Below are 287,761 nucleotides of genomic sequence, written 5' to 3' on the forward strand. Positions count from 1 at the left end.
ACCACTACAGTCAGTAATGGTTTACTGGTGCTCCACTGATGTTACCAATAAAGATTATCCATGTGCTGCAGTCCGTGTGTGTGTGTTGCCGTTCCCTGTCTCGGCATCAGAGTATCAGCCTGTCCTGTCTGCAGTGCTGAAATCAGGTGTTGAGGTAGCCCTGGGCTGTCAGCGAGGCAGCACCAAGGGGTTTGGAGGATGATAACACACCTTGTTTGTGTGGTCTCAGGGAGTTACCTGCTCAGACAGGAGGTTGTGAGCTGAGCTAGTTCTGTTCTGAGCCTGGAGGTGGTATTTCTGACTAACAGGGACTAACAACTGAGCAAAGAAACTCTCTGCTTTGCTTGTATTTCCAATCTCTGGAGTCACTGGAAGCTTGGGTCAGTGCAGGAGGTAACAGATGTCTAGAATTCAGCCCTGAGGCTGCCAACACAAGAGGGATGTGGACCTGTGGCACCAGCACCTGGTAACTACCCTCATCCCTTTGACCGGCAAATGGTGGGCAGGGGGGGGCTCAGCTCACACTCAGCACCTCCTTGGGGGAGCACATGTCTCCTGCTCCAGAAGGGTGGGATTTCTGTCTGAACAAATGTTGGGAGGGGGGAAAGTCTTCTTGTAAGAAACTTCAGCGTTGGTAGAAGTTACAACATAAAAGGCAGGTTGGGGTGCACGGGAGGAGAAGGCACAAGGATTCATGTGTAGTCGCATGAGCAAGGCCTGGTGGTGTGTGACACAGGCTGCAGCTTGTGAGGGCCTGGATGGGGTTAATGGAGGATGGAGGTGCACTCGTGGCATGTGGGACACAGGCACTGCCGTGCTGATGGTTTGAGTCTACACCATTACAAACAGGACTGGAGTTATGCTCTTTTGAGAGGTTGCTGGTTCAGATGCTTCAGTCTTTTTCCATGGTGTTCTGCAGCAACATAAAGGGTATCTCTGTGAACAGCCTTTCAGGTGATGATAAAGCTGCTGTCCCAACGTAGGACCATCTTCAGTAACATCAGCTGGCCAGGCTCTGCTGTGATACAGAGCAGAGCTGCCCTAACGCCGGTGTGCTGATGGTGTGCTCACCCTTTTAAGAGCTTTTTAAGGGTCCTTTGCATTGCTGCGCATGAGTCAGGCTCTGCCTGGATGCTGCTCTGTCCTGTGGAAGGTGGAAAGAGACTTGTGTCTTTTTTCCTTCACTTTCCTTCAGCTTTCCACATCTTTGTGCTTCCATGAGGAAAGGCCAAAACTGACTTCTCACACCATCCACTTTGCAGAGTGCAGCCCTGAGCTAGCAAGTCCTCATGGCTCCAGGTTGGTTGTTCTGTGGCTCTCCAGAGCTGCTCAGTGGCTCATGTGGGTTTTGCTGAGGTGCTGAGGATGGTCTGAGCAGGTGAGTGGTCACAAATGCTGTGGAACAGAAATTGAACCGGGAGCCCATCCGTGAGACTTACAAGAGACTTGTTCCTGGAAGCTGGTGCTGGAGTCCTATTTGGGGCCCGCACCATCCAACATCAGGGCTGATCCTGGCAGGCATTGGAAGGGTCTGAATGACAGGGCACACGCTGATAGAGCTTCAGAAGATGGAAGGGATAAGGGTGAAGTTAACTTCAAACATTCCTGTCCCTGCCCCAGGCCACTGTGCTGGCACAAAGGATCCATAAACCGGATCATTCAATATCATAAATTTGGCTAAAAACCACAATAATTAATGCAGGTTCCAGCATGGCCCTCACTGTTCTTGTAACAGCAGAACTGAGGGGCAGAGCCAACAGCCCTGTCACAGCCTCAGGGGGATGAAGGCAAATCACTGGGCCTGCAGCACCTGGTCCCGCTGCTAAGAGCTTTTCTCCACAGAGAGCTGCTTGTTCCTGCCATGGCTTCCCCCAGGGCAGAGTGAAGGTGGTGGCCATTAGAGCCCGGGTGCAGCAGCACTGCCCTGGCAGGGTTAGGATTCAGCCCTCCTCCATTTCCCCTCAAAATTGCCTCAAGTACCACGTAATGTAAACGGAGAATCACTTTGTCAGAGCTGAGGCTGCAGATTAAACGGCTGCAGAGCTGGGATGCTTCAGTGACAGGCATGGGAGGAAGGCAGCTATAGTGGCAAACTGCAGCCTTCCCTGCCTGGAGGGGGAGAGGGGCCTCAGCACAGTGCTTTGAGGGGTCTGACACTAAAATGGAGCTGCTGCAGCCCAACTGGAGGTCAGCGAGCAACAAGTCCATTTAAAGCCTTAATCGCTGGCGTGTGCTGTCTGGGAGCATCCATCCATGTGGGTGCACAGCCTGGTCCATGGAGCTTGGGGCGCGGGGAAGCTTTGAGGCTGGTGAGGGTCCCCATCATGGCCGGTGATGGGGCTCATCTGGAAGCCCAGTCCTGAGAGCGGCTCAGCCTGTTCCAGAGAGGCTTTGTCCCAGCCTTACATGGGAGATCCCAGCTGCGTTGCCTTGCCCTGAAGAGCCTGGATGTGAACTGTGCTGGGGGCACGTCCTTTTGAACCGTGTCTCCAAGCACAGCTGGGAGACAGCGTTCGCAGTTCCAGGACAGATAACTAATACTCGTAGACCATTTTGCTGTCTGTATGGACCTCCTTTACCCTTCCTCTGGTGCTTCAGCAGCAGGGGCAAAAGCAGAAGGAAAAGGAGAAAAAACCCCAACAAACACAGTCCTAAATTTGTAACTCCCATCCTCGCTACCACCTGGAGCCAGCGTGGCTGCGCAGAACACAGCTGAGCAGCACTGCAGCAAGAGGAAGGCATGAAGTGCCTCAGGCGATGATGGTCTGGCATGTGAGAGGTGCTGGAGCCCCATCTCAAGCCAACTCCTTCACCCAGACTGGGGCGGACTGGCCTATGGTGCTTCCAGTTTGGGGGAAATGCGCAGAGAAGGAATTTAGGAGTGGGTTAGGTAAAACCACGGTCACTCTGGACTGCTATGACTCGGCTGCGCAGGAGGAGCACTGAGGCAGGCTGCAGAAGGGTGTGCGACAGGAGAGGTTTGCCCCAGAGGTTTCCCTATTGCTCAGCATCCAGGCCCTCGGGAAGGATGAGGGAGGAAATGGAGAAGTGCTGGTGATGGCGTGTCCGGCCTCGCAATGCTGCGTTACTCATAGTGCGGTTGCATGCTGCTAATTAACCTGGAACGATACCGTGGGTGGCTTCAGCCACTACAGCCTTAATTGACTTTTGATGGAAATTGTGCAGAACATCATGGAAGAGGCTGTTATGGCCCAGTGCATCACTCAGGATAAACGCATTGCTTCCTTGGGCTTGTTGTTACAAGAGGAGCCATCACTCAAATCCCTGACCTCGTATAAAGGCTAAAGTAGGGCTCTGTGGCCAGAAAAAGCTTCACTGGAGACAGGGTGCTGGTAGAGGGACTGGTGGTGGTCAGTGAGATGCTGAACCGAGCAGCACTGACCACCAGCACCCCAGGGCAGCCCACACTAGCTCTGTGGGTGGATGCTTAAAGGAAGGGAAAAAAGAGGGGAAATAACTCGACCCCTTGGAGCTGTGATTGAGGAAATTTGCTTCCTGCTCTTCATTCCCGCTGTATCCAGGGAAACATTTCCCTGTGTTGCCTTATAAAGAAACAGCATCACACCAGAGCTGAGCCCACCTTTTGCATTTCCTCCCCCAAACTCCTGGCACTGAGCACTCCCAGTGCAGCAGCAAGAGAAGCATCCTTCCTCCTGGCCCAGGATCTGCCTTCCCAAAACCCTCTTCTCAGTCCTGAGCTGTCCCTGGGGCTTGAGAGGACCCTTGGCAAAGCTCCCCACCCCTGCAGGCTGCTGGATGGATGCGGCCTCCCCGTGGCCAGCGGGCATGTGTTGAAAGCTTGTTTCATTTCCTTCTCAGCACTTCCCCTCTGCTGAGAGGGGCATGGGGGCTGCGTGCACTGTGCCCATGCTGCCAAATTCATCCTGGGCTGGAGCTGGCTCTGTCAGGCCCTGTTTCTGCCTCCCCTGCAGCCAGTGCAGGGGTGATGAGCTTGCCTCTGGAGGAGAGACCCGCTCTGGCCCCAGGCAAGGCTCTTGGCTTGCATTAGAAGTGCTGCTGATGCTGTTGGGAACTGCAGCAGGCTTTGCAGCAGAGGCGTGGGCACGGCCAAGCCAGGTTTGAATGAGGTAGCACCAGCTGTGCTGCACAGGCTTCTGGTCCTTCCTGCTGCCGATGGAGCTGCGTGTCGTGCCGCTCGCAGTGAGCCAGCTCCTCGCTTTCGGAAGCACGAGGCACCCAGCTGCATCACCCCGATGAGCCCTTGTGGGTAAGGCCATGGGTAAAGCCCTTGATCAGCTTTTGCCTGAAGCCCGGTTCACCGTTTCTCACTCACCTGGGAAGTTTCCACGAGGCGACTTTGAGGCTCATGCTGCAGCGAGGATCTGGAGTCAAGAAGCTGCGGTGGGATCCCACACGAGGAAAGGTGCCTCATGGGTTTGTGCTGCCCGTGCTTGCTTGCTAATGAAGCTGAAGGGCGGTCATCTGCAGCACAGCCCCTCTCCTTTGCCAAGGTGCTCTGGTGGCCAGGGATGTGGTGCCAAGTGCACTGCGGCCCTGCAGGGCTGGTCCTCCCCTCACAGAGTGCAGCCTGCAGCCCTGGTGTAGTGCTGGGGAGACACTGAGGATGAGCAGAGCCTGGCACCACGTTCCCACAAAGGGACCTGACTCGTTTGCCTTGGGCAGTGGGTGAATAAGGGTTAAGAATGAAATCATGGAGAGAGACAGGACTGCAGCTTCCCTGTGGCTCCTCTCATCACCTGAGAGCAAACAGGTATGTGATGGTGAGAGGAGGTGAGCACCCACTGCATGGACATCGGGCACAGCATGGGTGGAGCTGCATCCAGGGTTATCCTGCAGGATCATCTGGGAATAGCCTCTCTCCAAAGCAAGACTTCAAGGTCTTGGTCCCCTGGGTGGACAGAGCAGTCATTCCCTGCTCTGCTGTCTAGGATGTGTCTGCGCAGTGCCCAAAACTCTTTCTTCAGAAGCAGTGCTGCGGGGTGCCTGCTCCCCATAGAGCTGCAGCACCTACAGCTCGCCCAGCAGGAGAAGCTGCCTCATGACACTGCCATGAACTATTAAAAGCAGCAAGACGACTAAAATAAACTGTCACGGGATGTTCATGCCAAACAAAAAGTGTGAGCTGGGCTCCTTCATGTCCTAGGAAAATTAATCCATATTTGCAGGCAAAGGAGATGCCCCGAAGTTGGGAGGCAGTTGAGGGGATGCTGGCTGGAGGCTTGTCAGACCCCCTTCTCCATTGGCAAGCTGCGGGCAGCTGACTCCAGCTTCCCCCATGGAACAAAGCCTTTCCTGACCACTGGGGCAGAGGAAGGAAATACCCTGCAGCAGACACCATGGTGGTGGGAAGGGCCAGGGCTGGAAAGGCCAGTGCTTTCCTTCCGGCCATGGCTGTATTGCAGAGGAGCCCACGGGGCACCTCTTGGCTGTGGACCAGCTTCCCAGGGCGCAGTGTCTCTGGGATCGGTGTATTTCAGAGGCAGGAAGCCCTCCTGCTCTTGCAGAGTCAGGCATATGCACCACAAAGCATGCGACACAGCTTCAGCCACCTTCCCAGTATTCCCTGCAGCAGGCAAAGCACGGGGCTGAGGTCTGCCACGTGGCTGGGTGCCTGGACAGGTTACCCCCCAGCACCGACAGCCCCATGGGGCTGTGTTTGTGCCCTGCTCATGTGCTTTGTCTGGGCTCAAGTTGAGCTTCCACCAGTCCCATCCCACAAAGGCAGAGAGCGGAGTAGTACGTTCATGAGGCCCACGATGGGGCCGGTCAGGAGAGCCCACTGCTCCCTCCTGCATGCCATTTCCTCCAGCACAGGTTAGAGACTCCCCGACAACCCTCTGCCTGGTCCCAGTAACCTCCTGTCTGCACAATGCCTCTATGCAGGCAGGCGACATAGAATCATAGAATCAACCAGACTGGAAAAGATCTTTAAGATCATCAAGTCCAACCATTAGCCCAGCACTGCCAAAGCCATCACTAAACCGTGTCACTGAGGGACTTACCTATATGCTTTTGAACACTTCCAGGGACGGTGATTCCACTGCCCTGGGCAGCCTGTTCCAATGCCTGAGCACCCTTACCATTACTTCCCCTACCACTACCAGAACTGAGGTGCTCAGGCTCTGTTTAGGCTGGGTGTAGAGACTTGACTGTCACCACCCCAGTACCTTCATGGGGATGATCACAGCCACCCCATTTCCACACTTACCAGCCCTGTGTTGCTCCTCACGTGGAAATGGGGACCCAGCAGTGCACCGAGCAGAGTGAACCCATCACGTTTAAGTCGCCAGAAGACAGCAAACCAAGCAGCAGCGGTGGGCTGCACATGCAGGAACATTTTGCTCTGACATAATTTGCTCCCTTTACCTGCTTAGCTTTCTGATGCTGCCTTTCCTTCCCCCTGGCTGCAACCAGCATGGCCCTTGCTAATCTGGGCTGCTGCTGCACCAGGGTAATGACTGCTCTCATGTGGTTTTGATGCTGCTGCTTTCTTGTTTTGCGGAGTGTTGAATAGATAAAATATTTACTGTATTTTCTCTTATCTTTTTTATTCCCCTTTATCTTTTCCTTTTTCTTTCCTCTTCTCTCTCCTCTGAACCACCCAGTGAACGCTTTGATGCCAGAGCCAGTCACAGCATAGCATTTCACAAAGGAGAAGGAGTGCTTGTGGCAATTTCTGCTCTGCAATGGGAACTTCTGTCCTATCGAGAAGAAAAAAACAGAGACAAACATTGATGGGAGGGAAGCCAGTGGTGAAGGGACAAAACCTGCCTTTAGCGATTGCTCACACCCGCGTCTGTGCCTGCGCATTGGCTTATGCAGACGCTGCCAGGTAAAACCTGGGGGGACGTGAATATTGGCTGTGACTGATGGGCTGGGATGCATTTAAATATGAAGTATCTCAGAAAACGCACGAAGAATGGTTTCAGTTGGAGAAACTTGGTGAGGCACTGGAACGGGTTGCCCAGGGAAGCTGTGAATGCTCCATCCTTGGCAGTGTTCAAGGCCAGGTTGGATGAGGCCTTGGGTGACATGGTTTAGTGTGAGGTGTCCCTGCCCATGGCAGGGGGGCTGGAACTGGATGATCTTAAGGTCCTTTCCAACCCAAACAATTCTATGATTCTATGAACTTCTCCTGGGTCGGAAGCTGGAGGAAGGGGAGGAATTATCAGCGATACAGCAAGCGAAAACAGTGCGCCTTATTTCTTTCCGAGGCACAGCAAGACGCAATGTGTACTTACCTGTGTTGATTATGAGCCCTGCTGTGCTTGATTACAACCCGCTCTCCCGGGTGGGCGTGCTGTGCCTGGTGGCACGGAGGAAGTGCAGAAGGAATTTATCTGCGCCGGGATGAAATGTGATTGCCAGCTGCACGCTGCAGCAGGGGCTTGTTTCTGAGGGTCGCGGATCCCAGGCTGCTCAGCTCGCCTGAGTGCAAAAGCACATGGGGGAAGTTTATGGTCTGGATAAGTGTGTTCTTCACCGGGTAAAGAACCGGCTGGATGGCCAAGCCCAAAGAGTGGTGGTAAATGGCATCACATTGAGTTGACGAGCAGTCACCAGTGGGGTCCCTCAGGCCAGTGTTGTTCAGTATCTTCAATGATGATATGGATGGGGGGATGGAGGGCACCCTCAGTAAATCTGCAGATAGGACCAAGTAGTGTGGGAGTGTTGGTCTGCTGGAAGAACAGGAAAACTCTGAAGAGGGGTCTGGACACGGGCTGTGGCCAGTGGTACGAGGTTCAACAAGGCAAAGTACCAGGTCTTGCACTTGGGCCACAACAACCCCATGCAGTGCTCCAGGCTTGGGGAAGAGTGTCTGGAAAGCTGCTCGGGGAAAAGGGCCTGGGAGTGCCGATTGATGGAGCTGAACATGAGCCAGCTTGTGCCCAGGCAGCCAAGAAGGGCAACAGCATCCTGGCCTCTATCAGCAATAGCAAGGCCAGCAGGGCCAGGGCAGTGATCATCCCCCTGTGCTGGGCACTGGTGAGGCTGCACCTCAAATCCTGCGTTCAGTTCTGGGCCCCTCACTACAAGAGAGACATTGAGGTGCTGGAGCGGGTCCAGAGAAGAGCAGCAAAGCTGGTGAAGGGTCTGGAGCACAAGTGTGATGGGGAATGGCTGAGAGAACTGAGGGGGGTTTAGTCTGGAGAAGAGAAGGCCCAGGGGGGACCTTATCTCTCTCTACAATTGCCTGAAAGGAGGCTGGAGAGAGGAGGTGACTGGTCTCTTCTCCCAAGTAACAAGCGACAGGACAAGAGGAAACGGCCTCAAGCTGCACCAGGGGAGGTTTAGATTGGACATTAGGAACAATTTCTTCATTGAGAGGGTGTTTAGGCATTGGAACAGGCTGCCCTGGACATCCCATCCCATCCCATCCCAGTCATCATCCCTGCAAGTGTTCACAAGCTGTGTAGATGAGGCCCTCAGTGACGTGGGTTAGTGGTGGCTTTGACAGTCCTGGGGTAATTGTTGGACTTGATGATCTTAAAGGTTTTTTTCCAGCCAAGTTGATTCCATGATTCTACTTCAGCTGGCAACTTTTTTTGGCCTGTTTCTGAACAGGGTTGGTGCCGTGACACCTAAGCTGGCATTTCACCGCAGCACAGAGCTGATAGCATGAGGTGATCTTCAGAACCAAGCAACATCTTAATAACAGCTTTATATTAAACAGAGATCTTGCCTATAAACTAACATTAAAGCAGCTGCCCCACAGAGGGGCTGAAAACAGCTTTAACAATGGTTTTAGTTGGAGCTCGAGCAATTAATGAAAGGGATTGCTGGTGATGTCTCTGCCAGCAGGGCTCTGGGCTTGGTGACACAGGATGGACATAGGGATTTTGGGTACACCGTGAAGGGACTTTGGGTATGCTGCAGTGACCTTGGTGGGTGCTGGGAAAGAAGGGGGCCGAGTGGACACAGGTCACATTCCCAGTAGCTCTTGGAGCTTTCAAAGAGGATTTGGCAGCGGAACGGTGAGTTCGTGCCTGTTCAGAATCTGAACCTCTGGTTCTTGCTTCTCCTCATCTCCCTTCCCCTACTAACAGCTCCCAAGGGAAAGATCCTGCTGCAGGAAAGGGGAGGAAAAGAAAAACGACAAAAGCAGAAGGCTGAGGAGTGCAGGGAGGAAAGCAGCCTCCAAGAGGCCGACCTGCTGGAGCACACACAGGGATGCTGGTGAGGGAACTGCAGTGAGGGCAGACACCAAACACCCCAAAACACACATCCAGACTTGGGTTCCCATCAGTCCAGGCCAGTGGGGAGCTGCACAGGAGGGTGCAAGTCAAGGATGCGCCCCCAGATCCCCAGCAAACTTCTAACAGTATGAGCCCAGGGGCTCCCTGGGGATCCAGCATCTGGCACCATGCATGGGGTGGGAGGGCACAGCATTTGCTTCCAAGCAGGGCGGGCAGCTGGAGGAGATGAGGGTCCTGGGAGAGGCACCGTGAGTGGTGAGCAGCCTGTGTGCATGAAGCAGACCCTGAAGGAGTAGAGAAGAGCAGTGCTGAGGCTTTCTTAAATCCTTCCAGGTTGTGTGCATGTGCATACGTGTACACATAAGCTTATATATGGGTGTAAACAGGCACAACGTGTACGGAAGTTTGCGTTAAGCACAATGTGGATGGTATCCAGGGTAAAGCCCATCACATCAATATTGCAATTAGCTTCTAAATATACATACTGCAAACTGATGAAATTCAGTGTTGAGGCCAAATGCAAAGTCTATTTGGTAAGTGTATTAGTATAAGAGATGTACAGCTGAGGCATGTTAACATGCTGGAGAATGGGAATCGAGGGGAGAAAAAGATGCTGTGTCTTTAAAAATCAATATAGGTGAATCTGGGAGGTAAAACTAAAGTGATTCCTCTAGAATGACACTGGTACTGCAATTACATTTATTTAGGTGCCCTACCTGTGCATTCCCACTGCTGAAATATAGGCTCAGATTGCTTCCAACTTTCTCCTCCACCCTAAATTGCCTGAATTTATAGCACATACTTGGGAGACTATGGCAATTTCCCCATTCCATATTTAACCCACGTTACTCAAACCACCTCAACTCCACCTGACTGCAACTTGTGTGAAGAAAAGTGGTATTAATAAAGTCAGAGGCAAGCCTCTGGAGGGAGTGTGGCCAGCACGGCAGTGGTAATCCTGAGTCATGCAGACGATTTCTGGGTCAGCCAGACCATACTGCGCAGGGCTGGGTGTCCCCGGCCAGCTCCAGTGTCACCCAAGCAGGGATTTCCACATTGCTTTTATCATCAGCTTTGCATAGCTTCAGATCTCCCCTTCTGAATTCTGCATGGGCTGGTAACGTTTTGTTTTGGTTTGAATTTGTAGTCCTGCTTGCCTTCCAAACGGCTGTGGAGCAGGCAGGAATAGGAGAAGGGGCTGGAAAACATGACTAAATATGGCTGTGTTTCTGATTGCTACAGACTGTGGGATTAGTGGCCCCTTCTTGCCAGCAGCCACAGCTGAAGTTCCCAAGGTCTGAGGAGTATGAGAAGAGCTGAAGTCCATCCCTCTCCCCTTCTTTCTTCCCTCTCCACACAGAAATCTGCAACCTATTGTGTGGGCTAGCAAACTTGGCACCCTCCAGTTGCCTATAAAACTGCACTAGGCATTTATATTTCCTGTAGTAGATTATGTGTGGCTGGATTTTGGATGATCCTGGGCGAGAGGGTTAGCCTTTTTATTTTTTCAGAGGGGGACACAAATTGCATTTGAAATAATTTCATTTTCTTGGAGATAAAAGAGACAGACATGTTCTGAGATAGATGTAGGCAGCTTCCCCTGCCTGCAGCTTGCACACGCGCTCTGGCCACGCACGCAAGGCACAGCCCTGATTCAGACCGGCCTTGTCCAGAAGCATGTCAATAACTTCATTGATTGCACTGATATTTCTCATGCTTACAGTTAAGTGAAGGCTTAAATGTCACGCTGAATCACAAGACAAGGATTTCTTCGCACTCTCACAGAGTCAGTTCTCTTGACCCAGCTGGCTCCGTGTTTGTGCATGCATCAGTTTTTTATGTGAACTCTAAGTATTTATGCAGGGGGATTACTCTTTATAAACTGGGGTTTGCTTAACTTGAAAATAACCCCTTGGCTCGTATGTAGAGTATTTATTGTGCTTTACTGCCAGTTTCTAATTTGGGTCCGAAGCCAAAGAGGCAGTAACTATTTCTAGAGTGGAGAAATCACATTAAAAAAAAAGAAGTATGTTTTCAACCCTTATGTGAAATGTGTGTTGTATTAGCAACAAACAGCATTGTGAAAGGGTAAAATCAGATTGGAAGTGCTTATTGGTTCAATGTTATAAACTCACATAGTACTTCTCTGTGCAAAGGAAAACCGATTGATAAAGTTTTGTGGCAAACACACAATCTAAGGGCATGATTTTCAGATCGTATTTGAATGAGGAGTACACTCCCTCTGATACGAATGCTGGACTACTGAATAGCCAGCAGGTGGAGTCATCTATAATGTATGTGTTGTGATCTGGAAAGTTGAGTAAGTATGACTGGACACGTGGAAGTTTCAGTTGAAAGTTGAGACCGAGGAAAATACAAGGAATGGAACTGGAAAACGCTGCGCGCGCAGAGGACACAAAGAGCTAAAGCTTTAGCAGCAGAAGAGGAGGGACCTGCAAAATGTTTGGAATAGCGGAAAGCTGGAGCAATCCTGGAAACACTCTTGTGGCTTGGATCCTGAGGCATAATTCATGCTGTTGTAATTTGCACAGATGGCAGCCGTCTCGAGGGAAGGCTTGAACAGCTGGGAAACATCAGGGTGTGGGCCGCCTTCAACCGCACACCCTTTCTTTATCCCTGCATCAGTCGCAGAAGTGAAAGGTGATACAGGGATTGCTGTAGAAAGTATCTGCAAGCTATTCTCTGCCCTGGGAGATGGCTCCTCTTGCTATTTGAGTCATGCTAAGGACCATCTTAGTTTGGCATTTTGTGTATGACGATAACATTCAGATGCTTTTCAATAAACCGATCAGGGAGGAAGAACCAGCCTTGGCTTTATAGATCAGCCATGTAGTAAATTGAGTTGTAGCTACGGGGCTCTATTAAACCGGGTGCTTCGCAGAAACAAACGGGAGTTACATGATAACAGCCATTCTGTTCCTGTGATGTGCCCAGCCACCACAGCGGGTGTTTTGCTTTGTCCTTCCCTCTGTCTGCCTATTACACCAGGAATGAACGCTGCCTCCAGCGAGGCATTTTGCCCTTCTGGAGCTGCGCAGCCTCCAGCCTATTTGGAAACAAGCAGTTGCAAATAATGATTCCTACCGTCTGTGTGCCTGTGTAGGCTGAATAATAATGTCATGGCCATGCTACAGACTTGTGTCTGAAAGAGGAGAGGGTGGCACAGCCCTGAGGTACTCCAGAGACACAGCCAGGGGTGTATTTATGCAGGGGCTTTGGCTCCAGCAAGGCTACCAGAGGACTGCATCAACACCCTTCATTGCTGGCCTGTTGACAAAGACTCCAGCCTCCAACAACCTTTGATTCGCTCACGATTGGCAGACGAGGGGAATAAATGGCAGAGGGTGGGGGGGAGAGCCAATGTTTTACTTTCTTATGATCTGCATCCCCATGCACTCTCCACACAGCTACTGGTGTAGCTCCAAGGCTCACGCTGATTACCTTGTACCAGTCTGTCCCACTGTCTGCACAGGAAAGTAAAAGTCTTTTTGTTTCCCAGACATGGTTTTCACACAGCTTCCTATTATACCTTTTGGGGATACAGTGGGAGGCCCGTTCATATTAGAATTTCGTATTATTCCCCACCCTTCCAGGCATAAAGCAGTGCAGGCAGATGGCATTTTTATTCTAACTGCATATATGCAGATAACTGCATCTGCACTGCAGGTGTTGCGCTGCTTTAGCAGCATTGGTATACCTGAAATGGCACAACTTCTGTACGCCCCACAGAACCACAGATCAAGCAGCATCTAGCAATGATAAATGTGCTGCAGTGATATTTGAAGGCAGCAGGAAAATGAATCAGGAAAGGTTTGCTCTGAGCTCCCTGGTTGATTCCCAGCTGTTGACATTGCTGCTTTGCCAGAGCGCTGAGGTGCTTGGTGGTGTTTGCTGAAGCCAAGCGTCCTCATTGGAAGAGGTGGCACTGGGAAAAGACCTGGTGCACTGTGGGTATTGACCCACTGACTGGCAGACAGCTGCCAGCACTCCTGCGTCAGTGACAGGTCGATATTGGCCTCCTGCCACTGCCAGGGGGACTGGCATCCTTCCGGCAGTCTGTGTTAGTCAGGTGACAAGGTCTTTGGATGTTGTTGACATAGGTTATGTATTTCTGGCTGTGTGCTAATCGGCGACAAGGAAAGGCAGCTCCTGTTCATAGAATTTTGTAGCAAAGAGCTGGCCCGAGATAAGCAAAGAGAAACATTTACTCATGCTCGTTGCTACGGAAAGCTCCATTGCCACTTCCTGCGAAACCAGGACCAAAGTACAGGCTGAAACTTTACCTTGGCGGCACTTCATTACCTGTGGGAGTACTGCTGCTGGGAGGAAGAGCATTTGGCTCCAGGATCTTGGCTGGCAGGGTAGAAACAGCAGGAATGAGCAGGGTTGGGCAAGCCACTAAACCTCCACTGACCTTCTTAGTAGAGACCTAATCCACTGGGAAGGAGAGGGGAAAAGCTGCAGGAGGCTGTGAGGGCAAGAGGGAGCTGATCAGGGGGATGAGACATCGTGTGTAGATGATGGCAGCAGCAAGAAACCGTTCTCAGTTGTGGTGGTGGAAAGGAGGGATTTGCTCTTCTTCTAATGATTTCTATGCCTTCAGGTCAAAGACTAATAGCTGAGGTTGTGCCTCGTATTCATGCCTGTGCCTTAGAACCTGCATGAATCATTGCCTCTGCTCCATCCAAGCATGTTGTGGGACCTAGCTTTTTGTACTTCTACGGACATTTCACGGCCGGTGTTCTGATGCCACCTGATCTTCAGCCCAGTGGGAGCACCAGCACATGTTCCTTCAGGGAATCCCTTCAGGGGGTGTGGTGTCTTTTGGGAAGGGGGAACCCCCACAGTTTTACTCAGAAATTATATGAATGTGTTCAGAAAGATACATTCTTCATACCGGCTTCTGAGAACTCTCTGGAAGGATAACGTTTCTTGCAGGTGCCTCTCACTGAGCTGTCAAAGACAAAGCACTGGTAGGTGCTCTGCAAGCTTGCCCATAAAATCACGGCACACAGGAGCCTTTGGCAAAAGCGCTGTGCAGCAATGGTAGGGTTAACAGAGGAGTCAGCTGTCTGTTTAGTATGTCTCAGATGTCACATCCAAATACCTAGAAGGCAGCTGGGTTGTGTGAAAGGAAATCAACGGATTAAGATTGTAGTCCCAGCTCAAAAGCTTTTCTTGTGACTTCAGGAATGCTTCGTATTGCATCTGTTAAATGAGATAATATCTATCCCACAAGCATACTGTGAAGATTAATTCATTAATCCTTTTTTTTTTTTTTTAAGGGGAAATGGAAAAAGCTAGAGAAATAATAATATTAAATATCACAGCAGTAATGACGGAAAGCAAACAACAGCCTAGAACATGGCAGCGGCACCCATAGGTCAGTTTGGTAGGGAGGGCACAGTGTCCTACCTCAGCTCTTTTCACCAGCACCATCACAGAGGGTGCTCCGTGGTGCTCCACTGGCTGGCTGCAGATCACAACCAGTGAAAATGCCTCGCTGCGGGACCTGCCCACAGCACTGCCAGCTCTCCCGGGCACTGCTGTGGGTACAGGATGCAAGGGGGAAGTAGCAGCAGCTTTGGCACCTACAAGGCAGGAGATGATGGAAATGAGGTGAGGGGAAGATGGAGAAGAAAATAGAGACGGGGCACTGTAGAACAACTCCTTTTTTCTGATATTCCTCAACGGCAGTATCAGACAGATGTCTAAGTCACAGGGTGAGGACCACTTCCAAGTGCACACAGAGACTTGTCTCCAAAGCGTTTGCTCCTAACTTGTCTTCAGGTCAAAGCGTTCTGCAACACCTCATGGGCAACATCTTCACCCGCACCCTTCATCAAGAACCCCTCATTAAAATTACAAGGAAGACAAATACAGAAATGCTTCTTTCCTTTGAATGAGTAGCATCCCAGTCACGAGAATCTCAGCTTCTTTTCAAGCTAAGAGTGAGTGGACTGGACATGTTCCTTCAATGTTGTTTGACAGTCTGGCTCATTTTATCAAACCCAGTCAAGATGAATGAGACATGTGTTTACTCTTGGGGGGTGTGCAGACAAAAGCTGCATGTAATTGTCCTCTGGGTGCCTGCCACTCCACGGGGATTTGTAATCATTTTGAGAAAAGAGATTTTCCCTGTCACTGGAGGAGACGAACTGGCACCTCAGCACAAAACATACCACTTAAAATAGCTTTTAACGTGGCCTTCAAAACTATTTTTGGATCAGGAAAAATGTGGTGTAAGGGAAGACCGGAGCAGTGTATTGTAACTGTCACTCAAAACCAAACGCTCTATCATCTCATGAAGATCAGCAGATGTGTAAAGACACACCAAGATAACCAAACTGCTCCACAGGCTTCATTACACATGGTGACAGAGGTCAAGATCTTCCTCCTATGTGCACTGCCTCACAATAATCACCTCTATTCCCAGTTTTCTCCTTTCTCTCCAAAGGATTTGCAGGAGAAGAAGGAGTGCGATTCCCATCCCATAATAAAGCCAACTGCAGATTTGTATTCTGATCTGCTGATTACTTTTCCATCAAGCAGTGATGGCTTCCAGACTGCTTTCAGGAAGGTGCATTCTGCCTGTGCGTTCCTCATTCTAGAGCAGACATCAGCCCTGGTGCCACCAGACAGCAGCTGTGTAATAAAATCAACTCCACATTTCTGTTGAGGATCCCAGATTCGTTTCTCAATACCAAAAATGTAAAGTCATGCAAAAGGGCTAATGGACAGGCTTCAGGTTTTTGAAGAAGACCGGCATCTCCATCTAGTTGAAAGTCATCTGCAGAACAAACAACAAGTTATACATAAAATGGCAGGAGAAACCCATGGAGGCTGTCAGGAATGGGAGAGCAGATCAGCCCCTTTCTTGGGAAATCAGATGCAGACTGGGGCTGTGAGACGAGCCCTTGGGTGGGACATCCAGAACAGCCAAGAACAAGCTTGAAAAAGGCCAGGAACAACATGCGCCATGAGCGATGTGAGGCTGTGCTGAATGGGGGCAGCATCAGGTACTGAGTTGGGCAGCACATCCCTAGAAGTCATCCTCATCTGGTCTCTTTTCCTAGGTAACAAGTGATAGGACAAGAGTAAACGGCCTCAAGCTGACCAAGGGAGGTTTAGACTGGATATTAGGAACAATTTCTTCAACTGAAAGGGTAGTCAAGCACTGCAACAGGCTGTGCAGGGAAACGGTTAAATCACCGTCCCCGGAAGCCTTCACAAACCACATCGGCAAGGCCCTCAGTGACATGGTTTAGTGGTGGCCTTGCCAGCGCTGGGGAACGGTTGGACTTGATGCTATTAAAGGTCTTGTCCAACCTGGTTGATTCTGTAACTCTATGATTCAAAGCTGGATGCTGCTGAAGAGGGGGATCAAGTCGATACCCCTCACCCCGAGTCCTTCTCTGCTGAGTACCACTCCCCACAGGCAGCCCTGCTCCAGCAAGCGGTGACAGGCTGCACCTGAGGTGGGTGCTCGGGGACAACGGAGGGATGCCCGTGCCTGAGGGACGCACACCCTGCACCCCTGTGGCTGCCTAGCCCTGCGGGAGTCTCCTGCCTCCAGAGCCTTCGGCCCAGCCCCGCTGCCGCAAGACGCCGTCGGGGGCAGTCAGTGACTAGGCCGCCTTCACCGATCTCCCCCCCGCAGCCGCGCACAGAGCTGCGCTCCCGGCCCAGAGGAGAACGAAGCAGCTCGGGCGCGGGGCTGAGCAGACACCGCCTGAGGCGGGGTCGGGGTGCAGCGGGAGGCCCGGGCAGGCGGCCATTTCCCACCACCCCGTGCGCCTCTCGGCGACAACAGCGGCGGCGGGCTGCCTGTGCCCCGCGGTGGCCCCGCCTCCCGCCGAGCCCCACCTCCCGCCCCGCCCCCGCCCCGCCCGCCGAAGGTTGCCGAGCGGGGGTCGTGCGGCTCCGGCGGCCCGGCCGGCGTTTCCGGAGATTGCCGAGGGGCTTCGGCCCCTCCCCAGCCGCCGCCAAGCCCGTGACCAAGGAGCTCCGGTGGGTCGGAGCCCGCCGCGCCCATTGCTCTACTCGTGGCGTGGGGCTCGACCTCCTCCTCTCCTCCCGTCTTCGTCTCCGGCAGCGCCGGGCGTCGCGGTGACAGAGCGGAGCGATCGCGGCGGGGGGCGGCCGGGGCTCCGGCGGCGCGGATGGCGGAGGGCGGCCAGCCCCCGCAGCAGCAGCAGCAGCCACAGCCGCAGCTCCTGGCCGGCGGCGGCGCGGGGTCCGCCCGCGGCGTGAAGCGGGAGCCGGAGCTGGAGCAGCCCATGCCCGGTGGGGACGGCGCCGAGGGCGGCCACAGCAAGCGGCTGCGGACGGAGGCGGAGGCCGACGGCGGCGGCATGCAGGTAGCGGGCAGGACTGGGCCGGGCGGGCCCTCTCCGGCTCTCCTGCACCGGGGCTCGGCGGGAGCGGGGAGGCCGGGTCGCGTTTAATTGCTCTTTGCGGGATCCAGCGCTTTGCTTACGGGAGTGCGGCCCTTTCCGCCGCCGCTGGTACCGGGTCTGCTGCCCGCGGATCCCCGGCTCTCGGGGCGCAGCCTAACACGTGGGGTGGCCCGAGGAGGGCCGCCGCTGGGTCCAGTGCTCCAGGCATCGCCTCCCCTCTGAGGACCCTTGGGAGGCCGCGGTAGTGCGGCTGGGCACGAACACCGTCAGGGCTGTGGGGCAGGCGGGGGTTGACCCTCCCCGCCTCGGGTCTCGTAAGCCATGGGGAGCAATCCCAGGTGCTGCCTGGGAAGGGGAAGGGGGCCGCGGGGCGTCGGGCCGGCGCCTTCCCGCTCGGCCCAGGGCTGCCAGCAGGATCTTGCGTTCCCGCCGTCTCCTGCCTGCACGTCTTGGTCGTCCCCAAAATATTGCTCTTCCCAGGTGCGCTCGCTTTTGTGTTTGTGGGGTGATGCTGCTGAGGGATTTCTGCTTTTCTTTGTCTGGGTGTTGTGCAGGGTCGTTTTGTTGTGGCCGTTGTGCTGGCCTTTTTTTGCTTCTGTGTTTCTTGTGGGGAGTATATCGGAGCTCTTTGGAAACAGCGTAGTTTGTTCACCTGGCCTTGTTTCTCTTTCACCTTCTCTTGGGTTGGTCAGTGTTGCTGATAGTTTCCGAGGGGAGCATCCTGTCCTCTCCAGCATGCTTCTCATCTAGACACCAAATGCTGACCAGCAATCCTCCCTTATTTCCCAGGCTGTCCTCAGTTTGCACGCTCAAGATTTTCCTTGATTATTACTATTTTTTACATAGCTTGCAGCAGGAGGGGTTTGTTTGTGGCTCTGTTTGATGTTCAGCCTTTCGTGGTTGTCCCTCCGCCTCACAACATCACTTTTTTTCCCGGTGTGATGGTGTGGGCTGAATATATTCCGGAGCTTCACATCCCAGTGTTGCTGCTTTGCTCCCGCAAGGGCCAGGGAAAACTGCGCTTTGCTCTTTTATTCCTTGAAGTAGTATCTTCTCCTACACGTAGGTGTCAAGTATGACTCAGACAACGTGTATAATTGCAAGGAGAAAGATGCTCAGTATTGAAGGAGTAGTGCTTATATGTTGTGTCTTGCTAGGAGTTGTGAATGAGTGCATGTACGTGGTGACATGAAATTTCTTCCAGCTCTTTGGAGTTGAGCTGAGGCACAGGTCCTGTGTAGCTACAGATGTGCCAGCTGACCTGCAGTTCATGGTTAAACTGGTTGGTATTAATGAAAACCAGTTGTAAATCAACTGAAAATTGCCCAGGAAGGGGTTTGAACTGTTTTAACGAAGTAGTGTTGTAATTAAAATAAAAGGTAATTTTGAGTGTAGTTTCTGTATATATAAAAGGCTCCCCTCTATATTTGCATCGAGGAAAGCTTGTGTTATCTGTTCAATGAATAGTACAAGATACTGAAATTGCACTGCAACAGTGTCTGTGCACAGCAGTGTGTAATACTGGTAGCAATGGTAGCAGGGATTAATTGTGGATCTTAGTGGAAAGTTGGGTTTTGTTTCCGTATCAAACACTGGCAGACAGTGGAGGAGTGAAACTAGCAGAGTCCACTTTTAAGGCTCTGGTTATAGTCAGTGTATCTGTTCTTCAGATGAGGACCCCCATATTGTAGTTATTGGGTATTTTGGCATCGTTTTAATCTTTATGTGTGTATATATATAGAAAAGATTTTTCAGTCATTTCAGTATAAACCATGAAAATAATCATATATATCTATATATGCACACACACACATACTGTTATGGCCAGAAGTTTCCCTTGACTTTTTTTACTGTTAAAGAGTGTGATTTATTTATGTGGAGATCTTTTCATGGTTGTAAGCAAGAAATACTAAATTTGAAGCTGAACTAACAAATCATATCAGAGCTAGGATAAATGTTCTTTAATGTTTGGGAAAGTTGATAATCTTTATCTAAACATCAAAACATGAGACTGCCTTTCAGAAAGATTTCTGTTCAAATAGTGTATTCTTTTGAAGTACCTTATTTTAGACTTAACGGGTTCTTTTAGTAAATTCTCTGTGTTTAACTGTACATAGTAGGTTCTTTATTCGTCTTCTAAGTATTATTTGATATTCTTTTTCCTCCCTAGAAAAACCAGAGTCTTTCTGGAAGCTGGAAATAGCACCAGGAACTGTTGTACCTTGTTTTTCCTGCAGATCCTGTCAATTTTCTACTTCCTGTTCCAGAGCCACAGGCTGTTGCTGTGTAAACTTGGTGACCTTGTGTCTCTGGGCTGATAATGAGAAATCCCGGGTGCCATGGTTGCCACGATTTCTTCGTTGCATAACCCCTACCTACCAATGTTTCGTTACATGAATATGGCTTGTAATGCTGAAATAAATCATTTAGCTACAGACATTACTATTTCAGTGCTAAAACTAATAGCTTTTGTATTGTCTATTAATATGAAATATAAAAACTAGCCTGCAGGAAGATAGTAACTAGCTAATAAGAATTGGGGGCAAAGTGTGCCTTAAAGCTTAGAGTAGCCCTTAAATTTACTGTGATTCTCGTTTTCTGCTGTCTCAAGCTAGCATGCTCAGACAGCTTATGCAGTTAAGGTTTCATTATCTAATCCATCTTTGATCAGGCCGGATAAACGGTGTTTGGCCAGTGCTGATCTTGTTAGGAGGGTGGTGTAAAGCTGCTTGAGATGGGATTGGGACAAATCGGATCACAGCTGCTATCTGCTTCTGGGCCATATTTCAGTTAGTCGTGGTGTGGGAGGAAAAGGTCCAGCATGAACTGCTGCTTTTTAGTTCCTTTTGGTCCATAAGTGGCAAAAATAAAACGCTACTGGCCAGGAATGTCTCCTGGAAGTATTTGGATATGTCTGTAAGCTTTGGAAGTGAAGGGTCCCAAAGGTACTGCTGCTTTTTAACTGTATAAATACTAGCTTGGTTTCTGTTTGCTGGCTTGGATGAGTTGAATCATTTGGATCAGTCTGCTGATCTGGGTAAAAATAGAACCTAACAGAGGGGAGAGAAAAAAGAAAGTTATATTGGATTAACTCACTTGTGAAACTGCACTGAAATACAGTTGTTGATGCAGCTGTATTTGCTGCTTGTCAGAAGAGGTTGACTGCTTCACAAATGGAAGAGAAAGTACCCTTGCAATTATCTTTATCCTCCTCCGTTCCCTGCAGGATGAAAGACGAGAAATGTTATGGCTAGATGGGAAGTATCCCTTCTTTCCCTTTGGAGCTGCAGACAAGGGTGTAATTCCAGGGTGCTGTCCTGTCTTCTCCACCAAGGTGCTAGAGGTATATCAGCCAGCTTACACTGTTGAAGAAAGTTATTAAAATATCTTCCAGTTCTTTTGCATGAGGTTGAATGATTTAATCAACTCCTCATTTGGTTCCCAAGCTGAATGTTGATTTAACTTTTTAATGGGGCTCTAGGCTGGTTAGTGAATTAAAATTACACCTAGGGGTAATATGTGGTTGGAATTGGATGTGAAGTGTGAACAGAGCTGATCCTTGTTCCTCCTTCACGAATGCCTCGTGTGCATGAATGACGTGTGACCTATGCCTTACCCAGCCTACCTAAACTTTTACTGGCAGCAAGGGGTGGTGTCTTGGTGTGTCATTCAGGCATGTCTGCATAGGGTTAGTAAAGATGACTAGTGGTGTTGAGATCAGTCCCCTGTGACTGAATAATGACGTAATAGACAATAAGTCTTTGCTCTGCAAGAAAATCTGTGATTTCTCTTCCTACCACAAACCAGAAGATGTCCTGTAATACTGTCTACCAGCTCAATTCCTTCCAGAATGGAGACCAGGAACCTTGAACAGCAGCGTGCCACGGAAAGGGAAGAGCGGGGATGTTGCTGGTGCTTCGTGACAGCCAGTGTCCTCATTCAGACTATGGCCCTTTTGTGGAGGGCAAGAAATCAATCTGCTGATAATTTCCAAAGACAGGTTTGGGTTTTACAAGTAAGAGGCTGGCTGGAACTGTAATTTAGAGGGGGACAGTGAATAACAGCTTTTGTGCTGTAGTGGACCCAGTGGAAATCTGTATTTTTAAATCTTACAGAAGAGAACATTTGCTTCCAGTAAATTGTGGGAAAGCAGTGTAATCAGGTTAGCTTTTTCATCCCTCTTATTATTTATGGCATGGCCATCTCGTAAAGACATGCAGAGCAATACTGGGGATACAATATATTCTAGAGAAGAAATAGCATTCTAATTTTTAGACTCTGACCCCTGCCTTGGATCCGGGATGAAGTTTCCTGGGATGCTGTTTGGACAGACTATTGCTGATGTGATGAGACATAATGAATCACCTTTAAGTTTGTTGTTATTTCTGTGTTTGCTTTTGTCCTTTGTGGGTTCTTTTTGAAGTATTTTAGTGTCATGAGTTAGCCCTGACACAGTCTGGGAAGACTTAGAAAATCGCCAGTTCAAAGAAAGCATTTGGCAAACAGACTGAAAGTTGGGATTTTAGAGGTGTTGAGAGCACTTTAATGTTGCCTCTTTTCTTCGCATATTCAAGGGAATGGAAAGCCCAAGTAAAGTATTCTGGATGCTTTTGTACCCCTCCAGGCTCTGTTGGTATTTCTGTTTGGATTTCAGAGGTTTGCGTTTGAAGGTGATGGCCGTGGTTGCGAGGTTGGAAGCTGAACAGAGGTCTGGCTCTACTGGAGATGGTTTCCTTCTGCGTGTGTGTAGGCATATGCTTTTTATTTTTCCTTTTCAGAATTCCCATTTAGAAACATGAGCCTGCTGGCATTTTGCAGAAAGCCTGGGCTCTGCCTTGCACTTTGAAAAGGTTGCCCACCTAGGTGACTGCAGAGCAGCATAGATCTCTTCCAGGCACGTCCTGTGAAATACCCTCTGTCAGCTTTTTGTCCTACTGACCTTGTGAGCGTGGCTCCCACTTGCCCTTTTGCATTGGGGGGGTTCACACCTCTGTTTTCAAACTGTCTCAAAGCAGTGCTGGTCACTGAAGGTTTAGCAGCTGTGTTGCTTTATGCTTTAACGTGGCTGTGCTGCGGGCTTTCAGCGGCTCTGCTGTGATGAAGCTGGTGGCATCAGGAGTACCAGGAAGATGCTAAGTACACAGGAGATGCTAAGGAAGCAGCAGTAGCATAAACTGCTTCTCTTGCACTAGCAGTAGGGAAGCCAAACTGAAGTTGGGACAGACCTGAACTGGATTCTCTGTGTGGTCCATGGCGCCCTGGAGGCTGCTGCTGAAGGACAGACCCTGTTAGCTTGGAAAAATAAAGCCTGTCGCTAGCAGCCTTTGGTTTGCTGCATAGGAGCCTCTGCCCCTTTGGAAAATGTTAGGGGTCGCATTGTTTGAAGGTGTTTTATAACCTGCTCCGTGCTGCTGACTTGTCTCATGGTGTGGGGAAAACCTTAGTTTTCATACAAAGCAAAAGAGGAGGGCAGGTGTTTTGGTCAGCTGGAAACCTCTTTATTTAATTTGCCCATCTTGGGTATTACTTGACCTTTTGTGCATGTGCTTTTGAAATGCAGTGGCTTGCAGGATCAGGGGAACATCTAGAAGTGAAATGAGAGAAGCAATTAGAGGTAACAAGTTCCAGCTCATTGAAGCACTCTGTTGATCTACATTTTTACATTTGTATTGAATGGATGCTGGAGTGTAGCTGTCATGGGATACTTCCAATGTTTAGGGATTAGAGCTGCTTCACTGCCTTTTGGGCCTTAACTGCTTTGCTCTCCAGTAAATTTACTTTTGCCAGCAATCTTCTCTAAATTTGGGAAAATGCTAGTTTAAAACGTGTGTATTTCCCCCAGCATGCTTCCCCCTCCCTCCTCTTCACTTTCCTAAGTGCACCTCCTCTATTATGGGTTGAATTTGAGATGTTTGTAGGAGACAAGTCCAGTGATGCCAGGGGCTGTAACCACACCAGATCCGTGCCACTGTCCTGACCCACAGTGCTCCTTGTCAGGGCTGAGCTGTCCCACCAAGCCGTGGCAGGGCACCTCTTCTGCAGGAGAGCTTTGCTGTTTGCTGGGCTTTACCGAGAAGAGCCTGTTGTAGGTTGAAGTTTCTAGCCCATGTTCTTGGTTCTTGAGGTTTTCCAGGGTGTTTGGGGAGAGGCTTGTGAGCTGTTCCAGTTTCCTTCTTGTTTGGCTTGTCACACATACATACGACATCTATCAAAACCAGGCCTTGCAGATCTCTTGCTGGGATGAAGGAAATGTCCCTATTCATTGCAGTGAGCATGCCATCTTCAACAACATCAGGTTGCCCAGAACCTCATCCAGCCTGGCTTTGAATGTCTCCAGGGATGGCACATCCACCACATCTCTGGGCACCCTGTGCCAGTGTTTTACTGCCTTCATTGTGAAGACTTTTTTCTTCACATCCAGCCTGAATCTCCCCTCTTGTAGTTTAAAACCATTACCCCTTGTCCTGTTGCAACAGGTCCTGCTATAAAGTCTCTCTCCTTCCTTCTTACAGGTCCCTTTAAAGAAGTGAAAGGCTGCATGAGATGTCCCTGGAGTCTTCAGGCTGAGCAGCCCCAACTCTCTCAGCCTTTCCTCACAGGAGAGCTGCTCCATTCCTGTGATCATTTTTGTGGCCCTAAATGATTGGAGGGATGTTGGAAGGGTTGTATACCCAAGTCCCCTTGTTCAGTGAGGGGCAACAGCTGAACTTGGGCTGTGTCCTGCAACTCTTTGGACAGAGCTGTAAGCTTTGGCGGTTTCTGCCGGCACAGTTGGTGTGGCATTGGTGTTCAACAAGCTATACCACTGCTACCTCCTAACCTTTGGGGTGTGGGCAGGCTGTACTTGTGATTCATACTGATTAGAAAAGAGGTCATAAGATCTTTTACTTGCATCTCTTGGATGGGACAGTTGGATTTGGTCTGACATGTTTTTGAAGTGGCTGTTGTGTTCCCAGGGCTGTTGCTTGTGTCTGTCTAGGAGAGTTCGTTGTGCAGGAAGACTGGGTGCTTTGCTTCAAGGAGTGTGGTCTATAAGCAGTTGTTGCTTTTTTTTTGTATGGCTTTCTGGGGTTTTATCTGCTCATAATTGCCCTGGTAATAATGCAGGTATTAGCATAGACATGGGGAATAACCTGCACCATTTAAGGGGGGGTGAAACTCCAACGTGTTAAAAAGCACTTTTTACCCTCTGGCTGTATGTAGCTAAATTTCCTTTAATAGAGAGGCTAAAGAAACAACCTTATGTGGCATTTCTGTGTGTGGCAACTATCAAAATATTATCCCCAGAGGCCTTTGGGGCCCTGGGATCTGGATCCCGCGCAGGTTTCTTCAAGGGACGGTAGTGTGCTCTTCTAGCTGAGGTTTTCTGCACAGCTCTCCTCCTGCTATTTCAGTAGGAGATTCTTGCAGACACTTGGGGTGATTGTAGCTGTTGGGGGTGATGCCCGGGAAGAAAATCCCACTAAGGCATCACTTAAAAGCCCTGATTTAGTTCTGCGTGGGCTGAGGAGAGGCTGTAGATGGGATCTTGGACCTATAATTTGCTGCCTGCGGTTGAGTTCCCTTACCCGGAGAGGAGTGGGAAGGTTGCTTTTGCCTCCCTGGGCAGGCAAAGTGGGAGAAGGCTGGGCTCTGCCCTGCTGCAGAACTGGATGCCTTCTCCCTGGACCCCATGTGCCCTGAGCAGCTGCTGTGAAATGGTGCTTATGAGCCATTTCTGCCCATCTTTCTGGTTTTTATTCTGTTCTGTGGCTTTGCTTCCTTTTTGTGGGAAGAAGAAATGAGAGGAAGTGTGTGCATTAAGGAGTTTCTACATTACCCTTTGTACAATCTTGTCCTGAAGAGAAGGTTCATCAGAGGCCTCTTATCTATTCTTATCCTTCATGTTAAAAGCCCTGCATAGCCTTGGAGCAAAGCTGGACCAGGATGGAGTATGTTTTGTAGGTGCTTCTCCTTCCCTGTAGGCACGAGTTCCTCTCGAAGCTCAGATCTGGGGTGACCTGAGGCGGTTCCCAGGATTAAAGACCGCTTTCTTTAAGTGATGCTGCTTCCACTCCTGAGTGGGACCAGCCATGCAACATGGTGAGATGCAAGGGTATGCTCAGGGAAGGAAGCCTAGGCTTCCTGTGGTGTTGCCACATCAGACTGAACTGCAGGGCAATATGAAGGAGGTGGAAGCTGGCAGCGTTGTAAGGGCAGATGTCCTGGGACTGGTGGGATGTACAAGAGCAGGAAGCAGGCGTTTGTGTGATGTTGGCCTCAGGAATGACCCAGATCGTGGAGGAAATATGAAGCAGTAAAGCATACACATCACTTCTGCTGGTTTGATGGGATCTTGGGCAGCCTGCAGAAGTCAGTTGACTTCTGAAGCTTCTGTCCGTCCTGTTACTTGATTTGTCCAGGAGTGCAGTGTGTGTGAAGATGCAGAATATCTTCAGAATATGTCTCAGTTTTAGGAAGAGGTGTGTTCTGCTATGGCAGTGCTGTGGGAGTTGGTGTTTGTCCTGGGTGGTTTAAAGCTGCTGGGTGCTGTCTCCTCAATGCACAGGAGTGAGGAGACAGAGAATGTGCCAGAGTGAGAACCAGTGCAGCAACAGACTGCAGCCAAGGGAGATATAATACGTGGTGCATCCAGCATGGTGGTGGCTGGAGCTCAGACCCAGCAAGTGCCCAGCGGGAGGACCTGACAAGAAGGCACAGTGTGAGGTCTTAAGAATGTGGTTGTACATTTTATGTTTTTAGAGATGACTTCATCTCCATAAGTGCATCAAATGGGTAATGCTTGCTGCAGTGCTATTATATCTAGCAGGAGCTTGGTTATCAGTTAAAATGGGTGTGAGGTCAGGCTTTGGGCTGAGTGCTATTCAATATTTCATTTCTTCCTTTTCATCTCATGTGTGACCCCAAACCGAATTTACTGCAGATAATCTAAACCTTGCACTGAATACAGAACTATCAATTTTTAATGGTCTTTTCTACAGTACTTACCAATGTAGTGTGGACGCTTCACAGATAATGATGGTCTTATTTTTGCTGTTTTCTTGAGAGGTAGAAAAGGTATAATATACCTTTTGAAATGGGGAATTGAGGTGCTGTTGATAACACTAGTGTTGCAAAAATCTGATTGACACTTGCAACCTGATTGATTTGTATTTCGTATTGTAGCTGCTGGGGTTTTGGTGATGTCTAAATCCTTGATCTACAGCTCTGTATAATTTCCACTGTGTATATGAGTAACTACCACTTCCACAAGCTGATGCTTAAGTATGTTATGTTGGGCAAATATAAAGTGATGTGAAAAACAGTGGAAAAGCTTGAATTAAGTAACTTGGTCACCATCATAGCAAAATTTCACTTGGAAGACGGGGTTTGAAATCTCACTTTTTAAGTATAGGGGATATTGCTTGTCTTTAATGAGAAAACCATTTTTGTTTTACCTTCTCTTTAATGAGAAAACCATTTTGGTTTTGCCTTTTGGTTTCTGCAGCTGTTTTTCCTGGTTATAACACAGCACTTCCTAGGCTTGAATGAAGCAGGAGTTGGGGAAAATACAGCACATAAGCCTGATTTGTGGTAACATCCATGCACATGAGGAAACAGGGTGGAAGTTGTATGGGTGGCTGTAACTGATGTCTTTAATCCACAGTCTTGACTTTTGCAATTGAAATGCTGTTTCAGGAGAGAAAGTAGCTACCATGTCTCTTGAGATACAAGCATGTTTCTGTCTGTTGCCAAGCAGAAACCTGCTGTGTGGGCAGGAAAGGCAGGAAGTGGTTCCCGACCCGTTCCCTGTGCTGGCTATGTGGGGATGGTCCACTCTTCCACTTTCCTGGGGACATAGGTCTCAGCATGGGTACTTGGGATAGTGGGGAGGAGAAGGAGGCAAGCTAACGCATGTTTTGCTAGGGAGGGGTTGTGACACATCTGGGCTGCAAAACATTCCTGCTACTTGGGATTCTTGGGTGAAAAGTACTTGGGTGATTGTGGTATCTGCGTCCTTTTTTTGAAGAACATTTCCCTAATGCATCCCATTACTGCCTGGTTTTTATTGCTTGGGTGTTTGGTTCTGTTCTTTTCTTAGCTGAGTACAGCACTGAGAAGATGGGGGGTACCAGAAATGTTCTGTACAGCTGGGGTTCTGCCATCTGCAGAGTCCTGGACAAGAAGGCCAGGATGTTGGACTAAATGCTCTATCTTGTTGCCAGGATTGTCAGACTACAACACTGGAAGTAGTATAAAGCTGTAGGGAAGAGTAGGACAATCCATCCCACTGCTTTTTCTCAAGAGAAGGTAAACACCAACCTGGCAGTGCCACCTTTGTGCCTCTGTGTGTTCAAGGAACTCTTGTTGCCTTGAAACTAGGGGAGGAGATGAGGCTGGAGGCTTCCCAAGTGCTCACACAAATCCAGTGGAGACCTGGCACCTGCTAATGTCACCACTGGGATCCAAAAGCTTTTTCTCTAAATTACCTTTATACCTAAGTTCTTCCTGGAAACTTCTGACTTCTTGGGCTGGTCAGATTTCCGTACGAGTGGTGATCTGCAAGCCAAATACCTCATGTTGTGAGAACTGGGCTGAGAGGTCACAATCACAAACACAGCGGAGGCACAGCTATGGCTTGCCAGGCTGGGATGGATTCAGCAGAAGGTGAACAGTGCTGTCTAGGTGTTGGCTGAACGTCAACTATGGGCGGCAGAAAGCTTCAGAGAAGAGGAGAAGATGAATTAAAAAGGAAATGGACCAACTGTGGATTTTGGTTTTCAAATAAAGGGAATTACACTGGAACTTAACTCTTTCTAGTGTTTCCATGTGTTGTGTTTACTCTCAGCCAACAATGAAGCACCGCAGAGCTGCTTGCTTACTCAGATACCCTGTTCTTCCCCTGTTGGGATGGAGAAGAAAATCAGAAGAGTAGAAGTGGAAAAACTTTTGAGATAAAGACGGTTTAATAGCTAAAGCAAAAACTGTACATGCAAGCAAAGCAAGCCATGGAATTAATTCACTATTGCCCATCGGCAGGCAGGTGTTCAGCCATCTCCAGGAAAGCAGGGCTCCATCACCCAATGACAGTTACTTGGGAAGACAAACACCATCACTCCAAACGTCCCTCCTTCCTTTTTCTTCCCCCAGCTTTATACACTGAGCATGATATCATATCGTATGGAATATGCCTTGGATCAGTTAGGGTCAGCTGTGTCCCTTCCTAACTTCCAGTGCACCCCTAGCCTGTTTGCTGGTGGGGTGTTGTGAGGTGCAGAAAAGGCCTTGACTCTGTGTAAGCACTGGTCAGCAGTAACTAAAACATCTCTGTATTATCAACGCTGTTTGCAGCACAAATCTCAAACATAGTCCCATACTAGCTACTCTATGAAGAAAATTAATTCTATCCCAGCCAAAACCAGCACAACATCTGTCCATCCCTTCTTCCAGTCCCAGTTCTGACCTGTGAGTTAGTCTTGGCCAAGAACTGGACTATTGTGGCGGACCTGGATGTGGTGAATGGGACTGAGACTAGGATTTCAGTATATGTTGTCTGACCAAGTATCTGATATATATGTGTGTCTCTCATATATATATATTCATATGTCTGTGTGTGGCTATGGCAGGAAATTGAAATGATGCTTGTAATTAGGTCTGGGGTTTTTCTTGTGTGCCTATGTCCACTGATTGCATCATTCCAGAAAAGGCTTGTTGTGTTTTACCACCTTGCCTGATCTTTTCTGTCTTCTTTCAGCAAGAGCATGATGTGGTCAGTGCCAAATACTGCAGATTCAGAAAAATAACTTTTCTCTGTCCATAAATCACAAATTAGCACCATTAAGAATTCTCGATGCTTCATGTTCTATCCTGAAACTTCTTTGACTATGGGGTTGGGAACATATCTGAGCCCTTTCAGCTTGAATGTGACCCTTGTATAGGTTCTCCTGGGCATGGGTGTTTCCCATGGGGAAGGTGTTGATTATAATAGGTGGAGATGCTGTGAGACTCTGTGTGTGTGGGTGTGTGTGTGTTTGTTCTCCTTCTATTATTCAGAGCTTAAAGGAGTGAATAAGGATTCCTTCTCTGCTGATTAGCGAGTTGATGTTTTCATCTTGGGTGATATAAGGTATTCCTGACTGCTTTGCATACCAGGAGGAGCATGGGTTGGATTGCGCGGCTTGGACCACGATTCCTTTAAGGACTAGGAATTCTTTGATGAGTGATTACACTTAACTCTGGGCTGTTAGTTGATGGATGTAGATGGAGCATGTCCATGCTGCTTGGGAAGGTTTCCTTAAATAGGCATGACCTTTCCAGTGAAAACAGGAAGATAGTTTTTGCGTTGGGGTTTTTTTTTTTTGAGCTTGGTGTTTGTCTCATTTTTGGAACTCATGATTACTGCAAGCATTTACCATAGAAGTAGCACACAGTCTTGGTAGCTTCATGGGGCAGGGTTTGGCAGCTCTGCTGGAGTTTGATATGGAGATTGGCTTGCTTTGCACTGCAGCATTTATTCTTTCTGTATTTGTTCCATCCTTTCTGTACCAGCTTCTATTTTTTGCCTTGGTGGTCTGGTTCTCCTTCCTTATCATGTTGGCATCTGAAAATCAGAGGTATCTGTATATATAGGGAAAAGACTAGCCAAGTCTGTGTATTTTAACATGTAGGTATGGAATGGATACTGCTTCACTAAATCTCATTCATCCTATGATCAAAATGTTTCTGTTGGGTTTTAGTATTTGTTGGTGTGGGGATTGCAGGTGAGTTGGGAAGAGTGGTCCAGTCCTTTCAGAATGAGGAACCTGCTGCATACAACATGAATGTGGTGACAGACTGCCTGAAGTAGTGCCTGCCCCTGGCCAGCCCTTGGAAGGTGTAGCAGGAGATGACTGAAGTTTTCCAAGATGCCTAGTCTCAGCTATTTTGTCACTGTTGCTGACAAGGCATAAGCAAGCTCCTTTTGTAAACTCTGCTCTGTGTTTGTCTCTGAGCATAAAATCTCTATGCTTGGGCTGCCCTATCTTTTGTAAAGTGTTATGTGGGGGTGCTTCTCTTGGATTTGGTGCTTGATAAAGAAATGATGCAAATACTCTGGAAAAGGTGTAGTACAGTGGACAAAGCCTTGATGACACAGTAGGATCAAGTGTGTTGTTTGGTTTGTTTGGCTTACTTGATCCTCAGGGTTAGTCTGAAGTACATCTTTTGTGTCCATTCTCCTGAGCAGTTTCTTATTCTAGGTCACTAAATTCTTGAGAGTTTGCAGTTAAGATTCAGAGGTTTGTAGATCTGTCTGGTTGATTCTGGGATTAGCAAATTTTACTTTTGTTTCCAGAATATGATTTTAAAGGCAGTCCCTAAACCTCTAGGCCCTTTGGGCAGGAGTAAATGTGTGGCATTGTTCCCCTTCCATGGGTGAATTCCTACCATTGTAAAGCTTTCTCTGCCTCTGACTTCCTAGGCAGGATTTTGATGATGAATACAGTCACACAGAGTAGTGGAGAACTTCTTAATAGGTCTCTTCTCAATTTTAATTCCTAGGTAAGTGTTTTTCTGTCTTGTATGGATTTCCCTGGGGTGCCAAGGCTGTTGGATGGTTAATTTCACTTGTATGGTTAGCTTAATTCTCCGAACGATCTTCTTATCTATAGATGGCATAATGTTTGTCATGGAGGCCACTATTTCCAAGGAGATGCTAGAAAAAGTTTGAATTTGAAAAATGAACTTTGCATGGGCTGCATTTGAACAAGCATACTGCGAACACGGCAGTGGGAAGGGGGACGGGACATGGTACCACTCAAAGGCTGCTCTGTTTCAGGATGGTGCTGTCTTCCCTGTGGCTTGAGGGGGACTTTGATGACCATCTAATGTTAAGTTTACTCGAAGTTGGAGTTGCTGAAAATGTGTCTTGTCAGAAGCTAATTCAGTATGCTATGCATGAAGGGTATCAAAAAACCCCAGTGTGCCTGTAGGAAACTTTCTTTTGAGTTGGAAGAGTTTAAACAGTAAAGATATGAAATGTCTGGTAGGAAAATTTCCTCTTCCTTGCATGGTTAGCAGTAATAACCAAGAGCAAATTATACAGTGCTGTGTTTAGAGCCCTCTGATAGTATTGTCATGGCTTCTGCTTCTGTTTACAGATTTCCCATGTAGCTGAATTAAATTAACAAGGCTGGTCAATTCATTGCTGCTGTGTTTAACCCCCTGGGCAGCAATGAATCTGGCAAGGATGGAGCATCATTTTCACATACTGCTTGGAAAGGGAGGATGTACAGCAAAATGAAGTAGTGCTATTGCTTGGGGGAGAGGTTCACAGTCACAGCTCTGGTGTCGGATGAAGGGAACAGAGAAGGATCACAGCAGTGTTTTTCCTCCACTGCTTCCAGTGTGGCTCTGTCACTCGTGAGTTAGGTAGCATGAGGTGTTTTTGTCATGTATGGGCTAGCCAGAGACTAATGTATCCACAGAGTTTGTTCAAGGCAGATAGCATTACAGGTATCAAAACAAATCTCTTGGTTTTTGTTCATAGATTTAATCCATTGTTTTTAGTAGTTAAATATCCGTGCGTTCTTTAGCCTACCCTCTGTTATAGTGGATTTGAGCCCTTCTTAAATCCTAATGCGTTTAATTGCATAGCATTCATGTTAGGAAAAAAAGCGTGGTGCAAGGTAATGCGCAGAGGAATGAAATGTCTCTACCAGGCTACCTATGGAGGAGCAGAAATCCTGGAGCACTGGATTCAGTGAGCCATCCTTCTTCCCCTAGTTTCAACTGAGTGGCTTCCTAACTTAATTGCTGCCCATTCTCTCTAAGGATGGTCCTTGGAGGGTGTTGGGAATGCATGGTGAGCTGCATGCTGCTACCATCTTATGCAGCGTCAGCTTGCTATGTTAACAGAAGGTAGGCTGTGCAAATGTTTTAACTTAACTACAACATCTTTCTATAGCACCAAAATTCACTTAAAAGTAAACAGATATATGCATCTGCATTCTGTTGTTAGAGATATTTAGTATTTTCTTTAGACTTGTGCAGAATAGGTGGTATGGTGGAAAAGGTTGTACAGAATTCTCCCATGAGTGTCTGTAGCCTGTGAGACTGGGGTGATACTATGGGTTTAGCCTTGCAGCCCATTTGGGAATCTGGGCTTCACCATGCCACACTTGCTGCTCTTGTTGTTTGCTTCAAGTTTTATGTGGAATTTGTAGATAGTTGTGCTGTTTGCATAGCAGAAACATCCTCTGTAGCATCTGATGAGTGGATGACCAACACCTGGTTAAACCAAAGGTTCAAAAGGCTTATTGGGAGGAAAAAGAAAAAAGAAGAAAAAAAGAGGTATTAAGTTTATGCTCTGCAAATGTTGTATCAGTACTACTGAGTTAAGCAGCGTCAGGCCACCTGATGTAGGTTGGTCTGATAACACCCCTTTGTTCTGGGCCACAGGAGCTTGTGTCCATGGTGTATCTACAGTAGACACAGCCCCTATGTAGTGACTCTATTTTGGGGTGCATGGTGTGAAACCTTACCTCGAGGCTACGCTGACCTGATAGTAAACAGCTGCTGAAAGAAGTGATCCTTTCCCCCCACTCTCCATTTGGTTCCGAGTTTCTTTTTCATGATCTCATGGAAAATGAGTAATGACAAAGAGAAGGAGTATCACTAAATTCAGCCGCCTCCACTGTGGCGGATGTTGTGCCTATCTGCCTGCTAGGTCATGTTTAAAACGAGGGTATCAACTGTGAAACCCCTGTTTACTCGGAGAAGGGTGTGCTTTCTGGATCCTACTTTTTGGAGTAGTTAATCTGTAACGCACAACTTTGCTCTTGGTGTGCAGCAATTGCATCTTCCAGGGTAATTTACATTGATGTGCAGGTTAGCCTGAGGTATCTCAGGCCTGACCTCAGTGCTGTGGTGCTGGGATCGAGGGACACAGGACACCAGCTGCTACTTGGGGAGTTGGGGTGTCCTGAGGGGCTGTGGTATGCTGGAAGAGTGCACATGCCAGGAAAGTCCTGCCGGGGGGTGTGCTTGGGAGGAGGGAAGGTGCTTGTAGAAAACCATAGAATAGTTTGAGTTGTAAAGGACCTTCAAAGGTCATCCAGTCCAACCCACTGCAATGAGCAGGGACATCTTCAACTAGACCAGGTTGCCCAGAACCACATTCAGCCTGGCCTTGAATGTCTCCAGGGATGGGGTGTCCACCACCTCTCTGGGCAACCTGTGCCAGTGTTTCATCATCCTCAGTGTAAAGAATTTCTTCCTTGCGTCCAGCCTGAATCTCCCCTCTTATAGTTTAAAATCATTACCCCTGGTCCTGTTGCAACAGGCCCTGCTAAAAGGTCTCTCTCCGTCTTTCTTACAGGCTCTGTTTAAGTACTGCAAGGCTGCTCTAAGGTGTCCTCGGAGTCGAGTCTTCTCCAGGCTGAATAACCGCAACTCTCTCAGCCTTTCCTCACAGAAGAGCTGCTACATCCCTCTGATCATTTTTGTGGCCTTCTGGATCCTCTCGAAGAGGTCCATATCTTTCCGTGTCTTTTTCATATCTTCCCATATATTAGTAGCTGAGGCCATGACAGGTGACCCCAGACGGTGAGGGGCTGAAGTAAACCAATAAATCAGCAGTATTTTTCTCTGTGTGCATGCACAACAACGATGGCAAAACTTTTCTCCTTAATACTGATCTTTTTTGTTTCTTAAACAAGTAACTGCATGTTGACTTTCTGGAGCCCAGGAGACTCAGAGAATGACCTGAGAGTAGACTCTGGTAGTAGTGTAGAAGGAAAAGCTGTTGAAGAAGCTGAGTTGCCTCTGCTGTCCCTTCAGGAAGGAAGGTGGCATCAAGTGCTTGCTGTTCCTGTCTCTCTGGTGCTGAGAGACGTACAGCACTGTGTACGTTGACATGGCACACTGTACCCACAGTGCAGCTGCACATCACTTTTGTCACTCGGGCAGGGACAGTAGCTCTTGCGAGGAGAGCCCTTTGCACGTTTAGTGCCACCACGTAGCTGTTGACCTCTCTCCCACACTGCTTGAGGGGTGAGCAGTTGCCCTTCCATCCTGCAGAGGAGGGGGATAAACCTGTGTTGGTCTGTGGGGTTTCTCCCATTAACCCATGCTTTCAGCCCTGGCTGTGTAGCTGGCGGCAGGCCCTCTTCCCTCGTGTGCCGGCACGCGTGTGCTGCCCTTGAAACCAGACCCAACTTATTAAAATCATTGCTGGTTGCCATGGCAGCTGTTGTCGCTGTGGGCTAATAGGAAAGGCAATTACTGCTGCATGCTGGGGAATGTGCGGGGGGGGGGGATGGGACGGGACAGGAGGACAGGAGGCTGACTGCGTGCTGATGAGCTGTGTGACTGGTAGATGGTCTGTCATGGTGAGCAAGCGGCAGAGGAGAGAAAGGCCGGAGATGCCCTGTAATGAGGTTTGGCCAAATATGCTGTGTTTCCACCTCCTGGGCAGGCTCACTGAGAGATTCCCGCCCTTCCTTTGATTGTCAAGGGGAGCCTCGGGGTTGAGGTTCTCATTTGCAGCTGGGCTCAGTACAGTGCTGCTCAGTGACTCTCAGCTGGGCCAGGAACTGAAATGGGGAGATGGAAAACTTTATACACATTGAAGATACTCACCTGGCCCCTTTCCAGCTGCTTCCTCTCTCTAAATATTCCTTCTCGGCTCTTGGCTGCTTCCTGTAGGTTGAAGGTTGTGATATAAAATAGCTCCAATTTTCTTGGAGTGAGAAGAGTTGGTTATAAAAACTGAGGTCAGTTTTGTTTCAAGATGCTTTGCTGGTTCTCAGGTGCTGCTGTGTCAGTATAAGGCTGACATGGTCCATTTTATGATGGACCCCTGTGTATATCCGTGCCTACCTGCAAGTGTTGTGTGGTTAAGTGGCAGATGTCACCTTTTCATGGTTGTCAAAGTTTAAAGCTAAAGGGAAATTGTATCCTTCATCTTTTTTTTCACTGAATTTGGGCAGTGTGTGCCCAAGCAGTGCCAGTACTGTTTGTGCCCAGTGCAAAAGTGAGGAAAAAACAGGAAACACTTCATAGTGAGGAGCTTGTAGGAAAGAAACAAATTCCTTGAAAGATTTGAGTTGGGAAAGTAGGTGAGAGCTGCAAGTCTGCTGCTCCTGTAACAATTCAGGGATACCAAAACCTGCTTTGACAGAGCCCTGCACCCCCAAATCACAACCCTCTGTCCCCTCCAATTTGTGCTGCTTTTCTTTTCCCTTGTGCTAGGAAACAGCCTGAGACGTTGCTGCACAGGAGCTCTTCCATGAGGCCCTCTCTGGCCAGCAAGAGGCACATCACATGAGTTTCTTCCAGCTTCTGGAGTCCATCACAGTGTCAGTGAAGCTAAAATGATAGTCCCCTCTGATGGGGAGACAGACCCAGGGAGCCCGGGAGAGAATGCTTGTGGTCAGATCAAGAGGGAAGTGAGAAGAAGCGTTTGCCTTTTGGAGCAGGCAAGATCTGGACCTTGTCTGAATTTTTCTCCCTTGTTTTGGTTGATGTCCCAGCAGCTGCTTGCAACTGCCCTCTGTATCGTGCCCCATTGGGACAGCAGCAGTGACTCACGCGGCTGAGATGGTTTCCGCAGCCTGTGAGAGCCTGGCTTCCCAGGGAGCCGTGGCACCAGGAAGGGGAAGGTTTCTGGTGTGTTTGATCCCTTGGTAAAGATTACTCTGTGTCTGTTTAATTAGCGACTGCTGCTTTCTTCACTGGCGTACTAAATATAAATGGAGTAGCTGGTCTAATACACTCGAAGTTGCAAATGTCAGGAGTCAATAGCTTAATTTTCCTCTTGCCAAATCTGATTTGTCTTTAAGTACTGCTGCTAAATCTAATGGTGCAGTAATTCCTGTTTGTTAAAAGGAATGGGAGATTTAAGACTGAGAGGGACTTCAAACTCTTCTCCTCCCTCTCTCATCCCACTTCTGTTTACAGAGGAAGAGCTGCTCATTTGCAGGTGTTTGTACAGTATGATCTGAAGTGTCAAAAAGCTTGATCTAAATACGCCATGTGCTAAGCTTGTATTCAGCTGAAGTATAGCTAAGGCTTTCTTTCTGCAGTTGTTTTTTTGGGTGCAGGTTTGTACATTCCAAACATTACCTTTGTGACAGTCAGCAGAGTGCCAGAAATGTTTAAAAGCATTAGAGATGCAGCGAAGATAAAGAAGCTGCGGCTGAAGCCCAGGCTTGTGAGGATTTACTTGGGGCTTCATATTCGATTTGGGATTCTTTGTCTGCTGAACCACAGTCTAAGTCCTGGCAGGCCCCAGGGAGATCTGTAATGGGACAGACATCTGTGCTTAAGATGCCTTGCCCTGTCCGTCTGCCTGTGTGGGAAAAAGAGTAGGTAGCAAATGAGAGATTTCTTTTTCTTTTTTTCTCTTTTTTTCCCCTGGGGCTCCTGCTGAGCACAGTGGACCTGATCTACCTCCATCTGCTTTGCCTTGTACAGTGCCATTGTACATGCTGTTTGCTTGAGCGTGTCCACAAGCTGGAGCACGATGCCCGGGAAGTGGTCACTGGACAATGCTGGTGCTACCACCTTGTAAGTGCTCTGCTCCAAATCAGTCTGTTGGAAAAGTCCTGGAGAGCAGAAATGATGGGGCGAGCTCCTCATGGTGAAGAGTGACTGACTCAGTGCTGTTAGCAGCCGCCTGGTATGCGGCGAGGCTCTGCGCTTTGCCGTCGGCTGCTGAACTGCTGTTTGTTCATGCCCTGGCTGATGCAGCGTGCTTTTGTTCTGGCTGGTGGGATAATGTGGAGTACCTGGTTTGGGGGCAAAGCAGACTGCTGGGCTGGAGGAGGAGGGAGCACAGTCATTACGTGCTGGCAGCATTTTTGCCATGTTGCATCATGTGCTGGGGAAGGGATTCCTTTAAAATGGGAGCACCTGGAACATCAGGTTGATCTGCCAGGTCTCTTCTGGCCTCGAGACTTCAGGCCTGGCACAGCAGTTTCAGCATAACATGTGATTTTGTGGAAAAGGGAAGAAAGAAATCCAGAGATACTTTCTTGAGGTGTTCCCATTCCCAGTGATGGCAAGATAAATTGTTTCTGGTGTGGGGTGGATTGTAATCTGTGTCTGTTCTCAGTCCGGGTGGCGGAGGCAGAGACTCTCCCCAGTGTTTCTGTGTGCTCTTGGTCATCAGCAGACATTACTGATGGGCACAGAGAGCTTTTTCCAAGAGCTGTTTCCTATGTTGCATGATGCAGTGTTGAGTCAGTAAGCCTGTCGCTTTGAAGGCTGACATTTTTCATATCCCCGACACATTTTTATTGTCTTCCCTCATCCCTTTTTTCCCCTCCCTCCGCAGCTTTCCCTATTTTTGATAGACTAATCTAACATTAGCTTTTCCTAGGGCAGAGTGGTGGCTGCGGGAGATTAGCCTACATCCTCTTCTGCTTTAAGCTTTGGGAGCTGGGCTGATGGAGAGCACATGACCCTCCCAGTGGCTTTTCCTTCCTGGCGGCGGGACACAGGGAGCTGTGTGTGCGGGGAACAAGCAGTGCTGTGTAGCCAGTCAGCTCTCTGCTCCCGCTGGTGGCAAGGGCAGGCAGTGTTTGCCAGCTCCTGCCAGCATGGCATAGTTGGGCAAGTCGGCAGCATTCCCAGGTAGTGTGGGGCTTTCCCACGAGTGTGCTGCTGGCTCCCTGGCTTCCCATTTGGACCCCACATGTAAGCATGCAGGGTGGCTGAAGGTGATGCGAGCTGGCTTCGTCTTTCCTCAACACCGTGTAAACGAGCAGAGTGCCTGAATTATTCACTCCTCCTCGGCCTGCTATTCCTATTGAATTCCCTGTGTGAGGCACGCTGCCAGCACCCGGTGATGAATTCGTTGCTGCACCAGCCCCAGAGGCACCCTGCACCCTGTGTGTTCAGGGCTGGGGAGCTGTGTAGCGGCAGGGCGGTGAGGCTGGGTTGCCCTGCAGGCTTCCCATCCGCAGCGTAGGTAGGCACCAGCCTTTTTGCTGCTGGGTTGTTGGCAGGTTTGCGTGTCTATATCTGGTTCTGCCTTGCAGCCATGCTGAAGACTGCATGGGATCCCAGGTCCTCATCTTTTTCTATTATCTCTCCATGTGTGGTATCTGGTATTGTACCCTATCTGCATTTCATCTTAGTGGCGTGGATTTCTCTGCAAACCACATCCTTTTTTTTTTTTTTTTTTACACACAATTTGAGGGTCTCTTTTCTGCATCCCAAGTTTTCAGGGGTTGTGGTGCTAAAAAACAATCAGTCTCACGTTTTCTGAGAGGAAATGTTTCCTTTATTGTTCTAATGGAAATCATTCCCTATTTGCCTGTAATGTTAGCCTTGCTAATTTTTGTAAGTGTTTAAAAGATCTCCACTGTTCACATTATCACAACTCATAAAAGCTGCAAGACACATTTTATGCTTTTGGAAGAGATGATCACTTCTCCATGCAAGAACTTCTGGGTGTGCGCTTGGTACCACCTTCATTGTGTTGATCCTCTGCTTTGTTCCTCTCTATTTTCTCTTTTAAGCAATTACAGCAGGTGGCTGGTCCCTGGGGAAACTCCCTTTGACCAGAGGGCTCTCTAGTCCTGGTTGACAGGATCGGATGGAGTTTCAGGTCCTCCTGGCTACACAGAGGAGTGAGTGTTTTTTCACCTCTGATTGGATCATGTAAATCAGCTCTTCCTTTGTGTCGTCCTCTTTGTCCAGAATCTCCTTCTAGTGATTTTTGGTGAATAAATCGGCCTTGATAACGGGTTGAATTTTTGTTCGATAGTCATGTTGATATTTAAAAACTGGTGTATCTGAGGAGCAAATAGGGGTAATAATCAGAATTGTGACCAGTGATTTCCCTCAGAACCTGGTTTCTGTAGGTGGTATGGAAGTGATTGAGTACAAAGTAGCAGGGGTTGGCTGCCTCTTTTTCCCCTTTTGTTTATTTAAATCCTGTGCTGTTACAGCCCTCTGGGATTTTAGTGTTTGATAAAGTGCTGAGGGGTTCCTAGAGCCTTGCAGAGACTGGAAAAAACAAAGTTCCCTTCCAGAGAGAAATGCAGTCCTTTCACACCATTGAAAATGCTGGATGCTGGAGGGGTGCACCTCCGCTGGCCAGTGCAAAGCTTTTCCTGCTGAACGACATCCCCTCAGCCAAAGACAAAGTCTTTCAGAGTCACTGCGTATCTTCCTGTCCTCAGTTTGCTTTGTGTGGCTGTGATGGACAGGAAGGATGTGCTGTCCTTTTTTCCCTTCCTTTGACTCATACCTGGAGCAGAGCACCTCTGAAGTGGTGGCTGCAATGCTGCTTGCTGTGGCTTCTCTGCAGCAAGTAGCAGAGGAAACTTGAAGTGATTCAATGGAGAGAGAGGCAAAACAAACCCTAGGAAAGCCTAGATCATTGCATATGTCCGTGAGCGTTGACTGGTTATTGCATCAAAAAGGCTAAAAGGAAGGGAACAGGGTAAAGATGCCTGTTTTGTCCTTCATCAAGCTGGAATGGAGAGAGGTGTAGTATTCCCTGTCAACAGAGAAGAGGGAAATGTCTGAAACAAGCTTCCTCCTACTGCTTTTAAAGTTGTATGAGTGGGAGACAACAAGTTGCAAAGGTGTGAAGCCTGCAGTGATGTCATGCAGCAACTGGGAGGCAGTCTGGGAGGCTTTCCTATTAGCACACAGGGCTTGCAAATGTGATTTTTTTGCTGTGGGTAAAAGCATTCAGCCCCTCCAGAAACAAATACAAAAGCTGGTGGACTGGGACTCATGAATGGCAAGCTCTTCACGTAGTCAGTGGAGAAGCTAAGGCTTATTGTAATATATGGCTTCTGGGATGCAGGGGAGAGCTAGAATTGGCATCGCCAGAGTGTGGGGCTCTGTGGTTTCATAGTATCTTTGTGGAGTAGAGATTTCAAGTTTTTTGAGCTTCTCATTTATACCCTTTTTGGCTTTAGTAATGGCAGCAGGAGAAAGGGAAAACTTGTTCTTCTTCCCTCCCTCTTTTTTTCTTCCCCCCAGGAGGTTTTTGACTGCTTCCAGAAAGTAGCAGATTTCCAGCTCTTTCCCTCATCCTCCTGATCTGATTGAAGAGCAGTGGGGGAGAGAAGCAATCTCATTCAGTCTATGATTTGCATGTGTTCAACCCTCCTGTCCTGAATCTGTGCGGTGCCTTTCTGTGCGGCTGATAACAGCTTTCCCATGCAGCAGCTGCATCTGTGTGAAATTCCAACATCTTTTCTTCGTTGGTTTTCTTTCTGCTGCTCCTTTGAAGCTGCAAGTAATCCTCTGGGCACCAGTGCTATCTCTCTACCAACTCTGACTGATGCAATGCTGTCTTCATATTGGATAGGATTTGGGAGGTTCATTTTTTCACACAGGATGATTACAGGCTTCATTTTGACAGACATTTATACACTGCAGGTGGTAGTGTTGGTGCCTTAAGACTTGATTTTTTGATCTGTTACGTTTCAGTTTTGGTCAGGCTCATATATAGATAATGTTTAATATGTGTGCACAAATGTGTATTTTATATACACACAGTGTTTTCTCCTTGTGGTCATAGTTTGAGTGCTTGTAATGCATTAAGCAGTGTCACTAATATAAATGAAATGATGTTTGTTTTTCCTGTCCTCTTTAGGAAAAGCTCTTGAATGAGCAGCATCAAGCTGAGAACCAGGAACATTTCTAAAATACAGATAGCTCTGATGACAGAACATGCATACTTTGCGCATCTTAATAGTGAAGTCTTCTACATGCCTCATCTTACCACAAGCATCCTCTGCAGAGTCAGCCTCAGCCAGTAGTTCTGCAGTTGGTCTTGTCAAATCCTTGACGTCTCTTTGTGATGGTGGTGTATGGGCCTGTAGTGAAGAGCAGTGCTTTTTTCTGGAAGTCGTGGAGGTCACAAATGCAAAGCACTGAAGACAGAAGGGGTCTGTGTGTCTCTTTGCAAATTCAGTAGGGAAAAACTTATTAACATCTGTGTTTGTAGGCCCTCCTCAATTACTGATCTGAAAACTAGCTACCAAGTGTGGGTAGATTTCATTGATAAAAATACCTTTTCCCTTGTGCATTCTCACAACTCCGTAAATAATTAACAGATCAAATATGACAGCTTGGTTTTGGATACTCATGGCTACTATCTGTAAAGCATCCCTGCGATCATGAAAACTCACTTAAGCAGCTCCAGTCTTTCATAGAGCAGCAGCAGTCTTGAATTGCTCCCTGCTCTGAGGGATGAAAAAAGGAGAAAAGTATGAGCAAACACCAGCCATATCTGGTTAGGTTACACAGGATTGGGGATGTTATGATCAGTTCTCTGAGGGAGTAAAAAACTGAATCTTAAAGCAGTGTTAAAGATGCCTGTGTAGAAGGCTCTGAAAAGCATGGATGTCAAGGACTGATAGCTTCTAGAAGGAAGCTTGTCAGCAAAGCTCGTGTTGTTGCAGTTTCATCATTGGTTTAAGCTGTTCTAAAACTATGCCTTTGTTGAAAGAGGAGCCCTGCCTTCTCCCCCATACCAGCCATGTGGTCCTGCACCCTCCAGCGTACAGGTGTTTGGGATTACGTGGCCTGTAGTGCCCACCTTTGTCCATGAAGCTAATCCTTCTCCTTTTTGATGGATTAGTTTCCAGGAGGATGAGCAAGCTGATCTGACTTGCCATGTTCTTCTGTGATCCCTACAGTGCTTGCAGGAGGTGAGTAAGGCATGCACATTTGGCAGCAAAAGGGGGAAAAACAGGGCGATTCCTTTTGTTGGCAGTGGGATTTTTTGAGGTTGGTTTAACCTGTCTGCAAAACCCATGCTCTTAGAAGGTTTGTATCACTGTGTAGCCCAAGGGTGTTCAGTTTTAATCTCTTTATACTTGGGCCTAGCAGTCTTTTGCAGAAGGGGGGAGCAACTAGAGCTGAATTTATAGGGCTGCAACTGTCTAGACCTTTGAGTAAGAATGTTGGCTGTATTTACAAAGAAACCTTGAGAAATGAAACAAAAAAGGCAAGTGGTGCCTTGGCATGGTTTGACTGGCTCTCTCATCTGCTCTTTGCCACGGTGCCTTTGGTCTGCTCAAGTTCAGGAGTTTGCTATACTGGCAGTTTCTCTATACCTAATTTAAGATGTTTTCATGTTCAGTGGGAGGGTGGCTCCCTTTTTTGTTTCCTTTATCTGAATGTGCCACATAAGAAGATACACGATGCTGTAATTTCAGGAGCCGAGTGTTTTTAGATCCCTATTCTGCATTTCATCTGTAGGCTAAGGGAGGGAAATGTAACTTCTTGATGCAAAGAAGTCTCCAGGGATTGCGCGCAGAGGAGGTTTTTAGATTTGTGAAGGAAAAAGCCTTAGGTGAATGTGCTGTGACAGTCCCTTCCCACACATGCACGCTTCCAAACCGAGTGGTAATTTCAAAAGCTTTTAAAAATTGTTAGAATTTTAATGTTATTGCCTTCTGAAAAGCTTTGTGGAAAATAGTGATGGGGTAGTGATGGGCAAGAGATGCAGAGAAATGCTCACAGAGGGCAGGGCGGTCAGAGCTTGTGTATTACACACTCCATATGGAGCAGCCGGATGGACTGTCTGGCCATGCTGGGGTGTGTGCTCCATTCTGCCCCACGGGACCATGGCAGGGGATGTGGTGAGGGGATCTGTGGTTATAGCTGCGGCAGGCTGGGACGGGAAGCAGCCGGGAGGGCAGAGGGCACAAATCTGCAAGGAACTAGTTTTGGTCAGTTCCACCATTGGTATTGTGGCTTGTTTATTACATTGTCTTGCCGGCAGGGAAGGGAGGGGACTTTGCTTTTGTGTGGTGCTGGCAGGAATGTGCAATCCAGGGGTTTTGAGATATCCTGGGGGCGAATTTGTGTGTGTGTGTCTTTTTCTTCCAGAGGCTTCAGACTATCCCTAAAGATAATAGGGTGGAACTGAGGCTCTGTCAGGAGGTTGTCTGCTGTTTTGAGGGCTTCTGGGATATAACTAAACCTAAAGCTGGTAAAAAGAGAGAAATGTATCACAGACTTGTGGGATGCTGCAGGAGAGAACTGTGTCTCCTGCCTGCTTGGCAGACCCGTGTCTCGCAGCCTCCTATGTGCCTGGTGTACAGCAGCCTGGTACTTTAATGCTGCAGGCACCACAAAGATCCCTGGCACGTGTCTTGACCTTTCACAGGCACGATCTGTTCTTACGACCTCTAACTGTTTAATTGCAATCTTATTTTTGTGGTTGATGGCCGTATTTAAACACGGAATGTACAGTAGTATAAGAATATCCAATGTGCGAGACTGCTGGCAGTGTCTCACTTATTTTTCCATTAATACATAAAGTTCTTGGCCCGTAAGAGTAGAACACAGGCAGCAGAAAACCACTTTCCCCTTATAAGCAGGGCTAGTGCTCCCATGTGGACCAAACTGAAGAGTTCAGACCAGTTAGAGATATCTCGCTGGATGATTTTGCTCTCCACAGTAACATGGTCTTTCTTAGAAATGCCTTTGGAGTGGCTTTGGCTTGCTTCTCTGTGCAATGAAATGGAAACAGTAACTTACTGTAAATGCCTAGTTTTGTCCCCATAGCTGGGTTGGGTGGTGTTTTGTTTTGAATCTTCCTAGCTCTCCTGAGTTTTTGGATACAGCCTTCCAAACGAAGGGCAGGTCTTTCTTCCTTTCTCTTACAGTTCTGAAACAAAGCACATACTGAAACTCCTCTCAAAACTATTCCACACAGGAGGTGTTCCTCCTTTGGGAGGGAAGGAGATTCTTTGATTAGTGCTCCTTTCCTCCCTCTTTTAACCCCTTTCTAGCTGTGACCGTTGGCTGCACTGGGATGCTTCATACCTCCAGCATAAGTTATTTGGCTAGCTTGGGACATCAGCTATAATATGCCATATTGAGCAGCTTGTGTATGGTGAGCATTTCTCATAGCTTAGGAAGGATTTCTCTCTTTCCATATACTTAGTAGAGAAGTGTGACCACAGCTACCATGCTGTTAGCTTTGCAGGAGCAGTGAGGTGGTTTGTGTAACAGAAGTGGATTCCAAGGAGTCCTTGGTTAATGGCTGAGAAAGCCTGTTATTTTAAGACTTATTTTTATGAATTGCCTTAGCACGTGATCACATCCCATCCAGACTGTCTGTGGCCCATAAAGAGATGGCACTCAGTTACAGGGTGTGTGTAAGAAGAAGAGTAAAGGTGTGCTTTCTGTAGTGGAATGGCATTGTGTTATAGCAGGAATCACTCGTGTTACTTTCCATGTGTAATTGCTTAATTGGGATGTTGAAAGGTTAGCTTTGATTTTGTTTTGATATGTTTTTACATCTTTATAGGCAAGTGTGTAGTGCTTGGATGTCTAATTAGAAGAAAACCCCTGAAAAATACTGATGTGTGTGGGAGAGGTGAATAAAGGTAAAGGCAAGGAGGGAAGGGTAAAAACCCTGCAGGCTTTACTTCCTTATGGAGATAACAACCCTTGCAAGGGGAGTACCTCTCTTATAAACTGTTACACGGGATTTACTCTGGTAAAATTCAACAGTCATGACCTTTCCTTTTCCCTTTTAAAATACCAGTGAATGGCGTTTTGGAAACAGACACCCTCTTTGTCTCCAGAACATGTGCTGAGGCACTAACGAGCTGTCCCAGGCCTTGCTGAAAGGAGCCCTTTGGTGCTTGGAAATGGCTGTATCGGACTCTGTTGCCCTTCTGACTCTTGGTACCTTTGAGGCAGCAGGGGAGCATCACCATGCTGATGTGCTTCACATCATGGTCTTTCCGTTGTCTTAAGAATGGAATTAAGTCTCTTGCCTGTGACTGGAATATTCATCTCTGCTGGAGTGGATTCTCTTGCATCCATGTGTTCATTCATGGCACATAAATGAGAGCTTTCAAGGGGCCAAAATTCAGGGTGAGCCCTCAATATGTGCAGCTCCCATTTGGGGCTCTTCTAACTTCAGAATGACTTGCCATCCATGTTTTCCCCCCGTTGTTCTTACTATGTGCAGTTAGTGCACTGGATGCGCTTTCATGAGGGCTGCTTCTGAAGCAGTGTGCCCAAGAGACAGAGGATTCAGTCTTTCTCTGTCCCTTGTGATGCCACGTTGGGATGCCCCTTGTGAGCAGAGAGAGCTGCCGCGCTGTGCAGGTCGCCCTCACAGCACTCAAGGGGGTTTCTTTACCTTTTATAGATACCCTTTTGTTCCCCACTCTTGCAGGGAGAGGAGCTTTCCAGGAGGGGGATGGAGAGGCCAGGCTTAATGGTCTTAAGAGTGAATTTATTCTTTTTTCATTATTTTGGGAGGGAAGGCCTGGGAGTTGTTTCTCTCTAACTGTTTCCAGATGGTGCTGCTGGAACACAAAGATTTCTAGTGTGTTTGGCATGGCGGCAGTGAGACCCTTAGCCCCCCCGGCACTTCCTGTGCAGCTCCACAATCCTGCAGGCTTAATCAGAAACAGCCCTGGCTGCCGAGGCACTCCTGAAGCCTGCCTTTTCTTCACCCTGTGCCCCAAACCCTGTGCCCTCTCCCTCCTCCGGGCTTTTTAACCCCTTGCCATTACAGCTCTGTCCCGTCAGCCTGCCCCCCTCCCTGGAATCATTTCTCAGGCTGGCTTTGGGCACTTACAGTGCTCTGGAGATGGAACTGCATTTGGCTAGACTGCTCGAAGAAATGATGTCTCTGGGGACAGGAAAGCTGGTTTGTAATGCGAACCTGGGAAAATAATTTCTGTAACTATCTAGGGCAGCTTATGCAATCAGGCCAACGAGTCCAGGGCACAGAAAATGTCTCTCGCACCTATTTGCCTGCGGCACTCGGTATACAGCAAGATTTTTGTCTGAATTGTGTGCTGTTGTGCCTCTTTTTTGTGCCCATTTCCCTAAAAACAAGGCAGGTTTAATTTTCTGTCACAGCCTCTTCACATCCAACTAACAAATTGGTTTCAGCTTTTTCTTCTGCAGGTAATGGAACAACTATAATTTCCTTCTCAAAATTAGGGATTCTCTTCCTTTTCACCTTAGAGCAACAGCCTCTGAATATCTTTAAAATCAGCCACGAAGCTTGTGATAAACTGACTTTGCTTCTGGATCTGTGGTCTGTCATCTCCCTCACCTTGTTCTCTTCCATGTTCTCCAGCCTGGTTTTTGAGACAGCGGGAGCAATGAAGCCATCTACTAAGGCAGAACTCCGTACTCCACTTTGCGAAAGCTTGCAGTTGTTGTGTTTGAGCAAGCCGGCTTTTTATGCCATGAGCATCTTGCTTTGTAATGAGTGGCTTAGCATAAGTTACATGTGAAATGCTTCCTCAGCTCCCTATAACAATTACGACATCCAGAGGTGCCCCCAGTGCTGGATTTTAAAGCCTTGTTATGAGCCCTGTCCTGCTGAGGAAGAGTGGAAGTGAAGATGAACTGCCATTTAAAATGCTTGTGCCTAGTAAAAGAGGAGGGAAATCAATATTCTGTGCTGTTGGCTTCTGTGCATGCAGAGTGTCCTTGCATTTGCTCGATCACAGATGTCACACTGTGCACAGTATTCCCAGGGGCTTTAACTCCCACTGGCTCTATTATTGCCAACCTAGGTCATGGACCAGCAAAAGCAGGCTGTATTTCCTTTATGCCCAGAGCAGTATGAGGATGCTGCCGTATGTAGTGCAAAATAAAACTGTATGTTTTTGTTTTGTACATTTAAATTACACAAATTAGTGAAATCTTATGTCTTTGAGAAGCTGAAAATACCCTTTGGTTCATCTGGAAAACGAAAAAGCCTGTTGGTGGAAAGCTGCTTCTGACCTCTAGAAAGCTACTTCCATTACTTCTTCTTATACCAAATCTCTGTGAAATACTTCAATTTTAGCTCTTCTGTTTTGGCTGTGGAAGTGATTTCTCTGTATGAAAATCCCCCTCCGTTCTGCAAAATGAGACATCTGTATTGTAGCTTCATATGGGCGCTGTCCGCTTAAACCCTGAGTAAACTTGTTGCATACTGAGTTTAACAGGCCTGAAAGTTTAAATCTGTGTGGTTTGGTCAGATGTATATTTGCGTGTATTCCGTTCTGCAGCTTCTGCTATACCAAGCAGTTATTATTCCTGTAGTATGTACAGGGTTTTGCGGAACAGAAGTTGCCAGGAGGTCGGAGTTAAGATGTATTTCAAACACAGAAAACTGCACGGGCACGTTTGGGCAGCCTCACCAGGGTGCTCCCTGTTTGACAGCGATGCAGCCTCCCGCTGACTTGTCCTGTTCCCTCTTGCTGGCCACCTCTTGGGCTTGCTTAGCTAATTGCTCCCAAACTATTCAAGCTGTGGTCAGGGCAGGCGGCTATTTTTATTAATCTGACATCACCCTCCTTTCTTGTCTTTACTGTGTCACTGGGCTTCCCGCCCGGGGAGCCGCTGGCAGGCCTGGCCTCCCTCTTGGCTGGGCCCCTGCTCTTCAATGATGGTGGAGAGGAGGGCCTGCAGGCTCAAAGGCGGGTGATGGGCTGCCTGGTGCTGCAGGGTACTACAGGGGTGGAGCTCTGGAGAGCTGTGGGCTTGCAAAGCCTTGAGGCTGGTGCGGGGACCCCTTTGTGCTGTGGGCTGGAGGTGGGGAACTCCGTCAGGGTGTCCCGGCCAGGAGCTCTCCTGTCCTATCTGTCCAACATCATACTGGATCCTGCTGAAAACGGGGTATTTTTAGGAGAAGGGGAAACCTGGTGAGAGGAGGGCAGGCTGGAGGCTGCCGTCACTGCAGCAACTGGGCCAGAATTCCAGGAAGGAAGAGGGGCCGAATGGGCCTGCATCCCAGCCTCCACCAGGCCCTGAAGCAGGGAGCCCATGGGTGCTCTTCTGCTCTCCTGGGGGCAGCTGCCAGCATCAGGCCTCGTGCGGTTGGAGCACTGTGTTAGCAGCAGCACCTCTGGTTTTCCCTCCCTCAGGACGTGTCCTTAGTGACTGGGGTGTGTATGGGAAGCCAGGGCAGTGCTAGCCAGCATGAGTCTTCCCAGCCATCAAGGGCAGCGGCATGCAGCGTACTTGGTGTGGCACCTTTCATCAAAATTTGCAGCCTTTAGTCCCCAAACACAGCTTAAAAAACCCCAAAAGGATGGGTACTAAGCAAAATGTAAATCCATTTATTTGCATCCACAAAACCGTACAGTTTGTTGATTTCAGGACACTGACAAAGAAGCAAATAAATGGAAGTCCTTTGCTAGATGATGTTTATGTGTCTGGAAACTGGCCAAAAGCTGAGAAGCAAGTTTAATTGAAAATGAAGACAGCTGAAGGGATTTGTCCCACACTATAGATGCAGTTATTGGAACTGCAGAGTGATTAGCAAGAGCTATATATCAAATTAGGGTAAGTATCGAGGGAGAAGGGTGACATTAAGATCCATTTAAAAACTACTTTAGTTCAGTTTTTCATTAATAATCGGTAATTCACCCTTACATGCTGCTTTTCCCATTAATTTTATTCACAGGCAATTTGGGGTAGGGAGATGGCACACACAATTGAGAAGCCAGACTGAATGCATCACATACACTTAGACAAAGAAATAGATATTTCCTTTTTGCTTATATGCAATAATTCGTGCATGTAAGGGTCCAATGAGGCATTGCCTCTGTTTTCTTGGTAACTGATAATAAGGTCAAGGCATTTACAGTTTTACTTGTGCTCTGCCACAGTTAAAATACTAAAAAGGCTTTTTCAAGCCCCCTCCTTGCCCAGCACAGATCTTCTGTCTTTCCTGCTGTGCAAGAAGTAAAGCAGGAAAGATGGTGAAATGCCTGGGCTGCGGTGAACAGAGCTGGGATTTCTGTCTGGCTCGCAGGCTTTACTTTTTCGCAGCTGTCACTTTCAGATTAATAGTTTAGTTGCCAGTGTTCAGCTTTCTTTTTTTGTTGTTGTTTTGTGTTTTAACATCTTATTCTCTGTGTTCTAGAAAAGTGGCTTCTCTCTGTGTAGCACAAGTCTCTGCTGAATGCGTAGCTTGTGCTATCTCACCACTTCAAAATCCCATTTCACTCTCAGGAGGAACAAGTGATTTCTTGTTGCCTTTATGTCGTTGCTCTGTGTAGTGTGGGGGTTTGTGAAGCTGCGGGTCTCCCTCGCCACTTCTTTCCAAGCCCCCGGGCTGCTGTGCTGCCAGGAACTCTTGGGGGCAGCCAGAACAGAGGCAAATGAGCTGTTCTTGTGTCGGTTTTGCTGCTGTTGCTCAGAACCTAGGAGGCAGTTGTGAAACTCAGAATAATTGCATTAACTTCACTTTCCTAGCATTGTCTGGAAAGCAGGCACAACACAGATCCAGGGAAGGGATTGCTTGGTCGTGTTTCTGAGGTTATCTTTGCATCCAAAAGGACGTGACACTTAAAGTTGAAGCTTGGATGTAGCAGGAATTGATTCTCTGGCTGGGGAAATACGGATGAACTCACTAAGATAACAGTTCCTACCAGCAGAGTTTTAATCTGCGGGCTTTAGGTTTAGTTTGGCTGTCAAGAAACAATTGCTAATCAGGCCTCTCTAATTGTTGTGTCTGGCAAAGTGGCGAGTCTGTGATGTAAAATTAATTCGTTCTGGGGTCAAGTTAGGTCAAGGAAAATTACTGCCTCTTTAAGCTAAAACTTACTTTTAAGAAGAAGGATTTCCAGACCTTCCATCATGTTACAGCTGTGACATTTCCTACAGAGGACTCACTCCAGTCCTCTGTGGCCTTTCATAAGTTAATAGCACCCACAGAACTGGTCACTTCTTAATGGTGTGCTGGTTTCTTGGCAGTTCCTCACGTTTTCCAGATGCATCTAATTCAGCAACTTTTAAGATTTATGGAGTTGAGAGGTGTCAAAAAACCCAATGACCCCCAAAGCCTGGCTGTTCTGCTAGTGCAGGAGCATCTCCTTCAGTCATCTGCAAATGCTTGTACTGTGTTTACCTCGTCCCTATGGCTTGCAGTTGTGTCAAACATTACTATTGCAAATGTCAACGGAAAAGAACTTGTGTTAGCAAGGCTGGGAAATTAAAGGGGGAAAATTTGAAGGGAAGAGAGAGGGTTATAGGCTTCATGTATTCGACTGAGTTGTGACTTTCATCCTGTTAAAACCAGTTGGCTGGCATAGAGACTGCTACTGAGGTACAGCCACAATGCTCACAGATCCTATGGAAGTGTGGAAGCCCGTGTGTGAGATCGTCAGTATGGTTTAAATAAAATCACAATATGTGTTGCGGAAAGCTGATGTACTGTATTAGCTTCTAGGGTTTTTTTTCTCCCCACTCTAAAGCAAATTGCAAGTACCTGAGAAATGTCTTTCCGGGGTAAAAAAAGTAATGAAACATCCCAGTGTCAGTTTGATTTGATTTTGCAGGCTAGCACTGCCTGACTCAATTTCTTTACCAATGTCTGGTTTCATGTTGGTATTGAAAGAGAAATGTAATTGTCAGGAGGGAGTTGCAAGAGAGATGGAGTTATCTGGGGATTCCCTCTCCCACCAGGCTGCTGCCTGAAGGCAGGGGCACTCCATGTTTGTTGGCAGGGTACTTGTGTGTCAAACATTCCCTCTCTCTCTCTTTTTACTTCCATTTTGTAAGATTAGTTTTGTGTGTGTGCAGGCAGAGGAGATTGAGTTGTATCCCCAGCCTCTGCTGCCTTAGATCACCCACTAGCTAACGGGTTTTCTGTCAGGGCGTTGCTTGACTGTCCTGTTCCAGTTGCAGGAGTTTATCGCTTTTACTTCTTGCTCTGTTTAGTTCTCAACAAAAGCAAACTCTGTATGGAATAATCATGCAGCAGGCCCTGGATTCACCATTAGTGACCTGTAAAATTGGCAGCACTGGAGATTATTGGCGAGAGACGGTTTCCCTAGGCGCTTCCTGCCTTCTCTTGGAGAGTTAAGTTCAATTAGAGCAATGATACGCACAGCGGGGATTTTGTAAAGGGTTCAGTACTTGGTGGTGGCATTGCTGTATGAGAAGCAGAGATATCTTTGGCCTTTTTGTGACCTTAATGCTCCAGCTGCTACACTCTTTCTAACCTCTGCTTTCTCCAAACTCTAGCTTTCCTAATCTAACCTTCTTTCACCTCTTCTTTTGCCTTCTGATGTAACCATACCCCTCAAACATTTTTAGTCTGTGATTTGTGGGATTTGTCTTCCAAAAACAAAGTGCAAATTGCTAGCTGTGGGTTTTGGGTTTTTTTAAACTCCACATCTTTCTTGTTTCTTTTTCTTCCATAGAGTGGGCTGCCCTCAGATCTGTATAATAGTCTTTCTCTTCCTTTTCTCACTCTTGAGATTAGCATCTACGGTGAAACCATTCTGTTTCTAGACATGGTTTCTGGGCATTTAGGTTCTTTGACTTTAGGAAATCCCACAAGGGTCTGTTTTTTCTCTTTTCTGCTACAGCCTCATAGTAACGGTCCCTGATGTGAAGAACCTTATCCTCAAAATAACGATTTCTTTTCCTTTCTTCATGATAACTTTCAGTTTGTTTTCTGTAGGGGCAAATTCTCCATTTATTCATTGTTTTCTGTGTGGAAATCTTTCTGTTTTCCAAGGTGTTGAGACAGACTGCCACATGAGCATGTCTGAGGTACTGATCTTGCAGGTGCTGTGAACAAGTACTGTTAAAAGAGTACTTGGAATGGTCTTTTGGGAGAAGACTGTATCTGCTGATACAAAGTGAACATTTATGGCACTTAGATATAAGTTGGTAGGCTATAGTGTGTGAGACACAATCACAATAATATGTAGTTACCCTGGGGGAGGAAAATACTAGCCTGCCTTTTCATCATGATGCTGCTTGGTTCTTAATTTCATTCATAGTTAAAACCCAAATGCTTTGGATGGTTCTGTAGCTGTCAGTCTCCACTTGCTTCTTCCAACTTCTCTGTCGTTCCTTCTCTTTCTGTATTACTTCTGCTTTACCTGCTTGCTGGCTAGTAGTGTTTGAGAAGAATGTACTCAGAGGGTGGTCAACCTAATTAATTACTGTTAATCCCCTAAAACTGGCTGCCAGAAGTTTTGTTGTCCTTGAAGCTCTCATACTGTGTGTGCTACTGTAGCTTTAGCGTGAGAGCCTTGAGAGGCTGGATGTTTCCTGGCAAGTTTCCATGGAGAATCCCCTGGGCAGGTTTGAGGTAAAGAGGAAGAGAGGGAGGATGAATACAAACTTAAAATAGCATTGCTAGTCTCTGCATTGAAATATTAGCACCTTGCTTTTTAGCAGAAGTTGTGTTTGAAGTGTTCTTGTGTCAACTGCAAAGTTGTGCCAGCAACCATAGGCCCTGTATAAGGCAGAAGACTTCTCTCTGGTAGGAGCCGGCCTGTTTAATCCAAATATCCCAGTGCAAAACTCAAAATATCTCAACAAAAACTCTTGCTGACAGTGATCACACATCTCTGTCAGCTTCATGGCCAGAATATCTTTGTTTTTGACAATTCAGAATTGTTTTGCTGTGCTTCGTTAGGGTCTTCCCCTTTGGCCTGCCTCTCTAGCCCAGATTCTCCAAGAGTTGCTGGAGAAAGTGCATGGCTGGCTTCAGAGTTCCTCCTCACAAGTCATAACAACAGATAGGAGCAGACTTAAAAATTGATTGTGGAGGGTGGCTACTGCCTTTCCTCCTTCTAGCATTCTGCCAGGAGCTGCTTGTGAATGCACGGGTACCAGGGTGAAATTGATACAGGCTTGGTCTAGTTTAGTTTATCCTCCACCCAGAGAGAAACAGATGCACTCACAGGGCCACGTGTGAGTGCCCCTCTCCCTGTTTCAAGTAGGAAGTGTTGGAGGGAGAGTAACAGAAAATAAATTAAGAGACTGAAATAAACATTTGGGAAGTATCGTGAAGTATGTTATCTTAATCCCCACAGCACTGCTAAAATAGAGACAGGTCTGGGAATTTCATGGAGAGATTCCAGAAGTGTTGGAGGTTCATAAATCCCCACAGAACAGTGTGATGGGGCTGCCAATAGCACAGAACGTGTTGGCTCGGAGACCCTTGTGGGGTGAAATAAGCAAGTCTAGAGCATTGATCTCCCATTGGGAGTGTGCACCATATTGTTTGGGCTTTCTGGGGTGTTTGAAGATACACTGACTGCTTTTTAAGTTCGTGTTAAGCTATTAGTACAGTTTTGAAAAGGAGAAAATTACACTTTATGGCTAGTGTTTAGGGAAACGTTTCTGCAAGATTGGGCAAGGTGGGCGGTAGCTTCTGTAATTTTATGTTCTGTTTTGTTCAGTGTTCGTGATGATAAATGAAGTTTGCATATAAGAATTCTTTGGAAAATTACGAATATTATACACCACTGAAATTACAGAGGGTAAGGCAGGATTAGCTTATGCTTATTTTATGGCTTTTTTTCTTTTATTCTTTTCCTTTCTGCACAGTTTGACACATGCAGTTGAAAATTAATTTAGGTGTATTAGCTTCCACGGAAAATAGGAAGTTAGCAGAGTGCTTTAATCTTAGCTCATCCTTCCCCCATTTCATGCAGGTTCTTGTTTTCGCCTGAGTCAAGACAGACACATAATTCCTTGGTTTCTCTTCCTTGTAACCCCTACATTCACTCTTTGTTTTCTTGTCTTGCAGAACGAGCCTCTGACTTCAGGTTATCATGGATACCCAGCAAGAGACAATCAAGTAAGAGTCTGATTGCAGTAAATGTGTGTGTGTGTCTCTGTGCATTTATGGGTGTTTTGTCCAACAGCTTCCTGGCTGTCTTGTTACGGAGTGGAAATGGTTTTTGTTCTGTTGTGGAATGCTTGCAGAGATATATGTGGTAAGCTGAATCTTTTTTATGGCCTCCAGCAGTATGGGGCAATGTGCCTGGTAAGGGGTTAAACATGATCCACATTACCAAGAGCTCAGGAAATTCTTTATTCTTAAAAATGTCATAACTTAAAATCACTGTCATAAGCTCCCACTCTATCTCCTCAGTGTTAGTGAATGTACACGTTCAGTGCCAGTGCATGCTTGGCCCTCTTTTATACTTCTGTATTTCCAGCATCTGGGGAGCAAAACAGCGCTGAGTTTTTGTAAGAGTCTGCTTTGCTGATGGAGTTAGGGAGTGACACGTCCCATTGGGTTGTTTCTAGTATCTGTGAACTTGTCTTGCCTTCCTTTCAAGTCCTGCAGGGCCCCTGCCCCTTGCTCTTATTCAGGATGTTCCCCTACAGCAGTAAAAATCACACTGTTCATTGTGTTACATCTGTAAGCATTCTCTTGCCTCCTAGCACAAGACAGAGAAATCCCAGTTGATGAATTTGTGTGTCGGAAGGAGGAGATGCTTTGGAACAAATGAAATTTAATGGGTTGTAAGGTACAACTGCCACACATTAAATCTCCCTTCTTAGAATGAAGTGGGTTTTTTTAGTGTTCTGCAGTGCTAATGCAAAGTATGAACCAGTGTAACAGGAAATTAATATGCAGAGAAAATCAATAATGCAGCACATTTCAGAAATGAGCAAATAACAAAACCAGAATCAAATTCTTCAATACTCTCAGGTACTGCTATATAAAGAAAGTGATTTTCATCATATCTTGATGAGGCCTGGGTATATGTAGCAACAGCTTAATGGGAGATGTTTTTATGAAGGAAGTGCAGCATAGTGCAGCCTCAGCAATTGAAGAGCTCAAATCTTTGGTGCTTGTAACGTGTCTGTGGGTTTCTACATAGGAGGAAATTATTCAGAATGTCTACTGGGATATATTAAACTGGTAACTAGCGTGAATAAATATTACACACTGGGATGCTGTGAGAGTTGGGTTCCTACTCTGCCCTGGCTGAGATATGCTGGGTTGAGAGGCAGAGCCAGTCCCAGATCCTTAAAGCAGTTCATATCTGCTTTCAGCTTTTCCATTCTGGTGGCAACCTCTGCACCCAGTTTTGCCCTTCACTGTACCTACCTATTTAGGGGTGTTTTCAGGTATTTCATTTTGGTGACTACCAGCATGTCCTGCTTCACAGATTTCCTCCTTCTTCTCATCCCTTAATAACTCTTGTGATTTGAAAGCCCAGGGCTGCTGTTGGCTGGCAGGTCACCAGATCAGTGGAGATGGACACAGGAAGCTCTACAACAGCTAGTGCGTGAAATGAGAATTACAGCCTGGGCAGCCTTGGAGGGCTCTGTATGGGTGAACATAGCAGTAATGTATATTAGTAAGTGTGCATATGTATTTCATATGGCAGGTAGCTTTAGGGAGGTTTCAGTTTAATTTGTGTGTTTTCATTTTAGCAAGTACTTGTAAAAAATCTTTTTGGCCTCCCCTTTCCTCCCTCCCCCCCAGTTTTGGTAATGTCTTGATCTGTGGTGTTTGTCCTTCTGTCTTGCTTTTGGCCTTGAAGCAGTTTCAATTCGGGTCTGGTTTTCACTAATGAGGTTTCAAAGCTTTTAGCTAATTTGATAGGGAGCCTTTTAACATGATAACAGGGAAAAAGTCTTCTGTTGCCACACACTCGGGCTGCTGTGGGAAACAGCAATGGCTGTTCCATCACCTGCCTTTCTGCTCTGGGGAAGGAGGAAGGAAGTGGTGTGGGAATACGTGTAGTGATCTTGAGCTTGTAACAAAGTAATTATGACATGCAGGAGCAGTTATGGCTGATTTCCTCAGATTAGGAGCTGAATTTCATCTGGTTGAGTGTAAATCTCTGTGTTTTGTTCTTTCCCATTGCAGTTCTTGATTGTAAAATGCTTGTGCTTTTTACCACAATGTTTTCCATAGCAGAAATAGCAAAGCAGAGCTTTATTTTTAGGGCTGTGTAGCCGCAGTAGTCCTGCTAGAAATTCTGTGGCTATAACTTGCCCTCTCTTTCACCTTACATAGCATCCTACTCCTTCACTTCTTTGTATGTGCTTTTAATTCAGTCCTTCAAGCTCTAAATGCCGTTGATTGCTGGCTGCAAACCTTTCACTATGCTGTTTTTACACCCTCTAGTGGTTAAACCATGCCAGATGTTCCAGATTATCATAGGTTTTTTTTCTTCCTGCTAGTGGAAATACGTGATTGGTTTGAGTCCTCACTTTGGCCATTTGGGACTGCTTAGGTCTACAGCATGAAGTTGATTTTGTATCCTTTCCCAAACATTTAAGCATTCTGTCATCACCACAGATGGGCAGCGGCACTGAGGCAAATGAGATGGGTTCATGCTGAGACTGTGTTCCTCTTAATTCTGGTGTTGTGTGATTACCTTATGATAACCCAGAACTTTTAAGTTGTTGTGCAGCCCCTTCGTTCCTCACCTGCCCTGCCAGAGTGCTGGCTTAGTGGACTTCTTGTGGTGAGAGGGCCTGGGGAACGCGTGCTAAGTCGTTATGGGGTATGCTTGCCTGAAAGGAGAAGGTTTTGTGTTGCAGTGTATACTACTGGGTCTATGTTACAGCCATGTAAGGAGCTGGAGAGCTCTCTGGGACTGTTCTCAAGAACTCAAGGTTTGCTCTGTGGATGTCTAATGCACATACAGGAATGGCAAGATGCCCCTCCTTTTCCCCAGAGGTAGGCTGATACAGGGACAGTAAAGGGAAAATAAGGGAAGCGTTAGTGTAACATTGTTAAGCAAGAAGAGAACCAAGTCTTTTGGTGAGGAGAGCTTATTCTCTGCGGACTGTTCAGTTCTTTATCCCTCTGCTGGGCCTGCCAACAGAACGGTGTTTCTTTTTTAGTAACACGAGCGCCTGCCTAAAAGGCAGTGAACCAAGACTTCCTTGCTTCATTTCACAAGCTGTGACAAACAGCTCTGAGGTACTATGAGTTGGTCTCAGCATGGAAGATGACTGTTACAGCTATACTGAGATAACTTTTACATACAGACAAACTCATCAAGAATAAGTACTTCCAGAAGGCTATTCCATGCTAGCTGTGCCAGCTCATTTTATATAAAGCCAAGGCCTATGTCATACAGCTCTAGTGCTTTTCATGTCCAAATGTATTCGACATGATATCTGAAATTTATTTGAGTGCTAAATACTGGCACTTCTATGGCAGAATTTGGCAGCTGCACTGAGTAATTTTGTGCCCTAACAGGAAGCAAAATGGTCAAGAACACCTTGTTTAGCTGCTGCTGAAAGGAAAAGAAGAGGAGAGAGAGGTAATTGCACACACCAGAACTCGGTCAGGATGTTTGAGCTATTATACCTCTTCTGTTACGGCAAGTGATTCTCAGCTATCACAACGGGTTAGGATATTGGTTTGAAGCCTCTTTTAGAAGCTTGTACTTGCGTGAGTATAATTCTTAAATCAAACTGGGCCATTGGCTTTGTGCTAATGTGGTGGAAACACTGTTACCCGTCACAAGTGACATTTCCTTCAACAGCTTAATTTCGGTGGATGGTTTTCCATCTGAGCACTCGCCAGGCTTGACCTGTTGTTCTCCTGTATGTAGATGAGACTGCAATACAAGGTAGCGTGGGTGCCCATGGCAACTGCTAGGAACAGCTTTATCACTGTCCCTTTGGTTTGAGTTCAAGCTTAAGGTGAAATGCTGTTAAATCCCCTCCAATTGTCAGCCTGTTCCCCTGGGTCTTCACTTGCTTGCTGCTTTGGAATATCTCTTGGAGCATGGTGGCTGTGTGCACTCCTCTCTCAAGGGCCACAAGCTGGTCTGCGTAAACTGAACTTTGGTGGTGGCAGTCTGTGAGAACAGGAAACCTCCCCTGTTGCTTTTTTTTCCCTGTTTGTTTTCTTTACTTAGTCCCTCCTGACATGGGGAGCTGGGCAAGGAAGCCCTTCATCCTGAGATGTGAAGGGTGTGTGTGAGCTCCCGTGGGGAGGCAGGACAGCAGGTCACTGGGCTTCCTGTTGGAGCTGCCTGCACAGAGGCACTGCTCCTGCTGGTGGTCTCTCTGTGGTGAGCAGTGGGGATCTTAGCAAAGAGTTCAAAGGGGCAAACCTCTGTCCTCTCCTCTGTGTGGTCTGAGGCTCCTTCACCTAAATGCCTCTTCTCCATCATGTGGATGAAGTGTGAATTTTGGGATACTGGGAACTTTAGCAGCAGCATGGTTTAGGGCAAAAAAACCTCTTGGTTTAGTATTAACAGGCGGAGATGCTCTTGTCATTAAACAAATAAAAAGTCACCTTCTTGAGGAAAATGGTTTGGCCACTTGGTTGTTTTTCATTTGTACCATGATAGCACCAGCCACACTCTCTTTCCAGTGCCGTATTGTCAGCCTTGGAACAAAGACTCCCTGTCTCAAGAGTTTAAATCTGTAATTACTGTTCCTGAAAAGCATCTTGGTTTTTGATTTGTTTTCCTGCTTGTATAATTTACCATGCACATAAACCCTGTAGTATGTGTGCTTAACTGCCTTTGTAACCTGTGAGATTGTGGCAGTCAAAGTGTTAAGTTTTTTCAGGAGCTAAAAAGGAGGGTTATTTGGGGGGTTTTGGTTTGGTTGTTGCTTACACTTTTGGTTTGTCTAGAGTGTATTTAATACAAGTGCTTGAACTGGGGGACAGGTTCTAGGAAGACTTTAAAGTTAACACCTGACTTCTTGAATGAATAGCCAGGATAAAGATCAGAAGCAGCTGAGATCCTCCAAAGAAAATGGACGAGACCAGACTTGATGTTCCTAGTGCTTCTGAGGAGCGCCTCTCTGCTTGAAGGCAAACAACCCTACATTTGGGATGGGAGCAAGCTAATGCGAGAAAAACTTCTAAACATCTTCCTCATATTTAAAATGAGGTGAACTAGGATTAAGACTGCTAGATCCGCTGCTTCCTGACTTCCACCGCCTCTCCTCAGGCAAGCAGTGAAATGTTTCCACTCTGTACTAGAGAGAACCAAAGGGATAGTCTGTTACTGACCTAACTGCAATGTCATATAGGAAGTAATGAGCTTCCTGGTAGAGAATGGGGTCTAGGAAAACGTCCAACATACTCAGGAGATGGGAAGCATCTGTGAGGCAGCTGCATGCAGAAGTTGTGCAGTGGGATAACCAGTGGGGTAAGGTGGGGGGTCACCATTTAGCACCTAAGCTGTGAAGCATGTGGGGTAGTTAAGATGTGTTATGGAAAGGCATTTAACACTGCAGAAGCGGGGAGTTTGAGAAATCCTTTGCTGGATTGCATCTAACGCTGCTTATAACTCAGCACATTCAGAAGGTAAAAAAAGTGTTGAGAGAGTGGAGAGGGTTAAGTTTAAAGCAACATAAATCATGATATCTGGGAAGGAAGATAGAGAGCAGAGTGTTTAGCTAAAAATTGAAGGAGGAGTTGGTTACAGACTGAAGTCCAATCAATCAGGATGAGTTGGAAGACAAAAGATAAGATCCATGGAAACTAATGTAGCAGTACTTCTCCCCTGAATCCAGAGCTGTCTTGGTAAGACATTTGGTTGATCACTTGAAGCACAAAGAAGTGGTTCCTTGTTTTCTCAAGCCAGACTACATCTCTAAGAAACTGCAGGAAGGACTTAGGAATTGTGATTAGGAAGAACTGTAACTCCACTAAATATCTGAGCTTGTTAATAATACTGCTTTCTGAAATGTCACTCTGAACCAAGTCTCTGTGCTTATATTGGCCACATTCCCCCAAATCTCTCCTTTCCTTTCTGTTCAGCTTATTTCCTACCATCAAACCCCTTAAATAATACAGGAAGCACAGTGTCTTGCAGCTGACACAAGCCTTGCAGACAGGGCAAGTATAGGGCTCTGGCCCTGTATTTATTTACCTTTTGCCTTGTGTCTGCTGCCTTTCTAGCCTCTCTGCATACAAAGCAGGGAATCATTTCCTTGCAGAGCTCCTCCATAAACACCTCCAGCAAGCTCCATACCAGTGCATGCCTCGGTCACAGTTGCTCAATATCGGGAGGAAAAAATAACCACGTAGAGAAAAGTTGTATGAGAAGAAGCTGAGGAGTGCATCCAGTTTGAGATACGTGGGAAGACTTCCTGACAATAAGGTCCTTCAGTCCTGTAAACAGCTTCTCAAGGGAAGTAGTGATTACCTTGCTGATGAATAGTCCTGCTAAAGTTCTGGGGTTGTAAGACGCTGGCAGGAAATGGGCTGGATGATGTAATACAAATTCCTTTCGTGTTTGAGCCCTCCAATTCAAGCAATTTCTCATCTCTGCTTGGGGTTAAAGAGAGGAGATGTGAGTCATCCTTGGGAGAGGACCAGGAGACCACATCTACCCCTGCGATGTGCTGTTTGACCGCTGAAGTGTTACCCGATGTCTGCAAGGGTCTTAGACACTCCCAAGCCTCTTAGTTGTTTTGGCAAGAGGGACAGTATCTTCTTTAGATTTCCCCTTCTATGATGACGAGTGCTAGAGAGCATGGCATATGTATTAGAAGTAGTCTGTGAAATGATTGGTTGGAGGACCAAAATCAAACGGTGTTGAGCACACACAGCCTGTTGATGGGTGTTTTGTCCTACTGGTTACATGAAAGCAGCTGTTCTGGGTCAGACAGGTCTCTGCCTTCCAGTGTTCTGGCTTGGACAGTGTCTAAGAGCAAGTACTTAAAGCAGAGGGAACAGTGCCAAAATTTGGTGATACTTCCCCATCTCCATACTCTTGAAGCAATCCCGTGGCTTTGGGATTTCCTGGCCACAGATTATTACTTTCTTTTTAAGTCACCTGTGATATTTTTCTTTATTTAATTTGTTCAGATTGTTTTTGAGCCTGTCTACATCTTTGGCATCCACAACATCCTGTGGCAATGAGATTTGTTTTAAGGGGGCAGAAAGTTGTTCTGTGCACAGCTAACTTGAAACCGAAGTGTCAGGTGAGGGCTGCACTGGCACTGCACGGGCGAGGATGTTCTGCTTAATTGACGGAAAACAAAGCAAGAAGCACAAGAACACAAGACAGAGGAGAATAGGGCGGAGGAGGAGCGGGGCAGCCCCGGTGCCGGGCCAGGGTGCCGCTCTGGCGGCGGGCTGCCAGGAGAGGGCAGCCGGCGCACGGCCAGCGCTGGCCGCCCCGCCCGCCCGGCGCTGGGGCCAGGCCCGGGGCGCGGTGAGGGGCGGCCGCCGCTCCTGCCTCTTCTGTCAGGGTGTCCCTCCTCTGCCTTAAGGCTTTGACCGTGGCTGTAGGGAGAGAGGGGGAAGAGGGTTCGGCCTCCCTCGGGCCCGTAGAGTGATCAGTTGTCTCCAGTGTGTGTTCTGCAGATCATGAAATCTCACAGCTTGTAAGTGAATGGAGCAATGAACACATATCTTCCATCTTTTTTCTTTTCTCCTTCACTCCCAAAAAAGAGGCTGAAGAACCCAAGAAATACAACTAACTGACCAGTGTGGTTACAAAACGTGGCAAGATGCTGAAAAAGATCAGATGCTTATGGTCAGATCCTTTACTAAAGGAAATTAAGACAACAACAGACGTCTATTGCTAATTTTTAAGAAACAATCATATCAGATCAATTTAATTTTCTCCTCTGATATGGTAGCAGGCCTGGCAGATGGAGAAAGCTGCTGGCTTTGGACCTAGTCCTGCGTGACCTTTACATAAACTAGGCAAATGGAAGGTGAAATTAAGAAGGGACTGCGCATCATTAGTAAACCATATTTGGAGTAATTATGTCCTGCTTTTCTCTGCATGTGTGATATGGAGTCCTCATGTGCGCTGCTGTGGCTACTCTGTACTATTCATCAAACATCACAGTAATGAAATAGCCAGTGAATACATGTGTGTGCAGGGGTGAGGTAGCCTTTGGAAGGTAGGATTAGATGTCAAAAAGATCATAGAACCATACAATTGTTTGTGTTGGAAGGGACCTTAAAGCTCATCCAGGGGGTTCCAACCCCACTGCCACAGGCAAGGACACCTTCCACTAGACCAGGTTGCTCCAAGCCCCGTCCAACCTGGCCTTGAACACTGCCAGGGATGGGGCAGCCACAGCTTCTCTGAGCAACCTGTGCCAGCGCCTCACCACCTTCATAGTGAAGAGTTTCTTCCTTATATCTAATCTACATCTGTCAGTTTAAACCCATTCGCTCTTGTCCTGTCACTACATGCCCTTATAAAATACCCCTCTCCAGATTTCCTGTTAGCCCTCCTTTAAACTTTGGAAGACTGTTTTAAGGTCTCCCCTGAGCCTTCTCTTCTCCAGGCAAAGATCACAGTACATTGCAGAAACGGCCTGAAATCTAACAATTTGAGGTTAAGCAAACCCGAGCTGAATTAACAAAATGTGTATGCAGTACAAAATGGAGAACAGTTGCCTATGTGGTAATATTGAAGGTAGGATCTGAGGTAATAGCAGGTAACAAACCAAGTATGTTGGTGCCTTTTGCTGTGATCTGGAAAACCTGGAATGCATTTCCAGGTGTGTTGCGTAACTGCAGAAGGCAGTTACTCTTTAGAGCTCAGCACAGCGAGTGGAGCACTGTACCTAGTTCTGAGCGCTTTAGGAAAGATAAAGATGTAATCTGGAAAGAGTCCAGGGAAGAACAGGAAAAGGAGGCTGAGAGAGCCTGATGTAAGAGGGAAATACTGAACTTGTTCCCTTGTTTAAAAAAAAACCAAATGGTAGGAAAGGATGGAGGATGGGGATTGATCATTAGCTGTGTCCATTGAAGGCAGCCTAACTTACATCAAGGAAGTCTTAAATTGGGTGTTAGGGGCAAAACAATATTTTCCTGATTCAGTGTAGTAAAGCACTGGAACGGTAATTCAAGGGGCTGGAGTTCCTGTTTCTAGGAGTCTGTAATAACAAGTTAGGCAATTCCTGATGGATGTTTGTCTAAACATGCTCTGTGCTGCCTCTGAGCATGGAGGACCTTGTCTCTCCTGCCCTGTAGTGGTGTTTTTCTGTGACAGTCAAAAGCCAGTTGGTGCCATCTACATGATTCTACAGCTTTATGATTGCTGTTGTCTTGGGCCTTTCTCTTTTTTGTACGTCTAAATTGTGAGATAGGAGGCTCCTCTGTTCCTGTCTGATCTTGAAAGTGCCAGAGATCCTTTCTTTGTGACAGCTGCCTCATAGCTCTGTTTCTTCCTGAGCTTGCTTATTACTCAAAGGGTGCGGGGTGTTCAGCATCTCTGAGTCAGTCCTTCCCCTCTGTCTCACAGTAATAACACGTATCATGTATGAACCTTAGAGCTGTTTGCTATCCTGATTTCCCTTTAAGCTCTCTGGCCAGATCTCCATCTCGAGTGTGCTTAGAGGAGAGAGATTTATTTATTTATTTTTAAACCAACATAAACAAACACCTCCTTGCTCCCCTACCTGCAACTCCCCTTGCATGAAGAAAGGACTGAGAGCATTCAGCAGGGCAGGGAGCGTGCTTCTGCCAGCTCGCGGTTGGGATCTGCTGTGGGAGGGCAGCCTGTGTGCACTACACCGAGTACCCGCTCGTGCCGGCAGCTTCAGCAGGACCCTGAGTAAATGAATGGGATCGCGTTCTGTTCTGCTGGCTTCTCCTGCATGGTGAGTGAGCAGCCCTGCATTGGCTGGGGAAGGATGCTGCGTGCAAGCAGACGACTTCAGCAAGCTACGCAGATGCTCCCGAGAATAGCTGGTGGATAGAAGATGGTTTCATTCTTTTCAATATTAAGGGAGAGGTATTTCCAGCGGTAGCATAATGTTGCTCGGAGCAGGCATTTGCCAGATGGTTTCAGCTCCCCCGAGGCTTTGGGATGTGAAAGGGAAAGGGCCAGGAACACACTTTTGATTCATTCCATTAGTAGATTAATCGTCACTGTCCTGGCTTAATAAGTCTCTTAGATTTCCCAGTGGAAATGGCACATGTAATTCTGCCTAGGTCACGCTCTGCACACCTGTGTTGAAGCTTTCACAGCAAGAAGCTATGCTGCTGGAGGCGACATCTGCAAAACAAGATTGGGGGGGGGGGGGCAGGTTTTTTTGATGGGGAAGAGGTGAGAAAATGTTTTTCATAAGTACTGTTAAATAATGCTAGTGGGAGTGAGATGGCTTGTGAGAACATGCTTGAATTCTTCTGCCATTTTGGTGGGGGGTGTATTTAAAAACCTTGCAGTGGTAATTTGATGTTATGGAGCTGGATTTTTTTTCCTCTCCATTCTGTATTAATTGCTGGCTAGATTGCATTTTCCAGGAAGTCTGTGATTAGAGGACAAGGGTGCTCTTCCTGATAAAGGTCAGAGGCTGCTGTCTCAAGAGGCTGGCGATAAAATGAAGAGAACTGTCTCACTGATTTTAAGGGAAAACCTGACCAGATGCTGTGCTGCTATTTACTTTGGGGTGGGGGAAACTGTCCCCCATGACCTGTCTCTTCCTGCCTCTCTTTGCACAGGCCAGCCAATTGTTGGGGAGTGAGTTTAGTTGCTGCTGCCTCCCACACAGGAGAAGGTTTGTAGCTTTTGGCAGTTTTAGCAAGAATCTCTGTTTTTAACTCTTTTGGTGCCTGTGGATTGTGATGAGCTGCACTCCGGTGTCACGGCAGCACTGAGCTGTGCTTGCTTCCAGGCTTAATAAAGGTTTTCCATTAGAACTGTATCTGATAAAACCTGTTGAAATTCCTTAGCTTATTGAGGAGAGACTTCAAGTGCTGCCAGCAGACACATCCTTGCTTTTTCTGATCCGTTATTGCTGATGCACCTGGAGAGCATGGACTGCTCTTTCTTACAGGTCAAGAGGAAAGCGGTGGCTAACACTGGCCACAGTTTGATAGTCATCTCCATTTCTGGGGCACCTGTCACCCTGGCTCTTTGCCATGGTATCCCTAAGCTAAAACAGTGCTCCTCAATTCCAAGTGCTTGGAGAACATCTTGTTTTCCAACCATTTATGGCAGCTAGCTCCAGTCCTTTGCAGGGTCTGAAGAAAGACTGACAGGGGCCAAAGGAATAAATGTCATGAGACTCCAGAGCTTTCTGCTGAAAGCTGAGATAGAGATATTTTACATCCCGCAGTATATGTAGCCGGATTTAGGCTCTTTGGTATTTCCAGTAGAATGGCATTTCGGAACTGGGAGCTGAACTCTGACAGCAGCGTTGTCCCCAGTTGCTGCCAACTTCACCCCAGACAGAGAACTGCTGTATTTCATGAGCAGCTGCTGCTGTGGAGCAGAGCACGGAGAGAGATAGTCTCTGGAATAATTTGAAATATACTGGCATGATAGACAGAGAGACATCCCTCTGAATTCCACTCAAGAATTAACCTAATCACTGCGTAATATGTTCTTACTGGTCTAGCCTACCTAAAGGGCAAACTTAACTACATTAGGCACAATTTGGAGCATTTGATTTCCTTCAGACTTAGAATTAGGCTACAGCTGACTATCCATGTACATATTTTGAGGTTTCTGGGCGTCTCTAATCCAGTTTGTAGTGACATTACCATTAGATAACCATAGCAAGGCCTTTATCTGAAAAGAAACATGCATTCTTCAGGTCACACAAGGGTGAAAAAAGATCATTCTGGTCACTGTTGCTTTCTGGGAATTGGGAACAGGGAGGAATTTAATACATTGTTGTTGCTGGTTGCTTTGTTATCAAAGCAAGTTGCTTCTCTAGTGTGTGCAGTAGCTGTCAGACAGTATGGCTACACTTCAAAGCTTACGTCTGGATTAAGATCAGATGAGAATTTTTTGCATAGGACCTAGGGCACAATAACTGCACATGTTGACTATGGCCATAGTTACTCCATACCATTCATCTCGTCTAAACCGAATGTGAGGGAAGCTGCTACTCATTCAGTTTGTCTTAGGGACTGGAAGAGTAGGGAAGGGCAATCAGTCTGTAATGGAAAAGCCTAATTTTTCCAGAAAAGGCATAAGAATTGAATTTACAGTACTGGGGTTTTTTGTTTGTTTCGGTATTTTTGTCATGGTAGGGTGTTGGGAAAAGAAGGGAAGGTGGAACAGCCTTAATACAAGCTCAGCTGAAGGTGTTTGAGGGTCACGGTATGTTTGTACCCTACAGACTGCAGCTGAGGACCAGATACGTAGCTGCTGTGCTCCTATGAGAGCCAGAATCCTACAGATTGAAGTATATCAGTTGACACAAGTGCCAAGAAATACATCTGAATTCATTGGGACATCCCCATGTTATAAACTCGAGATGTTTCCTGTACTCAGTGCACACGAGATCTGCAGAATGCCCTGTTAAAAGGTATAGGTATCTATCTGCTTGTCTTCTTGGAAGTCCCATATTAAATATATACGCTAAAAAGGCTTTGAAGAATGGACTATCTTATGAAGCAGGAAACAAGTAGTGCGGTTAACCTTTACATACACATGCTTTTCTAAACTGTCTTATGCTCATAATTCTCTGAGGAACCAGTCAGATCGAGGGAGCTGTTTGGTGCAGCCATGAGAATAATCCAGCTACGTGGTGGTGGCACAGGTATGGTTAAGGACTGCTTTGCTCAGAATGAGATCAGAAGCAGAATTGCTTTTCTGACAACTGACCTTTGCTGATCACTGTGAATTGAAGTTGAGGATATTGTATTCTATAACTGAATTTTTCCAGTAGCATTTCTGTCCTCTAGAAATCTTCCTCTATATATCTATTTATGCCTCTTGTCTTATGCTTTATTAATGACTCTTACATTTGAACAGGCTGCTGTTCCTTTATGTGGTTTGACAACTGCCAATACCCCTGTTGAAGTATTTTGCTTTTAGTACTATTAATGGCAGTTTTGCCTGGATTTTCTTACTACCATTACATAATGGCAGTATCCGCAGTCCCCTGACACGTGTGTTTGGTCTCTTTCCACCCACTCTTATCACAGGTTGATGCTTGTGTTCCACTAAAGTCCTTAGCAATTCAGTTTTGTTGTTTCCCAGGAGCTGTCATTCAGTGTTTATCGATGTTCCCTCTTCATTAGCTGGAGTCATTCCTTTCTTTTCTGCTGGTTATATACTTGTGCCATTTCTCATGCTGAAGCCATATTTCAGGCAATCAGGTATTTTGTCTTCATTAGGTATATAAGGCTTCTAGATAATGTCTAGGTAATATTTTTCTCAGAGGGTCAAATGAAAGAATGTCACTTGAATAAAAGAAGAAATAAAGCAGCTGTCACAATGAGGATATATATAAAAAAAAAGGTGCACAATGTAGTATTTGTGAAGTTGATTCCTTACCTTTCATAGGTGTATTTGCAGTGTGCCTCTGGGGTTTATTAGTCTTTGAGTCTTCTTAAGTTGGAGAGATTGCATTTTATACTCTTAAAAAGGCATGTTAAAACCCAGCCTTCAAACCAAGTGATACAAAGTAGAATTTCATTCCCGTTGCTAGCAACTTTACTATCGCAGGATTTGTAAACTGTGTTCTACGCTGCAGTAAATTAGATCCCAATGTTACAGAGACTTGGGGATAAATATAGTAGCCATTATACCTTGATATAGTTGTATTGCCTAGGAAATGACTACTGCTATTGAAAAGGAATTTGCTCAGGGCAAGAGGGTATCCATTACTTCCTGAATAACTCACTAACATTGTTAACCTTCCTCTACACAAACAAGCCAAGGGGAGTCCCTTTCTGCAGAATGGTGGTGTTCTGTATCAGTATTCCCCTTTATCAGCAGCAGGCCTAAGCCAAAGTTTCAGCATTATTAATAAACCCCTGTGTGGTGCAGTAAAGAGAGCTACACCCTGTCTTCTCCTTTCCCCACTGTTGCACTACTCTCATCTTCATATCCTTTCTTAATTTGCTGGGTTGTTGCTGATGAGCGACTGATGCACATCACACGGTAAGCACTGAGACAAGAAAAAGTGTTGTAATGATGCTATAGCTCCATTGATGAGGTAGTTGAGGCAGTGTCTCTTTCCACCTGAAGTCTCACATCTTGAACAGGCTAATACTTGGATGCCATCAGTTCATCCTTTTGCTTTGTGGACCATAAAGAGATGAGTTATTGATATAGGAGCTGAGTTGCATTTTTTCTATTTATTACTTCCTCTTCAAAATCCGCAACCAAATAAATATCCTCTTTAGCACTGAGAAATAAATCTAGGCATAGAGAATCTTTCTGCCCTTTATAAGTTCAACTGGATGTTGTACTCCTGATTTGACACTAAAAATACACTTTTGCTGTAGTTTGATGCTGTGTAATACTTCGTGCTACTTAATGGAAAAACTGAAGGGAGATCAAATTCTGTTCTCTAGACATTACTAGTGAAGCTATTAAGGCAGCTATTAGGTACCTTAAAAAAAAAGATATATTTAAATACCAGTGTTAGGGGTTATTCTAATCCACACTTACAGGTATCTAAATATATTTGCTATATGCCAATTCAGTATGGACTTCAGGCTAGATCCAGTGTGTGGTAGAATGGAGAAGATACAGCTTGAAGATGAAGCCTGGGGTGGCAGCACAACTGCGGAGGTGCTTTGCCTTCTGCAGACCGTAAGCTTGCTAGCTTTTCTTGAGAACATTGGAGGATTGCAGACTTCACTCCTGTTCTACCATAGTAAGGCTGATAGGAGTAATATATGGAAGTTCCCAAAATCATTCCCAGAATATCCTGGGAGCAGTTGCAGCATCACCATTTAGTTTCTGCAGATGGATGCCCACAGCAATGTATTGCAGCCGTAAGAATTCCTTATATCTAAATGTTTGCATGCGCTTGAATGTTTAACTTTGAATTCACATTTTAGTTTTGTTGATGTGGGTGTTCCTCAGTTTTGATTTAAAAGTGTATTTTTGTCTGGGAGCACATTTTCAGCAAAGTACTTTTGCTCGCTACTGAGCTCATTGTGGTTCTCCTGAAGGACTGGCAGTGCCTTCCAGAATACTGCTCTTGACCATACTTGTGTATGGTGTAAAAAGCTTTTCTTGGTACCCGTTGTGTTTTGTTTTCTTTTTTCCTCCTTTCTTTCTTCTTTTTTCTCCTTTCCTCCCTATGTACTTGAAAAGATAAGCCTGTGAATTGAGACCTTCTGAAGTTTATTTAAGGACTTAAACTTAATGACTGTGTGAAGTCAGTAGCAGGACAGTCCCTGAAAACTGTTGGTTTTGTTTGCATGTCAAGGTGTTTTATTGTTTCAGGCTTTCTGCTTTTTGTGGACGATAAACTAGCCCTTGATATTTTGCTTTTAAATAAGTAATCTGTGCTCAGAAGCCTCTTGCTGTTTAGCCGAACCATACCTACAGGACAGAGAATAGGGAATCCAGTTTTCCAGTAATGAAATGGGTTGCTCTATAACAAAATGTCTTTTTCTTTCCTTATAATATGCCAACATTTGGCTTATTTGCTTGGCAGAACATCTAAAAGGGATTGTGGTATTTTTCTGGGTGATTTATTGTGTGCACTTTGTATTCGTGCTTCCTTTCACAAACAGGATAATGCAGAAAGAGGCTTCCTGGAGTCCTTTTGGATGCTGACAGGAAATCTATCTTGTGGTTCAGAAATTCTGATAATCAGAGATAATGCCAGGATCCTGAGTGGAGGGAGGCTTCGCAAATGAGCAGTACTCTGCCACCAGGGTAGTCTCCAGCGGCACCCAAAGGGGTAAACCAACCTCAAAGAAGATCCTCTTATCTCCGTAGGAACTGCATGTGTGCCCAGGGCTGCCTTCTGTGCCTCTCTGCAGATAGCTCCCAGCCCCATTTCTAATCTTCTTTGGAAAAAAAACCCCAAACCAAACAAAAATCAACCAACCAAACCAAATAAAAGCCAAGACACAAGGCATGTCCAAACCCCACAGCTAGCAGGAGTATGATTTCCCCTGTTCTCTTGCTGGGATGTTCTGCCAGAGGCAGATAAGCCATGGAAAGCAGCCACTGTGTTGGAGAAACTTGCCTCTGAGCGCCACAGACCATGTCTTCCTTTCTATCTCCGCTCAGACCTTCAGTAGATGGTTCTTGAAGTGTTTATTGTGGTGGGACAACGACTGAGTCTTCATCCTCAGTCTGAATCTAGCTTCTACATAAAATGTGGAAACTCGGTCTGGCTCTTGGCTGTGAGGCCAGCTGTTTTCCTTTGGTTTGAGATGAGATTTCCCTCTTCAACCTGCCCGAGCCTCCCCTCCCAGGTTTCAGCCAAGGAAAACTGCACAGTGAAGAGGAACACATAGATTCAACAGCACTTCTTAACTATAAAAGAATTTCATCTTAGAGTTCAGGCTGGTTTTTTTAAAACTCTTTTATGGTTTTGTATTACAGGAGAGGTTGCCAGGAAGCCTTATTAAGGATCAGGAGTAGATGTTTTTATGGTCAGTGTTTTTCACTCAGGTATCCAAATGCTCTCCCAGATGCATTCAGGTGCGCCATTTAATTTGCGCTCCCCCACCCGAGGCCTTCCACCTGCATCTTTGTTCTGCAAACCTCCTGTTATCAGACCCCACTTCATCTATTCGCTTTGCTCAGCATTGGGATATTATTTTAGCTGTCATTAGTGGAAGAGTTCCAACCTGGATGCTTCTAGGAAAATTCAGATGCTGCGGAAATTGGTATTGGTGGCTTCACTGGTAACACTGCTTTCCTGACGCAGTCTTCTGGTGTTGACAGAGGTATAATTGTTTGGCCAAGCTTAGCTAACAGCAGCAGGGCTTTAATAAAATGAGCTCCAGCAAGCACCTGCATTTGGGGATGTCATTGCATCACAGTTGTACTTTTGGCCTTACAGCAGGTTTAATGTTAGTGCTGTAGTTAGGGCCTATTAGAGCTGCAAATACAGGTCATGCAGTTTGATGCAGACTGCTGGCTTTCCTGAGTGTCCCCATTGGAATATGTTCACAGCTGTAGTTTGGTTAAAACATACTTGTTATCTGGTTGCATCCCTTTTGTTTGTAAGCTCGAGCTAGATAAGAGGACCACAGCGCTGTTTGTTGGGTGGCTGTTGGAACATCTTCCTTAGTCACTGCTGGAATGAAAAGCATTTTGTTATCGCAGACTGCAACAGCTGAATTTTCTCCAAATATAGAACAGAAATACATATTGAATGCTTTGGTTCTTTCTTCAGCGTTGGGGATGTTTCTACCTTTTCCCTGTAGTAGCAGGTCGAGGCAATTGCTGGGGTTGCTATTCTTGAGAAGCTTTGAAAAACTCACCATCTTCCAGCTCTGGCTGTGGATTTCGCCTCCTGTCATTAGGATTTCCTGGTAAACTTTACTTGCCCCCTTCCTAATTTCCTTTCTATTTCTTCTCTCAACTTTTCTTTCTTTTTTTTTTTTTTTTTTCACTTGCTAGAATATACACAAATGTTCAAGTGCTGGAGACGTGACAGGGAAGTCCAACAAACAATCTGGCTGTCCAGGAAAAATATGTCAGTGTACCTGTGGTGCCACTAAAGTGCTGAGTGTTTATGTAGATACACTGGTTTGGTCTCTGTTCTCCTTTCATATATCCAAATGCAATTGTCACAATCATTTTTACTTAAGCTACCGCTAATTTCTGTTTTTACAATTGATTGCTCTTTTGTGTCAAGATAGAATTGAATATGGAGTTGCTCATTTTCAATGTAACACTTCTTGAACTAAGAAATTGTTTTCTGTAATTTGGACGTTTCAAGGGTGTTCTTTGGCATTAGCCCCCCGATGCCTCATGCAAGTGTCGTTGCATTTGAAATTCCTGGTGATCAGATGGGTTTTTCCCTCTATTATGAAGAGGTGCTTAGCAAATCACTCATCCTGCATGCTGTCTAATGTGATTTCAGCAGTGTGAGGCAGACACACTAGCTCGAACCGTCTTGAGCTTTATCTGCTAGAATGTTAATCCACTAGCATTTGAAATCATACGCCTCTGAGACACAATCAGCTAGAAACCGATAACATCAATCTGAAACTGTGCCGTACCTATTCCCTGTTTGCCCACTCAGAGTTTTCCTAAATAGGCTAGAAGAACCTTCTGTAAATTATTTTTTAAGCATTTGGCTTATGTGAAAGTTACATACCAGCAGTATTTTGGGGGTTGAATTTATGCACACAGCTAAGCAGACGCAATCCTTTTATATGGCTTTTGATACTGGTACAGAAGCAGGTAGAATTTTTTCTGTTTTCCCAGTGCCTCTTATTTTGCCAAATACCTTGATATAATATTAAATAGGTGGTTACTTGCTCCCTTTTTTTCCTCTTTCCCCTTTTGTTACTTGCTAAGACCTTCCTTACCTCTCTAACAAGCATTAATGTCTTCGCAGACTGCTTTCTTCCCCATTCGCTTTGATTTACGCAACAGCCTCCCACCAGAGAAGGGAGAGCAGTGTTTCACTAGGCTACAGCTCTGAACAATTTTCTCTTAGCTCGGTATTATTAATTTCAAAATCTTTTTCTGTCTGCTTCTAATCCTTTTTGAGACGGGAAGGATCCCTGAGAGATCATGTATATTTCCACACACAGCAGCCTTCCAGGTTCCTTGACATATATCCTGTAAAGCGCTGCTGTTAGGATTAAGACAAAGCATTTGCAGAGGAGCCTAGCTACCTGTTTCAGAAGCCCGTTTTAGTCATGTCTGTCTTTGTTTTCCTGGAATTAGACTCATTAACATACTGCTGTCCTCTTGCTGCTTACAGAGTATTTTGTGTTCTCTTAAGGTAAATTTTCCAGAAAAAAAATGTCTTGTATTGCTATCTTTTACATACCAGTGAATGCAGTTTGAAGGTCTGTATAACCTAAGTAAAAGCTTAAAGAAGGCCTGATAGCTCATCTAGTTCTTCCCCCCACCCCCAAATTATATTGGCCAAGTAAGAAGTTTTCTTGCTTATAATCTGAAGGCTGACATGGTTACCCCACTGCCACCAGTTCTGTCTGCAACAGCGGTGCCTCTAGAGGCACCCTGCAGCAGCATCTGCTGACGGGTCTGGGTACTCCTCTCTGCTCGAGAATAGAGAGCGTTGAGAAACCTGCTCTTGCAGTTAATCAAAAAGTGCTCCAGGACGATGGGATTTCATCACAGAAGTCTGCTGCTCTTGGTAATCTTCCCATATACCTTCCACGGAGAGGTGGTGGCCTAGTACCAACAGAGGCAAATGAATTTGAGCTGGTATTTGAATGATTCAAGGAGGGTTTATAGGTCATGTTTTGCAGTGGGGGTTGAATGTGACCTGTCCAACTGTGGAGCTGCTGGGATGATTTGTAACCAGTCTCAGTTGTTGAAATTAAGAACAGATTTAGTCTGAAAGTGTTTCTTTTTTATCCTATGGGGATTAAAGATGAGAGTGCCTTGGTCATTCTTAAGCTTAGTTTTAAGCACTCGTACTTTTTAAGTCTAAGATTTATTTGGGTTTCCTCGTCTGGAAATGTGTCTTCTCCCTTCCTCTTCTGCACACAAGGAATCTCAGCTTTCATTAAAATGACAGTAAGATAATCTTTTTGGATTGGGATTATGGATCAGAAGAAAACCTTGAAAATGCCATCAAGGTTATTTGGTGCAAGGTTATTTGGGCTGCCTGAATGTGCAGGCTGGCTGAACTCATATAGCTACTGCTGCTGTGACCCTGCTGCTGAAATGTTTGCTGAAGTGTCCAACCCTGGTAAAAATGTCAGCGTTGAGGCTGTTTCACTCCTCTTGGAGCACTGGAGAAGAGGTCTATGGTTCTCATGTTTTGCTCTTTGGAGACTGTGGTACATAGGTTTTGGTGCAGTAAGCAACCTGGTCTAGTGGAAGTGGCAGTGGGTTGTAACTAGATAATCTTTAAGGTCCCTTCCAACCCAAACCATTCTATGATTCTAAGTGAATTTTAGACACATCGCTTTTTTTACCTTCTTGATCTGACCCATCGTGCCGAAAGAGAGCAGATGGGCGGCCTGAGAGATGCTGTACTTGAACATTCAAGTTTCCTGAATCGAGGCTTCTGCTCCTTCCCCTGAGCAGCAGGGCTTGGGTTTTCCTGACTTCTGGAAAGCTGAGCAGCATCCTGCCTGTCTCTAATGAGTGCTTCCCTGTGGCTGCCGTGTCCTGGTCTCATCGGTAAGCCTTTTCTCTAGGTTTTTATGTAGGACTGCAGCGATAGCCATGTATTTATTTCCTTAGAGCCTGTCAGCATCTCACGTGCTCGTGCCTGTCCGCGGGACAAGCCTGGCCTGGGGTGTGGTTGTGGCGTGCTGAAGGTGAGGGGAGCCCAGGGAGCGCGGAGCCTGCCTGGGATATCTGCGCTGGTTGCAATGGGAGGCCCATCCATTTGTTGCTCCATGAGGAGATAGGGCTTGACTTGTGGGTGGAGCATGGCAGGCCGCATGGCTGCTTGCTTTGCTCCGAGCCTGCTGGATTTTGCTCTTGTAATCTATCGGTAAAGGAAGTAGAGCTGATACGTGAAAAAAGCAGCATTTCTATATCTTTAGCCGAGATAAAAATACTTCTTCTAAACTCATTTCCAAGGAGACCAGTGCCTCAATGAAAATATGATTTATTTTTCTATTATATATATTCCTCCTTCCACCCCCCCTGTTTGAGGTGAGGCCAATTTTAACATTGCGTTTGGAGCCCAGCGAGGGAAGTCGATTCTTCATCCTGAGGTGGGAAGGGAAGGGGGCGAGAAACCCGTTTTCCTGGTTTGGAAGAGCGGTTTAACTGATTAATGAGATGAGAGGTGACACTTGTCCCGTGGCACGGGCATGGGGGATGGGACGAGGAGCCGCTTGCATGGGGAAAGGCTTGCTGGAGCTTGTCGAGGGCGCTGGGGCAAGTGTGTCGTGTGCCCGCGCTGGGGCTGCCTGAAACGGGAGCACAAGGCTTGAAAGGGTGCCTGCCCCTGTCAGACTGGGGGGAAGCTGCCGCCGGGCAGGCAGGAACCCGATACACTGGGAGGAACCGGAGCCAGCTGCTGCTTTCCCTTTAGCAATATATGCAAGTCTGTAAAATACTCATGCAGAGCCACCTGCGAAAGAAGATTAACCCCTTTATCTGTGAGGTGCTTCTCATGCTGACAGTGAGCTCCTGCGGGAGCTCCAGGGTGGCTGGCACACCGCAGGTTTCCTTCTTAGCTCCAGGATCCCCATGGTTGTGTTCCTTGGTGCCTGTCAGTGGTTAATGATTAAATACAGCTACTGAATTGTGACTGAATTTTTGGGTGTTGGCTAATGGGGTGGATGAAGACGTGCAGAACCTGCCCGTAGCACCGTGCAGGGCTCTTGCATCTAAGGATGGTTCTGGGAGAAGCAATTAGCAAGTGGGAGGGAATGGGTCCTCACCCCCAGTGACCTTGGAGGACAGCGCTCTGCCTTGTTCATGTCTATATATCCCTTCTCTAAAGTAAGCACACTCGGGCACTGGGATCTGGGCTGCGTTTATTACTAACCCCACCCATCCCTGCCTCTTGCAAGAATCTTGTGAGGCCGAGATTGTGTTTTTAGAAGCAGAATGACAGAGAGAAATTCCCTGGAGGCGAATGCAGAGTGTGTGCTGTGCACGCCAGTACAGACACACGGGGCTGGGAACTCCCAGGGAGAGATTAAGTGCGAGAGAAGAGCGCAGAGCAGCCAGAGCTGGAGGAGGGGGGTGGAGGAGGAGGCGAGACGCTTTCTAAGCCTCAAACTGAGCCATTCGGATATTACATATTTTTTTTTTCCTTAAAAAACCCCACCAAAACACCAAAAGCAAAAAACCCTCAACCAACCTCGGCCTCGACAGCCTCACTGAAGTGCCTCTTGTGTTGCCGGATCACCTCACTGGGTTTGACGGACCCAGGCTAACATGATGTACCTCTGGGTGAGTAGAGAAGCGTGTGTGAGGGCTTGCACACTTTGCACATATAAGGAGTGGAAAGCTGAAGGACTCTGCACTAATGTGAGCGGCCTTCACTGTTGGGCTTAGCTCTCTGCAGCCTCTACACACAGTGGGCTGTAGTTTTCTGTTGTAAAAAAGAATGTTTAGAGCAAGTATTAACTGGGTATCGAGCAGGCTTTTCCTGCGGTTCTAAGTTTCTCTGGAGGGAGAAGTTTTGGGCAGGTGCCTCAGAGACAAAATGTTTGGTATAAGGCTGCTCACTGTCTGCCATCTGAGAGACCTGGGTGTATAGATATTTATTAATTATTTTTTTTTCCTATGCATACGACTGCTCCCATGTGCCTCCGCTTTATGGGATTTTGGTGTTACTGAGAGACAGCCCAGGGAGTGGAGGAGTGCTGCTGAAAGGCATCTGTAGTTGCTGAAGTTTGAGAAGAGCAGGGAGGGAATAGATAGTGTTGTAGTTTGGGGCTTTAGGGAAGAAACTTTTTCGACAGAAGCTGGATGCAGGGTTATTTTTCCAGAAGTGGCACAGCTACTCAAGTTTCTGCTGGAGTATGGAAATAGTGTCGGCAAAACCATGTGTGAAGCGTTATATAGATCCAGCAAGCAAAGTAAAAGCATACATAAAAGCATATATGTATTTTCAGCCTTTGAGCAGGAACTGGAATTTCCTCTTGGAGCAGTCCGCTGTTAGGCTGCTCAGTTAGTTATCAACGTGAAGTTTTGTCTGCTCCTGGGCACCCTTGAGATCAGCAGTTCGCCCCTGTGTTCCTTACCTTGGATGCTCGAGATGCAAAGTAATCAGTTCCCAAGTTTTTTGTTTTGGGTCTTCTAAAAAAGTCTGTGAGTCTGAAGGTGGAGGCTCTCCCTGCTGCTGCTTGGGAGTCCAGCTTCCCATCACTCCCAGGAACAAACACTGGTTTATTTTAGCAACAAAGCGAGCTTTGGAAGCCGGCAGAAGGATTTGACTTCCCTCCTTTGCACATACACACACTATCTTTGTTGCAGGGTAACTTGATTCTGCACCGGGGTATGCACACTTGCGTGGTTTCATCCAGCTGGCCCCGCTGGCAGGCACGTTCACCTTCCTCACTCTTCCTCCTTGCCGCAGCCTGGCGTGTGGGACCCCGAAACGGGGTGCTGGGTTTTAGAGAGAAAGGCTGGGCAGGCCCCATGGCTCAGCAAAGATGTGTGCTTCGTTTGGTGGGTGGGGTAAGAGGAGAAGTTAGTTCAGCCGTGCTGCTGCTGATTTTAGATAAGCAGTAAACAATGGAGATGTTCCTTACCGGCTGAAGCATGAAGGATGCCGGCTTGTGAGTGTGGGAGCTGAGGAGAATTGCCCTCTCTGGCAAGGGGTGTGTGGGCACGGTAGTACAAAGCAGGGGGTGTCAGCCTGTGTGAAGAGCAGCTTTGGCCCAAAAGGTGAAGTGCTGTCCTAGATTCTTAAGAGAGGGTTGAGTTTTGGGATGCTTGCTGGCGCACCAACACCGGTATCCCTCCATGGGCTGCTGCTTCTGCCTGCACCCATAACTTTGGGCAGTGCTATTGCTATGCTTGTCTTGCAGTTCAACTTCAGAGGAGTGGGGAAAATAAGTGCTAAATGCTTGCATAGCTGAAGGAGTTTTAAGGGCATCATCCAGGCATCGTGCCATGGTAATTAAAAAAAAAATAGTGAATTTGTGCTATCTGGATATAATCTTTCCTTTCTCAGTACAAGTTACCCCGTTACTTTCAGGGAATCTTCCCCTCCTCAGTCCTTTCAGGAACCTTTTCCTCTCTGCTCATTTGTGTTTCTGCTTTAAGCTCTTTTTATCCTGATGGGCTGCATAACATTTAGCAGTGAGAACAAGGAGCCCTGAGTGACAGATCTGGTTTGATCTGGGGTTTGCTGTGCCTCAGCTGTGCTGTTTTCTTGCTTTCCCACTCACATGGTCCTCTCCCTTTCTCTCTGCCCCTCTTTCCCTTCTTGTTCCCCTTGCTGTGTCTTTTCGGTCCTGTGCCTCCTGTCCTTGGAATGTCAGGACTTCAGTAGATGCATGGTGATTTGTACTGAGTCATTCCTTAATTCAATGCATGAAGCTACATTAATGCAATGTTAAATTTGAGGTTTTAAATATGCAAGTCCTGAAATCCAGAATTAAGGTTCCCACAGCAACCATAATGTGTGTGTGTGTGTCCCCCCAAGGGTGCACGTTACGGAATTGTCTTCCTTGAAGAGATTGTGCAATACTCAATGCTGTCACACTTGACAAATAATAAAATGAGAACGCACCTTCCTCTGCAGCTATAGTATGGTGCGAGTACTAAACCTCAAACATCACAACAACCTGCAACATCACAGTCCCATCCTGATTATAATGTTGTCTCTGAGACGAAGTGGTGATGTAGCCTTGGTTCAGACTGACATTCCTGCTCGCTGAACTGTATTCCCTCGGGTGAAACTTGTTACAGGATACCCTTAAATGAGGGCCTTGTAAACTGCAAGGGATTGTGGGCTGTGGAGAGCTGAAGAGTGGGAAACTTAAAGTATCTGTTGTGGTGACCTAATGCTTGGCATTGTGAGGGAAGGGAAGGTGGCAGACTAGCTGTGCCAATAAATAGCAAGAGAGACTATTTATCTTAACACTTTCATTGTGTAGGATGCAGTTGTACAAAGTCTTTCTGCAGCAGAGACAGTGTGATAATCTTTCTGATGTTGAAAACCGAACGCATACATCTGATCATCAGCGTCGAAACTCAAGGAGTTTCAACATATAGGAGGTGTGTATAGGGGCTCTTTTTTTGTTCATAAGGGACCATCTAAAACTATTTTAGTGTCTTCATGCACTCATCCCTGTTTACCTGCAGATGTGTGAAGTCCTGAGTTGCTCAAGAGGGCTCCTAGTCAGCAGTTACCATGAGGTAATTTGGGCTACAAAGGTGAGGGGGTCTTTGCCTGGGAGGAGGTCTGTGCTGACAACAACAGGGGCAGGCATTCTGCTGGCAACAGCCAGGAGCAAAGTGGTTTGAGTGTGGGAAAAAGTGTTCAACCCTTTTCTGGATAAGAAAGCCGATTTTTTTTTTTCATTTATGAGCAGATGAATCTGTGTGTACTGTGAGTCATATGATACAATCTAGAGTCATTTCATTCCAAGTATTTTCTAAAGAGCATGATGTGTTCTGAGAGTTGCATGTATGAATGTTGCCTTGTTGGAGGTCTGTTGTTACAAGAAAGGTTGAAAGGAAGGGGCAGCAGCCCTAGCAAGCAATTTATCAACCATCCTTCTCCTGTGCTCAAAGACTGCTGAAACTATCAAAGGCAGGAGGGACCAAGGCAGGGGAGGTCCATGCTGTTGCTAGGCTTCTGGTAGGAAAGCACTGGATTCATTGCTCTGATCTCAGATTATAGTGGGTATAGATAATTTCCTCATTTCTCGCAGCCATGTACAGAGTACATGCTGAGTGTTTGTGACAGGGCCGGCTGCCTGTTGCAACGAGAAATGATTTCTTTCTCTAGAGCTCTGTGAAAGTGAAGATCTTACCTAGACCTACTAATTACCATACAAGCAAGAATAGTGGCAGTATGTTTGCCAAGCTCATTTTGAAACATTTTTCTGTTGGTTTTCTTCCTGACCTGCCTTTTACTTGCCTTTTTGTCACTTAAAAGCCTCTCTTTGCATTCACTGGAATAATTTTTCCCCCTAGGCTCTGAGCTCATCAGTTTTACCACCAAGGGATTGCAAATCCAACTCTGCTGCCAAATTTGGGTCTTAGCAACGTGCTTTCCCTCACGCCAGGTCTTCCTATTATTTGTTTGGATTTTTTTTTCATGAGGGGTAACTACAGCAGTGACAAGTACAGTCATTATGGTGTGGCTTTCAAAGCATGCGTCTGATAGCAGCAAAGCAAGTGGCTATCCAAGGAAACCGGCCTCCTTGCTCTGTTCTGGTGCCAAGCCTGGGGCAGCTATTGCTGGGGAAGTCTGGCTGTGCCTGTAGGTCTTTGGCTGGAACCTGTTTTGTAGGAATGGCAAATAAACACGTCGGGCATCAACTGAAGCTCTGATGGGACGAAGAGCAGCAGTCGCAGCCTCAGTTGGTGCCGAGAGAGGTTAAGATGTGGGACATGGTGGTTCTGAGCCTGCGGGAAGATTTTCCTGAATGTATGTTAGAGGTCAGGCCTGGGTGTGAATTTCTGTGAATACGGTAAAAGGCACTTCATGTTATATAACACTGATTTTGGATTCTTGCTCCTGAGCAGCAAAGCCCTGGAGAATCATAAAATGGAGCTCATGGGAAAATTCCCTGAGCTGGTAGTCTGTGAGCTGATTCCCCGGCCTGCAAGTCCCCATGGTGCCATACTGTGGCCTGCATACGTAGCAGCATGAACCCAGGAGTAATATAGTTATGTTTGTCCAGCACTGCAACTGAGATAATGAGTTCTGCTGCTCGATAAGGTTTATTAGCTTTGATGCAGCAGCTTGTGAACATGGCTGTGCTGCTTCCACACCCAAGGTGCTCCCTGCGCAGCTAGTTTGGGAATGCCTGTGTTGTGTTCCCCTGGGGGGTTTAATGTGATGAAGCAACTTGCATCTATTTGCATCTAGGGTTTTATACAGGCTTTGGAGATTTGGGAAACAGAGAAAGAAGAGTTTATGAAAAGAGATTATATAATGTGACCGCCTATGTTATTAGAGCACCATGAGCTGATAATCCAGGTGATTTTTTTCCAGTTCTATGTTCCAGCAAGCCTGTAATCCTGGAAGATGCCAAGGTCACTGCTGAGACGAAAAAGCCTGGTGCAGCTCAAAAATGAGAAGGCATTTCAAATTAAGGTCCTGGGTTCAGAGATGGGAGATTAAGGATCAGGATGATCTATTCTGTAGGCTACATTGGATTAATGTAAACCCAGGTAAAATCAGTGCCCAGCACATTGCGATCACGTTCAGGAATTTTCTTCCCTGATGAGTCTAAACAACAGAAGTAGAGGGCTGTAGGCTGGCTGAGTCAATATGACTTTCTCCAGCGGCTCTTCTGCCTGACTGCTGTATTCCCACCTGTCCAAACAGCAAGGAGCACAGGGGACCCTGTTTGCTCTAAGCCTGTCCAAGTCTTGGGAGACTGACAGGACCAGGTCCTGTTTAAGTTAGTTTTTCACAAAACAGCCTGTTTATCTTGGAAGGAAGAGAATAAGCCATAAGAGAATAAGAAGAGAATAAACCTCAGCCTTCCTGGTTTCCAGCTGAAAGCTTGAAGAAGAGTGCAGATAATAGCGATTTGAGATTGAACATCTGCGTTTCTTGCACTTTCTGTGGTGCTTATTTGCAAATCTGGATTCCAGCAGCACCAGAACTTTACACTTGTCCTAACCCCCAAGGTTACAGCAGCGGTATAGGCAGGGTCTTTGAGTGATACAAATTTGGATGGCCTTTTTGCTACAGCTCTGAGCAGCCTAGGGTATCAACTGTGTATGTGTGTGTGGTGTGACTGCATGGCTTGTGTGGTTAGCTGGAAGAGATCCGTTTGTCCTTCAGTGAAGGCTACTGGATACAGCAGGAGTTTGAGTCAGGTTGTGGGGTCAGACAGAATGTTTTCTTTTGGGAGTTTCAGTTTGGAGGAGGATCTGCAGTCTGTATCTGCAGCTCTGGATGGTACTCCATACCCAGGACTGTATGACGCATCCTGCGGCCGTGCGCTGGAGAGGCAGGCTGTGCTGACGGACCAGTGCAGATAGTTCTGTGCTGAAGTGGAAACAGGCTTAAAGAAAATTAAGAAATCAATTTAGGATGTGCTTGGTGCCCTCCTAGGGCTAAATACTTTTGCTGAAAGTGTTATAAAGATTCCTCAAAGCTGTGAAGAAGTTTAAACAAGTAATTATGTTTCCCTTGTCTGTCCCTTAAATTTAGGTTTCATTGTTCTCAGAGTCCTGTGTCTCATGACTAATATACTGCCTGCACAATGCTCTGGCTGATTTTTTACCAGATGGTTCTTGGGTTTGTAGCTGAATCCAGGGCAAAGGCAGTTAGTTTTTCTCCTGCTTCAAGTGAAGCCTCAAATGAAACATGCTGTCCCCCTCACAATGCTCTAATTGAAACTTGGACATAAGATAGTGATGAAGTGAAAATATTTTGACCAGATGACAGGTTTTTTTTAGATATTCTTAGGGATTATTATTCATCGTGCTTTAAGGAGCTGGCAGAGGATAATACTGGAACAGTCCTCTGTACTTTTTTATCATTTATAAAGCATGTAGTATTGAAACAAAGCTTAAATGTAGAAAAATGCTGAAATTCAGATATGTATACGTGGGTAGAAAACAAAAAATGTGCAGTGTGATCTGCCTGCTGCTATTTTTTACTTTTTCATTTCTGTTGTAATGGCCTCCTTTTTCAGCCCACCCTCAATCACTACAGTGATGTCTGCTAGCATCCATGACGTACGTACCATTTTGGATGGAGAAGCCTCCTGAGTAAGGATGAAGCATCTCTTAGGAAGCTGGCAGTGCCTATTTGGCAGTATACATGGGGCCTGTAGCTCCATCAGGCCCATCGCAGTAATGCTGCATAGGCCTGTTGGATCCATCAGTAGCTTCACCCCGATTTATTAACTGAAAATTTTGGCTGCTTTCTCACTGTTTAGCACAGTGAGGAGGAGCAGTGAATTCCAATTACTTTGGTCCAGCCAGCTGAAAAGGAGAAGCACTTTCAGCATAGGTGAAGCTATTGATTGGGGCATCTTTTAAGAAATGGGTGGTATCTGCATCTTAGAATTTTAGTGTTGGGGAGGCCTTCTGCAGCAAAAGCTTTGCTGGAGTGTATATAGTGTATGTGTAATTGCTGCTTTTAAACACCTTTAGGACTCACGAGTACAGTAGAAATACAAGGTGCCTTAATGCTTTTTCCTTGCATGGGGGGAGTATTGCCCTCCAGTGCAGCTCTTTAGCTGCTGTGAACTGGTGTGCGATAAACACCTTTTCCCTCTTCAGCCGAGCAGGGTGGTGATGGACACCCTCCCATTTAAGCATGCATGGTTTCCTCTCCTACAAGGGTAAAACCTTTAAAAATAGTACACATATCTATACAGAACTGAGTGCCTTGTCCTGTTTCCCTCTTTCCCTCCCCCCTGTACCAACTCAAATTACCAGGAAGCTTTGGAAACTTTTGGGGCAGGGGAATAGAGGTGCAGCTGGCCCGCATGTGTTGCACCAGCTGTAATGCAAATGAAACATGCTGAAAGAGGCTTTTCTCACTTTTGTAATTCTTGGGTATTGTTGCGCCACGGGGACATGCGACAATTTGTCTTAAATGTGTTTGCTGATATGTTCTGCACACTATACTGCGTCCTTTGTTCCGCGCTGGCAAGAGACAATATCAAAATCCAATTGCTTGTCGGCAGCATGTCTGGATGCAGCTGGGACTGTCCTCCTGGCTTCCCCATCCGTCAGTCCTGGGGTGATCCCATCCCACTTGATGCCAGTTAATGTAGAACTGGCTGGAACACGGACTTTGGTAAATCCTCAGCTTTCTTGGTGAGTAACAACTTGGACAAGTTGTTACAAACCACATGGTTTTTGTCCTTTGTTTCTGAAAGTACCTATTTGCTCTTCTGTGAGAGGGCTGAAGGGGGAAGTCCCTGTAGGAAGACAACCTGCACACTGGTCTGTAGGTACCAGTCAACTTTTCCAATGCTTATCCGAAGCGGTAAGACATGGGCGCTGGGCTTCAGTTCTGTAAAAACAAAAGCTGATGTTGATTTAATCCCATTACATTGTGTTGATCTCTCAACCACTGGACTCTTAGTAGGATTCCAGCCTTAATCCTGTAAGGATCAATCTGGCCCGTTGCTTTTCTGTCCTGATCCTAAATCCCCCTTTAATCTTGTTAATTATACCAGGCCTTTTTTGGTTTCATTTTTTTCTCCCTTGTGGACCGGCAAAACCACATTAAATCTTCACGTTGCTGGCTCTGACCTGGTGTTTTTACCCTTTGTTCATCCTGTTGAGGAGCAAGGTGCTCCTGAAGGCTGGTTTAAACCGTTTCACCCACATCAGCCTTTGGTGCCTGATGCTTCAGACTCCCATGGAGTCAGCTGGTCGTGCTCTTGTGCCGAATCCTTCCTGGTTCTATCAGGATCTTTCTTCTTTTTCATCTGTATTGTGCTGGGTGAAGGGGGTGGGGAATCATGGAACATGACAGCCACTTGCAAACACTTTCTTATTTTAAAGAAAAATGGTTTTTGGAACAGAATCCTATTGACTCTGGCATTGAGGGCTTTGGAGGAGAAGACCATGTCAGGGAATATGGAGCACTTCTAGGGTAACGAGGCTCTGAAAAGGGAGGAGGTTCCAGGGACAAGGCTCGGGTAGTCCCATGGTCCACAGAGAGATTCTGAAGGTCATGGAGAAATTCAGCTGCTTACATCAGCCTTTTTATGTTTATGTGTGTTCGGGGGCTTAAGGAGAGGAATAATGTGCATTCAGACTTGAGGCTCTTTATCTTCACATTGCACTGTCTGCAGGCCTCCAAACCCAGCGCTGCCTTTTCTGTGTAATGCACAAGGCCAATTTCTCACTGTGACAATCTGCTCCTGGCACTTGCAATAATAGAAACTAGCTGTGCTTAATGTATTCATCTCTGGTATTTCCTATACTGTAAAGAAGAAAACCAACCCAAAATTGCACCTACATTTGCTGTAATTTGATCAAGAGCTGACAGATCATTTCTGGAACATGTCTGTGCTGGGATCCTGACCACTCTGCCAAATTTTATGCCTTTATCTTGCAGTGCTGTTCCTTTCCTCCTCCCTGTCCATGCCACTCTGGTTCACTCAGCAGCAGCTTCTGCTTTTCTAGCCTTTCTGCCAGATCCTGACTTCCTAACATCTTGCCAGAGCACCACGGGCCTGATTTTCTCTCCTTGCCAGAATGCAGGTTGTATGGATGCATTTGCCATAGAAGAGGTCAAGCTGATTCCCGTTTAAACCAGATAGAGAGGAAAGCCATTTTGGATCATGGAAGTTGAGCTCTATGGATGTGTTTATTACAATTAAAGCAGTCCCTGCCTTTAGGTTTTGGAAAACACTTAGAGCTATGACAAGAGGTGGCAAGTGCTTTTAAGCAAATGTGGGCATTTTCCCAGCAGTTCTAGGGTTAAGGAAATTGCAGAAGGGTGACATGGTGACTGTGTTCCCTATTTTTGTGTGTTGCCAGTAGCGAGAAGGGGGAAACTTTGATTTCTAATCCGCTTTGGAGGAGGCTCCATATCAGGGCTGCACAGAAACATCCAGTCAAGCAGCTCCTTTATCATAAAGGGGATTTTAATTAAAACTGTTCTCGCATCATGAGCGGAATGAGTGTCAGTGCCAGCCAGCCCTGTACTGGGCATTTATCTCCTTCAAACCACATTACCAGTAATTGCTGCATTAAATCAAAGTCGAGGGAGATTACAGGTCTGAATTGGGCCGGCGGCCGGTGCCAGTGTGGGGAGCTCCGTGCTGCTGAGCCGCTGATATGGGAACCCCCTCTGCCCCCCAGCCGGGGATGAAGAGTTGGAGGGCTGCTGGATCCCAGGAAGCCCTTCTCATTACGGGGCGGGAGGTTTTGTCATGACCCAGGAGGAGTGGCAGGCTGTGTGCTTGGAGCATTTTAAGCTGCTGGTGTTTTTCTGTTAACTTCCTTTTAAAACAAACAAACCCGAGAACACAACAAACCTTGTGGCATTGCCATCCCACCTCTGTCTCCTGTTTGGATCCACCACAGACGTTGCCTTTTGTTCACCTTCTGCTGCTTATTCCAGCCCTGAAACTCCAGAATAAATCGCGTCATCTCTTGACATATCCCTCCTTGTCACAGCTCCGTGACAGAGCTGCTAACTCAGTCCCAGTCTGCCCTGACGTGGGAGAGCTTCCCTCCCTCTTCACCTGTCCCTACACTGAGGAATTGTATTTTCTTTGACCTGTTGTTCCTTTGCCAGCTATGGCTCATTAGTTCATTTAATTATTTTTCTAGGTTTGTAAGCATTCTGTTGTCTCTTAGCTCTCGAGCAGCTGTTTCCCGTCTTCTTTTCCCTATACTTTGATCATGGTGGCTCCAAAAAACATCTGATCATCCTAGCGCTGCTCTTGCTTCCATTCTTCAGACCCCTGGCAGGGCAAGGCTGAGGAATGGCTGTGGCCACGTGAAGTTTTAGGCATGTGGACTGGCTGAGTAATTAGATCTATGTGGGCAATCAGTGAACTATCAAAATGTGACAGCTGGATTTCTAGGGGCTGTTATTAGATCTGTCTCATAATTGTAAAGAAGGTAAGTCAGGAACAAAATGTGCAGAAAGCATGGTGTGGATTTTGTTTTTAATGTGGTTGTCACTTTCTTCCTTTTCATCTTGATGGCAGTTAAGTACTTTCCTGTCCTATTGCAGACAATCTGGGGCAGTTTGGCAGTGGCAGTTTTGCTTCATTTTGCCCAGAGATGCCTTTGGAAATCTGCCATTCTGAAGGGTTCTGCTTCCTGCAGGGTTTGCGTATCTACCACATTCCTCTGCTGCAGAAAAGGGTCTTATTCCCAACACCATACTGAGGACCCAGTAATGTATATGAAAGAATATGCCTGCTAAAGCAGTTCAGTGGCAGGCTGTCGAGCGGTATTAGGTTTTCAAGATTCACACAAGTTACTCAGAAGCTATCTAATTCAGAGCAGTTGCAGGAGGTGTGCCTGCTGTGCGCCTTCAGAGCTTGAAGTTGCAGCTTTTGCTTCATTATAGTGTGAGCTTGAGATACAGCTGAAGTATTGCCCTACTTTAACTTTGGCCTACGCATGAATCTCTAGCCTGAGATAAGTGGTTCTTTTAAATTCATGCTAAGAAACCCGTAAAGCCGTAAGGCTGAAGTTTGAGTGCTGCTGATATCCAAGCTGATAATGCAGGGGGGTTGCAGTTGATTTTTGCATTGGTAGTCTTGTTACCATGAAGTCAGAGTAGCTCCACTGCAGAGTAACTGGAGAGATGTGCAGAGAACATGAGCCAAGTCTCTCATGGAGATTTCTTGATAATGACAGAAAACAGAGATAAGGGTTTTCATGGGAGCCAGGAAACCGTCTTTTTTGGCTTCCCAGTTTTAGGACAGAGGATACAGATAGTGGCAAATTAGAGTGAATGAACATGTATGATTTTTTTTCTCTAGAGGTCACGGAAAGCTGCTGACAAGAGCAGGTATCTTGATCGTGCACATGGTGCAAAAGGAGAAAGCCCTTGGTTGGTTCTTGTTGCCCAGGGATTTCAGCTGCTGTGGCTTGTTTTAGAACTTCCTGGGAATTGAGGCTAGCCTGGGAAATGGGCTTTGGGCTGAACCATGTCTGTCCTTTTGACTCCTGGGGAGAAGAGTGAGTAGCAGTTAGCTTACGTGCCCCTAGCAGACCTCTGTGCCCACATCTTGGGGCTCTGGGTGAGAATAAAAAGACGTCCAGAATTTTGATCACTCCTGCTTTCTCAGAAATGGTCAGGGCTCACCCCCCCCAACCAACCAAACTCCAGGTGCTTGCTGCCTTTTGCTACTTTTGTCTTAATCTGAGGCAGAAAGTGATGTTAACACTGCCTCTCGCCCAAGAGCTGGCATCGCCTCAACATACCTCTTCTGTTCTCCGTCGCAGCCTTCTGCTTCTCCACTAAAACCACCAGAAGAGGGACACAGCAATAACTAGCACCTCTGCCCCAACAAGAGTAGTCCCTGGGGTCACTCCCTACATCAAAGCATGACTTGCTGCTGTCACCATTCATTTAGCGTGCCTTGACTTTCCTCTTTCAGGGTACACACTGTGTCGTTCTTGCCAAACCTCAGCTTTGCGTGCTGTTTCTGGCTCCTTTCTGTGCACTCAGCAAATGCACCAAGCTCTTAACTGCAGCACTTCTGGCATTTTGTTCTTGAATCTCTTTAGAGCTGTCTGAGTTTAGGATTATATATATATATTTTGGTTTTAATAGGAATGGGGAAAAAGCAGGATTCATCTTCTGAAGCTTAGCAGGCAAGCAGGATTTTGAACTGAGGCGTACAGAAATTAATGGACAGATGTAATTCTTCTATCATGAAATTGTCTTTGCAGATTTACGCTGAAGGTGTCATATTCTGCATACTGCCATGCTGGAACTGTTTCCAAACGATTTCCTGAGATTTATTTGGGGACTTGCTGTTGCGGCAGCTAAAGGTCCTGCCTGCATGATGTTCTCAGATTTCTCGGTTCCTGCCAGTAGTGCGGCCTCAGACCCAGCTATCTCACGTATACTATGCTGCCTGTTTATTTCCATTTTACTTCTATTCAATTAAGAGTTTGGTTTAAGATTTTCAACATGTTTTGTCTCTTACATGCGTAGTTACAGTGTGTGGGCAGCTGCTCTGCTATTCTGGTTGAACCAAGTTGGGCAGGGAATGCTTTTGCTCCTGTGTCAGAAGAACAAGATGCTGCCCCAAAAAAACCTTTCCCCCAAATTCTACTTTTGTATGTGGAGGTGGGAAGTTCTGCCACTCTAAGGCAGGCATAAATTCAAGTCAATACTAGAGTAATTTATTGTGTGGACACCCTTTAACTTGGAACAAGTGCCTTTTTCTATTTTAGTTTGTCACATGGAAGCAATTTGATAAGCTGGGAGGCGAGGTGGGGAGGAAAATCCATACCAAAGCCGTCTCTGTTAGGGAGCAAGTGCTCAGCCAGATGAGTAAGACAGCCACGTACTGAAATGCTCTGCGATAGCTGATTATGTGCTCCCTTTGCCCCAGGCAGAGGCAAGGTAAAACGTGTTAGCTCACACCCTTGGCGAAAGTGGTTTATCCCAGGACTGTTTGCTGGGATAGACTGGGAATGCCATCACTGTCAACCCCACAGCTGCCACGCAGCGACTTGCTGGTGGGCTGAAATAACTATACTTACACCACGGGGAAAATCGACAGTACCACCTAGACTTAGTTTGTGATTCATTCAATTAAAAATACTTGGTGAGAGTATCTCTGATACTACCATCTGGTGACTTTTAATAATATTTATTCTTAGGAAGACAGCTCTTTAATTAAGGAATTAACCTTAATTTTTGTAGGCTTAGCATAGATTGGGAGAAATGCTTAGGCTTAAGTTGCCATATTTCACAGAAGAGTCAAGTCTTTCTTTTTCAGATCTCCTCGTCATCCCCTTTAGGATCAGCTAATTGAACTGCTGCTGCTTGTTAAGTGAAGAACGAAGTGGGAGTATAAGCAAAATGGGCAAAGCTTTTATCTGGCTGAGGTTCTGGAGCTAGCAAATGGCCTCAGTAGCAAAGGAAAACTGCCTCCACTCTATTCTTTCTTTCCCCTTTCTCCACTGCCCCAAAGTAACACAGAAAGGCAGCGTGGCTGTCATGTAATGTCTAAAGTACCAAGAGAAAACTCCGTCTCTTCTTTGATGTTGAAATTCTGCATTTGCACAGATGTAGCAGCAAAAAGCACTTTGATGGACACGTACCATTACCAAGATCAGTGCATATACAAGTGGTCCCAAAAGAAAGCCATGCTGCGATCACCTTCTTTGCTAAATGGCTTAGCCCAAAAGTACACTTATTTTCTTCCTGAAGCTGTGCCAAGCACTTATACTTCTTCTTGAAAGGAGGCCCAGGCCCAACACACAGGGGTTTTTTTGCTGGAAAGTCTCTGTATACTTTCTTTTCCCCCTTTAAGCTGTGCCTCTGGTAGTAATAACTAAGACGATGGAGCCTGGCTGCTTTTAGAAGCTCCTTTTGGACCTGTCGCATGTTATACTCAGGTGTGCTGGAGTTTCCTCAAGATAGCATAATCACAACCTGTTTTCATGCATGTAAAGCGATGGGTTAGAGTAGAAATGGAAGTTGGAGCTGTGTCTTCTATGTGCTGCTGGTATATTCAGACTGTTGCCAGCTTTATTTTGTAACTTAATTGCTAATACATTTTCGTGAGTTATTGTTCTGTTGAAGCTGCCTTCCTGGGAGCCAGCTCGTTAGCTATCGTCGTGCATAAAACCTCGGCTCTGGAAGCATGGTTCTTTGACAGAGGATTTGTCAAACTTCGGGTGAGTGTTTATTGCTGCCTTACGCTTCTTTCCCTTTCAGAGACAGACTCTGGGCAGTCTTGAATTTTACCTGAATTGACTCCAGGTCCTTATCCAGCAGCTGAAGTTGTGTGGGCAGGATCTGTACTTCCAACTGCAGGATGGCTCTGCCTACACAGATCTAACTTCAGGATCAAGAGTCTTTACTCTCCTGCAATTTCACCAAGAGTCTTTGTTTCTCTTGACAGCCATGGAGGCACAGATCAGGTGCTCAGAGATCTTGGTTTCTAGTTGAGGAAGATCCAGGCTTGTGATTTCATGACTCCTTTTTCAGTCTGTAAGTTTCTGGGGTTTGCTAATGCTACCATTCTTCTGGATGCCTGTAAGAAGGTTCAACGAACCAGAAGTCAGTTGTCAGCAAAAAAGGGTCTTGCAATATAGTGCTTTAGCAGACCAACATGGTACCTGCTCTGCCTCTGTTTGCCAAAGCAGAGTTTGTTGAGGCTTTGGAAATAAGTGGTACTTAAGAAACAATAATTTTTAATTCTGACCTGTCCTTTTATGCTGTGCATTTGTAATTGTGCTTTAAAACTGTGCTAGTTTTCCAGTCTAGACAAACCATTAATATTTAATAGCTACGTGTAGATGATGCAGTGAAGAGCTAAGGGTGGTAACAGGATGCAGGTATCTTATGTCCACAGTTTAAAGTGTGCATGGTGCCTAGGTGTTAAGCCACGTTAGATCGGTTTCAGGACGACAGAGCTTGCTTGGGGAGTGTTTAGAGTGGTAGAGGCGGATGCAAACAAATGCCACTGCTTTAAGTAAATTGCCTTGTGAATGGAGAATGTGTTGCATAAGAAGATTGAAAAGGGAGATCTCCAGCACTGTGAGGGGAAAGGACATGAGCAGGAGCTATTTCAGAGCTTCCATTTTATTAAATATTGTCTTTGGTATTTTTCTCTCTTAAATTTTCTTCAAATTGTGAATCTTATCCATGAAAACTGGAACGTGTAATGACTGAGCTTGTTCCTGAGGCATTTCCTTGGCAGAAGCAGTGTGTTGAGGCTATCATCTCTGCTACATATAACCTGGTATTTGCTGCTTCCTCTAGCTTTGGGCTTCTTAGGCCATTTGCCAGAAGGATTTTAGTTTCCTTGGATTCCAAATGTATTTTTGGTAATTTCATTTGTGCTAATGTGTTCTAGTAACATTAATCCTAATGAACACGAGGAATCAGTTGCATTAACTAATCAGACTGGGTTCAGGCAAGCAGTGGCTCCTATGGCTTTACCAACACATTCAAATTCTTTCCCATGAAGTCCTTATTATGCTAATCCAACATGCTCTCATTTGCTTCTGCTGCTACTCCACACCCCCCAGAACTGCTGGTTCCATTTCTGCTTAATGCATCTTGTTCCTGATCTTCAACATTTGTATGCTTTGGATGCTTCACTCGCACAGAATGCACTGGCTTAGTGCTGAGTTATTTGCTCTCCTGTGTAGCAGCTGATCCACCACCAGATTTTCTTGCTCTTGAGATCAGGACACCTGTGTAAAACTGCCAGGTTTCTGAATGTGAGGAAAAACAGTTTAAGCAATCACCTATTTGTCATCATCTTTGCTTCTGCTTGCTCCTTGCTATTGAGCTTTCCCGTGCATGCTCTGCCTACATTTATGTCTTCCCCACTTGAATCTCTAATGATTTCAGGGTCAAAATAACAACTAGACCATATGTAATTATTCTAGTTCATGGTTATATTAAAACGGAGAAGAAAAAAAATCATGCTTCTCTTTGAAAAACATTACACCTATTCAATCCAATCAAGCAATACAGCCTAGAAAATGTAGCCCTATGGAGGAATGAAGACTTCCTGGTATAAATACTCACCTGGAGTGAGTGACAGCCGCCTTCGTGCTCAGAACATATGGGACATGCTTTGGTGCAAAATGAGGATCTCTTTCAGCTCTAAAGATGTAATTTTGATATCGTGTGCTGTTTGTCTAACACCGGTATGAGCTGGCTGAGCTGCTTGATCTGTTTAGCTGCTATGGAAATCAGTACATACCCAGCCAGAAAATGCATCCTTGCTTGCTGGCGTGTTTCCTACATTTACATCAGTCTTTAAAAAGCAGAGACATATTGTAAGCTGCTCATCAGATCCCTGATGACCCAGTTTAGCAGATGTAGTGATTGGCTAATTGTTAAAGATGCCATTTTTGGTGGGTGAGAGGAAGAGCATCAGCCAGGCTTCTAGCGATGAAGAGTTAGAATCAGCGGAGGTAAGAGCTCTTTAGTGGGAGTAACTAGATAAGGCTTGGATTAATTTGTCTGGAGAACAGAGAATTATACTAAAGATTTTATAAATTCAGTTTATAAAATGAAACTGTTGGTGTAATTTCCTTAGTAGAGATCAATGTGGTGTAATGACTGTGCAGCATGGAAATATCTGAGACTCCATGCTGTACTGCTGTGTTCCCACAGTACCACAGCTTTTAGCAATTAAAAATAAATATATATATACATGGAAAATGCCTAGAACTACCATGGCTGCACGTCAAGCATAGGGACACTATGGCTAGAATATGTTCTTATAGCTGTACTTGTAATTGTGACTTAGCATGTTTGCTATAAGCAGGCAGAAGAAAGCAGGCAAAGCAAAGCCCAGGGCTGTGGTCTTGCATTTTCCTAAAAAGCTCCTCAGTCCACAGACATCAAAGAGAGCAGTGCATGTGAAGTGAAATTCTGGGGTTTAAGAACGTTGGGAAAAACTTGTGTAAGCTCCATGCCTTGCTTAGTAGACAGAAAGAGGAAGATTAGGTAAATGCTGCTACAGTAGCATGTAAAACAGTATCTCCAGAAAAACCAATGGGTAGGTAGAGATGGGAAACAATAAAGTTGAATGTTATAAAAAGAATAATAAAATTCAATAGTAACTAGGTGGGCAATGCTCTTAGTTGTGGGAGCTGTGTGATCAATAAATGCACAAACATACCAGCGTTTTTTTTCAGGCTCCTGGCATTAGAAATAACAAGTAGAGGAACCAGAGCTACTGGTGCAGAACATGAAACTGGGTATTATAGGGATAACATCAATCTGCAAGAATAGTAATTATGGCTTTAACATGCATTCAAGATTATGTGTTGTTCAGATAGGGTAGATGTAAAAGGTGATAGGCTGTGTTGTATGCAGTAGACTGTAAAGAAAAATGAAGAGTAATACTGATAACGCAGGATCTGTTTCTGGTCAAAATTGCTGTGGGGAAGAATGGTAAAGGAGATCCCAGAGGGAGTACTGTGAGTCTGCTCTAATCCCTCATAGGATTGCATTCAGATACAAACTTGATGCTCTGAAATGATACTATTCCCAGTGCCATTAGATACAAATATTAGTATGAGAAACTTTAATTTCTCAGATATGGCTTGGAGAGCAAATGCTGCTAATAATAATAGGGTCAAAAGATGTCATCACTGTAGCATCATCACCTTTTGTTGATACAGTTAGTGAATTATTGGTGCTATGACTACTACAGGAAAACAAGCCTTCATGTCCCCACCTTTGGACGGGTTCATCGTGATACAGGCTTTGATTCATGAAGCAAAATATTTGATGAAGTCAGTGAACTGGATTGAAAACTGAGACGTGCAGGTTGAAGTGTGTGGTTTGGAGGGGTTTTTGTTATTGTTGTTGTTGGATTTTTTTTTTTTTTTGTTAGAGGTACTTTGGATACAAATTCTTGAAGATACATGTGAAGGGGAAGAATCTTCTAAGAAGAAACTTCAGCCTAACTGAAGGCATAATCATAGATTCACGGAACAGTTAGGGTTGGAAGGGACCTTAAAGATCATCTAGTTCCAACCCACGTAATCACCTTACAAAGGCTGTTAGGTGCAAAAAGAGAACTTACGAAAGACAATTTATCAGCAGAGATTGCTGTGCCTTTAAAGTCAGTAGGGATAAAATGAGAACTGCCAAAAATCAGGCTGAGTTAAACCTTGCAAATGTTGCTAAGGAAATGTGTGACAGTTTCTCAAAATACAGTTAGAGACAAGGGAAGATGTGGGGCCACTTAGTGTTGGGGGTAAGGTAGTTAATGAGGATACTCTTCTTGTGATCACAGAATTGAACAAATCTTTGTCGCTGTTGAAGGTGGAGTTGACCATGGGAGCAAGGGCTGGATGGGTAACAGGCATGAACCTACCGTAGAAGCAACCACATTGGAAGCATCAAAGACCCTAGTTTCATGCAGGCTGGGCTGGGGAGCAGGGTTGCCTGCGGAAGGGTGATACCTGTTCCTGAGAGTGAAGGAAGCGATTCATAAAGTTGCACATCTGATACAAGTTTTAATCTATCAAACCAGGAGTGCTAGCATACGGTTGGAGAACAGGAAGCGTCATAGCCCTGTTGGTGGTGGAAGACGACCTGAGTAAATACAGACCTGTTGGTCAAACTTTAGTGGTATGCTGACACAAAAATATTAATTAAAGGCTTGACTATGAATGAAAAATACAATAAAGGGCAACAAAAATCCATCAAAACAGGGTTGTGCCATATCAGCCTATCTGTTTTTAAAATAACCAATTTTCTTAACTTGATAACATGCATTTTTCTTAATAGGATGATGTGTCTTGCTGTAGATGGGTCCTACAGCATCTGATGTGGTGCTTTAGAGGAAGGTACAGACGAGGCCAGGAGGACGCAGTTTAGTGCTGAAATTGTGAAACGGATCAGGAGCTAACAGTGTTGGTCTAGGTAATGTCTTGGGGGAATTAAAAAATGAGCACAGGCTAGATCAGGTGCTGGAAAGGGCTTCTAGAGGTTGGGGAATTCAAAGCCTGTTGTATGACAAAAGACTGGAACAGCTGCTGGTTTAGATGGGTTGAGCAGGGATATTTGAGGAAGGTTAATTATGAGAGAAAGAGAAAATGTGGTTAAGCCAGAGGACAGAACTGGCGAAAGAATATCAGAAACTGCTCAGGAATAACATTAAGCTGGAGCCAGATACAGATCCCAGCTGCTGGGGAGTGTGGTTCTAGAGCAGCCTTTGGCTGGGGTTGCGTAGCTGCAAACCCCGGTTCTAAGATGAAGCGTGGTAAAATTATAATAAAAAGATTAGATGACGTATGATAGCATTTGATCTGATTCTGTCAGGAGGTCTTTTCCAGTCTTAATATTTCTGTAATTCTAAATTTATTCATATGAGTAAGCATTTGCAGGAACAAGGGTATGATTTTATAACAGTTACCTAACTTGTGTTACTGGAAATGCATGTGCATGGCAGGTTATATGGTAATGTAGTTGGGCCTTTATCTCCAAATAAAACTATGGAGTGCAGCGCCATCCTATATGTGACTACTATTTGTTGCAAGTCAGTGTGTAGTAGTAAACCAGTCATAATGGCCAGCCTTGCAGAAAATTCAGTAGTTCATTACTGGTCAATGAAGCCCTGTTCTATCCATCTTTGCACGTACTAGTTTTTGTCACTTAATTTTCTGTAAGACACATGAGCTGTGATGCTTTGTTACTGAAGTGTCACCCGAGTATCTTAGTGCTGGTTAAGGCAGGATACTTAAATTTGCATCAGAAACTTTAAAGCATGGCAGTTCTATCTGGATCTGTAGTTAAAACACAGAGGAGCTTAGGTGATGCTCCTGTCTCCCCCTCCTTGTTTTGTTTTGCCCATGTGTTGGTTATTTATAGATGGTAAGATATCTGCACTAGGATTTGGAAATGTTTATTCCCCTGAGGCCTGGTTGGAAATTACAAGAATTGGATTGTGCAATAAACGTAAGGTTTTCTAACTTAGTTAGGGATTTGGTTTTAAGGCTGGGGGCAGTAATATGGAGTATCAGAAACAGGCTGTGGAAAAGACTTTGTTTTTTTTTATAAATTAATGCCTTTTCATAAAAAAAAGTTATTGGAGGTACTAAATTGGCCTGATTGCTTAGTAATGAGCTATGCAAAAGAATGAAGTGCAGGCACCTATTTGAACATGTAGTTACAGAAAGAAGGGAAAAAATGAAAGTATTGGGTGTTCAGAGAAAAGCAGATACTCTGTGCCCCAGAGCCAGACTTGCAGGGGGAGTGCTGAGGAGCCTCTGAAGTTGAGAAGGAGGCATAACACAAGCTCCAAAAAGCCTGCTTGGGTCTGGGGCAAAATAAACTGACCAAAGACAGAATGAGATGGAAGTTCCTTGTGAGAGCCTCATCCTTTTTCCCCAGTGAAGAGCTCTAGAAGCATAGCTGCTTTCCCATTTAAGGGCAATTAATTTCTCTCTCTCTCTGCAAATCCCCACACAGAAACAATGGCTATAGAAACTTTTTTTGGATGCAGAAATGTCATGCTTTATAGTCCCCAAATTGGCCGTGCTCCTTTTGTAAGGGAGCAGCGGCCCCGTGGCCCTAGGAAAGATGATGAGAGTGGGTGGCAGCTGCTGTAACCACTCACCCAGCTCGTAGCTGTCCTTTCCCCAGGCATCTCGGAGAGAAAGGGCAGCGGGAGCAGAGGATGAGCCAAGAGCTGTCCTGCTGGGCTGGCTGGGTCAGAGGGCTGCGGATTAGGCACCCCTTACCTCAGTTACAGAGTGCCGCACGTGCAGATTGTGCTAGAAAATGATCCAAGTATTTAACCTCTTGAAGGAAAAAAATAAATCTCAAGTTTTAACTGTTTTGGAGGGGTGGGAAATGATCAGTAATGGTAGAAAGGCAGCTACCAAAGGCTAGGCTGAGGTAGCTGTTTAGTGGTGCACAGCAGCACTACAGAAAAGTTAAAGATTAGAAATGGAAAAAAAACCCACTGTGTGGATTTAAAATAGGAGATATATGGGGATTCGGGTAGTCCTTCTTGGGTTTGATCACTGTAACATCCTTATTATGGAAAACTCAGAGGGAGGGGGTTTATCACTGCTGTCCTTTGGAGGAAGGTGGGCCTCTGTTGCAGTTTCGGGCTGTTAATCAATAGAATGGTTTGTGTTGGAAGGGACCTTAAAGCTCACCCAGTTCCAACCCGTTGCCACGGGCAGGGACACCTTCCACTAGAGCAGGTTGCTCCAAGCCCTGTCCAAGCTGGTTGACTGTTTGGGAGCCTGGGTTTGGGCCTTGTGCGGGTTGTATTAGTGATGGGTGAAACCTCATGCGATCTGCCATGGGAGGTGGGGCCCCCCGGCACCCCCTGGCCATGGTGTGTCTTGTGAGAACCATCAGCGGGCTCTCGGGTGTCTGGTAGCGCCTGGCACGCAGGGCCGGCGGGGTGAGCCTGCAGGCCTCTGCCCGGGTAGCTCCCCATCTGTCCCCGTCGCTCAGGGAGCGGATTCCTGCCTGGGAATGGGGAGGCCAGGCTTCCTAAAACGGGCACAACAACTGGGCCTGCCCAGCCTTGCCCCTTTCTCCCCACTGATGCTGTCCCTTGGGGAAAAGTTAATCCCCCGTCCACCCCCACTTTGACTGGGACAGCTGAGGGGGGCAACCTGCCGGTGCAAGGCCGGGGTGGTGGGGGCCATCCCGGGGCCCGGCTCCCCCCTACCAGCCCTGGTTCCAGCAGCTGTCCCTGCCCGCCTCATGTGCAAAGGGAGGGAGGGATGGGTGTTAAGCGATCCCGGCGCATACTCCCTTGTGAAAGAGATCCCTTCAGTGCGAGATATCAGTGTGGCCTCTCCCCTCTCCCTCCCTCCCCAGCACCAAAGGGTTTTACTATGCTAATCCCAGCACCTGTCCCTGCCGAGGACAGCAAGAAGGGTATGGGGGTGGGGGAGGAGTGGGGTCCCATATGTTTTTCCCTGTCCTGGATTGGGAGTGTTCCCTCTGACGCACCTAGAGCCCAGAACATATGCTCTTTTCAGATCCTAAATGCTGCCTGCTTCCTCCCATCCCCGGCGGCAGTGGCTGCAAGGATCCCGTGTCCCCCTCTTCCCAGCAGTCACTCTGTTTGCTGCCCGGGAGTCGCAGGGCGCTCCTCAGGCGAGGCTTGCAGGGTCATTTTCAGTAGGGGATTTCTAATTTTAGGAGCCTCTGCCGCCTATGGTTGAGCGCTGCCTCGCTGGATCCCAGAAGAGAGGGGCTGAGCTGAGCCAGGCAGCTCCTTTTTATTTTCAGCTGAGCTAGTGTCAACCTGAGTGGCCCCAGAGGCCCGAGCCAAGCACTGCGCAGGGCTGCCAGAGTCCTTCCCACAAGGCTGAAAGACGGAGACTCGGGTTTGAAGCTTCCAGTCCTGTGTCCATTTGGCCTTTAGCTGGAGGATCTTTGGCTATGTATGGTGTGTATTGTATGGATTACCAATACCCAGTTGTCCAGGTAAGCAAAAGGACAGTGGTGATACAGAGTCTTGGTGTTTGCTCTCTATGTTCTTTGAGCATGTAAGCTCCAGAAGGACACTGCTTCCATGCTGGGCTCCTTGGCTTGGTTTATCTCAGGCCTTGGCAGCCCAGAGGCTTGGAGGCAGCCCAGAGGCTCAGAGGGTGTTGAGGCTCCTGTATGTGAGCAGTACCATTTGACACTTTAACTCCAAAGTCTGTGTCGTTTGAGACGTTTGTGTTTGGATTTGCATTTTTGGCTTTTTTTCTCAATTTTGTTTGTTTGTAGGGGGTTGACCTGACAGCAATGCCGTGTTCTGCAAACTAGTGTGTTGTTGCCTGCCTTACTGCGTTGTCCGGGCGCATGTGACTTGTACGTGTGACTGCAGTCTGTCCCGCGGGGATGGCGAGCCACCCAGAGCAGCTCCTCACCTATTTTCTTCCTCCTTCCTCTGAAATCACCCACAAAACCTCCAACAAAGTCTCGCTTGTCACCTTTTTGCTTCTGGAGGGCCAGCAAGGATGTGTGGGACGATAGGGATGGGTGGGTTTGAGAGCAGCGCTTGGGGCAGGGCAAAGCCTATATTGCAGCCTCTGCTTGGGGAGGGGGCTATATTTGGAGCACACGTGAGATTTGCTGGCCCGGCGTGTGGAGTCCTGGAGAAGCCAGAGGCCATGGGTCAGGCTCAAATACTTTTGGAGCCAAGTGAAAGATGATGTTCTCTGCACAGTCCTTGGCTATTCAGTGTCAGCATTCCTTGTCCTCACAGGCACCAAATTTATCCAGAAAACGTGAAACATAGACTAGTGGTTGAAGATTATCTACCCTGAGATACATCAGATAGTCACTAAAGAGTGTTTTGTTAGGTTACCTTGTACCGGGGGTTTTATTACGCACATGAATAGAATCCACTAGCAGAAGTGTGTCTTTTGGTTGTTAAGATTTGTTCCTGATAAATTGGTTCTTTGCACTTGAAACTTTTTTCTCCCTCCCTTTGGCCTTGATCCAGCTGGCAGGTTTGCTCATCTAAACTTGAGCCAGCACAGAAATGCAGGTAATGGGATGTTAAAATCGAAGACTGTGCTTTCTTTCCACCCTAGCAGCAAAGGGGAATTACAGGCATAGCAAAAGAAAAAGAAAAACAAATCCTGAAACTCACTAAAGCAGAGTACTTGTAGTCTGTCCTGCTGTCCTTCCTCTCCTCATGAGTCCTATGAGTGTTAAACTAACCCAAGTATTTGAAAGCTTAGCACGTTGGGTACATGAAGATCACTTTGTCAAACTAGAGGTTAGTTCTTCATCTGTGATCTCACCAGTGTGATTTCAGTGGCCTCTTCATGTCGCCTGCTGCATAAACATCCTTCTCCAGCTTATTTTCAGTTAGGATTTGAATGATAGGAGCTAACCAAAACCCATCATGTACGTTGGGTGAATACAAAAGGGAATATAAAAGTGGCGCAGACGTGCTCAGGTGGGAGGAACGAGCTTTGCCTGGCATGATAGAGATGATAAGCTGTGCCCTGGCACTGCAGACTAGTTAAATGTGCCCATAGTTATTTCAGAAGGCTACTTCGACAGCATGGTAATGAAGCTTCAAAGCATATGTGCGTGTGATGCACGAGAAGTCAGGAGAACTCGTAAGCACTGTCATCTAGAGCCGTTCTGAATGTGCAGCTTTTTGAATAAATGCAGTAAGTAGGAAGGGATGATCTCATGGCTCTGAGCTGTACCTTCCTCAGGCTTCCAGCCTTCAGCTCTACTGCTTCTCTGTTGCTTTCAGCAGCATGTTCTGTAGTTTGAGTCTTTGGTTAATCCTCACAGAGGGTGGCAAATGGTGGTGGTTAATTTGGGCCATGGTTCCATGATTTGCACGTAGGACAGGTGGAGGCCCACCAAACATATCTCTTGGCCATGAGACAACATCTGAACCCTCAGCAAGGAAGGGTGAGTTGCACAGATTCACCAATTAATTTTATCAGTCTTGTTCATTATCAGGTGTTGCTTTGGGCTCCAGTAGAGGCCAAGACCACAAAGACATTAAGTGTTCTCAAGTCTGGTCATGTTTTCCATGGTATTCTTGAAGCTTTGGAAACTGTCTATCAGATGTTCGTTTCAGCTGGTTTTGCGGCAATCAGAGCTCCGTCAGACCTGTGTTTCTTTTTGCCTGAGGACCTCACTGGAAATAGGGGCTTGTATTCCGCTAAATGGGAGAAAAGGTGGGTCTATTCCAAGCACGGGGGAGGAGATGCTTTCTGGCCTACAATGGAGATGAAAGAGAGAGACCAGCAGTAGATCCCACTGAAGGGAATTCCCACTCTGCTGGCACATGAGCAAAGCAGTTGTACCAACTGGGTGGTGCAAGTGAAGGTTCAGCATGTGGCTGGGCACCTCTTTTTCTTTAGAAGATTCTTCTTCATGGCAAATACTTCTAGAGGTTCCTAAGGTGAAGGCCAAAATGGATTAAAAATTATGCTATCCTGGTTAACAGTGGTGCGATGATGGTAGCGTGTTGTTTCTCTGTCCTGAAGGTCAGTGATACAGCTCTAGATCTGCGACAAGAAGTGACACCCTGTGGGACAGAGGAGGCTGAGTGAACGCAGTAGTTAATTTAAGTGGAGTCAGGAGATTGTCCTGAGTGACTTTTATGTGAAGGAGGCCTACAAGGATGCCGGAGAGGGACTCTTCATCAGGGACTGTAGTAACAGGACAAGGGAGAATGGGTTTAAACTAAGAGAGGGGAAGTTCAGGTTAGATATAAGGAGGAAGTTCTTTACTGTGAAGGTGATGAGGCACTGGAACAGGCTGCTCAAAGAAGTGGTAAATGCTCCATCCCTGGTAGTGTTCAAGGCCAGGTTGGACAGAGCCTTGAGCAATATGGTCTAGTGTGAGGCATCCCTGCCCATGTCAGGGAGTTGGAGCTAGATGATCTTAAGGTCCTTTTCAGTCCAAACCATTCTGTGATTTGCAGAGATCTGGTGAATGAGATGCACATTGCTGAAACCTGGTGTTTTGCCATGGCAAAGGTGTAAGGAGGTCACTGTGTTTTTTGCTGCTTTGAGATGGAATTTACATTTGACCCAGAATTGTGCTCCAGAATCTCAGGTTTGTAATAGGGGAGGAGAGAAAAAAAAATAATCTAGACAATCAAGTACTTTCCCTGGTTTTGCAATATTGCCTGTAAACCTGTAGATGGTGGGATGTTAAGGGTGTAATGCTGTCTTGATCTTAGGCTTTCTCGCCACAGGAGTATCAGCTGGGCTGGGCTGTGTGCTTCCTGCTGGTGGCCTCCTGACTTAGGAGAGAAAAGGGAAGGGAAGGAGGGAGCCAGAGGTCAGTTGGCAGGGAGTGAGATTGGGAAACTGAAAAGCACTCTGGGTCAGCATGGGCTGCCTGGAGAGCAGTGCAGTAGCAGAAGGCCATCAAGCAAAACCAGTGGAAATTATAACTGGGCATATTCATGGGAAGGAGAGCACATAGAAACGTAGAATCATAGAATGGTTTGGGTTGGAAAGGACCTTAAGATCATCTAGTTCTAGCCCCCTCCCATGGGCAGGGATTCTGTACACTAGACCACGTTGCCCAAGGCTCATGCAAGGTATTGCTGCACTGTAATTTGGCTTTTCTGATCCTAAAGCCTGAGGAGTCTCTTGAGTACCAAATGTCAAGAAGAGATGCATCAGCGTAGGCATGTTGCCCCTCTGGTTTGATCTCAGTGTCAGGAGCACTGGAGCATCAGCACAGCCCTCTTGTCGAGCTGAGGGATTGCCAGCCCTGTGCTTGGCCCTGTCTGTGGGTTTCCGTGAGTGCGATGTTGGGACAAATCACTCGTGCGTCTCAGATCCCGTCTGCCAAATGTGGGAGCAGCGTATGGGTCTGTTCTACGGGGTCATCGGGAGAACAAACGCTGCCAACCATGGCGTGCTCAGGTGTTAAGGGCCAGATGCTTACTGAAGATAAATGGGAGAGGGAAAAAAAGCAAAGCTGGGAAGGAGTCCAGCGCTCTCCAGCTTTTATGATGAAAGAAATGCAGATCCTGGCACGGTGACTGCTTCCGGTTCAGCCGACGCAGCACCGTGTAACCCACGCGTTCTCTCTCCCCTTTGTGGCAGGAGCGAGGTCTGTGCCAAACTGACAGCTCTCTCCCGAGCATCCTCCTGCCGGGAGATGCTCCCTGCCGCCTGCTGAGGGCCGGCCGGTCGGGGCCTGCCCGCCGACCGGAGCCGCGGGCGATGGTAGGTGCGGCCGAGCCCTGCGGTCCTGCCGGGCCGGCAGCAGCGCGGGGCCAGCTTCGCTTTTGTTTGCAGCTCGCGTCTGCAAGCCTCGGCCGAGCCCCTGGCTCCCCGTTGCGGGGTGTCCCTCCCGGCGGGCAGGCGGGGAGCGCCTCTCCGGAGCTGCGGGCGGAGCGGGGCGGTCCCGGCTCGCATTAATTACCTTCGGCATTCGGGGCGGTGCTTCCCGCAGCCATCTGGCCGAGCCGGGGGGGCGGCGGGGGGAGCGGCGGCCGGGAGGGAGGGAGGGAGGGAGGGGGAAGAGAGGGAGGAACACGGAGAAGAAAGGGAGGAAAAAGGGCTCGGGGGGCACCGCGCCGGCGAGGCAGCGCAGCGCAGGCACCCGCCGCCGCCCGCCTCCACGGGGCTGCTGGTTTTTACGTTTTTATTAGTATTTTATTTTTTTTTCCTCTTTATTTTTATTTCTTTCTCCCCTCCGCGGCCGGGCTCCCCCATTTTGGTTTATGGAGAAAAAGAAAATGGTAACTCAGGTAAGGTAAAGCGGGCGGGCCGGGCTGCCGGTGCCGCGGTGCGGCGGCTGCTTGCCCGGCTTTGTCTGGCGGGGAGCGGGGGGTCCGGTCCGGTGCGGCGAGGAGCGGTGCGGAGCGGAGCGACCGGCAGCGGGGCTGCCCCGCCGCCTTCCCCTTGGAGACCGCGGCTCCGCGCCGCCTCAGCCCGGTGCTAGGGCGGGAGGGAGAGCAGCCGTGCCGGGGACCCGGGCAGGGCGCTCTGGGGAAGGGGTTCCCACAGTCCCTCTGCCCGCAGCAGCCTCGCAGTGCTCTCCAGGGAGAAGAGGTGCGTGAGGGGCGCGGGTGCCCCCGCTCCCGGCTGAGCCCGCCTTTGAACGAGCGATCCCGAAGGTAAACGTCTTCCCAGGCGTTGCTCCATCCGGCTACGGTCACCGGGAGGGCTGGGAAGCCCTTGTAGGTAGCTGTAGGCGTGGGGCTGCCCGTCTCTTCCCGGGGGAAAGCGGCTGACGTTTCCTGGGAGCGCACCCAGCTGCAGGGGCCATCGCTCTCCCCGTGCCTCGCAGCGGGGTTTTATCGGACATTTATGCCTTTTAAGGCTGCTGTACGGTTTGGGTGTTTTGAAATATTTCTCCCTGTTTTTATTTGGCTTGGCATCTGCAACTTGCCACCGGAGGGAGGGGGCAAAGTGGGGAGGAGGAGGAGAAGAGCGGCATCACGGAGCTGGAATCCTTGGGAGTTGGGCATTATATAATGCCCCCGCAGTGCCTTGCAGAGCTGGAAACCTTTGGGGGATATTCCCAAAGGGGGTGGAGGGAAGGACTCTGGAAAGGAACTTTTCCTTAGATTTGGGTTTCACAAGTGCTGTTTTCTGCCAGAGCTTTGCAGGTTTTTACGCTAGGCGCCTATTGTCATCTTGCCTTTCTTTTGCCCTGGCGGAACCCCCCTCTGTTAGCTGCTGCCAAGATCCCGTGTGTCCCACTGCGAGGGGCAGCACTTTTGTGGGTGCCTGCCTCAGAGTGAATCTGCTGTAAGGAGTGACACCCGCTTTGACCCTTTCTATTTCTCATCTTGTGTTGATTGTCAGCAGCTGAAAAATAGGTCTCTGTCCACTCATAAGGTATCTTCCCAGGCTCCAAAGCCCCACCTTCTGCTATTTAGTCCATTCCATTGCTGATTCCTTTTTTTATCTGGACCAAGGCTTTCTGTTTTGAGACAGAGGAGCTCCGCAGAAATCTCCCGAGGCTTTCTGTATCTATATTTAGTTGAGTGAATGATGCTGAAAAGCCGAGTCTCTGCAGTCAGGGTCCATTTGTATGTTGCTGTGCCTGGTTAGATGGAGGTGTATGCCCCTAAGCTGCAGGCTGGCACGTGCATGTTGCAGAGAGTTGTTGTGCACAGCCTTGTATTGCAATGCGCTCTTGGCCACAGCTGTTACACACGTAACCTGTGTGTGTGCAGTGCAGAAAGGTGCCTGGGTCACCCGTACGCAGATGTGTGTAGTTTGTGCATGCCTAGGACTGAGCACCCTGAAACATGAGCTGGTTGGCTTGGATACATGGGGAGCTGGGAAGGATGGGACTCTGCTGGAGCCCTGGCTGAAACAGAGGAGGGTGTATAAACTCGGTTAAAGGTTCGGGACATCCTAATTGACTTCAGGGAAATCTGCCTTCCACAGAGATTGTTAACTTACTGACATTGGAAAGGAGGCATTGAGACCATGCATTATTAGTATTGATTGACCTTGAATTACGATTGTCTTAAGAGTATATACTGTCTAGGATAGCTTTCAGGATTTGTGCTGCATATTTATATGCTGATGCTGAAGAAGATGCATATTAAAGTAACCAGCAGGGGAGGAGAGCTTGGGCCATGTCTCAGTCGGGGTCTCTGCATGAACTATGAATACACCTTTCATGTGGAGTTGAGGAAGAGAGCAAAGGTGAGTTCAGCTGTAGCATAGTGCTGCTGCTTGCAGGGGAAGCATTTGGCTTGCAGGCTGGTCCTTAGCAGCACTTCACTGCAGGTTTGGCCAGTTGTGAGGCTGGAGGAGTGTGGCACATCCAGGACAGTATCCAGAGCAGTGTTACTGTCATTCTGCAGTGCCTTTTGAAGCAGTGGAGTGGCCTTACTCATGAACTTATTTCACTGGGGCGCTGTCTCCTTTATAACAAGTAAATGTTGTTAGTATGTTAAGCTGGTAATTGCCACTGAATGAATTCAACATTGCTACAGGCTTTTGCTCTGTTGGTTCAGTTTCCAGAGAACATTGCCTGCCTGGTCTGTGCTCTGTTGTGTTTCAGGGAGCATCTTCCTTGGGAATCTGGGACATCAGCTTCTGTATAGGCATGAGGGGCTGGTAAAACAAAATAAATGGGGGTGTGTGGGGTGGGAAAACTAGAAACAGTGATGGGAAGAAATGAGAAATGCTGGAAGGTAGAAATGTGCTTGAAAAGGAGGAAACTGAAATTGCTAATGAGAGCAAGAGCTCAGATTCATTAACAGAAAGTACCCTTGTCTTATCCCCCTTAATCCTAAATCAGTGAAAATGAGTGTTAAACGAGGCCCGGTACATCATGTGCTAATTGCAGATGAAAGAGAGAGTCTTTGGTGGATGGGAATTATATGCCAAAAGGCTTTTTTCTCTGTGCGGTGCATGGTGAGGTTGCTGGCTTGCGTGGAGCACAAAGCCCTCCCTTTCTTGGACAGCCCAGTGCCTTGCTGGCGTTTTCCTCGGAATCTGTTTCCCATCAGGGCTGGGAGAGGGGGAAGGTGTCGAGCATCTCAGAGAGTTGGAAGGGAGCTGCTGCCTCCTTAAGGAGTCCCACCAGCCCATGTGGCAGCCAGCAGTGCCGAGCAAGCATGTGTATGTATGTATGCCTTTGTAATGAATCCCCCCACCATTGTCTGCTCCCCTCCCTGCTGCTGCTGATGGAGCCTTTCACCTGGGCTGCTGCCTGCTGGCAGCCTTCTTCCAAGATGGGAAGAGGAGAAGGAAGGATTGCTCGTGGTAATTCAAGTCGGACTGGGGAGAGCTGCTGTTTTCTGACTGCAGCACCCCATTTTCCCCTCTTCTGCCTTGAGTTCCCAGCTTTTGATGTGGGTGTAGGCAGGAACATCTGAAGGTCCTCTTTTGTGCAGCTGTAGGATCATCAGTCTCCATTTTGTGGCACCATCTGAAGCATCTTTGCTGCCCTTCCTGCCAGCATGCCCCCTCGTGTCCCCCCCAGCACCCCTCAGAGGCTCCAGCCAGCGCCGTTTATCTTGGCACGTGTTTGCCTTGCTACGCTCTGCCCAGGGCTCAGGGAGGTGATGGCGTTTGTGGCTTTGAGACTAATTTATGTCCTTGTTAAAATGAACCAGCAAGCAACCTCATTTTTTCCAGAGGTTTTCTTCCCTTTCCCTTCCCCCTTCTATAACCCCTTCCCTCCCACACCCCACGTCTAGCTGTGAGACAGCCTTGTGCAGCCAAAAGTTACTTGCTCAGTCACGGATTATTTTTTTTAATTGGAAGAAAGACCCCACAAAACCAAAGGCAGAGCTCCTTAAATGGAGATCTTATTTAAATCAGAGCAGTGGCTGACTCATTAAAGGCCTCTCTGTCTCTTTTTCATTCCTCTGCCTTATTCCCTTTCCATATCTTTCTCTACCTCCCGTTACAGTAATGGTGTGATAAAACGGATCTTTGTCTGTACTCCATGTTGGGATCTTGCAGGGGGTGCATATTTGAGGAGGTGGGGGGGAGAAGACAGGAGATGGGGAGCCCTGTCACGACAGCCACCTTGTGCTAGCTAAAATTGTACAATGCATCCCATTATAGGAGACCGTCCTCCTTTGTTTGAACTGTCTGCAAGGGAGACTGAGTCCCAGCACAGCCTCCCCCCTCCTGTCCCCTTATGTCTGCTTTGGGATCTGTTCCCCTCCAGGCAAGCTGGATGCTGCAGGAGTCCCCTGCTGCCCTAAAAGAAACAATCAGTTAAAAGAGCATTTTCTCTGGTTGTAGGCTTCTTTTTTTGCTCTCTGACTTCTCTCAGGAGCTATCACTATTCCCCTGTCCCTTTTCATTGCTTTGAGGATTGCATCTTCCTTTCCTTTCAAGCCAAGTGTCCTTGCTGTTTGCTTCTGGGTTTGGTGTTGCCCTTGTAAACTTGTGTGAGCAGTCTGAATAGGATCACTCTCTTCCCTGCCCACGGCCTTGTGCTCTTCGTCTTTCTTGGTCGGTACTTTGTGTTGTTTTGTTACCTGGCTCTGAGCCTAAGCATGTCCCCGAGTTTTTGCTTCCCTTCTTCTGTTTGTCATAGGACTTTGTTTTAGTGCTGCACACACTATAGGTGCACACAGCAAAGGTTTGTGTGAGGGGAATCCTGGCCAGTCACTTCTTCAGGAGAATTTCCCTTGGGAACTGAAAGATGGATCTGCGGCTTAGTCCTCGTTGAAGGACATAATATGCTCAAGGTGGGCCTACGGGTTGTGTCTGTAACTGCTGTAATACTTACAGATTTAAGTGCTGGGTGGGAAGGGCTTGTTCTTAAGGGCTCAAAAATCAGAACCCTGAGAGTATCTTTTAAAGTCCTTTTCTCATTACCACCTTTGCTGGGCACTTTCAGATGCATTGGAGTAGAAGCAAACTGAGCTTGCAGTGCAGCCTTGGGATGACAGAAGCTGTATTCTGCCTACATTGCCTAGGCAGGATGGCGTTGTCAGAGGGAACTTGATACAGCAGTGCCATTTCCTTAAGTCCCTGTCCTAGAAATAACCTCGCTGCTCCCTCATGCGTTTCTCCTGCAGGTGACTAGGTAACTATCCCTGGGTACTTGGGAATTGAGAAATGAGGATGCCTAAGTTTGCCACAGTACGTGCTGTGATACTCACATGGAAAGGCTGTGTAAATTTAACATACTGGTTTATTGTTATTTTAAGAACTATTAATTTGTGAAGTATCTGGGCTAGTGAAAGGGTTGTCGTGAGCTACCCAAAAATGCTGAAAGTTGAGAAGCTTGGGAAGCTCTTAAAACCAGCAATGTTTTTTTCTGCAAGTTATTAATTCATAATGGCTCCGTTGCACTTAATTAGTATTGAGCAACCTTCTACTATGAAATTCTAACACCACTGCGAAAGGGAGCTGCAGTGGGGAGTCTGGCAGTTTCTAGATCTGAATTCTAGTCTTAACTGCTTCAGGTAAAACGCTGGATCTTCCTTGTTTAGACACATTTTCAGCAGTTAGCCCACCCCTTAGCAATGAGATCCTTAACCTATTTGTCTCCTGGGATTTACTAACTGGCAGCTCTTGGAGATCTAGGTACCGGAGAGGAGGTGGTTAATTTGCCTCAGTTTGGTCTCAAATATTACGTAAAAGCATGTGATCACACACTCTTCCTATCTGACATGTTCCTTGGAATCAGAGTCGAGAAATGTTAACTTTCCTACCCAGAGGTATTCTGGTGTGCTCCTGTAGAGTTACTTATGATCCTGTGCTATGCAGGATGGTTTTTTGCTGGGCTCTTGGAGGTTGTGCTACAACCAGTGGAGGTTGGCGATGTATAGGCTGGTTCTTTAGGGTTTGCAGAACACAGAACAATTAATGCTCAACTGAAAGCTGTTTGCAAAAATAAGGTGCACTTTGCCTATATGAAAGAAAATAGGACAAATGCTGGGCCTGTTCAACAGTGTGCTTTGTTTAAAATAGATATCTGACTTCTTATTTTTCTTTGCAAAACTGTTCATTGAGCAATGCTATTCACAAACTGAAATGAGAGTCATCAGGATGGTAGCGGGAAGGCACTTCAGTTCTGGGGCATTTCCGTATTTTAAGTTGGGAAAGAAACCTTCAATTGTTCTCTTTCTTTCTGTGTCTATGATGGTCTTTAATCACATGATTACATGCTATTTTTTTCCACAAGAAAGGAAAGCAAACCCAGACAACCCTCCACCCGTCTCCATCAGCTCCAGTATATGTGGCACCATGATGACCTCTGCAAGTATCAGTAGCAGGGTTGGCTGTCCCAGATGCATCCCACAGACCTCTGCCACTTAACACTGAATGTGTAATTAGCTGTCGTTTTCTGTGCAGGCCAGCTTGATGTGTGTTTGCCAGTTGGCTTTGTGTATTTGCTGACAGCAGAGAAGTGGTGATGTTTTGGAATATTAGGCTCTGGTTTAGGCTTTGGGAGTGTACATTAGTAGTCACATTTACCCCTCACTTCCATTCGTGCATGACCTTTCCTGTCTCGCTTCTGCTATCCATCATGGATGGATGTGTCTTCTTTCTCTCATTTTCTCCTTATGATCTCTGGTCAGTAGCTTCCCTTATGCCAGTCCATGTCCATGCTAACCCTGTCTCTGTTCCTCTCCAGTTACGTGTCATTGTGTTTCAGCACATTACTTCTTTACCACGATCTTTTCAATTCTTTCTCAGCTGATTTTTAGGTCTGCTTATTCTTTCTCTGCTTCTCCTCCTCCTCCTTATCCTCACTACAGTCTCCTTGTCATGTACGTTTTTAATTCTCCACCCACTTCTTGCCTTCCTCATTTAGTTTGCCTTTTCTGCTCCTATTACAGTCAAACTTGTCTGATCTATCCCTTCCCTCCCACCCCCATCAGTAAGTGTCCCCCATTAGTAAGCAAAATACAGGAGTTGGGTCATCTCCCTGCTGTCATTGATCTTCAGACCTGGGTCTGACTTGGCTGGTTTCTCCTCTGAAACCGTATTCATCCCCCAAACAAGAGCATGAAATCAGAGAAAGTGGGGTACAAGTGGCACTGCCAGCCGCTGTCTCTATTTCCTGACAGAATAAACCACGTCACCATTTCTGATGGTGAGTAACCTGCCTTAAAAACGTTTGCAATGCTACTGCCAGCCTTGACAATCCAAGTCCTTTCCTTCCTGAGCGTTGCTAAGTCCTCCGTAAAATTTAACGTAGAGCTTCTTGTCGCCGTTTGTTCTTTCCATGATAAATCACAAAAATGGATTAATTCTTTGCTTTTTAGTAGGTTTTGCTTACCGTTTTTTTTTTTTTTCTTTCTTGTTTTTAGTGTTCTTGGGCAATCATATATGGCTTTACTAGCAGATTTAGTTGATATGTAAGACAGGCACTGTAGTTTTCCACAGTTTTGTTATAATGTTGATCAAATTTTGGTAGCTTTTTAGTATGATTGCTAAATATGGATTCCCAAAATGCAAATTCTTCTGTTAAATATGAAGTCTTGTAGGCTTTTCAAAGTGTGTGGGGTGGTGTGTTTTCTTTTTTCTTTCCCCCCATCTTAATCATAAACAAAATACACCCCCTCCTTCTTTCTTGGGTTGGATTGGTATGACTGAAGTAACAGAAAAAAAATTACCAAATCTGAAATAAATTATAGAGAATAGGAAAAATAAGTCAGTTTGGATGGTTTCTCAGAATTGTAAACTGAAAACAGGGCCTTACAATGGGAAGTTATCAGCCAGCCTGGCTCCGCCAGCCCTGCCTGTAATGGAGACTTTCACTCTGAGTAGTGTCTAAATACCTAACTGGAATTGCACTGCAAGTAGCCTGTAATCTGAGGGTGCATGGAGACACCAAAAATGTCCGAGTAATTGCGAGGGTAATCTTCTAGCCGCTTCTGAAGCCTGCCCTCAGGCTGGGAGTCTTGAGTATGGTTAAAACCCTCTGAACTGTCCTCCCGGTTATCCTGCTTAAAATTCATAGTCTCTGCAGTTGTGGTCCTGTGGAGTTTAGGATTTCGGTGTGCTTTATAAGCCCTGGTCTCACTGAGCTGTCTGACTTGGAGGGCATATTTGACTTTCAGATAATTGCTTTTGATTAACCAAGATTTAGATAATCAGAGTTTGACCTATGCAGTGCATAGACCATCATTCACCCATTGGGTCTCACAGAGGCTCCTTATCTGAAGCTTACGCTCTCCCTCCAGTCCTAATAGCAAAACCTGCTTTAAATTACTTGAAAAGACTGATTTAAAAATGAGAGGAGTTTGGATTTCTTGGATAGTATTAGTCCTCCTTTGTCTCACTCTCCATGAAGAGTGAAGCCCTTAATTTAATTTGTTGTTCTTTGTAGCTTTTCTTATTTTTCTTCTATTGCAGCATATGAAAGGTTATCCAAACTGAACAATTATGCAGAGTACTTAGGAATATTAGGGAACAGGAGTATGAAAGGCTTTTGTTTTCCAGCATCTGTCCCTTCTCAAATGTGGTTGAGATAAAAAGGGCAGCAGGGGGAAGGATTTCAGTGTTTCAACAGGTGGAGTTTTAGGTCTATGTTAACTTAGAAAGGATCCTTCCAGCCTGAATCAGGAGGGAGAGGAGAAAGAGCGTGATAATTTGGCGAAATTAGAGAATTAGTTGATTTGTTGACTGTTGGTTGGACTATGAGGTATTGTGATATGATAGCTTTGCTTCGTGTTAAGATACTTAATGCACATTAGTTTGCTTTAACTTTACCCCTTGTTTTTCTTTGTGTGTGTGATGAAGCTGTTCAGTGTTGTTAGATTTGCTTTGCGAAACCATTCTCTGGTCTGCCTCCAACCTCTTCCAGAATGAAGCTGTCTTCTGTCTTGAAGCAGTGGAAGGGGAGGAAAAGTACTTTTAGGAGTCCCTCTTATGTAAGTTTAGTTTGGGTTTGGGGGTGATGGTGATGATTGGCTTTTTGGGTCGCTTTAGATGCTGTGGTGGGCCCAGTCTGTGGTAAAGAGTGTAGTGTGGTGAGAAACAGTACTGAGGAAGGTGGTGACTGGAGGCTGTGGTGAGAACTTGGGACAATTCCCTGCTGCAAGTGTCCTTCACAGGGACATGAGTGACAGACTGCGAATGAGCATACGGTGTGACTGATGAAGAGGTGTAGTCAAGGAGGGACTGTCCCTCTTGGTGGCAGAAAGAATTTAGGTCACCCAAAGCAAGTTGAAAACCTTCGTCCTAAGAAATTTTCCAAGGGACTCTAGATCTTCAAAGCTTTTTTTTTTTTGGTCAAAATGCTGCAAGGGTGTGAGAATTAATTTAACTGCTAACACAGAATTCAGAAAGGCAGAAAAAGCACTGTGAAGATCTCTATGCTCCGTCAGAAAACAAGACTTCTAAATGCCTTGACTTATTCAATGAGATGAACCTAAGTAAATCGGGTTAAATCAGATTGAAGATCCCTGAGCCATGTTTTCCATCAGGTCTGAAACTGTAACTTTGAGCAGCCTGATGGCAACTTTGGCCTTAGACGAAATGAAGGTCATCCTGAAACAAGCCCTGCTGTAAGGAGGTAAGAGAGGCTGTGATGTGACTGTCCTTTTCATCTCCATGTGGTTTCTCAGGACTTTTGTTGTTGTTGTTAGGAATACTCTTTAACTGGTTTTGACAGCGAGCTGCAGGACTTACTGCAAGTGTGGCACACAAGTTAGGAGAAAGCTGCACCAGGGGCTGCAGACTTGAGCTTCTCAACTCAGACCTGCGCCTGCCAGCTCCAAGCCTCCCTGCCTGATGGGTGGCCAGGGTCCTGCCTGGCAGCTAAGCCATGGAGCCCAGAACACATCTCCTGGCCACACTTCTGCTTAAAGCAGAAGTATCCAGAAAGCCAGTGGCTTTCTTAATGGGCGGGTAGGAAACTCTGAGCTATGGTATTTATAACACTGAGAAGAAGAATAGCTGGAGCTGAGTAATAGGAATTTCTGAGTGTTTTGGAGGAGCATAAAGGAAGATAAATTTAATTCTTCTAGGGGGTTTATAGAGGATTGTAGTGGCTTTCAAAAGTGTAGTAGGCCTCTGGGTTAGCTGTGAGGCTCTGTGTGTCACCGTACAATTACTCTGAGATACTCTGTGGCCTAAATCTAGGAGAAAAGAAGCTGGTGGCAGGAAAGAACATATTTGATTGACACAATTTAAATGCAGAGCTGTGATGAGCCTCCTGGCTACTATTCTGGCAGTCCTAGCAGAAGAGTGTTAGTGTGGTTCCAGGCCTCCCGTAGCCAATCCAGCTGTGAAGTGGTTTGGGAATTGCCCTTAACTGTGTCTGTCCCAGCTTTGTGCCAGTGGGGACTGTGCCTGTGTGAGCTGCTCCTCTGCACTTGTGTGAGGTCAGATGTGTTAGTCCTCCTCCTGCTGAAGTACATGGAGGAGAGGCTGTTAATTAGGTGTGATGTTAGTAGTATCCCGCAGAAGCAGATAGAGGCAGTTGCTGAAACCATTCCCTCTGTGATCAGTGAAGATTGACTCCAGATATAAAATGCAGGTGGTCCTTGTGCACTGTGGTGCTGAATTCTGGGATTCTGAGAAAGGTTTCTCGTCCTGGACATGTGAAGGGAACCTATAAGAGCAATTTTCAGCTTAAATGATTTAAAGGCATTTTTTCACGTGTATCAGTCTTCCTGCAAATCCTCTACTGGAGTTTGAAGACCTAACAAAGTGAAGGGACTTCAGGTAACAATAAACACATTGTCTGCTCTGGGCTGCTACTCATGCTGTCATTAACTCTTTGAACATTAACTCTTCCAAAAAATTTAGTAAGACACAGTGCTTAGTTTGGGATGAGCTTTACCAGCCTAGATAGATGACATTGGAAAGGATCACCCAGAACAGAAAACAGGTTACATAGCAATGATTTGTTCTTGTGTTCAGCGCCTCGCTGGTCCTGTAAGTTCTCAGTGTTGCCTGCCCTTTGCTTCCAGCAGAGCGAGGCAGTTCAGATCCCTTCAGATGAGGTGAAGTTAAAACCAAGTGCTGAGGGCTTGTGCTGAAGAACATTTCTTAGATTTGATGGTGATGAAGTATGTCTGTGGGCTGTGTTGTTCCATCTGGGGGATGATTCTGTAGAGCCCATCCAGCAAGCTGGAGCTCTGGCTTCCTAAGCCGGGAGTGTACTGGATTGCAGAGGGACATCTGTTTCAGAGGAGCACATTTGTAGGACAGCAGTTGTCTGTCTGTCTGTCTGTTCCGTGCAGTAGCTTCAGGCTCATGAGAAATCGCTCTGATTCCTTATGTCCTCATTGCTTCAGATTGAGACTTCTACATCTTCAAAGGAACAATTCACTTCTGCTTTCTTCTTGTTATCAGTTAATTGTGTTTGTTCTAAAGCGGTGCGGATTATCATCTTGGCCACTTACATACTTGTGCTGCAGGATCTCCTTCCTCTCTGACCTCAGTTACAGTCCTGTGAGCTCCACACATTGCATTTCTTTAAGGAGGTGGTCGCACCTTTGAAAATCAGAGGAACTGGCAGAGTCTGCTGAAATCTTGTGGTGTTTTAGGTCAGCTGTCAGTGATAGTAACCTGATCTATGGCAAATCTTTCCCTCCCTCTCCCTAGGGTGCCTGCTCTGCCTTTTGCGTGCCGATGAGGCTGCTATGATCCAAATTAACTTTTTCATCTGTTTGCATTTGCTTTCTGAGTCATGAGAGGTCCTCGGGAGCTGCAAGATTAAATGTTGTTTTTCTTCCTAACACTTTTTGTGCTGTAGCAAACATTATGTTTTCGTTCTTGCCTGGGTTTTTTTGCATGTTAGTGTGCTGCTGGGTATAACACGGACCATCATGGGAATAACGGGGAGCTGCACAGTCAGCAGAGGAGAGCTCATTATTTTGATGTCTGCTGCAAAATGGTGGCTCCTGCTCTAAATTACTTGGTGAGGTAATTGCTCATCTTCCAGGATATTTTTCTTTCTCTCTATGTGAGGTGTGTTAATAGGATAGGAAAGCACAAGGTGTTTCTTGGGCCATATTGGGTCTGACTTCTGACTGCATCCTTTAGTTCTAGCGATAGAGGAAGGATAGTTGGGTTGTGGTTAGGAGCAGAGGTGTACAATCCTGGGACATGCTGCTGGCAAAGCAGCGGGATTGTTGTCACTCTCTGAACTACACTGCTGTGATTGCTATTTTATGTTTTTAACATAAACAGCATCTTTTTGGCAGTGTGGCTGATGGCCCGTCTTGAAGGAGGGAGGCTGCTGCTCTTCCCAGGAGCCTTCGATCAGAAGGGACAGAGGGAGGCGGCAGGTGATTGATCCACCTCTTCAGTAGGCAGCTGCCCTTCCTTCAAATGCTATCTGGAGAGTGGTTTTGCTGTTTGACAGTTCAATACTTCACTTTGGAGCCAATTCGTGGCATAGAGCAAGGGGATGAGAGAGAATTTCATTAACAGGAAACTGGCCACTCAGATGCTGCCTTGGTCTCTTCCCTTCGCCATGAGGACCATAGATGAAATAGCAGGAGCTCTGACTTGCGATAGGAAGCTCACCCTTGATGTGCTGCAGGGCCCTTTCTGCGCATAGCAAAGACCCAGCTGTTCCCCTTCAAAGGTTTAAAAGCAGCTGAAATGAGACTGCAGGGGAATTCAGCAGTTTAATCCAGGACTCTGCATCTGCAGACCTTGCTGAGTTGCCGCATAACCTTGCACGCGCCCTGCCGTGCCCAAGCTGTGACAGGGCTGAGCCATTTGGTGCCCAGCTTGTATCTTCAGCTGGGCCAGGATCCAGGTACAAGGAGTGTCTTCTCCTTGTACAACCTGAGAGGCACCTTGAGATTGTGATTTAGTTACTATCATCCTTTAAAATGTGGGCACCAGGAAAGCCAGAGATGCCTCTCTTTTTATATACCATTAATTACAGCCTTTACCTGGAAAGGAGATGCCCTGGTGCAGCTCACTTAGCCAGGACAGGCCGGCTTGTGCCTGTCACTTCAGGATAACCCTTTGGCTGCTGCTTATGAGAGTCTCTTTTTGGCTTCCCTTCACTCAGCAGGCTTAACTGTTTTCTGAAGGCTTCTCCATGTATTGTGTGATCAGCAAGTATCTTACATCTTTTGAATCTGGTGAGATATGCAGTAGAAGCTGGTATGAAAGTTCATTTTTAAGCATGGTCATGGTTTTTTTGGCCCTGTAAATTTGATACTGAACAAGTGTCTTATACGTGATTTTGATTTCCTTTGAAATTTACTGGAAAATTTACTTACCCCCTGAAATAGTCTTTTTAAAAAAGAGAAGTTTCTTTATAGGTGAGAGCATAGCTAGGTCCTAGTTAAAAACCCCAAGCTTTTAGCACTATGAAAGTCAAAATAGCCACTAGTACGTGAGTGACATGCAGATGACAGCCGAGTAAATGACTGCATTTTCTGTTACGTCCTAAACCTATCTTGTAGCAGATTTTATTTATGCCAGCGATGGCCAAGTTGTATACATCTGTTAGCATCCCACAGAGAGCCCAGCAGAGCTGCTAGCAACCAAGGAATGACCAAGTAAATGCACAGCTGAAATGGAGAAGAGGGAGTTGTGGGGGGAAGAGTCAGGCTTTCTCACTTCACCAGGTGCTGGTCCAGCTTTTGGGTTTGCTGGTCTTGGGTTTTTGCTCTTCTAAGGCACAATCTTATAAGATTTAAAGCAAATTATTTTCTCCCTGAGTGTGAACACTACACCTGAAAGCCAGAGGCCGGTAAAAGCACAGCATGCAGTAGCTGTGTTCTTCATCTCTCTGGAAAGCAGAGCACCTTTTTACCTTGTCGGGGTGTTTTTGCTTGTTTGGAAAGTAACCGGAGCTGTGCTCATCAATATTTGAGGCCCTCGAGTGCCTGTGAGGGCTGGGGGGAAGGAGGGCACGCAGGCAGGCAGTGCAGGAGCTGGAGGGGCAGAGCAGGGAGCAGTCCCTGCCCTGCGTGGTTGTCTCCTCTCTCTTACGCTAGTAGACTTCTCATCGGGATGAATGTGCTCTGAAATATTTATTGCCCTGTTTAAATATTCATCGCTGCAAAGGCAGCACAGCCTGATGGCAGCAGCAGAGCCTCAAGGGACAGGGGCTGCAGCAGTCCCTGGCATTTCCTTTCGGTAATATGATAAAAATATATTAAGAAAAAGCCAACCCCAAAACTGGGCATTCCCCCACTGCAAGATTGACAGGAGCAGTCAAGCGTACGTCTTGGTGTTTCCTCTTCGTGCCAGAGACTTGTGTTTGCTCTCAGGCTCATATGCCGGGGTGCTGCTCTTGGTTGCCAGATGCTAATGCTTTTTTTTCCAGGCCTGTATCCTGGAGCGAGCGGCTTTGTTTAGCCTGACACTGTGTGCGTGAGAGGGGATGTACAGAAGGGGAGACCGACTAGATGAAAGGGTTTAAGTTTTGTGTAGCCTGTTCTCTTGCATTTCTGTAGGTGTGAGCAGACACACAGAGCAAGGAGGGGGAGAATACAAAAAAGGACCCTTTAATGCACTTGGCTGTGGAAAGTGGAGGTCTGCTGGGAGTTATGGAGGGGTAAATTTCACAGGAACTCATGCAGTAACGTATTAATGGCGCTGCAGATGCTGACAGGCATGCCACCAAAATGAGATGCTCTTACATCAATTTAGCTTTTAAGGTTTATCGATCTAGCCTCAGTAAAATTGAGCAGTTTAAAAGTGGGCCTGCTAGTAATATGCAGTAGTTTAATGTGAATATTTAGTATATCGCTGCTGTTAAACCCACATACGTTTTGTGTGACCAAGGCATTGATGGGGTGATGACAAGGGAGAGCAGCATGCTCCCAAAGATGCTGCTGAGCACAGGGGCTGCAGGAGCTGCATGAATAACCCCCCCCCAGACCAGGAGGAGCCATCTGAAAGGTGGTCAAATGCTCTGCTGACTTCAAGCTGTGTAGGGAAGAAGTCTACCACAGGTGGCCTGTGTAGGGGAGAAGTCTGTGCTGGTTTGTGGTTACAGCAGGAATTTGGTAAACATACTTTAGCTGGAAGGCCTGGGGGTAAGAAGCTTTAAAGGGAGTTTATTACAAAGGGGAAATCCTTCCTGAGACACTTGACAAATTCACTGTGTATAAACCAGCTTTATGCTGGCTTACATGGGGACACTTCTAAAAGTTAAGCGTAAGCGAAGCAGGTAGTGGCTATAACATATGCTAAATGTCCATGTAACCTCTTGTTCTTGTATGAACGCGGCTTTCAGGTGCGTTTTCAAGTTGCGCTTAATGTAGCATAACTGTGTGCTGCTGTGGGAAGAATAGTCCCCCTCGTGTCTCTGCCCTGGCCATATGTTCAGCCTCCTCACCACTTTGGGCATCATGCTTAGGCAGATATAAAGCGAGACAGTTCAGTTTATGACCAAACAGAGAACTATTGTTTGGATTAATTTTCTGGCTATGGCTGTGGCATGCCTAGACCTCACAACAGCCGGGGAGGGAAGCGGAGCCACTGCTTCTGAGGCCAGTTGGTTGTTTATCATATTAGGTGGTATATGAAACTGCACCTGTACTTCTCAGTAGCTTGCTCTTCTCCATAAGGTGAAGTCATTTTACTTATAAATGGGTCTGCTGCTTAGTTTAATCTGCTTTAATTTATGTGCATTGACTTCCACTAGCTCTGCTTAGCTTTCCAGGGTGCTGTCCTATAGATCTAGCTTTAGATAATATCTTCTGGCCATGTGCGTTGTAGGCCCTTCTGTCTCACTCACGTACCTCTGTTTTGAATGGCATAATGTTTTCAGCATGAAGGCATGAAGAGGTGGTAAGGACTGAGTCCTACTCACCAGCTGACTTAATGACTGTCATTTAGAAATCAGTAAACAAAATATAAATGGTGTCTTTTACCGGAGCTGAATTTATCAGATTCAGCTTCTGGCTGTTGGTTTTCTTGATGCCTTTGTTCATTAAATTAAATATCATTAGTGCCTATTTTTTTTTTTCCTCCTCTTGCAGAAAATAATCCGTTGCAACTTACTTTTTTAATTATGAGCAAAATAGATGGGGCTTTTCACGTTTTTCAGTGTACAGCCATGTGGCTTTTTCCAGTTTTGTGGTATTTTTTTGTGACTCTTTTGTATTGCCTTTTGAGGTTTTTTTAATTCCCTTCAGAAAATTCATACGTGGAAGCATGTGTCTTATTTTTTTATCCGGCTGAGGCCAAGTACCAAAGTAGCAATGCTTCTGGCATCCTACTTGTTGCTCATATGTCTGAACAACTGTAGTCACGCTGTACCAGGCTGCTGCACTGGTGAGCTGCTTCTCCATGACCCTCTGCTCCTTTCCAGAACCTCTGCTTTCCAGGGCACATAGTGAAGGCTTCCTGGAAAATGGAAAACTCCTCTTGAAACAAATGAGTAGCAGGAGATAGGAGAATGCATTGCTGGGATGGAAAGTAACTGTGAGAAGAGATCGGAGTTTTTAAACTGTCAAATTTCTGTTCTCGAGTGCGTGCCAAGTCAGATTACCTCTGCCCCACACCCTGAAAGCAGCTTTATATATTATTGCTGTGTTACTGGGTCCTAGTACTTATGTCACAGATGAGTCCCGTTTGCCTCGGCTGGGCTGTGTGCTTCTCATCCCCAATCTTCCCTACTGAATTCTTCCTCTACCCTTGACAGGCCAGTGGCAGCAAAAATGTGACAGGACTGAGACATGTAGCTGCTTGCAGTAAAGAGTAGAGCCCCAAGAGGAGCTCTGGTTTTGTGTTTAAGTATGCTGTATACGTCTCGTCCCCCACCTTTGCTCCATAGTCACGTTTGAACGCACGGCTCCTCGCTATGGTTTCTGCCAGCTCTGCAGTTCTTTCCGAGGCATTCAGCGCTCTCCAATTGATTCCAGATGTGCTCTCCACTTCCCGGCACTTTCTCCCTTCCTCCTCCTCCTCCTGCGCTGGCAGGGGGAGGCAGGGCTGCGTTTTCCCTGTGAGGTGCTGGAATTAGTGCAGGCAGCCACGAGGACTTTCCTGCTGGCCACTGAAATCGGAGGAATTGAAGGGGTCAGTGTAAGTGGAGCTGCCTGATGGGGCTTTGAGGTTTATCCATCCTCCAGGAGCCAAGTCAGCTCAGAGCAGCGCCTCTGCACAGCTCATTATGGCTTTCAGCTCATTCCCTTCGCAGCAGGGGAGAGGGGGACAGGGAAGCCTGATGCCAAAAGTGATCTTCAAAATCCTTCCTAGAAGAGCACTGGGTATACAGAGAGGTCTGGAAGAGTCTATTGCAGATATAGCTGTGTCACACAGTAAGGGCTTTGAAAAATTCCTATGACTGAAGCAGATAGAATCTTTCTAAGGGGCTGAGTGAGCTTCATGAGGATTTAAACATTCAGGAAGGCAGTTTGAATTCTTGAGGTTGCAGAAATAACGCTCCACACTCACTGAGATTTGGTGATCTACTTGCAGATACAGAGAGATAGTCCATTTGCAGAGCAGGGACATGGGATGAAAAATTGCTTATCAGCCCAGCTCAGGTACCTGATTGGGGTTGGAGAAGCAGATACTGGTCTTCAGAAATATGTCACTTGGAGAGCTAGGCTTCCCTTGAAACAAAGCCATGTGAAGTGAGCAATCTGCAGCATTAGCTGAGGTGATAGTAGCTGTGATGCTACCCTGGCAGCTTGGCCAAGAATTACTGTGGGATGAGGTGGGATTTTGTTCCCTGTTGTATTTCTATGTTCTGCAGTCCTTCTTTTACTGAGCAGCACCAGGAACCACTGGTTAGCATTCAGGAAGGAAGGCAGAAATCCAATACAGGCAGGTCCCTGGTGCCATCTTAAAGTCATGTCCATAAGTACCCTGGTGCTGCCACGGATCGCTTCTGAAAGAGCAGTTACCACACTCCTTCCCCACCAGTGGCCTCCGGTTCCTGCTGCCTCCCTGTGTGAGGATCCGCAATCATGCAAACTGTGAGTGTGATTAGTTTGCTAATCTGCTGAAAAGCTAATTGTAGTTAGCTTGGATTAAACACACACACCACATCTGCAGCACACTTTCTCAGCTATGATTCACTATGAATCCTGGTCCAAAAGAAGAAATTTAACCCTCTTTGCCCAACAGTAATCTCACTCATGTGGGGGATGCTGCTGCCACTCTGGGTGCTTGGTGGATTAGCGCCTGACTAGATCCGTAATATTTTGAGACTTTATTTTTATACTGATTTGTTGAAAGCTGGTTGTCTTATTGGAAATCTTTTTTTCCCCAAGAACATTTGACTGTGAATATGAAGTGGAAAATATTCACTTGGAATACTGCAGAGGTGGGAAGAACACAGCCAGGGTAGGTGCTAAAGGGCCGATCTGGAACGAAAAATTGAGCCTGAGCTCTTCTCTTACTTGCTGGCTTTGCCGCTGAGGACATCTCCATCCTGGTGACTTTTTCCTTTGTTCCACACCCCCACCCCTTTCTCCCCAGTAATTCTCAGAGGTAGTTTCATTCCTAATATGGAATGGAAACAGATGTTGAGACCTTGATGTCGTCTCTTGAAGCACAATTCTCTCTTTCTAATCAACCCCAAAGAGCGTGAATTGATTGAAAGCATTTGTTGGGATGCCTTTGTGCCAGTAACATTTAACCTTGGTTTTGTTCTTGGTTTTTTTTTTCCTTTTTAACGAGGAGTAATGTAGATTTTAGGAGCAGAAAATCAGTGCTTTTTTACAATCTGAAAGGTATGCTTCAGGCTGGTAAGTAGATGTGGCTCTGGGCCTTATTAATGTTGCATAACTCTAAAGCTTTCGCTATATCCAACAGGAAGCCTCTTTGCAGGTTGCCCAGAGGCTTCTTAATTAAGCATGTACACATTCAGCACTGAGAGCTTGCATTTGTACATTGGTCTAGAGCAAAAGTTGACCATTACTGGAAATAATGACAGCATGGGGATGAGTGAGTGCTTCCTGTGTATCAGAGTGTAAGATAAGACTATAGTTTTCTTTCATCCTTTCCTACAAAAGAGGGACTTGATCTTTTTCTCCAACTTCTTAAATGCATTTAAAGAAAAAAGGCCAGCTGCTTTATCTTACAGAACAGTTTTTGGTAGCCTGGAATGATAGAGCATATATTGGAAGATAACTTGTTCTTCCCTTGCTTTATGTATCTAGGAGAAGGAAGGGAGAGATTAGATAATCTAGTGCAAGCTTGCACCAGGAAGTTAAAGAAAACATGCCTTTAAATGGTTAGCTAGGTGCAAGCTTGAGTGCAGGCATCTTTATCTTTTTCTGATTAGCTTTTTTAGGCTAATGCTAACCCAGTGCAGAAAGCTTTTCCTAAGCTGATTACATGTGGCTTCAAAAAAGAATGCATGCATATGAGCTTCACTTTGTTTTCACAAAACTAACATAAAATTGGACCAAACTTAAAAAATTACTTACAAGTAGAGCGCTGCTTTTGAGAGGATTCAGGAGGAATTGCTCCTATGCCCATGGTAGCAGAGTCAAAATGCACTATCCTTTCCTGCTACCGCCATGTGTCATAGATCAAATGAAGATCAAGTGCCAGATGTGCAGATGAAATATAAAACCTCTTATTACTGTGATCCTCTTCAAGGTGCTTTTTATGATCAACCCACATCAAGAAAGAGAGTGTTGATTTTCATCAGTCTGGGTCGCCAAACAGACAGACATGCCAGTCTTGCTCTCTGGAGGAGCAGATGCCTTTGTAGTGTGGACTGTGGGTGTCAGGTTAGGGTCACATACCCCTCTGAATGAAAGAACAGGTTTGTACAAAGATGAAGAATGCAGGATGGTTATATCCTTTGTATATATCCTTTTCACCTCCAAACTTCCTTTCTATAGGCATTTTACCCACTTTTCCCATTCAGAAGCTAATCTGTAATAGTGGAGAAAGTGTTATTACTTTGGGGGATTAAGAGCTGGTATGATGTTCGTGGGCATCATACATAGCATGACTGGGGAGTTGGAAAGCCGTTATCACTTTGTCACCCTGTACATCACTTTGCCTTGTGTTTGGGTATCCTTGTGACTGTAAAGAGCAAAACCACAATTTCTAAAATCAAGGCTTAAGTTCCATCTTACTGCAAGAGCTGCTAGTGTAGGTTGGGGTTTGTCTCTGTAATAGCACCAACCTGTGGTTTTCTGGAAGGGATAATGCTTGAGTTCCTGGTGGATCTCGGAGCATCCCTCACACTGCTTTGTATCCGTTCCCATTTGCAAAAAAAACTGCTTGCTGATGTATTCATTGTCAGTGTGCAAATTGTGGGATTGCATGGAGAGAGGGTTAATGGATGTCAGAGACTGCCTGAGCTCATCCAAGTGCTGGTGCACATGGCACTTCCCTCCCCAGCTTCTCCACCCCCTCTCTTTTCTGGCTCTGGTTCTCCTCCAACTCCTTGCCAAGCCATTTCAGCACTCTTAACTGGGAACAAACTAACCTGACAATAAAAAGTGAGGAGGTTTTGCTCCCTGGGATATGTGGTGAAATGGCTCAGCACAGGGTGGATGGAGCACTGTGGCTGGCAGGGGAGAGAACACATGAGTGCACAGCTGGAGGTGGGATGAAGAGCACCTCTGGAGCCGTGGCTGAGAGCATGCGTTCCACTGGGGCTCCTGCTGGAGCAGCCCTGAAAGGAAGGGGAGGCTGTGTTGGAAGAGGCTGGAAAGGGGAGCCTGCAACAGCAATCTTAATTTGTGTTCAGCTGTGAGAAGGGGTGGGGAATGGGAAATCCCAGCCCATGTTCCTTATTATTCTCTTGCTCCTGGGCAGCAGTGTGGTATGGCAGGCCCTTTCTCTTGTCTCTGTGTACAGCCTGGGAGCAGTGCTTGGCCTCTTCTGCCAAAGCTGTGTGTCATGCTGTGACCTGGGTTGGAGGAGGGACAGTGCGGTCCCTACATCCCCCTCGCTCACAAGGATCCCTTTCATGCACAGAGCTGGGGGCAGGCAGCGGCTCCAGGTTGAACAGGCATGCCAGGCTCTTCAGATTTGAGCTACAAATGTTTGTGCTGTTTACGAAAGGGATTAGGTTAGTGCAGAGAGCAAACGGGTAGCCTGGTACACACTGGTCTTCACAAACAGGTTAATTGCCTCTGCTAGCTGCAAGTCAGTTGCTTCGAGTTTTCGTCAAATGAGTTCAGTGAAGGCATACCTATTAGAAACCCCATTCCCCTAATAGGCATATATTCACATCTATCCCAATGATTTGGGGGTTGCCAGAGTTGAAAGGCATGTTTAAGAGATTATTTGATGTTTACATGCTGTAGCATTTCTCTTCACCTTTCTGTGATGCTTATGACTTGCAAGAGGGTTATGAACTGCACAAGACCTTGTGGCATGGAAATGTCTGTACAGAAATTGTACTAGTTCAGCTTCACGAGGATTGTAATTTCTATGTGGTTGGTCATGCTTTAATATCTTTGCATATTGTGGCCTACCAGTGCAGAAGGGATATGGAGCTGCACTGCTATAAGGCTCCTTTCATATCCCTGTAATTACACTCGTTTCTCTAATGAGCAAAACAAAACCAGCCCTTCACAGAATAGACTGATCTTTGACAGCTTTATGGAAGCAAGGAGGCCTTTGTGTGCCTTTCTGGTGTTCCCTCTTGGCGCTCCGGTGCCGTGATCTTGGATCACCACCTGCTGTCTGCTGAAAGAATTCATCCTATGTCGCGTTTGCTGAATGAACCACGTTGCTCCTTGTTGAGACGTGGTCCCCAGCTTCCACCCTTCTGCAAGGTACTGCTACATGCAGTTACTTACTGCTCCTCTGCTTAGCTTGGAGCTACAGAGCTTGTTAATTAAGTTAAAGCTGCGTAAACTCTTAGCAGTGTGTCCCCATTAGGGATTCTTCACTGGTATAGCTATTTTGGCTTTTTAAACAAAACGTGGGATGGGTTTGTACTGACCTGTATAGGCAAAACTCTGATTTAAGGAAGGAAATTGGTACCTCTGAGGACATGACTGGACTTTTGTAGGGCTGAGAATAGGGACCTGAAAGAGGAGCCCAGATGGGTATCCCTTTTGTGCCCTGAGGGCTTGGGTGCTGATGAATCAGATGTCAACATTTTGCAAGAGGGGAGCTGCTTCGAATTCCAGCCTGCTGTGGATGAGTGATTTCTGTTGGGAGCAGAGCAACAGAATGAATAGAAAACATAGGAACTGCTGGTTTTCTTGGAACCATAGATTACCATATATTGTACTGAAATATTCTCCTTTTTTTCAAAGAAAAGGAGTGCGTGTTAATTACACTGAGTTCCAGTTGCACTGAACAGCCTTTCCCAACTTGGTGAGCACAGGATGGCAGCTAGCGTGGTCTGTGCATGGCAGCATAAACTCACAAAGAGAATTGGTTAACCTGGATCTGCTGAAATTATTCCTGCAGCCAAATGTCCCTAAGGCTCCTCTCTTGGAGATGCCAGCAGCCACCATGCATTGTGGTTGGCTGCTCCTAAGGAGTAGTTAAGATATGCCATCACACAAGGTGAAGATGGTAATAGTTCTTGTGGGGAGCTGCAGCCAGGCTTTCCTAGTCCTGTGATGGCATACTTGTGTGTGTTTGGGGATGGTGACTACTCTTGGACATACCCATCGCGGTCTGTTGTTGCGTTTGAGTAAATGCTGAAGAGAATTTAATGAGCTAACACAGACAAGACTGGCAGTGCAGTGGGATATGCTCTGAAGATTGGATGGGCTAAATGCCTTCAGGTGAGTCTCTCCTAGCTGCGTACCTTCACCAGGAAGTTTGGGTGTTTCTCCATGTTCTTTATACCTCCTGAGAAGTGGGAAAAGCAATGCCTGTGACTGCAGGATTTTCCCTGGTGGGTTAGAAGTAGGGAAAGGAGTTCAGGTTCTGTATTTGAAGATAAATGAGACTTCTTTTTCTTTTCTGTTAGTTCTTGAAAATATGAAGTGTTGTGTAAATGTTGAAGTTGGTAGAATAACAGAGGAGGTAGAATCTCCATCGTGTTTGGAGGATATCAGTATGCTGTGAAGCCTGCAGAGATCGCATCGGGAGTCCTTTTCTGTAGACACTAGTGGAAACAGGAGAAAAAAGTAATTGTAAAGCATCAAAGGAAATTAAAATTACAAAAAAAAAAATCAGATGGGAAATGTGTACATCGTCATATCAAGAGAAAAATAATTCGAGATAGAGATACTCTATGGGACTATGAAACCCGAACAAGCATAATGGTGATAGATCTACAGATAACCTCAGACATTAAATTCAGGCTACATTTGTAATAAAAGATACGATTTTTGCATGTTAGTGTGACTGGGAGGGAGTGACAATGATATTAAAAACATTTAATTCTGCACCAGAAATCCCTTATTGGACAATCTTAGGAAGGTCAGAGAGAAGTAATGAAGTTACCAGGATATTTTGGCTTGCAAGGTGTGATTAAGCTCAAAATAAATATGTATTATCAAAATGCCACAAGCAACAGAAGTGAGCGAGAACATTTTTCATCCTTCAAACATTTGGAGATAATTGAAGAAGGGACAGAAAGCATTTAAAAGGTTGAAATGCATTTAGACTGGAAGGAACAGTATTAACTGAGGGGTAGAAATGCTGAAAATAAGATTATATAAGGTTGATGGGCTGGCATTTTAAGTAGTCTTAAGAGTGAGATGAAACAAAACGCTGGTGTGTGTCCTTTGGGGAGCAGCCCTGCACCGCTGAGAGGTCAGCAGAATAGGTTTTGTTTATGGCTAATTAGCATTCTCTTCCTCTGATCTGGGGTACTACTGCTTTTTAAATCCAGCTTGTTTTAAGAAAACTGGAAATAGTTTCTGCTACTGCATCTTTCCTGGAGTTACCCTGCCAGTTTTCTAAATTTAAATTAAAAAACATCAGTTTCATATTTAGCTTGTATTTTAAATACAAAAACAGGATAGATGGGCTGTATGGAAGCAACCTGGTCTAGTTGAAGGTGTACCTATTAATTGTAGGGGTGTTGGACTAGGCAACCTTTGAGGGTCCCTTCCAATCCAGCTATTCTGTGATTCTAATCTGCGATGCTAAGCAGTACGCAGGCAGTTGGATATAATTAATTTCAGTAAGCAAAAGAGTCTGCGGACGGAGTGGAGCTAGCATGACAGGGGATAAATAGCCTGAGTGGGGGAGTGATGTGGTTGCTGATATCTGGTTTGGGATAACCATCATTCATCCTCTCGTCCCTCCCGTTTGTCACACTCTCCCTGCAGATCGTGGGGGTGGTTTAGGATGAGCCAGAAGCTCCTTGCTTTGAAGCTGGCAGTGGCAAAGGAGTGAGCAGATGCAGAGGGCTGGTGGAGCTGCCCTCCTTTTCGGTGGGTGAAAACCCTCCACCCTGTTCTGCTCTCAGGTGTGCTAGGTGTGTGGAAAGCCTCTGCAGAGCTGCTAGCAGGCGATGCAGGGCTACAGCTGCCTGGGGCAGTGTGTGCAAGGACCCAAGCGCTGGCTGTGACTGGCATGCTTGCCTCAATGCTTCTTTCTCTGATAAAGCTGCAGAATCCTGTGTTCCTGCAGGCAGCAGGGCTGGACTTCAGTTAATGAGACCATCCGTTCGGGTGCGGGCCAAGGCTGCAGCTCAGCTCTGCTAAGTGGTATTGAATGCCCTTCCCTCTCCTTCTCCCCAGCTGCGGGAGCACGTGGCCACGTGGCCCCCAAGGGAGGCAGACCAGATAGACTAATGTCAGAGCAAATTTGGGATTCAGCCAGTGTCTGAGTGACCCAGTGCTGGCTGGAGGTGCGCTGCATTTATCATTGTTTCCTTCACCCAGAAGGGAAAGCTGCAGGTAGGCTGATAAAGGGACTGAAAGGTTTGTCCGGCTTCACTGGAGGTCCATCAGCCCCTGCATGTTCTCTGCTGACAGGCTGCTTGGTAATTCCCACTCTGCCTTTCCGATCCGTGGGACAAGTTCTGCTCCGCTTTTCTCCATTGATTTAAGTGTGCTGGTGTCAGAATAGGCTCAGAGCACCTCCAGGCTTCGTGGCGGAGGACCCAGGGCTGGAACAGCAGCCAAAATTTAAAATCAGGATTAGTCTGTTGACACACACATAAATCAAACAGCCCTCCTATCATAAATCTGTTCCGTGGATTTTCTCTCTCCCCTGCTGCGGCAGTGGAAGCGGTAGGAGCAGTGCAGCAGCCTGGGCTTCAATGTCAAGGCTGTTCTCCTTTGCCCCAGGTGGCTGAATGAATACAGCTCCCTGCTCCCGCCTCGGTGAGATCCCTGCAGTGGCTGCATGCTTTTGTGTTTGCTTTGGGTGGTTTTCAGGAATGGTGGGGTAGCATTTTAATTGTCTTTCTGGAATATATTTTGCATGGTCAGTTGTCTGTTTCTGAGTCATCTGGTTGGTGTCAACTACATCTAAGGCAGTGCTAAAAGCTGCTAAAAAGTTCACTGTCCTACTGTAGAGGTCTCTGTGGGATAGTGTAAGTTGGGGGAGAAGTGGGTAATTAATGCCTTATGTGATGGTAGTGTGATGCTCAGTACTGGGAGGGAGGGAGCATCTCCTAGGTTTCCAGTCTCAGCTCAGTTCCCCACAGCTCTTCGGTGTCTTCTGTATGGCCGGCAAGAAGCGAATGGGATATTTCTAAGCACCTATGCTCTGTATTTGGTGCTGCTGGAGCAAAGGAGGGGGCTGCTGCACAGATGGGTTTTAAAAAGCATTCCTCTTTACACAACAGGGAAGTGTGCTCTGAACCACACAATGTGCTTGTTTGTGAGCAGGACCATGAGGGTCAGGCTGGAGGAGCTGGACCCCAGATGTGGTACTTTTAGGGATATTAAAGAACTCTGCTCTTCTGTCTGTGTTTCCTTCTCTTTTTCGATGTTTCAGTGCCTCTTTCCCCTTCCAAAATACTGCTTTACTGTGCATAAAGCCTTGTGTGAGATTACAGGGGCATGCAATTTGTAAGCCCCATAATTGGTTCTTTGTGTGTCACCCAGTAGTGAGAAATTTGCCCAGAAAGATTAAGAAAACAGTGTCATGGCTCAGAGGAGCAAGGCGTGCTCTTTTTGATGGAGAAGATAATAGAAGACTGTGCAATATGATGGTGGCAGTGGGTGGGATATTCACATGAACACCTGTGTGTAATTTCTCATGCTGATGGTTTGATTTATCTTCTGTAGTATACAGCTGTTTTCTCCTTCTCCCTCTCTTCAGGGTAACCAGGAGCCAGCAGCAACTCCTGATGCAATGGTGCAGCCATTCACCACAATCCCATTTCCGCCACCCCCACAGAACGGGATTCCCACAGAGTATGGGGTGCCACACACTCAGGACTATGCAGGCCAGACCAGCGAGCACAATCTGACACTCTACGGAAGCACGCAGCCGCATGGAGAGCAGAGCACGAACACAGCCAGCACGCAGAACGGATCTCTCGCAGTAAGTGCAGAAGGGTGAGGAGCCAGGAGAGCAGCACAGTGCTGTGGGGAAAAGCAGCCATTGATTAGACTGCTGACTGCTTCTTAAGTACGCAGCAAATCAGTGGTAGGCTTGAAAAGGAGAGAATTATAAATAAAACATAGCTTCTGACCTTCTACTACCTTCCTCTTGTGCATGTTCTGCTTGTAAATTGGTGTTTGCAAAGAGCAGTAGTACTTGGGATCATGGTGTTTTTACCATGGAGGCATTGTCTGAAGACAGTCCTTTATGAAGGTGTTAATTACCTTGTGTTAATTGGCAAGCAGTTCAAATGAATGTGATGGAGGCAAATTCTGGAAGGTTGATGGTACAAAGGATTAGGATGAGCACATGCATGAAGGTGTAATCCCAACGTGTCTGTTTTCAGGAAGTTAGCAGAGTACAAAAATACTTTTCTTTGACTTTCTGAAGATGGCAAGGAGCTTCAGGGGGCAAAGATAGGAGAGGACCTCTCAGCTACTGGGCATCTATTTGCCAGACAAAGATTTTCACCTTCTTAGGTTTTTCGCTTTCTTCTTCCCATGGCCTGGAACTGGCACTGGGCAGCATGCTGGCAGATTATCCCAGCAAAAGCTTTATCCACCCCTTAAACCACTTGTTAAGACTTAACTTCCTAATAAAGAACCTTATGGTGAGAGCCTTCGGTTCTCAGGGGCGGATTTAATCTGTTAATGCTTTCAGTTTTACTTGTAGTTGGGTGTTTGGCTTATAGAGATTGTTCTTCTCCCTTTTAAGTACTGAGTGAATTCAGTGCCAACAGTTGGACGAGCTGATAGTGCCAGCTCAAGTATGCATGGTCCCCAGCATGCACATCTGCCTCTTCTGCAGTGGGCAGGAGCTGCATGGTTGGCACTGCTGGCTAAGACTTCAATATCTTTGAGTTCATCCTGGGAATGCAGCAACTTCAGCATCTTGAAGAAGAAAAGGAGTACAAACCCTGTAAAGCGCATTGATAGTGCATAAATGAAGCCTCAGCAAACACAAATGTAGATGAGATCAGGCTGGAAATAAAACTGGTGCAGTATGCAGAGATGCAAGTCATCATTTTAGTACCAGGTTGCCCAGTGCTGTTCCAATTCGTAAGATTTGGGCTGTCCATCTCCAGCAGCTATCTCAAGCACTGCCAGTTGGATGAGAAAGCTGGAAACAGGGAATAAAACAGGGCAGTGGCTTTCCCATGTATTTTTTGCTGTTCCCAGCCTTGCCCAGAGCTTTAGAGTGTTCGTTTTTTAATGGAAATGATGCGAGCCTTGACCTTGGATGTAAGCTCTTGCCAGTCCTCCTGCTCCTCTTCCATATTAGGAGCCATCTCCGTGGCACTGCAAGGCTGAGCTCTGTGTTTCATCAACTGATGCCGGCTCCGAGGAGCCCGCAGTGCTTGGGGAGGCTGGCTAGCCTGCAAGGAGGGACTGGGAGCCCATCTGTGCCGGAGAGAGCGTTGCTGGGAGACTGCTGGGAGGCAGTGGTGTTGCCAGGAGGCTGCAGAGAGAGCCTGGCTGGCAGGGGTTATGCGAGAAACAGACTCAGTAACACGTAACGCTTGTACTGGCTGTTGGAAGCAGGTGGGCACGTCTGGTCTGACCATTTGATGTGGTTCAAGATGTGCGAGCTGAGCATGTGGAATTGGGCTCACAGGCCATAGATAGCTAGGAAAAGAGTATGGGAGCAGATGAGCACATTGCTGCTGCTATGACTGGGACTGATCAAACCCAGAGGATCCCAGATGGTGGCACATGAAGAAATCCAGGGGGAGGGAGAAGGCACCTCAGATAAGGGCCTTTCATGTGCCAGACTTTCACGTGCAGAAGGTCCTGGATCTTCTGAATCCCTTTATCTTTCTGTCTAGGACTCCTATATGAAGTTATTTTGATTCTGTGGGCTACGTTGAGATGTAATTGCTTGCAACTTTTCTCCTTCTCAGTACACTGATTAATGATGTAGGAACTAGGGGAAGGAGGAAGACTCAGTAGTTACTCAAACTAAAGTGTGCTATTAAAATATAACAGAACAACTTGGTTATTTCACCCTGAACATCTATAGCCAACATCAAGCTTTTAGTCCATCACACATGCTGGTTCTTACTTATTGGACATGTGGACTTGACTGCTATGCTTTAAGGCATCTTTTCCTTTCACCATTTTGTTGTCTTGCTCAAACAACAGTGCTAACTTCAGCAGAGCAAAAACTCATCATGGGTAATGTATGGTCCTTCCCTCCCATTACTGCAACTGACAAGTGCAGCTGCTGTCATGTGAAGATGATACCCCAGACCAAACAGCTGGTGCATTTTTTTGCTGCTGAGTTAAAGCCTGTGCTCCCATGGGTGATTGAGAAATTCCTTCAGCCAGACAGATACGGTCTCTCTTTGCTTTTAAGAACAAGGCCTGTGCTTGGTCCAGTTGGCAAAGATAGTAAAAGGTGTGCTTAGATGGCAGGGTTTTCTTGATTTCAGGCTGGTGGCCTTTAGGATAAATGCAAAAGTAGCAGAGAATATGGAGTGGCTTAAAGGACCCTCACGGAAAGAGAACTTCCATCTGTTTGGCAAGATGTTATGCAGCAATGTAATGGAGTCTATAACAGTGTCCCTAACTGTGTAGGAGCACCTTCTCGTAGAAACTTGGCAGATTCTGGTGAGGAAGTCCATTTGAATGAATTGATATTGGTGGTGTCTGAGTTAATAGACAATGGTCTGGAAGCCTGAGGTCAAACATCGGCAGTGAACTTCAGTAAACTAAACTTTGAGAGTCAAAGTCCATGCTTTCCTACGCAGTGTAATAGCCTTGAGCAAAAGGGGAATGGCTGGTTGGTGTCATCAGCTAAGGATCAGCTTGATTCTGGAGGTCTGAGTGTAGTGGAAAGCATTCGAAGCTTTCAGAGCAGGGGCATGGGGAAGAAATTGGCACAATAGGTGGTGTAATACAAACAGCTTAGTATTTTGGAATCTTTTTTTAGGATCAAGCCTCATCCGTGGGGCTTTGTTTCTTGCCTGGCATGTGGGTCTCCCAGTCTTCATCTCCAGGCATCTGTCCTTTCTCTTGATACTGTCCCAGTGCACAGCTGAAAGACCTGGATTAAAAATAGACTGAGGTACCGGACCATATTTGGTCTACTGAGTCTGCCTGTTGCAGCCTGTTGTCTCTTCTACCATTGACACTCTGTTTTCACTTCTTATGGTGCTGGGTCCCCTGGTTACTTCCCCCTTCCTCCTTGGTTTACATTAGTGTGCTTATCCCTAATGGAGGCACCCAGCACAGATAGCTGTGAGTGGAGATGCTAATGAGGCTGCAGTACCTCTGGCAGCTGAGCTGATCTAAAGATTCACTGCTGTCAGAAAAGCAAGTTCTGGCTTTAAGCACAACCTCCCTCATTTTTTACTGGCTCTGGCATTCCTTATGCGAGCTACTTTAATTCACTGACCTAGCAGAAAGCTGCCCAATTCTTTTGCTGGGTTAATGAATTAGAGCAGCTCTTGGAGGGATCCAGCAAATGCTGCTGTTGCAAGGTGAGCGTACAGAGTGCATGGCCAGAAGCCGAGAGCAATTGTCAGCTCTCTGCATCTCCTGGTACTCTACCCGCAGAGGGAAGATTAATCATCCGCTGAACTAAAAAAGCTTGCTTGATAGTAAATGCAATGCACTTAACGCTGGGAGCTGATTATTCAACTCATTTCTCTTGTTAATGTCAGAGGGAAGAATTTGTGTGTCTGTATAAATTATGGAATGCAGCTGGAGGTATAGAAGTAGAGGAATAAGTTTATGTAAATTACTTCGCATGAAAATGGCAGGTGCTGTCGCCTTGGTGTTGCGTTGTCATGAGCCAGCATCCAGCATTATTTAATTACAGAGCATCGTGTCTCTTGGCTTCTCGATGTGCCATACTGAAACATATTTAACTCATCTGCTGTATGATAAAGAGATATTGAGACCCCTACATACTGTGTTCAGAAGCAAGACAGGGAAGCTGCTTGGTCATCTGGCTGTGCCCCATACATCTGGCAAGGGTTTGGAAAGAAGGGAGCCAGTGGCACCAAGGGGCTCCTCAACTACCTTTTATAACACATGGATGATATTATAATGATGACTTTCCCTTGGGTATTTTTTGCCTAGTTTGAGATTGCAGAATTTTCTTCTGTAATTATTTTTCATCACTTTAGTAATTAAAGCAATTGCTCATGTGAGGTATTTCAGGTGAAGAGTATGTTTAATGAATATCCTCACTTGTCTTTCAATACTGCTGAGCAGGTAGACACTGGGAAGAATTACCTTCAAATAAGCAGCTAGCTGCTGATTGTTTGGCCACCTCGGCTTGGAAATTGCTATCTTGAGGTAGCAAACTCTGACGCTTAGCATCAGGAATTTGCTTTGAGTATGAGGCAGATTATTTTATTATTTTGAGTATGAGGCAGATTATTGTCAGCACTTGTAGAGTTGTGCCTAGTGAGACAGATTTAAAAATGATTTTGAAGGAGAAATAGGAAATAAACCAGCAAATATCATTATGTTAGAGTATACAGCTGTGGTACTTCTGCATATCTCTCAGAAGTTGTAGCAGATCTAGAAGTAATACAGAGAAGGATAATGGTAGTGATGAAAAGGATGTAGCAGGTTCTTTATGAGAAGAAATGAAATCTTCACTTACAAAAAGAGCTGACAGGAGTGAAGGCATATGACTAGTACATAGAATATTGTATGGTATGAGAAATAAAATAGGAAACTGTCCCGTTTTCACTTACAAGGATGCACATACGAAATAATCAGGTGCCACGTGAGGAAAAAAACAAACCCAACCAGGTTTCTGTTTCTTGGTTTTTTCCATATAACAAAGAATTTAGCATTGGAACTCCTGTCCATAAGGTGCTTTGGAAGTTGAGACATCAACTGGCTCAGTTTGCTGGAGGCTGATCTGGAGAAAAATCACTGCATGTTTGCCCTGAGTTGTGTTCTTCCACAGATGCCACAGACTTGGCCTCTGTCAGAAAACAGTGGGCTGGATGGATCTTAGTCTGTCACTGCTCCATTGACAGTGTTACTTCCTACTCTGTTAAGAGTGTGCTGGGGCAAGGAAGGGGTTTTGTGTCTGGTACGTAATTCTTCACTTGTTTTTCCACCAAACCTGCTCAGTAGATACCAGTTCACTGGTGGGTGACGGGTTGTTTTGACGCGGGTTCTTCACTAGAAGCTGCAGAGATCTTCCCACGTTGTCTGCGCTCTCCTTTGCAGTGGGAAGATTGCCTTCTGCCAGTCATAGCTTGCAGTCCTTGTCTCCACACAGTTACTCAAGCTCTTGATTCAAATAAGGTCTTTGGGTTTGGTTTCTTTTTTGGATCCAAGACCGATCTAGAAGCAGTGGAGTGAGCACAGTCTGCCTCCCAGATTTTGTAAGCCACCCAAGTCTGCTTTTAAATACAGTTATTAATTACAGTTTGTGTTTTGTAAATATTTTCTTTGCAGTGATTTATGGCTCTTAACCTCCTCATTATGATTCACAACATTTTGGACCACCTGCTTCCTGGGGGAGGGGACGAGGGGTTGTTTTTTCCTTTTCTATAACTTGTACCTGAATCGGTTCCAGTTCTGGATGCAAGTGGGAGATGGAAACAGAATGTACTTGGGTATTAATAGTCCCTGTGCTGGCCTGTCGCACTAGTACTTGTCTGGCTCATCAGGGAGGTAGCCCTTTGTCTGGCCATGCAGATGGAGATCTGCTTGGAGCCCAGGAGGGGCTGGAGCCCCTTCCTGTCGAGGAGGAATCCTCAGCAATTGCTTATTCACCAGCTGCTTTAGGATGAAGAGTGTGGTCGAGAGATGGGAAGGTGATTGTAGTGCTGCCCCCAGACCTTTCAGAATACCCTTGCATTGCCAGGTGTCGTTCTCCCCTTTTGTGTGCATACGTGCACGTGTATACATCCATGCTTCTCTTTGCAGCTGCCTTTTCTTGGTTAGGGTTTCCTTACTGCTGGTGGGTGTAAGGGAAAAGCTGGCATAGGGGTACAGGCATCAAGCAGTTAAAAGTGAAGCACATACTGCACGTGTCCTGAGCTCTGATGTATTTCTCGGTGACCTTGAGCAGAGCTCAAAGCTTGCGTGTGCAGGCATGAATGACATTATCACCTGCATAAGTTATATGTTACAGAGGCTGTGCTGAGGAGGTGAATCCAACAACTACTTCTAAACACAGGATCTTAGCCACAGTATGTATCTGTGTTGCCTGATGACAGGCATTGAGACCCGGGGAACATGTATTAGCTCCCTTCCAAGCCAAATTGCTATGTGTAGCAAAGGGTGAGGGCTGGTTCTTTGCTATAAAATGTTGATGTGAGGCCAGAAGCAAAGAACTGAAATTTGGTGTGGAGAAGGAGTCAGGGTGGGGAGTGGGCTCTCTGAAATGCAGGCTTTTATCATCTGGCTTGGTCAGGGTGACGCTGTTGCTGGTCTCCATTATGTGCTGTCTGAGAACAGGCTCCAGGCCCTTCCTTTCATCTCCTTCCTAATGAATTAAGACAGGGAATAACTATAAAAGGGGTAAAAAAAGAAAAGAGGCAAGATCTGAGGAGCCTTTCTTTCATTTACGTTGTAGCTGAATGTGTGGCAGTAGACAAGTGCATTGAGCTAATGTTATAGTGGCTGAAAGTTCAAATCTTACCTTAGGGCCATGGACAATAGAAATGAGGGAGTTACTGCATCCAGCGCAAGAAGGTATGCAATGTTAAACTGCTGCTGAAATATCAGGATATGTGAAAGCCTGAAAAGCATTCAGGGACTCTTAGTGTAGCCAAAAAAGTAAGAATGGACAGAGATCCTCTGTTCCTTCTCTTGTGCCTCCTCTTTGAACCCTTTGTCTTACTGTACACATCTCACGTGCTGCAAAATGACTCCTGCATGGCAGCAGCACTCTGCCATATGCAGGAACAGCTGTGAGTGTTTCTGGGCAGGCCATGGCTACATGCTAACATCACACCCTTGGTAAGAAGGGAGTTCTGCCCTCTGTCTGCGAACAAATGGCAAAGGATGGGAGAGGAGTGCAGATGACCTCCCAGCTCCCTCTCCTGTAGAAGCGGCAGATCCAGTCCTGTGCAGCCTGTGTCTGAATTTCAAGACTAAACCATTTTTGTCACCACCATTCAGAATCTGTGCCTTTCCTCGTTCACACTGCCGAAGATGCACCTATGTGCATGGGTGTTTGCCCACTTTGCCAGTTTATGCAAAGCCATAGAAAACGTGGGATTTGGCAAATTGCACTAGCAGAGCTCCAGAACGGACTGTAGAGATCACATTTAGGAGAAGTGCTGATGATTTTGGGGAGTTACTTTTAGCACTCACTTGCAGGTGTTGTGTATGGTAGTGATGGATAGGCTACTCCTGTGTTTCGTCCTTCTTGGAAAGATTTGCCCTGAGGAGCAAAGGACTCTGATGGAGTCATAAAAATAAACCCACCAAATAGCGTGGTATGATTTAATCACAGGCCAGATGCATCGATTCTTCCCCCAGGGTGCACTCTCTGTATGTTTAGAGATGCATTTTTGTCATAAGGGTGAGGATAGGAGAAGAGAGGGAACTCTAATAGGGAGAAGCAGCTTTTTAGATACGATCAGATGGAAGTTCTGAGGTTGCAAAGAAGAATTTGATGCTTGAGTGATGGGTGAGTCTTAGCCAGATAAAAATGCTTCATCCTGATAGGCTTCTCCCGAGACTTGCACAGCTCTGGGAAGTAGAGATACTCGCAGGGTGATATTTTTGTCCTACTATCACAGCTTAATTGATATTAACCAGATCAAGCATGTTTTGTGCTGCCTGTGCAGCCCTACGAAAGTAAAATGGAAAGCTGCCACTGCTTTGCTCAGCGTGACAGGACCCCAGTGCTTGCTGTTAGCTTGCTATTGTCAGTGCTTTGTAACCAACATACAAGTTCAAGGTCATGCCTGTAAGACATTTCTGGCCGAAAGAAGCTCTCTTAATGTTGCCAGTTTAATTTATCTGTGGAGAGATGTTTCTTTCAAAGTATTCATGAAGTGTTGTATATTAAGTGATGTGCAGAGCAATCTAGCAAGCCCAGACAGTGGTTGGGGAGTCAGTATCGGCAGCTCTCAAGAGATTTCTTTCCCCTTTGGTTCACAAATGGTGTATTTAAAACAGCCAGCGGAGGGGGAAGGGGCAAAAAGGCTCCAAACCAGCAAAAAAACCCCTACTCTTAAATCTTTACTTTTAAGGCCTGAGTGTGTTCTGGAAGGTGCTTAAAAATAAGGTTGGCTCTAGCAATTACGTGGTCCTTGCCTTCTTGTAGAACTTCTTTTCACTTGATGGGTTAAGGAAGAAATCAGGTTGTCATCTAAAGAAATGAAATGACTCTTAAAAGTGCATCACACAGGTGGTCAGAGCATGACTCCTACGAGGCTGAGGCGAGCAGCGGGAGATAGAGTGAGTGGGTGAGTGCTCTTTGAATACCTTGGCCTGTCAATGTGTGCTCTCTGAAAGGGACAGAGCAATAAAACAACAAAATTGTAGTCTACTTTGTTCTGTAGCTCTGACCTTTTGAGGTCATTTTTTCTGACTAAGGTGTGAAAAATACCATTTTCTCATCAAGCCATTTTGCAAAAGGGACCTTACCTTTACATTTAGTGCTGTGCTCAATTTTCACTCCTGTTTAGTCTAAGCCCAACACAAGTGGCTGACACTCTCTTCCTTTCTTCCTCCCTGCCAGTCATCTCTGTGGGGGTGTTAGCTCTCTGCTCTGGCACACTGGTCTCCCTTATTCCTCTGTACCTTTTCTGAGCACAAGTCCCCTTGTCCCACCCGTTGACCTGGCTTTGCCGTACCAGTCAGTGCTTGGGAATGCTGGAACAAATTCCCTTGTTTTAGCTGTGGAGTTGGTAGCAGAAAGTACATATTTATAAAGCTTGCAGGGGTAATGACTGTTTCCTATCCCTGGGCTGACTTTTAAATGTATGAGAAAAGTTAATCAAAGACATCCGTAAGCTGTTCATGTATGGATTTTACTGTTTAGTTATAGATCTTCTTTTGGGGTAATGTTTCTCTGAAGGGAGCTTGACAGAGCAGATGCCATTTTGCCTGGGAATGTATTTCTGGTTTTGGCCAAGTGAAGAGCTGCCACTTCAGCTGTGGGATTTGGATGATTGCATGAACATCCTGCCACATGAGATTAGAGTGGCGGTACTACCTCCCAGCTTCAGGATATGAAAGATCCGCCTCTTCATTAGGGCTTTCATATGGTGGCAGCTGAAGTGAGGAAGAACAGGAGAAAAGAGAGAAGTAATTTAAGAAAACCAAAGGCAAATTTACTGGACTAAAAGGTGATATGAGGGGAGGGAGGCTGAGATCTCATTACTGTTTACTTATGGAAAGGGAGGGGAAGAACAACAGATCAATTGTTAAGCATTACTGGCTTTATCAAAATAATAGTCAAGTGCAAGATACCACAGTTGCAAGTGTAGTACTAATACCTAAAAAAAGACAGGCAAAGCACATGAAAGGAATTTGTGTGGCTTCTATTGATGCACATGCTTTTGTCTTTCTGATTTCAGCAGACAGAAGGAGGAGCACAGACAGATGGGCAGCAATCACAGACACAGAGCAGTGAGAATACCGAGAGCAAATCCACTCCAAAGCGACTTCATGTGTCTAACATTCCCTTCCGCTTTCGAGATCCTGACCTTCGGCAGATGTTTGGGGTAAGTTACTAGTGCCTTTAAAGGCATGGTAGATTCTCCTTCCCCACAGGTGGGACACGTGGTGGTGGTGTATTTGTGTGAAGGAAAATGAAGCACACCGTGAAATACTTGCAGGGCTAGAACAATTGTTAGCATTTACCTCAGCTGGTAAATACACATTAAAAACTATAAGTGTGGTGTTCATATCAAGATGTTCAGTGTAACCTAACAATTGGTTTGGAAAGAAAAAACAAACCACAAAATGAAACTTCATATTATTTCCCAGTAAAGGCTAGGATTAAACATTGACTTAATATATCCCTTGCAGAGCACTGTTTTTCAGTTGCTTAGAAACTTGTTGAAATATTTATGTCTTTCCTCATGATCCACTTCTGTGATGAAAAATTGCTGCAAGGAATTGGCCAACTAGCAATTGCATGTGGAAAAGCTAGTGCAAGTCAGATGGTATTTTACATTGTGTATAATATACATTCTGTTTCTTCTGACCAAATAGTTTGCCTTCCCTAATCTTTGTATGCTATTCATCATTCTCAGTTTATAAGCTTTTTGGCGAAGAGTTTGTTCGCATGAGTATAGGTGGTGACTCATTCCCTGTGAACGGAGATAAATGAGCTAGATGCTTCATGACCTAACCTACAGGTGAAGTTATTTATCTATATATCATCATCAGGAATATTTGACTTGTTTGATCCTTGACTGATGGCACATTCTGAAGTCTTCAGAAATAAATCTTATTATTTATAAAGTTCACAGTTGCTGCCTGCTTAAGATGCAGTGCAGAGGACTCAGGATAGACTAAAGCTAAGGTTCCTCTTGCCACCTTTGGCTTTGAGTATGTACCTTACCCCCAACTACATACCCAGCTGCTCCTCCAAATTTTGCTGTATTCCTTTTTCGGTTGTTGCATCCCTTGAGCCATCTGTGTTGTCCTAATTGACAACAAATCAAACATAAGCAGCTGCATGCCCTTGCAGCAAAGGTGGCCATCCACACCTTGGGCTCTGTTAAGACTGCATCTGGAGTATTGTGTCCAGTTTGGGCTCCTCAGTGCAGGAAGTGCACTTTGTGTAAGTGAAATACTGGACCAAGCCTAGTGGGCACCACTAAAGTGGTCAGGGGGCTGGAGAACATGGAATGGACGCAGAATCTGAAACCTGGGCCTGTTCAGCTTTGAGAAGGTAGAGGGGGGATATTTTTGTTGTCATTAACTACTTGCTGAGAAGATACGGAAAAGATAGAATAGTAAAGTCATCTAGGTTGGAAAAGACTTCCAAGATCATCAAGTCCAACCTTTACTCCAGCACTGCCAACCACCCCTAAACCATGTCACTGAGGGCCTCATCTACACGTTTTCTGAACACTTCCAGGGATGGTGACTCCACCACTTCCCTGAGCAACCTGTTCCAATGCCTGAGCACCCATTCAGTGAAGAAATTGTTCCTAATGTCCAATCTAAACCTCCCCTGGTGCAGCTTGAGGCTGTTTCCTCTTGTCCTATCATAGAACCATAGAATCATTAGGCTTGGAAAGGACCTTAAGATCATCTAGTTCCAACCCCCCTGCCATGGGCAGGGACACCTCACACTAAACCATGCCACCCAAGGCCTCATCCAACCTGGCCTTGAACACCACCAAGGATGGAGCATTCACAACCTCCCTGGGCAACCCATTCCAGTGCCTCACCACCCTCTCAGTAAAGAATTTCTTCCTTATATCCAATCTAAACTTCCCCTGTTTAAGTTTTAACCCGTTACCCCTTGTCCTCTCACTACAGTCCCTGATGAAGAGTCCATCCCCAGCATCTGTATAGTCCCCCTTCAGATACTGGAAGGCTGCTATGAGGTCTCCACGCAGCCTTCTCTTCTCCAGGCTGAACAGCCCCAACTTTCTCAGCCTATCTTCATACAAGAGGTGCTCCAGTCCCCTGATCATCCTCTTGGCCCTCCTCTGGACTTGTTCCAACAGTTCCATGTCCTTTTTATGTTGAGGACACCAGAACTGCACACAATACTCCAAGTGAGGTCTCACGAGAGCAGAGTAGAGGTGCAGGATCACCTCCTTCGACCTGCTGGTCACGCTCCTCTTGATGCAGCCCAGGATACGGTTGGCTTTCTGGGCTGCGAGCACGCACTGAAGCTGTCCCATGTTCATTTTCTCGTCGACCAACACCCCAAGTCCTTCTCCGCAGGGCTGCTCTGAATCTCTTCTGGTAGTAGAGAACAACCCCCACCTCACTACAACTTCCTTTCAGGTAGTTGTAGAGTGATTAGGTCCTCCCTTCTTCGGGGGGGGAACCTCCTGCAGAACCTCCTCTTCTCCAGGCAAAGCCATCTTCTCAGATGTAGCCGTATTATTTTTGGTTGTGTGTAATGATGAGAGACAACAAACACAAGTTGGCACATGGGAAATTTTGATCACATTATCAGGAATTTTTCTTTTTTCTAACTGTGAGGGGGTTTAAATACTGCAACATGTTGCCTGGAGAGGTTGTGGAGCCTCCATCCTTAAAGGTAGTTGACTTGACTGGCTAACCAGGTCTCATTAGACCTGTTTTGAGCAGGGGTTGCACTAAATTACTTCTGGAGGTACATCCCAGCCAAAATTAGGATTCTGTGATTCTGTTGCAAGAGGCCTGGGTTCACACATTAGATTGTCACAGTCTTTGACATCCTTGGGAATGTTTTCAGGGTGAAACTCATCTCCTGGCAATCTGCAGCTGCTGAATCTTCAGTCACTTGCTCTGCTTTTGTGTTTTTAGCTTGCTTTTTGCTGTTGCAGAGCTGTGCGGTAGGCAGTTCCGTCCGGTTTGGATAAACCGGTTGCTGAAATCACAGCCAGTTCTTGGACCACCTGCTACAATCTGTATTTAGCACGTCCTGATCTGTGCTACTGCTGCTCCCCTTTCCTGGGAGCTGCATCGCTGACAGAAATTGTTCCACGTTGTTACTGCCCCTTCCCTTGGGATCAGTGCTTGGCTTGATGACTGGCCCCTTTCACGCTCATTCACCTTGATGCTGTTCTTCCCTGTGCTCCTGGTGTGGGGAGCATGGATGAAAATGAAAAACATCCCTGTCCTGGTGACTTACCTCTGCTTTGCAGATTGGGAGACCCAAGCAATTTGAATGAACTGTTGTCTTGAGAAGGGGCGTGTGGAAAATGCAGCCTAATTGTTTGCATTAAGGTTTCCTGTTCTCTTTTGGCCCATATGATGCCATTTGTTGTACATAGAAGGGGTAGGGAAATATGCTATGTGAGTTGGTTTCTGGTGTTCCTCAAGTTATTTAGTTTTTTATTTAGGTGGTTTAGTTTTTCCTCTTAGCATAATCTCAAGCTCCAGCACAGTGATGTGATTTTAAGGTGGTACGTTGCCTATAAAGCCTTTTGCTAGTTCACCTGGCCCTGTGTTTGCTGAGAGGTATGCCTGCCAGAAGAACATTCATCTTTTGGGTCACAAAAAAAGCATGTGCAATTTTCCTGTAATGGAAAACTTTGCTACTTTGCCAATGAAATAATCAATGGTTCTTGCACATCTCCCTTTTTCACTGAGTGCTGCTTCTGTCGACGTGCTTAGAGACTGAAGCAGGAGGGAGTTTCTCTCTGAATCCTCCTTGCTCCTATTTCTTTTCTCGGATCAGGATGTTTTCCCTTGGGTGACTCACTGAAACCTACCCTCTCTCCTATAGGGGACTCATGGTTGTCTTAGTCTTCAGCTGTGGCTAGCCTGTAACATCTCTTCCCCCATCTCCTCCCTCTCCCTTCTGTGTGTCAGGTCACATCTCTTCAACGTCATATCTAAGAGACTCAAAATCCTCGCCTGGAGTAATTTTCCCAACCTACTGTACAAAGAGAGGAATTGGGTAGACAGCAAAGCCGTGGAGGAAGAAATAAACGTGATGGTAGGGGGGGAGTAAAGAAGTCCCCTAAGGATGGAACAGCATGCAAGAGGTCAGCCCAGTCCAGGGGCGCAGAACAGTAGCTAATGCTTTCACCCAGACTTGAGTAGAGGTGGACTTCAACTGTATTGTCCCATGTGTGCTTAAATGGATGTTACATAACACTTTCTAAGCCTTCACCATTTGAAAGAGCTACAAACTGAAGGATTTCGTGACAAATTCAAGTTATCCATGTTTCAAACCACCTCTCTCACCTGTTATGTGTTTCTAACAGGTCCCTGAGATATCCTTAGGAACGGAGCAAACCTTTCCTTATGTATATGCTCCTTATAGGGAGGCAAATAAAATAGCCTGCTTAAAACGGGTAATATTTACTTGACATTTCATGATGCCAAGAAAACGACTTCCAGAAAGCTTCTAGAAGGAATAGATCATTTTTAATGCACACAGTACTGCACCCACTGTGGAATAAATCGATAGTTGACCTTGTTCTAGCAGATAAAGAAGAGTTAATAGGTGACCTGAAATCCCACGGTTGCCTAGGTACCAGTGGTTGTTATTTGTCTGTATTTGCTTTGTGCAAACAGAATATGGCATCAGGCAGTAATGTAAGGAGCTTTAGAAGAGTCTGTTTCTTCAAGTTTAAACAATTGGCAGCATAACTGCTTGGGAAGGTACCTTTAAAAGGGAGGCATTAATGGAAGCTGTAAAGTATTCAACAAAATCATATTGATTGCCAAAAAGACATGATTCCACAGTCACTGAAACTGTGTTAATAAAACTCAAAGTATCCTGCACGTTAGGGAGGGAGGATGAAGAGGATGAGGATGTAAATAGCAGGAAATACAATTGCAAACTTAAAAGAATCAGGTGAGAAGGGAAATATGCTAATCATGGTGATGTGGGTTTGGAGGAGAAGGTATCAGATTTTTACATGCAGAGAGAAAAGATCTAGGTGTAGGTACAATATAAAATTAGGAAATAGTTGGGTGTTTTGGAAAAAAACACCACAAATAACAACAAAACAAATGAACAGACAAAAACCAAACAGAAAAAAGAACAGCAAACCCCCCATCTTGCTGTGTTTAAGAGGTGGTATTTGAACCATATTCTGGTGTTGTATCTAATTCATAACAAAGGAGGATGAGAGTGCTTGCTAATATTTACAGTCCAGCAGATGTAGATAAGCTACATCCAAAGATAACAGCCAAAGCAAAGAGCTCTTTTGTTCATTAATGTTAATTTTTAGCTAGTTCTTGTGAACTAGAGGAACTGCAGAAGGCTGGGGCACTGCCCACCAGGGTTCACCATTGAAAGAATTGAAATGGATGACCCAAAGAGCTACAAACTATCTAACTATATATTGGTCCAAGATAAAAACTAATTTGGGAGAGTTTTTAAAACCATTAGAATCTAAAGAAATTGTTTAATATCTATTCAGTGTGACTTTGTATAACGTAATCTACATCTTTGCAGACAAATGCTGTCTTGCCTATTTTGGCAAGATTGTACAAAGCGATACTGATGCAGTTGAGCATTGCCCAACCAATTGAATTCATCCAAGTGACCAATGTCACTTTTTAACAAGAAGAGTACATATGTCAAATAAGCACAAGACATCAGAAGGACTAAAAACCTGTTTAATGATAGATAATAAGTTGTAGTTACTGGGGAGAAATTGGTGATCAAGGCTGTTTCAAGTGTCAGTTTCCCCAGGGGTCTGTGTCAGTCACAGTCCTGTTCAGTATCTGTATCTCAGCCTATGGAGACAGTGCTGTTAAAACCTTGCCAGTAAGGTTTGTGGTTAAAAAACTATTTGAGGAGGAGGAAAGAGAAAGATAAGGTTCCTGTTAGAGAATTACTTGAAATGCCTGGTTAACTGATGATAAATCCAACAAAAACGTGTTTGATGCAACTCAGTGCAGAGAACTGAGTATGTGGGGAATCAGGATGTGCTTGTAGGTTGGATAGCTTTCTTTGGAAAACACTGATTTGAGAGAGTACTAGTGATTGCTGAAGACAGATGCTTCAACAGTGCAAAGGGAGATGGGGTATTAGGCTGAAGGAAGGATGTGTTCTTAATCATGTTCAAAGACAAAAAGACTGTGACTGCATAAATTTTTTCAGTTCTGAGATCAGTTTAGGACCAAAAAAAATAATCTTGGGCTTTGAAGATGAATGGCTTTTTAACTGTGTAAGGTGTTGGGTACATGATTTACTCAGCTTATTAAAGAGAGGTTGGAAGATGACAAGTCTGTTCTTTACAGGTGCTTATGCATGGATGATACCTACTAATAGAGGGTTTAGGTCTTGTTTACAGTCATAATAAGATTTTCCAGTTGGACACTGAGATTTAACACAATTAACCTTGAAAGAAGAGAAAAAATCTTAGTCCTTTAGGCTAATTTAAACAATGGAACAATTTACCAGGGAGTGGAAGAGTTTCCAACAGTAGTGTTAAAAGCAAGTTACCAACTCTCCTCAAAATCTTGCTATCCAGTTTCTGAGGGATGTTCATTGGCTAGTGTGTGTAAGGACTCTGACGTGATGGTAGCAGTCTTCATAACTACTGTCCCCTTCCTTACTGGACTGTGTATATGAAAGATAAGTTCATGTTTCTCTCAACATGTTTCTGGTCCTTTCAGCATTGTGCTGTGATAGCACGTGTGGTTGTACCTCATGGATTATAGCTTCAGTAGTTCCCTCTTAGGCTTCAAAAAGCAGTTTTCCTCCCAGTATAAAATTTGCTAGGATGCTCTGGTTAGTTCAGGACTTCAGAGTCAGATGGACTTCAGTCTCCTGGGGAAGATGGATGCTGAACTGGACTGCCTGCAAGAAGAAAATCCATCTGTTCTCAAGCTGAACCATCAATTATCTCCACAAAGACAAGCAAAGTGGATTGTTTGGTAGTTCTGTGCACTAAATCCTTCTTATCTGTTGTAAGAGCCAACAATATGAGGAGTCAGAATAGATGGTTCTCAGAATTTAGAATTACAGAATAGTTTGGATTGGAAAGGATCTTCAGAGGTCATCTAGTCCAACCCGCTTGCAAGGAGCAGGATTCAACTACATCAGGTTGCACAGAAGAACCACATCCAGCCTGGCCTTGAATGTCTCCGGGGATGGAGCATCCACCATGTCTCTGGGCAACCTGTGCCAGTGTTTCATCACCCTCAGTGTAAAAAATTTCTTCCTCCCATAAAGCCTGAATCTCCTCTTGTAGTTTAAAACCATCACGCCTCATCTTATTGCAACAGTCTCTGCCCATCTTTCTTATAGGCCCCTTTTAAGAACTGAAAGGCTGTAATAAGGTCTCCCCAAAGTCTTCTCAAGACTGAACAACCCCAGCTCTCTCAGCCCTTCCGCGTAGGAAATGGTGAAATGCTCTTTGCTCAAGAATCTTCAACTTTTTTAAAAGAAGGAGATGGCGTAAGATAAAAATAAAGGACTGTGTTGATGACAATTGCAGATGAAGGTGGGATAGCACCATACAGGGTGTGAATTCTCTCAGGCTCTGGCTTCAGATGGAGACATCAGCTTTTTAAAAGCATGCTCACTCCATGGCTACTACTTGTAGGCTGTTAACTGTTTCTGCTGGGGAACATCATCAGCCCAAGTTGATAAATGATCTTTGTGTGTTACCAGCTACATCAGTAATAATGCATAGCTGTTTTATATTAAGATGACCATTCTGTCAGATTTGATAACTTTCTGTTAATGAAGTTATTAATAACTTAATTTATTAAAGGTGACAGAATGGTAGTGTCTTTTTTTATTTTTAACACTGGATTTTCAAGGAGGTAATGTTATTATCCTTTTCCTTCTCTAAGCATAGTTCATATCTCTTCTGCAAGTTTCTTTATGGTGTATGCTTGTGGTAGACCACTGCTTTGTATGACCCAAGCAACACAGCTCTGAGCTCAGATATTTTTGGAAGCTCTTGTAGCCTTTAGGTCTCGGCCTCTGGGGAAACATTTTGGCGCTTTGCACTTCCTAAAATATCTCAGTGGATATAATATCTCATCCAACTTCATTCTGGTGTCAAGAGTGCAAAACACCTCCATAAGCCTGCAGTTTGAGGTCAAAGCAATGACAAGCCAGATTACAGCTCTTTCTCACCAAGATTTTGGTAGAATTTTAAGTCTGCATTTGCCTGTAAATAAATTTGAATGCACAAGTAATTCATGATACACAGGCATTGGCAGTGGTAGAAAATTACTTGTTAGGTGTTGGGGTAAGTAGGTAAATAATAGGCTAGACCAAGAGACTGTTATCTGAAGGTGTTGATGCCGTGAGGCCTGAAGTACAGCAGTAGGAAGGTAGATGAAATGGACTCTGGTTTCTGAGTTGATTGGACGCCTGAAGGAGGAAAATTCTGTCTTCTGGATATCAAGATGTATTTTAGGGGGTTTTATCTCCAAATAGTTCTGGCCACCTGTCACACAAAACAAGTCCTATGTTTCAGTATTGGATAACAACCATTCCGACACAAGGTGGCCTCTTTGTGATGATTCTTGTTTCCAGGCTCTTCCTGCAGTGAGAGCGGTCCAGCCCTGCCACAGGACAGGATTTTGTTCATGCTGAAGTTGGTTAGAGTTTGTACTGTTTGTGCTGTTTATACTGATGTCTTTTACCAGGCCAGTTTCTGGAATCGCCTTTTGCAAAGGACTTGTGTGCTCAGTGCTGCTTGAGCATCCTGCTTTGCACAGCTATGCTGAGGACCATGGTACTTCTGCAAGGGGTACCTGTACCTCTGCAGCTTCTGTACTGTCTGTCTTGCTCTGCAAAAGCTGTGTGCTTATGCCACAGTACACAGAAACTGCAATGGCCATCTGGTGGAAGGCAACGATGAATGAGATTTGTTTAGGTTTTCGTACGAGTCTGCAGTGAGACAGAGCTGAATGTCATTTGGGAAACAATGCTATGCTGTAGCTGGTGGATTTACTTGCATAAAAGTCTTGGGTAAAATTACCTGGAGTTGTATTTTTATAACTCAGTTTTGTATGGATTCAGTCTATATATCTGAGTCCTCTCAAACTGAGTTTCGAGTGTATGCTGCTTCTGTGAGCATGGGTCCAAGTAGCTTTTCCATGGCAGCAGTGCCAGGTTACAGTGCAGTCATACTTCTGGGAATGGCATAAGGCAGGAAGAAGGAGCTGGAAGTGTAGACCTGGAAGCTGGCCTGGTGTAAGATCTCTGGACGGTACCCTGTGGTACTGTTCACTGCTATCTCACTGTTCTCTGTGAAAATCTTTTATTTGTGAGTCAGACCATAACAAATGACTGAGAAACTATGTTTCTTGTCACTTTGTTTGCTGGGATGGCTGTGGTCTGTAAATCCTATTAGAAATCTTTGCTCTTTGTGTGGCTTCCTGTTAAAGCCTGGTTTCATAGAAAACATGTGTTTTGTTGGGCAACAGGTCAACCCTAGTAAGGGCTTGGTGGTGCTTGTTTACTGTCCAGTTGGTAAACTATGGTAGTGCTTTGGTTTATAAATCCTCTGTTTCCATCTTCCTGTCACCAAAGCATACTGGTATAGCTTGGCTGAAGAGGGTTGACTGTAGCTGGGTTGGCCCTGCTATTTTGAAGAGGTGTGACCCAGCTTTAGGTGAGGAAGTTCATGTACTGATAGCAGCATAGCTCTGGCAGACCCCATGCTGCCATAACTAAGCACTGACTAATACATGCTACTATGAAACAGATGTTCTCAGCTGAAAGTATATCCCGTGGAGCTGGGAGCTAGGGTAAAGATGCTCTCTGCAGCATGGACCTATCCTGCATATGAAATGCTCTTGCTTAAGTCTGAGGACCTGAAAAGGCTTTTTTGACCATCTTTGAGAAGGATCTGTTTGGCATCTTCAAGGTTTAGATAGTTCACTGCACTCATCTTTAAGTGAATTTTGTATGGCCAGTGCAAAGCTGCTGTGGATACAGAGCTCACTTGTAGAGATGTGAGGTCGTTGCATGGTGTCTCACCATTACCTTTTGTTGTTCTGTGATTTCTAGAGAATTTGCCTCATATTCCCTCTTGTTAGCATCTTTAGGGTTAAGTTATTTGTCTGGCATGTTTTGGAGCTGATTTTGAAAGCTCTAGACAGGGAGAGGAGGCAGGGCCAGCTGGAACAGAGTATACAGGAGAGGCCCTACCAAACTGTCAGTGTTTTGGAAGGCAAAAGCTTTCTGGTGCCAGATCTCTTAAATTTAATATATGTAATGGGGTTATGGCCTCTGCTGGAATAATCTGCTGCCTTCATGGCATCTGGGTGGAGAGAAACACACAGCATGTATATACCTTTCCTTGCACAATACCCTTGCATCTGTGATAAGGTACATAATGTTCAAGCAAGAAAATTGTGTTCTGGTCATAGCTGATGTCTGTTAATGTCTTTATGCCTCTTAAAACTGTTATTTCCCACAGCCCCTGCTACTGTTACAGAGGAGATGATTCTCATTTACCTGCTTTACAGCAAAATAAGTAGGAGCTTGTAGAAGGTCACTCCAGGGAATGGAGCTCTAAAATAAAATAAGATGCAATAGCTATGCCATGGTGTGACTGGAGGTGTGTGTGTCTATCAGTCCATCATACGGCATGTGCATGAGCCAGTTCATGGAGGAGGCTTCTTGCATGACTTGACGTGTGATGGGGAATGCTGGCTTCTTGGTCACGCTACTGTGTGTGACTGTGAAGCTTTTTAAGTCACGGAGGGGAGCATCTGAAATGTGTATTTCCTGCAATGCCTTCTTCAGAGGCTGTGAACTCTGCCTAGGATTCTTTTCCTCGGCTGCCGTTCAGGGTTGTAAATAGAAGTTCTTGGTGATCATTGAGTGAACAAATCAAGTCTGTGAGCAAAGTGATTCATATATTCAAGGTTAGAGATTAGAGGGTTAGTCCTCATGGATGACCTAAGTATGGGTTTTGTTTTATTTGGATAGCCCCTCCGTCTGCTGGAAAAAGCAAACATGCCTGTATACACGATCTTAAAAAATTACTATGGGGGCATTTGGTGTTGACCCTTGTATTTAAATGGCCTAGCATTTTCCATACAAAAATTGTGAGCTTTCACTAAGGAGCTCTTAAAACTTCCATTGTTTGCAGTAGGCTGTTGACATTTCGTAGGCCAAGCAACATCAGAGAACAAAGTGCCTTTTTATGTTCCACTAAATTAGATTCAGCTTTGAAGGAGATACAAACTGTTAAAATGGACTAGTTCTTTTTTTTCTCTGCTTTCATTCTTCAGGAAAAGTCTGGCATGCTACCCAAGCAAAAATGCCTCCAGTGCTGGACCTGCTGTAGCCGTTGCAGCAGCGTTGGCAAGAGCCTTGGTGTTAGCTGTCAGAGCAGCTATGGCAATGACTGCAGCAGTCTTGAAGAGCCCAGTGCATGTCCTCCTGCCTCATAGCCATGCTGCTTTCTTCCAGGGAATTTCATAGAGCAGGAAACCCCTCCCCAGCAAACCTCAGTTCAGCACCTGTTGTCTCTGCTTCTTCTCTCCCAAGCAGGTTCTTCTCCCCTGCCTCCTCAAAAACCCTCAGCTCTTAGGTAGAAAAGAGACTGAGGCCGCTTGCACGGGTGGATGTAGCCCATTGCAGTAGATGTCAAGCCTGTGCTTGCTGCAGCCTTAGGATTTGGTGATCTTAATTCTGTCATCTAGGAGATCATGTACCTCCATCATCTGCAGGGCAGGAAGGCAGCCTTGCCACCTCTTGTGGAGCTAGGTCAGACCACTTGTGATCAGCATTACAGCCAGCTTTTTGTCAGCCACAAGACATGAAACGCACAAGACAAGGATTTCCTGTTGGTGTGGGAGCCCTGTGTGGTGAGCTGAGCCCAACGGGGCTGGCAGGCAACGCTGGCAACAGTACCCGAGGATCCAGGCCCAGCTGGGTGTGGAGAAAGGGGAAGATGGCATGGCATAATTGTGCACCAGAAGCTGCACAGTTTGTTCTCTTTCAAGATGATTCTAAAGAGGTAGAAAATGGTGATTTTTTTTTTTAATTATTTTTTTCTTATGGCTTTGAAGATTCTGAAAATAATTCTAGCATTTGCATTTATTGAGAGCCCAGCTTTTCAGTGTGTGTTGCAAGGCTAGGCAGCCGAGCTGATCTGGCCAGGGCCAGATCCTGCTCTTGGGCAGGGTGTGCTGCTTTCCACTCCCTTGTGCTTCCCAGAGCCTTAATGCTTGCCTGACCCTTTCAGCCTCTCCAGAGCAGTAAATCATCAAAACCTCTGTATTTATTCCTTTTGTTGAGCTAGTTTTTTGCAGGATTGGTGAACTCTGTCAGTTTACCTGCAGGTGAGAAAGAAAACAGGGACCAGCTTCAGGAAGCTGGTGAGACCAGACAAGGAAAGGACAAGGGAGCAGGGACAGCCCTGCAGCAGCCGGGAGCTGTTAAATTGGTTCAGCCCCTGTCGTGTAACGACACTGAAATAGTCTACCAAGAAAGCAATCATGACTGATTTCTTTCATGGCAGTGCCCAAGTCATATGCAACAAAGACAACAAAAAGCAATCAACAGCTAATCTCCTTTATAGAGAAGCCCCCATCAAGCATGGGATAGAAATAGAAAATGTATTTTAGCTGTGATTGGCACAGCAGTGGTCAAAAGAGGATCCAGCATGGATCAAGCCTAAGCTATTGAGATGTTGAGGTTTCAAGGAAGATGCCTGTTTACATTAGCATTATTCAAACTTTGTGTAATGTAGGATATTGTGAATTCAATTGTTCTTGGGATGAATAGAAGATCCAGTATTGTCCTTAAACAATAGAACAATAAAAACAACATCTGTGAACCAACATTTGCAAAAGAATACAACTATCTCCTTCTTAAGAATGGGAAATGGAAGCAGACACAGACTATAGCTAAAATTGTTGGAAGCGTTTTGCTTGCTTACAGGCAGTTGTGGAGTGCTTGTTGAAGGGACTTAATAGCTTTTTATTGCTTTACATATTCAGAACTTCTCCTCAGCCTTCGTGGCTCACTGTTGTAAATGTCCCATATTTGCAAATCTGGCCACAAGTCTTTCTTCAAGCAGGGTACCCACAAAATGAGCATTAGACCTATTTGGCTCCACATGGAAATGTTAATTAAAAAAAAAAAAAAAGGCATGTACAGTATTAAGAGCACCATGGCAAAGAATAGTGTCCCAGTGTGCAGAGCCTGTGTTCATCATCTTTCCTAACCATGAAACCATCCTTTCTTCTTTTGTTGACCCTTCTTTCATTTGCTACCACCTTTAAATCTTCTGCAAGCAGCAGTATCAAACCCATGTTGGTGGAAGCTTTCACAAACAATGGGGTAGGAAAGATGCTCAGATACGGCATTTGTCTGAGTGCAGTATGCATGTCTAGAGTGAAAACCACTCCATATATATTTTACTGAAAATGAGACTTCAGACCTGTGTTTCTGGAGAGAAGACCTCCGGTTTGGAAATACAATATTGGTGATACTTTTACCTATAGGCTGCTGTTCTGAATTTGGCCAGTTCAATAAAAACACTTACATATGTTCCAAGTAGAAGGATATGATCCATGTATGGTTCCACAGAGTGTAGTAATCTGCTTTCTAGCTTCTAACTCTTGTTTCCCACTTTTGCTCTGTGCTGCATAGGGGGCTCTTTGGAACCAGTTGTGGAAGCAGAGTAGTGGGGTCCTGCTTTCCCCAGGGTCTCCAGGCTGAGATAGAGGTCAAAATCCTATCATATGTGAGAAATTTGCATAGGTTATCAACAGCCTGCTGAATGTCACAAGTTGAAATTGAATGATCCTTTTTTTGAAGCACAAACTGTCAGGAGATGGCCATTTTCATGGTTTCTGAATCTGTCATCAGTCGTCGTGAAGGCTTGGAGTTTTGGGAAATAAAGGGAAGGTGGGAGGAAAGGAGATTTAGAGTTTGGAATCCCTGAGCTTGGGTGTCTTATGTGACTATGCCCTCCAGAGAAACAAGTTTCTTTTTGTGATAACCACTTCAGGAGGAAGATGAAATGTTGAATTGCATTTGAGAAATGTTGTTAGATGTCTGAGATGGAATCATATAACCATGTCTTAGATGAAATAGTAGAATGAGGGAAGGAAGAATTGTTTAGATTAAAAGGGAGGAAAGAAAAGCAACCTCAAATCCCTAAAACACTTCTCGAGATTGTTTTTCTTCTTGTAGACTTCTGTGACAAAACCTGGGGTCTGTGACCAAGAGGATCCGCATGTCCTAACCGGAGAGAACTGGGTCATGTCACTGAGATTTTATGCCTCTGCCTGTATGATAGAAATGGAAATATTCTCACCTCTCGTCTTGCACTAAGCCAGCCCCAAAAAGGTAGGAAGAATGGATTGCCAAAAGTAAATCTTTTCTTTTTTCCCCCCTTGTCTCTCTGCAGCAATTCGGCAAAATCCTTGATGTAGAGATAATCTTTAATGAGCGTGGCTCGAAGGTAAGTCCTGTTCTTGTACCCACTTCTCTTGTTTTGATTGCAGAGTAAAAGGCAGTTCATTGCCTAGAGAATATCCTCTGTAGAGATCAGCAGGAATTAGTGTGATGGGGGAAGGGAAAAGCTATTTTGGGGACTGTCTCCTGTTCTCTCTGACTCCAGACTCTGAGCATGGTTATTTCTGGGCAGCATGTACAAATGCTCCTAGACACTCCTGTCCATAATGTGGGATCAGATTCCCCAGCCTTGTGAACAGGGAGTCAGTCACTTAAGCCTTCTTACCAACCCATTCCCATTGCACTGGCAATGGGTGCCCTGCGGGGAAGGCAGAACAAGGTAAAACAGCTTTGAGTGATGGGAGACTGTAAGAACAAAGCCTAAGGCCCCCAACCCTCAAACCTATTTCTTTTGCTTTAAAATACTTCTATAGAAAAATTGTCATATCTCATATGTGAAAGGATTTTATTTACTCTATTTTGCAGACTTAGTTGGCGCTTCTGAGATACTGACCTTTCATGTTTGAGATATTTGATGCTTAATACGAGCATTCTCATTCTACTTGCCCTCCTCAGTGTGGACCTCTTCCCACTGAATTTGCGTTCACACACCTATTTTCGTTTACAGATGTGTTAAGAGGGATGCTTTGTTGAGGGTTAATGGTAATAGTTTATTTCTCTGGAGATGAGATTTCAAATTGTTGCTCAGGTCAGCTGCAGAGAGAGTCAGTGATCTTTGTCCTAATTGGCAATTGGTTCTCCTCACGTAACCAGTATCACCACAATGACAAATTGATGTGATTCTCTCTCTGCCCAGGAGGTTCAGCACTGGAATAGCAGGGAGTTTTGCAGGTCAGGAGCAAGGTGCATTGCCAAAGCTCTATGGGGGAAGCTTGCACAGTGCATGTCTATACTCTGCTTGACTTAATCAATGCTAAGATTCCCATTTTCAATTAAAACAAAATTTCCCTCCTCCCCCCCCACACACGTGTGTGCACATGTGTGCATGCACACAAGAGATTTTGAAGTTGCAATTCATCTAAGCAGTTTTGGTTTAGAGTCTATGCCTTTCGCTTGGATTTGAGGTTCACAGTCTTAAGGTGGCCTCTTTGCTTCAACATATAACCTGGGGTATGTTCATGTTCAGAGCCCTCCGCAAATTTCCACCCATGTTGCCCAAGATGCATTCTGGAATTCTTCAGTGTCTATATTAGCTGGAAACCAGAAAGCGGTTCTGTATAGAAAAGAGATGAGCGTTAGCCCTTTCCCCATCCTTTGTGCTTAATACCGTAGTTTTGGTGGGTGTTTTTTGTTTGTGGGTTTGCTTTTTGGTTTTTTCTTTTTAATTAGATAGTCTGAACGAGTCAATGTCTGTATGGCTTAGTTAGAGAGTTCTACGGCCCTCTGTGGATACAATCTATAGGCTTTACCCAAACAATCAGCTATGCTGAGTTTGTAAATATTTATTCTGCTCCCGGCTGTTCTTACGATATTTATAGGCCAGAGCTATCTGTGAATTAGTCTTGATTTTAGGCATTTCTATTTGGCTTTGGGAATAGCCTCTGGCCTCTATCAAATCCCCGCTTGTTTGGATGTAATTGCAAAAGAAAGAACAAAAATAACTGGCCTGGCAAAGTGGTGAGCTCTATCCTTCGTCCCTCACTGCCTGTGCTTTCCAGAGCAGTGTTTCCCTCTCTGCACATGAACTTCACTCCCTCTCTTCCATCCATACAACCCTGTATTAAAACGCCCACAGCTGCCCTTTCCCTTCTAGGCAACATTGACGTCGGAGGCTTTCTGTGAAGACGATTTATGACTTATGAAAAATACCTTGTGCAGTTGTTACAGCCCAAGGCTTCTGGTTTTCAGCTAAAACAAAAGTTACTGCTGAAGAGTTCCTTGTTGAATTTTATCCTGAACCCTTAATAAATACATGAAAAAAGAAAGTGATCCAAAGAGATGTTCTTCCAGTCCTTGACCATGCGGTTTTCTACTGCTTTTTTGTCATCTTACAGCAGAAAGCAGTTGTAAAACTGATAGCCACTATGAGGAACGGGGCAGAATCTGAACAGAATGAGAAAGCACCCAAATAATAATTTTGTGGTGTCTTTGCATCCTTCTTCACCCAAAATAATTCCTGTTTTAAAAAGAATGCAAGATTATTCCTGCTTAGCATGAAAATGGGAGGCCTCAGTGTTTGAGTGGGGTGTAGCTGCACGAAGCACCTGGTATTCACATAATAATGGAAAAGCAATAGTTTGATTTGATGGTGAAGCAAAGGAAATGGATCTTTCTGGAGGCCACTCACTCACTCTTGGGTTCTTCCTCCCCCTTAGGGAAACAAAATAAAAATCTGAATGCATTTTCCTGCCCTGTGGTTTCCATTCTAATCTAATGATATGAAACCTCTCTCTCTTCTTCTCCTCCTCTCTCTTGGGAATCCGAAAGCAGATGCTCCTGCTGCCTGCCTTGTGCTGTGTTCTCAATGCTCCCTTCCCTTCCCTGGGTTCCTAAGGGTTGTAGAGTTTTGTGTATTATGTTTTGTAACTATGTAAAAGGTACAGTGGTAAATCCCAAACTGCCCTGGGTTTGCTCCCAGCCAGCGTACAGTGGGTTTGAGCAGCGCTTTGTCCCTGCCGAGCTGTGGCAGGAGAACTCTGCTGGGATCGCTCCAGTGCTGGTTGGTAGGAGGGACTGGAGGAAGTGTGTGGGTTACATCCTTCCTTTTGAATCCACCTGAGATGAGCAGGCAGTGTTCTTCGACAGCCTGGGGGAACAATATCAAACTGGCTGCATCCTTGGGATTTCTGCGTATTTAGGAAGTTTGATGACCAAAGAGAAAGCAGCGTGTGTCCATCATAGCCTCCTCGCACCTCAGGTTCTTGCATTTGGCTTAGGAAATGTTGTTTGTTGACTTTCTGTATTGCATCAGAGTAGGAGATGGTTAAATAATTAGTTTTGCTTATTCTCCTCTCAAAGCAGTGTGGATCCTTGTTTCCTAACTTCATTTCTGCCCAGATTCAATCTGTTTTAGTAGGATTATGTGGTCTCTGGTAGACATCACACTGATAATCATTTGCTACATATAAGAAACAAGATACAAACTTTAAACATCCCTTCAATTTCATTTGGTTTGTTCTTGTTTAATAGAATGGCATCAGTCTTCCCTTGCTGTGTTCAGGTTTTTTGCTTGCTTCCAGGAAACTAGCTGTTTGCTTCTTTTATCCTGTTTACCATTACATTTCTAGTTCTGACCCATATAAATGCCTTTAAATAGCATTCTGCTCATAGTTGCAGATTACCATGCACTTCACTGAACCGTGAATAAAACACCTCCAGAGGAAGTAGAGAGAGAGGATTCCTGCTCCTTTTGTTAGTGGAGATGCATCCTCTAGATGCATATTTTGGCACTGTTGTGCTGAACCGAACAAGTGGACATATTTGCAGAATTAATGCAGTCTGCCTGTGTAACGAGTACCCTGTGGCATTCATAAAGCTGCAGGGGAAGAGAATCCAAGCTCTTTGCTCATCAGCTGTGTACCATGTGGTATGCCAAGATGTGCCCTCAATGACATTCAGAGACCAAGAGTATGTAAGCACACAGCAAAATTTTGGCTGAATAGGGAGCAGTAGGAGTTCATGTCAGTGCAGACTGCAAGCTCGTGGTCTCAGGGTCGTGTAAGTTTATACACTGCCTTCCACTTGGGAGGCGTGGATATCCCAAGTTTTTGCAGGGGGCTGAAGTGATAGAATGATAAAAGCACTTCAGATTTAATTCAGAAATAGGTTGCATGGTAGTTTACATTGTGTCTTCACAAAGAAATTGCATCTATGGGTGAGTTGAGTTCTCTAAAGAGGTACTAACTAAAATCTTGGGCACAAAGCAGTGTGGAAACCCTTGGGGGTTTGGGTTTTTTTGACATTTGCAGTTAACTGTAGGTTAAGAGTATGAATCTAGGTTTTGATAACCCTGCCGAAAAGACTGTGCTTGCATGTCTGTTTATTTCTTCTTTGAATGGATTAGGTGCTTTGAGTTGAGCCACAAGTTTCCACTGAGTGAAAAAGATACCACCCCTTGTTACATAAAATGAATTAGAGGTCTTGTTTTAATTTTAATTCTATTTTTATAATTTTTGTCCAGTTGTCGGGAGTTGAACCAGAAATACGAATAGCGTTATTAACACAAAGAGGCTTAAGTAATTAAGTACCAGTGACCAGTGTTGCCTTCTCAGGTCACCAAATCCCTTTATAATGCCAGTGGCATGGAAGAGACCTGACCTGTGCCCCTTTATCCTAGCTCAGTGAAGTACAGTTTTATGCCTTCAACTCTGTGATACGAGACTAACAAGTTAAATTAGTCCATACACTGAACTGTTTTATTTAAACGTGAATAATCAAGGCCGAAGTTGATGGCTTGATAGTATAAACTGATTTACTGCTCCTGTGGGAGTGCCTTTCCAGTAGTGCTTGTTTACCATGCAGGGAGTTGAATTGAGGGTGCTAAATTAGCCAAAAACTGGTGCAGCAATGAGAGAGAAAGGAGCTTGTCTTCTACCAGGTTAGCTAGTTGAACTCGCAGACCATGCAGTAAGATCCATGATTGATGGAGGGAGGAGGAGGAGCGCACAGCTGGGAACAATACAGGGCTGTGAAGCCCCTGACCTGAGTTGAAGCCCCTGGCCCAAGTTGGCTGGAGCTGCTCTGAAGCCCCAAGCTCCCTCTGCACAGCTACTGGCCAGACTCCTGCTGTTGGCTCCTGGCCTCTGCCCCCTTCTCAGTTTTGTAGGAGGGATTGGCGGTGCAGCAACGCAACAAGCAGAACCAGGGAAATGATCCAGCTTAAAAAGAAAGATCCACCCCTGTGGGGTTTTATTTTGAAGGTACATTTTTGGGGTTTTAGCCTGATTAATCCCTGCATCTGGTTCACCAGATTGCACAGGTACTCAGATGGTTGCTTTATGCATATGCACCTGAATGCACTCAAAAGTGTTGCACAGAGGCAGGGAGGAGCTGAAGAGCCGCTGAATGGTGGCAGCTTGGTGTACGCCAATTCCCTCACCAATTTGAAGTGTTCATTTGTGTGTAACTTCAGTAATGTGCTTCTGAATTTCGTGCTGTGTTTCTGTCGGTGCATTCAGTCCTGCTCATCTCAGGTGGATTATAGCTGACACCCTCCTACTCTTTCCACGTGCCTTGGAAACGGATAGCCTAAACTGCTGTCTCCTTGGCCATTTTTTCAGGCTTCTAAAAGTGTTTTTTCTCTCCTTATTTCCATTATAAACAAACAAACAAAAAAAAACCAGAAAAGAAAAAACTTGGTTAAAACCAAGCACAGCAGCAGATAATGGCAAGGCCGGTTGCTGGCTGCGTGCTCCAGTGGTACAAGGCAAAGACGCTGCTGCTGAGGTGACTGGTCTAAACTCTGTGACAAAAGAAGGGTTAACAATGCATGGATTTCAAGGGGCTCTATTTAGTTTCCTTTGGTTTTCTTTTCTTTTTTTTTTGTTTTGTTTTGGGTTTTTTTTGTTTGTTTTATTTTATTTTATTTTCTTTTTTTGTTGTTTGTTTTTTTTTCTGTTTAATTTCTGTGTTCTGGCCACACCCAGGAGAGCCGTCTGCTTTTGATTTCTCCCTTTACGGTTACATGGTAAATTTTCTTTCTCATTCTTCAGAGATGGAAACATTCAAATACTATATATATATATACACATTTATTATTTTATTTTCACTGCTCATCATGTTGCTTGTTATTTATTGCAGAATCTGAGGCCAGACTAAAAGGGTGGCAGTTACTCGGTCTCTTCAGGCCCTTTGAATAAAGCTTTGGGTAAAAAGGGGTTAGTCTGGCATTGCAAATTACTCACCAGTCCTAAAAAGGTTTGCTGGGGTTATTTAGTGTTTTATGAGTACACTGAGGTTTAAACTTATTTTCTGCTTGGCAGAAGTTCCTGGCAATTGCTGGTGGAGAGGAACTGTTGAAAGTCTCAGCCTTGTTACTGTAACAGCATTATTAAACCAACCTAGTTGTATAATCTAAATTTTAGAAACCTTAAGTGTTCTGTTTTTTTACCCAGGACCGTATCTTCCCTTCTTCTGGCTCCATACCTACTAATTATGGAGCAAACCAGTACCTGCTCTAAAGCTAAGCAAGTAAATACTGGACATCAGCCACCTCTTTTTTGTTTTCTTTCTTTTTTTCAAGGGCAAGACAACCTTTGGGGGGAGAAACAGAGAATTGTTTGTTGCATATGTATTTAGGTACAAATTAATCCCTATTCTTTACAGGTCATTTGTGTGAAGGAATTAAAACTCTATGTATGTGCTATTTTTCTCTCCCACATCAAACATATGTGTATATATATAATTGCTAGGTTTTAAACTTAGAAATAACAAAAATGTCAAGCATGGCTCACCTTTTATCCTGATGAACATTTTTGAATGTTTAAGAGATGCATTAAGATGACAAACCAAGGGGGCACAAATACTGACTGCCATAGTCAACCATGTAAAGCATTAATTCAGCATTGACATTAAATGGTTCTCAACAAAGAGAGTTGCACAAGCTAAGGACTGATCTGTCAATAAAACTAAAATTGTGGGTAATCAGTTACGTTGGTCAGAATTAGCTTAATTCTGTTTTAATTCACATCGTTAATTATTTTCACATGTGGATTTATCCTACCTTGAGTTAATTTATTAAAAACATTGAAAACTCCTGTTCCCTTTAAAGCTATCTAATGATAATGTGGTTTTAAAATCCCGTACAGACTTCCCTAATTGCAAACAAATAGGAATTCAAATAGTCTTACTTTGGTTCTGGCCTGCACAGATTGATGTCTAAAAAATTACCTGCCCTGTGTTCTCTAGCTTTCAGTTCATATCATCACCGAAGACATAAATTTCATTTGGTCTCCACAGGCTTGTCTAGAACAAACAGAAATTTTAATATAAAAAGAGGGAAATAGAGATTCCTGTTGCAGTCTTCACCTCCCCTCCTCCCCTAGCCTTTAGATGCTTTTTCCCCATTATATAAAACCAGAGGGAAAGGTGTTGCTCTATTTCTCAGTCTTGCCTTTCTCCATAGGGGTTCTTTGAAGCAGACACGATACCTTATCCCTTCATAATCAGCTTTGCTATTACACCCCCCGCACCTCCCCTGGTTCCCTGCAGCATATTTGAGTGTTATATGCAGTTAGGCTGTTTTTATTAGCCCCTATCTTTTGTAGTTCCAATTTTAATCATTTAAACAGGAAAAAAAATATGCTGTTCTGAAAAAGGCATCAGGTTTTTGTTTATATAGCTTTTTATTTATGGCTGGAGAAATGAAATTATCTGAAGCTTGAAATTATTGGGCTGGAGCCCAAAGGAGTGCTCTTGTTGATCTCAACATTGCAGTAGTTGGCTAAGTTCTTTTATTATTGCTGTTCGGGGGGGAAAAAAGAAAGACCCTTGCATTTTACAAATGTGTAACAGTTTTGTGCTGGAAACCTAGCTGTGGATGATAAAGGCCAGCATGTGGAAATGGCTTGGGCTTTGTAAGATCAGTATTGTAAAGACCTTTAAAAAGCACTTGAAGAATGATGGCTTGCATGTGTCTTGCTGCCAGCAGTGCTTAGAAATCAAGATGGGAGGGGGGGTCTAGTCCCTACTTGTAGACCCCAAGATGCATGGAGTGGGCTATGAGGCTGGCATGCCATTGTCCTGACAAGGCATAGCTGTAGATCACTTACATCACCTCCCTCTCCAGCTAGTATTAGGAGTTTCCGTTGCATCACATGCAAGCTTTGTTCTTCCTGATCCTGAGGGCCTTGGAGCCAGCAGAGATTACTCTCCATACATTAAACCCCTATTTACTTTTTACCAAGCCACAGGAGTCAGTTACTCCTGTGCTTAAGGTACCTTAAAAGCAGAATGCAACAAAGGTTTTTGTTTGGCCCTGCTGTCTGTAATGGCAAGAAGAATATCTCATCACAGTTGCCTGTAGTAACACACCATTTTTTACTTGTTAAAATCCTAATTGGCTCAGTCATGTTGCCTCTGTTTTAATGTCAGTGCACCCATCTCCGTGGAAAGAAGCATGATCTCTTACTCTGCCCTGTTACACGACTGCATGAGTTGGCAGCAGCCTGAGCATGTAGGACAGGCGTGTTGCATGTGCCTTCATGAATACGGTAAACCTAAATTCATCTAACTAAAGGGACATTTTAGTGGTCCTTGAGCCTTTGTGCTTGCTGCAGGCAGAGCACATCAATGTCAATTCATCTCCAATTTCATGTTCTGACTAGGCAGAGATTTGCTGCTATCCACGGCACAGAGGTTGCCATCTCAGAACAAAGCTTAAGTAAGATGGGTAGCAGGGTGGGAGGGAGGTAGCTGTGGGTCAGCAGTGTCAGACAAACCCTTCCTTTCCTGATTAATTGGCACTTAGGTGTTTGGATTTGCACTCAAGTCCAACACGTTATACATAGGAAAAATTTGAAACTCTAAATCTTCACGTTAAGTAATGTTTATTTGATGGTGCCTCCTAGAAGCCCTGCTTACTTCCAGGGTCCCGTAAATTATTAGGCAAGTAAGAGTAGACAAGAGTGTGCCCCGAAGAGCTTACAAGGGATGCTTTACAAACAGCCCTTCCTCTCAGCAGTTTTCTAAGGTAGGTAATTATTATTGTCTCCATTTTACAGGTGGGAAAAGCAAGGTTCAGTCTTTGATTTACCCAAAGCTTCGCAGAATTCCTGGTGCCAGGCGTGAACTCAGATCACTGCTCGCTCTCATAGCAGTTTCTCAAGAGAACGAAGTGCTGCTCAGTGTTGATGTCCTGTACTGTGTCTGGGGTGGGCGGCGGGTCCTCCAAAGCATGTGTGTTAATGAGCAGAGGGGAGAGAAGCCCAGCTTGGGCTCGACCAGCTTGCCTGTGTCAGAGCAGGGTTTAGTGTTTTTAAACAACCAAAACAAACCAAAACATTGTCGAGTAACTTTGTACTTCTTTTTTGGTCTGGCCTCAATTGCTTTTATGTTTTCTTTATTTTTATTTTTTTTTAATTATTATTCTTATTATGATTACAGTTCCTTTATTTTATCGAATTTAATTTCTTTCATTTATGAAACATGCATGAACCAACAATGTGACTCTAGGAGGTTATTGCTGAGTTGTGCTGATGTTGATTTCATACTGTGATATTTTTTCTCTATTTACCTAGAGATCAGTATTTCAATATATAACGATGTGCATGTTTTCCCCCCTTCTCCCGCTGCATGCAGGGATTCGGGTTCGTAACTTTCGAGAATAGTGCTGATGCAGACAGGGCCAGGGAGAAATTACACGGCACCGTGGTAGAGGGCCGTAAAATCGAGGTGCATGTCTTCAGTAATTCAATTTCTTCTTTATATTTATTCTTTTGATTTCTTTTTGTGTCTTGCCTCACTTATTTCACATTTGGATCCCAGTCTTGTGTGTGCGTGTGTGTTTGTGTCCGTGTCCTTCACCTCCCTGCACTGAAATGTATAAAAGTTTACACCCCTTACGGAATATTTTTTTTGTTCTTTTGGGTATTTTTTTCTTTTCTTTCTTCTTTTATTCAGTTTTGTTGGGTTTTTTTTTTCCTACCCACTCCAAATTTTTGCCCTTCTGCTGTCTTGATTTTTCCTTTGCTTCAGTTTGCGAGGCTCCAATTTCCTGTTACCAGGCCTGAACAAAACTAACTTGAAAGAGTACTGTCTGACTTCTAACTCTGTGTCCAAAAAAGAAAGCAGGGGGCCAGCCAGTATCCTCTCTTTCCTCCGAGGCCAGTTCTCCTCCACGCAAGTGTGAGATGATGCCCATGGTGGGAGGGAAGGGGAGACACAGGGCAGAAGCCCTGAGTGGGTCATGCTATGCATATACTGCTTGTTTCTTGACCTGCCCGCTGTCAAGAGTTGACTCAGTGAAGGCTAAGCCTTAAAGTTTATAGCTCTCACTGCAGGGGAGTGAGGGGTTAATGTTGGCTGGCCAACGTGGCCACGTATTGGGCATGCCTGATGTTGACCTCTTTGGTGTTCCACTGTGTTGAAGGCTAACTGGCTTCTTCCCTCTCTCCCTCTTTCTTTAAAAAAAAAAAAAATAAAAAAAATAAAAAAATACAAATATTAAAACAAAAAAAAAAAAAAAAAAAAGAAAAAAAGCCACCGTTTTTGAGTAAGATGTCTGCATATTTTGCCTTTTTTTTGTTTTGTTTTTTTTATTTCCCTTTTCGATGGTTTAGCGTTTAGGGCCCTTCACTTGACTCACTCTTTCCATGGTAACTATACACAATGCTGGCGATGGTACGAGTTGGCGGTAAGTGAAACAAAAGCGCTAGAGAAGAAGCTTTTTTTTTCTTTTTTTTTTTTTTTTTAATTTTTTCTTAAAATTATAAAAAACCAAAATTAAATAAGAAAGAAAAAAATCCATCTGCCATCTCACATTAACACTACGAAATGTGATTTGACTTGTTGTCCCCACCCGCCTCCTTCCCCTTTCTCCCCCTTTTATTTTCAATGCTGTTGAGTAATGCCGCCTGGACTTTGGATGTACATATTGTTTTGTAGCAGTCTGAGCTGTTTGATTACTGACTTCATGGTGACTTCCCCTTGCACATCTTACTCAGAGTTACTGAACTCCAGTTTGGCTGGTTTTTATTAATGCACCCATTTCCTCTTCTCTCCCCTGCCCCTTTTCCTGCTGCTCTCTCTTTCTGAGACCTGTTTGTAGCTGTTACTGTTTGGTTTCTCTCTTTTTCTTTCTCTCCTTCCCACCCCCCCCAACCCAGTTTATTTCTTTACTCGGTTAAATGCAGCTGTTGGTCTCTTTGCTGACTGGTGGTTTCTGATCGGTTCTGGCAATTTTTCCTTTAAGTGCTTGTGTTGCACTTTGCTGTAGCAGCTGATTTCAGGCACTCGCTCCATCTTAATGATTGTCTGTGAGACCCTATCTCCTCCCTCCTTCCCTCCCTACCCTCTGAATCAATTGTGGTTTGTTTTTTTTTTTTTTCTTTCTTTTATCTGTGTGTGTTTAACTGCATGCTCTCAGTCTCATCATTGTTGTTTCCCATTCTTTCTTTTTAAATGTGAAATGTTTCTATTGTTTTGGGGCTGAAATGAGAGTAAAATGTAGCTCCAGACTCCCCACCCTGCATACGCTCACCATCCATAAGTCTCAAGGGCCCGAGGCAGCTTTTGTTTTTGTATCCCTTCTTTTTATTCCTTCTTCAAACTGGCCTCAATTCCCATTTGGCATGGGTTTTGATAAGTTACTGATGTTGTAGAAGGACTTCACCCTCCTTGCAAGAACTTTGAGGCTGTCTTGACACGGGGCTGCAGTAACTTGGCTTCCAAACTGGTCCATCCTTTCTTTATCAGCACCATCTCTGTGGTAACACCTCACTTGCTTGAGCAATCAAACTGCTTGGAAGTATGCAGAGCTCTGTAAAGAGGGTGGAGGGCACAATAAAACCAAAAAAGACTCAGGTCTGCTGCTATGTATTTCTTCTTTTTGTTCCATGAGATTTGTGACAAGGAAAAAATAATCTGGGAAAAGATTGGAAAATGAGGAGGAGGAAATCGGTGAACACAGGCCATCCAAACAGTTGCTGGCATGCCAGAAATCTCCTCAAGCCTTGGGAGGTCAAATCTAAAGCTGATGGACTCCGGGCTACCTTTTTCTATCTAAAAAGCCTGTTGAGCCAGCAGCCTGCTGGGACCCAATCTGAATGGTGAGCTTGAGAAACAGTTCAGCTCGTGCAGCGCCTGGTTCAGTTCCCCTACCCTGGGCTGCAGAGATTATTGCTGCCTCTTGAACAGAACCTGGACAAAACCTCCAAAGTTTTACCCTTTTGATCAATGAGCTGAAGAAAACCATGTGCCAAGGGGTGGCAGGGCGATGGAGAATCTGCACTTTACTCTCACTTGCCTTGTGTTTAATGCAGAATTTTAAAGTGCCATGTTTAGCTGTAACTTTTATAATTAAATGGCAACTGTTAAAAGTAATTTAAAGATTGCATTTTTTCTAAAATTAGTTGTTTAATTTTTTTTGCTCAGAGAAATATAGTGTGTGTGTGTGGTATCTGGAGAGTTTTCCATCATTTTCCCTAATGCCCTATGCTTCCTTCCCTCTTCCCCCTCCCCTTTCTTACTTTTAGGTTAACAACGCCACTGCACGAGTGATGACCAATAAGAAGATGGTCACACCATATGCAAATGGTAAGAGAAGCTGTTTGTACTAATGATGAGCTGAAAGGTTGGAAGAAAGACAAAGGGAAAAGTCATGACATCTCCTCAGGACCAAAAGAAACCAACAAAACCCCACAAATCCTAATTTCTAGCATTATTCTTCAGTGTGAACCCTTAGGCATTTATGGAGGAGTACCATTTTATAGGTGGAGAAGTGGGGACACAGAGCAGTAGTGACTTACCCAACGTGGCCAAGCTGAGTAAAGCCACAGACCAGTGGCCTGTCTACCACTGCTGCAGGCTGATGCTGTACAGTGGGATGTTCAGTACTCCTGAGTCTCCTTGCCATCACTTTGATACCAAAATATGAATGCAGAAGCATAACTAAGATACATAATTAGATGTATCTCGGTTTAGGTTCTAGATGTAAAAGTACAGCTGCCCCCAAGCAACCGGGAAAATGGAGGCATTGCGCTGCTTTGTTCGCTCCCTTTTGTCATACACTCCGCCTGCTTTCAGCCATTTACCAGTGAACCTGAACAGAGAAAGACCAAGTTGCTTGGGTAGTGAAGAGTCTTGTTTCATCAGGATATCTTGATGGTTCTGTCTGTGCAGTAATTTTGTTGCATAGGCATATATAGCATAAAAAGTCACTCTCCCAACAGAACATGGATGTTGCCTTGATAGAGATTTGAATCTAAGTCTTTGTCCTGAAACAGGCAGAAAAGTTCTTTTTGGTCTGAAAATGTACCCAAATGGCTTCAACAAGGCAGGAAGCTGCATATAGGTAGTTGCTAGTGGAGGAGTCAGTTCTGATTACAACATAAGACTCTGAAGTCAGAGGATATTAGTTTTATTTGTGGCTCTGCTACTCACTTCTTGTGTGGCTCTTAGCAGATAAATCTTATTTTGGTTAAAGAAATGGGGGAACAGGGCCAGGCAGAAAGTCTGGGATTCTGAGTCTCAGTGTCTGAAAGGAACCAGGAGATTCTGTAGCAAAAGGCTAGTCAGCCATTTTATGTTGCCCTGAAAATACATATGACTGGTAAAATAACTTGGCTTACTTGTGAAACCCTGATAACGGGCAGGAATATTTTGCTTTTGCAGCCAGCAGCTTAAAGCCAGTTAAAGTTATTAGTATTATTAGTTATTAGTATTCAGTATTAGACAAGGCTTAAGGCATCCTCTGACGAGTGGTTGTACGACTGTTATTAAACATGAGGGTAGATCCCAGTCTTTTCATTGCCACTGCTCATTTGAGTATTTTGCCATCGAGCCAGGAGATGGAGGAGTGGTGTTGATGGGCTTCAGTTCGCAAAGTTGTTCATAGGGTTTGTAGGCTGGTTAGAGGTGTTTAAGCGCAGTAAGTGCATCAGGACTCAGAGACAGAGGAAAGGCATGGATTTATTTAAATAAAAATACCTGTGTGATTGGTAGCTGAACAGCTGAGGTCTTTGCTGAAAGGAATGCTTTGTGGAAGCAGATCATGTTGTTGGCTTTACATCCCTTCTCTCCCCCAGTAGAAAGGTGATAGCAGCGGGACAGATAGCTTTCCACAGCTGATTGGAAATGTATTCCTCCTTATGCCCCAGTGATGACTTCTTTAAGAACTATTCTCTTGTAGGTTTTATGTTGATGACTTGCAGTTCTTGCCAATTACCCAGATGATACTAAAATCAATTCTCTGGGAAGGCTTTCACCTGAAAAAGCAGCATAAAGAAGACAGGAAATGCTAAAATAAGAGACAGGAGAAAATGTGAGATGAATAGGCTGAATTGCTTTTCTGCACCGTAGGCACGTAATTCAGTTAATGAGGAAATTCTGACAGTGTTGGTTTTTAGCAGGTCTCTAGCAAATTAAGACAGAAGGGTGTTTGGAGAATTTCAGGCTGTAAATTGACTTGCTCAGGATGACAGTCTGGGCTGGTGGCTTTAGAGAGGTTTTGGACTCACAGTGTGCCTGGTGGAAGCAGAGAGGAGCTGGCAGCAAGGTTCATGCAGGGAACGCAGGGTCGCATGGTGCTCGTGGCGAATATGCATATAAGGTAGTTGGCATTCCCTCAGCGGAGCCTCTGCTGTGCTTCGGATCAGCTGATGTTTTGCTGTTCCCTCCGATACAGCGACCTGTACCTAGAACTTGACATTAGAAAAAGGCAGTTGGCCTCCATCTACACCAAGGGGGATTGAGGCGAAGCAGAAATTGGAAAGAGCTGTGCATGTGAAGCTGGGGCGCATGCAAGAGACCGTTCCCCCTACCCACGCTGCCCGCTCCTTCTCTTGGTGTAGATTTTGGCATTCACTGCAGTCTTTGTTGTTTCAGGTTGGAAGTTGAGTCCTGTGGTTGGAGCGGTGTACGGCCCTGAGTTATATGCAGGTAGAGCTTAAGTAGATGCTTCCACTTCTGCCATTTAACTGCAGTGGTGTTTGTTTATGTTCTCAAGCTGCTGTTTCTTTATAACCTTTTTTACGTTTTGTTGTTGTTTCTTTTTTCTTTTTTTTTTTTCTTTTTTTTTTTTTTTTTTTTTATTCTTTTTAAAATCAAATCAGCGTCCAGCTTTCAAGCAGATGTCTCGCTGGGCAATGACGCCGCAGTGCCCCTGTCAGGAAGGGGGGGTATTAACACTTACATTCCTTTAATCAGTAAGTAGCCCCCATTGGCCCCTATATTGTTACTGTGCTTGAGTTAACAATGACCTGTTACCCTTCTTTTCTCCAGTCTGTATAATATATACTTGAAAGGATGGGTTGCCCTGGGAATGGGTTTACCTTGAGCCAGAGTATACTGTGCTGTAACTTGTTCATCTGCAGTGTGTTTCTTTACTGGCGAATGGGTCTCTCTGAGTGATGAGGAGGCTGCAGAACAAGGGGAAGGGATGTGTGAGGAATTGGTCATTCCCTTGCTCCCCTCCCCCTTTTTGAATTCAAAGAAACCAAACAGACAAAATCCCTAAAGTACATATTATACAAGCTGCTAAATCGCGAGTCTGCAGGGCCCCTCGTGGCATGCACCTGGACGCACATTGGGTTGGGTTTGCGTCCTGGGACTCCTTCCCTCTTGGTATCTGTTTATTACGTGTTTGCAGATGCCTCTGAGGTTTTACATCATTTCGTCGCAAGCCAGTTTACTCCAGTGTAAGTGTAATAAACCAGAGCCAGTTACTGGTCATGCTTGTTAAATGAAGGTGGGCTCTCAGTAAACTGGCACTTTTTGGGAAATTTCTGCTGCTGTTATATGGGCTATCTTGTCTTTCAGGCTTTAAAATGAACAGACAGAGGATTGGGTGGCAAAGAGTGGGAGGGGAAAGGAGGGAAGAGACTGATGTAAGTTGGTTGACTTTAAGGGCCTCTTGACAAATTACTTTAAAAGAGCCTCTGCAGTTTTGGAAGAGCCGCCTGCTGTATTGATAGTAACTCTCTGCGCTTCTCAGACTCTAACCAGACTGCATGGCGGTGTCAAAAGGCGGGGGGATTCGTACCCTGTTTGTGGTGGGCGAGGCATGCCAAAGCATTAACCTCTTGCATGCCAAACCTCTCTGCAACCCCTCTTCCCCCAAAGGCCATGGTGTAGCAGGAAGTATGTATTGGATGCTTGCTGGGTTATAAGCATGCCCCTCTGCAGGACTGATGCAAAATGTCCCACCGCTGTGGAGCTCTTGTGTCACTTTGTTTGAAGCAGACGGTTGTCCTCTGGAAGGGAGCTCGGATCCTTTTCACCTCCACCTTGTCTGTCTTTACAGTTCCAGGCTTCCCCTATCCAACTGCAGCCACCACAGCAGCCGCATTTCGGGGAGCCCACCTGAGGGGCCGAGGAAGGACAGTGTATGGGGCAGTCCGGGCGGTACCTCCCACAGCCATCCCTGCCTACCCAGGGTAAGCCCTAGTCACAAGAGCAGAGTGCTCTGCACAACCGTGTCAAATAGCTAATCGGTTTAACCATAAAATAACTAAAATTGTCTGGATGGTGAGAGTCAGGATATTGCTAGTGCCAGAGCATTCTGCACATGATGGCATCCACTGGGGTCAAACCTAAATTTATCTCTCTTAAGTTCGTGACTGAAACAATTTTCAGTACTTGCAACAGCTTAAAGTACTGATGGATTCCTTCTCATAATTCCTCAATTTTTCTGTGTGGTATTCATCATCCATTGACCCAGTATGTTATAGTGCTGCTGAGAAGGACACAAAGACAGAAGGTCTAAAATGTCTGAAAAGGTTCTGCTCTTTGCACTCCATTTGCATTTTCATATCCAGGAATGAGGAATATTATCCATTACCTTCATGCCTCACCATCTGGCAGTAGGACACAGAAGAGCCAGTTACCCACAATGGATTTGCTTTCTTTGTTGGAGACGGTTTAAAAAGGTTTAAAACAAAGATTAATCAAGTCCATTAATTCAAATCTGGGAGTGTTGGGGATACAGGGAGAACGGAAGTGCAGCGTTCTTCTGACTATTGTCTGAAGCAATGGTGGATGTGTAGCCTTAGATTCTTTGCCCTCTGACTTTTCAGTAGTAATGCAGTGGAATAGATGCTGTTATAAAAGTATTCTGCTGTTTAAAAGTACAGGGAACTAGGTTCGTGTACGAGTTTTGGGTTGGGTTTCTGTTTAAGTGTGATGTAACAACAGATAAATCAGCAAATCCCTTTCAAACTCTCTTATTTTGTGTCTGATTTTGAGGATGCTTTATTCATGTTGCCTATCTCTGGGATTTTACTTGCCGTATTTTCCAGGCAGTGTTCTCAGAAAGAATAGGAGTAGGAATGAATCCTCCAACACAAAGAAATGGACTGGCCCTTTTTTCCTTTAGACTAGCCCCAAAAGGGAAGAAAATAAATTGCAAACCCCTTGTTAAAAACACAAGTGGAATACATACACATCAGTGCAATGAGCTGGCCTCATATGTGCTGGATAAGCTTGCAGAACCTTCTCTAGCAGATTAAGTGGTGAGAACTACTTCCTTTTCAGAGTCCACTCTCATATTTAAAGTAGAGCTCAAGGAGGCAAGCTGCAGTGGTCATGTATCTGTCTAGCTTTGCTCTCCAGCAAATCTGGCAATGTTTGTTTAATTCACCAGAAGACTTTCAATAAAAGCTCTTGTCTGAACACGCTGGCTTTCTGAACAGAGTGTTTCTTCTGGGTTTTCAGATCCACCTCTCTTTGCCACCCCTCCTAGGTCAAGCTCTATATTCTCTAACCATAGCCTCTGACCTGCAGCTTGTCTGTTGCTATAAACATGACCCAGTCTGTTGTTATTAGGAAGTGCTCCACAGTGAAACAGAGATGCAAAGCTGAGCTAAGTGCTGCCGTCTAGCAGAATACAAAATAGTTGCACTGGGGAGGGAGGATGTGCTCTTCATCCCTCGGAGTAACGGCTGGAGCATTCCTAGCAAGAGGCTGTCATGAGTGGCACACTGGGAGAGACTCTGGGCCTGAGTCCTATATAAAAGGTTTATTTTTGTTTGGAATATGGGCCAGACTCCAGTGATTATCCCTTCCAAATACTGTCTCATGACTGCATTTACTTACATTATGTTGAGTTTGTCTGACCCTGCTGACTGATTTCACACCTTGGTGGGCAGTGTGTTTATCCAGTAAACATTTACAGGGCAGCAGTAAACAAGGCAGGTGCACAAATGGCCCAGAACTGTCCCTAGTTCCAAGCAGTGGGATGTAATTAACTAATTCTCATGCTTGTTGTCATCATATTCTGAATCTCTACCAGATATTTTGTTGAAGGAATTCAATTCCTTGTGGAATTATGCAAAATATGCTCTTCAGTTCCATGTTGCAGTAACTTGTAGGACAGCCACTGCTCTATGCGGGTTCTGCTGACCTCTGTAGAGTTAGGGGCAGGCACACATTCCTAACACTTTACCCTGAATCAGTTGCTTTCTTACTGGCCAGTGGAAAGACGACACTGTAAGATCAGTCAGCAACACATGAGTTAAGATGTAGTGAGGTCAGGATGTAGTGAGTCATTTGGAAAATGACAGTAAAGTAAGCTGCAGGTTAACTCAAACCTGGTAGGAGGAACTGGTTTTCACAAACCTCAGCGGTGTTTAAGTTATAAAACTTAAAGGTATCACTGCATTTGAGAGCTTAACAGAATTAAAGTATACAGAATGTAGATTAATAAAAGCTCATTGAATTGCCATACTGGATCAGACCTGAGGGTCATTCAGGTTAAGAGTAAGTTTTGACAGTGTCTAGTGCTAGATACCCCAGAGGAAGCTGCAGGAAATGATGTTGTTCTTAATAGTTTTAACGTTTATTTCAAGACCTCAAACTAAGGTTTAATAATGCATATGTGGAATGTACATACTTATGTATGGACATGGCTGTTTATCCAGTGAGGGCTGTTCATACCTTAGAAAGCAATTGCTCGGACTGTTGAAGACGATGTTAGATAGTCACCTGGATCTGACCTCAGAATACAAATGCAACCTTCAATTTACTACCGAGGCAGCATTCAGTAGAAGTAAGGAGACATTATAACCTCTGATATATACCATGAGTAAAATCTTTACTGGAATATTACCCTGATTTGTAGCAGCCATGCTTTCTAAACAAGGATGCTGACATATTACCAAAAAGCTGTAAGAATTCAGTCAATCTGGAAAAAAACCTTGCCTACTATAAAACTCTCAAGCTAAATAACATCGATCATTTTTATTTCTCAGACTGTAGGTTAGGTGTTGACTTGATCATGGTCATCAAGTATCTATATGAACAGTAGGCTTGCCATAGTAAAGACCATTTTAGTCTTGGAGTGTAAATACGTAGAGGATTCACTGACTTGAAGTTAAAAGTAGATAAAAATCAGATTAGCTATAAGGTAATAGGGAGCTTTGTGGGTTTGGAGTGGTTTTTGGTTCCTTTTACAACACAGTCAATTGTTGTTATACCTAAGTGATATGGCTGCTTTACGAACAGCATATTTCTTTTTCTCATGGATATATTTTAGCTCAGCCAGTGGGCTTTCTGCAGATGCCACTGAGATTTGAGAAGCTGCTGGGCTGCTTCATGCTTCTGGTCAGTCTACATAACCAGAATGGTCTCTGTGGTTCTCAAACTTAAGGAATTCTCCCAGTTTTTGCTAGCATTAAGAATCACAGATACAGATATTCTGGCATATAAATTAACCTTGCTAAATTTCAGCCCTGGCAGTCAAGTCCTAACTGAAGGAGAGATGGAGGATGCACATCTGCTTGGTGGTTTGAACCCAGGAAGTCTTACCTGTTACTGGTGTTCCGCACAGTTTTCTCTGGAGAACTGATGCTGGCATCTCTTGCTGACAGTATTCTAAGTTACAGGAATAGTGGCCTGATCCAATGTGGTAATGCTTATATTCATCCAACTGATTGTGTTCAGAATAACTGTTAAAACTGCTAACCTGTTCATAAACCAACAGTCACTTCCTCTGTCATGCGTTTGCCTTTCCTGCAGGAGCAGGTGGAGTATCACTGCTAAAACACTCCTGGTCCTAGATAGAGAACCCAGCAATGTAAGTCACTGCCCCAGGAGCCAAATTCTTTGTTATGTGGTTGTAAAAACTTAGCTTCAACAAACATGATCTTATGGCCTGCTTCTCCCTGCTGAAGTGGCTCCCCTCTTCCTCTAACAAGGGTCTCTATCTTCACACCTGCTCCCAGCGCTCTTGGAGACCATAGTAACTTTGTCCATTGGGAATGGATTGTACTTTTCTTGGGGAAGACAGCAAGACTAAATTATTCAAGCAGTAGCTAACACTGCAACAGATTTTCTTTTAATTTTATTTTACTTTTTAGTAATAGCATGCAGAATTTTGGCAAGATCTGCTGGGCTTTTTTTGTGTGTGCGTGCCTTACAAGAGGTGGGTGTCTGAGGGTGGCAGGCTCTTGGCAGCTTTTCACATTCCATCTGATGAGTCAAAAATTATAATCAAAAGAAAAGGTAGTTTTCCAAACCTTCTTTTTCCTTAATGCTACTGGTAAGTCATGCACATCAGATCCATGAACATCACAGATGGTGGGGCTAATGCTTTCTAAAGCCTTGAGCAAGTTTGTGCATAGCTATTCAGAGGACAGAGCAGGAGGAAATTCCTTAGTGTGGAAGCACACGCGGAACAGCACATGGGTGGGGGGCATCCCCTATCTTCCTTCCTCATCCTTCCCCTACCCCTGTCCCCAAAGCAAGCTGCATAGTCTTACGCTAGCGAATGCTCTGGTAAGAGTGGCTCTTTGGGAACCCCAGGCTCTGGTTTAACCGTCTTCTGCTTGAAGTTCTGAGAGAAAGAAAACTATGGCTTAAAGCAGAAAAAGCACTATCCCATGGAGACCCTTCCAGTTGCTCCTCTCTGCTGTGGAATAGGTCGTTACTACCAGGGATTCCCACTGCACCTTTCAATTCTTGGACCTTGGACCAGTCACCTAACCTTTTTAGCTCATTATCTCTGCTTGTGAAAGCAATGCATTGTGGGTATTTTTGGTTTTTTCTTTTTAATTACATTTCTCTGTGTTTACTTTGATCAGAATTGATTGACTTGTTTTCCTGAGGTGTTGCATCGGTTCTTTCAGATGCTGAATAATAATACTTTGCATGCTTGTGTGATCAGCCAGATCTTATCGCATGTCTAATGTGCAGGGTAAAAGCAGGTGATGTATGGATGTCAGAAACAAAAGTCATGCAGCCCCGTGGAGCTCGAAATACATAATCATACACAACTCTCTGAAGCGTGCTTCTGACATAGGTGACTCCAGCCCCTGTGGGAAGCCTTCTGAGGGGCTCCTCGATTTCACAAGCCCATTTCGTGAAGCCAATGTTTCCATGTATTTAGGGGGTAATTAAAATCATTCCAGGAGAATAAGCAGAGTGGAGGTTTCTAAACCCTTGTTTCTCTTCTTCAGGATATCAGATCTTTTTGAGTCTATTTTTACCATACAAGATGGTGGTTCCCCTCCCTCTCTCCTTCGCATACTGTCTCCCCCTCTGCCCGCCCCTTCCCCCTTTGCATGCCATGGAAGATGACTTGGAGCCGTCTACGTGCGTGCGCACACACATTCTCTCGCTGATTTGCTCCTGCCAAAAGCCTAGGTTGTGGATTCATACATCACCTGCCTGTGTAAAACGCATGTGCATGCTGCCGTCCTCAATAACCGGAATGTGTTTTCTGTTCTTTTGTTTTTTGTTTTTTGTTTTTTTGTTTTTGTGTGGATTTTCTGCAGTGTGGTTTACCAGGACGGATTTTACGGTGCTGACCTCTATGTAAGTACACACACCGGAGCCTTCTTGTCCCCAACCCCTGACAAGCCAGCCTTTTTTTTTTATTTATTTATTTCTTTCTTTTTATTTTTTTTTCTTTTATTTTGGTTTGTTGGTTTGGTTTGGTTTGGTTTTTTTTTAAATATCATTTACTTTAATTTTCTTCTTCCTTGTGGATATATATATTTATATATTTAGGAATGCAAGCATGCTTCTCTGTCACTGCGCTTGCCCCTGGGTGCAAGACCTAAGCCTTTGGGTTTCCTGATCATTGCCAGGGTCAGTCTACTGGGTGTCCTGTCCCTCACATGCACACTGGTACTAATCAACCTGAGAGATGATTAGCAAATTCAAATTTCTCTCAACACTTCTCTCGTTGACATAATTCGGATATAAAGATAACAGGACTGGTTTAGCCTCAGACCTTCCCTTTCCTTCTCCCCCTTCCGCCCTCCCCTTTCTCTCCCCTCTTGGGACCCTTTCAGGTTTGATCTGTGCAGCCCACACTAAACTGAGCGAGCTGTATGTTTAAAAATGTTCATGTGCCACTGGGATGTAGAGATTATCCCTTTGGGGAAGACACAGGGACTGATTAAAAATGGAGACTGAGATGCTGGAGTGAAAACTGACATCTCATTTTGCTGGTAGAAATGGTACCTAAATAGGCTAGATTCTCTCGCCTCTTTGGGGAATTGTAAAGTACAAATATGTGGAGATGTTCGGTTAGAAGAATCAGCAGCCTCCTCCTGGCTGGGAGTTAGCTCTGATACCATGGGAGACTTTGTCCTGTCATTGTCTTTGTCCTATCCAGCCAGTCTGCATTGGAAATCTCCAGGGCATCTGTATATACATAGGTGGGTCATGCATGGGAGGGGTTCTGGCTGGCCAGTGAGAAAAGTGGTTTCCTCTCCAATGGAGAGCTGTTGCAGAGCAGTTATGGTAGGAATATGCCTTTCAAAGCCGAAGTGTTCAGGTCCACTACTGCCATTGCAGCTTGTGGACTGCCTAGTTCTAGCAGAGTTGCCTTTTGTGGCATCATATGTAATAACTCTTTGGAGCTGGGGGCAATTCTGTAGCAGGTAGTGGCACAGTTGTCAGCGTGGATTTCACATCCCTGGTCCTTTGAAGGTGCTACTCCTGACATTTATAGAGAGGACCCTGGGGTTAGACTCAAGATAACGGATGGAATTAGCTCTTGGATTTTGTTGGCTTATATTGAGGGTCAAGTCTTGTAAAGTGCTTTTCCCAACACAGTTACAGCAGTTGTAAGACGTGCGCTCTGAGCATAGCAATACTGGGTCCGTTTCTTCATTCTTACGTACACTGTTATGTGTGCAGCCCTTTAAAAATTGATCTGCCCAGTCAAGTGTTCCTTTATAAAACTGTGTCAAGGACTACAGAGTGTGCTGGGTTTTCCCACTTCACTCCTAAAACACCAGCTTTACAGACCACTGACTTTGCCTACAGCAAAATGAGCAATGCTTAGTGCCTCTTCCTTCAGAGTATGGCATATAAGAGGCTGTCATGTTGAAAGGGAGGACTGGCCAGGCTTGCTTCCCATTTCTTTTGAGGAAGCTCCTTCAGAGCTTCCATGGCAGAGAGGAGAGGCTTATTTAACCTGTTTTAAGGACAAAGACTTCATTAATGAAGAATCCTGGTAACCACTTGGTGCTGCATTACAGTGGCATCACGTAACACAAAACCAAGCTCCCAAGTCCGGTTGGAACCATTGGGTTGACTTCTAACAACTTTGATGTATTGGCTCTGATCTCACTGTCAGAAAGCAGGATGATAGCAAAGGGGACTCCTAAAGGTAGATGGTGGTGCTTTTTCTTATGTTATTGGTGCCCAGAGCTCACTGATGGAGCTGAGGAAAAAATTGCCATAATCCAGACATGAAGTTACTCTCCCAAACAATTTGCTTGGCACATGTAGAAAGATTACAGCATTGCTGTGCCACACTGACTTGTCATGCTTCTCACTGCAGTGCTTCTGCCCCTTTGGTTGCTCTGAAAGGCTTGTGCTGATTGTGGAAGGGGTGGCAGAGGGTACTTCAGTTAGGACTGGGGCAGGGGGGTAAAGTAAAATTGAGGTTCCCTCAGGTCTTTTGAGTCTGTAGGGTTGTGTCAAGGAAGGGTGGAAAGGAGCAGAGCTGGCAGGGAGATGTTAATGGTAGGCAAGATGAAGGGGAAGTGTCCCAAGTTTGGGCTGCTTTTCTGCATACATGTTATGCACCAATTTCTCATTTTCCTTCTCCTCCTCTTCCTCACTCCTTTTTCTTTCCTGGGGCAACCATCCTGCTAGCCATTTCTTCTGCTGAAGAAGGCATTCCATCTGTTGTTGGATGCACCTCACTTTGGCAAGACACCTGAATTCGTAAAACAACCTGCCCCAGGATGCAGAGGGCTTCATTTTGGCTCATAAGAAAAGTTATTTCTTCTACAGTGGGGCCAATCTGGGTGGCGGGGGGGAAACCCAAACAAACCCACCTGTGCAACAACTGCTCTTGCCTGTGAAAAGCGTGCTTGCATCCACTGGAAAGAAAAGGCTGGTGAGCCCCGCTGCGGGCTGTTTGTATGATTGTTTCTTTCCACAGCTGTGTTTTTTTGAACTGCTCTTCCTGTGTTCTGTTATAGAATAGTCTTACAGGAACCAATCATTAGCGCTAAAATACCTCAGGTAGGAGTGCCAGTGTGACCTGCCAACCGATCAGATTGTGGATTGCAGTGGAAAAAACTGAATTATACTAACCATTCCAGCACCACATTAGAGATGGGAACAGAGGCTTTTATAGGGCAGCGCAGACTCACGTGTGAGCCAAGCCCCCGCTGTAGCAGGGCGGCGTGTGTCCAGATTTCACACCAAGTGGCATTTCATTCAAAAAACCAAAACAAGTAAATTCAGTGGAAGGGTTAACAAGGTCATGCTTGTCCCATTACCATGTAGAAGCACCTGCTGCAATGGACACCGTTGTCCTGTCACCTCTTTTAATTCATTCATGCTCATTCCTGGTGCACGTATGCCACCCTTCTAATACAGAAATACTGGAAACGGTTCTAGCCCTTTCTGCTTCTTAACTTCTATTATAGGGCATTTGAGATACAACATCAAAAAGATCCTAAAATTTGGCTCACTGCCTAAACCTGGCAGGTGGTCAGATGTATCTAATTGGTACTCATTTCTCCAGGGGTATGAGAGTGCTTGTGTCTTAGTGCATAAAGGCTCTTCGGAGTAAAGAGAGCCAGCAACACACTTCCCGCACCCATCTAAGGCAGCAAGGGAAAAAGAAAAAGGAAGCTTATACCATAGGGTACACCAACATAGTAAGCTGTAGTTTTGGATTTCCTCATGTTCTCGTTGGATTGATCACCTAATATGGACCTGAAGAGCGGAAGATGGATTTACTTTGAGCTGAACTGTATAGTCTTTAAGTGCCCATTTATTTCCATTAACACGCTCAGTAATTGGAATGCTGCTTTAGTTGGGATTGCAGCTTCCTGTATGTGTTGTTTTGCAGTGTTTGTGTTATTTCAGAGAATGTATGACAATATTGAGAAAGCTATCATCTCATGGTAAAGAAGGAATTTAAAAAATATGTTTTCTCACTTTGCTGATGAGCCGAGGACGATAACATCACAGAAGAGTCATAGTAAATATGGGCTTTAGTGGATATGTGAGCAAGTACCATTTTTTGACACTTGAGATCTGTAGGCTCAAGTGTTACACACTGACATGAGGAAAGGGGTTTAGCAGGCAGGTTATCCAGAGGAAGAGAACTTGAATTAAGATAAGCAACGTTAGGGTTGTGTTTGACTTTCTCATGTTCTCCTCAGGCAGTCCAGAAGACTGTACTGGAAAGGACTGATCTTGATTTAGAAAGTCCTTTTGGTTGTTACTTACTGCCCAGTAAAAATGCATAAGCCGTTTCCTTAGTTCCCCTATTTTCTTGTCAAGGCAGCTATTAAACTATGCCTTTGATAGAGGTGTCTCTGGCGTAACAACATCTTCAGGAGAAGCTCAGCCACACTTACTTCTTTTAAGATTAGGCTAAAGATTTCAAAAACTGAACCTAGATAGGTAAACATGTCCTCATGGAATCACTTCACTTAAATAGATGGAGTGGGAGTTTGCATGGCTGTGCTGGGTTTCAGGGACCGTGCCACTTAATGGTGTCTTCTGTTGCAGCTGGGTTGTGGCACTGGAGGAGTGTGGTGCAGCTAGCAAGGAACTTTGAAGAATGTTATTCTTCCTCTTTTATTGGGAAACACGTTTGCTGAAGATGCTCTACTCTGTTGTAGTTTATATTTAATAGAGTACCCAAAGTGAGTGGCATCAGAAATCACTAGAGGTGGTAGGACCGTGTAGGTGAGGTTACAGATGAGCTCTGCATACCAGTTAAAGTTGTGTGTGAACAGGAATAACGGGAGAAAATAACTGGTGCACTGGGCAAAGTTTTAGACACATTGGTGGAATTATAGGTGGGGCCTGGGTTATGGAGAACGGGAGCATCAGCTGGGTAAGGCAACCAGCACACTGACTCCTTTGCTGTATACTGGTCCCAGAGCTCGGTGGAAGGGTTTATGAAATGACAAGTTACAGTCACAACTTTCCTCCTCCCTCCTTCAGCCTGTTTTGGTGTATTTGGACCTGCTGGTCATGCTGAATACATCCCCGTGCCAGAAATCCCCCAGCTGTCCACGCTCATTGCTCCTATGACAGGAACGTACCATGGCCATTATAATCCCCATTTTTGGTTTATTTGAAGTACACACAAGTAGAATAATTTGCAGACCACTTTGAACGGAGCAGGTCTGCCCATGCGTGTGTACCTCTATCCTGTGATTTTAATTTACTTTTTTTTTTTGAATTAACAGTAGCTTCAGTTTTGCATCAGTGCATGGTTTAAAAGCAATACACATGTCAGCTATTCCTTAACTTCATTTCTCCAATGAATTATTTCTCCTGTTTTTTTTTGTTTGTTGTGCAGTTGACTGAAGAAATGTTAACATCCCGCTCTAAATCTCTCAGTGGAGTCTCTGTTCCCTTCTCTGATATAACAGATGGGTTATTGCTTGTTATAATTATTAACATTGTGGTGTGGGACAGGGCTAGGGTGGGAGCCATTCTGGGGGGTGAGGGTGGGAGGCTGCGGGAGTCGTTAAGGTTGGAATGTTAACTCCAGTGGTGACTGACTGTTTCCGTAATAGCAGGTTGTTGTGGCTGCACGCTCTAGTACTTGAGGCTGTGTACTTCACTGAGCTTGTGGTAGAGCCTAGGGCGAACTGCTGTCCCAAGAGAATGCTGGGATGGATAGAACTAGCCAATATGAGTCTGAACGTGGTGACTTTGCTGGTTGTTCTAGCTCCAGATGTCAGCATGCTTAGTTTTTAATTTTGATTAATAAATGTTACGCCATTCCCCCTCCCACACCTGATTCCAACCCTTCTTTTCTTTTTCTTTTTTTCTTTTTGTTTTGGTTTGGTTTGATTTCGTTTTCCTTTATGAGAGACATGAGTTAAAAGAGAATTACATGATAACCCTTTTTGGTTTCAAGCTGCATCTTGCTCTCATGTTCGAAGTATGGGCCAGGCACATTTGAAACGGCTTCTGATCTGGAATGTGGCTGGCAAGTGTAGGGCAGGGTGGGAATAAGGGTGCACGCTGAAGCCAGCCGCCCTGCTGGAGGGTAGCGCCAGGCAGAATTGCCTGGTACACCATGCCGAAGTGACAGCAGACCCCATCAGGAGTTCAGGAAGCTGCTAAGCTTCAAGGAATACCACAATGACATCAGTACGAAGTTGTCTTGACTTGGTGAGGTTGATGAAGGTTTGATTTGGATTAAGGCTGCACCTCATTCCTCTCATCTCCACTGTGTTTTGGAGGTGGCAGTAATGGTGGTGCAGTGATAGCACACCTGTACCAAGCTAAACTTCCGCAAACCATCAATCCGAAATGCAGGATTGAAACAGCAGGATTAGATTAAAAGGGCGATATGACATCTCTTTCGGGCAGCATGATGATGTTTCAGAGGTGTAGATTTGTGTAGCTCTTTCTTCTGTTAACTACAAGATTGAAGAGGGTATAAGTCACAATCCTCTGGCATAGGAAAGGCTACCCAGCCATATTTTGGATAGCATGTTAGTCTTCGTGGGGCCAACACAGGCCCCACAAAAGCAACCAAAATGAAATTAAAATCATGACTTCTAATTTCAAAGCTCTCTAGCCCAAAACTGAGCACTCCTGAACAAACACATTGTCCTGTAATAGAGCTGATCTTGTATGCAAAAGATCTGTAGGGAAAAAGTGGTAGAGGCATGTTGAGCTGATTCTGGATGTGAAGAGCATAAGTCTGCCTTCTGGTCCTTTGGACTCTGAGATGTCAATTGGAGAAAAAAATATAAAGCCAGAAGCAATCTGGAATTTTCTGTTGTTATTTATGGCTCATTGTATTTCTAGCAAATCAGAGCCATGGTTCATTTACCGTGTCGTGTGTGTCCGTCCCCGTCCCCCCCCAGTTAACAAAAATGCGCTCAGAATTGCACAATAAAGAAAAATCTAACCTGGGCTTCAGAGCCCTCTTTGCCACTTTGCTATCTGTCATGCAGTCTTTGCCCCTTTGCCCCTATCAATGTAAGCATTTTGAAGACCTTAACTACAGGTGTGTAGCATGGGCAGAAATGCAGCAGCAATACCGACTGTTCTGGCACAATTTCCCCTGACCTATTCCCTTCTTACATGGAGGGAGGGCAGAACGATCTGGTTGGTATCACTATCAGTTTGCTTATTGCCAGCCCTGAGACTGTCTTCTCTGACTGTCTTTTCCTGATTGCTTTTGGGTTTCTCTGGCTTTTGATACTTTCACACATCTGGACCAAATGAACTTCTGGACTTTTGTGTTTCTGAGGCTTAAGAAAAGAGATAGAGGGAAAAGAACAGGAAATTTTCGGAATGGTCTCCTTCTAAAATACACATTCACAGCAAGTACCTGCCTCTGGTTTCCCCAGCATAAGAGGAAGGGGACATAAAAATGACGTTGCATGCAAGATTTCGGCTCTCTTCTGGTTTTCAGTTCCTCCATGCCAAATTTAATTTCCTGCAGGGATATAACCATGCTTGGGATTGCTTTTAGTTTATTCCTTCTGCTAAATGGGGTAATGGAAGAGCCTCGCTGGTCCTTCTGAGGAAAGGAACATACATGAGTTAACGGGTGATGCTTGCGATAGACTTGACATGGGAGCTGATGCAGTTTGAAACACTTCCTCTCCTTGTGATGTGTGTGACTTTTTATTTCATTTTATTTTTTATGCTCTGTGTGGGTGGACAGGTATCTGTAAAGTCAGTTCTCTTCTCTCCTGCAGGGTGGATATGCAGCCTACAGATATGCACAGCCTGCTACTGCAACAGCAGCCACAGCCGCTGCAGCCGCTGCAGCAGCTTACAGCGATGGGTATGTAAGGGGAGGTGTCCACGGGGAATAGCTTGCTGTGCTCAGGGATTCAAGGAGCATTGATCCATTACAGCACTTCCACTTCTTTCCCTGTTTCTTTGTCTTACTTGCACTCGCACACTTGCATGCACAACCCAACATGAAAGACTTGAATGCACGGTTTGTCTCTCTGCTCCCGGGTAGTATTGCCCTCCGGTGTATGTGAGCTGGCACAAATCCTGGCCTCTTCCCTATCCTTGTGATTCTCTGCACAAAGGAGGCAGTGTGGTTACAGCCTCAGAGTCAAAAGATCTGGCTTGCCTTGCCAGCTCCTTGCTCTGCGACTCTGGGCAGGTTGTTTAAATCACTGGGTGCATTTCTCTTCCAATCTGTGAAGTAATATTCAGCTGATACAGTACTCTAGGATGCTGTAACGTGCTGCTCTGTATAGATACAAAGGATTATCACCAGCAGAGTGCTTGCCTTAAAATTTTTTATCTCCTGTGCAGCGAGGCCATGTTTTAATCCTAGCACATGTGAGACCATTAAAGTTTGTACTCCCTTCTCATTCTGGAGAACCCCTCACTGCTTTCCATTTAGCAGCTGTTTCCATGCCAGTAGTGCTAGCACCAGCAGTCACTCTCCTCCCAAATTGCATCACGCGGTAAGGGATGCACTGGCTGTCATTTCAAAAGTGCTGACCTCTTTCCTACAGGTGGAGCTCATGGCTTCTGCCACATTCCTCCTCGCAGGCTGTTCTCTGGCCCATCTCATACGATGCATGGCAGCATGCCCATAGGATCTCTTCGAAGAGGGGCTGCCTGCGTGTGTGTGCATGTATGCATACATGTGTGTAGAAGGGCATGCAGCTTCCTCCATTGCCTGTGGTCAGACAGCTGGTTTCTCTGCCCCCCTGAAGTGACTTTTTTTTCTCTCTTTTTTTTATTTTTATGTATCTTTTCTCCCTCTCTTCAGTTATGGCAGGGTGTACACAGCAGATCCGTACCATGCCCTTGCCCCTGCCGCTAGCTACGGAGTTGGCGCTGTGGTAAGTGGGATTTTCTTTCTTGTGCTGTTTCTCATTTCCAGCTTGGGCTATCAGATAATGAAACTTCACCCAGAAAAACCTTCCTATTGGTGGAGGAGGTCCTTAGTTGTTCCGCGTTCATATGTTTGTGTGTGTGCACTAGGAAAGGAGCCAGATTGTAGGAGACCAGTTATTACTTGGTCTTGCATGTCACCTACTGCCAAGGAGACCAGAAATACCAGGAGCCAGAACACTGTTGGTGAATCAGTAGAAATTTATCAAGGTGATAATATAGAACAAAAATGAGCAATAGTTAGAGATGCAAGGCACCACTTTCATTAAAGGCTCGTGTTGCATGTTGAGATATCAGTTCCAGGAAGCAAGGGAATAAGTTGTTCTCATGACATTTTGCAGCAAAGCTGCTACACTTGGTTCCCTCTTCCTCTAGTGGAGGGATGTGGTGTCCTGCCTGCCAGCAATAGTTACACAAAGATGGGAACGAGGTATGCTGGCATTGGAGGGGAGTGGAGCAGCTTGCTGAAAACACATGCCTGCCCATCTGCTAGCCAGCGCAGTATCTGTGGTGTAGTGAAGGCTGGAATACAAATGTGTTCAGAGAAAAAGACACCTAAATATAGATATCTGCAGTGTAGCACCTCTGTTGGAGCATTAGCTCATCGTGTAGATTCTCTTCAGGGTCAGTGAAAGAAAAGCAGGTACTTCTAGGATACCAGTCATCATGTCTATTTTAGACTTTCACGTTCAGGTGAGGTGAAGCATCCTAGAAGTCCTGGTCTGTTCTGTCTACAAAGACAGCCTAGCCAACTGTCTCAGAGATAAGGACCCAGGAGTCCCCTCCCTGGTACTGAACTCCCTTTGACCAAGACTTGCCCAACTTCACCTCCAGCTGGCTGGCCACGAGCATGTCCTCCTGAGCCATGTCTTTGGTTTTGCAAGCAAGGTTCTCCTCTCTTGCTTCTTAGAGGTGCTGACGGTGGCGGGTCAGTGCCTGGACACATCTATTAGTCCTTCGGGTGCTGTCTTGAGTATTTCTTCCCAGTTCTCCTCCTAATAACCTCTTCTTCTCTCACTTAATTTCTACAGGCGAGTTTATACCGAGGTGGCTACAGCCGATTTGCCCCCTACTGAAGTGACGTGAGCCCCCTGCAAGTGGGACAGCCCCCCCAGTTCATGAGGCCTGGCTATTGCAATATTTACTAGTAGAGGAACTCTATAGCAAGACGAGGAGGAAAAACAAAACAAAAAAAAAAACAACAAAGGAGAAAATACTTTTTTATACCTCACTATGTTCTTTGAATATGTATTTTTTTTTTTCCTTTAAATTTCTGCCTTTAATTCTTTTGTTCCAAAGATTGTGCTTCTTTTTTTCTTTTTTCTGTTTTTGGTTTTTGTTTTTTGGGGTTTTTTTTAACTGTGGTAAAAATAATGCATTTCCGTGTCTGTATGTTGGTGCATAGCTTATCCTACCAATCACGGAAAAGGCAATTAGCGATAAGGAAAGCTGTTAGAAACTGATATCATGCAATTAATGAGGAGCACGCAGACAGAGTTACTTCCCTGGGTCTGGTGCTTGGTGCCTGTGAGACAGGAGGACGTGAGAGAGAAGTCTCCACCTGCCATGTTTCTGGTCTGCAGAAGGAAGCACTCTGTGGCTGTGGCTGGGACCTAAGTGCTGGTGGGAAATAGTCATTTACATTTGGAAATATGGGGGAAATGCAGAGACTTTCCTCATTTTTATCACCATCTGACGCGCACAGGTTTGGGACAGTTTCAGCAGTGTCAGGATTCTAGACGTGGCAAGAGAAGACTTCCTCAACCTGCCCAAAGACTTTGGCTGTTACCTGCTGTATAGGGGACAAGACTTTGAAAGGAATTTTTGATGAGGATCATCTTTCCCACACCCCCCCCACATATTCTAGCTGATTGTTGTCCATTGCTGGTGGCTGTAATTCCCTTAGTTTTCCTTCCTCCTTTTCAAGATCTTTCTCCCTTGCTGTCCCCTTCCTCCCCTTCATTCTTCGAGGAGTGGCAGACGCAGTGCAGCATCCCACAGAGAACCTCTGTTGTGGACAGCAGGTGGTTAAGCTTGCAGAGGTGAAGCACGTGCAGCCTCGCAGAGGAAGAAAGCTAGCAGAAGAGCCATGCTCCGATGCGCCAAGGTCCAGCGTGCAAGGTCTCTCCTTCTGTTCATCTTGGGATGCGTGGGTGCCTCTGCAAGTAATCTGTTTCAAATAACATGAGTGAGGAAACACAAGTCATGTATAAGCTGCTTGAGACGAGGGGCAAGTGTGTGGGTTTGTGTGGAGGAAGAGGGTCTTCTACGTCCAGACCTGATCCTGAAGTAGTTTTGTCTCTGTCAGGAGTTTTAAGGGGAGGCAGAAGCAGTTTGTGCAAGCTCTGAATTCATAGGAACTTCACACCATGAGCTATTTCAGGCCCTTACATAGTTGTGTTGGAGCCCCTGAGTCTGTTTTGCCCAGCCTCTCATAGAAAGTTGTGTACCTGGTCTGCCGAGTCCCTATAGACACTACATATTAGAAGATTCAGAATCAGAGAGACTATTGAGCAGAAGGCTCCATGACTCCCAAGACCATCTCCCTTCTGCTCTCATGGACAGTGATTTCACTGTGTTTTAAAGTCAGCAGTCTTGGATGACCGTGTGAGCTGTGCTGTGATGGGGAGCTGCTTCTCTCCAGACCTCCCTACTCAGCTGCTGGCTCCTAGAGTGCCCTCGGTAACCCCATGCTCAGAGGCAGGGTCTCTTAACCACATGGCAGAGGAATGCAGAAGCGTGGTTTGATTAGGCTGCCTCGATGGGTACTGGGGTGAGCTCACTGCCCACAGAAGGACTGCTTGGAGTGTGGGTTTGTTGGTGGAGCCTCTCCAACTCCTGTCATACACCGGCTGCTCCATCCACTGCTGATACCAGCATAGGAAACCTCCTGCATTTAACACTAAGCGATGTCGACACGCAGAGCTCCCAGGGAGGTGTCCTGGCCCAGCCACGCACAACCATGAATTTGTTTGCTCTTTCCCCAGCGATACACGTGTCCTCTCTGTGTGTGGCAGAGAGGAGGCACCTCGAATGGGAAGAATGGGGAAGCCATTAGTTAAGCTAGAGACCCTGAAGCTATTGATTCTCTGGAGGAATAGCTAGATAAAGGGGACACCAAACTGCCAGCCTGTTGGCCACCTTTTGGGTTTGTTTTTTTTCTTTCTGGTTTTATTGTTGGTTTTTAAACTTTTTTTGTTTTCCAAGCCAAAGTTTGGTTTGTTGCTGTTATGACAATTTTTTTGTTGTTTGTATATAAATATTTTAGTTAGCTTGAAAATGGGGAGGGGGGAACAGCGTGTTGGGGCTTTCACAATATCTAGGAAATGAGGGGCACTCAGGGTGGCCGGGGGCTTCTACTGCCTGAGTTGGGGTAGGGGGGAGTGAGGACTGGTGGGAGAAATAGTCATATTCAAGGGGAGCCGTTTCCACCGCAGGGCAGCCAGGGGACTTCTGCAGCAGAAGTCTCTACTGGACTTGTTCTACCTACCTGTGAGCAGAGGGGCTGTGTGAGGCCATCCCTTCCCTCGCCCGCAGGCAGTTCTGGTGCAGCAGGCTGCGAGCAGGAGGAACGCAGCTTGTGGAGCCCTGGCAGTGGTGGTTGCTCATCCCTCTGCCCCTTTTCCTGCCTTTCAGTTCAGCTGGTTCTGACTGCCCCAATGCCCTCCCCTGCCCTGGCAGTGCTGCCTGCAATCCCCCCCTGCCCCTTGGCCTCTCTAGGAGTAGGGAGGCCAGCCCCGTTTCTGCCTCCAAGCAGAGTCTATGCATGGCAGCTTCAGCCCACCCGAGTACGTTAGGAGAGTGGGGGGTTTAGTGCAGAAGCGCCCAGCCCTTGCAGGGCTGTAGTCCCTTGCTGTATGATCTCTGAGGAATACCTGCTCTAGACCATCCAGCCTGATTTCTCCTGTATCCGAGCCTGGCCTGCTCCGGTCGCTCCCTGCCAGGCTCTTCCAGTGCATTAGCCAGCCAGTGTCTCCTTGACTCTGTAGTTAATGCTGCAGGATGCCCGCTGAGGCAGCTTGCTGATACCCCAGCTTCCTGCTGCAGAGGGGATGCCGGGATGCTTGCACGGCTGGGGGCTGGAGGGAGCTCACTGGTTCCAGGTCTCCAGAGCACTGGACCTCCCAGAAACTTGCATGCCAGCTGGAATTTTGAGTGAGTGTTGGGCCACGGTGGGAGAGCTCTTGAGCCTTTCTTCCCTCTTGGCAAACAACAGCTCTGGTTTCACTCAGATGTGTTATGAACTGGTTTGATATGCATTCAGAGTAACCAAGCCGTGGCTATATCCATCTTCTAAAGAAGTGAGGACAAAGCCTATATCTCCCTATGCAAAATTAATTACACTTAATGAATTAAACTGGGCCCTGGCTTATTTGACCGATGGCAGCTAGTGCTTGCCCTGAGATGGGTCTGCAGCCACAGGTCCCTCGCAGAGCAGGGCTTGGCTTTCTGAGGGAAACCGCACAGGCAGCCTGGCAAATAGCTTGCTATGTGTCACCTTCTAGTCTGGTGGCATCTGGGATTCCTCTTGGTGTAGAGGAAAAGATGTTTCTTTAAGTGTTGCTGTTTGTACTGTCTTGCAATAGGTCTGGCCAGCACATGATATTGTACTGATAAAATTTTGGATTGAAGAGTTGATTTATTTAATATGCTGGTCTGTCTTTCCTTGTGGGTACAGTTGTGCTGGTACAAAGGTGACTTCTGCTGGTATAGCATATTCTCCACTGGGAATAAGTTATATTGATACCCAGCATGTTAACAAACCGTTGTTGCTGTCCCCGTGCTAGGGAGGCTGTAGTGCTGTAGGTGGGTTAGCTTTTCTAAGTAAAGCCATGATGGCACCTGGAGACAACGGGGAGCTCAGTATGAGCCTGCTAGAGCCAGCTTCTCCCAGGTTAAGCAGTTATGTGGATGCTGTCTCGTGAGTTCAGCTTGACAAAGCTATGTTTCAAAATAGCTCTGGCTCAGCTGTTTCAGTGCCCGAGAGAGAGCAGACTTGCCCAGCAAGAAGAGCGCTAGCTTATAGGAGGCCAAGAGCTGTGTTTTGGGCTGGGCTCTGTCAGCTATCCTCAAGGGTCATCATGGAGCAGTCATGTCGCTACTCTAGACCTCACTTCCCTGTCCCTAAAGTGAAGTGAAAGCATATCCCCTGTTCTCACCCATTTTGAGACCTTACGGATGTGAACTGCACCGCGAGAGCTGAGGAGGGTTACCTGAATAGCTGGCTCGAGTTCTAGTTGTGGAACGGTTAATGAAACTATTTCCTTGCCCCAAAAGAGAGCTGGCTACTGGGGTTTCAGTTCCAGCACCCATAGCTTCACGGCAGCAGGGAATACAGAGCTGAGCCTCCCAGCTCCCAGCCATCCCTATGTGTACCTTCCCATCCCAGCCCCGAAGGAGGAGGCAAGTGGAGAACGGGTTTGGGGAGCACTTAGGAATTCAATAAAGGGAAACCCAAACACCAGCTCTGGGGAGCACCTTCGCCGAGTCTAGCTCCAAAGGGAAAGCAGCGGGCACAGCCAGCCTGCTGCTGTGGCCCTCCAGCCTGGCAGGGTCAGGGGAACGCTGTCTTTGGTGCAGAGGGGTGATGTTTTCAAGTGTGTTACCTGTTTGCACTGTTTCGATATAGGAGGGGGGGAAATAAAACAACCCAACCTAGTGAACAAGATGAACATCCAATGTAAACTTCTTTGTGTTTTTATTTTGACATGCTCTTGGGAAACGTCAAACATTTTGTAGTATACACCAGTGAGACTTGATTCTTTGTTGCATAAAACACTATTTTTGGTGATGTTAATGTCTGAAAAGCCCCTTCCCTCCACCCCCACCTTATTGATTGCCCTCTCTGCCCTCCAACCCTGGTTAAACTTCTCTTCTACAGTAAAAACTCCAGCCAACAAGGCAAGCAGGAGTCTGATAGCCAGAGCGTGAAATGGGGCCCTTGGCAAACAGGCTCTGGGGCTTCCCACGCTGCCTCTTGACTCGTGGTAGAGCAAGAGCACATCAGCCAAAACCCCTTGCCTGATTTCACCAGGAGATTGCTGGTGTCTGAAGCCGTCCACCCGCACATTGCCTTGGCTGGCAGTCAGCAAAGTGCCGGTTCATCTTAGGAATGGATTTGCTTTTTTACTCTCCTTTTTGTTTGCTTGTTTGTTCTCAAGTGGGTCAGTAAATCTCTTGCCAGCTTCCCAGCTCTCTGCTGCTGGAGGGGTTTGTTGCTTCCCCGAGGAGGGAATTCCTTACGGAATTTGGGCCTCTCCCACATCAGTAATCTCAGTTTTGGTCATGTTTTTCTACTCATTCTTTTCCTGCTCACAGTATTTTGTGTGTGCGCGTGTTGTAGTTTCAGCAGCTCGATTCAGCTGCGTTATCAAGCGACGAGATAATCCTCTCTTACCCCAGGGGATGTGATTTGGGTTTGGGACTTTTCCTTTTTTTTTTTTTTTTTTTTTTTTTCTTTTTTTTTCTTTTTTTTTTTCTTTTTTTTTATATGATAAATCCCGCTTGTAAATAGCTGGAGCTAAAACCTGGGGCTGACAGCAGATGAGAACCAGGGCTGTAGAGCGACACGGAGCTGGTGGAGTATTTTACTGACCTCACAGGCTGATCTACTTGAGACTTGGAGACGTTCAGTGCGAGGCTGAGATGCCGCAGCACCTCCAAAGGCAGCGACGGACTTGCCCCTTCACGCGGTCTCCCCAGCACCTCCCATTGCCAGGTACCGCCGGGGAACAGGATGTGTCCCGAGTGGGATGCGTTCCCTTCCCCTGGATCATTTCCTAGGACGCCCGAGCCGCTTGCCCAGGGTCCCATTTCCCTGCTGACTCTGGAGAAGCAGTATCTGCATCCCAGGGCTTTGTGACAGCCTCTAACTTCCCGCCCTCCCTCGTTAAGTATCATATTGTATAGTAGCTTTCAGACCATACAGTATTCATTGGGTTATTCCTATTATTATCAAGTAGCTGGAATTGTGAAGGTCGGAGTAGTTAGATCTTTAGCTTTTATTCCTTTTTTTTGTATTACTATCCATGTGTATAAATTATTGATCATGTTGCTGGCTTTTATAAACTCTAAGCAAGGGGGGAAACCCTTCCTAACCCTTTGCAAATGGTAATGAAGCACTGTTTTTAAATAAAAGAGAGAAACACCAGTCTGCTGGCTCCCATGTGTTGTCTGTTTTTCAGTGCATCTGGATGTACTTTGCTGGTTTACATCCCTAGCAGGTAAAACACAAAGAAGAGAGGCTGGTGTGAAGAATGAGAATGATAGCATCTTAACAGTGATAAAGGGCAAAGCCTTGGAGCAGGTTGCCCAGAGAGTTGGTGGATGCGCCATCCCTGGAGATACCCAAGGCTGGATGTGGTGCTGAGCAGTCTGTATCTACTTGAAGTTGCTCATTGCAGGGGGTTGGACTCGATGCCTGTTGAAGGTCCCTTCCAACCCAAACTATTCTGTGATTCTGTGAAGGGCAAAATCCCAGCCCTGTTCATAACACCAGCACCTTTCCTTGCTGTTCTTTCCCATAGCTGCTTGCTAGCAGAAAAGGGCCGTTTGTTTGCTATCTGATAAGGAGCCTGGGGTTTTTTCTCTCTTTCCAAGCCTAATCTGTGTTTGAACCTGTTGGTGTGGAAGGAGAGACAACGACTTCAAATTACAGTATCAGCATTTTCTTTTAATGCCTGTGTTGCCAGCCTCCCGCTGTCTGTGTTAGAGCAGGTTTAATAGTTAACACACACCACTGGAAGCCGGTGTTCCTGTGCTCGGCATAAATTTCCTCTGGGAGTTTGGACATGTCTCCTAATGACGGCCCCTTGTTGTCCTGCCTGTAAAAGGAGTAGCGCTGCAGACAAGCAGAAATTCATTCATATTCTATGAACTACTTAAGAGATCCTCAAGAAAAAGAGCTCATGCAAATATATGTGCATATCATCAGATGCCCTTTTAGCTGAAATGATCCTAAAAATGATAAATAATAAATCCCTGTGGCAAATTTACAAGTAATTATGGAAACTGGTAACTGAGCAAAATGATGGAGTGAAGTACGCTCAGTACAGCTGAGGTGGGCACAGGACTTTGCTGCTTTTGGAAATGCAGGGTACCTGGACCAAAAGGGGTGGGATGAGGTGGGTCCCTGCATAGTGGGGTTGTTGGTAAAGATGCAGGAAGGCACCTGAGCTCCTTAAGCATTCTTTCCCGGTATTTACTGAGGAGCTGCAGTGTGTTCCTGTCAGATGAGCCTCATTTCATTCTAACAATAACTCGAGAGGATGTTCAACAGTGACTGCTAAAATTAGATGCCTGGAAATCAGGGCTGAATAATTGTTGTGGAAGAGCTGGTATGGGAATTCTGCATCCAGGAGACAGGGAGAGGCTTTGAAACAACGCTCCTCTGCGCTGGGAGAAAGGTAGTGCAGAGGCATGCTTCCAGAGCGAAGCAAAGGTGCTCCAGGTCTTCCTGCCTACCTTCATTTCAAGGCAAAGCTGTAAAATGGCTGATCCTGGGATTCACTCGTAAGTCATTCAGAATGTTGTAATATGGTATTTCAGTCAATGGCTTTAAGCTAAAAGGGGGTAGATTTAGATCAGACATTAGGAAGAAATCCTTCCCTGTGAAGGTGGTGAGGCCCTGGCACAGGTTGCCCAGAGAAGCTGTGGCTGCCCCATCCCTGGCAGTGTTCAAGGCCAGGTTGGACGGGGCTTGGAGCAACCTGGTCTAGTGGAAGGTGTCCCTGCCCATGGCAGGGGGTTGGAACTGGATGAGCTTTAAGGTCCCTTCCAACCCAGGCCGTTCTATGAGTCTATGATAATTGCATTGCTTAAGATGGGTTTATCAAAAGTAGAGCTGGTCAAAGGAAGCAGATACAGATTCCTTGGATGCACTGCAAGCTGGCCAAGGAAATGAACACTGCTCATTTAATGAATTCCCTTTCTGTAAACTATAAGTAATTATAATGAATAAAAGGCAAATCCCACAAGTCACAGCTGCCCATTGTCCACCGCAAGCCACAGTGCCTATTTCAGTGTGTAAAGGTAGCATCTACTAAGTGAGGGTCCCTCCGTCACATCAGGAAGTAACTCAGAAGAGGGTTTGGTGACAACCTCGACATGGGCTTCAGGCCGCAGGGCTCAGTGCCAGCCCGAGGTCCACCGACATGGCTGCTGAGCAAGGATCCTTGTGCTGTGCAGCTGTGTTCGGCAGTGGCGCGGTGGGACAGTCACTAAATGATAACGTTTGCTGGAGAGCATTTGGATCATATTGAAATGATTGATAGACCCAAACTGAATTTGCAGAAGAGCTCCAGGCTGAGGTCAGTGTGAGCGCTAAGGCTGTGTCTTACACTGGTGCTGACCAGCTGCCCCAGGAGATTTGAGCCTGGAAGTGCGGGAAGAAGCCCTGATCCCCACCTCAGTGGGAAGCTGACCCGTTCTCCAGACTTTGCTGCTGGCCTGTTACTGACTATAGGAGCTTAGGGATGGCAGCCTGAGCATCCCTCTGGATGACAGGAGAGGGAGGGGGAGATCTGCATGCTTCCTTTATGTTTTCATACAGGAAATCACAAAGTCATAGAATAATGTTGGTTGGAAGAAACCCCTGGAGGCCCAAGGCATAGGTCTTGCTCAAAGGTCGGTCAAGTTCATGTAACTGTAGCATCTTCAGCTTGAGGTCAGGAGTGAAATCCATGCTGGAATGCCAACAACTTCAACACATCCTGCAAGGTGAGAGGGAACCCGTAGCCTCCTATGCTTGCTCTCAGTCCTGTTTCCTTCCCTTCCCAGGCTGGGACTGGTTGTCACTTGTGGCTGTTTTTACTGGGGTATGGAGAACAAAAACTGTGATGCACTTAACACTGATTTAAACACTATCTATGGCTTGTGGTTGTTCTCAGCTTGCCTGAAGCGTGGTCATTTCTGCCACAGCACATCCAGTGCTGGCTCCTGCGGCTCCACATGAGCTGGGACCAGTTCAGCAGAGAGCTTCCAGTACGGTTCATGGGCTGGAGTGGGGAGGGAAGAGGGATGGCAGACAGGGAAATGACTGCAAGAGCTCATGTTTATTGGCAAGAAGAAGCACAACTAATCGCTTTCTAGAAGCAAGGAACAAAGATCCAACTTTCCTAGGCCTTTCCTACCAGTCACTGTTGTAACACACCCTGGTGCCTGGGAATTGAGGCCACCCAGCTCCAGCCTTACCTGTGTGTTAAGGGGCTTGCTGCAGTTAGTTATTTCTGAAGCCTTTCTAAATGTCAAGTCCTGATCCAGAAGCTTCCAGTGATCCATCCTGGGCAGCAATATTGATATAACCCCAACTGAGGATGAGCCATTGACTGTTCTGGGTGCTCTCTGTTCCCCCTGGGCTCGCACTGACCCTTCCCTAACCCAAACCTGCAACCCTTGGATGCTGCTCCCCTTCCCTCTTCTGGCTGATGGACGCAGCCTCACCAACCAAGTCCTCATCCATGTGGCCCTGATGCCCTGATGGCTTCTCCCATGTGGAGGTGAAGGCTTGTGTGAGCCCCATGACTGAGGAAGCAAAGAGCGCTGGAGTCAAAGCCAGAGGATTTCTGCTTATGGGAAGAGGTCGTTGTCTTCTGCAGGTCTCTTGATGTGCAGTGGCCGTCACCCCATGACCAGACCCCTGGAGTCAGCCTTCTGGCATGGAGAAGCCTCTCCACGTTTGGCTCCTGCTCCCAGTGCCGGGGACAGGATGCGCGGAGCCAACACCGGGAGCAGCTGTCCCAGTTTGTGGAAACGTTCTTGCCTTTTTAAGGCCATGCGGAGTGCTGTGCTCTAACTTTAGCACAAAGGTATGGTTGACTCGGCTTCTTTTATTAATGGATGGGTATAAATATATCTGCTCCTGGTGCCTGCCTTGTTCTTCCATGTGTAAACACCGAGCTCTGTCCCAGCTCCTTTTGATGATGTTCCTCATCCTCTGAATCAGGAATCACCTTTTTGTGTGCCAGGAGGAAGCGCCCAAGCCCAAAGTCACTTTGGTTTTCATAGTGCCGGCGCTCTCCAGCCAAACTCCTCTCAGAAATCACCGATTTCACGGAGCTCTGCAGCAACAGCAGGTCCATTTGGTTTGCGCTTCTATTGCAGCAGCCTCTGCACTCATCTGCAGCCTCAGAGCACTGCAGCCCTCTCCTATTCTTGAGAGGATGTCAACCGTCCTCCCCACTGGGAGGCTGGGAAACCTCCCTTTGCCTTTAGAACACTGAGGCTTTACTTCTTTGGTCAGAGCATCCTGGTTCTGCTGCCTCTGCTCCAAGAGATGCTGCTCCCTTGAAACAGCTCCTGCTTTTGGCCCTGCATGGCTCATGCTGGCAAGATGCTACTGGCTGTCCCCATGCTTCCACTGAGGATGGAGGCAGGTCTCCTTCCAGTGAAGGGTGGATGCAGATACTGGTGCCCTGAGCATGGGAGGCTTGGGAGGGCTTTTGTTTCACCCCAGCGTGATCATGGGCAAGGCACCAGGGGTTTCCTGCCTGCTCCCATGTCACGTTCAGCTATGGAGGAAGGAAAAGGAGAAGGGAAAACAGGCACAATCCAGTGCAGTGGTGGTAGGAGGTTTCATACCTGCATCATGGTGGGCTGAATGGAAAGTTTGGAAGGCAAACCAAATGTTCAGGGTTGGGGAAAAGCCAGTGGCTGCTGAGCTTGCCTTGGAGGGTGAGGAATGAGTTGCTGCACAGCTGTGACCCGGGCATAATGCACTGATTTCTCCTCCCCAGACCAGCAATGGGGCTCGTGGCGTAGGAATGGAACTGATCCACTCTTTCTTGCCACTAGTGCTGTGGCATGGGTGCAACTGAGCCGAGGTCCAGAGAGATGAGTCTAACGCACTGCTCAGGGTGAAACTGGGTGAGACTCAGCCCTGAAGGCAGGAGATGACAGCTAATGCTGCAGCCAACTCATCGCCGGTTGAGATCTAGGTCCTGCTGTGGCTGAGGGCTGTTGTGTGTAGGCCAGGCAGAGCCCAGCTCTGCAATTTGGGTCACTGAGGGGCTGTGCAAAACAGCAAATCAGCCCTGGGCTCTCAAATAGCTTTGACTTGACAGGAGCAAATACCTGGGCTAACCACAGGGTTGGGTGAAACATGCCATTCCCTCAGGCTTGCCAGTGATGGTAAATACTACCTGCAACACGCAGTCAGGACCTGTCCACACCAGCCTAAGTAGCAGGGGTCTTTCTGCTGAGCAGCATGGACGCTGGCGAGCCAACAGTGCCCACCACCATCAGTGAGCTGTGGGCTATGGTGAAACATTTCCTCACCATCAGCCACTGTCTTCTTGCTAAACCCCACTCATGGGAGCAGTGCTCATCCAAGGCCTCCAGCGATGGCCTGGGGTGCTCAGAGCTGCAGCAGGGAGGTGTCTCAGAAAATCCACTGGGACTTGCAGGCCATGACCTGGTCCCATGGCAGGGAACCGGGGGGGGGGGGGTGTTTCTCTTGGTGGTGATGAATAACTGTGCGGTGTGCAGGGAGCTTTGCTCACCGTGTTTCCTTGGCCACGTGTTTAAGTACCTCTTGTATGAAGACAGGCTGAGAAAGTTGGGGCTGTTCAGCCTGGAGAAGAGAAGGCTGCGTGGAGACCTCATAGCAGCCTTCCAGTATCTGAAAGGGGCTTATAAGGATGCTGGGGAGGGACTCTTCATTAGGGACTGTAGTGACAGGACAAGGGGTAATGGGTTCAAACTTAAACAGGGGAAGTTTAGATTGGATATAAGGAAGAAATTCTTTACTGAGAGGGTGGTGAGGCACTGGAATGGGTTGCCCAGGGAAGCTGTGAATGCTCCATCCTTGGTGGTGTTCAAGGCCAGGTTGGATGAGGCCTTGGGTGGCGTGGTTTAGTGTGAGGTGTCCCTGCCCGTGGCAGGGGGGTTGGAACTTAAGGTCCTTTCCAAGCCTAACGATTCTATGGTGCTATGATTCTAAGTGTTTCCCATTAGGGCGAAGAAAAAGCATGTGGAGTATGTGAGTTGTGGCTGGGGGTGAGCGGCCTCCCAGCCTCCCCTGGCTTCTCATATTGGGAAAAGGCAACCAACCCGCTTCTCTACCAGGTGGGTAATAAACCCACTTGAAGAAAACAAAATGAGTGCTCTGGAGCCTTGCCCATGGTGTGTTCTCATCCTGCTTTGCACGTCTTTGGCAGCTGCTTTTCCTCAAGCTTCTCCATTAGAAATGAAACACCTTGACCAAAATGATGTGGTGCTGTGAGAAACACCTTGGCTGAACATCCCTCTTCCCTCGGCGGCTGATGGCACTGGTGTGGCCATGGTGCAGAGCCAAGAGCCAGGTTGTTCCTGTGAGGCAACAGCCTGAGCTGGGCAGATGCACGGTGGGTTTGAACTTGGGTCTCCTTGGAAAGATGTGAGGTGCTTGATGCTCTGGTGTTGGATCCTCACAGCTGAGAGGCCCCAGAGGCACTGAGGAGCATCCTATGGGCACTGCCAAGGCTGAGATCCCAGCAAGCCAAGGTGCGTAGAAAGCATGTCTTGGAAAACAGTTGGGCCCTGAGGCGAACCCTGGAGATGTTTCTCACCAAATGCATCCACTCCATTCCCTCCCTGCTACTGAAGCTTTGTGGGTCTCCTGGGGCCACGTGTTTCTAGATCGGTTACCAGCACTGATTCTGAACATCTGTGCCCGAAACATAGCAAGAGTTGCCAGGAGGAGAAAACCAGCAATGGGTGAATCTCTTCTGCCTTGCAAATGATCAGGTCCCAGGTGCTGAGCTCTGCTGCGCTGCTCAGAGACTGCTGCAGAGCGGGAGTTATCTTGTCCAAACCCTTCACTTCTGCCCTTTGGCAGCCAGGCATTCCCTACGGGACAAAGTCCTAACATGTCCAGAGCCAAGCCTCATGCCCAGAAATGTTTCTGGCTTCAATTTGACTCCAGGCTTTGGGGGAAATAGGAGTGCTTTTAGACACTGCCATTTCACCGTCTATGCCAGAGAAACCACATGCCGTGAACGTGCCCAAAGGAATGACCCACGGGAATGACAGGGCTGGAGCACACAGGATGATCCAAGGCAGCAAAATCAGAAAGGCATATTTTAAGTTGTACTTTATGATCTGCTCATGCAGATAGAACTAAAATGAGGACCCAGAGCAAATAAAGCCAGGTCTAGCCTGCCTCCTGGGACACAGAGCATCCCCTCTTGACTTGCTCTGCATGTGGGCTGCCTGGATGTGGCTTCAGCAGCACCCTGAACTGTGTCTTACCCATGGGAATAGTCAGGGCCACGATGGACCTGGGTCTGGTACCACCTGCTTGAAGTTGGCTTGAAGTTGTCATCGCTGCAATTTACACTTTTCTGATATCAAAACACGTGGGCCATTAGACATCAGGATGGCGTCGTGGAGACACTGCATTGCTTGGTTAATGCCTTCCCTGGGATGTGGGTACACCAACACAGTGGTATGGTGTGATTTGCTGGCTTTTGTTTTACCATCCCAGAGATACCTCTTTTAGGGTTTTCCTTCTGTATCTAACCCCATAAATGCCCTGTTGGTTTCCCACGTATGGGTACCAAGGTGGGTCTGAAAGGGTCTCTCATATCTCTTTTACCTCTAGACTGCATTAGGTCTTGCAGGTAGCTGTGCTTTCACGTGGAGCCACACGTGTGAGGTCATACCCCTTTGCTCCTGTAGGGACCCAGCACAGGCTCAGGTCACTCAGAGATGGTTTTCCCATTCAGGGGTGGAGTGTGGCCCTATAGCTCGTGTTTCCCAACCCCTCTCACCAAAGCTGGGGTTGTGCCTGAATCCCCTTCTGCTGCTACTGAGGGCTGCTTTGGAAGCACCAGGGTTTGAGCCAAAGCTCTTGGACTGGGTCGACCTCCAGGCGCGCCTGTGGGCTTGGAGCTGGTGCTGCTGCTCCTGCATCTCTGCATCCTGCATCCCTGCAGATGCTTCTCAGCATCTCTGGGGTATGAACGCTTGGATGTGAGCTCCTCAGTGTTTAAGGGTGAAAAGGTTATTTTCCCCACACTGCTGGCTCTCACCTGTCACTTAGATGTCACAACAATTTAGATGTGGCAGAGGTAGCAGAGTCATTTCAGGTATCTCTCAGCATGCCAAGAGCTGGACGTCAGGTCATGTGCATAAGGGGACAGGAATTTCCCTTAGGGCTTCAGGAAAGGCTGGGACCCAATTTGGGGTTCCAAAACTGAGGCAGCTGTGCAAGCCTTGCCATGGGAATGTGCTGCAGTGGTGTTCACATGGGCTCATCACAGCAGCACTTAGGAAGGGTGATGCTGTTCCACTGCTGCCACGCAAATCACTGGTGGCATTTTACAGGAGCTGTTTATGTGTGCGGTGATGGTTGTGCCGAGGGTCATGTCTATTTTTGCTGCCACGCCATGTATTTTTAAATTGGGTTTGAACAGCACACAATGCCCGCGGCACAGCTCCCGGCGGATCATGCATCATGTCAGAAGATGGGCCTGGATACCTGCCTGCCCGTTTCAAGCTAAATATTTATTCTTTAATTAGATTGCTTTGTTTCAAATGTCAGTAGCTTTATAAAAAGCATGAGCGAGAAGTCAGGGTTAGGCTGCCTCAGCGGGATGGGAATGTTCGGCTACAGAGCATCCCTCTGCTGCTTTGTTCCCTTGGGTTCATCACTGTGGAAAGCTGCTGCATTGGTTCCTGCCCTGGGTTCAGCAGTCGCAGTCATTTTTCTCCCTCCTAGTAGCTGGTGCAGTGCTGTGTTTTCAACTTCACTCTGAGACAGCGCTGATAACACCAATGTTTTTAGTTGTTGCTCAGTAATGTTTACCCTGACCGAGGACTTTTCAGTCTCTCATGCTCTGCCAGTGAGGAGGGGAAGCCAGGAGGAAGCAGAGACAGGGCACCTGACTCAAACCAGCCAAAGGGGTATTCGATATCACAGCACGTCATGCCCAGTATATAAACTGGGGGGGAGTCACCCAGAAGGGACCAGTTGCTGCTCAGGTCGGGCTGGGTATCGGTCGGTGGATGGTGAGCGATTGTTGTTGATGTTGTGCATCACTTGGGTTTATTGGTTTCTTTTTTTCCCCTCTCCTTGTCCCTTTGAAGCCATCAATGCCCTGACCCAAGGATGCTGTCTGGGTCCCCCCAGTGTGGGTGCAAAGCAGCACCTGTGCACTGAGGCAGTGCTGGAGGCACCTTTGTGGCACAGTGCCCACGCCATGGCCTGTGTGTGCTGTGCAGGCAAGAAAAATCACGGAGAGCTGGAACAAATACGGTTTAACGTTTTCCTGCTGCAAGAGGACTGAAGTTAGGCTCTCGCGGACGTGAAAGGAGGCTCAAAATGCACACACACATGGGAAGAGACAGAAAAGAAGGAGCAAGTTTCATACTTCACTGAGGCACCTGAAAAGCATTTGCTGCTGTTGTGATTTTACTCTCAAGATGGCCAAAACCATCGCTTCTGGTTCACCAGTGAGCTCATAGAGGGGGGAGGAAAGAAAGAAAATCTTGATGTCAACCTCACTTGGGCTCAAATTATTTCTTCTAGGTTCCTGGCAAGCCAAAAGCCTCCTGGCATCCTGGCAGTGCTTTGTATCAGGGATCTACATCGATTTATTTTGCTTTCAGGTGAAAACATTTCACAGGAGACCTTGTTCCCAGCTCTGGTACCAAGGCAGGTCTCCTTCTAAGCCTTAATATCCTCCTAACTCTGATCTTCAGGTTCTTCATCAGGGCAGGGAGGAAGCCCTGATCACTGATACCTGGCAGGAGCATGGGAACCTGCCCCATGAACCTGGGCTCTCAGCAATGCACATAGAATCACAGAAGGGTTTGGGTTGTAAGGGACCTTCAAAGCTCATCCAGTCCAACCCCCTGCAATGAGCAGAGACATCTTCATCTACATCAGGTTGCCCAGAACCACATCCAGCCTGGCCTTGAATGGCCAGAGTGTGGTGTAACAGAGACACATCAAAGGGGAGTTTGCATGTTAACGAGGCAAGGCATTCTGAAATTCATGGCTGTATGGATAATAAACTAGCGAGAAGTTAAAGGTAAGAAAGGAGGATAAAGATCTGAATTTAAACCTAAAATGTTACTTCAAAAGACACAACAGCTATGCTGCTGGGGAAAATGGTCTGAAGTCTGGGGATTTGATTTTGGGGGTGCCTACAAGTGAGAGCTTCCCCATAGACTAGGATTGAGCGCCAGGGGAACTCTGCCTCAGAGCACAACCTTTCCTTTAATTACTTCTATCTTAATCTGTGTGAAGTAACTGTATATTATTAAATGATCCTGCTCATAACACAAAGAGAACTAACAGCAGAGGGGTTTAGTTTTCTTATCCTGTATAAATAAGACGTATATCTACCAGCTGTTTTGTAAATAACCTTGCTGTCTCAGCCCTGCCAAGGGGGTGGCCCTTCTCTTCCTTCTTCACCTTCTCATGCCTGATGGCTTCTGATTATGTTATTTCCTGTCAGCATGCCTAAAGCCAAGTTAAAACGTGCTGCCTGCAGTAGTTAGTCATATTTGCTAAGCTGCTGCTTGCACTGTTGTCTTCTTGTATCCTCTCAGGTTACCCTAAAGGAGCAGGTAATGCTGAACAAGGCGCTCTGACTGACTGCAGGAGCTAGGATTAGGTGCTGGTTCCTCACGCTGTGCTTTTCTGAACCCGCTGGATGGTGATAAGCTGCTCTAAAAGGCTTGCTGGGTGCATGAGCTCACCCAGTCCCGCAGTTGTAATTTGGAGCAGAGCAATTAAGGCTTTGGCTTACAATAAAGCTGGCACCTCTCTCCTCCCTCAGTGTTCTGTGTAGATTTGCATCCCCTGTCACGTGCAGCATCTCTCATAATGGTGTGGCTGTCCTGCAAGCCAGGTCCTGTGGGCGCACTGATAAATCATCTCGCTTTGGACACGGTAGAGCTCTCCTTGCCCTGCTTGCCCAATGCCCCCAGCTGGCACCGCTGTGGTGAGCTGTTTGGCCAGTGCTCAGACCTAGGAGCTTATATGCTTGCATGTCAGTGCTTGCTTCTGGGGCAGTCTTGTATGCAGTGCCTGAAACGTTAATACCAGCATGAGCAGTGTGCTTTGGGGGAAGCATCCATAGCTTTGTTCTCAGGCTGGTAATCCCTTTCCCCAAAGGGAGCCAGCAGCTCCTCTGCTTTGTTTCCCTGGGAGGGCTGATTTTCTCCTCCATGCTTGCAGAAATGTCACTGGCTGCAGCTGCCACCACACCACAGCCAGCTCCGCACAAGCTGAAGGCCAATGGTGGCCAAAGCGCAGGGAGCAATGCTTGGGGTCTTTGTGATGATCCTGGTGATGCGGTTTGTATGGATCTCCTCTGGATACATTTCTCTAAGCTCTCAGGTTAGGAAGCTCCCCCAGGAATGCTATGAGCTGCATTACAGCTTCTGCTAAATCACTGGCCAACATCATCAAAATGCATCTTGAAAACCTTTGGACCTGGTGGCTTAGGGATGCTGTTTGTGGAGCTACTGGGATGATCCCACAGGGAAATGCTGCTGCTGCAGCACGAAGGAGCACCTCTAACCACAGAGGCTGCCGAGTGGAGAAGGTCTCACCAAAACACTGGTGAGGGGAAAGCAGGGAAGAAAAGGGAAGAGCAAGATCAGCAGAGGCTGGCACAGAGCCCTGACTGTTCATGGTGGAGGGCAAACCCTGGGAAAGGCTGCATAGTGCAGGGTGTATGGATCGTGGCAAGTGAAATGCATGTGGACCTGCAGCTGGCAGGTGCTCCCCTCTACTGCACATGGTTGATTGCTGGTCCATGCCTCCTTCCTGTGTGGATGTGAGGACAACTGGAAGGATGTAGGGAAGAGATCAGTTGCTGCCAGAGCAGCTTGTGGTGCCCCCAACCTGTCCAGGCTTATGGAAATGAGCTGAAGCTGGACATCTCTCTGGGGTGGGATGGCATGGAGGAAGGTCACTGGTTTGAAGGGCTGCTGCTTCACCTGATTCTCTGACTCTAATTCAGTCAGAGCTCCAGACATGACCAGAGACACCACCTTAATCACAGTCCCTTTCCCATGGCACCGCATCCAGTGCCTGTATGGTGTGGCTTTTCGGCATCCCTCACACAAAGATGAAATGATGGACATCTGCAGAAAAAGGAGGAGGAAAAATAGTGTGGAAGGGGGAATCTCCAGGAGGAGGAAACATACCTACAGGAGGAAGTGAAGCAAGGGGAACGGCTGTGCTACACTCGCCAGGCAACGAAGTGCCTTTTGCACAAAATCACTGTGGAGACTGGCGCCGACTCTCCCTCTTGTGGACAGTCTCCTCTATTTTGTGTAGTGTCTGGTACCTGCCGCTAGCAGCCTTGAACCCCTGATGGTCTTGCTGTAAGCTGAAAAGAGATGGTTGGACGTGATGGTTCGCAGTAACTCCTGCATTAAATATCCCTGTGAATTATGCTAAGAAAGTGGGTTTATCTGCAGAGCCGGTACCTGGAGTGCCCCTGGCATCAGACTCATCACTCAGCAGATGAGAGGCACATAGAATCACAGAATGGTTTGGGTTGGAAGGGACCTTAAAGCTCACCCAGTTCCAACCCCCTGCCACGGGCAGGGACACCTTCCACTGGACCAGGTTGCTCCAAGCCCTGTTCAACCTGGTCATCTCTGTCACTAAATCAAAACACCCGAAAACAGGATGCATAGTCCTGAGAAGGGAGCAGATACTGAATCAGTGACCTCCCATGCTCACTTCTGTCAGGACAGACTGGCCAGGACTTCACTTGCCTGCACCCTTTCCTCCCACATTGCTTGAAAAACCAATAAAAGCCAAAACTTGCCCATGTTCCCATCTGAATTTCCTCCTGAACTCTTCCCCTGACCCCACAGACTCCCTCTAGTCCCAGGTTATGCACAGCGGGTGGAACATGTATAATATCTTGTTTATCCCACAAAAAGGTCTACCTGCCTTTTCTGGTCTATCTGCAGTCCCCGACTGTTTGATCTGTGGTCCCAGTGTTGTTCCTGTCCAGCAGATAACCACTGGCCGTTTGCTCAGGAGGATAACAAACCCAGTGTGGTTTGGACCTTGCTGTAAACTCATGGATAGACAGAAAATTAACAACGAAACCCCAAGAAGGAGCATGGGTTCATTTAGAGCATAGAGCCACAGTGTGCAGCAAGATCTCTGCTGCAGCTGACAGGGAAAGAAATAAAGGACCTCAGGCTAAGATAAGCAATTTCCAGGCAGATGCTGCCACAGACCAGCTGGATCCAGCCAGCTGAGCCACCAGCACTGAAGCACTTGGCGGAAGGAGGAAGATCAGAAAATAAAGCCATGATGTCTGGGGAAGTCACAATTAAAAAGGTGCCAGGGGTGGGAGCCCTGCACGGTACCGAGATCTCTGAGGGTGATGGAACTTTCTTCCTATTGAGGGTTTTTGGGGGACATGCCTTGAAGCCGTTTGTTGAATGGTTAGAAATCAAACTGTTGTGTTTGCACGTTGGTTAACCTGCTGCAGGGTCACCAAGTCAGCAGGTTGGTTTTAACAGTTTGGCTTTGTAAGGCTGCAGCCATGTCTGAAATATGTTTTGGGGAGCATGCATAGGAGGGTTAAAAAATTATAAACTCATGCAGAGCTCTGCCTTAGGCTTTTGAACACAAGCATGCAAATATAACCTTGGGAAATCCTTTAACCTCAACCTGCTGTGACAGAGTAGGACTGCTTCTTCCACATCTCCTGGCTGTCTGCCTCTAGTGGTACTGGGGGAAGAGGCTAGATAAGCTTCCAGACGTCCATGGATCCTGTGTATGTAAGGTACTTATGGGTGAGCTTTCCAAAGGTGCCCCGCCTGGGACATCCATATATGCAACCCCTAGACCCAAACAGCTGAGAAGGCGTAGCCAGGCTGAGCACCTGGCAGGGATGCTGTACTAGAACTTTGCTTTTGTACCAGCACCAAAGAAACCACAGGACCAGGATTCTCAACACAGGTGAGATCTTCCAGTGCTTGTTTTTTTGGGGCCAGTATCTTGCAACCATTATGAAGCCCCACCACTATGGCTGTTTTGCCAGCAGGACCCTAACGTGGACTAGTGAAAAGATCTGATTGCAAGCACAGCAGTGAAAATTATATGAAATGGCAAGGATGACAATAATGGGGAAATGATGCAGAACAGGGACCCCATCCCAAACTGAGTGGTAGATGCCCTGCTCAGGGGCCAGGCCACCAGCACTGTGCTGAGGGTGCTCACTGCCATCCAGTGTTAATGTGCTGGAAGAAAACATTTATTCTTTTGCCAAGTGTTTTTTGCAGAGAGATCGCTTTCCCTGCAGCCGTTCCCCATGATACCAGCAGAGCCGAGAAAGCACTGCTGGATTAAGGACTGCTTAAATTGCTGCTGCTTCTCAGAAGAGAAAAAGACCCAGTTGTCCCTCTCCTCTCTTAGGGAGTGCTTGGCATTGGGATGATAATGCAAAACGAGAGCGTGAACTTTGAAAAGGGCCAACTGCAGCTGGAAGCAAGAACCTGCTGGAGCTCATTAAAAGGCGAGTGTAAACAGCAGTACAAACAAGGGGTAGATCTTGGCTTCCCCACAGGCTCTTATCTTGCAGGAGCTCTGTGCTCTGTGGATGAGAGGCTGCTTTGCAGGCAAAGGGAGTGAAAAAAATGTGTCTGTTTCTCACCTTTCACCCCCCAGAACTCAGGCAAAGGGAAACACTAATTTGTGTGTGCTGTGCCACTGCTTACACAGTACTGCCCTGGGTTTTGGAGGATGGCTTCATGGGTGTTTCTTTCACAAGCAATGCCTACGTAAGTAGCTCTGCCTCCCTTTTCCCCTCTTGCCGGTATCTGCCAATCTGGCTGTGTGACAAACCAGAGAGCAGAACTGAGCTGGCTTCAAAATAAGTTCACCAGAAGATAAATCCTGTTACTTTAAACCACCTCAGTTCCTTGATCCAGTTCATTTCAAACCCTCCTAAAGAGCTGCACAAGCATCATGGGGTGGGGGAGGTTTTGCTGGCACTGCCTCCAAATCCAGCTTAAAAACACACACAGCCTCCAGTGCTGGTACCTTGAAGGGCTACTTGCCTGCCCACTGGGGCTGGGCAAGGCAATTTGCAGCTGTATCACCCAATTTCATCAGGAAGCAATGTGCTCTCCCACCCCTTTTTGGGAGCCTGAGAGCCCACAGCTGAGCTGAGCACTGTGCCTGGTTAATTCCTGGTTATGCCTGGTTAATTCCTTTTCCTTGAGGAGCAGCTCAGGGCACGTGAGTCCCAAGGAAGGGTGGGCTGTTGAAAGGGTGATTGCTTGCACAGTGGCTCAGCTTCCTGTGATGCTGCTCTTGCACTCATCTTGGCTGTGCTGAAGTTGCTGCTGCCTTTGCAGGCATGCGTATGCCTCTCCAGCAGCACCCCACCATGCCCAAAGCACACCCCACTCTCTTACAGAGCAAAGCACCTTGCAAGGTGCCCCTTGGATCTGTATTCCCAAGGCACTGTGAGGAGGGCGATGAGGATCCTCTGTGGCATAAGGCATGGTGTGGGAACAGCTGCCCCTTCCAGCTGCCTGGATTTCAGTCTAACCTGATTTTGAAACCCCAGCCTCAGCCATGCTGCAAGCATCTCTGTTACAGCTTCCTATGTGTAGCTCTGAGCTACAGAGTTCAGGGTGTCAGGCAGACACACCATACTGCATGGATGCTGATCGCGTGGCTTTTTTTGCCCGTATGTGTTTTTAAGGCCCTTGCCTTTTCCAGCTGTCCCTTGGCAGGCTCTAGCTACAGTAATTTGTTGGTTGAGAGGGATGAGGGAGGAATTTGCCTCTTGCTTTATTATTTCAGTAAGTAGTGCACAAATCCCTGTGTGCCATTATGGAGTTATGAAGTTCAATCCACGTGAAGGGACTGCAGTATGCCACAGTTCCTTCATGTCTTCCCACTGACTCCTAGACAAATCCAAGGTCTCAGGGCTATCATCTATGCTCTTACCTCCAAAAAAGAGAATCTCCTCCCTTCGCCCCTGTGATGGGCAAGCCTTTAAAATCTGCCCATTGTTTTCTAATCGTACTCCTCCTTCTTTTAACTGCACTCATAGTTTCCCTCAGAAATCTTGAGTTCTTTTGTGCTCTCATTTCCCAGCCCTTCCGAGGAGGTTTGCATCCCCAGAGAGAGCTCATGCAGCCTCGGAAACAGCCTCAGCTTTTATACTGGAGCCTAAATATTCTGGTTCTGGACTGCCTTGCTGCTTTCCTGCTTGTTCTCACACTGAAGCCAAGTACTAGCCTGCCATAAGTGCCCCACTTAGCCCAGGGATACATCTTGTCCAGGTGCTGTGCAGTGTCTCATATACCATGAGATGCCTCGATGACTGCACAGGAGCTGTGGGTCATGCCTGCATTATGCTATGCATCTTCTGGAAAAAGAAAATGACTGAGTCATACAGTTGCCTGCCTCATAGTCACTGAAAGCTGGATCCTGTGAGCAATGAAGTGAAGGTAATGCTACCTCTGACTTTATGGCACAGGGCATGATCCATGAACAAATCCATGCCAAGATACTAATAAGTATATACCACAGCTCTGCGAGCTCACAGCCCAAATCTTGTCTTGATGCTGAAATCGCCTCCTAATCCTTCCTCTTCCTTTTAAGCAGTCGCCTTGGGTCACCTCTCAGCTGCTGAAATCCATCAGTGTGTGGGAGCCCTGCTTGGAGGCACTGCTAAGAATAGTGTTTAAGTGCCAGGGGAAGAGAAGAGTTGAGTCTGCAGTGGATTTGGCCACTGCCACCATCAGTTCTCCACTTTGTTTCCTACAAGCAGTGGAGGCTGTGCAATGCATGCGGCTTCATATAGGGCTCTTTTGTGGCAGTCCTCTGATCCTCTGAATACTGAAATCAATGGCAAAGCTGCACAAAGCTCAATGTTCTTGCCTTGCTACGGATATAAGACCCTGTTACTATTGCCCTTACCTGTCCTGCTAAGGCTGCTGGAAGCACAGGGTGTCACCTGCACGGACTGAGCTGCAGGCTCCTGAAGCAGAGTGCAAATGAATCTCTGAGAAGCAGTCACATTATCAGCTAAATGCCATAGAAACCACGGCTGCGTTACGGAGGGCCCTTTCCCTGACATTATGCAATAGGTAATTATGTAAGTTCCCATTATATAATAACATTCCCAGCTACCTTTGGAGTGCCGGCCTCCCCTGACAGCTCCCCTGGCAGAGTGGCATGTAACATGTTTACATCATGTCACGTCACGTCACGTCACGTCACGTCATGTCATGTCATGCTTTATACAACCCCAGGTCATAGCAGAGCCGGGGCCATCACCACCACTGCTCCCAGCGCAGGACCCTTGGCTGCTCTCAAGAGTTTTTGTGTTGTGGGGGAAAAGGCTCATTGAAAAGAAGTTATTTGCTAAAAAAACCCCTGTTTGTCCCTCTGAGCTGTTCTGTTGTGTAAGCACATAAGATGGCTTGGGTTGTTCCTTGAGGAGAATGGAGTGGTTTTCGGAGCATCTCTCTCCTCCTTGCTGGAAAGTTTATTTCATGAACTTACTTGAAATGAAAAGAAAAAAACCTATTATTTCTGCTAGAGTCTTTCTCTTGTGTATACATCTCGCTGCTTGCAGCAGGGCTGGCGGCAGGGTAGACAGGGCTAGAAATCATTGGTGACTTGTTACATTAACTGCCAAGGCAATGCGCGGGACTGCCGGGCCCTCTGATGTTCACTTTACAGGCTGGGGTTGGACTTACCTCTTCTCTGTGGTCAAACAGACTTTGAGCTGTTCCCTCCCTGTGGCTAGTGTGTGATTCCTACTGTGCATCTCTTCTTCACCTGGGTGTCTGTGCCATGTATTAATAACCACCAGACAGCTGCTGTTTCTAAAACCATACCCAAGAGCCAGTCCTTGCTCTTTCACTGGTGTGTTTGTGGGCTGAAGCAAGTCTTAGAACTTCTTTGATCCTTCATAAATAGGGAAAACAAGCATCGTTTCCATTACTGGGATTGCGGCATGGTCTAAATTCACTAATGCCTGTAGAAAGGTTTGCTGCTTGTTGAGGGAGGAGCAAAGCAGAGATGAGACTGTACCCACTGCTTTGCCAGAAATGTCTCTTCCACTGCCTGCTGAGCCCATTAGATGGGTGATCCTTTCCTAAGCACCTTTTGATAACATTTTTGGGTAGAACCACAGAGCCCCTAAGACAGCCTTCCTCCTTGGGAGTACCCCAAGGCTTTGCTATGGCTGTCCCACGGATCTTCCTCTGCCCCAATCTCACCAGCAGTGCTCAAGGCTGGGGGTTTAGGTGCAGCATCCTCCCCATGCCAGCAACCAGCAAAGCTGCCCGGCCACTCCAAGGCCCTGCTGTGGAGGAAAACAGACTGTCTCTATGCCCCACACTGAGAAAGAGCCCCTTACAAAGAGTTCTGCCATCTGCCACCCAACCGCAGAGTGACCCTGTGGCATTGAAACTCTGCAGTCCTGCGTGTCCTACTGTCACTCCCCTGCCTCCGAAATTTGACAGCTGCATGCTGGCCCCTTCCGCGAGCCTCCGAATCCCAGGAAAGGGCTTGGATGTGGCCTCCAGTCCCCGTGGCTTTGTCGCCCGTGGCCACTAGATGGTAGCAAGCCCTGGCCGACGGAGCCGGGCTGCTCCGGCGCCCCCTGCCCGGGCAGCGGGAGCCTCAGGCGGTCCCTGCGCCGGCTGGTCCCGGCCCACCCGGAGGCTTTGCAACGAGGCAAAAACAGCGCCCGCTTCACGCTGCGATGAACCCCAAAACGTGGCCAAAAATATGGACTGTGCATCTTATGCTGGTCTAGCGAAAGTGCCTCAGGTTGCAGACACATGGGAGGCAGCATGGCTCTGCTGTGGCCAAGGTTGTTTGAAACAGGTTATTCAGTCACCCGGCACTTTTTAAAGGGGGCATCTGATATCTTGGCTCTCTGTAGTTTACATTTATTAGAGGATTGTGCACGTGATAGATTTTGCCCCAAGGGAGAGAGGAGAGGCCAGTAGATATTAAAATGTTATGTCCTTTTTGCCACTGCAGGGTTGAGGCTCAGTGTGGTGTGCCATAAAGGTTTTAGTATTTCTGTAGGCTATTTACTTAAGCAATAGGAAGGAGAGCTTATGATTTCATTTTATTCCTACTTCACTTTAAGAAAAAAAAAAAGCAATATGGAATCCCATACTCTTTTTAAGCCTTCTGACTGTTTAACACTAATGCCCATTCCAGGACCGCTGGCTTCACCAACCCTGGTTAAATCTATAGGGAGCAGAGGGTCACCCAACTTCAGATGAAGTTATTATGGCAACTGAGTAGTTTCAGCTTGGGGAATATGACGGAGCTCGGTGCATAAGCAGCAGCCTCTTGTGTACCAGGAGCACATTTCTGTCAAGTCTGAAACATGTGTAAAACAGTAAGGTCAGTATTCAGGATCCTACCCAAGGCCGAGCCTGGGATGGTGCTAATGCTTGTCTACTGCTGTAAGTACTTGAAGAGGGAGGCTGCAGGTATGTGATCTCTCCCATCTCAGCCCTGTGCTGTGGAGAACATCACTAGGAATGAGCTCTCTTCCATCTGTTTAGCTTAGTTTGGGTAATTGGTGTGGCCTTGTGTTTGCACAGGTAAATCAGGATCAAATCTTGGCACTGGAATGTTTAGGATGTGGGGGTTTTTTGGCTGTGAAGCAAACGAGCGTGTAGAGAAGAGAGAAAGGGGGATTTGCAGGTTGACTCTGACAGAGTCTTGCAACATGTAATGGCCAAAATCCCCTTACCTCTAGGCTTGGATACCAGCAGACACCTCCATTTGCCTTTTACCACTCTTCTGACTCAAACGATTCCCCTTAAACCTGTGTGTTTGTGAGGGGATGGTGGCTGTGGGCCTCCATCCTCCTAGTTGCTTGTTTCCCTTTGTATGTGGCACTTCTTTCCCCTTTCAGGGCTGGAGCAGGAAGACTGTTCCCACATTGCAGAGTGGATGGGTGCAGGGGCAGTGATGCACCTCAGGTCCTGCAGCACTGGTAGGGACAGTGGGGTCGCATGTTCCTCTTCTGGGCCCCAAGAGCAAGAGCTCAGTTGACATTTCCCACCTGCCAAGGCCTGCAGCATGTGCCCCTTTGGACACGTCCAGAGGTAGGTACGTGCTTCGGGACAGCAGCACTAGCTGGGCTTTGTTATCAGGCTGTGCTCTAACTGCAGTCATCCCCTGGAAGAGATTAATCACCCTGCTGGTGTGCCAGGCCATTATCAGTCCTGATGTGGCTAGACGAGAAAGGCTGCGACATGTCCTGAAGCATATCCACATTGCTTGTCAGCCCGGTGGCTTTTCTTCCCAACACTGATATTTGACTTGACAAAGGTAGCCAGAGACCTTAGCTGCTGGCTGAGTGTGTGTTGAGTGAAGCCCTGCTGTGGTCTTGTGTCTCTGGCCTGCCACAAACCCTCCTGGCTCAGCTATATGTCTGTTGGTTCCAATATTCAGGCTCAGCCATCAGCTAAATCTGGGTGCTCTCCAAAGGGACAGGCAGAAGGACCCCAGCAGGTAGATGCAGGGTAACTGGCTCCCATATAGCTTTTATCCACTTCCTCCCTGCTGCAGAGGCTGGGGAGATGACTGGGCCACTTTGAATATGGTTAGCTCTTAAGGACATGTCTCTTTTAACTCTGTGCTCTTCTCTATAAGTAAATGGTGTGTGCTACCCCAGGGAAAAAGGAGAGTGAGATCAGCATGGGAAAGGAAGGGCCTTTGAAGCAACAGAGCCAATGCTACCAGCTGTCCAGGCCTTTTCTCCTGCTTGCCCTTGGCAGGCCAGGGAAGAGGGGATAGGGTGGCCTTGCAGATGACGGTGCTCTACAGGAATCTCCTGCCATACAGCTTGACACTGTCTCTGGGTCCTTGTGAACCTGGGACAGGCTCCTGGCACTGTGTTTCGGCAGTGCCCTTTCTGTCTAGAGTGGACATGTGCCAGTCCAATACGGAAAGCAGAAATGATGCCATTAGTGGCACCCACAATAGCACCTGACCCAAAATAGCTTCCTAGAAAAAAATAGGGAGGCTGATTAGGTTAGACAAGCCTGAAAGAGAGCAAGACGTCCAGCTGACGATCGACAGGTGTAGGTCTGTGAGCAGGGGCTATAAATCCCACGGGTGAGCTCTCCAGACACCCTTTGGGGAAAGGCAAACGGCTGTGGGGAGCACTCAGGACCTGACTTCAGTGAACCATGGGGCTCAGTGACCAGGAATGGCAGCACGTGCTGGCCATCTGGGGAAAGGTGGAGTCCGATGTTGCTGGCCATGGGCATGAGATCTTAATGAGGTAGGCAAGAAGCTTTGGTCATAAGAGTAGAGCTGAGAGCTTCTGATGAGAGTCCAAGGAAGGTGTATGTTTAATATGGAGGCTTGTGTTTGGCAGTGTCTGTTTCAACCAGCTTTGTTTTGTTTGTTGTAGGGTGGTGTTTTTCCATTGCTATGGTTTCTGGGTTAAAAACTGTATAAAGTGGCTGTCTCTTTGTCTGTCTGAGGGTGCAACAGCATGCCAGTGATGCTTTCAAAAGATGGTGGGACTTTGTCACTCTCTATGCCTCTGCTGGCAAAGGTCTGCTTGTATCCTCATTGCTCAAGCACCGTGGCAAGAAATGCTGGAGCAAATTGTGCGTCCTGGGCCTTCAGATGCTCTGCAGCAAGGATGTAGAGAGGCAGGGAAGGAGAGGAGAGGAAAATCACCTCTGTCAATGATTTCAGTAAAATTAACTGTGAAGTACATGAATGTTTCCCTCTCCCCAACTTAGTCTCACCTGCCAGAGCCCTGCCCAACCTGCTTTTTGGCCAGAAATCTGGGTGGTAACACTTGCCCACTTCAAGATGATCCATTTGAGGTCTAGTTGTGAAACAAGGCACATCCTTCTACCCACTTCCCTCCTCTGGTGTCACAGTGGGAGTGCTCATGAGGTCTGCATCTAAGAGGACCCCTGCACCCATGCTGTCCTTGTGGTCCTGGCCCCCCCAAAGGGGAACATTCCAGGCACAAACAACAAGTCACAGAAATGCAATCTGGAAGGGATCTCAGGGATGTGGAGTTAGAAACATCACTGGGTGGCATTAGAACCTGTCCTTAAAGACCAGCAGGAATGGAGACTTCAAGACTATCTCCAGGTCTCCCCCTCAGCCTGTGCGCAGTATGATGTGCTGGAAGGGTACAGGTGCTGAGGAGGGAAGTGGGGACATAGCACCCATTTGTGAGGTTTCCCAGGCAACTGAAGGAGCCCACACCACCAGGTAAATCCATTGAAAAGCTTTAAGAAGCTTTTTCAAAGATGAGCCAGAGCAATGGGCTGTTTTATTTACCTCCATTATCATGGCCCAGTTTAGCTTGAAGGGAAGAGAGAGATGGGGCAGCCAGGTGGCAATGAGGTCCACAGCAGGCATGCTGCAGAGGTAGCAGGAACCTGAGCTCTCCCCACCAGTTCATCTCTGTGAGGTGGCTACTTTGGCTCTGGAGGTGCCACAAGATAGTGAAAGCAGTTTCTAGCTGAAAAGGTCATATCATTTTTCTTACAGGTATTGCAGGAAAGAGCATGGCATTAAATAAATAGATGACACCCCCTTTCCCTGTGACTTTGTGCTCCCCAGCCAAACCAACCCAGATCATTTCTTGTTCCTTCAAGAGGTTTCTGAAGGAAGAGAAAGGCAGGGGAAGCCCAGCAGCTCTTAGTTTAGATATGTGTCTGCACGTGAATTGTTAAAGGCTTCTTAGGTAGATGTCACATTCTGGGAATATATTTAGAAAATGCCTATTCAATTAGATGTCTTCCAAAGAAAACAAAAGAATACTCCTCGGAAGAATTTTCAAGTGTCTTGAAAGTATATAATCTTTGTCAGACACAATTCAGGCATAGCCAGACACAGTGGAGGGAGATTTTTAGAAGTAACTGCATCCCATTCCAAAGTGCAAGGCTTTTTTATCCCTCTGGGTGGGATACAACTTGTGTTATGGAAAGGTACAGGAGAAAAGAAAAGGCTGATGGTGGTGTGCTCAGCACCTGGTAGAGTACAGAAATCCTTTGAAATGAAACACCAGCAAAGACTGATCTTCGGTCCAGAGACTGGACTCCTCTACAGAATCTTTTTGCTGCAGAACACTCGGTGTTTTCCATGTGCTTGAGATATTTGTTAGTGTAGTTTTGCCTATACTCACATCAGACAGTGGAAAGTCCGGCCCTCATGGCAACTTACTTAAAAAGAATGTCCAGTTCCAGATGGGACACAAGTCCCAGCATCCTTTCAAGGGCAGAGCAAGGATGCAATCACTGTAAGATATAAGAGGGAAGGTGGTTTCACGGCTGAGGTCCTAGGCTGGAGCTCCAGACACTGCTGGAGGTAATTTGAGCAAGCCACTTCACAGATGTGAGCTGTAGGGCCCTGGCTGTAAAGACAAATACTGCTTTTTGTGGTGCTTCAACTGGTTTTATTATGCCCATCAGGGGGTGTAATACCTACAAATAAACTTGTGCAAGGGAGCTAATGTCTCCTAACACCAAATTATTAGACTGCTCCTAATAATCAGGACAGGCAGTATCCCTTTTTCACCTCAGCTCTGGCAGGGAAGAGTGAAATTTCCTACTGCTTTGGTTGCCAGTGGTGTCTGCATCCTGTCTCCTAGGAAATGCAACAGGGAGGAAGCACCAGGAACAACTTTTGTCTGTCTTTTAGCCACTCTTCCACCTTATTGATTTCTTTTCCATTTTTGGATCAGGGTGCCTATGTATAGGAGTGCATGGCACGGCACAACGTGCCTGAAGGCTGTATGGTCTTATTACCCGCTTACTCCCAAGGACTCTCTGAGGTGCTGTGGTTCCCAATGAACAGACTAACACTGCTGGTAGCTGCGATGAGCTGGGGGCTGGGAAAGAGGGAAAGGAACTAAATATCTCTGTATATGCAGTCATAGGGTGGGAACACAGTAATCTGTCCCATTCAGCTGATACACCTGAGCTCCAGATGTGAGGGACATGAGGCTGGGGACTGTTCCCTTTTTTTGTGTGTGTGTACAAGAAGCCTCTAGAAGTCTCTTTTCCTGCAGAAACGGGCTGGGGAAGAGTGTCCTGGTGAGAGCCAGCGGTCTACAGGTTGGCTCCTCAGCAATAGTAAGTCAACAAAGACAGATGGCTTTGTTTCTCCTTCATGGGAATGCAAGAACTCACCTCCCAGTACCACAACCAACCTCGGCTCTTCTCTCTATCTTAATACAGCTGACATAACTCAGGGGACTGGTGCCAAAGAGTTAACAGAGCTATATATAAAAAAATATGCTCTGTCACTCTAGCTGGACATGTTCAAGGCAGTGTCTGTCACAGCCAGAGGAAATGGAAAAAGACAGTAGTGATCGTGCTTAGGACACGTAAGAGCATGGGATTAAAGCAGAAACAATACTCAAAAGGAGGTATGTCAGGAGCTTCTGCTCACTGAGACATCATTAGCAAATGATAAAAATCAGCCTGTATAAAATAAATAGAAATTTCTCCACATAGACTGTCATCAGCTTGTGGAACAACCTACCAGAGGAAGGATGAAAAACACTTAAACCAAACTCCGAGTAGGGTCAGATGTTTCCCTGGCTTATATACCTGCTAAAAGGAGTGATTGTGGACGGTGGTAACTTGGAAAGGATGTAAAGTGTCAGAGTTCCCAGGTTAAAGTAGCCTCTACTAACAGGCACTAGGTAAGAGGAAAGGAAGAAGATTATCCCACCTTTGTCTGAAACACCTGGAACAGCTGGACCTCAGTTACAGCCTGGAAGACAGCTCTTGCAAGTTTCACAAGTCTCTCTACTTTTGTTCACAGACTCTTCAAGGACCATCCTGAGACCTTGGATCGCTTTGAAAAGTTCAAAGGCCTGAAGACCCCTGATCAGATGAAGGGCTCTGAAGATCTGAAGAAACATGGAGCTACTGTCCTTACCCAACTGGGCAAAATCCTGAAGCAGAAGGGTAATCATGAGGCAGAGCTGAAGCCCCTGGCTCAAACCCATGCGACCAAGCACAAAATCCCTGTCAAATACTTGGAGGTATGGAAAAGGGCAGGGAGCCTTCTTGTCTGATGTGTAGTGAATGTGTGCAAGATGGCTACGTGAGAGTTGCCCTTTATTTACTGATGGCTAGTTGGACTTCAGTGAGCTCTCCCTCAAGTCCAATGTCTCTGTGTACAGGCAAGAGGAGGAATGGAAAGGGCTCATGGTATGTGACTATCCAAGTTTAGATTTCCCATTCCAAACACCACACGCAGTCTGACCAACCCTTGACAATAATAAAACAGCCTCTGCATGTCTGGGAAACTACATTACATAAGAGCTGTCAGTGACTGGATACCAGGGACATACAGTTTTAGGGTAAGCCCTGGGGGATCTATTGGAGACCAAGACCCACGAAAGTAAGTTTACAAACACAGGGCATGAATTTTCAGCCTTAATGGATTAGGCAGACAAAGAGTGGGAAGGTCCATGATCTAGTCAAGGTCATGAAGCAGTGTCAGAGCTAGGAATAGAGCCCAGTTCTGCCCAGCCAAGCTCCTTGCATGCTAGACCTCACTGTCTCTCCAGAGGCTGTGGGAAGGGCTACTGAATTAGCTTGGAGATATTTCCAGGCTCAGCAACCTATTTCTTAGTCTGGCTTTTCTGAAAATAAACCCTGACTGTCCCTTCAGCTTTTCTCTCTTTCCTTCCTCGCAGTTCATTTCTGAAGTCATTATCAAGGTCCTTGCCGAAAAACATGCTGCAGACTTTGGGGCTGATTCCCAGGCTGCAATGAAGAAGGCCCTAGAGCTGTTCCGGAATGATATGGCCGCCAAGTACAAGGAGTTCGGTTTCCAGGGTTAACACATATGCACAGAGGAACACCACGATGGAGGCGTGTCCATGCATCTTAGAGTAGCTTCCCCAGCACTGTTTTGGACATCTCACAATTGGCCATCCAAGATCTGTGGGAAAGCTTTGATGAGAGGCCAAAAGTCACTCCAGGCAGTGTAGAGGCACTCGGAATAATAGCCATCATAAACCGTTGTTTCCTGGCTTCATGTATACAAGAGAAATAATCTGCTTCCTTAGGAGAAATAATGTAAGGGATTATCTGTGAGCTTCTGCCTACCCTACCCCCTTTTTCTTTCTCCCTCCCCAAGACCCAGTCCCATCTGAGAGGCGAATGGCATGGCCAAAGGTAAAAGGATGTGGAGTAACAAGGGGAGTATTGAAAAGTGTAGTGAATGAGAGAGTGAAGGGATGACTCAAATGGTATGAAAGGGATGTCAGGATGGGAAGCAGGGGCACAGCGTCCCGTTCCTCCCACAGGTGAGACTGTTAACAGGTTACTGTGGAGAGCTTCCAGCACAGTATTACCTTGCTTTGTGGGGGTGAATTCAGCCAGTCATTCTCCAGTGTTTGCTAGCTTGGAAACTTGTATTAGTTGTTAAACTCACGTTAGCAAAACTAGGAAGAGCAGTGCCCCCTGCCATCTGTAGGTTTCTGGTAGCCACTGCTATGCATCTGAAGTTCTGTTGCACTGGGAAGTCAAGTATGTGTTTCTCAGAAAATAAAAATTCCTGCACCAGTGTCGTGTGTTTGCTCCTGGCTTTACAGGCATGTCAGTGAGAAGTGGGAGAAAGGAGAAAGCGTAAAGGTGTCTTGTATACGTATCCAGCTGCAGTGTCTGTCCGTGACTTGGGTGGCACTTGGCATCTGTCTTAGCCAGGGGACTTGAGGCACTCAGATGTCACCATGGGGTCATGACCTGGTTACTGGACTTCACAACACAAAGCAGCAGCATGGACCAGGTGCCTCAAAGCTGACTAAAGGCCAGGGCCACTGGTGTGCTGGGGGGAAGGTGGCGAGGAAAGGCCTTTTGCTTATTTATGGGGAGGTAATGTGCACAAGTGGCCTTGGGTCCCAGGAGAGCACAGTGCAGTGCTCCCTCCAAGCAATGGAAAGCAGGGCCAATTAGTCAAGGAGGAAGGCTGCAGTTGCAGCATATGTTCTTAAGACCGAAGCTTTAGCCTCTGTACCATTTTGCATTTTTGCTAAGGTGTGTTTACAGATATATACCCACGTCCTTGTGGGGGAGCTTAAGGAACAGACACAGTGCCAAGGCACCTACGTTTGCCTGTTGCCCTCTCCCCATCTTGGCACCAGAATGAGGTTCAAGTAACTTAGTTTTACTGGGGTAGGAGAGGCTAAGGGCCACGTTGTGCTAAGGCTGCCCAAGGGTCAGTCAGAATTGGCTGGAGTCTGAGAAGGGATTTGAATGCAAAGTCTTGACCTGATACTCAGGTTCACAGCGGACTAGCTGACTCTTTGTGAATCATGCAGTTTCTCTGACTGGACCTAGTTGGAGGGGCAAGTATACCCCACAGTGAGCACTGGTGTCCTTCTTCTCTCCTCTTGCTCCATCCACATCATCCATCTCAGGGCCTCAGCAGTAGGCTGCTGCAGTCTCTTCTAGCATATGCACTCAAGTTGTCTCCATGCAGAAAGAAAGGTGGATGAGCAATGTGCTGTCTTTCTGTGTATTTGCACAGGGTTGAGAACATTCATGGCAGGGTTGCATTTTGGCACAGCAGCAGGATGCTACAGAGGCAAGCAGCTGGGTTGTGGCTAGGGGAAATGTACGGAGTAGACATGGCTGCTCTGTTCTGATAGGGAGAAAGTAATGCACCTCATCTCACAGAGATAGTGCGAGGGCAAGCACGAGAAAAAAATGAGGTGCTCAGTACTGGTTGCTACTAGCAGGGTCTGGTTCACAGCACTCCTTGCTACACTGGGTGCAGTGGAGACAGAAGTGGAGCCACCAGCTTCCCTAAGTTCTGAACCAGCGTGATCTGCTATGTCTTGGATCAGGGCAAAGGCCACAAAATTGCAGACTCTGAAAGGAGAAGGAATGAATTCCTTCCCAGAAGGGAGCATCTCTGATTTCTTGCTCTTTACAAATCCTCACTTTACCTCTGTGAGCTTGTTTGGGGTTTCAACCTTTCAGAGAGGGTCACAAAAGCATACGCTGTCACCTAGATGAAGTTACAGCCAGGTGGTCACTGGCTAAAGCAACTTGCTTCATCTGATTCCTGTCTAGTCTGTCTGCCTTTGCAGGCAGGGCAACCTATTTAATTAAGGTCTAGGATTGCCTGTTCAACACAATAAGATTTCCTGCCAGTGACAACACGCTCTGCTTTAGGATTAACATCTCTGCTATAGCAGCTGCCTCTGTCAGTCTGAGTGGGACGGGAGTCATGTCCCGATATTTTTATATAGGGCGGTGTGGTGGAGGAGAGAGGGTTTGCATGTATGTTTTGTCTAGCTACTGGTTATTAGGTGCCTGGAATAAATGTTGGTCCATTGGAAGCACTGACCCTTTACTCTGCCAGCCTTACCCCACTGTGTCAGTGCACTAAGGACCATCCTTAAATCTGTGCTGGTCAGATGCAGGGCCTGGTGCAGGTTTTCTAGTTGTGCCTACGGCCCAGTGAAGATGGGCGAACTGAAATGAACCAGCAAGTTCAGATACCAGTAACTGTGGAGCTATCTCCAGCAGGCTCAGTGGGCTGGGATGGTTGTGGTGAAAGCCATGTGTCTGCACCTTCGCTACTCTGGGTACCAAGTATGCCCTTGGCTGCAGTCCTGACATAGTGTAGCAATATATGTAATTCCTGCACAGTGAGGGTTTAAATCTTCAGGAATAGCCCCTACTTGTAGGATAGGGGTAGTTTCCTAGAGGACAGGGGATGATGGGGAAAGGGTTTTTCAGCTCCAAGATGTATTGATTCAGCATTTTGTTGGAGTCACCCTCTCCACTGTGCTATTAGTACATGTAGCTTTTCTGGTTCATGTATGGGACAAAGTCCCTTAGTGAAGATAAATCATATCAGCGTTTTCCTGCCTCCTTTCCAGGAATAGCTTTACATAAGGAGGATGGGTCCCAGGGGCTTGTGCCCAGCCCCGCTCCGTTAGCACCATTTGGTGTCACATACACGTTCCTGGTCACACAATGGGACATAGATTGTGCGGCTGCCAGCCTCGTTGCTCCAGTACATACATGACTGCAGCCAGGTCAGGTTCATGGCTGTCCTATGCTTTCCATGCACTCCTGCAATTTCTTTTATGCTAATAATGCTGTTTCTGGCAACAAATGGGTTATGCACCTGCATCCGCCCTTAGGTCGAAAAACATCCTTGTTGCTTTGCACTTGACATAATATTCTGCTCCCACTGGGTCCATTTCCGTTGCATGGCAGAGCTCCCTATGGCACAGAGCCAGTGACCTGTTTATGCTCTCTTGGGCTTCAGTGTCAGATGCCGGCAGCTCATCAGGATCTCAGACGTGGGGAGCAGGCCCTCACTTCCCAGGCGCTGTGCAAGTCAGCCCAAGCCACAGTGCAAAAACACTGCAGCCTGTGCTGCCTGATGCTTCATCTTTACTTCTGACTGCTGATCCTGCCTCACTCTGGTACCTGTCAGTGGCAAGTGGCATCAAGGAGCAAATGCTGGGGACCTGACTAATAGTCCTGTGATCTGTCTCTTGGTCGCCTTAGTGGGAGAAAGGGATGGGGCTCCAATGACTAATTATGTTAAATATTTAGCACATTATCATGAAGCTTGTGACATTTTTCATGCTTGCATCTCCCTGGAGGGCTAACGTGAGGAAAGGGCAGGGAAGTTTCCAGTCCACGTCAGTCACTGAACTGATAGGTCTGGTTTCTGAGTACTGAAGCACAGTTGTCTAAAGAATGTATTGTCTACATGACACTGTAATTTAATAAGGAGACTCAAATGCTCATCTATACCACAAGCTTTCAGATGAAGATTATTTTTGTGATGATCCCTATGTTTTCTACCACCTGCTCAAAACCTGTCCTGTATGTTATGCCACTGAGGAAAAAGACACCCATGGTGGAGCCACCACAAAGAGGTGTTTCTTTGCAGTAGACTTGCTCATTCATGACATATTTTTCATAAGGTACATGGTGTCAGAGCTTGTCCTTCTTCCTGGACTCACTACTCTCAGGTTTGTTAAAGGCTGCATCCCTGCATGTTGTTAAGGTTTGTTAAGATTTCAATCTGTTAAAGTTTGTTAAGGTTTGCATAGGGCCTAACAATCAGTCTGTGCTGCTTCTATGACTAAGCACACGCACACACGGCTATCTATACACACGCACCAGCTTCACAACACACATCATTAGCAAAGACAGTCTGTCCAAATCCTTCAGATTTCACTGTGCTTGTTTGCTGGTTCTTCATTTAAGAGGATGATACATGTTAGTTCTCACATTGTGCTTAAATGAAGTAAGGCCCTGAAACCAGGTTTTGCTAAGGTCTAACCAATTAAAAAGACAGACTGTGCAAGGACATGGCATCTCGAGAGTACTGGTAAGTAGGGGGCTGTTAAATTTCGTGAAGGTGTGCTGGCAGAGTTGAGGAAGCTACCTGGAACTACAGTAAGTGAAAACAGAAATCCCAATCAGCCTCTTTTATCCAACAGGCTGATAAATGAGTATTTATGAACATAAAAGAGTCACAACAATGCAGCCTTCTTGACCAACACATAAATCCCTCCCTCCTCTGTGATTATAGGCATAACAAGCCCATCTCCCAGTCCTGTGACTTCTATAAAATCCTGATCCAAATGTCAGTAAAGGTGACCTTGTGGCTTTTTAAAGCAGTACTTTAGAGTCACTTGGCTGCGCTATACCAAAGTCCTTTCCCTATTTGGCTTTCATCCCCTCTAAATATACAAACAGAACAGGCTGCCTCCACTTTACCTTGCAGCCCTGTAGAGGCCACCCATGGTAAGCTATGTCAGACAGAAGGTCTGGGGCTTTGCTGGGCAAGGCAAGGCAATCCCTGGCACAGGGCATACCAGTGTAGCTGGCACTTGGATGGACAAGGCAATGTATATTTGGGATGGGGTGGGTATTGGAGTCTCTGTCTCCCCCTCAATATACCAAGAAAAGCATCTCATGCTGAAATAAACAGCAGTTCAGTGACCCTGAGCTGGCCAAATGGTTACTTGGGTTATGACCATGTAAATGCAAGTGTCACGGGGTAAATGGGGATAGCTTGGACATGAGGCTGTTCCATTTCGTTTAAGACACTGTCTTGGATACATCTCATGGCGTTTAGGGACTGGCTTACTGGATTTGCCCAGAGCTGGTGAGAGGATGCTGTTGGTGGTGTGGCTACCCTGCAATCCAGTAGCAGACATGATCCCAAACCAGTTTTCCAGTTAACTACCTCAGGTATTAAAAATTAGTATGACACAGATACCCTTGTGTAGGAATTTGTGAATTTCCCCAAGTTGTAGGGCTGTATATGGGGCTGTAACTATGCTGTTATTGGTATCCAAGAAGGCTGCTTTAAAGCTAATACTGGCATGTATATCTTACTTGCAGCCTTATGTCTGGAGTAGAGCTTAAATAAAATTACGCTTGTTTCCCATTTCCCTTCTCCAAGGAAAGCTTGGTATGAATGCAGCTGCTGGGTGTATAATCTTATTTTAGATTGCCCTTACAGCAGGTTCAAATGTTCCAGTGACAGAATAGCTTTGGGTGGAAGACCTTCTGCATTATTAACACTTAATTCTGTATGTCTCCATGCTTAATCTGAGGATCTCCTCTTGCTTCCCAGTGTATATCAGAAACAATGCTTTTATTCATTCAAGTTTTTCTATGTTCTGTCCTCCCTCAACATGTCTGTTTCCTTCTTCAACCTAAACTCCAGCATTAATGCTGTCACCAAAGGGGTGGAAAATTCCTGGAGCTGATACCCTCACTAAGATCTGGGATTGCTCTGTCCAGGGCTTGCATGACATCAGGCTTCTCCTTTGTCTCTTGGTGAGCTTTCGGGTTATCTGAAGAGTTAGTTGATATAGTGTCAGAGTGGGTCTGTGTTTTTTCACTCACCTCTCAGTTGGATGAATAATCTGGTGCCTTTTGAGGGATGTAGTATGTCATGGATTAACTATAAGTTGGCTGGGGAGAAAGGAGAAAAAAACCCAAAACAACAGAGTTTTGCCTAAACCAGCCATCCTGTGTTCCTGCAGAGTCTGTGGGAGAGCCTGCGCTGAGCAAAGGGTTTTTACCAGACATGCTCAGACAAGCTGTACAGAGATGGAGGAAAAGCAGGTAGAGCAAGCCATGTGCCACATTTGCAGTTATCCCCCTCTGAGGGCAGATGGATCTGTGTGGTCAGTAAGGAAGAATGAAAAATGAAATACAGGTGGGAAATGGAGGCACAACTGCCTTCCCCCAGAGCCTTTTTACTACTATAAGTGCCTTCGGAAGAGCAACAGCATCATTCTGACAATGACTCTGCTGTAACGCAATGGCGGGAGTTTCCTAACACCAGCTGGTAATCTGTGTGCTTTTGTATGGGAAGCAAACTGGACTTGAAGTTTTCTCATGGTGCTAGCGCTGTGGATGTGATGCTTTCGCAAAGCTGGCCCATAAATCATGAGAAAGAAACTTTTTGTACATTTTGCTTTTGCACTGATAATGGCACGTATTGCTAACCAGCTAACCCCCCAATGGATTTCAGTATGTCACGTTTAAGCTGCTGTCCCTATGTCTTTTGTTATGTTCCCTCTACAGCTGAAATGATCCCTTAGCGCATAAAGTCATCAATCTTTATCTTTCCAGTCAAAATTCCCTGTCCCAAAATGGAGTTCTTTGTAACAGTCACAAACTGCTAGCTCATAACAACAAGAATGATTAGAGAATAATCTTTAACATATTTCCAACTATGTTTTTTCTAGTTCAGCTGTTCTGTAGCTTCCTTGTCTGTTTTAGATCAGAAACTTGTTGACTATGCGTGTCATCTGGGAGAAGCTCTGTTCTGATGTTTAGTGGTAATTAAGAACTTGGTTTCATCCAGTTTAAAGCTCTCAGTCTACAAAATGCACCATCTGAAACAACACCCTTCTTACAATATGCCTGAGGTATTTGCTGTACTGTTTTTACCCTAGACCTTAGTTAGAGACCTATCTGTGCTTTTACAGATGGTACACTGAAGCAGAGCCAGGCACCAGCACATCCATTGTTTCATGCTTTGGTCATTCAGCTGTCCACTAGGCCAGGCTGCCGACTGCATGGCAGCAGATGTTGCTGAGCTTCTTGTGTAGGAAGACGTGAAGTTGTGCCATCTGCTAGTAAGCAGTTCTTGCTTTGATGTGGTTGAGTTTCAGCAGTTGTCAAAGGACATCCTGTATGTAGACATTCAGTTGAAACAGTGGTGTGGTGTAAATACCCAGATAGATTACAGATGCTGTATACAAAGCAAAGCAGCGTAAAGACCTTTAGGCTGAACTTGGCTGAAGTGCTTTAGATATTAATGAACTATGGTATCACTTGGGGCACTGCTAATCTCACTCCCAAAGAAAAAGGCCCTGGACTGAGATAATAGAGGATGCAAATATCTAAAACATGTTACTAGCAAAAGGGAGGTCCCTAAATCCAAGTGTATGAACCTCAGATCCTCCTATGTAATTCTTCACATGCTTGCATTTCCATCTGTAACCCCTCCTTGATTTCTAACATTTTGCCTCTGCTATGCCCTGATCTTCCACCAGCTTGGGTCGGTCTAAGCCAACCAGTGTTGGCTAAATTCATTTATAATCCTCACGCATGACTTTCCTCTGCCTAATCTGGCAGAAACCAGACATATTTTGCTTACATCTGACCTCCAAAAACTGCAGTTCCAGCTGCTTCCATCCAACAGTATGGTTAGTGAACACGGTTCAGGTGCACACCTGTTACCACATAGATCACTTAGCTCGTACTCCTCTGGTCCTTTAAAAATGAGCTGTGCCTTGCAGTCCGTTTTGGAAAAGGCTTGCCTTCACAAAACCAGGTTTGGTTGATGAATCACTGCTTGACAGGAGTGCCTAGGCCCTGAAAAAAAAAAGGCTTTAAAAAAAAAGGGGAAAAAACCCCAGAGCTGGGTTTCATACTGGCTGTACTTTGGAAACCCTTCCCACTCTGCACATGGCTGTCTGAATCCTTTTTGAACAACCAAACTCTCTAGTAGTGTGCTGGAGTCCTGGGCAAGTAGCTCAGCCTTCATATTCTACTCCAGCAGGAGTAGAACAGGTCTGTCTAAAACTTTTATGCAGCTTCGAGGTTGTTACTGTCTTGATGGGACCACTCCTCCCTAAGGGGAGTCTCTTTGAAAAGTAAAATGAAGAGAGGAGGGAGAAAAGATTTCAATGCCTAGCATTAAGGGATATACTGCAAAGCATGAAGAATCTGTTTGGAACAACAGGCGATGTGAGGGCCTGCTATGTGGTGCTTGGAGAGTTTGTCCTGGTTTTGTTTTTATTCCCTGTGAGCTATGGTTGAATTTCCTCTCCCACCTCATTGACAGTAACATCTGGACCGACTCTCATTCACAATTCTCTGTGGAAGAGAGCTAGTGCAACACAAGAAAGCAGGTTTTCTTTCCTCATCGCTCTGGTTTGAGGACAGCTTGCAGCTGTGCCTGACTGGAAGGAATTTATAGATCTCATGTATGATGGTCAAGAAACATTTCCTCTCCTAACTTCATCATGTTTGTGTTCATACAGATAGTGGCTCATAACTGGGAAATCTTCAGTTCCAATCCTCCTGGCAACATACAGTGGGAAAAAATAGATAGAAATGGAAGCAATGCCTTTTCTTTCCTTCCACAGTCAGGCTGGAAATGTACAACACTACATCCACCTCAGTAAAATGGTTAATTATATCTCTGAAGAAAAGTGTATTGGAGACTTTCAGTGTTAGACCAAAACAGAATAAGAAAGTGCTGCAGAGTACATCATCCTTTCAAGTACTGGTGATGGTGAGATAAGAGATAATACATAGGGGGTGGGAAGGTGGGGAAAAGCAGGGGGAGAGAGAAAGAACATATATCACTTGTATCTTGAGGGCACAGCATCTTAGAAATAAATTTAAGGAATAACCTTTCTTTGAGCATTTAATTTCACTCCTGGTGGGAGTGCTCAGCTTACAATTAAGTCTGTGATGAGAGAGTGTGTGGGTGATTGTGTGTATGTATGTACAGCACAAAGCCTATAGTTAGTACATAGAACTAAATGTTTTGTTCTGGAGTCCCAAAGGTACACAGCCTCTCAACACTCATTAATTTCAGTGGGTGTGAGACCTTCTAAAGACCTGGATTCACACAGCAAAATTTTTCACCACAGGCTTCAGACCTCTCTTTTTATTCTGCTCATGATGCAGTAGAAACTTGGAAACCAGCTCTGCATCAATTCATTTGCTGCAGTACAAGCCCCTTTATTAGTGCCTTTTGTGGCAATAGCTGCTATCTATTTAAAGTGCTAAGCCTTCAAACTGCGGTTTCCTGCAGCAGATGTAGTAGAATCAAATATCTGCAGAAGCAAGTCAAAAGGAACTCGTGTTGCTGCTCAAAGGCCAGGCTCCATCCCAGTCACCGACAGTTACTGAACTCCTGCCACATGAAGATGGGCTTTGGCTCCTTCTTTGGTGGTTTGGGGCTTGGAGGGAGGCTAGGTTTCCTGGCAAAGTCATGCTGTAATTTATATTCCCTGCTTCATATTCCCTCTCTTTCATTTCTCCCCCTTAGAGGGCATTCAAGGAGAGAAGACTTTGCTGTTCTTGTGGCCTAGCTCTGCATCCTCAAAAGGCGTTACTGCTAAATTCATGTGGCATGCATGGAGCAAATGGAGAAAAGAGCAAAAATGACACCAGGTATGCACTCTGGAGGCAGGGTGATGTCCTTTTGTGTGTGTCCTGACCATGTAACAAGTGGTGTCCCTCAAGGGTCCATGAGGGAACCAATGCTATTTAATATTAATGCCATTTAATGTTAATGGCATAGATAGAGGGATTGGGTGCATCCTCAGTAAGTTTGTAGGTGACACCAAGCTCAGTGATGCAGCTGATAAACTATCAGGAAGGGATGACATCTGAACGGACCTTGACACACTTGAGAAATGGGCTGATGCGAACCTCATGAAGTTCAACAAGGCCAAGAATCAGATCCTGTACCTGAGCTGGGGCAATCCCCAATGACAGTACAGGCTGAGTGATGAATTGATGGAGAGCTGCACTGCAGAGAAAGATACTGGTGGATGAAAAATTGGATGTAAGCCAGCAAAGCTGGCTTGCAGCCCAGAAAGCTAGTTGTATCCTGGCTGCATTGAAAGAAGCGTGTCCAGCAGGTTGAAGGAGGTGATCCTGCCCTTCTACTCAGCATTTATGAGACTCCACCTGAAGGGCTGTGTCCAGTTCTAGGTCCCCAATACAACAAAGACATAGATCTGTCAGAATGGGTCCAGAGGAGGGCCAGAAAAATTATCAGATGACTGGAGCGCCTCTCTTATGAAGACAGGATGAGAGTTGAGATTGTTCAGCCTAGAGAAGAGAAGGCTCTGGGAGACCTTAATGCAACCTTTCAATATATAAAGGCAGCTTATAAGAAAGGTGGAGGAAGACTTTTTGCCAGAGTCTGTAGTGACAAGGGGCAGCATTTTTAAACTGAAGGAGGGTAGATTTAGATTAGATACAAGGAAGAAAATCTTTGCAATGAGGGCAGTGACACACAAACAGCTTCCCCAGGGAAGTTTTGGGTGCCCCATCCCTTGGAAGTGTTCAAGACCAGGTTGGATGGGGCTTTGAGCAACCTGGTCTAGTAGAAGACCTACCCTGTCCATAGCAGGAGGGTAGGACTAGAGGGTCTTTAAGGGTCCCTTCCAACCCAAACCAGTCTGTGATTCTATTTCTCATTTCCCTGCTGGCTTGTCACTCTGCTTTTCCGTTCTGTTCATCTCATCAGTGCCTGGGTGAATGAAATGATCTCACCCTCAAAAAGGAAGCAAGAAATAAAGTATTTAAGTACTATACACAGTACTATAAAGTACTGTAGCATCATGGCTGCAGCCTTGTTCCTGTAGGCCACACACTGACATGGAAGTTATAAGAACAAATGCGATTTATGCTTGCTCAGAAGAAGTTCCTGGAAGGCACAACCACCTCATGAAGGAAAAAATAGGTGTGGCTAAGGATAAAAATTTTAAGTCCCTAGTTTATGCACAGCAATAGCAGGGTATTTTTGTTTGGGAGAGATAGGGGCTGCAGGGAAGAGAATAGCCACTTTTTCTCCAAAAGTAGGTTCTGTAGCTGGGTTTCCCTAGTCTCAAAGGGCTTCTGATGTGTTTTACTAAGCTTTGCAAGGCTAATTCAAGAGACATGAGCTACAGTTAGTATGATACAACCAGACTAAAGAGCCGCCTAGACTAACCGGGGACACTTTCTCCCTTGCAGCCATGGTGTGTATCATGCTCAGCTAGCTGGTGGCAGAAGGGCCCATGCAGTTCATAAACAAATGGTGAACATTATGGAGGGCTCAGAAGAGAAGGCTGAGACCACATGATACCAAGCTTTGCTCCACTTCTGAGTTATAAAATAATTTTTATGGAGTCACTAATGAAAACCTCCAGTACAGTGTAAACCAGTTGTCATGACACTGGTTGGTCGGTTGTTTTTTTCCGGAAATACATCTGAATAACTGGGACTTAGCCTGTGATAGAGACAGGAATGGGAAACATATCTGCCCACCCAGGCTGCAGAGAGAGATTCTCAGTTATGTAGCAAACATTAGTCAAGTAGCAGTTTGAGTTACACGTGGCTCCACAGCACAACTGTCTCAAGAAGTAGTCCTCTGAGGAATGGGGAATGGAGCAAGGAAAAAGAGCAGGGGGAAACAACAAAAAGAGCTTTAACTAGCAGTGACTAGTCCTAGCTCTTCTTTCTTCTCTTAATTGTTGTCACCTGCATTACTGGAGGAGATATTGTTTGGCCCAAGTACAAGGTACTTGTTCCTGCCAGCCCCCAAGTAAATCCTAAAGTTCTTTTCAAACCAAGACAGCTATTAAGCTGGGACTCCTGGTTCAGACTCTTTTTCTCATTCAGATAACTGTTACTGCCCAATATCCCAGGTGTGGGAAAGCTGCTCACACAGCAACATCAAGCAGATGTTGGACATCTGGTTAGACCCTGGAATGAGAACTGGGACAAGCTTCATGATTTCTTTATATGGCATCTTTCCTAGACTTCCACAACACATCATTTATCTGAAAATGAAAGAAAAAATGTCCTTTCTCAATTAAGAGCTTTCGATTTGTTTGAGGTATTACCTTTATTATAATTGGTGGAGGGCTCACCGTGTGTTTGGACACAGCACAGGACACCAAAGATGAACAGTCCCTGCTCCACAGAGACCTAGGCAACCTTGCTGAGCTGGCTTGTTCTTGCCAGCGAGGGCTGCACCATGACTATTTCCCAATAAGATGAAAGCAATCAGCTTCACCCCACATGAATGTGAAAAAATAAGATGAGCACAACTATAATTTCCTAAGGTATCTGCCTGTTTTCTGCTGGAGGATCACCTTTGCGTTGACACAACCATTACAGAAGATAACATGCAGTTTTGTAGAGTAACTTTCAATGTTCCTCAAGAAAAGCTGGGTGGAAGCACAGCCTGCCTGAAACGCAGTTGTTGACTCCTGCTGTTTCTCTTCTAGGCATAACCCACTCCAGAAAAGGCATTCACTTAAAAGACACACTTTGGCTCATTTGCTTCCAAACACTACGTCCTGTGGCAGAAGGTAATGTGACATTGTCTCATTACATGACCTCATACACACAACATGGCTTTAAACTATACAGAAACAACACCAGTCAGACACAAAATACACTCAAATGGATCTACTTGTTCTCCACACAACTCCTCTGAGTGGTAGTGAAAGACAATGCACTGAATCTGTAGGAATAGGCACCATGACACAAAAGACAGCAGAGTGATTCAGGGTGTCAGAGTAAGAGGCAGCTTGTCTTGGTTACAGAGCAGCCAAGGAAAGAAGATGAAGACTGCAACAAAACTGAATGCATTTACAGATAAAAAAAGAAAGGTATGAGACAGTGAACATTAGCTTAATTATGAGCTAAACTCAAAGTTTATGGAGGGAAATTATTTAACCATGCTGTATTGAAGGACAGCCAAAATGACCTTAGATGTTACAGAAGATCTTTTCTACTTTCTAAAGAAAAAGAAGAAATAATTCTAGTTTAGGATCAGAAGGGCCACTATAGCACTTCTGGTGACTGTCATTAATCTGGGGAGCACTGTATGAAAACAAAGCAGGAGATGTGGAGCAGCTCTTTATATTTTCAAAACACCTGCATGACTATGTGATATGATAATTTCAAGGTACAGGAAAAGAAACAGAGATGTGATATTCCAATACATGAGGTTCATACCTAGTTCTGACAGAAGGTATATGTATGTCTGTGTATCACTATGCAGCACACAGCGTTCCTATAAAGGATCTTACCAGGACTTATCCAGGGCACATTTGCACTTATGTCATAAAGACCAGAAATAGAAAGTTCAAAGGCTTCTTCTGTGGGGAATTTTGCAGAAAATATTGCTGTTCCCTTCAATGTCTCAGATTTCAAGAAAAGGTTTTTATGTGAATTTGTGGTGGGGAAGGAGAGGCAACAGAAGGGCAGATATATTCTTTAGAGTACCACACCTGATGCCATGCCATATGGCAGCCCATATTACAACACTGGGCTAGAAGAACTCTAACCTCTCGGAGGACCTCGAACCCAGCAATTTGCCTTCCCAGAGAATGTGAGACAAACTCATAAGGAGATCAGATGAAAGAAAACTGCATGCAAGAGCTTATTTTCCATAGGTCTTTATTCCTCTCATGTTTATTTCAGAGTAAACAAGCAATTCTGTTGCCAAATCGGACTTAACTACATTGTTACCGTCCTAGAAAAGAAGGAGAAAGAAAAATCCATAGAAGATAACTCCATTTGTAAGGTTCACCAATGATGCCAGGGCAAACATGAATGTCATGTGAGGGGTGCTGAGTTATACACATGATGTTTTGGTTGATACTGTCATAACAGACTTCCCTCCACTTATCTGGCTTGGATTGCCACATTTGAGTTAAGCCGAACAGCATGAAACCATTCTCTAGGAAGGGAAACTTTTACATGAAGGTGCTCTTACTCTCTCAGCCTTGATTCACTGCATCGAGCCCAATGACTACAAAGGTCAAAACCACATCATTCAGAAATGAAGGTACCAGACCTTTCTTTCAGTTCTGCTGTGATGCTGGAGGACTATGGATTAAATCTTGAGAACTCATTTTCACCATCTCCTCTTCCCAAGCTTTGGGTCATCATCATTTCTGTGGATGTCAGCTAAGCTGAGGTAAGCACAGAGGACAGTATCTGCATGCAAGCTGCTCACAGGAACTTTTATTTTGCCTTTCCTCTTGCCTAGACAAGGATTTCCATGCTAGGCCATGGAAATCTTCCTGTAACACTGCCAAGACAAGCTGCTCTTAGACCTCACTGCTATCTTGTTTCCCAATTGAGGATTTGCCTACCTGGCATATGCAGCGAAGGAGCGATTACTCAGGTTTGTAGTTAGGAGCACACCGCCGGCCTTCAAGGTGGTTAAAGTGGTCTCGCAACAGTTGCTAATTTGAAAGACTTTTTGTCAGAGAATTCATTCCCTGTCCACTGGAAAGCTGGGCCGCTGGGAGCTGCACGCATGTTTCCTGTGGGGAGAAACACAGCTCAGGTGAGGGGGGCAAACCATGTTTGCATGGGAACGGCTTCCAACACAGCTGCAGTGGCGCCATGACACCTTTGATCTGCTGACGCTAAAACAATGAAAAGCCCTTCCCTACAATTTCAACTCCCCCTCAACACAGACATTTGCACTGTTAACACCCTGAGGGGAGGATGGCGCTGAGGCCCAGCCCTTCCCGCCTTCCTCGCACCGATGCCTGCATCGCTGCCACAAGATGGAGCCCTGGCGCCTCTCCCCCCCCCGCCACAGCCGCCTCGGCAAGAAACGATGGCGGCGGCGTGTACCAGGCCCAGCTGGCACTGCTCTTTTTTTGTGAGGTTTTTTATATATTCTCCCCTCTTCCTCTTTTTTTTAAGCCTCTGTTTTGTTTTTTTTTCTTATTTATTTTCTTTTCCCAATGGCAGTCTGGGGAGCGATGCAACAGTCTCTGGGCGAGGGAGGAGGGAGTTGAGCAGTGCTGCAGTGCGATCCGGGCTGCCAGCAGTGGCGGAGGTGTGTGAGAGACATGAGAGACACTCTCCGGGGAGCACCCGACAGGGAAACCGTGGTGCTGCATCCCTCTGCTGCCCACACAAGCCCGCTGGAGCTCCTCTCCCGCGCACCAACATATGCAGAGCAGCTCTGGTGAAGCAAGCCCAGCAAGGATTTTAGGAGGCTGGTTGACTTTAGGATAATGGTTTCCCACTGATTTGCAGAGTCCTAGATATTTCTGAGGTTACTGGCAGTGTGGTTATCCCTCATCGCAGTAATTACAAGGGGGCCCCCAGATAGCCAAGGGAGAGCATCCACAGTGAGGGTCAGCAAGCCCCAGTCACACACCAGAGTGCTCAATCCATATTAAGTGTGATGAAGGTGAATTGAATCTTCCTTCTCCTCCTTCCCATCCGCTGGCCTCTCGTCTGTTTGTGATTGCCCTATACCCACACTGGGGGATGAGGAACAAAGGAACACAACAGGATTGAAATCCCAGTGAAACCTGGTGCCAGAAGAGCTGTACAACTCCAGCCCAGCACTCCTGCAAAGCACACTGATCCACGAGGCTTTTCAGTTCCCACCGGAGGCCTGGGAAGCACGGGGACCCTCACATCCATCCAACCCCAACACTAGCTGGAGAATGGTAATCCTGAGATACTGAAGATGGACAAGCCCAGAAGATGTGGCACCCAAACATCCCAAGCAGCCAGACCTGCCTAGCATGCACCTGCTCGAAGCAGCTTTGCCTTCCTCTCTCCATGTGTCCTGTTGTCTTTGCCACCTCCAGGGAATGGTTGTTTACATGTGAGGGTACAGGGAAGAAGGATCTGCTTTGTGAACTCTCAGCTTTCTGTCCTCATTAAGGTAATTTATTTGATGCCAGGACTGTTGGATGTGCTTTCTCAGGAGTGTAAACTAGATCATGACACTAATCTCATCTTAAAACTTTGCACTTCTGGCATCCTTAAGAGCCCTTAAGGGCAAACAGAGCCTAATTTTGGGCCTTCTGAACCTCTGCAGCTTCCCTTACAAAGAAATTTAGATCCACTGTATTACCATGGCATGAAAGGCTTTGGGGCAAAAGATGGAGTGGAAAATCTGATAGCTGTTCAGCAATTATAAAAACCCCAAAACCAAATAGCAGACTGTTCCTGCCTCATCATGGGGTTGGTGTATAGGAGTTTACTAATTCAGTTAAAAATAAACCAATTCCAAACTGGCTGACATGAAAAGTCAGTTAAAAAAAACATAAGCAATAATAAACAAACAAAAAAATAAATGGTAGGAAACAAAATTATTATTGGCAACATATTTTGCCTTAATTGGACATCTCTTTCTAGAGGGAGTAATTTGTGTGTGGAATCCAGCTGTATGACTATTGTTTGACAGCAAAATGATCAGTTTCCCAAAGTGTGAACATCATGTGGAGAACCCCATTGCTGCCTTAAAAAGGACTCCTGCCCTAGTAGGGCTTTGTCAGCAATGGCAGAGGGTGCAGAATCAAGCTGTGTTGTAATCCCTAATTGTATGTCACCACACAATGGCTTTTTAATGGTAGTGATGGCTTTGTGGGCTGCAGATGGAGCCCCAAGGAGGAGATGGATTCCCATGTGCTAGGTGCTTCATAGGGCTGGTATAGCACAGTGTTGCTTTTAAATGCCTCACAGGAAAGACGAGTTGAGGTGGATCTGGATCTTCCCGTCCCATAGCAAAATTAATCTATCTAGGCTCCTCATCCCATAAATGTCAAAGCTCATGAGATTCTATGATATGGCTCTTTTAAAAGCTGAGTCCAGCCATATCAAAAGGCTTCCCATCCCCTTTCTCTGCTCTGATCTGACTGCCGTCACTGGAAGCAGTGGGTGCTCAGCACCAGGCATGCCTGCTGTTTTTTGACTTTCAGGTATCTCTTGGGATGGGTATTTGGGCTCCCCTGTACTCTTTTGCAAGACTTCCGAAGCCTCACAGTGTCTATCTCAGCAATATTAACAGTCTAGTTTTGCAGGTGATACAGTTGGTATATATGTATGGTGATACCATACAGTTAAATCTCTGTCCCACTGCAGACAGAACTTTCCTTCCTTTTGTTCCAAAATTTCTGACTCCAAATGCACTGAATAACCATTAAGCAACACAGATATTTCTGTCACACCCCAGCCTGAGGCATAAATTCCTGTTCTCATCTTTAACCAGATTTAATTTGAGACCCTGCAGCCCCCCTCCCAATTCCCTGACATCCAAATTAACCCTTCACAGGATGTTGACCATAGCTCCAATTCCCAGCACACTCAAGCTGTGGAGATATTCCAGTTTAGCTCTTTGCAGCTCAACACCATTTCTAGCTACCACATGTCATCTCTTTCTACACAATCTTTAGCGAAGCTCTTCTGCATTGAGCTTCCAAGATGTTAGCTGTCAACATGCAGACATGAAAACCAGCCTTCCACCTCCATCCCCCGTCCTTCCCTACCTCTGTATCACACTGTAGAGTCTCTTGGGCTCCCACCATGTGGAGCTAATCCTATAAAGACAATCTAACTATCTCTGGCAAATGGATATTGATCACCTGCCTTCAACAGGGACCCTCCACAAATAGCATAATTTCCCACTATATTCATGCACTCCCTAACCCTGATCAATTTCCTTGCCAAAACATCACACCGTGCTCCTAAAATCAACCTACCTTTTCTCTTCCCCTCTAGCAAACTAGATAATTTCTTTTTTTTACAAGAAATAAAAGCAGCCATGAGTCCTTCCAGGGATCTAGGGAAAGATGTTTTCCTCTCTTCCCCCCCCTCCACCTACATGGCATGAATCTTAGATTGTATTTCACAGGTTTGATTTGAAGTAAGTTTCTTACTGCTATAGACTCTGCCTCTGCACCCCCTCCGCTCATTTGGTGAGTGACACTAATCAGTGGTGTGGGAGGTAGGGACAATATCGAGCACCAGGGTGATTGGCAAGCCTCACTCAATGTACATGTACCCCAGTAGGTATGTGAGGGTGAAGCAGACTGGATCTATCAATCTCTTTGTATCGTTGCCCATCTCTGGTGCAGTTCTTCATTGAAATTAATAGTTCACTAAGTGGAGAAGAATCAAAAAAGCAAGATTTTCCCCCAAAAGCCCAGTTTGGTGAAGGTTTTAGCGTTTGGGTTTTTTCCCCTGTTAGATAAGCAAATGGCCTCCATGTTAATCACAATATGTAATCGACAAGGAAAATCAGGCCCTGCTGGGTAGGGAAAGATACCTGAATTATCTCAGCAGGAGAGCTGGCACTAATTTACTGCTGTTGTGCTCCAGGTACTTCTGATGCAAAAAATGAATGGAGTTGAAGGTTTGTAACTTGACTTGCAACTGCATTTAGGCTTTTTGCATAGCCTCCACAGGGTAATGTGAATTGGTATGAGACCTTTGAAGCATGGTTAGAATCAGTAGCCTTGTCCTGTGTCAGCTGCCCTCATGCCTCCTTTTCTTTCTGAGCAGCCTTCCTTCCCTCCTCCCTACCGTGTTTGGGGTTTATTTTTACCACTCCAGAGACGTGGATGTAGGAATGTACTGCTGTTCCTCCGTGGTATCTTTCAAATGGGTGAGTTTCATGCCTGTTCTAGTTTATTTCCGTAAGTTTGCCAGTGGGACATTTTGTAAACTGAGATAGAGCTGAAGGAAGCAGCCACAGTTCTGTTTATTGAAAAGATGTGAAGGGTGACATTTTGCATCAGAGATATTTTCAAACTTTGTAACCTTTTCTACCCTGATCCTTGAACAGTACTATAGGCTACAGTTGTACTAGAAAACAAATATAAGATCTTTCTCTGGCAATGAAACCAACTGCAATAGAAAGGTCTGCATTGACTTCATTAAACCTCATTACCCTCCAGAAGTAGACAGCTTCCTGCAGACTCCTTATGAAGAATTATTCCTGGCCTGAGATAAATCACAGACTGCTTGAAGGGATTGTCTGGGAGGACCCCTCCTTGGTCTGGTTCAAAACTGTGACAGGGAATGTACAATTAACAATGGGTGATTCAGTTCTGGAGTCCACGAACATGCTCTGACACCATTTAGTTGATTGAATATAGTCATTGCCAAGAAGCCTCTTGCCTTTGAGCGTTTGGTTTTGTAAACCTTCTAACAACTGCCACCTAAAATCCCTTTCTCCTGTGCTGGGGTGAGAGGTGATGGGGTTGATTTAGATTAGACATTAAGAAAAAATTCTTAACTCTGAGGGTGGTGAGGCACTGGCACAGGATGCCCAGAGCAGCTGTGGCTGCCCCATCCTGGGCAGTGTTTAAGGCCAGGTTGGACGGGGCTTGGAGCAACCTGGTCTAGTGGAAGGTGCCCCTGCCCATGGAAGGGGGTTGGAACTGGATGAGCTTTAAGGTCCCTTTCAACCCAAACCACTCTATGATTCTATGATTCTATGAAGGTAGCATGAGCCCTGCAGGAGGGGAGCAAAAATCAGCAGGGGGCGGGAATCTCCCATGCAGGATCTCCCTCTCTGTAGGTGGAGGTTTGTGTCACTCCACCTCTACCAGGAGAACGCCAGAGACTGTAATTGTCCTAGTGGGAAACCCTGCCAGCTTTCTTGGTGGCTTCTGTTTCTTAGTGTCCCCCTCACTGAATGTGCATTTGCTGGTTTAGTGAGGAGGCAGGAGCTGGGAAGCTGTGCACCCCATGCTGTGGGAAGAGGTCAGTACTTCTAGTCAAGAATGATACATGTTCTTCCAACAGGTAAGTTGCCACTTCAACCACTGTTCAGCTTCTCGAGTTTTCTCGTCAGAAGTAAAAGAGCAAGTCTTTGGGGTATTAGTTTCCAGTGTCTTTGGTTAAGACTCCAGATCAACACCTTAAGTTTTTTGGGCTTGCATCAGATTACGTGCAGGTATGAACTCACGCTGGCAGCATGTTCTCGCAGCTAATTTGGAGGCATAGGCATTTGTGATACTTGTATGGGCTAGTGTTTTCATGTCAACCCAACAGGTCACAGGCCATTGTGCTCAACTGCTATTGCTGGCCTATATCAAACTCCAAACTCCAGGAGCAGCACTACAGGCCAGTTAGTTAAAGGGAACGCCTGACATATCCTTAGACGTGTTTTTTTGTTTCATCTGAGTTTGCTTCCTGAAGTCTGCTTTTATCAGTTTTAATCAGAATTACTTCTGTTTGAATTGAAACTAAAGGCCTTTTTTCTTCCTTTTCTTTTCCTGTCTCCTCCTGAGATAGTGAAATCTGCAGACAGACAGAACTTGAGCTCAGGAGCGCAGTGATGGAATGCCTCTCCTGGGTCAGGGTGTCCATTTCCTGACTGCAACAGCCTATCATGTCACACAAGCTCCTCCATAATGCGTCAAACTTATCTTTATAAATAGTCAGGCTTCTTGTCTCTGGCCTCTGGAGCAGAGGCAGAAAATTAAACATTTTAAACTATCCCAAGGAAACATTTCCTGTCCACAAGACAACCTCACCCAGTGACTACTATGTCTGCTTAATTTTTCCCGTTCCTGAGCACTGTTTTGTACGTTATCTTCTTCTGCCCCTTCCAGGCTCTGAAAAGTAAATTGATTCTAGTTGCTTTGGGGAAACCTGAAGATTGACTCTTGCCACCTCTTGGCCTGACCTTTTTTGATATACTCAGCTGTTCCCCTTCTGACCCTCTGGGCAAACAGGCAGGCAGAACATCCCACCACAGAGTAGTTTCTGGCTAAATGCCCATATTCAGCTGGAATCTCGTCAAGACATGGGCCACAATGACGTTTCCTGTCACAGCAGACAACTGTTGGACCAGTTATCATGCATCAGGCCTTTGTGAGGTTGCTGCCTTCCTGGCATGGTGTTAAGGACTGGTGTGTCCTTAAAGTTACCCTGCCAGCTTGTTAGGGTGGTGCCAACATACTCTGGTCCCTCTAAGGCTACTGACCCCAAGCTCTGGGCTCAGCTGTGCTTTTCTGTAAATACCTCAGGATCAAGCTGTTTGAATGTGGCACAGTTTATTCAGTGACTTGCCTTGCAAAGCTTCCACATCGCTCTCTTTTTGACTTCTCACTTTTGAAGTTAAAGTAATTTTGGTCTGTGGTTGTGTCCCACAAAAGACTTTTTGGAGCACACCATGCATCTGTTGGAGCATTCCACAAGGCCCTTTTTAGGGTATTCACCCAGGTTTCCTTTCTGTGCAGACTAAGTGTGTCATGTCGGTTATGGGACACAGATACAATAAGGACTGTTGCATGGAAATTCTGAAAGACTCCTGTAATCTAGGCTTTCTCTTTACAGTACAGTTCTTAATGCTTTGCCTGGCACCAGTGCTTGTATGAAGGACAGGCCAGGGGAAGACCCTCTGTTCTGGCAGTGGTTTGTCACTCTCTGTTTTTTTGCCATGGCATGAAATGACATCTGGTGGCTTTGTGAGATGGAACACAAGAGAAGAGTCACTGTATATAAAAAGCCCTTATCTCCTCAGCCATCTCCTTAGAAGTGCCAGAAGGGTACTGGAAACTGTGTCTGTGGGGACTCCTGTAATGGGCTTCAGCATATGCGCAAGTTCATGAATTAAAAGCCATCCAGCAGGCACAAATGTGGCACTGCAGTACTCAACAACATGCAGGTGGTGAGGACAGTCAGAGTACAAGGACTGACATGAAAAATGGGGAATACCTGGCAATATAGACACAGCTCAACAGAGCCATTGTTTTCTTCTTAATTCTGGCAAAGCAGAAAAAAGACGAAGCTTTCACCTGAATTTTAGAAATAGCAGGTGCTATCTTTCCCTGTCTGGACTTTTTGTGAAAAGCTGGAGGGGAACAGAAGAGGACAGGAACTTTCTGGAGAAGAATGACAGCTGACACTAGACGTGAAGCTAATTTGGAGATAATTTTTCCACTTGCTTGGTAATGCTGTTCTTCCTACTGCCTTGAAGTCTTAGCGCACCCCACATATCTCTAGGCAAAAAAAAAAAAAAAAAAATCAAACAACTGGCTGTTTTATGTGTTCTTGCTTCATATTCTCCTTTAGCCAGTGAGGGAAAACATAGAGGCAGGGAGCACAGACCCAGCCAAACCCAGGTGGGGCACACATGATAGATTATGTTTGGGTCTCCAGCATCACTTTTGCTTTAATTCCTGGCTGATACAAAGATACCTTGGGAAGAAAATGCAAACCCAACATTTCACTCTGGAATACATTCCTTTTCTCAGTTCTCTCAAGAAACAGCAAGCTTCTCTTTTTTTCCTAATGTAAATGAGTGGAAAAGCAGAAGGGACTCTCAGACAGTTCTTGTTTTACTAAGAAAACCTTCACTACTCAAGCACCTGTTATGCAAAATCACTTATCTTTCCAGTTTTCTCTTTCAGTGCAAATTTGGTTCAGAGCAACATTTCCTGATAAATCTCAGTCCTTAAATGCTCCCTCTTCATACTACCAATTTGGGTAAAGTTGAGAAAATGCTTAAGTAAGCCTAAGCTCATCTTGTTTTCAAAAGTCAATTCAGAGTCTGAAGTCTCATCGAAAATCAGCAAAACTCAAGGCCCCTTAATTAATGAAGTGCTTTCAGACTTTTTTCTCTGGCAGAATTCTTGTCTGAAAAGAGAAAATGCATTGGGGAAGATGTCTCACGTCCCAGGAAGAGGGATAGAAAACATTCCTAAGCTTTCCCTTGCACCAAGAGTGTTCACTTCTTATGCATCTGCTCACTGTCTAGCAGAGTGAAGTGACCTTTTGCTGCTGGGGTGCTCTCTATCAGCTGGGTTTTGTATCATCTGGAAGGGTTTCGCTGCCTATCTCTGACAATCATGCTGTGGAGGGAGGAAACGAAGTTTTAGGATACTGTGAACTGCTTTGCTAAAGTCTGTGCTAGAGGTATTCCTCCTCTCTGGGAGATCAAGGGTGAATAACAGGTCTTGCAGTAGCCGCAGAGGGGCCACAGAGGAGAATCCCAGTTCTCTCCATGTTTTTTCACTGCTTTCAATGTTAAATTCTATGGGTGGCTAAAAGTGTCTTCTCTTCCATCATTTTGTATTTTAGAGGTGAGTAGACATCCTACTCCTAGCAGTATATGGTCCATTTCTTTCCCTTGAGAGCTATGGGATGTCCTGGCATGCCAGGCAGGAGATGAGCAGATATGTCTTGAGGCATCAGACAGTCACTAAAGGGCAATAACCAGGCCTTTGCCATGACTTGGCTATGCCAGCACGGCTGCCTTACTTCCTTGCCCTGCCCAGATTCAGGTTTTATGACAGCCATATAAAAGGCAGCTCTGCTGCCTGTCACAGGACACAGTTCAGAGTTAGTTCTGAACTACCATGAGACGCAGCTGCCTTGGGGCTTGCACAACCTCAAGACCACCAACACAGCACGAAGATGCTCTGTCTACCTAAGAGATTTCTCCTAGGCAAAACTGCTAGGAACCACTGCAAGGAAACAGTGCAGAATTTACCCAACCCATGATCATTTTGGAAACAGTGCATAACCCTTATATCTGCTTTCTCTGTTTCAGTAAGTCCAGGGGAAAGAAGAGAGCTACTAAATTATATTAGGTCTTGGTGCTACTACTACTAGAGTGTAGTAGCTACAAGGACTCTATGGAAATAATTAGCTCTCAGATGTTAATCAGGAAAATGGATTAATAGCAGCTTCTTCTCACTTTAGGTTACAGATAGGATGTTGGTACAAAATAGGTGCTAGCCATCATCAGATAAGACAGGTGCTGTGAGGCACAGGGTGGATGTGGAAGATGTAGTTAATGATTAAGATGCCCTGGCCTTTGTGTACATTGGGACTTTCTATTTGTTGTGTGTATACTTATTGTTTATATATTTTCTGGTATAATTGGGTCCTGGTCTGTGGGCAGGGCTCCATAATATAGATAAATACCACCATGACTAATGGCAGACCTTGTAAGACTGCCCCAAACTCAACAAAAGTTGTAAGCAGACTGAGTCAGTGCTATTGTGTAAGGGGATAATTTTTGCTTTGGCAGTGTTGTGGCCAGCTGGAATTGTTCTCTCTAATAATTGCCAATCTGGATTTCTCCCAGATGGCAGCATCTCATAAAGAATATCTGAGAAGAGCTCCGGTCTGCCCTCTAATAAAGCTTCATGAGAGAGCTGTTCATCCCTGTCATCCCTTCCTCATAGCCTCAGGCAAGTCTCCTGTCAATCTGCAGAAAAAGTCATAGCTCTCTATTTATTTTTCCTTTTTATTTTATTTCTTTTTAGAAACTTCTATTTATTACTTTGGCAATGAGCCACCCAGAACGGAACAAACTGTTTTGTGACAGAAAAGATGAGATATTCTGCCCTGGACCATCCGAAAGCAATGCCAGTGGTCTTCCTTCGCTGTGCTGTCCTCTAACCTCCTAGGTTGTGTTTAACAAGGCTGTGTTTCCCTAAGGCACTCATTTCTCCAGCAGAGAGAGGGTGAAAGGGGAGGTTATGCTGTGCATCCATTCAAGGGTCCCTGAGCAAAAACCTTTCTGCAGTGCAGCGCTATTTAGCACACAGGTATGCAGTGATTGAAGAGCAGGGGTAGCCAGTGTGTAATTTTAATCCTGAGGCTCCTGGGATTTGCCAGATGAGCATGTGCTGAGGAGGATAAGACTGTAGGTAGTCAGAAATCAGGGGTTATGCAAAATAATTGCTCTCCTGTGTAGCTGGCACTACAGCAACTGAGCTCCTGATTGAGGTGATATTTGTTTCCGGTCTGCCTCTTCACCTTTTAACGTGTTTATCCATCACTGCAGTACCCAAGTGCCTTGCAATCTAGAAGGTGTTTATCCTTTCTTAGCTCTCCCCTGAGTGCTATTGGCCCTCTGTCAGGGATGGGAAACCAAGATGCTGACTTATGTAGAGTTTGGAAACTGGAGAGGCTGTTCCTAGGGTCTCTTAGATCTCTGACCTGAAGAGTGAGACAGAAACCCATGGTACCTAACACCCAGTTATTTTAGCATCTTTAACTTGTTTTTACTCTGAAGCTCCTGTGAGCTTTGCAAAGACATTGAGGAACTAGGTGGGATCTGTCATAGTCCTGATGTTAGTGGGGTCTGAAATGCAAGATCTGGTTTTGCTGCTGTGAGCTTGTTTTTGTGTTGCTTTGGTTCTCAGTGTAACACAGAAAGACCACAAGTCCCAGTTTAATACAGTTGTGCAGTGTTCCAGAACATGTCTCAGTGTGCGAAGGAATTGTTTCTTGGAGCCAGAAATTATCCGCTTGTCCCCTTTCATTCAGCACAACTGTAGAGATTATTTTCCGTTCCTCCATATTTTCCAAAATATGGATTCAAGACATATTGCTAAAAACAATCTAAAATATTCAGCGCTCTCATGTGTGAGTTGGTGTTCTGTACTAACTGCTGGAAGTCAAATGCTTGTGAGAGGACTCTTTCGCATAAATACAGTCCATCTATCTGAAATCCTTCCTGGAGGGCAGGAGGCAGGAGTGGGCTGGAAAGGATGATTTTGCTTCCCTTTAGGTCAGAGTGAGGTAAGGACACATATTCAAGTTGGATTTTTTTTTTTTTCATTTATGTTCTTTTACTTTGCTACAAGATGTTCTGGAATTCAGCGACCTCATCCCTCCTTGTCTTCATGTTTAATCTGAACTAAACTTAGCTATCCATCCCATCCAAAGCACAGGACATGTTACATAAATCATTAATCAAATACTTCTGAACAAGAAACAAATGCACAAGAAACAGTTCATAGACAGTTCACTGAAGGAGCTGCTTGCTGCAAACAGTCCAGGGATCTTCGTGGAAGTGCTCTGGAAAGCATGGTCTGACGTAAGAAGTCCTGTTTCTATTGTTCATGTTCTGACTGTAAAGGACCAGTGAACTACCAACCCTCCACTTGGGGTGTCGAGAGCATGCAATGAGGACATGCAGTCTGAGGAAATTTCTTTGAAGCAGACTTGGGATCAGGCTTCATCACAGAAACAAGTGTGAGGATCAAAATAACCTACAGGTTCAGTCAGGGTCGCCCACTGCCAGCATCAAGTTACCACCATTGGCTATGTAGATTTCAATGTTTTTCCAAGTCTTTTCCTAATGGGACTTTCATGACATTTCCTAGAAAATTCCCCAATTAGATTCCGCTGCCCCAAAGTCTGCTCTGCTCTTCTGCCTACCATTTCCTGCTTAATAATCTTGTTCCCACTGAGATATCCCACTGTCCAACTCTAAATAAAGTGCTGTCACAGTTGTCATCTCCACCTTCCAAACATATCTAGGGTTTTCAGCCAGCCTCTCTCAGACTTTGTTTACCTACATGGCACAGAATTATCCCTTTCAGAGTTTTCTTAAGGCTTACTGAATTCAATTCCTCTAGGCTTATGAAATGCTTTTCTTGCTAGTTCTTGGTCTCTTTCCAAGCTGTCAATAACTTTCTAGGAACATGATGCGTGGGATTTAGGGCAGTTCTGCATACTAAGGATGGCCAGTGACGGTAGGGGCAAGGAAAAGTCTTTGGCTGATGCTGTCATGAGAGCAAAAGGAAATGTTTCTCTGGGAAGTCTCAGGCACTGACTGTACCAGATGGTGGCCTATAAAGACACAGAGAAGAGAGAAGTTGGGTGAGACTCATAGCAAGCTCTAACCAAACCTGAGTACAGAAGTTTGGTTTGTAGCAGTTTATGATGTATATTCCCCATGTCAGGTGCTGTGCCAGGAGCAATGCCCAAGTTTACAATCACATTATGGAAATGACTTGCTTATTTATGGTAGCATATCCATCCTACAGCTTTGCCAGACATATTGATTGGTCTGTGAGGTGGGTCTGGCTGGTCTTTGTTTTTCCACATAACAGATACTGAAGGGAGAAGAACTTCCCAAGAGCTCAGAGGTGAAAGATCTAGGGCAGAGCCACTGCTACTCATCTCCCCCCTGCAAATTCTCTGCTCTTTCTGAGTGCAGAGAAAAGGCTGTTGCTATAGAAACCAGTGGGGAAATGTACATTATATCATGTTTTATATATTTTTCCAAGGAGACCCTTTGAGCCTGCCATCATGTAATTTCACAGAAACAATAATGCTAATAAACCCCATAAGAGTAATAGTGATTTCAAATCAAACCAAATAATCATCATTTACTTCAAAAACACCTCTGACTACAACCTTCTACCCTAGCCAAGACATTGGGACTGGGCTATCAAGGCAGCCTACAATATGATACATGACAGGTAGCAAAAGGCTTGATAAGAGGTGGGGGTGGGTCCTACATAGTAGTAAATGGTAGTTAACATTTGAGGAAAGACAAATCAAAATAAAATGTCTTCAGATTTATAGATGTGTAGATAAGGATGAAATAAAGTGAAAGGTGTATTTTATAGCATATAGTCTAGCTTATTTTTTCTCTTCTTTACCACCCAACCTCGTATTGCCATCCTATCTTTGTGAGCCCTCTTCTGAAGCGTTTTCTCTTTTGCTGCCCTTTTAAAAGTTATCCCAACATTTCCTACTTGCCTTCATGATAATAATGAGCCCTTTGCCCTCCCAGACAATGAGACCTATTGCACCTTGGCGTTTCAAGGAGACAGTGTTCTTTGTGAGGCTGCACCATGAGCCTCTCTAGCATCAGGCTGGCCTGGTGGCAGCAGTTCTCCTGGGAATCCTTCAGAACAGAAGCCTAATTTAGTCCTTTGGATGTCAAAACAGGCTTTCACTCTGCCCTTCCCACCCTCTATTTGTTTTTGACTTAATTCACCATGACCATTATTTCCTTCCTGATTTGTACTGACCCTGTGGCTTAATTAGATTTTTGTCATTATTTGTAGTAGCTCCTATGATGTGTTGGCTTGTAATTTCTTCAGGACAAGGACTTTCTTGCTGTGTAGAGCAATGTACAAAATAAATCTCAGCCCTGTCTTGTTCCAGGGCCGTGATTGATCCTTAGTCAGGTGTATATCCCTGCTTCTTTTCCTGAAAGTAGGTACATGAAAAACATCAGCGAGGCTTTGTATCATTAACGTTAGGTTTTATATACTGCAATGTAAGACAAGGTAGCTATTGGAATAAAGCAAATTAATTATACTATGTAAGACCAAGTAAGGGTCCATCTGCTCACAACATCTTTGCAAGGCGTATCCCTTCCTCCGGTCCTGTCCATTTTCATGACCTCTTGGGTTAGAGTAAGTTCTGTGCAGGTCCCCTGAATCCCAAGGTGATTGATTAAAAAAATGTGTTTCTCACTCCATTGCCTCCAAGGCCTGGCTGTAGATCTTTGCTCCTTTCAGGGTCTCACAGTTTCTGCACGCATGTAGCAGAAAGCCCTTAAAGCTCTTCCCTATGTCTTACAGTCAGACACATTCAGCAGTTAGCAGGGAAGAAACAATTTTCCTGTCCTCTTCTTGCCTTATCTTATGCCCCTTGTGCAGACACAGAGCCTTGCTCTGTTTTCCAGCCCCAGCCATTTTCACAGAACATAATGGCTGCTGTGAATAAACAACTGATATACATACTGTCTGGTTTAAGGGGCTGTAAGCACTTCTAGTGCCCAAATAATATATGAATATTAATAGAATGACTTTAAGGATATAATAAAAGCCAAAAAATAAATATCCTTAGGGGCATGATAACCTAACTTCAAAAGCAATTACCATCAGTAACAAAATGCAGAGAGAAGACTAGGATTACTTTAATAAGATTACCTGCTTATTGTCATTTGTTTCTGTGGGTGACTGTAATGCTGCCTCACCTTCATTCCTAGCTACTTTCCCAGATGCTTCTCACCCTGAGCATTGTAAGGCCAAGCTGGGCTACTGTGAAGCTGGGGCTCACTGGCCTTCCCCTGGGATCCAGAATATCTCTGTGAGCACCTGCTCCTTGGTCTTCAGCCTCTTTCACCCTTGTCACTGCAATGTTATTTTTCCATGCCCTGTGGCTTCATATTGGTGGGGGAAAAGGCAGGAATGGGAGGACATGGAAGGGTGAGGAAAGCTGGTGTCTTTGTGGAAATGGAAGGACAGTAGATTAAATAATTGTAAGGCCAGTGTTGTAAGACAAAGGCAGAGATTGGATGATTATGAAGGCTCTTTAAAAATTCAGCTTTATCCAGCAGGCCAAGAGGAGTGGACAATAGGCTCAGTAGGGGCAGCGCATGGTCTATAGTGTAAGGATTTCTTCTTTAGATTCCTGGAGCCCCTTAACCCAACCAATGGCCACTGCCCATGCTCTTCTCACTCCATTTTCAACCTCGCCGTGTCCCTGTGGCATGTTAGTCCTGGAGCTTGATCACTGATACATTCAGCATTCATGCCCTTGGGTTGAGAGTCTGTAGGGAAGTGGGCATATGCTCAGGGGGACCAAGACACACAAAGTTGAGAGGTGCAGATGGTAAGATGAAGAGACTGCTGAGAGCAGCAGTGAAGTCTCTGCAGAGACCACATTAAATTACATCAGGAATAAGCATGCCAGCTGTGTGCATGAAGGACAGAGTTGTTCTCTTGCATCAGAGGCAGCATGAGGAAGAGTAACTGTCTGCTTCTGCTTGTGAGGATATTTGTATATATAAGCTAATGTGCAAATAGGTAGATACATACATACATACGTACATACATACATAGATACATAGAAAGAAATATGTAGATAGCAACACAGTTCTGCTCCAAACAGACAAATGTGTAGCCCCTGGTGTCTGGAGGACATAAAAGGATCTTCCAGAACTTACTGGAGGTCTCATGAAAGCTCTCAACCCACAACTCACTTGCCTAGTTGCACCTGCGCAACAGAAAAATAGGACCTTGATCATTATTCTTGAAGAAAGTAAAAATGACCAGGACACAGCTAATAAATAAATCAAGTTTAATCATAAACCATGTACATATTTATTGATAGGGAGGGGATTGTGATCTGAAAGGTGCTGCCTTGGCAACTGGAACAGTGTATTTTACCAGTCAATATATAGTACCAGCGAAGGGTGGAACTGATAAATGAATATGGGATTTTGAGTCCCAGAGGCTAATTTTTACAGACAATCATCATTCTTGGTTTCCTGTCAATTTATAGCATGAACTAGCTCACAGCTTTGCCCAGGACACAGCAAGGCAGATACAGCCAAGAACAGAATTTGAGACTGAGGGAGGAACAAGACATCAGAAGGTCGTTCTGAGGTATATGTAAAGTATATACTCTTCTATTGTGTGCAGTCTTGGGGCAATGCTTTGCCGTCCCATTCCAGTCAGTGAGAGTGGAAAGCTCATATCTGAGAGAATATGTTGGGCTTTGAGGGCATACAAGAGCACATCAAACAACAAGGCCAGAAGCAGAACAGGGAGAGAGCTGAGGACAAAGAAGCCTGGACTTGGCTGAGAAAGGGAAGAAGTGAATGGACAGCCCCAGATTTGCCTGGCCATAGCCAGACACATCAGCCCTGTTTGGACTGCCAGCACAGATTTTCTGTTCTGAAGGCCTTCTACAGTGCAAAGGTTTCCATCAAGGCAACTTTTATCAGACAACAGGCAAAACCATGAACAAAATTACTAGAGGCATGTTAACAGAAGAAATACGATGGAAATGGCTCTACAACTGATCAGTTCCTAATTTTGAAGGAAAATCCAGTCCTGCCTCTGAAGTAGTCTAAGCCTACATATGAATCTGGTCAGTCTCAGCTCATACAGGCAGAGGATGGAACCATTGCTCTGGTTGCCAGCAAGGCAAAAGGTGGCATTTATACTACATTATTCAAAGTCAGTGTGGCTTTGAGAAACAATATCACACCAGGCTTGCAAAGCAGTCAAATGTATTGGCTTTTTGCAGAACAATTTCACTTTCAATCAATGCACATACATTGATTTTACAGATGACCTTTCACTGCTAGAAAGTAGACACTGTTTTGATGTCAAACACACTTGACATCTGATTTTGCTAAGAACCCACCCCAAGACAATAAAAAAAAACCAAAACAACAAAGCAAACAAAATCTGTAATACAAGACAACATTCATATCAACATCAAATGATAACTGTCCCAGCAAACACAAAATCAAGATCTTCTTAATGCAGGTCTTCTCAGAAATCAGTTAGTCGTGCATCCGTATATAGAGTCCACTCCCAATCTGGGAAACCTCAGTTAAGACTGCTGCCCTTTGAAATGATAGTCCCATTTTTTTAAAGGAGTGCTCCACACATGCATGCACACATACATACAGGCACACAGGGATATGCACACACATACACCCCTATAACCTCCTCTCTCTTAGCAAGAGCTGCATGCTGGATAACTGTTAATGCCTTCTGTGCATTTTTTTCCTACTTTCTTTCTAAGGATGGAGTTCAAATGTCTATACTTCTCAGGTCTATTCTTTAAACAAAACAGGGAATGAAGAGGAACTACATTACGGACAGAGGAATGGACTCATATTTCAGGCCTGTGATTTTTCCCAGTCATTTACAAGAACGATGTTATTTACATTCATGACTCAGCAGAATTCACAGGAAGTTATCCTTTCTCCATGTTGGGTTCTCTTGAACCCCATAAGCCCATTCTGTGCTTCCACAGATCATTTTTCTTTAAGGCACTGCATGTGAATGATGACTTCAGACAGAAGTGCAAGCCCCCTTCACTGGATTGTGCATTTCTCCCTCTCCCTGGACTGACCTTCCCTGAGAACTTTCGATTTGATATACTTCAGGTCACTGTTGACGCTTGGCCGGCGAGCGAAGGGAGAGATCATACCATAGGCATCCATGTCCTTGACTCTGCGCATGCGAAAGGGTTTTGATTGGAAGGGGTCACCATACTGGATAGAGATTTTCCTGTGGAGGGAAGGGCTCATCTCATGAGGTAGCTTGGCCATGCTGAAGAGGACATAGAACATCTCATCCACATTAGTGTTCTTCTTTGCTGAAACTTCGAAATAAGCACAGTTTTCATCGCTGGAGACAAGGTTCTCCCCTTCATCTGAACGTACCTTGCGTAAGATTTCACTGTGGTCACTTTTGTTGCCACAGATCACCATGGGGAGGTCAGCTGATTCCTTGGTCTTGTTCTTCAGGCAGGATTTGACCTCAAGGATCTGTTTCTGGAGCCTCTTGACCTCATCAAAGGATTCTCTGTTGTCCAGGCTGAATACCAGGATGAAAACATCCCCTGCAATTACAAAAAGATACTGTAAAGGCTTGTTGCTTGCAGCACATGTAAGGAGCTAATTTTAAAAAAGCAGTAGGTTTCTTTGTCATCTCCTCCCCATATTTTTTGTTTAGTCCTTTTGAATCTATTCACTCAGCTGTACTTTAATTCCAGTTCTCCTAATTCAACTCCTCACACCTTCCTGTAGTACTATGGAAAAGACTTTCGGCGATGACGTTACTTCAGCCATATCTGATTATGTTCCTACCTCACGCTGGACTTGCAATTTATTTCCCATTTTAATCTTTTTTGTAAACATGTTTCTATCTCAGCTCTACTGCGCTGCTTTTCTTTCTTCCTTTTATCTGTATCTCTGCATAAAATACAGCCTATTCTGACACCAGGATGAGTAGAGAGTTAATAGCCACTCAGCCTTGCCCTTTTGATTGTACAATACATGAAGCAACACCTGAACTGAAGATTTACACTTAGGCAGTCCTGAACACCTAAGTCAGGAATGAGAGGTTTTCTAATGTGCAGTGCCCTGCTGTCATTTCATTTGCTCCAGAGAAACAGATCATGGAAAAAAAAAGAAATACATTAATTACACAGATCCCCTGGCATTTCCTTTTTGACATTTCCTGACTTACAATTCCTTTTGCAAATATAATGTAAATCATTGCCTTTTGAATGACATTCATGTGGAACATGCTAAGAGAGCTTTCATGGACAAAAGCTCACATCTGCATCCCAGAAACTGGCCCTAGGACCTCACTGGATGTGGACACTAGCCTAGTCAGATGCTAACATCATGTTTCTCTGGCTAGCTAGAAGGGTAGACAGCAAATCCAGAAAGTGGGTTTGTTTTTCCTGTGGCTGAATATATCTCCACTGTCACTTTCACAATTAAAGAATACATCTTAGCTCATCACAACAGGAACTGCTTGACAATAAGAACATTCAAAATGCCCATGATTTTCCCTTTTTTCCCTTTAATACATTTGATTAATCACAGATTAAGGAGAAAGAGTAAAACTAGAGCTACCCTTTTACTGGAATATCAAATCAAGGAATCAGACTGGAAATTTTAGGAAAAAAAAAATCTTTGAGATCTTTTTTTTTTTTTGTTAGGATCCTTTTCTGGGCATTTTACATTTGTTTTTCACTGCTTATGTGTTGTGACAACATGCTTATTTTGTCCTTTGCTGCTTTTTATGCCCACAAGATTTTATTCAGCCATTTATTTTTTTTTTTTTACTACAATAAAAAGATATGGAGCAGAAAGGGATGGTAGAAGGGAAATAAACTTGGGGGAAATCTCAATTTCAGACCTTCACGCAATGGACTTCTCTTCTGTGGCTAAGGCACTCTCTATAGTGCCTGGAATATCCCATCCAGGAAATACCTCTCTAGAGAAGCGCATCTTGCAGCAAAATCAAGCAGTCCTTTTAGCTACCTCCCAGGAAAGACTCATGTCCAAGCTGCAGTTTTTCAAGGTAATGTCTATCCTCATGATTTTTCACCCACTGTTCCTCATCTGCAAACTTTCCCCACTTTCTTCTCACCTGTCAGGATGGAAAGCCTTCTCATAGCAGGGAAAGGATGATTCCCAGAGGTGTCCAGGATATCCAGCTGATACATGTCTCCCCGAATGTTGTAGACCTTGCGATGGAAATCCTCAATGGTGGGAGTATACTGGTCCTCAAACCGGCCATTGAGAAAGCGTGAGACAATGGAGCTTTTCCCCACCCTGGAGGCTCCCAGCACTACCATGCGGTATGAGTTCTTAGCTGGCACATTCAAGGTGCAGTTCCCACCGGACATAGTCTTCATCATTGCTTGGTCCTGAAAGAAGAAATAGCGGAGTTGAAGGGAAGACCAGAAATTAAACAGAGGATGTAATAGGGCAGCGAAGACCAGAAACTAAACGGAGGATGAAACAGGGCAGCTCCTTACCACAGGCTTGTCAAACAGTGCTCTGGAGCACAGTAGTTAGTAGATCAATGGTCCATACAGAAATCTTTTCTCTGGAAATGCTTGATTTTTTCAGTCTCATTTCCAAGGAGTGAGGTTCATTGTTGGTGGTGTATTTTTTCTTTTCTTTTAAACTCATATAAAAATGAAGTCATTTACACTGAAAATAGCATGGTTTTGAACTGTATTTGCTATTTCATTTAAACATTAAGGGCTAATTTTATCATCTGTGCTTCAACTTAGATACCAAGTTCCTTCCCACCATCTGCGTCACTTCGACATTACCAGATTTTTCAGAAGAGCTTGATTCTCATTTAGATACATAAACACAGAGGTCAGATTTCCCAATATACTGCATCCACTGCAGCTGCCATCAGGGCCTTGATGGCTTTCTTTGACTGCCTAAATAGGAGCTGCGGATAATACTCATTTTCTGAGATCAACCAAAAGTCAGACAAGAAACAAGAATCATGCTCGACATCAGTGGAAGCTAGACATCTCAGTAACTTTAAATAGCTGGTCCTGTACAACCTTCATTGCTGATACAGGGAGTCTGAGCCAAAAAATAGCACTGGCCGGTGATAAATTCAATGACCTCTGCCTTCGGTGACCTTTTAGAAAGCAGATTTTAATCACGCAGTTTGGACTGGTAGTGTGGGAACTCCCTGTATCAAACTATCAGCATTTCAGCAGGATATCTGGCAATGGATGGAACTGCAAAAACATAGATTTCATGGGATTTTCAGTCTTTATACATACACAGCTGTTGTGGGTGTCACAGTCTGTGTTAGTGCTAAGTACAAGAAGGATTAAAAATAAAGGACAGCCATCTTACATAGCTACTAGACAAGATTCCCAACCCCTGACAAATAAAATGAGTCTTGAGACTTTGGAGATCATATTTTGACATAGCACTCAGCTGCAGAAAACTTTGCTAGGAAGAAAACAGTGCTGCCGACATTTTTCATGTACCAGTTCAAATGTGGGCTGAAGGGAAGAATATAACCCCTGTGTGGGGAAAGCTACGTGTAGAGCAAAGAAGGCACATTTCTGACAGAGTTTATTTTGGTTACTAGGATCTTATTAAAGAATAATCAAGTTCCCACTGTGCTGTTTGTTTAACTTAAGTGTTGTTTATTTAATATTACAATGCAAGTACTTTATGTACACTGAAAGATCATATCTGGGTCCAGATCTGGATTCCTATCTTTCCCTTGAGTGAATTTTATCTCCCAAGCTTTTATCTAGCTGACACTTAGTCAAAAGCTTAGAATCTTTTACTTTGTTTAACATGTGCTAAGCGCCAAAGCAGCAGCAAAGATACAGTCACTGCTAAATAAAGAAGTCTGTGGAATTCTGATCCAGCATCATTGCTTTGCTATAGCCCAAGGCAACAGCAAAACACTACCGTTTATTATTATTATTGCTATAATTTGCTGCCAGGAGCACATTCAGCCCTATCTAAAGCACAGAAGAAAACGCAATGCTTTCTTCAGAGTAGCTTACACTCTGAATTATATTCAGCGGGCAGGACAGCGGGATATTAGGGCCAGACAGTAATGGCAGAACATAAATTTGGTTGGACACAAATGTGCAGAGTTACGGTACTGTTGGGATTGCTGTGGTTGGAATGACAGTAAGGAGCACACCTGGTATTTGAACTGGACTCTGTGTTTTGTTTTTTGTCCTTTGAACAGGACCTATCTCCAACCATACGGAAACACTATATTCAGTCTCTGAAATAGCACTGCCATGTATGCTGTCTCTGCCCTTTCCTACGTAGCCAGTCCAGTGCTGTCTTGTATTCACGGGCAAACAAATGGTTACGGAGCTGCTTTGGGATGCTTCCTTTCACCCTCTCAGGTTTTATTTAGCTGGCAGAGAAACCACAGAGATAGATTTTGTGGGAAAAACTACAAACTTCTCTACAGCCCAGGATCAGTATTTAGAAATAAGTCAGCTCTTCAGTTTGGGATGGACCAGTATAGCTGCAGTGTAGCAAGTGGATTGTGCTGGTTCACACATGCCAGACATCAGGTTTGTATAACTTGGTGCGACAGCATCTGTGAGTGAGCACAGTTGTGTTTTTTAAGCAAATGCCTTATATGTCCTGCATAGAACATGCATGCTGAGGGACCTGATCCTGGCCAGCAGCTTTACAAGCCAAAGTCCTACAAATTGTACTGCTGATGGGCAGGTAACTACTGAGCTGTTAGTGATTGGAGAAACTGCCATCATACAGCAAAGGAGGTGGACTGTGTCACTGCAGCTGTTTGGAGGGTTAATTTTGCACCTTTAGTGCAAAAGACACTTCTGTCCTCCACTTCTTTGAAATTAATTCCACTGCTTTGGACCTCAGTTAATGTCACAGTACACTGAACAGCTTGGAGAAGGAATTGGCACCATAGCTACCTGCAGACACAGAAGATTAAGGCATGAGGAAGCTGAATGACTACCCAAGGTGCAACAAATGAGAAATGTGAATAGACTTTGGGACCCTGCATTTCAAATTCTTTCTCCATTCCACCTTTCCTCACCCTTGCATCTCTGGTCATTAAATCACATTGCCTCCCACCCCCATCAAAGGCAAAATCATATGTGCAGACGTCCTCATGTCAGGATGCTTTGCCCCAGCGATGAAAGCAAAAGAGGGGTATAAGAACATGCAGACTTTAAGGTATTAAATAGTCACTTTATGCTGTCCTTGTTCCATCTCTCAAGGCATTCATTCAAGGGGACTATTGTGCTTTCCTGACTGTGTTTCATTTCACACAAAGTCAAAAGATGCTTTTCAGCACTTTGATTCATGGAGTTGCTACTCATCTCATCACCTCTGCTGCAAATCTGACTCAGAGCGTGCTGCTGAACCAGGAGGTTTTATTTGTGGTTTGTGCTTTCTTCTTATCCCCTTACTCCAGTTTCTCTCCAGTTCAATATAATCTGCTTTCTTTCCTCCCCAGAAAAGGAATGAAACATCAGCCTTCACACCCAGGGGTGAGTGGGGGGAGCACGGGGACGTGTACATTGAAAAAGATTAAAAGCAGAAGAAAGGAAACAGAGAGAGACCACATGTTCATATACTAAGTAAAGCAAAATCAATCAGAAGAGAATGAGGAGACAAACAACATCCAGCTGGCTTTAATCTACTTCTTTTCCTTCCAGTTTATTAAATGCTTAAGCATAGATTAATTTCAAGTGGTACCTTCTGCTTTATGCACTGGCTCGATGCTAGAAACTTTGCATTAGTATTGTATATTGGTACAGCACAGAGATTCCAAAATGTCATAGAAATGTAGGCAATGAGTGTTATCTCCACTTAATAAAGGAAAACGCTCATACACCTAGAGAAAGCTGAAAAAAGCTGCCCAAAATCAACATTAAATCCTATTTCTTTTGACTCCCTATGTCTTCTTCTACCTGCTAACCACCACTGCTTGTTTCATAGGCAGACATCAGATTTAATGACAGTGAATCTGCTTTTGTATGCTCTGAGGAGTGCTTGTCTGATTCCAGTGAGGTGCTGACAAATTTGATCCTGAGCACCTGTAGAGATATTTAAGGAAGACATTCTTCATTCAACCTGCCCAGAGCTTCTACACCTTCATTTTCAATCCTCCCATCAGGGGTATGCTCCCCACCACACCCCACCCTTGCACAGACTTCTGAACTACCTCACTTGCACTCCTCGGTCCTCAGCTACTGTTTGTGTCTCTGTTTGCTATCCCAATGTAATTCAGTGCACCCAGCTAAAAAGGACGTAGACAGACACAGAATGAATCATACATAACAGACCCAACAGTTGTTAATCACTACTAGCATTCCTGCAATCTTCATACACACCAGAATCACTCCTGTGGGATGTTTGTTTCCTGCTTTTATCCCAAACTCCATGCTGCTTTCTTACCTCTCTCCTTGGAGGAGCAGTCCTGGATCTTGGTAGTCTGGTGAAGCTGATAATTTTAATCAGAGGTGGCTGCTGCTGTAAAAGGCTGTTGTTCTGTGGATCCCACGTTGCTTGCTCTGGGCTCAGTTCTTCACCAGTATTTCCCAGGAACTTAGCAGGATTTGGAAGGACTGTAGGGCTCCAGAGCGGTTTTCCCCATGGATGGCAGGTACTGGATCAGGTGACTGACAAGGGCTGAAGAAGGGTCTCAGAACCAGTGGTAGCTTCCCCTTTGGTGAGATGAGCTCTTCTCACAGCCTCAGTTCAAGAGAAGGAGAGGCAGAATCTCTTCCACTCCCACTGGCTTTTCTTGCAAGTTGTGCTTCGTGGGCTGTGCTGTGGGGAGGAGATCTCTGGAGCGTCACCTACTTGAGCAGGGTTGTGGGTACATCTGCCTGGCCCACCCTGCTTCTATGCCACCTCAGACCCTATGGGCAAAAATCAGTGGGGGCGTGGAAGCTGTCTGTGGTTAACCTACACTTACCCAGGTCTTGCCTGGCACACCTTCCCCCGAGCTTCTTTTCTTCTGGTCCGAAATTTGCTTTAAAATATTCTGTTTTGAAGACAGAAGGGGCTTTTCTTTACATTCACCAATTAAGTCTTTCTTCTTCCCTCCCTGCCTTTCTCCCTCTTGCTCTCACAACTACTGGCAAATTGCAGATTTTCCTTCTGTAGGACTCACAGATAATTGGCTCAACTCCTCCCTTGAAGTCAGTGTCAGACACAGGGGAAGGAGGGGTGCTGAGGGGGTGGGATTTTGTGCCTGTTGAAAAAAATCTTTTCTTTTCGCCTCTAAACAGAAAGTTCATATGCATTGCAGACTGCACATTCCCAGGATTTCCACCAGAGACCTGTATGTGTGCATATGTGGGAACTGAGTTAGTGTATGTGGACGAGAGACACAGAGACTTCATTTACTTTGCAAGCTGTAAACTCATAAGCTGTTCCTAAAAGCTCTATACTTCTGCGCCGATCTTTTCTGCTAGACAGAAGCAAACTGACTCATTTCCCAAGTAGGGGCTTTCTGTCCGTAATTCCTGTAATTCTTTTGCCATATGGAATACTTTCTCCTGATCCCTCAGCCTTGAAGACAATATGTTAGGATTGCTGGTTGGTTTCATTAAGAAATCAGAATAATGTGTAACTGCTGTTCTTACATTAATATTTAAATAAATGAAAAATTAAAAGCAGGGATGGGTAATAAAAATGTAAAAAAAATGCTCAAACAGAAAGTGTGGGGGACTGAGGGTCAGAAAAAAAGAATAGAAACAATTCAAGGGTGAATTCAAGGTGTTTGTTCAATATGAAGTGAAAAATCATATTTATTTTTGCATATTGTGGTGTATTTCACTGTTTATTGACTCTCATTTTTTCTCCTTTTTGACCTGAAATAATAGTTTAGATCTACAAGTCTATTTTAAAAGATGTCAAAAAGATAGATTTTGAAAGATTCAAGGTGAAGTATTTCAGTATTTCCCACTCTAAAACTCCTAATCAGAGACGGATTGGGGGGGGGGGGAGAGGAAGAAAGGTTTTAAATATACATTGACAATAAAAAAATGGAAGGGAGGCACAATCTCCTAAATCCAAATATGGTTTCAGGTCTACCCCTAATTTTCTTTGAGCAATTTTATTCTTCATTGATTATAAAGATTGCTCCAACTACCTTGTCTGTTTCATCCAACAATACCTGCAGCTCTTGAGGAATTCCTGCGATGCTTTGCTTTTTCTTCTCCTCCTCAGAGCACAAGGAGGTTTCTGTTGTCACCCTCAGAACAATGCTTCCCTCCTTCGTGCCATGCACACCAGCCATCAGCACATGGTCTGACACATCTGTACATCTCTCAGTGCTAAGAGACTTTGAAGGCCACAACACAGGCAATGGGATGAGTCTTGTTGCAACCATCTGCGAGAGGCAGCAACTCCCAGTAAGGTCAAGCCTGAGCAGAAGGTGGATTTGGGGCTCCCAGGCTAACACAAAGGCAAAACACCATTGACTGAATTTGGGAAAAAACACCTCCAGCAGACAGCTTTAGATATGGGGAGGAAGGGCATGTTTTGACACAGCAGCATTGAAACACTGCAGTAGTAATGAACTGAATGGATCGTGACCTGACCACAGTACCAGGATTCCTTTGTCAGCTCCTGAAACCTTCCACTTTGGCAAACGTAGAGGAGTATTTTTATGGCTCAGACAATTTTTTTTAAGTCAGATATAATGCTTTCCATTCATAAGTCATTGGTTCAGATCAAGCCGGGACCTAAAGCTGCCATCTTTGGTGTCCGGTCAACTACTTGTGTAGCTTAGATCTAAACAGAGCAGCATCCTGGTATGATTGCCATGGGAGCAATTGCTGCAAAAGACCAGCAAAGTCAAGTCCTGCAGAGCTACAGAGAACTCCTCTTTCATTGCTATAGCTTCAATGTTGAGGGTACAAGTTCTCTGCCAAAACAGAATTGTAGTCATCCTGGAGACCGTCTCATCAGCCTGGAATCTCAGCCTACTCAAGCTCTTTTGTAAACCAAATGTAAAACTCTTGCCTAGCTGGCTTCGCCCAGCCCAAACTCCTACTCAGCTGTCTTCTCCAGCATTTAAAGTAGCAAATCAGGTTCCTCAAATGATATCAAAATAAAATAGGAACATACTTGACTAGGCACCTTTGCTTTATTTGATCTCTTAGTGATCAGCTAATAAAATAATAAATGACTTTTGAAGTAAGCCTTTGAAAGATAATTGCTATCTATGAGCCTTCAGAGGGTCAAGAGATGTTGCTGTAGCTTGTTGGGTTGGGTTTTTTTTCCTTCACTTTGTTCTGGTGTGCTCCCAGTTCAGAAGTAGAGGGAAAGCCATGTTTTCATGCCTTCCTATAGGGCTCAGGAGTGCAGAGCTCAATAAATCCACTCTTTCAAAGACATCTTGAGGGGCTCTTATGGAGAAGTCATCTTATATCTGCCCCCATTTGAGAAGCAGAAATGACAGCACCTCTTTGCTTTTAGGGTTACTAAGGGAATAAGTGGATCAGAGAGACAAAGCCACTGCCAAAACAACAGAAAATGTTCAGAGTCTCAGCAGTTTCCTCTGGTTGGTCAGAGACCATCAGCCTTTCTTAGAGCTTACAGGTATTTACCAATTTAAAAGCCAGGCTTACAATGAATTACTCTCTGAAGGTATTTCTGCCTCCTACTCCTCCAGTCTCTAAAGAAAGTCTGATTGAGGTTTTTATCTGACTAAGGCTGTCTCAGAGGATGATAAAGCTGTGGCTGCAGAGAACCACCACAGTTACAAAGGTCTGTGTCTGCCTCACTGGGTGACACTGGCTATGGCTTTTGGTGCAGTCTTGAGCCTGAGCGTCCAGTGTGAGACAAGAGAAACAGAACGTGTGGCAGATGAGTTATATCAACTGAATAACATAGTTTATATAGGATTCACTGAAAGCAAATGACCAAGAGCCCTGGTGAAAAGGGCTTTAAGCTAAAGCTGCCAGGAGAGGGGAACCTCAATCCATCCCACTTCTACCACTTTGGTGTCAGTGCTAGCAAGAGATGCCCAGAGCCTAGAGAGGAATCACAGGTCAGCAGGAGAGCACCTGAATGTCAGGTTTGAGACCATATGTGGAGCCTGAAGGTGCAGAAGTCAATAGGACCTGGTGACATGCATCTGCAGGTCCTGAGGAAACTAGTGGTTAAAGTTGCTAAGCCTCTGCCCATCACTTTTGAGATGTCATCTACCTGGACTTGTGCAAAGCACTTGACCTGCAGGTCCTGATGGCTCATCCATGGGGCTGCAGGTGGTGCAGCTATTGCTGGTGAACAGGACAGATGTGCTTTTGGCACTGCCTAGACCTTGGGTGAGCAGAGAAGGAGGGCTTGAGAGGGCAAGTCAAGGGAAGGGGAAGAGAAATGTTGCGAGGAGAGGCTGGGTAGAAATATGTATAAAGAAATGGGGAGAGACAAGGGGAAAATACTGCTGACCACCTGGCTTCAAATGGTGAAGACCTAAAGTGAAGTGACTTGCTCTATGGTGGGACACAAATGCTTTTCAGACTCCCCAAAGGAGCTTCCTCTTCTCTGCTCCCAGGCTGCATACACACTGACAATGTCAGCTCATGGGGCAGAAATGTCACTGTCATAAGTAATTTATACCTTCTGCAGCTCCAGGTACCTGCTGCAGCTGGAGGCAGAGACACCTGTGATGGGCTGACGCATCTGGACCAATCTGTTTGTCTCCTCCTTAAAGCAAAGGAAAGAAGTGACAATCACAAGCCCTTCATCTCTGGTCAGAATTAGTTCAAGACAAAAGATGTTCCAAGGCTTTTGTCTCCTTTTCAAAAGCAAATGCAACAGAGATTAAATATTTAAACCAGCTTTTCTCTCTTTCCCCATTCGTTTTCACTCCCCTCATTATTCAGTAAAGCAGGCTCATTTTCCACCCCCTCACCTTCCCTCCCTCCGTCCCACATTCATTTCTCCTGCTCTGTGCCCTCCCTTCAAGCAATGCTGAAAATTTGGTATTCAGGAGTCAGTAAACTTCAGTCATATTCTGAACAGCAAGTAAATGAGCAGTCATAAGTATTACTGCCCCTCCATTACCTGTGCACACCCCCCAGCATTCAAACTCAGTCAAGAGCTCTCCATGGGTGTTACAGTGGCTGGGAAAATAAGTAATGATCATCAGATACAAGTGAGAACAGTAATAGTAGGGAGAATACAGCTGGAGAAGGCATCCATTTGAGAAAGTGGTGGTCTGACTTGGTCCTGTCACAGAGTTTGCGTATGACTGTAATTTCTCAGCATCCCAGGGTGCAAAATGGGATGTAAAATGTGATATTTACTGAGATCCCCGCAAAATGGAAAAGCATTACTTTGTTGTGAAAAGCGTCCAAGTCAACTCTTACTTGATGCATTTGCTGTGAATAATTATTTTAATTAGATTTTAATGAAATATTTTGGAGAAAAAACTGCATTTCCAGTCCCCCTCCTTTCCTTTTGCCACTGCCACAGCATGTCCAGGTTTCCTCAGCAGACATACATGCACCCATTCATTTTCGTCCCACTGTTGGAATTCTTTAAAACTTTCCCTATCTTTGACAAATTACTAAGCAACAAAACCGAGGCTTAAAAAAACCTCCATTATTCAAAAAAGCTTCAGGGTAGAACATAAAGGAAAAAAATCCCTGAAGTGTATGATTCATTTCTTTACCATCAGTGAATACCAACAGTTTATAGTCTCCCAGGCCCTGATGAAGGAAAAGTGACCCCCACCACATCCAACTGTGTAGTTTATGAGCCTGCTGGAGTGGAAGGACAAGTCATGCACTCACCTGACAGTGACTACAGAGTGCTGTGTCAGCCTTTCAGGAAGGAGCGTAGGTACACATCACGACTCACAGTCTCTGTTCAGCATCCCAATTCCCTAGCTGCTCCCAGGCTCTGTGTCCAGACAGATAGCTGCATACCTGAGAGGGAGCCAACGCGCATCCCTTCTGCTGAATGATGCTGGTCAGAAGGGGTTCATTCAAAAGGCCCCCAAAGCTTTCCTCTGGCTGACACCATCCCAGTGCCTCCAAAAGACAGAGAGAGAAATAATCCCTTTGGGGCCATTTCTATAGCTGTGTTTCCACTGCTACTTGGTTCCTTGAGATGCACCCTTGGTTCCTTGAGATGCACCCTTGATTGTCCTCCTTTATCATCTGTTTTGACAGATGATGATTTACCGGGGCTGATGATTGTCTCTGGAAGATTTTTACCTGCAATGAGAATATGGACAACTAAAGAGAGCAGAGGAGAAGGAGGAGCTGGGAAAAGATGAAAAGAACTGGGAAGGAGAGCTCTGTGCGTCTTTGCAGAAAAATCTCTGATCAAAAAAGCACAGTGAAGGCTCATTAGATACAGCTCAAAACAAAGACAAAACAAATGGTACAAGAGGAGATGCATGAAAAATGCATGAAACAGAGACTGACAAGCCAGAACCCTCTGCAGCACACATGATTCTGCCTGAGACCAGCTGCTCTATTCTGGTCTCCATTAAGAAGTGGCAATTACAAGTCTGGGTCTGGCCACTACACGTGGGATCAGCTGGTTCCATATAAACATTCCCATTCAGAAGCCCTCCTTGCTTTGCAAGCTGTCAAGTGAAAAATATTGCTTCTCTAAGGATCTCGTTTCTCACATTCATTCATACTCTACCAACACCTTCCATTTACAGCTCTGCCTCCAGAAAACAGGGGCTAATTCACCTATAAAACCTGATGGTTTTTACAGATGTGTCCTAGCACAACTCTGCTAACACTGTTGTCTTTTCATGCCTAAGTGACAGGCTGTGCCCTAAAGCCATGCGGGTGGACTGCACAACCTGGAGCTCCTTTGGTTGCCTTCCTGGAGCCAGAGCCTGAGCACCAAAGCTGTCTAGTACTAAGTCATCTTCTTGGATGCTTCTTGGTGGCTCTGGCCCTACATCTTCATGATCAGCACAGGTTTATTTGGCACTTGGTTTCACTGTGATTACTTACAAGAACAACAGCAACATGATGATGATCAGTGTGAATTAGGGTACTGTGTCCTATACCTATACCAGGTTAATTGTTTTTGTGCTTTCCTCTATGTAAAGGACCAGCCCTATGCTAGAACCTGGGCAATTACAACACTTGTTCTTTCTTTACTGTTCCTTTCATTAAGGAAATAATAAAGTTTCGGGCATTGAAAAATGCCTCATTTCTTTGATTTGAGAAATTATACACCTTTATTTATAATAAAAGGAAGACAGTGAATAGGAGTCATTCCGGAGAGAAGAACAGGTAAGAATGACAGATTGTTCTTTTATATTCCTTTTTGTTCTTGTTCTGTTTCCCCCTCTCAAAGGACTGTAATCATGTACTCAAGAACCAAAGTGAAATCCATTATCATAATAATTGCAATACTGTCTACTGTTAGTATAACTTTTTTGCTAATATCTCCACACGTTCTGCAAATATCCAGGGAGTTATGCTCAGTCCTTCCTTAGGAGCAGGAGCACAAATATTATAGCAGTTTACAAATAGAAAAGCTGAATGTGCATACACGTTTTTACTCCCAGGTGACTCAGGGTGAGTGTCCCCAGACATGAGCTCCTGCTGCCTGTGCTACAAACTAACTGAAAACTGAGCAGCCATTGCTAATGAGCTGTTGAGTGCGAGTTAATCGGTCCTGTTGAGAGATTACATAGCTTTTGGCCAGTGCAGAGTATGAGCAGAATCAGTTCTATCTGTCTGCAAAGGGCCATGCAAATAACAGCCTCCAGGCTGCAGGACTGGAAATAAGAGTCCTCATCTCCTTGTCCCTAGTCCCAGGCATTGGCTGTATGGCCAGGAGGTGACACAGCTCGTAGAGATCTGTGTGTAACAAATGCTTGCTGCAGAGTACCAAAACCTTCCAGGGAAGTATAGCTAATGACATATCAATAACCTCATCTACATCCTTCAAAGGAATCAAAACAAAACCACTTTAGCCCTGTTCTTAAGAGGCAGCATTGCCTGCTACAGTCTCTCCACAGATACATGAGGGAAGAAGCTCTCAAGGTGCTGAAGGGTCAGGTTTTTCTCTGCAGCAGAAATGACTAGCATCTTAATTTTTATCTAAAAAACCACCAGAGCTCTGACTAAAGCTTCTGTATTTGCACGTAGTTGCTGTCAGGGGCCAATTTTGAATGGGTCCCTTTAGTTAATGTGGAACTGGAGAATATTCCTGAACCAGTCTGGTTCCTTTGCCTGCAAATCTTTCTGATGAACTGGAACCAAGAAAATTCAGATTTTTTGGTGATGGCCTACAAGCAGCTCTTGTTTGTACGGAGCCAGCAGTGCTGCTGCCTGCCTCCTCAAAACAAGATTTCAAGCCTGCTTTCTCTGCTCAGGCTGCAGGCTATGCTAGCCTGGCACCCCAGTTTTAGCAGTTTTAGCAGTGTACAAAGCTATCATTCTGCCATGAAAGCCTATCAGAGTGGCTTTTATTCTGGTGTAAATGACTAAGCAAGCGGCCAAGTCAAAGGAAATCAGATCTAAGACATTTCCTATATGTTTGTTCTGGCTGAAGGCTCAAAGGACATGTACAGGAGTATAAATTTGCCCATTACCTTCTCCATCACTCTGCACGCTCCCAGTCTCCCTTTGTCCAGAGGAGATTGTTCCTCTTCAAATGATCTCACAACAATCCAGTTACCAAGAAAACTGTCTGTCTTTAATGCTGGATGAGACTACAGATTATTAAAGGATCCAGTTGGCTCTGACCTGTACTTTGCTTCAAAGCAGAGGGCAACTACATCTGTGAAATGAACAAAGGTCCAAATTTAATTATTGGCAAACTAACCCATCAGAATTTCCACTCTTGATAGTGCGGGAGTGTATAGAAAAGCGGCTGGGATTTATGTGGCAGGCCAAAGAAAGAAAGGGAAGGGATAACCATAAGAATTTGAGCTGGAAATTGCTGATAGTTAGGATAGGATGCAAAAATCTTGGAGCTGCTTCATCTGCCAGCCTCTTCCATGTGGTATAGAGCTAAGCCACATTGCATTTTGTTCTGACTTAAGGATGTGATCCCTTTACCATACAACCTAGTTCTGTATAGTGCCCTTCTTAAAAGAGGGGTTAGAGGAAGACATAAGGAGTTCAATTTTTTCCACTCTGCTCTTGAAGACAGTTTATGTAAGTACCCGGAAATAGCAATTCCTCCTTCTCAGTGTCTTTGAAAGGCACTTTACGCTATTTTAATTCTACAGAAAGGAAAACAGGCACACAGATTCATACAGCACTTGCGATTCCTTTGATGAGTGACAGCACAGGCTCAGCGCTGCCAGTGAGGACTTGAAACCAAATTCATCAGCAAAGGTAAAACACTCAGGATAATGAAGCAGAGGTGCTGGAAACCAGTCGCTCTGGTGCAGTCCTTCGTCAGTGACACCATGGGTACACACACAGTGAATCCTTCAGCCTGTTCCACTGATGTATCAAAGCCTTTGCCACTGGTGGATCATTCTGGGGGGGGCTCCTGCTCCTTCAGGCCTATGGCATTGTTCAGACTCAGACAGGGAAATGGATGGAAGGAATAAGGGACACAAGTTGTCATAGCAACATCAGGCTCTGCGCTTTCAGGCTTATGCAACCACAAGCAGGTTGGGAAGGTGCGAAAGGGCACTTCCCTCCTCTTGCACATGCAAAGCCTCGTCGAGCAATACTTCACGTCCTTGGCAGTTAAGCAGAAATCAGCAACCTGACAGAGCTTTGTGCTTCCTGCAAAGCCTCCCGCTTGCCTTGTACTTCCTTCCAGAGCCTTCACAAGCTTTTGGGCAAGAGCGGGAGCCTCCAAAGCACCCTTCATCCCATCCATCACCCATCAGAGCATGCCCTGGGAAAGGTTACTGGCCTAGTGCTTTTGCCCAGCACCAGCAGCCAACCAAGGGTGCTTCAGGTACACAGTGCAACACTAATACTAATATTACTTATGCTGTAGCCCTTCGTGGGCCTTACAAAACCCTGTGCTCCAGTCCTGCACCACAGAAACACAATCCCGCATCTCCAAGGACGCAATGTTGAGGGCCTATGACAGCTTTTTGCTCTCATTGCCAATAGGGAGCATGAAGGCTTTAGGCACCAAGCATTTGCAAGTAAGTAGCTAAACAGCTCTTCTATAATCCCCCTATGTAAAAAGGGGAAAGGTGAATGGAAACCAGGGGTTTTTGTTTGCAGAATGAATGTCCAAGAGGCTCTTCCCACATGCAAGCAGTCCACAGGGCTGATTGATTGGAGTTCTGCTTTCATCTTGGCTCATTGCATCCTCAGTTATGAGTTTTTTAGACACCACTAGCAACTGTATCTGTCATGCTAGACAAATTTTATTTGCAAATACTGAAAAGGGCAAATAGAGAATAAATCTGATGTCCTCGCTCTATCTGAGTTAATGTAAACTCTTGCCAGCAGGGAGAGCTTTATGTGGACAGAGAGGCAGCTTGGTCAGAGGTACAAAAGGGTGCTGCACTGAGCCAAGCATATGGCTGCTCAATAACAAGTGCAAATCCCTGTGGTTTTACAGTAAATCGCCTAACAGCTGATGAGATTCAAGCCCTCCTGGATTTAGATATGTGCTGTGTGATGTGAGAGAGAAAAGCCACAGTTTTATTTTTATTCAAAGCAGGGAAAGCAACACAAAGACAACAAACCGGAGTTTTCGTGTGAGCAGAGAAAAGAGAAAATTCAGTAAGCATCTTTGAATTAACCCTACAGATTCAAAGGTTTGGAATTAAGGTAGGTTATTCCTATTTTCAGCCAGAAAATAAATATACATAACTTGCAGTCTCATGATTTGGGAAGAGGTGACTTCAAACATGGCTACAAACACCTTCAGTGTCCCATTAGCACCTAGTTAGAGGTGCTAGGACTTCCTACATAGCCACCACATAAACAAAAAGCCTTGGCTGCCCGGATATTAATGTTTTGATACCTCTTAGTGCCTTGGCCTGCCAAACATGCTCTGCAGTGTTTCTCAGAGAACTTGGCCAAGCTTTTTTAAGCATGGATGATCAGAGGCGGTCAAGAGTGTTTGGCTGGGCAAAGTTATGGTCTCTTCAGCAGCACCTGCAAAAGCTAACCGTTGCATGCAAGGCAGACGGCACTGACAGGTGCACACATTTAGTGGCTTTGGTCTGTAAGCTCCCTTCAGGCTACCTATTCAATCAGCCCCAGGTGATGACACTAAGATGAAAACTATGGGTAGCCATAAGAATGAAATGTCAGGTACTGACACCTTTCCTCTGATTATTGCCAAAGGAAGCTAAGCAGATGTAAGGCTGCAGCAGGTCAGTCCTGACTCCACTGAGATCATGCAAAGTCATAAGTAGCCAAGAAATATGTTACAGCACACCTTTTAACTCTTACTTAAGCTAAAGTTTTTGTATTCCCTAACTGTCCAATAGCTGCAGTGTAGTGAAGACCTGGAATATCCCTTACATCTGCATGTTGTGATGAAGACATCCCTCAGCTTTATTCAAACTGTGAGACCTTGCTACTACACACAGATAGCATTCACCTTCCTCACTTCTGTCTGTCCAACAGACAGGTCTGACACAGCAAGACAGAGTTATATAGAGGGGGTATTGCCTTTTGAGGTCGTGTCAGAGGCCAGTGAATAACGTAGGCCAAGCTTACGTGTCACTTTCTTGCCAGCATACATGGACCGCACAGCCTAGCATGATTTGCTGCTGTTATTTCTTTCAAGTGTCCCTACAGCCACAGCTGCTTTGCATTTCTTCTCACCATGGCATCAGCAGCAAGCCTAAACCCAGTGTACAGACATGAGTAGGAAGCCAAATCGCTGGTGTTGGAGGGAGTTGTGGGAGACATAGTAAATGCCTTTCACAGCGCTTTGCTGCAGGAGGAAAGAGCCAGCTCTAAGAAGGAAGTTGACAGCGGATAAGTTTAAGAATGGGCTGCATGACTCTTGGAGGGATCTCCTTGCTGGGGAATGCAGAGGGACTGTGGAGAGCCGCTCATTGTTCTCCTCCCCAGCGGCAGCCCCCCTCAGTCTCTGTGCTCGCACAGGGATTTACGAGCACTCCATGCCAGCCATTTTCTTGCATTTGGCCTGATGACCAAAGTCACCCCCAAACGAGAGGACAGCCAAATTCTTTCACATCTGTGCTGCTTTATGCTGTCTGCCATTGCCAGGGAGTGTGAAAGACTATCATGGATACAGCACCCCAGCATGATGGAGCTGGAGTCAGTGTCTGTGGTGAATGGCTCTCTCGTGCTGTGAGACCTTTAAGGACCTCTGTAAAACATGCAGATCCCAGTTTGTGGGCAGTGCAGTGCTTGTGCTTTGCAAAACCACCCTTTGTGGTCCCTCTTTGGCCAGCAAGATACAAGTGAGCGTGCATTTAACAGAGTCTTGTTAGTGCACCCCAAGGGTAGCACCATACCATTGTAGGCTTTGTCTCTAGTGGAATTTGGGGGTGAGTGATCATTACAAATACTTCTCCTTCTTCATGATCTTCTGCCTCTTTCCTGCACCCAAAACTTTCCTCTAACTCTCCAGCACTGACCCTGGCCAGCCCCATTCAAAGCTAGGTACTGGTCCACCTGCTGTAAAGCTCCCCCCTTCTCCCAACACTCATTGTACCAAGTCAGGCACCGCAGACAGCAAGCATCAGAAGGAAAACAACCTTGTTAACAGAAATGGATTTTTCTCTCCCCACAGATGGGCAGTGAATATTTTTAAACACAGTCTCAACAAGATGTGCTAATTGGTACCACTGTAACCCCACAATCCTTTCTCATAAGCAAACTAAAGAACAGATGGATATTATTATGAAACTCCAGGGAGATGGACTGTTGGATAGTGGACACACTTCTCCCGTTCTCAGAAAGGACCCCAACAAAGCCCTTACTTAATTTCCTAAACCCAGCCTGCGGTAACAAGTAATCCTGAGATATGCACACCAGTCCAGCTTCAAAAGCATCAGCCATGGTTGATAGAAGCCTAAAGAGAGAAGGCATAAGTAGAGAAGACAGTAAGAGCAAGTTGTGTAAAATGCTAACTGTTGAAAATGGCAAAAAGCACAAATGCTCCATGGGAGGGAGAAACACAAAGCAACAGTGGCTGAAGAGACACTTGAGAGACACAGCGGGCAGCAAATTGATCTTGGCTACACAGGCCATGTATGTCAGCCAGAAAACCAAACACAAGCAGTTCAGTCTGCATTGGTTTCTGTCACAGCCTTGAAAGGCAATAGCTAGCTATTTACTTGATTCTGACCAGCCATCTTTTGGGATAATGAGCTCAAGTGTGGTCCTTTAAGCGAAAGATCCTGGAGAATGGTGGAGTGTCCTGTGACTCCTTGACTGGAGTCCAGGTTTGATCACCTTCTTCTCCCAAAGGGCCTGTCCTCTCAGTCACAGCCTGCCAAAATCCACCACAGAAATCTGTAAAGGGAGAAACCTGCTTTTGACATTGTTATTTTGCCTTATTTAGAGCTTGGACTAAACCCAAACTATCACATCCCTGATAGTTCAGGAGTTGAGGATGCGAAGTTCTGCTACTCCTCCTTGCAAGAGGGGATGGCCATGATGCTCTCCCATGGACCCTGGAACAATGCCTTTCACTCCTGTCTGGCCTCTTCATATGCTCATGTTGATACAATGATGATCTTTGTGAAACCTCAGCAAATCAAGGAATTATGCAGCTTTATGTATGGGATACCCATAAAGCCTTTCTACAAGACAGTAGATAAGCTCCTTTGTGTAGTAACTAAATCAAGAGCATCTGCTACCTAAAATATAGATAGGGTTTGCTGCCTAAATAAAGGCAGATTAAAGTCTTTTGCCTGTTACTGTGTTGCGGAGTTCTGGATGCCTGTGAAAAACAGGCAGCAACGTTTGTAAAATGACATGCATGGGAGAATGACCTTGAAGAGAGGCTGGAGAAAGAGGCTTTTATGCTATATGCACTTTAAAAGATGTTAGCACCCCAGAGGAAAGAAGATCTCTCTACACATTTGGCGCCTGCTGTGTGCACAGAAGCAGGATTTAATACCTCCTTGGTAAACATACAGGACTATGTCAAAAATCCCCAACTGCATTAACAATTCATTTGCCTGATGAAAATTACCCTTTGGTTGAAAGAGAGAGCAGCTGTATAACTATCCTTCTGTAAGTGGTAAGACCTTTGCACTTGGGAGATGCGTTACACAGGGAGATTAATACAGGATATAACCATAGTCCACAAACACCCCAAGGATGCAGACGTCAAGGAAAAGAGAGAACTGTTTGGCATGAGCCAAGGAACAGAACATTTAGTCTGATGCCATGAGAGTCCCTGAATGCTGGGATATGGCTGGCTTTGGACTAATCTCCAGAGGAAATGGCGAAAGCTGTGTTGCTTTTTATTTTTTGTATAGCTCAGCTGGCTCAGACCCTGGGAAGTGCCCCAAAGGGAGCCGTCCCCTTCTGGCAAGAAGCTACCACCTCAGATCCTCTTCCATTTCTGCAAGAAGACACCATCACAATGAACGCCAGCCTTTCTTACCCCTAAATAACCCAAGCAGTACGCACAGCCCTGCCTTTCATGAACAACCCTGTGACAAGAGTCCCAGAGCCCTCCCAGCACAGGCTGCAGCACATCTCAGCCTTCAGGCACAGAACTGCAGGGAACTCTTGCAAGCAGAAATCCATGTCTAGTCTGCCATTATGAAGGTGGTTGGGAGGCAGTGCAGATAAATAAATAAGGAATGCACAACTTTTAAATTGGGAGCTGCCCGTCTGACTGTCTCTTGGAAGAATTTCCTTTGCTTCTAAAACCTGACCCTGGGCAGATCCCTCCCTGTCCCGAGATCCGGAGCTATTCTTGTTGGTGTCACTGGACAAATATTGCAGGAGGATGAGAGATGACGTATGATGCTGTCAGATGTGGACAAAGAGGAGAATGCCATCTCCCAAGGAAGGAGACAGCAGTGCAGTGAGGGTGGGAAGATGTCAATCAACATTTGCCTCCCTCCGTGAGGCAGGACTCACACTCTTCCAGCAGCAAGAATGCTAATCAGCCGGGTGAGCTGGTTCTTCTGCTGCTGCTGCTGCTCGCAGGCTGATTGATGGCAGTAATTAAAACCGCCTTTCTTTACGGGACAACTTGGTGTGGTTGCTGCATCTTAGGAGCTCAAGCATTTTGGAGGCAGAATTTGGAGCAGACTCTGATATCTGGGGAGGTTATGGAGAGGCCACATTGTCAATGAAGTGGGAACAGTTAACACCAATGTAGTGCTGACCTTCTATGCAAACTCAGTTAGGGGTTTTTTGCCATGTTTTGTATTTTTATGCTGCAGATCAACTAATTTTCTTGGTCCAATTAGAGTTACAGCTGTTAAAGCCTAGAGCATGACTGGCTGATTAGGTTTTGAAGAATGTGACATTTTGCAGCTTAAAGCTTTATCGAAAGTAAGCAGCCTTCACTTCTTTTCTTGCTTCTTTTAATTCCTTTAACATAAGCGACTGACATTTGCTCTCTCCAGATGGACCTCCCGCTCACGCCAGGCTCTGGGCAGCCTACAGTAAATGACTGCTTTCTCCTGGCTTTGCAGCCCAGTCTTCCCAGCTCATCTGGCGAGTGCCCCAGCCTATTGCAAGGGAAGATAGATCCTTCTCGTTAAATCATACCCCTGATGTGAAACAGTTCCTTTGCAAACACACAGAAACCCCCCTAAATGCTATGTCCCAGGTGGGCTGGGTCCCCCTTTTTCTTTAGTGAAAGGGTGACAGCCCTCTCCTGCCCACTCATCCCACCTCCCCAGAGTGCGTTATTGCTACGTATGGGTATATTGTTCTCTGCTTCTCTCCCCTCAGTCTTACTCACCACGCCGCACCTACGTGTGCATCTATCTGCACGCTTACAAGGAAACCCTCAGCACACTGAGGGTTAAGGGGACATCACTTTAATAAACAGTTTTAATCAAAGCCTCCAACATCGCCAGAACAGCCCCAAGCCCCGCTCTGATGTGTCTCTGCAAAGGCCATGAGCGCATGGCTGACCGAGCAATGGCCTCTCCAGCTTCTTCAAAGTGAAGAGCCATTGTGCAGAGAAACAGGCATCCTCATTACAGAGCTAATCCAAGTCACCCTCTTTGTGATTCATCTGAGGAATAACGTCTTATAAAGCTTTTGATTATGGATCCATTTCCAAAATGGCAACATCCCTTCACACTCTGCCACCCACTGAAGGGCTTTCCTCCTCTCATCCCACCCAGGTGGGTTTCCATTTTGTTAGCAAGCCAACAGAGAAATGCTTGATAGCAGGCAGATGTAACTTTACCACTGCGTGTGCAACACTTCATTGACACTGTGTAGGCTTGTGCCTTTTCCATATTTTTTGCCATAATGACCAGCAAGAGGGAACATTATTACATCTACTGATAAGTATCTTTCCTTAGCAAGTCAGTCTGGTTTGTAACTCTGCTGCTACTCCTGGGTACATATTTAGAGAGATAGGGGATAAAATTGCCCAGCAAGCTCCTCTGAGCTTTCCCCACTCTTTATTTGGACCTTGAGACAGAGGCTGCTCCTTACCTTAGCTGGTGTGTGTCGTGGTACTCCTTAAGCCAAAGAAAGGGCTAATGGGTCCCCACAAACAGTATCTTTCTACAGATACAGGCTCACAGCAAAAGCTTGACTTATAGAAGGGAAAGGAAATCAAATCCTTCAAAATGTGTCTGCTTTGAAGATTATATCATATTCAGTTCAGCCTATTTGTATATTTAGCACATTTTCTTGGCACAGATATAGATGCAATTCTCATTTCGTTTACACAGCTGCAAATCCCCATTTGAGTTAAAAGAAAAGGGTAGAGTCAGAGCCTGTTAATCCACCCTGGAAGAGATATTAAATCTTGTAATTCAGAGTTTATACTAGACCTTTACTGAAAGAGATTAAGAGGTTGTCTTTCTATTGTTAGAGTCAGGATGCAGGTCTTACAGACCAACTAACACAGCTTACTTTATAGAAGCTAATTCTGCCCTCATCTGTACCTGCAAAGTGTCGCAACACATTATGGGTAATTAGCTGCTCAGTGGTGAAAGATTGCTGTGGATTCTGTCAGGATAACCCATGTCCACAGCCTAAGCCTTGGTGGCAGCCTGGCATCACTGTCAGAGCCTGGCTCATGAACGATCTGTGCATCAGCACAGCTGGCAATGCACAAAAACTACAATTCCCTACTCTTCAAAAGAGAGGGTTTAAACAAGAAAGTTGTGGGAAAAAGTACATGGATACACGGAACCACCGGAGACACTGACTGGAGTCAGTTTCAGAGGGTGCCTTTACACTTGCTCAGGGATAATTTGAAAGTGATTACAACCTGCCACTAAAAGCCCAGTCCTAAATAGGACATGGGGATCTGGCAGTCCTCCCGTTTCCATCTCCTCCTTACGTGATAAAGCCTGTTAGGTGTAATTTCCCCTCTCTGTGTTATTTACTGGTAGACCAGACTATTCTTTCTAGAGGTTTTTTTTTTCCTCACTGAAATATGGCAGTTTACTGATGTCATATTTTTGACTCCAGGACTAAAATATGGCACCTCCATATGGCTGCAAAACATGATAGCCAGCCTGAATGCGAACACGGATGTAGAGCTGAACATTAGAGGTAAAGATCTGCTGTATATTTGATAATTCTGTCTTCCTTAAAACTTTTTCCACATGCACAAAACTGTACACGTTAATATAAATACCTGTGACTTTTACTCCTTCTGTTCGAAGCTTGGATCTGGAGCCCAGGATCTTTCTGGAAGCCTTCAGGCTTGGATTTGGTTTTTGACAGTTGAAAATAAATACCAGAGGCTGACGGATGGAATAGCTCAGCTCAGTGCTGGCGTAGTTCAGAGAACTGTGTATGATGTGACTCAACATCTCCCTATGTGTGCAGCACACTGGCTTTGTGCAGAGGGTGCTTTAGCATACAGCTTACTTAGGGCAGCATTATGTTGCAGTTACCACCTGGGTGGTAGAATGATGTTCACTTAACCAGTCTGCACTGGTGTAAGTGCTAATAGCCATCCTGTGCTTTGAACAGACCGAAGCTCTGTTCTGACAGCACCCGAGACAACAGACAGGATTAAAAAACCCCCAGTTTTTACTATTAAGAGGCATTTCAAGACACTCCAAGACCTGAACAGGGGAATAGTCTGCTACTTTGGCTGTGAACTCTGTGTGTCCTATACACCAGCTGCAGGACAGGGCTTTTGTGATTCTGGATCTTGAGTCCTGGTCATGGGATCATCCACACTGCACGTACATTAGCTCACTCCTGTCCTCTCTTGGAATGGATAAACCAGCTGCTACTGAGGCAAAAGCTGAATGTCCATGACATTTAGCTCTACCCTTCAGGCAGCAAGGTGGTGCAGTCTGCTCCCGACTTGGTTTCTCCAGCACTGTACAGCCTGTATTGTGCCCCCAGGCACTGCATGCTTACATGTCCCTTCTTAAACTACTTTTCAAGGCATGCAACATATGAACCCAGTATGGAGCTATAAAAAACACTGGTGGGCTGCAACACAGCCCTCATAATTTCAGGCTCCAAAGTGCAGGGGTGTAGTGGAAGAGTAAACACACGAGGAGAAATACATGTCTTTGGTGCACATGGGTGCCTGAAAAAGGCTCATTGCGTTGCAATGGAGATGCAGCCAGTCTCATGTGGGCAGCTCTCAGCAAGACAGATATAACTCACACTGTACTGTGTGGCTAGAGGATGGAGAGCTGGAATGGGTAACTTCACAGCGTAGCCATAGCCACTTTCTGCCAAGGGCACTTTTCTGTCTCTTCCTCTGACCCAGAGCAATGATTGTCTGGTTCAAGCCTTGGGGTGATCCCTGAGCACTCTCCCACAACAGTTTATGCACCCTTCAAATCGGTGGGAACTGCTTTTGAGATGATGTCCACAGTGCTCCCCCAGCATCTGAGACTTGTTGGTGAGACACCATGTAACTTCTGTCCAAGACTTACTTGCCAGAGGAAATTGCAGAGATGGGGAGCTTCCAGGTCAAACTTCCTACTTTAGGAGTCTAATAACATCTGTAAAGATATGAAATAGCCTTTGATTAGGACTTCCTAACTGCTACTTATTTCCCTGTAGAATTTGGTTGTTTACAGCTTTGCTCATTCTTCTGTACTCTCACTCCCAACCAACTGGAGGTTGTTATTTTGGGGCTGCATTCAAAACCACCCATATGTGAAGAACAGAAGTTGCATTCAGAACAAAAATAAGTCATGGTTACGTACATGCTCTAAAATGCAGTCAGTCCCTATCTGCTTCTTGCAGTGGTATTTGAGCACCTTGATATTTTGCAGTATTTGCTAAGGAACTCAGAAAGCAAAGCACCTGAGAAGGATGGGGTATAGCCATAATCTTTTCAGACACATATTGGCTAGTTTAGGCACTGTCTTAGTCTACAAGGAAAGCAATTGCAAACCCTAATTCTTCCAACCAGTTGCTTAGGCATCTGATTCAGAGGGGACAGCTAGGTAGCTATCTCCTCCCTTCCTCTAGCATCTGCCTGTGGCATCTTCTGCCTCTTTCCCCTTCCTTCTCCCCATGCAAGAGAGCTGTACCTGACTATTTCCTAGCCAGCTGCCTCCACAGCCTGGTAGGAGCAGGAGGACACAGATGGGACGGGCTACAGAGGCTGCTATTAACCTCAAAGTTCTGGCCTGTTTCCTCTGGGGGATACAAAAGGTGGAGGACTGAGGTTTGAAAATAACAGTTGTCATGAGAGACAACTTTAAGTTTTAAAAACTGGCTGCGCTGGCTAATTGCCAGGAGTGAGAGTTTACCAAAGTGATGGATCGCTTTGACAACTGAGATCCCTTTGGCAGCTGCCTTTGTTTCCAGTTTATATCAGTCCAACAGTTAACTCACTTAAAGCTAAGGAACAGAATAGACATTGAAAATGGCAAATTTGCTTTTCTCTTTGAAGTCAGGACTAACAATTAGGCTGAGATCTACTAGTCTTACAATCCGGATGGACTCCAAAAGGAAAATAACTTCCATTAGCATGCTTTCTTTGGACAAAACCCCATATGTTTTAATGTAAAATATTTTGATAAGTGACTTCTATCTAGCACATGAAATATTGTCTGGCTTAGCTAATAACATCAGTTTAAATGTTAGTTTTCTGGATTCTCAGCTGTTACCTAATCTTTCTCTAAAATGATCTTTACAGACATTAGGAATTTTATAAATGTAACTAGGGAATTGTAAATGGCAGTTCCAACAGCTTAAGCATGTGTTATTCTCTTGATTAGCAAAACCAAATACTTATTTATTCTTCAGGTTGTTGCTAGTTGCAAATATGACTGTCAAATAGCCAGAGAGAAGCCACTTGTCTTTTCCCAGAGTAGCAATCTAAAAGCAAAAATGCAAAAATCCCCAAATATGAATAACAATAATAATTAAACTTGCTTGCTTGCTAGCTTTAATAATCACAGCTAAATGTGGTGATTTTAAGGTCACGTTCATTTCAGCCAGCTGCCCTTGCAATGGTGACCTGACATTTCTGAGAGGGGCAATCAAATATGATCCTGTTATTTGGTTGTCCACCTGTTACAAAGCAAGGATTGAGATTGAGTTCCCGTGTCCTCTGGCTCAGCCATCTCTAACCTTGGGTGCACCATGCTGTCTGTGCTCTGTGGGAGAGACATTCAGATATGCTTTGTTGCCTGGATCCCTGGGGCCTGATTAAAGGACTGTAAAAGTTGTATAGCTCATGTATAGCTCATGATCTTTATGTGAGGCCCTTCCTTGCTGCGCTGAGGAGTTAGCTGTCTTTGTAAGAATCAACCAGTAACCTCCCATCCAGCCTTGCTTAGTATGCTCTGGTTCAGTACACTGTGGACTCAAAATACCTTTCCAAGTACAGCAACCTTATGATGCACCGCTTAATGTTCCTCCCTCATGTAGCCAAGTAAGTTAGAAAGATTGATTGTCTTGTCTCTTCGTGTTGCTACAGCTCTGGCTCGAGTGATGGGTGATTCCTGGCCCTCCTGGGTCAGCTTCACTCTCGCAGCCTCTCCTTGCCAGCCTCTCTGTCAGCCCTTAGCTATCTCCTCCAGCTTTTGCCACTGGTGGGTCTGCCTGCACAGTCAGTTCACAGTCTCCTGAAGAGGCTTTGGCTGCAAGTTTCAGGGTCTATCCCAGACACGGAGCTTTTTCAATCTGAGAAAATCACTGCTGAGTTGACTTCTGCTGTCCCTGAGGGCTTTGCAACCATGGCTCCTTATCTTAGATGTGCGCAGTGTTTTTATCTAGCTCCCAGCAACTGTGTATCAGCAGCAGTGTGGATGCAGGGACTCCATGTCCCCTCGGTAAGGATGCTTCCTTAGAGCTACTTTGCAGACGAACACTGACCTGGACATCTACCCGGGGTCACTGTAAGGGGAATTTGAAGAGGAGAATTTACACCTACTCAAGAACTCTCTACTCACCTTTTACATACACTGTGTCCATATATTAACTAAGAATCAGGCTCAGTTACGTCAAAACAATATTTTAGGATTTGTGGTGCAAACATCCATAGAGAGAAATGGTGGTACCTTTGCACCTTAGGTGGTACCTAAGCCACCATTGCAAGCAGAGGCAGGGAGCCCTGGGAGGCAGGTGTGGGCCAGGGGAGGTAAACAGTTTCCAATCTTGAAGGAGCACAGGGAGCAAAATTCCCAGGTCATTGTGAAGTCTTCAGATTCCTCAGAAAGTGGAGCTGCAGAAATCCCTCAGGAAGATGGATAAGTGCTCTCCCAAATTACTCAGCATCTAAATATAGTGGCTCAACCCTTGCTGAATGACATTTAATCAGACCTCTACCTTAATGCTGTCTCACATTGTTATGCTGCATTATCAAGAATAATCATCGCATATGTGTGATTAACATACCAATACCAACGCAATGTATTATAATGTCTTCTTCTTCCAGGAGGCAACAGATATGGATGTATGTGGCAGTGAAAATATCCTTTAAAGGCAGGCTTCAAATTTCTTGAAAAATGAATCATCTTGAAGGGGGTCAAAAGATCACTATAAATATGACTGTTAGGATAACTGCAGTTCACTGGCTTGCTTTTCATATAGGAACAGTTGTTCTTTCAGTTGCCTGCATTTTGGGGGGAGCTTGGGTTATTTTGACTAAAGAAATTCAGGTTTTAGAAGCATCATTCTTAAAACTGTGAACAGTCCAGCTGAATAAAAATGAACCTAAATGAGTCAATGACCACAAGAGCCTCTCCAAGACATTGTCAGATATTCCCATATTTCTAAAATATGTCATGAAGTCACAATAGGAAAGAGGCTTCGCAAGGTTTCTGAGGAAAGCAGGGCTTTTGAAAAAATATACTGCTTTTTTCTTGAAAAGTAAGTTTTCAAGAACAGCGGTATCTTCTTAGGAACAAAGGCCTGGGAGGATCAATTTACTCCACTCATTTTTCCATAGGGAAGCACATCACAATATTCAGTTCACAAGCTGTCCTAGCTCCATTTTAAAAGCTCCACTAGTTTTTACCTCACTAGTCCTATCAGCCAAGGTTGCTCTAAGGTTAAATGCATCTGTGGAAAACTTTGGCTCAGTTGCTGCTTTTAAACATCATAGAATCACAGAATGGTTTGGGTTGGAAAGGACCTTGAGATCATCTAGTTCCAATCCCCCTGCCATGGGCAGGGACACCTCACACTAAACCATGCCACCCAAGGCCTCATCCAACCTGGCCTTGAACACCGCCAGGGATGGAGCATTCACAACCTCCCTGGGCAACCCATTCCAATGCCTCACCACCCTCTCAGTAAAGAATTTCTTCCTTATATCCAATCTAAACTTCCCCTGTTTAAGTTTGAACCCATTACCCCTTGTCCTGTCACTACAGTCCCTGATGAAGAGTCCATCCCCAGCATCCTTGTAGGCCCCCTTCAGATACTGGAAGGCTGCTATGAGGTCTCCACGCAGCCTTCTCTTCTCCAGGCTGAACAGCCCCAACTTTCTCAGCCTCTCTTCATACGGAGGTGCTCCAGTCCCCTGATCATCCTCGTGGCCCTCCTCTGGACTTGTTCCAACAGTTCCATGTCTTTTTTATGTTGAGGACACCAGAACTGCACACAATACTCCAAGTGAGGTCTCACGAGAGCAGAGTAGAGGGGCAGGATCACCTCCTTCGACCTGCTGGTCATGCTCCTTTTGATGCAGCCCAGGATACGGTTGGCTTTCTGGGCTGCGAGCGCACACTGAAGCTGGCTCATGTTCATTTTCTCATCGACCAACACCCCCAAGTCCTTCTCTGCAGGGCTGCTCTGAATCTCTTCTCTGCCCAACCTGTAGCTGTGCCTGGGATTGCCCCGACCCATGTGTAGGACCTTGCACTTGGCATGGTTAAACTTCATAAGGTTGGCATCAGCCTGTTGAGGTCCCTCTGGATGGCATTCCTTCCCTCCAGCGTATCAACTGAACCACACATCATCCTTTAACAGCTGCCTTTCCAACCTTGTATTTTCCTCCTGCTGTGTTTAGCTGGAGCCAGACTCCACAGACAGATAGGCTCTCATATGTCAGTGTTTCCCTAATCTCCCCAAGAAACTCCTCTGTCTGTTGAATTCACCTGTTCTGAGCACAGTTTGACTGGGATTGAATGCAGCCTGCCAGCCTAAGTTTCTCTGCAACCGATACCCACTGTTCTTCAGATGTCTGAGCATCTGCAGAGCAGTTTTCAATTCCCTGAAAAGGTGCCCACAATGTGTCCTATCTAGGAAGATCTGGACTCAATCCCTGCTCCCTTAGGAATGGCTCTTTCTATGCTTCATTCCAAAAGGCTTTTCATTTCAGAGGTGAAAGCAGAGCAGGTAATTAAGCTATGAGATTTACTTTATCACAGCTGCTGTCATTTCCTTCCCTATTTCCACCTGAGTAAAGTCTCATTGAGATGAGATTCCTTTACGCAAAATGTGAATCCCTGTGGGAGGCAGCTTTGGAGGATGTTTGGCTGAAGCAGGTAGCACACTAGGACCCAGCCTTATATTTTTAGCTCTGATGCTGATTTGATAATAAGGGTTAAGCAGACCATTTATTCTCTGTACCCCCTCCAACCATATGGCTGTTTTGTCTGTTTACATATTTACGGTCCTCAGGGCAATGCCTGTGTATTATGATGTATGGAATAAAGCCTAGCACAATGTGGCTTCTATTCAGTGACTCCACTTGCTGCTGTTTTGAATACTAACAATTGCAATTTAACAAAAAAAAATGGTTTTGAAGTAGGAATTCTCCTCCCATCCCAGCAGTTGATTGCTCTGACGTTATCAGCGCACAATTCTAGCTTAGCTTTACCATTTCAGTCCAAAGCTGAAATGCTGCATCATGGGAGCTCAGGGCTTTAAGAATAGCATCTTTCCTATTCACATCAGATCATTTAGCATGTAATCTTTTTATCTCCTGCTGCAATTGCTTCTTGTGGCGAGTCCAATCTTCTATTGCAACGTTATTTGAAGTGATTAGCTCTGACAGATTCTTGAATTCTGACTCCCAAAGTTGATTTTTTGAGGTATCAAGCCACAGTGCTTTATTATACATTTCCCCCCAGATTATGATCACAAACGGAGCCATGGTTGTTGTTTGTTTGAAGTTGAATCTTATTTCCCTTTAGGCATCTCAATAAGGCAGTTTCCTGGAGCTTGATACCCACAGAGGAAACACAAGATTAAGAGCTTAATCAAACTGAGAAACAATGCCTGGCAGGAATCAAATATCTCCAAATCTCCTTCTCAGTAGCAGCTTCTGTTTAGAACTGTCTGTAACAAAATTCTCAATCAGGAATTTTCCAAAGGAGCGTTTTTTAACATGTTGTCATGACTAGCCACTGAAACAGAGGATTTTTTTTCAGGGATACACCATCTGGGATGAAACTGTCCTTGGGGGAATATAGCCATTATTCAGCACCTTGCTGTGTATTTTTTGCCTTAGTTGAAACTGGAGAGAGACCCCCTAGTAGATTTCATATCAGTGCAGGAATAGAAGAATATTTACCATTCCAAAAACTTTTAATGATGGAAAAATACTTTTACTATCCCTATTTTGGCTGAAATATATCTTCTTTTGAAGAAAGCAGGCAGAGTCCCATCTTAAATGAATCACAGACTTTTCTACTGGCCTGTAGAGGCATCTATGGTTCTGCATCTATGTGGTCTTCTTATCCCAAAGAACTTGCAAATATCTTTATAGCCCATACATATGTGATCCAAAGTTGACAGCAGGTCTTACTGCTTACTTCAAAGGCTTTAGATTAGTCCTCACTATATACAGCAGGAATTACTTTGGGAAATTCACATCTGGTATCAAATACGGCATATGTTTAACAGCCTGCAGAAAGCTTTAAGGTTGAGAGTGAAAGAATGTTCCAGCCCAAACTGCAACTGAAGTTTGCCAGATTGGGATCTGTCCAGGACATGAGCAGTCTGACTGCAGCTCTTTGAGAAGGTGCTTTTTGTTTGCAAAAGACCATAAGTGGTGAGTAGCCTGGAGTTTTGTCTGATCAGAATTTAGAGCATCTTTTGATATCAGGATGTCAATCTCCTATTAAAGACATCATTACATTTCTGAGAACAGAAAATTGTACAGTTGCGCCATGTAACAGGAAAAGAAATGTCTATTTTGTGAGTAAGAGCTAGGCTAAAACTGATCACTAACTTGCATTAGTACTGTGAGCAGAGGTGCTGGAAGAAGCCAACATGCTAAAATAAAATGCCTGGGGTAATACAAAAGAAGTCAAATTGTTTCTTTAAATAGGAAACAAGAATTGTAATAAATCACTATCTATTTCTAACATTTTGAAAGCTATCCTGTTCCATCTTTCGGACTACAAGAGGTAGGAGTTGTCTCTATTCTCATCTGAAATGGCTGATAGTTCCTTTTGCAAAGGCAGGACAAAAGGCTGTACTTTATTTTAATCACCTCTCTGGTTTTAGCTGGTAGTGAAAGCCACCTAATTGGCAGCCCAGAAGAGTGAAATCTTCCACTTATCCACAAAAAAGCTACAGCTGTGACAGCAGTAAGGCGAACTACTCACGATGAGGAGAGGAATGTGGAGGAAAATATGGAAACCGACTGAGAAAGGTGCTCTTGATCCATTCAATTCCATTGAAAACAGTATCACGGGTCTGTGATGTTGGCATCTGGCCATTGCATAAAGGGTCCTCTCCATTGCACCTCTTTTTTATGTAGCACAATGCAAAATCCAGCAGGCAAGAACCACTCCAGTTAGTAATGACCAAGGCTGGGCTTGAATGAGTGGCTGGCACTCCTTAATTTCAGTTCTTTTTTGTAAGGACTCTCTTAAACCTGTAATCTTTCGCATTGTTGAGGATTTGATTATTACTCTTTTCTAAAGACAAAACTTCAGTTTTAATATGACTATTTTTAGTGAATACCTGTAGTGAGAGAATAAATATGTGAGGGATGCTCGGCAGTTTTAGTCAAATGGAGAATACTAGAAGTTCAGCATCCAGGCCAGCATCAAGGTCCTTGGGCAGCTTTCTCTATCCACTGGACCCATGTGGTCCCGTATGTTTGGTTTTGGATCCAATGATCATCCATCTCTGGCAAGCTTGTCCTGCACCCTGTCCCCATACAGGTGCCCTTGTCCCTTCCCTTGCCCTGACATTGGTGATTCTCTGTCCTCAGAGTTACCCACAGCACAGGGCTAGGTCACAGAAATAATAAAAGTATTAGTTCTTCACCTCTTTTGGTCTCTAAACCAGCATACTGAAGGGTCAAATGAGCCCCAGTCCCATTGGGAAGGAGGGGAGATGGTAGCTATCACTAAGGAGGAAAATGGAAACATCCCTTACAGCATGGTATCCTCAGATGGCACTGGAGAAACATCAGATTGTGACCAGGAAAATGACTGCAACTCCCTCCTTTCCTAACCTCCTCCCACCCATCATTCTCCTGATATAGGAGCTGGAAAATACACACACAGATGGAATAAACAAAACTTACAGATGCATTTCTAATGGATTAATTGTTCTTGGGTTGTGAATGAAAACCTCTATGGTGACAAGCAGCATAGGATGTCCTTGGAGCCCTTTCAGTGTGGAAAGGTGGTCCTTGGATTTTAAAAGCTTGTGAAACTGCTTTTAAAGCACTTAACTTACTTAACTTACTGTGAAACAGTAAGTCAGGGAGAGGCATCTTTTTGTTACTCTGAGGAAAGTGAGACTGTCAAGGAGATGCATGGGTAAGAGGGATGGAAAGCACCATGTCAAGGTCTTGAGTCAACAACAACCATTCAGTCTGGGGCTGTCAGAAAAATCCCTCCAGTCTGCCACTGAAAACAGGGCTTAATACTCACTGATAACAGCATTGGCAGAAATATCCCAGCATGACACAGGATAGTTCCAGCTGGGGTATGACCAAATCAGGCAGAATAGCCTGAAGCCATGTACTGTAGCCAGAGGAGGAAGGCATGTGTGAAGGACAGCAGAAGTCTCCTGTGAAGATGGAAAGGGGACCTTGAACATATGTCCTTCATATACAAGAAGCTTTTGGGTAGAGTTGTTTGGGTGGAATCAAACCTCTTGTACAATGTGCTTTTGTACATTAGACCTCTGAATCACTTATCCTCCCACGAAGCCATGTGTCTCAGAGGTTACTGTGCTTCTTAGCGCCCTTGTCCCATCCTCTTCTGAAGCAAAACCCAGACCATTGGCAGGCCTTTATCCTTCCCATGGTAGAGCTCAGTTCACCTCAGTAGCTTAGCAGCAGACTAACCATTTTTATTTTGTGGTTGAACTAATTTTCTGTCAACTTAGCAAGTCAAATAAGCAAGCCAAGGAGTCCAGCACGTACCAGAAGTGTGCATGAAAGGCAATGGGGGGATATGACTTCCCCCTTCAGCAAAAGGGGTACCCCAGACCCACTGCATAGCAGTGCTGGTCTTGTGTGCCTGCAGCTGCTGTCATGACAGAAAGTGCTCTTTTGAATTTAGACAAAGGGATTAAACTAAGGAATCAGCTAACCTAGACTGCAGCATTGCTTTTTTAGAATTAAAACTTTCCTACCTTTTCCACCAGATCTTTGTACTTTGTTTACAAACGCGTTGCTCAGATATTTCATTTTAACCTTGACATGTTTCGATCTTTCTATCAGACTCTTTTTGTTTTTCCTAGAATCCCCTGCTTGTAAATTCAGACTGCAGTGCTATTTAATCCTTCAATTCTACATTTCCAAGAAACTGCAGGTCAGGTTAGCGTCCCCTTCTCCTACTGAGGTGATTGTGTTCTGTGATCACCCTAAGCCAAGAAATCTGGCCAAGCGCTGCTTCCTCCTCTGTAAGAGATCAGCCTTGTACAACACCTCCTACTTCAACCTCTGCACAGCCTGGCTCCTTTTTCCAGCTGGGGCTTGTGAGAAGCTCCTAGAATAGTTTTCTGTATCTGCATGTGAGGCACCATGCAAGCAGGGCAGAACTGCACGTAAAAACTCATGGGATGAGATGGAAAGGGAGTGAAGGTGTTGAAACTCTCCAACATCCCATAGAACTGGGCTTTTATGCTTTCAGCTGCTATTTTTACAGGAGGTTTATTGTCATGAATTGAAAACTAGGGAACTTGCCTGGGGACCCTAAAGCAAAGTCGTGACCATGGTGTGGCCAAGCTGTAGCCTTCACTGTGGAGCCATTCTTCCATTCTGAGCATGCACAAGAGCTCTCTGTTTACCTGTTTGTTATTTTCACTGGAAAACCTTCCATAAAATAAAAAGTGATCCGGGAGAAACAGGGAACCAAATGAAAATAATTTAGGACTTGGCCAGAGCCAGAGAGAGCTGCTGGAGCAATGGTACCATCAGAGATATAAAGATTTTAATCTCAGTGTTGAACTGAGAAGGATGCTTTTGATTTACTGGCAGAGGAGACTGCACAAGAACAACTTGCTATGCCTGTGAAGGGATGCTGTTTTGGCTGTGCAACAAATTTACTACAGCTGAGAATCTACCCCATTATTCCTTTATGCAGAGAAGAAACTAGAGCTTGCAATAACTCTCTCCAATTAACCCTGGAGAGATGAATACCATTTCCCCTCTCTTCTGTAAAAAGGCCCTATCTTGCTTACGCAGATCTCTCAAGCATCCTTCTGTGTAATGCTTGAGCGGCCACATTATGTGATGAGAGACCTATCCAGCATGCCAGGGAGGATGGGGAAGGGCCTGCATCAGGAAGCAGCCGCTGTGGAGCTTGGTGTACTCCCTACAGCAGTGCGGTACTGCAGTGCCTCTCCCACCCAGGCACTGTGGACCAGAAGACACCCAGGATGTCCAGCTCCCTCTGGCCCAGAGGCTGTGGCAAAGGAAAAAGCCAGAGTATTATGTCCTACACACAAGACATAAGACACCTGGCCTGCAGCAGGGGAAAGTGAGGCAATTATGAATTGCCTCATTTTAATCACCAGGCTCTATTATTTATCCTGCCTCCCTCCACCACTGCTTGCACAAGTCTGAAGCTGCCAGGCTTCCTTTATCCCTAGTCTTCTGTATCTTTGAGGAATACTTAAAACTGGAGGCTTCCCCTAGAGCTGTGAGTGAATCCTCTTTCCCATGGATGTCTCTTCTACTTAAATATCACACAACAACACAGACATGAACAGAAAAAGATCTACAGTTGTTTACCATGGAAGCCAGCCCAATGCATGAATAATAGGACGGAGGACAGGTCCCCATGGGCCCTGAGGATCTGCTTGGCTCTAACTGCTATGACATCTCAGTGCTGCATAACCCCATCAGATGCTCCCATCCCAAGCCAGCACAGAGGGATGTGGTGACAGTCAAAAAAGGAAGAAGGGAAAACTGATGGCCAGTTTTTAAGTTGCCTTTTTCTGGAGCTCCTTCCTGGCTTTCCTGATCTCTATGTGTAAGCGTGCCCCTGCCTCTGCTTCCCTTTACTGTCTGCAGTGGCAGACCCTATTGTCTCCCACAGGTCTGCTCTGCTGTGTGCCATGCATCTGATGCTAGCTCAGTCCCAGGCTGTGAAAGGAACCCAGCCACTGTGTGAATGCAGAAACTTTACCTTCAGGGAGCATGGCATTATCCAAGTGGGGGTGGATTTGGGGGTTTTCAGTGTGTCGTTCACTTGGCGTCATACAGAGAACACAGCACTTCTCACTGCCCACTCCAGAGTGCATTTGAGCAATTGGGGCTTGGCTTCTGCAGCCAGCATAGGGATAGGGATGCAAACAGAACTCGGCTTATTGTAAGCGAGCAAGAGAATTCACAGACTTAAGACTGGCAGGCTAATGGGCAACAAGTCTGCCTGCCAGCTTTGCTCCCTACCTGTGAAGCATTCCTGAGCGGCAGTTGGGACTTTATCCTCTTTCCATACCCTTTTGGGCCAGCACAGACAAAGATATATTGCTCAGCTGGCTGAGCTTAACCCTCTGTGCAACCCTCTTAATAGACTGAGTCTGCTTTAAGTCAGTTTTGTTGCTTTCATTTCCTTACTGAGCTGGGATGAATTAGTGCAATTTTACTGTCATCAGAGAATAAACTAGAGGTTTATTTTGGTTTTTTTTCCAGTTAACTCTCTCACTGTTTCCCTTCTGTTCTTCTGCTGGTGCCTTCTGCACTCCAGGTTTCCTCCGATTTCTTGTCCCCTAAGCAGTGCCCATGTTGTAATGACCCATTTGCTGAACTTAAGCATCCGTAGTGAGGACAACGGCTAGGATCCCTAGCAGCTGTGCCCCTGCACAACCATCCACATCCCTGCCCTTCCATCCCTTCCTCACACAGCCCATGTTGCTGCGGCCCATGTCTTCTGGCCTCTCACTCCAGCACAACCAGATCATCTGGAAAATTTTTTGACAAACACTTGCAAAATTAGGTCAAACTTAGCAAATAATTTTGGCCGGCAAAGGAAAAGTGTGATGAGAAGAAGGAATTTTGAAAATGCCGTGTGATGACACTTAGACATGTGAAAAACGAGACGCTGCGTTTTGGAAAAGCCACAGTTGCATGCATCAAAGTTTTTCAGGGTGACTTCAGACTTCCAAACTGCATTCCAACCTCTGAATTTCAGAACGGTGGGTTTTGATTGAAAAGTTGACTTGCATTTCTGTGTAAAGAACAAAAAAAGGAGAGAAGAGAAAGAAGTGGAGAGGAAAGGAGAAGAGAGAACAAAGGAAAAAAGTAAGGTTTGCAGAAAATTCACAAGATAACAGTGAAGTGTTTTCCCCTGGCCTGGGCAAAAAGGCTTCAGGATTATCTGAACACTGGTTTTCATGTTTCTACATTTTTTTGTTGAGAAAAATATATGTAAAACGTTCTCCTTCAGCCTAACCCAATCGCCTCTACCTTTCCCACTACGAGGCACACTAAGATGGAGCCTCTTTTCACCCAGTCCCAGTCAGGGCCTTCATTCCATCATTTAAAACAGGATTTTGAACAGCCTCTTTCACCTTTGGCTACAGGGTCAGCTCCAAGAGAGAGATTGGCTTTACTAGGCAAACAGTAGTCTCTGCAAATCCAGCCAGTAGGCACACCTAGAGTTTAATTATAACATAAAGAGATCTGAAATTAATGTAATACACTTCTTAATGCAGCCCAGTCCAGAGATAACAGCTTTCAGCACATGGTGACTCAATCAGAGAACGAAGCGAGTGACCCACTCCATTGCAGTTTAAAATGAAAATGGAAATTAACTTTACCATTCATCCATCATGACAGTCGCACCTTATGAAAAGCTGAGGCTAGCAAGAAAAAAGAGATAATGTATTTTTTAATCCTATTTCCATTATTCTGTCAGTTAGTTTTCACGGAAATTCTGAGAAAGCACTTGGGAGAGAGCCCAGAAAAAGGAGGAGAAAAAAAGAGGACAATTTCTGTGTATTTTATGGCAACGTGCAAGAGAAGACTTGTGATTCATTTCTGAAGCAAGGTGCCATTTCCTTCATCCAGCAACAGACCTAGCAGCCTCCCAGCATTCCCAGGAGTCAGGTTTTCAACCGGGACCATGCACAAGCATGTGCCTGGCCTGGCTTGCCCAAGGACATCCTTGCTCAAACTGAGCCTGTCTCCAGCCCGCCGCAGGGTTTGCAGGCTGTGCTCAGCTCAGCTCTGCCACAGGACTAATTTGTACTAACCCGTCTGTATCTGCTTCTGCGTATCAGGGACTGCAGCGTGGGCACACAAAGGTGTCAAAAGACAATGTGACTTCAAAGGCTAGAAATGTCACCTCACAAAGCCACGAGACTGACGGCAGTATCTGAGTTTGGATGAGAGCCGCAATGCCTGATCCTGCGAATGACTTGTGGCATTTATTCCTCCAACATCTCTTTCATGTCTCTCATCAGTGCCACTTGCTAATTAGCATCTCATTGTGGGTTGCTTGCTTCTTTTGAAATGTGTTAAGATACACAGTTCTGGGAAAAGCACACTGATAAACTTCCAACACCTGTAATTATCCTTGGTAATAGCTACAACTTGGGACCAATGACAGCAAGCCACGCTATCACATCACATCCTCTGCCTATGAGCAGGCAGGCATCCTCTGCCTCCTAAAGCAACTTCTCCACAACCAAGCTTTAGTGAAGGAGTGCCATCCCAACCAGGCAGCAACGGCATTTCCACCCCACGCTCAGAAGCCTGTCTTGCTATGGGGGACTTATGAGTACAGCTGCCAAGAATCACCAGGGAATCCATAAATGCCACAGTTAAAACTGCCTTCTTTATCATTTCATTTTTGTATTTAAATCTGCTGTTCTTGTAGGAGGTAGTCAAGATCTATCCCGTCTTTCTCACCAGCACACGCCTGGCACACACTGCTGAAATCAAATGTGAACCTAGATCACTGTGTGCTCCTGAAGCAGATTGCAAACCTGGGGACACAGGCAGTTTGAAGCAGAGAAGCCATGGCTACTGGAGAAACCAGACATTGTGTTTTAATCAGCACCTACCTCCCTGCCTGACGAGGAGGACATCCGTTGGCAGGTTCTTCCACTTTCTTCCTACCTACGCTCAGCCCCTACATCCTCGCTCAGATCATTCAGCCTCTGCATGATCTGAATCACACAGCCAGGGTTTATTCATTGTCACATGGCTGGAGCAAACCCACACTTGTCATTCAAGAGATCTGCAGATTAACCCAGGACAAAGGAGAGACCTCCACATTAACCAACAGTTGGAAGCTCCTTTTTCTGAGGCTGCTGTGGGACATGGGGACCTGGTGAAGCTGGGCAGGCCTCCAGTCAACTCTGCAACAAGGAGCCAGCATGAAAACAAGCATCCTCAAAAGAGCTTCATCTCAACCTCACACGGAAGAGGAACAGGACAGCTGAACCCAAAGAACAGAACGTTTTCTGTTCACTTTACAATGCTCTCTGATTAGTCTGAAGGAGCTCCATCTCTGCCTTAAAAAACTAGCCAGCCTGCCTGCTCACGCCTAGAAGTGTACCCCCAGACCCTCTCTGCTGCCTTAGCTGGATCCCAGCTGCAGTGTTAGCTGGGGTTAGGCTCTTGGGCTGATTCTTGTCATCTTGTCTACTCACTGCTTTAAAAATATCTCTATGTGCTGCTACTCTTTGCTAGGTGCTACTTTCAGTGATGTCATGGATCACCATGCGCCATGGTGATTGATTGCACAGCTCAGGCCACACGTCATGACGCGGCAAAAGCGCAACATAGGGAGGCAGGTGAGGTGGGAGTTTAACACTACAGATTTGCATGTGCCCACAGATAAAGCACAGTGATCTGGAAAGGAATGGCGGCATTCCTTCATAATTTCTTTCACCCCATGACGATTGCTTGCATTCTCCTTCCTGCTCCGTGCCAGTTTCTAACCTGGGAATCTGCCTGGGAGCAAATCATCCTGCGTGGTTGCACACCACTGCCCTTGGTGCTACTGGACACCAGTCTGAACCCCAACACTAAGACTTTGGCCACAATGTAATACCCATCCTTTAAGCTGAAAGCATTTTGGAACATGTATGTTTAAGCATCTGGCTAAAACCAGCTCAAGAAAGGACCACATCATGTCAGCTGTCCTCAATATATACTGTGCATAAGTGAAATAGCCCAAACTCTCTCAGATTCACCAAAACAAACAGAAACAGCAGACATTTGACAGCTGTTCCTACAGATGGTGCA

At 45.7% G+C, this 287,761-nt stretch overlaps 3 protein-coding genes across 3 annotated transcripts; 2 read left to right on the forward strand and 1 right to left on the reverse strand.

Annotated features, from left to right (window-relative positions):
- Nucleotides 1-17,383: 17,383 nt before the first annotated feature.
- RBFOX2 (RNA binding fox-1 homolog 2) lies at nt 17,384-184,707 on the forward strand (the record flags this gene model as incomplete). Its single annotated transcript, XM_080633585.1, has 14 exons — nt 17,384-17,581; nt 54,102-54,152; nt 128,854-129,078; nt 138,656-138,802; nt 153,068-153,121; nt 162,373-162,465; nt 165,267-165,327; nt 167,617-167,670; nt 167,844-167,936; nt 169,034-169,166; nt 174,501-174,540; nt 181,896-181,984; nt 182,939-183,011; nt 184,095-184,707. The coding sequence occupies 14 exons, from the start codon at nt 17,384-17,386 to the stop codon at nt 184,137-184,139; spliced, it is 1,356 nt and encodes a 451-aa protein (XP_080489711.1). The 3' UTR covers nt 184,140-184,707.
- Nucleotides 184,708-211,230: 26,523 nt separating this feature from the next.
- Nucleotides 211,231-215,879, forward strand: MB (myoglobin; the record flags this gene model as incomplete). The annotated part of the gene is made up of 3 exons (XM_080624844.1): nt 211,231-211,325; nt 214,850-215,072; nt 215,733-215,879. The coding sequence occupies 3 exons, from the start codon at nt 211,231-211,233 to the stop codon at nt 215,877-215,879; spliced, it is 465 nt and encodes a 154-aa protein (XP_080480970.1).
- Nucleotides 215,880-247,681: 31,802 nt separating this feature from the next.
- RASD2 (RASD family member 2) lies at nt 247,682-250,026 on the reverse strand (the record flags this gene model as incomplete). Its single annotated transcript, XM_080634694.1, has 2 exons — nt 247,682-248,211; nt 249,756-250,026. The coding sequence occupies 2 exons, from the start codon at nt 250,024-250,026 to the stop codon at nt 247,682-247,684; spliced, it is 801 nt and encodes a 266-aa protein (XP_080490820.1).
- Between the last annotated feature and the right edge of the window lie 37,735 nt (nt 250,027-287,761).

Source organism: Psittacula echo, assembly GCF_963264785.1.
Source record: "Psittacula echo genome assembly, chromosome: 1".
In the NCBI taxonomy this organism is placed as follows: domain Eukaryota; kingdom Metazoa; phylum Chordata; class Aves; order Psittaciformes; family Psittacidae; genus Psittacula; species Psittacula echo.